This window comes from Cupressus sempervirens, chromosome 3 (genome assembly GCF_028749045.1).
Source record: "Cupressus sempervirens isolate cs-2001-9-10 chromosome 3, ASM2874904v1, whole genome shotgun sequence".
Lineage (NCBI taxonomy): Eukaryota > Viridiplantae > Streptophyta > Pinopsida > Cupressales > Cupressaceae > Cupressus > Cupressus sempervirens.
In genome coordinates this window covers 747,703,417-747,991,774 of record NC_143120.1, presented here as the reverse complement: position 1 = coordinate 747,991,774, position 288,358 = coordinate 747,703,417, and the positions used below count along the sequence as shown (strand labels likewise).

Sequence of the window (288,358 nt, the reverse complement as noted above, 5' to 3'; positions counted from 1 at the left end):
TTGTACTTCTATATGGTAAAAGCTTTACAATTAGGGAAAAAAGACTCCTAAAAGTAAGAAAAATCTAACTATTTTGCAAATTAAGATGAAAATACAAGCTACAGAAAAAGCTTCTAGCTATGGATTTTCACAATTGTTCCTAGTCAAAGCTTAGGTTTCAATTGTTTCTTAACTCTTTTCAATTCAATTCACTAGAAAAACTACCAACAACACAAGATGATATGAATCAAAGATAACTTGGATGAATCATATACAAAGCTTACAATTCATACAAATAACAATCTCACTTAATCAAAATTAAGTCTCAAATGCTCCTTTGTATTCACTTTCAAACAAAATAGTGCTTTACACAAATAAAGTTATGCTAGAATAATTTCTCCAAAGTTTTCTTGCCTAAAGATAATTATAATTTTACAATGAGAGGGACACTCCTTTATATAGGCAAAGAAGTTGAGAAAAAGGTGGAGGAAAAAATGGGAGCAACTCAACCAACTTTGGCCTAGTCTAACTATAGTAACTAAAGTGTTACATGCAACTATACATACAACTCACATTACATCTTTTGTTACATGCAATTCACATTACATGAAATTACATTTTTTTTCATGTACTGCATTCTAAATAGCTATGAACTAGAAACCATACAACAATCTTAAAGATTGCTTCTTAATGCCTTGAATTTCACAATGACATCACGCACAGTGGGAAGATCAACAATATCCATAGTCTTTGATATGGCTTCAATTCTCACTATATTTTCATATGCTGATTGCACAACTTTGGAATTTGTCGTTGTATTATCTAGCAAGTGTTTTTTCAAGGATTTTTACAAGAAAAACTTGTTCATTATGTGCGAACCAAAATCTTTGAAATATACATTACCATTGATCCTGATTGTATATTCTGAATTCACTCTCTCTATTGCCAAAAGATTACCAAGCTTATCAGTAACATAGCATCTAAATTGCTCCAAATCATAGGTAAGGCTTGTTTTAACTACTTAACAATCTTCAAGAGCCACTTGCAATTTTTTGATCAATTTTCTCAATGTCTCTTCCTTGCAACTAATGAGTCCTTGAAATCTAAAGAACATTTCACATGATGGAAGAATTTCACATGAGACCATAGCATCCAGATCAAATTTTATCATTTCATCCCAATCCTCAAGGATTTCCTTCAGGTTATCTGCTTCTTGAGTCAAAGAAGAAATTAAGCTTAGTTCCATTTCATTCATCTCTTTGACACACCTTAGAACTGCAAGTCTTTGTGATAGCTCGAACTCCTTCATCAATGATTTCCTATATCCAAGACTTAGTAGCTTCAATCAATCTTCTCTCTTTAGATGTTTGTGATGTAACAATAACATTCTTAGAAGATTGATTCTAAATGACTTCATTCAAATGAGTTATTTTCTGTTTTAATTGATTCTTCTTTTCCCAAAGCTCATGATTTCTTTTTGATACATTTGTCAATACATCTTGAGCATCTTGTAAACAACTCAAATGATATTTCTTTCCAACTTCAACCTTAATAAACTTGTAGTCAAAATAGGTAAGCTCTTCAACAAGTTTATCTACTAAGGGCTCAACAACTTCAACATATTTGATTTTGTCAAAATCAGCTAAAATTTTGGAAACAATCGTATCTTTCAAAGATTTAGATTTAGTCTTCTTCACAGGAAGATTGTTAACAGGAACAACCACCTTCTTTCTCTTTGTTGTTATTCTACTCAACCATGCAAGTAGGCTGAAACTTTCATCTATAGAAGCAAGCATAGTGGAGACCATTGGCATTGATCCAGATTGTATATCTGTAGTGACTAAATAGGATTTAGTTTGTACTGCTATAGGCATAGGAATATGTTGTGAAGATTCTATCATGAAGATTTCAAATCCTATCAAAGATGTATCAATTTGGAAAACTTGATCACTGGTAAGAGTCAAAAAATCTTCAAACACATTTGCTAAGTGGTCATATTGATCATGTGTAGGAACATGAGGAATAGCAAATGAAATCAGAAGAGCCATGGTGTTAACTTTTGAGACTCGAATGGAGTGAGTGAAAATAGTATAGAATGAATCTACATCATCATCAATCTCATGTAAAAAGGGCTCTTCATGTGGAGAAGACATGCAAGCTCATGCAGGCTTTGGAGGAGATGTGATCCTAATTTCTCCTTCTTCATCTGAATCTTCTCTCTCAGATTCTATTTCCAATTCTTCTTCTAATTTTGTCACTAATTCCTGAATTAGTTAGGAACTTGAGATATTTTAGTTCCTTTTCTACCCTTTAATTTTAATTTGAGAGTATTCCTAACATTTGAAGATGAAGCACCATCTTTCCATGTAATTTCTAATTGTGACTTCCTATCAGGAAGACCAAAGCTTCCACAATCCAGACCCATTTTAGGATTTACTATTTTTAGGCCTTTAATTTTCAACCACTTTTTAGTGTTTTCTAAGATGGACTGAAACCTGTCCATAATAGATGTACCTTCTTTTTGTTTCCATTGAATAGGAAAAGGGAACATTTTATCAAAATAAGCTTGATGAAATCTTGGATCAAGGATATGACCGTCATCTTCAACTTGGAAATCTAGAGGAATTTCCAACATATTAAGATTGATTATTTGTTGCAAGGTTAACCTGCAATAATCCATCTTCATAATATCAAGCTCTATTCTCATGTCAATAAAAATATCTTCAATGCGATGAACATGAGTATAGGCCTTCTTTATCTAAGAGTCCATCTCTAGATAATCAAAATGAAATCTAGCTTTGAATATCTTCAATGTAATCAATTGCAACTCTATTTCCATATTCTTCACTTTAGGCACAAAAAAAATTGAATAATTGCCAATAGATAAAGGCCTAGCTAAGGTGATGCCAAATCCAGGCCTATGTGAAGCATGTTGATCACTCTGCATGTCCATGAGTTTTCTGGCTAACTCCATTAGAATGATTTAATCTGTAGCATACCTAGGTATGGTATATAGCTCTCCTTTAAAATATCCAACTCTCAAACATGTGAAAGTGGGAAATTGAAGAAAAATGCAGCCATATTGGTTTACCTTTTCCCATGCTACATCAGATACTCTTTTGATACACAACTATTTGTCGAATAGAAAACTATAATTTCCAAAGAAGGCATCTTGGACTCTTTTGTAATGGAATTTACTATTAGCCAAAGTCATTTGGTCATAGTATTCCCAAACAGGCACTTGAAGATGATCACCTTTGGTGGAAAGACTCGAAAAAGATCCCATGGAAACAGCAATGTAAACTAGATAAGAATTCATATAAAAATGTATTGATGTTCCTACATTGCATATCTACTGATAGAGTGTAGTACTAACAAGCTCTCCCCAAAAGATGTGTTCTTTGTTCTCTATAATTTGAAACATAAATTTGTACATCCATGGATCAAAATCAAAAGAATCCCTAAGACCATAGATTCTACTGAGAAAGATGATGAGATCCTTGTATTCTTATTTAAAATTTGACCTATGAAGAGTCTTTTGCCACCTAGAAAAATTGCTTCTCTTCTTGTCTAACCAGTAAAGGTTGACATGCTTTTGATAACTATCCTTTTGCTCATTCCAATAGGCCAATGATGATTCTTTGGTCAGATCAGCACATTCTAATTTGTGAGGAACTTTGAAGATTTGTTCAATAAATTTAGGGTCAGGCTAATAATAACCTTGCGATCAGCATCTTTGATAATTCTTATCTTAGTAGTAAACTATCATGCACATCCATAGAAAAAATCAAGTTCTATGGCTACCATGGGAAAGGTAGAAACCAAATGGATGTTGCTTATTTTAATACATTTCATCTCATGTGTAGTTGGAGCTTCAACTCTTTGTAGAAAATTAGCTACATCTACATGACCAATCTTGGTGTCTAGCACGTTATCAAGAACAAACGTAACTAAAGAAGGAACTACATGACCCAATTCTTTTTCACAATGGTATTTGGATGGTGAGGACATTGTTTGTGCTTGTACTGCAACACAAAAATCCCAAAACACAAATACATCATTAGAAGGAATCTCCATGCAAGTGAAATTTAGAGCAGTAGTGAAGATTCGAAAAGGAGTGACTTTTGAAGAGAAAGCATATGCATATGCAATGGAGTGAAATGAAAAATGGAATGAATGTTTATGGAAAATGAAATGGAATAAAAATGTGTGAAGGTGAAATGCATGGGAATGCATACAAAGTGAAAGTTGCTGATTTCAAGAGTGACTTAAAGTTTTCAAGACTTTATTGAATGAAACATTCATATATGTAAATGAAACATGTAACAAAAGGTGGAAAGTAAAATGAGATGTAAGTGCAAATGAAAGGTACACTTTACGTGTATATGTAGATGAAAGGTAACATGTAAAACATGTAATGAGGTGGAAACATGTACTTATTCATGTAAGCATGAATGTGTATATGAAGATGGAAATGAAACAATGGAGGTGAGATAATGAAATATATAGTCACTTTTGGAGGAAGGAATAAGTCAAAGTACATGGAAAGTGAAAATGACATCCTTTTGTCTTTTCAAAATATGAATTTTGATCAAAATTGGACCTTTTGGCTGTAATTACATGTAAAAAAATTCGTGTAATCATGTCATGTAAATGGAAGTGAAAAATGAGATGGATGAAAATGAAAATAAAAAATGGGATTACATGCATGTGCAGATGGCAAATGAGGTGAAAAACATGTAATCACATTTGTCAGATGAGATGTGGGATGTAATGACATGGAAATGGAATGTGAAAAATGATAATGCTTTCACATGTAATGAAGGAAAAACAAGTTTTTTGGGAAAAAACTTGCAACTTCTCCAAAGGGAGAAAAACTGACAAACCAACAAACAAGAACACAAAAGAAAAAACACATACCTTTGAAAACAACTCAAAACATGCCAAGATGCAATGCACTCCAAAGATGAAATTTGAATTTGGAAGTTGGGGAAGAACCAAAAACATCAAAATGAAGGAGAAATTCATATTTAAAGGAAAAATGCACACTCTAAGGCAAAGATTTTTACAAATGGCATACATTCAAAGATTTCATGCATAAAATCAAAAAGGATAAGCATGAATTAAAATGCAAGAAGGAAGAGGTCCACTTACATGAAGAATATGTGCCAAAAATGAAGGAAAAGATGCCCTTCATTTGAAATCTTCTTCAAAAATGGTGAGAACTTTTCAAATCTTCAAAATGTGAATGATAATGGGTAACAAACAAGGAGATTATTGTGCAAGATGCCAAAATGTGACCTAGATTATCTCCTTGCAATGTTTTAAAGATTTCATATTCTTCAAGACATTTTTACAAAAATGTGTTCTTCCAAGCTAAAAATGTGATTCACCAAGCAAGTCAATTTGAAGTTTTAACACCAAAATGATGATCACAACATGATATAATCAGCATATAAGGTAAAAATGACTTGGTTGCAAGCAAAAACATGATCAAACTTTGAAGATTTATGGAGTTTTATGCAAACTCATGCCCTAGATTGGGAGTTTTAAACACATTTTTGGGTGCAATAAATTGATTTTTGATTAGGGCAAAATGATCACCACTCCAAAACATTTTGAATGCAAGTGATTTCATCCAAATCCATGAAGAAAATCAAAATTTATGATCAAAATCGAAGGTTTTTGGAGCAAGAACATGTTTTCTTGACATAATAGGACAGTTTTATGCTCATTACATATTTTAAAACATATTCGAAGGAAAAATCAAACATTTTAAAGTCCATTGCATATTTTAAAATATGTTTTAAGACATAATCTCACTTTTTGAGACTCATTGCATAGTTTAAAATGTGTAAGACTCTAAAATTTCACTTTTTGGAGTCACTTACATATTTTATAAACATGTTTCACCTTTTTGATGCACAAGCATAAAAACTCAGCTTTTCATGTCATTGCATCAAAAAGGTCCACTTTTATAAGCTTTTGATGTAATGGCATGAAAAATTTCCTCAAAGTGAGTTTTTATATGCAATAGCATGAAAAGTTTTCACTTTTCATAGTTTTTTACATGCATATGCACATAAAAAGTCCACTTTAAGGCTTTTAAGTTATGTAGTTCACTTATTTTTATAAAAATGTCATCAATATGGGTCAAAAGAAACATTTATGCATCATATTAATCAATATAATTCATAAACATTAAGTTAAAGTCACATTTATATAAGTATTTGTTTTAAAAATCAAAAAATTTAAAAAGTAACTATATAGTTCTATAGTCACTTTAAGTGAAAAATTAAAAAGTAACTCAACTTAAAATTATAACATAAAGTGCACTATAGTCACTTTAAGTTATAAATTTAAATGAAAAGTAACTTCAAAACATAACAAAAAGTGAGTAAATGTTATATTTTTGAAAAAGTGAATATCAAAATGAAAATATAACATCATTTTTTAAATTTGTGTTGTTACACCTAAAATGTCCACTTTTGAGGCACTAAAATGGCCATATCTTTTGGCTGACAACTCCAATCAACCTCTGGGTTAGACCGAATCGAATAGAAAATCGAAGGGCATGACATGAACAAATTCAAAGGACCAAAAACAAGCAAACAAAAACTCAAAATCAAAGAACGGATTGTGAAGGCTTCAAAAATCAAGCAAAAGCTCGATAGAAAGCAAAAAAAAAATGACTTGACGAAGGCCTTTAGAAAAACAATTTGATATTCGATCAACATTAAGCAATTGAAAATCAAATTCAAGTTTAGAGAAACGCAAAACTAGGTTGCAAAAGTTTCGTGTTGTTACCAACATTTTTGTGGTGACAAAATGCAGGACAACACTCCTAATAGGGTCAATATCTTTCACAAGATACTTTTGATTAGTGAATCATTTTGTGGGTACCATCCCGATTGGAGTTTTCCCCTGGCTAGGGTTTCCCTACTTAACAAATAATAGTATTATGAGTTTCATTGTGTTATGCTTAAGTTTACTTTTTAGTTTGATTATCTATGCAAGTTTAAATGTTATTAATTGTGTCCATAGTTGGACAAAAGTTTGTGAAACAATGATTCACCCCCCTCTCAATATTCCTTATTTCTAGAAAAATTGGATTTATTAGAGGTGATAGAGTGTGATACTCTAACATCACTAACATCTCTACAAATGCTTTGACTTAGGAAAAAAGAAAGAGAAAAAAAAAAAAGAACTTGAAAAGAAAGAAGAAACCAAAACTATGTTGGGTAACCTAGAAACCATCCTAACTATCAAGAACACTTGGGAGTGAACCTTATATAACCCATCAAGAGGGTCAAAGTTACAAAATAGGATAATATGAATAGAGAAAAAGGGGGTTTCTATTTCTCCAAAGGAAAGAATGGGGTACATTGTGTGAAACCACAAAAAATATCCCTAATGATAGGAATAAATGGTGAAGGGATTTCCTCATCACAAAGCACTTTATGGACTTTTCCTGGTGATAAACATGATACAAATCTCCCTTGTAAGAATGAAGTGGCTCAAATTATCAAGTGTGCATCTTTGTCTTTCAAATTCACTGTTTCCACTTGTTATCATTCTTTCAAGACTTAGGTGAGAACCACCATAAGTAGTAGTCCAAGATTGACCTTTACTAATTGGAACAAACTCCAACAGGTTCAATCTAACTTTTCTCTACTTCTAGATGAACCTTTTAGCTCTAGTAGAGATTGCTATATTCACCCTCTGCCATCTTCAAAACATTATGCAAGAATTCATTCAAAAGGCTCTTATTGGGTCAAACTGTTTCTTTTTATTTTCACATTTGAGATCATTATGACTTAGGTGGACCATTGTGTTAAAATTTATTTGACATTGATTCTTTATTTGAGTAAGAGGGCTCTTGTTGAGTCAACCTTTTTCTTTTTCTTTTCATATTTGAGATCCTTGTGACTTAGGTAGACCATTACATTGAAATTTGATCCTTTATTTGAGTGCTTGGGACAATGATTACACTATTCTACTAGGGTATTTGAGTTGTTCAATATAAATAGTTGATTATATGATTTGTGTTCCTTTTCTTATTCTAAAAAACTCACAAGTTGAGATTGATGGAGAATGATTCTAAGACCCTCCATTTCTCATTCCATTTAGTTTAGGTAAATTCCAACCACTACTCACTCATACCATCCATAACCCTTAAACCCTTACGTGTTTACTATAATAAAAATGATCAACCTTAGATCTATGCTTAATAAGTGAGGATAAACATTTTTATGGTGATTTTTGTATAAGGTTTCTTGTAGGACACAAACCTCCAAGTTCTTTGACTAAGAAATACTTCTTCCATTAGCTAAGGCTAGTTAGGATGAACCACCTTTCATGAACAACTTGTTAGAACACACAAAGTTCATAACCTAAAGGAACAAAGAAGAAAATGATACAAAATGGATCAAGACTCAAAACCTAGAAAATCTACTATAGTACTAGGCAAAAAAATTCACTCTTCAAGATCCAAAATAATGTTTGATAAATTGACCATTTTTGGTTAATAAGACCAACTCTCCATCTATTGAACTCAATCTAAAAGTGTTTTCTCCCAAGATTTCTATAATTTGATACTAACTAATCCACAAGCATTGAAACTTTGTGTGACTTCCCAACTTGAGGATTAAGTCATAAATCCTAAAAGCTTTTACTATATCTCTTTTGTCAAACCAAGAATTAACAATAGCTTTATGTTTAGAAACATTTTCTAAAGAATAATTTCTCCTTTCATTTAATTCCAAAATATTCATTCATTTGACCTAAACCCTATCCTTATTCACAACATGACCTCTCATAAATTTCAATGCAATGGTTTGAAGATTCATTGGAAAGACAAGCTCTTGACCATAAAAAAACAAATAAAGGAAGATACCTAAGAAATTATTAACCCTAACTCTATTAATCGATAATCCATATTTTAATTGTGAGTGCTAAACTTTTGGGTTTTCATCAAGAAAACTTTAAATAATATTAATTAAATTTTTTTTAGTGGAATTGACTACTCCATTTCCTTGAGGATAATGGTTAGATGTGAACTTCATAATTACTTGATTTTAAAAAATTTATTGTGTAATAATTATTGAAGAAAAAGAGGTTTTGATATCACATACAAGAGAAAGGGGCATTTGAAACCTCACAATGATTCACACATCAAGGAAGTTAATGATGACTCATGTGATACAATTGTGGAATACTTTAGCCATAGTCCATCATGTACAATAACCATTTATTATTAGAATGTACCTATGTTCTGTTGACTATGGTGAAATTATAGGCCCAATAAAATCATGCCCTCACTTAGCAAATGAGCACACCTCATATACTGGTTGGAACAACATTGTTGGATTCCCTTTTCTATTTGCAATTATTTAACACACATGGAAAGAGAGGACATACTCTTGCATATCTTTAAACAAAGTAGGCCAATAATAACCTAACATAAAAATCTGACGTATTGTTGCCTTAGCTAAACCATCTCTAGTTCCATATTTTTCATAAAATTATTCCAACATTGTTTGCTTCATCATAGTTGATGCTATTTGTCACATATTGTTCATCCCTTTTGGACATCTATTTTGTAATAAGTAGTACACAATATCTTTACACCAAATATTATAAATACCTCCTCCATTTATGTACACACATGAAACCAATCTTTTTTCTATATCTAGAATGATCTTGGTTAATCCTTATCCACATAAAAGTTTCATCGGTGGTATTTCCAAATCAAATTCCTATAGTGCAACCATCCATTTTCCTCTACATTCAACGAGCTCGTTCTACATGGGAAGTGACTTACTTTAGGATTGGGTAGAATAGATAATACCTTACTACATAGGATATAATGCCTAAATTTATTAAGAACTTTATCCAAGGTTAAAGATTGTTTATCCAGATTAGGATGATTTAGTTGAACACTTTTTAGGGGACAACTCATAAAGACTGTGGGCCTTTTCTCCTGACCATCCTTCTTTTGGACAAATATTCTTGGCATGAGTGTTATGAAGAAGTAAACCATAAAGGTAGTTCATAATCTAGACTAACTAGAACTAGTGTCATTGCAATAGGTGTCTTAATCTCTTCGAATACTTTCTTAAAAAGAGAGATCCATTCAATCTTGGCATCCTTCTTAAGCTTATCATTGAGGGGACATACTATCTCTGAAAACCTTTTATGAAATTACACACAAAATTGATCTTTCTAAAGAAAATTTTTAGATGCTTCCTACTATTTAGGGGTAGCAACTTTAAGACAACTTCCACTTGCTCCAGATCAATGGAAATGCTAGTTTCAAAAATTATGTGTCCTAAAAGTTTTTCTTTAGTGACCCCAAAAGACCACTTCTTTAGATTGAGTGAAATTCCATATTTCTAACACCAATTCAATACTTGTTTGAGGTCTTTGATATGATTAGCCCCAATTTTTAAAAACACCACAAGACGATCCATATAAATCACAATACATTTTGTTAACCAATCCTTTAAATGTAGCATCCATGGCTCACTAGAAAGTAGCACTTGCAATAATCAGTCCAAAAGACATACATTTATATGAAAATGTTTCCCATTTACTGGTGAATCCCATTTATAGCCTCTCCTAGTCCTAAACCATCACCTGATTAATACCAAAATAATCATCCAAGAATGACATCATCTTAGAACCATTCATAATTTACAATGCCTCATCAAGTCAGGTAATGGGTACACTAGTAAATTTGGACCTATGTTTTGACACAAATTTGGTCAAAATTTTGACAATAAAATATTGAAAGTCATTGTCTCTATAATTGCATTGAAAGTTTGACACATTCCATAGGCATCATTATATCGACAAGAAATTCTATCAAAAATCATCCCCATCTATGTCACATGTTGGCACAAGATAACTAATTCAAAATGTCAAAACTATCGATGCCAACCAAAGATGATTCAATGGGTATGTTATAACATTGATGGGAAACGGTTTCAAACTATCAACACCAACCAGATCTAAGATTTGATGATTTTTTTATACCATTGATGAAAAATTGCATCAAAATTTGGATGATAGCTAGAGTTTTCAAAAAAAAAAATGATTGGGTCGCAATACACTTTCAACTCATATTGAATCCTTTAGCATAATAAATGGGTTGTAATACACCTTCACCGCATTGAACTCATCATATATTCTTTGGATTCACTAGTGACTATAACCAGAAGTAAGAACAAACTTGTTCGAGTGAGAAGGATTCAATCTAACACTTGAAGTTTCATTAGATGGTGTTCAATCTAATGATTTTTGTTGTTGTTTCATAATGCACACCCCATTTCTCCTAGAAATGGGGACCCCCTAATTTATTTCTCTAGCTTTTTGGATTGCTAGTCTTGGGTTTGAGTCTTTTTTAGGGTTTTTCCTAGTGTCTTTGGCCAGTCTAGGTCCTGAACTGAAAAATCGTGATTCTAGAAACCATCATCTGAGTGACTAGGTCATTTTTGTAAGAAAAGAATGGTACACCTAGTGCACCTCACTAGGTGCGCTAGTGTGCCAAAACAATGAGTAAAGAACTTCCTCTTTGAAGTGTACAGTAGTGCAACTACACAACTCAAAGAGGTGCACTAGGTCCTAGGTCTATAAAACTAGGGACCCCTTCACCCCTTCTCACCTACATTTTCCTCATTACAGCTCCTCGACCCACACTTGCATAGCTCCTCAGGTGTGTTGCTACACTAGGTCTCCTCCACTCCACCTATACACAAAGTTTAAAAAAAAATCAAAAACATCAAGTTAAAGGTGTATAGTTGCACACCTATGTAAGTGCACAAATGTGCACATTTTTTACATAATCTTAAAAAAACTAAAACCTTTAAAAAGCTAATACCTCAGAAATGGTGCATAGTTGTGCACCTATGTAGGTGTGCAAATATGCACCTTTTACACTAAGCATCCCTTTGAGGTAAAGAGTGTGTATTTAGCAGACCCCCTGAGGTGTCCTAAATGTACACCCTTTTTTACACCTATCTATTCTAAGGGTGTGTACCTAGCACACCCCATAAGGTGTGTTAGGTGTGCATCCCCAGTAATAGAGGTCTTAGTGTAGGGTAGCACAACTAGTGCACCTATGAGGTATGCTAGGTGCACCCTTTTTCATGCAAGAGCATTCTAGGTTGATGTGATATCCTACTCAATTGTGCTTTTTCTACCAATTTTTACCAAGTTTTAGTCATTGCCAAGTTGCACCAATTGTTGAGTGCTAGTAATTTTGTAGTTTAAGTTGAGTTGAGGTTATCCCACATCATGTTAACACTCAGGTTAGCATGTTATCCCATCTTGCTCTGTAGTATGTGTCAAGTTCCATAGTGTGTGCTGAGCTATCCTTCATGTGTTGAGTTACTTAGTGGATGTTGAGTGTTCCTTCATGTGCCGAGTTATCTTGTTGATGTTGAGTGTCAGTATTTTGGAGGCATTTTCTATTTTTGGTGCAAGCTGACTTGTGAGATTTCTTTCAACTGCAACATTTATGTTAAGATCTTTTCTTGGGATGTGTCCATACCATTGCTGGGTCAACCTTTCTCTTATGTATTGATCTAGAATGTTATGTAAGTCATTTTGGCATATGCATTGATCTAGAATGTTCTATAAGCTATTTTGGTGTATGTATTGATCTAGAAAGTTCTATAAGTCATTTTGGCATATGTATTGATCTAGAATGTTCTGTAAGCCATTTTGGAAATTATTAATAGAGTGTTTAGGCTTAGAGTAAGTGAAATGATTAGAGACTTTGAAAAGTTGGTGGCATATGTGTCTAGAAGTGTAGATTTGAAGTTGGATCTTAGATCTTGAGTGTATTTGTGTTTGGCCATAACCCATAAGGCCCTACATCTAGGCATGTATGCTATTCATTTGTTGAATCACTAAAATACTTTTTCTCTCTCTATGTGGCATTTTTCTTTTTGGGTGTTTTCTTCCATTGTCTTTACTCTATAAGGTTGGTTTGGATTGTTGGGTGAGCCTTTGACCCTAGTTTTTTTTTTTCCCTCCTTACGTTAGGTGGTATTAGAGCATGTAATTGTTCTTGCATGTGCAAGTAGATCACTAAAGTGTGAGGTAGTTTATACTAGGGCCTTGGACCATGTAGAACCCTAATTCAAATTTGGTTGTAGGGTTATAGATCTATGGATTTGACCTATAACTTGTAGAGGGTTAGATCTTGCATGAACCTAATTTGTAAAGATGGTTCATGGTAGAGGAAATATTGATAATTCCATGTTAGATTCCTTGAGAAAAATTATAGCCAGATTAGATGTTTTGGAGGTAGCCTAGAGGAGAGGAGCATATCTTGAGGATGTGAGTGATGGTGAAGCAATATTACCAAACCCTAATCTAGAACTAGAAGAAGATCAAGATGAGGAAAGATTGCCAAGAGTATTGTCTAGGGCACATTCAAAGCCTATTGTAGACATTGTTCCTTATGATGATAAGTTGGACACCAATGATGTGATGGATTGGGTCTTGGATATGGAGAAGTTCTTTGAGTATGAAAACACTTCTGATAGTAGGAAGGTAAAGATTGTAGTTACTAGGTTGAAAGGTCATGCTTCATTATAGTAGGAGCATTTGCAAAATGATAGACAAAGGAGAGGAAAGGAAAAGATTAGAACTTGGGTAAACATGGTGAACAAGGTAAAGAAAAAATTTCTTCGTGTTGATTACCAAGTTAGCTTGTTGAGAAAGATGCAAAATTTGAGACAAAAAGACATGATTGTGAAAGAGTATACCAAGGAATTCTATAAATTGGACATCAAATTTGGACATGTGGATGGTGATGCTGAGAAAATTGCAAGGTACATAAATGGATTAAGATCAAGAATTCAAGATGAAATAAGTTTTGTGAAATTGGAAAGTGTAGAAGAAGCATATCAATATGCCTTAAAAGCTAAGGAGATCTTGACAAAGAAGCATGAACAAAGACAAAGAGGTAGAGGTGGTAGATTCTGGAGAGGTAGAGGTAGATCTTATGGTGAAGGTGGTAGATTTGATAGTTTTGTGCATGATAAAATAAAATCTAAATTAAAAAATGATGACAAAAACAAGATCGAGTGGAAAGATGGTAGTTCATACTGAGGAGGTACTGGTTCTTACTGAGGAAGAGGTAATTCATAATCTAGAGGTAGTTTTTATGGTAATTGTTTCAGATTTGGTAAAGAAGGGAATAGATCTTTTGAACATAGATCTTCTAAAAGTGGGAAAAATAATAGAAATGCTATAATTCAAGAGGATATTGAGAGTTCACCAAGTGGACCTGAGGCTAGAGAAAATCTAATTGTGAGAAGAACCTTATGTAATAAAGGAAGTGATGAGGAACCTATTTTAAGAAGTCTTTTCAAGACTAGATATAAGATGGCTAGAAAATGCTACAAGGTTGTCATTGATAGTGGAAGTTCTAAAAATTTGGCATCTAAAGAGCTGGTTACAAAGTTCCAGCATAGTTGCAGAGGTTGAAGTATCTTAATCCCTATCATGTTTCATGGATCAAAGATGAGCATAAGATATTGGTTAGTGAATAATGTGTTGTGAAGTTCAAGATTGGATATTACTTTGATGAAGTGTTGTGTGAGATTATGCCTATGGATTATTATCATATTTTGTTGCATAGACCTTGGAAATATGACAAATATGTAGATATGTTGTACATGATGGAAGATTGAATCAATATACTCTTTGGGTGAATGGGAAGAAACTAATATTACTACCTTTAATTGAAAGTCCAAATGAGGTTAATTGTATTGCAATAAAAGTTTGCACACTTAATGGAAGAAAATTTAAAAAAGAAGTGAAGAAGAATCAAGTTTTTTTTGCTATAGTTCCTAGAGGACTAAGTGTTGGTAGTAATGGTTGAGTGACTATAGAAGTTGGTAATGAGTGAGTGACGGTAGATAGTGGTAGCTAAGTACCAGAAGAAATTACAAAATTTTTGAATGAGTATAAGGATATTGTTGCTAAGGATATTCTTGATGGTTTACCGCCAGTGAGAAGAATAAGTCATTGTAAGGATTTGATTACTGGAGCTAGTTTTCCAAACAAAGCACCATATAGATTGACACCTATAGAGAATGAAGAACTTAATAGACAAGTGTATGAATTGCTACAAAAGTTATTAAATAGAGAAAGTTTGAGTTCATGTATTCTGCCTGCTATATTAGCACCAAAAAAGAATGGAGAATGGAGAATGTGTACTGATTCCAGGGCTATTAACAAGATCATGGTGAAATATAGGTTTTTGACACTAAAGATGGATGATGTAATGAATTGTTTGAGTGGAGAAAAGTAGTTTACCAAGATTGATTTTAAGAGTGGCTATCATCGTATCAGAATTAGAGAAGGTGATGAATGAAAAACTACTTTCAAGATAGAAGATGGTTTGTATGAATGGCTAGTTATGCCTTATGGTTTAACTAATGCACTTAGTACTTTCATGAGGTTGATGAATGAAGTTCTAAAAATATTCTTGGGTAAGTTTTTTATTGTGTATTTGGATGATATTTTGATATTCAGCAAGACTAGGAAGAATATCTTGAGCATGTTGGATAAGTATTGCAGTGATTGAAAGAGGAGAAGTTGATGATTAATCTGAAAAAGCATTCTTTTATGCAAGAAGAGATTGTGCATTTGGGATTTTTTATTTTAGATGATGGTTTGAGAATGGATCTAGAGAAGGTTAAAGCAATTTTGGAATGGCCTACACTTGAGAATATGGGTGAGGTAAGATCATTTCATGGTTTGGCTAGTTTTTACAAAAAATTTATAAAGAATTTTAGTGTTGTTTGTAGTGCCATGACCGAGACAATGAGAAGAGATAAAAATGAATTCAAGTGGAGAAATGGAGCTGATAAGAGTTTTGAGACTTTGAAAAAAAGGTTGCTAAGTTTCCCATATTGGCTTTGCCTAATTTTAGTAAGGTATTTCAAGTTGAATGTGATGCAAGTGGTAGTGCCATAGCAGTTGTGTTAAGTCAAGAAGGTAAGCTTGTTTCTTTCTTTAGTGAGAAGTTGAATGATGCTAAAAGGAAGCATTCTGTGTATGATCAAAAGTTTTATGCTATTGTTCAAGCCTTGAAGAAGTGGAGACATTATTTGATTCATAAGGAGTTTGTGTTGTATTTGATTCATAAGAAGTTTGTGTTGTATACTGATCATAAAGCTTTATAGTACTTAGGAAGTAAACATAAATTGAACCAAAGACATATGAAGTGGGTTGAGTATTTGCAAAGTTTTACATTTTTTTATTAACAATAAGAGTGGAGTTACTAACAGATTTGTTGATGCATTGAGTAGAAGACATTTTTTGTTGACTAAAATGAAGGTTGAAGTTCTTGGTTTTGATGAAATGAAAGAGTTGTATGATGTTGATTCTAATTTTTCTGAGTGTGAAGAGAGTACAAAGCACCAAATTTGATAGATCACATAAGTAAGTATGATGAATATTTCATTTAAGAAGGTATGTTGTTCAAAGGTATCTAGTTGTGTATTCTTAGAATTTCTATGAAGTTGAATCTAATTAAGAAAAAGCATAGTGGTGGATTGGCTAGACATTTTGGCATTGATAAGATATTGAGTTTCTTGAAGAAGTATTATTGGCCACAGATGTATAAGGATGTTCATAAATTTGTGAAGAGTTGTGGAGTTTGTCAAGTTATGAAAGGAGTAAATCAAAATACTAGATTATATACACCTATTTTTATTCCTAAGAAAACCTACAGTGACATTAGTATGGATTTTGTTGTTGGACTGGCTAAAATAGCAAAGGGGTATGATTCTCTATTTGTTGTTGTGGATAGATTTTCTAAAATGGCTCATTTTATACCATGTAAGAAGACATTAGATGCTAAGCATGTTGCTAAACTTTTCTTCAAAGAGATTGTTAGATTGCATGGATTACCAAGAAGTATTATTTCTAATAGAGAGAGTAAGTTTGTTGGTTATTTTTGGAGAACTTTGTGGAAGAAGATGGGTATTGAGCTGAAGTTTAGTTCTCAATTCCATCTACAAATTGATGGGAAAATAGAGGTTGTGAATAGAAGCTTGGGTAATTTACTGAGATGCTTAGTTGGAGATGAAAGCCATAATTGGGAGATGGTATTGGCACAAACTGAGTTTGTATATAATAATTTTGTGAATAGGAGTACAAGGAAGACACCTTTTGAGATTGTTACTGGAATGAAACCTAGAAGAGTATCAAGTTTAAGGAATGTTGCTGGTAAAGAGAAGAGAAGTGCTATAGGAGAAGAATTTTCTGATTTTATGGAGTCTTTACATAAGGAAGTAAAGCTAAAGTTGGAACAAGGTAATCAAAAGTATAAGGAGAATGCTGATAAGTCTAGAAGACATCATATTTTTGAAGTTGGTGATGAGGTGATGGTTCATTTGAAGAAAGGAATTTTTTCGGTTGGAACATACAGTAAGCTAAAGATGAAAAAGTTTGGACCTTGTAAGATCTTGAAGAAGTTTAACAATGGAAATGCTTATAAAGTTGAGTTTCCTTATGACATGGATATATCTCCTATATTCAATATTTTTTATCTGTATAAGTACCATGAGTCAAATGATGAATTTTTTTTACCTAATGATTATCCTATGAAGCAAATTAAAGAAGTTGAATAGGTATTGGATTGAAGAGTTGGTAAAAGTACAAGAGGAAAAGACTACTATGAATATTTGGTGAAGTGGAAAAGTAGACTAGTTGAAGATGCTACATGGATTTCTCAATCTAAGTTGGATTCAGCTCAGGTTGTGACATCTCAATATTTTAGTAGAATCATTTCTTTCTACCTTAGTTATCTGATATAGGAGCATTCTAGGTTGATTTATTATCCTTTTATCCTGCTCAATTGTGTTCTTTCTACCAGTTGTTGTCAAGTTTCAATCATTGCTAAGTTGCAACAATTGCTGAGTGCCACTAATTTTTTAGTTTAAGTTGAGTTGAGATTGTCCCATGTCAAGTTAACACTTGAGTTAGCATGTTATCCCATCTCACTATGTAGTATGTGTCGAGTTTCACAATGTGTGTTGAGCTATCCTTCATGTGTCGAGTTACTTAGTGGATACCGAGTGATCCTTCATGTGTCGAGTTATCCTATTTATGTTGAGCATCAGTATTTTGGATGTTTTTTCTATGTTTTTGGTGTGAGATGACTTGTGGGATTTATTTCAATCATGACATTTATGTTAGGATATTTTCTTGGGATTTGTCCAAACCATTGTTGGGTTGGCCTTTCTCTTATGTATTGATCTAGAATGTTCTGTAATCCATTTTGGCATATGTATTGATCTATAAAGTTCTGTAAGCCACTTTTGGCATATGTATTGTTCTAGAAAGTTCTATAAGCCATTTCAGCATATGTATTGATCTAGAATGTTCCATAAGCCATTTTGAAAAGTATTAATAGAATGTTTAGGCTTAGAGTAAGTGAAGTGATTAGAGACTTTGAAAAGTTGGTAGCATATGTGTTTAGAAGTGTGGATTTGAAGTTGGATCTTAGATCTTGAGTGTATTTATATCTAGCCATAACCTAGAAGGCCCAATGACTGGGCATTTATATTAATCATTTGTTGAATCAATAAGAGAATATTGCTCTCTCTCTGTAGTGATGTTCTCTTTGGGTGTTTGCTTCCATTGTGTTTACTCTACAAGGTTGGTTTGGATTTTTGGGTGAGCCTTTGGCCCTAGTTTTATTCTTTACCCTCCTTGTGTCACTTTTTTTGCTTTTTAGGGTTAAAAATGGTTTTTTAATAGTTTTTTGTCAATTAGGGTTTTCTAGGTTTTTTGTGTCATCATTACGGTTTGTGTTGATTAAGTTTTTTTAAACTTTGGACTAATAGACATTGATTTTGTGCAAATTTAATGGCTTCTTCATCATCCTCCCTTGCTACAAAGATGGTCCCAAAACTTGTGGTTTTCAAATTTCAAGGTGTTCCTGCAAAGTCACACTTTCAAGATGACTATTCAAAGATCTAGGACACCAAAATTGGTCATAAAAATTAGAACACAGTCTTGGTGTTATGCAACAAGCCAATAGAAAGGTCCCCATTAATATCTTCTCTTATTTGATTGGGACTAGTTAATGTTGCATCACACCTAGTATCAATATAGTCCTCAAAGTTGATCATGACACTAGCAGAGAACTATGTTTTTGAAGAAAGGATCGTGAAGAGTATAAAAAGATCATACTAGATCTCTGACCTAAGAACATAGAGAAGGTATTCCATCTCCCAAGAGAAAACCAGTTTATCAGATTGACATATCATCAGGCAGAAAGATGGTACAGAGAACATGTAGAGGAGGCATTTGAAATCATCTAGTCCTCATACATCATTTACAAGACTCCTCTATGGTGTAAGGAGAGTAAAGTGGATATGAAAAGGGGTTATATGAAAGAGGATATTGGATATTGTATAATACTCTTGAGTAGAGTCATGGGGTTACTGGCATCAAGACACCTAAACATATGGATGGTGCATTTCACTAAGACTATCACGATAATGAAGATGCCAATTGATTGGGCTTCTATTATTAGTGATGATTTGGATGAGTAGCTGGTAATAGTTAAGAATAACTATAATTTTTACATGAAATCTTATTTGGTGTACCTACTAGTGGCAAGGGCAATGGATTATCTAGGACTCTTCAAAAAGGGAAGTAAGAAAGATGCAAATGCATGGTTGTTTATAGTATATCCCCAGTTGGTGAAGAAAAAGCTTCCAGAGCACATTAAGGAATATAAGATAGTGAATGATGCATTTATATTCACAATTATCTTATTCATAGAAGTGGATTATGTGAAGAGGATGTTAGATGAGGCAACAACCAAGATTTCAGAAGTTGGCACCTATTACATCCAATTTCAAACATTCACTTATTTAAGGGTAACAAGTACCACTATCAATCCTAAGAAGGTCTTTAGGTATCCAAGTGACAAACTTATATTGTTGGAGATCGCTCAACAACTCGTGTTTACATATGACAGAGTAAGGAAGCAACATAAGATAACCTAGGTGTGGCCTATTACTATAGGACCATTTAGTACAGTCCAAAGACAAGATATTCCATCTTTTGAATCTGAGTGGGATCAATATCCTTTGGAAGAATATAACTCTCCTCATCCTTATTTTGATAAATTGGAAGAGTTCAGTACTTAGTAGGAGAGATATTTCAACATGAAGATGCAATTGAGGATCACTAGATGAATGTAGTAAATGACTATGATATCCGTATAGGGGACTATTGTAAGATGACTCTCTATCTGGAAAGTAGTGCTTTGAAGATAAAGGTTCCTTTGAAGGCAGTACAACAAGATACTAAAGATTTCCTTGATCCATTATATAATAGAGACAAGATTTATTATCAGCCCAACATGAATACTGAGATTGATAAGGAAGAAAACTTAGATATTAATCACAGGGCTAGGCATGTCATCAAATTGACTAAAGATTGGATTAAGAGACCTTTCAAACTTAATCCAATTCCTCAAGTAGTAGTCTTCCATGCTACAACCTACCCAACAAAAGGTAGAGGAGATAAGGTAATAGTGCCCACTTTTATAGCTCAGTCCCTAGTGAGGCCAAAAATAGTGCACCAACTAGATAGAGAAGTTGGATATGATAGGGATTAGAAGTGTAAAGGTAAGAGGAAGAGAACTTCTCCCTAATCAGTTGAGCCAAAAGAAGAACCAACTCAAGCACCACAACAATAAGGGGAAGAGAATGTATAAGGGTCATAGAATATGGAAGCTACATTGATCCAGGATAATCCTCGAGTGTTGCCAGCTAAACAAGGGCAAGGAGGATCTAAAGTAAAAGTACAAGAAGTGTCTCTACCTACCCAAGAGGTACAAGCTTCCCCATCCACTCCTAAGAGAAGGAAGATCAAGGCTCCAGTCAAAAGTAGACAAAAAGTGATTAGAAGAGTTATTCCTTTTCCATCAATACTAGATGTTATCCTAGAAGGAGAGGAAGAAGAAGATGATGAGGACAAAGAAGATAACATTCCTCTAAATCAAAGGACTCATCTTGCTGGAGCAATATAGTTACAATGGAGAAGGAAATCCACTATTACACCACCATCCATTCCCATGGAACCTATTCAATCTACAACTTCTAACAATGAGATGCAGTAGTAGATCAATGAGCAGGAGGGTGGAGGGATTGATGTCTTCCAGATGTTAGATTTAGATTTTATGTTGGTTGACACTAAATTGGTAGGAGATAAGATAAGGGATAATCTAACTAATCAACCTCAATAGGATGATTGAATTCAATTTCCATCACAACCACAAGGACTTGAAGTAGCTCCACCATCACCCAATCAAGTTACATTTTGCATGGATAAGGTTCAGTTACTCCTCTCCCTCTAAGCAATGAAAAAGCACAAATCCAAGTGGAAAAAGAAGAAGAGCCAAAACAAATACCCATGGATGAAGTGTCAAAGGAAGGGAAAATACTTGAGCCTCCTCAATAGAATTCCCAAGACACATAGGTGAGAACTATGTACTCTATAGATATAGAGACTCCCAATGTGGATCTCTCACAAAAGGAGAAGACTCTGAAGAGGAGTGATAAGAGGAAGAGCCTAGTAGAACAAACTCCTTTGTCATCAAAAGGTAAATCTTTGATGGAACATGTTTCAAGATGGTTGAGAAAGGAGGTGATTCGAAACCAAAGGCAACAATATGATTCAGAGGAAGAAGGAATGAGAGAATTAATTGAAGTTCTTAGGAAACCTGAGTCACCACCAAAGGATGAATGAGCATTGGCCTTTATTCTGAGTGATCAAAATCAAGGTTTATTTTCTCATGTTGCTATCCCTCCTATGCATGCAGATGTTGAGGAATTGACTCTGAAAGATTATCAAATCAGGGATGTTGTGCTTGGGAAACTCACATTGGACACTACCAAGTTAATGGTGAAAACTAGAATTAAAGAAGTGTTTAGGCACTTAGAAAAGGATGAGATAGAATCGATGACACTTTAGAAGTAGAATGAGATCCTAAAAGGATATTTAAATGAAGTTCTTGGTCCATTAGATCTTCAGAATCTTGAGGAAACTTTGAATGCAACAATTGAGAAGAGGGATAAAGAGATCGTATAGTTAGATCCATTTTTGAAAGCTTGTTAGCAATGGCAAGATAACTTTGAAGAGAAAGGTGTGTAAATTATACAAGGAAATCTTAAGCTGCTACACCATATGCAAGATAATGCAAATAAGCTAGTGGCCATTTTGAACCAAGATCTTGGTTTAATGGATTAAGTACATACCTAGGGCAAGGACTTGCAAGCACTACAATTGATCAAGGGTCTAAGCTGTTGAATGTTAATGGATGTATATAGAGAGGAAGAGTTAGATAAAATTGATGATTGGATAGAGAAGATTGGAAATAGAAAAAAATTAATGGAGACATTACATGCAGATAGTCATAAGCTCAATGATCAAACCCAAGAACAAATTTTGCAGGTAGAGAAACATTATAGTGATGCATGCTTAGATATTTTTAAAGATGATTCGTGGGACAAATTGATGATTGTGGAAGTAGTTGTTGAACAATACTAAAAGACTTTTGAAGAAGCTTCTAATGATGATGATATTAGACAAGAATTTAGGATTGAAGAAGCATTACTAGACTTGGATGTGAAACTAGGAGATTTTGTGGAAACTCACATTGAGGTGTGAAATTATAGGCAGAAAGTGAAGACAAGTATGAATCTTTAGATTTTCCAGATGCAACCCAAGTCATGGAGATTATTGAGAAATACAAGAGCAAATTCCCAAACATAGCTCTGGTAAATGGGAACAAAACCTAGAAGCTAGAATTTCAGTTTTGTTAGTTGGGGAAATTTTGCATTTTTTGAACCTACTTTTGAGGTATGCAGGTGTGTCAAGTGTGCAGGTGCACTAGGTGAATTGCTTCCAAAGTGCATTTATTCACAGGTGCGCCAATTTTTTTGAAGAAATTAGAGTTGTACCAACATTTAACTACTAGTTGTAAATTTAGAGCTTTCCATGCATTGAAAACGCATTATGATGTCATTTTAACTCCTACAGACACCTAGTGAAGATGGAGCTTCTATTTTTGGCACTTCCAGAGACTCCTACATCATCGAATGGCTTTCTCTTTCTTATTTTCTCATATTTTCTTTTTTTTAAGACATGTAAAGGCTTGTGCATCCTTTTAATGATATAAATATGGATGGATTCCTACTAAGCACTAGTTAGAGAGTTAGTGTGTACATAAATAGATTTTTTTTACTAGTTTAGAAGAATATGTTTGCATAAAGATATTTCTTACTCTCAACACAAATTAAGGAGAACATTTCCTATAAATTTAGGAATGTAATATGTATTCTAGGTTGTTATTTTAATGCAATAAAATATGCTTTTGGTGCTCGCATTTGGAGTGTAGTGATTCTTGCCTAAGTGTGTTATATTTTGTGAATGTATGTTCATGGAATGTAATTGAGCCAATAGTATTATTGCATTATTTTGATTGTGTAATCTTTAAATTATGGTATTTTCTATGGTTTTACAAATTTTGTTGATGTACTTAATTCGAGAAGAGATCATCTATATTGTTCCTGCATAGCTTTTTGGCTTGTATGAGCACACTTTCTATGGCCTTGCAATTTGATGAAAAGTGAAACATTTGACTGTTACTGAATTCCCATTGATGATTGCATCATTGCAATTAAGGAAGTGTTGCTCCCATTTTCATTGGTTACCTACTGATGTCTTCAAAGGTTTAATTCACAGACGTGTTGTTTCTATAGCTTATGTCCATTAGGAATTTACTTTTCATGTTATTTGCTTAAAATTCTTGTTACCCTATCTTCATTATTTTCTTTTACAAACACTTGGTTAATTTAGGAATTCATATAGTTGCATTGTTAGATTGCATCCATTCATTAAAAAATACAAAAATACAAAAATATATTTATTTTTGTGTGGTTATTCTTTTGAGATAGCAAGCAGATTTTACATCTTATCCAAATTTTTTAGAACTAGCAAAGGCCTCCCTATGAACAAATAAATTTATCTTGAACCAAGCAAATTCTAGTAGGTCACAAGATCACTCAGAACCTTGGAGTTGATCACAGATTAGCTTTTTAAGAAAGGAGTTTGAAAGGATTCTTTCCATTAAGCATCATGCAAAATGATAGCTCAACAATTTTCTACTAGGGTTTTAATAGGTGAAGCAGACAACCTAGAGAAGTTTTGGAAGAAGTTGAAAATGGTGACCCTAGTGCAGCACCAATGGGTAGCATCGATGAGCTAAAATGGTTGTAGAGCTTTCAAAATCTTAGGATATTGTTGGTGGTGACAACATGAAATAGTTGTTGTCATCATTGGTGTGATTCTTAAACAATGTGTGAATTTCTTGTCTAAGGGTGTGCATCCTATCATTATGTCGGAGGCCTTTCACAAGGCCTCTGAGAAGACCATCGAGGTTTTAATTGCCATGGTTATTCCTATCAAATTGATGGGTTGTGACTCTTTGGTGTAAAGTACAAGCACTTCTTTGAATAGTAAGGTTGTCAAAAAGTATTCTACCTTATTAGCCCCGCTTGTTGACATTGTCCTAAATGTCCTCAATCCTGCAAAGCCTGACATTGTGGATTTGAGGGACATGAAAGTTTTACAAAATTTGGTTGGGATTGTTGATGATACAAAGATGGTTAAGGTTTTGGTGTTTAATAAGAAGGAAAGCCATATGGATGGAGGTTGCATGAGGGTTGAGAATGCAAAGATTGGCATAATACAATTCCAAATTTTGCCTCCCAAGATGGACATTGAGCAGAACCTTATGGTCTTTGATTATACAATGATGGATAGTTGTTTGAAGGAGGAAAAAAATTATATTCTGGGTATGATAAAGAAGATCAAAGCCATTGGATGCAACGTGCTATTGATCTAAAAGAATATTCTATGAGATGTTGCCACAGATCTTTCATTGTAGTATCTGTCCATAGCAAAGATTTTGGTCATCAAGGATGTGGAAAGGGATGAAATTGAGTTCATTACCAAGACACTGAATTGTTTTCCCATTGCTAATATTAAACACTCTAGGGAGGAGAAGTTGAGGCATGGTGATTTGGTTGAAGAGGTTTTGACTAGTGACATTGACATGGACTGGGTTGTCCGAAACTTATGCATTTTTTAGAAAATCCCATATCCCCAGTCTGCCACACAATCTTTTGCTAAAAATGAATGTCTCTAATAATTTAAATTTATTATTTTGATTGCATTATTGGTCTTGATTTGGTAAACTTATTTTTATTATGTGTATTATATGTATTGTTCATTATGTATTATCTTTTAAACAAAATCATAAATCATTCTTTGCCAAACCATTATAGAGCTCAAGGTGATGACAACTTGAAAAATATAACTTGATAATTACTTCACAAAAATAGAATCCAATTTCATATAAACCTACTACGTACAAGATCAATTTGGCACCACTTGCCACAAATTTTTTACAAAATATTCAGTGCAACATACCCTAGCTCCTTATTTTCTTCCTCTTTACAATTTTATAGAACTTTATTCACATCACAAGACAAAAAAAGGAAGAAAAATATTTAAGTACGTAGTGCATGTCAATCTCTCCCTATTATTTATCTAAAATGCATTGAATTCCACAATAATGAGATGACAAAAAGCTATCATATAAAGAGAACCATGATAACTCTATATAAATGTAGTTAATTTCATAAACCATTAAACAAAGCATGTTCCCATTAAATCAAAAGTTGAGTTTAAGTAAAGAGTAGAGAACGATGAATTATTTGCACTTTCATAAATCCTATCCATCCTTTCAAAAGGAAAGATATTATAGGAGTTGTACTTGATTATTCACAAGATATAACAAACATATGCTACTAAGTAAAAATATCAGAAAAACTAAGTATAAGACAACTACAAAGACAAGGAATGCCAAAGAAAGGATTAAGAACACAAGAATGCTTTCAAACAAGAGAATAAATAATTACCATCCATTACAATCAATATGATGATTTTTTCCTCACTATGAATAGATACAAGTGAGAGAAACTAAGGCATTATAATAAACTTGAACATCTGTGTGACTAAGCATAAACCTTAGCACCTATGGAGTTGGATATATATGATGAACTAAATTGAAGGTAGCAATGGTATATGCTAAGGAGTTTTAAATTAATATGACAAGGACTCTAAGGGAGCCATAAAAGAAAGTGTATCCAAGTCAACACATGAATGATAATTTGAGAGAGCATTAAATACTCCAGTCAACATGTCAACATTACAATTGCTATGTCTCTAAGGCAGTTGATGAGAAATACAGAAACAAGTAAAGTATACATATTAATGGGTTACACAAAAGATCTTTTGTTGGAGTAATATTAGAGTCAATTGTAATAAATTTATTATGGGACAATAAATATATAAACAAAGGAAACAATAAAAATCTAGATCAACTATGTCAACAATAAGTCATGATAAGCATACAAAATCAATTGAAATGTATTGGCTATACAATCTCTTCTATCATCACCCTCAGAATAGGATAGAGTGGAATTGTGAAGATGCTAACTATATTTAGAGGAAGAACAATAAAAGAGAAGGAAGAAAGTTATAACATGCCTTAGAAAACAAAAGGGTAGCAATCAATTATATAGAGATAATTGCACAGTGTGTGAAATGGAGTTGTTGCTATTGTTGATAAATTGTAATTTCAAAGAACATGAGGTTGCTGATATTTGAGGGGAAAACTAGTTGTTTAATGTGGTCAAAGCTCAAAATTGTTGACCTCAATGCAATTAAATGGTACTCATTCTCACATGCCATACACATTTCTACAATAAGTCATTAGAGATTATTTTATTGTTGTCAGCAGACGGATGAAAAAATAAAAATAAATAAATAAGTGTAATTAACTGTTGAATGTGATAATATATTTATTTTATTAATGCCAACAGCCAAAAAAATACAATATATGCACTGTAGTTTCTCGAAATTCAAGAAACATTCAATAACATGTGAAATAAGGTATTTAAACATACCTCAACCAATTATGATTTAATTTTGGATCACCTACCTAACTAATTTGGAATTTTGTTCTCACCAAAAATCATAAAATGTAAAGAACAACTGTGCCAAAAAGAACATTAGAAGATGATTATCATAAAAATGATGATTATAATGTAGAATCATTTTTTTAGCTCTTTTGGCACAATCGTTCTTACAATTTTTTGGCTCAATCTCCAACTGGTTAGTATGTGTTTTAAAAAACTATTCTTGGATTGTGAGTCAGGAAATAGAGAAATAGAGAAATATCAAACTTGAAAAAGATGTACATAATTGCAATTAATAATTAAACTTCAATTTTATAAACTTACAAAGAGAACCAAAGAATTATAAGAAACTATTGTGGTTTGTACTATTTGAAAATTATAGTTATAAGTGATAAAGTTATATATCTTTATTCAAAGAGTGCAAATAATGGAAATGAAGCATTGCCAAAGGTGGAAGCTCAATTGCCCCCCTACACCCCCATGTGGATGGCACTGTTAAGTAGAGAATAGTTACATACATACATACAAGGTTAAGTGCTACCTGACTATGTCCAAGGCATCTGCACACTGGAGGCATACTCTGCCTACCAGGATGCTTACATACCCATATACATAGGATCAAGACCTTTGAACTACTCACTCTAACATATATGTAGTTCTGGTTTCTAATTGTTTTGATGTAGTTTTATTCTTATAACCAACTGGTGAGCTTTACTCACCTAATACATCTCTTTGCCATCATACATCCACTCGGGTGAATCAGGCAATTTTCTATAATCACAATCTTGTAATACCCTAGTGCAACCTTTGTGTTGTAGTTTACAGTTAATGTAAGATTAAACTATATATGTCCTAACTCACTCCTTATATAGTTATGATTAAAATCTTTTGACAATAATCAATGGGTCTAAATAGATGATTCAAGTTAATGCTAGCTGGGAACAACTAATTTTTTATTTTATTGTACGTAATCTAATGATAGTTCTATAGGAATTCATAATCAACCTAGTTAATCAGCAACTCCACCAATTGAACTAGGTTACGACTTGTTACCTAGCATAGGTTGAGTGAGTTTTATTGTTTTAATATTTGGATTCTAGAATATGTATGTAGCTGGAACAATTTTTTTATTGTGCTAATATGTAATTAGCAACTTTAAAAAGATCTCTTTGTATATATAAAGACTACAAGTTGTGCATTTTTTCATGCATTGCATCTATATTTTATTTGTCATTTCTTAAGTTATAAGAGTGTTTCAAGGTTAGGAACCACTTCAACATCCTTTACATGGTTTAGAGGTAATGTCATTGTGGCAGTGAGAATAACTTCAGTGAAGAGTTGCATGTAGAGAGTTACTACCATTCAAACATTAGAAGAAACATTCAATAACATGTGAAATAAGGTATTCAAACATGTCCCAACCAATTATGATTTAATTTTGGATCACCTACCTGATTAGTTTAGAATTTTTTTCTCACCAAAAATCATAAAAAGTAAAAAACAAATATGCCAAAAAGAACGTAGAAAGAAGATTATGATTCACAATCATTTTTCTTAGCTCTTTTGGCACAATCATTGTTATAATTTTTTGGCTCAATCTCCAAATGGTCAATATGTGTTTTGAAAAATTATTCTTGGATTGTGAGTTAGGAAAAGAGAAATATCAAACTTGAAAAAGATGTACATAAATGCAATTAATTTTTAAACTTCAATTTTATAAACTTACAAAGAGAACCATAGAATTATAAGAAACTATTGTGGTTTGTACTATTTGAAAATTATAGTTACAAGTGATAAAGTTATATATGTATATACATATATACATACATACATATACATACATATATACATACATATATATTATACACACACACACACACACACATGCATATACATACTTCCATTGAAAAGTTATTATCTAACCAAATGACCATGTCAATAATCTATATTTTCATCAATGACAACATCTATAACTTCATCCTATGATCACTTTCCTATATATCAAGGGCAGAAGGAAAATTTATATTAAAACTAGAGACTGAAGGATCATCCACATAAAGTTCGATAGTATATGAGAATTGATGAACGCTGAGTTGTTGGTGCGAATTCTAGTACATATGTGGGTTAGGAATCATTTTGGGTTCATCAGTACAAAAACATATTTTTTTTAAAAATATGTATATGTGTATATATATTGAACAAAAAATAAATCCATACTTGATTCTACTAATAGTAAAGGAACATAGAAAAATACACCAACAAATCTATATTTCAATTCAATAGGACATTAACTACATCATTTAGCACTACACACTACTTGATGTACATTCTTGGTCACATGCAGGGAGCATATTTCCATATCATAGGGATAGTTTGAGAATGAAAGGAATTCTCAAAAGATAAGTGCATTTATCTAAATTTTTATTTTGTACTAGTTAGAGCATTTCTAACTAGGCTATATCAAAAGGTGAGATACAAATTTGAAGTCTTGGGTTCAAACCTATCATGTCTTTTTAAAGACATTACTCTGTAATCATCAATTTAGATGTCACCTATTGTCAATTTGGATTTCCTTTATAAGAAAGCTTTCTTTTTCATACACAAATGCATAAATGACATATAAACATCTTTTTTGGTCTTTTTATTGGTCACAATAGGGTTGAGAAAAATGTTTCAAGACTAAATTCAGCCTAGGTGTAGACAACAAATTTTTCAAAATTCGCTACAAATTCTACCTGGGTTCTTCTGATGGAATTTTTAGCAAATTCATAGCTCTGCAAGCGAATTTGACAAGGACCAAACTTTATACAAAATTGAACTAGACTTTGAGGGTTGCAGGAGAAAATCTAGTAACTTAGGATGAAAATAATAAAGGATAAACTTAAAAGCATGTCAAAGTCCACTAGTGTACAAAATCAAGGCATTTCAGTTGGCAATTCAATTCATAGGTTTCCATCATTGCAATATCCCAGGACAATTACTTTCAAAGTGTCATCTTCGCAATTGTGAACCAAATGCAGACAAAGCCTAAAATTATGCCACTATAGTAGATTTATTCACTATATATACTAGTCAATCAATTATAATAATATAGACTCTTTTGTGATATAGAAAAGATATCAAAATGAATAATAAGCATCATGTCCTCTTCTCTATTGAAATCAACTTGTGATTACATATAGCCAAAAAGGCATTTTGACTTGATTGAGCATTAGCAGGCATTCCTATCTATAAATGAAAGCATGTCAACTTGATTAAATTAGATTAAGTTTAGTAAGCAACTCCCAAAGAAAAAAAAATGGGCCTTTTGTGAAGGGCTCTGAAATCTAATAGAGAACTAATGATTATATAATGTATCAAGGGCCCCTATATTGACTATTCCTATTACTTCTCCCCCATTGATGTACAAAAGCACATAGTATCGTCTCAACAAAAAGCATGTTAAAATCCAACGCAATAATGTTTTTCAATCATTGACTCAGATCATGTCACCCTACTAAGCCATAGACAAACATTAAGTAGTAGTTTATCACCTTCAATAAATCATACATAGAATGATCTAAAGTTCAAAATGGGAGTCCCTTTGATAACATTGTCAACAAGTATATTGGAACTGATTAAAGTAATAAAGGATTAACTTGAAATAATGTCAATGTCCACTAGTGTACAAAATAATATATTCTCTAAATTGAAAGAACTAGAGATAAAGTTTAAATTTTAGAGTGAGAGTGAGGGAAAGCAAGATGAGGTTATTTTTTAGAAGAAATAATCAAAGATAAAATAGAGTAAATTGAACAAGTTGTCTAAAATTCATCTTGGTTTCTAACAATATTTTGGTATCCACACATGAATGCATCTTGAATTGGTAACATGGTCTATCCTTAACATCATACATATATGGCTTATTCATAACAACACTAATTCAAAGCATAATTGAAAATACTACAAATCAAAAGATCTTTGGAGCAATCTATATGCATGTTTGAATTTGTTTAAAGAAAACTTAAGTTATTTTACTTCAGACTTTCAATGATTTAGAGCCTAATTTCTGAGGGCTTATGGCTTCATTCATTTATTTTGTCCTTAGTCTCTCCTAAGGTTGATATTATGTTGTCATTATTTGAAGTAGCATTTCTAGTTGTTTGAAGCTTTTTCATAATAGCGAAAGGAAGGACATGAATGCTTGAATGTTGACACTGTTTACAGGTAAAAGGTAAATTTTTAGTATTCTATGGGTAAATGAGTGATCTGTGGAATGTTGAGTTCTTTTTCATGTGAGCAGCAGATATTGAGTTTAAACCTAACATATTGTCTATCAAGCGAGTTTAACCATTTGATGGTTAAGTAAAGCATGAAATTGGAGGGTGACAAATGCTCATTGCTTGTACATCCCTTCCTTTTCTTTTGTGCTTCTAAAATATAACGGTGACCTATAATAAGTTGTTTTCGAGGGCACCTTGTAAGTATAATGATGACCTATAATAAGATGTCATTTTTGTCTCTAACTTGATTTTTGTTGGAGTATGAAATTTTGGTCACAATCTTGAGAGACATGCATGACTGGCAAATTGTATAGTGACAAATTCTTGTACAATTTTGGGGATATGACAGAAATCATGGAAAGGAAAAACACCACAATGTTTGTAGGGAAAGAAGATTTAGCAAGAAATAGGGAATTCAAAACAAATATGGGATTCAAATGAGCCATGGTTCTGGGAGTGAAAGCTCTCATGCAAATTAGAAAAATTGTAAACATAACCTTATATGCATTCCAATGTGCTAAGAAACCAAATAATTGAGGGTTTAATAGTACTAATAAACCAAATGCATGAGGGTTTAATCCTCTTCATTGTCAAACCATAGATGAAAGAAAGTTTTACCTTGAACGATGATGAACAAATCTTTGTCACGCTACTGAACCCTCCTGCCTACACTTTGTCACATGAATAAATGAAGTTTCATTTTTCATTTTTTTTGTTTATATCCCCGACAATGTCAAAATTTTGACAAAAAACTTAAGTGATTTCAAAATTTTGATGTTACTGGGATCATATATATATATAAGAATTTGACAAGCCAAATTGGCCTGCCGTCAAAAAGTTAGGTTGAAAATGCAACCCAAATGTACTAGTGGTAGTTTTCATTTAGTGAAGATTGATTAAAATTTCTAAAGTTGAAGCAACATCAAATTTCTCTACTTTTCTTATGTATAGGTACCAAATTTTCAACCCTTGTAGAATGTTGAATTGGAAAAAATAGTCCTTGCATCCAATAGCTTATGCACTTCCTAAATCAACGACTCAATGATCGAGTTAACTGGTCTTTGTCACTAACAAAACGATTTAGCATTCGATTCCAGAATTATGTTATGCATGATTATTTTTGGATTGTATGTTTTAATATCCTCATATCTCCACACTATGACATCTTTATAATCAATCAACAACTAGATCATATATTTCCTTTCATGCACAGTATAAAACTTAGCAATGTTTACCATCTTTATGTTGTCTTCAACACCCATATTATATATTTTGTAGTCATCACTACCCTCATTTAGGGGTGGCCTTTTCTCCTGGGCAATTTCATCTTTATCAAATATCCTTTCGAGCTTGACCACCCCCTTTAGAATAGTATTATTTTTCAAACTAAAAACTCTACCTTTGTCATCAACTTCTAATTCATCATTCCCCTTTGATTTATCATCTATCAGTCATCCTTGGTACATTCCACTACATATAATGAAATCTAGGATATGTTGATCATCTTGGAACACTTGGAAATTTATAATGTTATCAAGGTTAGATGAGTGACAACTAATTCTATTAAGAATCTTTTCAACTTTGTTCTCTCCATGGGTTGCAATGCACTAATGTAGATGACCAACATGCCACTGGCATAATTTTTTCTTCTAGGGGTTGATATTATGTTGAAAACATGAAAATCAGCGATAAAATCCCAAACTCTCTTCCTATAAGCAACAAGCATCTTATCATTGCACTAATACACTCCTCTAATTTTTCAAATTACTAATGCAAATCTCATTTAACTACGAACACCTTGACATTGTTTTGCAATTCTAAGAGGCCTGAGACTAGAGCTTCATACTTGTTACTTTGTAACATTTCTAGCACATAAAAATGATAATTGATAAATAGTGCAAAAGGACTTAACTTTCAAATTGATTAACTCAATACCATCCCCAAGTCCTTTCTTGCATTTGGATCCAAAAAATCTCAATGTCCAAGCCCTAGGGCTTCTAGTGGGCAGGTTAAACTTAACTCTTGGTTTAACCTATAGGGTTTAGCCTTAGCAAATGTTTTGCCTTGGAGAATCTCCTTTAGACAATTAGTGGAGTAGAATCGAGTGGAGGAGCACTTGTTTAAGGAGAAGAGTTCTTTTTTTAATCTTTTAGTATTATATCTTCATGGCTACTAGAAACCAGTTTTTCCTACTCTTATTGTTTTGACTATGTTTCTTCGACCACTTGTTTAAGTCAGGACATATCTAGCTCATTATCAACTGCTAGAGAAACCCATCGTCAACCTTGCACACAACGTGTTCGCTTGCACTTGGTTACACAACCATCTAGTCCTTCACAAGGTGGAATCCCACCTTCATTTAAGGAGGTATCACTATAAGAGGCTTCAAGATCTTCACATGATTTTTCCACCTCAGGAATTGCTATAATTGGAGAGGTTCATTCATTGTTGCATGCTTTAATTTTAGATGTTCAAAGTTCCATTTCAAACTAACTTTCTGGAGTCTCTACATTTTCTACATTATCTTCTATCAAGTTTCTCAGATGTCTTAAAACACTTTGGACCAGCACAAAATTTTATGTTGTAAAATTGACAGGAACACCAATCCTTACAGTGACCCAATGTATTTCAAATAGCTTGCATTCATGCTAAAAAATTTGATACGACATGCTTGAAGCAAGCACATTCAAATTCTAAATGTCCCTTTCGGTGGGGATGACAAAAACTAGGCAAAAATAATATATTAGTATTTGCATCCTCCCTAAGGTATTTAAGATTTTTTACTATGTTGTCTGCAAAGTCTTGGAAGCTTTCACTTTTGACATGAAATTCTTGCACACCACCAATTGGATTTTCAATTTTATATCTCATGGCCTCGTGCTTCAAAAGCTAACACGTAATAAGAACCCAAATCTAATCAAGAGAATCGAATCTTATTGGGAGTATTATACTTAGTAATTATCTTTTCTTAACTTTAGCTCAACATTGATCTCAATTTGGTTGTTCAATCCCTTCCAAGGAAGTCATATCTTTGAAAAATTGGTGAACCATCCCCTTAAATGTTTTGTTCATTCTTTACTTGGTAATTTTTGGGAATGTCCACCTTATGGCAATCACATCTTGGATGTGGGAATCAATGGTCAACTAGATGTGTATGCATTTGGATGTGGCTATCCTCCCACAAAAATGTATAGTTGCCCAATTTTCAAAAGATTGAAAACATCATGGATTTTTTTGAAAATTTCAGTGTTTGATCTTCACAATCTACATAGTTTGTAGTAAAAAACAATAAAAAAAATTGGAAAAAAAATCACTATGTTTTCGTGAATCTGGAAAAAAAAATGTTTTGACTTTGTTTTGTCTTTGGTACTTTTTCGTGGGAGATTAGCCTAGAGTTATGTATTTGAGCACTCCAACTAGATCTAAGAATCCCTACAAATCATTTGCAACAATAAAGAAGATCATATATCACCACCTAAGGAATATATAATATATAATTACTGCCAAAGTCCTCACAAAACTATGCTACCGAGACATTCAAGATTAATGATACACCATCTCCCAAATTTAAAAATCTTCTAGGCTCGCACACATAGAAGAGTTTACTAATAATTTGACCAAGTGAAATGAAGATTTCCAAAACAAAGAAATGCACCAATTTATAGGACCCCATAATTGATTGTTAATGAACTCACATCATCCATTCTCTTAGCTCATAAGAAACAACACCAATACACAAGTGACCATAGACAAGGTCAACTAACATGTATGTGTCAACACTGAATCAAACTTCCTTGATATAGATAATAAAAACATGAGTTATCCTATTACATTTGAATAGGTGATTAGCAAACACAATTGCATAAATCATATATCCAATCATTATAACATCCAAACTCAATGTCACATTCGCAAAGTGCAAATACGAGATCTCAAAGATATTATCTTACAGACATGACTCAAATACCAAATCAAGTACAAATCTAATTTGGTAATTTCACCCACATTGAGCACCATTGTTTCATCACCACAAAAATGCTAAGTGAATAATGACATTCTGACATCTATATATAGAGAAAGTGTCACAAATTCTCTCACTATTCACAAAACATACATGTAGAGCTACAACAACTTCATCCAAAGTCACCCTAGAGAAAGTAGGCTCCAGAAAAATATCTCTTCAACAAATCCACAAGTTTTTCTTGGGCATGTCAAACCTACAAAACCATTGTATTCAAGAACATCTATACACATCCATACCCACTTAACATTTGGAAAAATGAAAAGTCTAAAAACACTAGAAAAACCTTTAGATCCATAGAACATAAATATAAGTTGTGCAAACATAACCATCTAAAAGGAAAAAATTGTTCAAGAACTCCAAGGGAGACAAGTTATTCTAAAATATTCCAAACCATCCAAAGATAAACTCCACAACCTCCTTGTATTTGAGTTATAACACTATCAAATAGGATCTCAAGATCAATATCCTATTAAATGAAAGTGCACAATCAACTACACAAAATTGCATCTTCATCATTCTTCAAACTGCTTGTTGTCTCTCAAAAAAAAAATTTGATTCCAAGAATTCCTCACATCAAAGGATTAAGGATCAATCAATTCCTTCAAAAAGAATTCTACAGGCTTTTCAAGCTAAGAAATATTAACAAGAAAAATATCCAAAACTAGAAATACCATGAATCCTCATATGCAATCAACATGCAAATCACAATGAGGTATGATACTTATTGGAGGGAAATGGGAGCATCCTAGAAAGGCATATGAAATCAATATGTGCAACAAGTATCTAATAATAATTTAAAAATAGATTCCAACAAACTATTACAAAAGCATATTACTATGCCATTAAAGAAAAAAAACATCATTTAATTCCCACAATCAAACCTCTAAAGAACAGTGCTTACAATTTATACATCTAAGTATTTTTTAGCAACATTATGACATATTTTTAATACTTTGGAGTCATGAAACCATAAGAATGAGTAGAATGTTCCTTTTTGGGGACATTAGAAAATTACTATCCCAACTTATAAAATAACTAAAAGTGGCTTTGGAGTTAAATTAAAACTATTTAAAAGTCTCTTTTAATTAATAAGGGGAAAAGGTGACAAATGGGGCAATAAGACAAAAGATAGAATATAAATATGAAGAGTCATAGTTGTGCATTAAAAAGAGGTCCCAGTCATTTTGGGCATGCTTGGTTTATGATTCAGATTTCAGTTTTCTCTCTTGGAGAGTAATTTAGAAAGCTTCAACTTTCATCCAACTTAAGGACATAAACCCTCATGCTAGTAGCCAATGGACGCAAACCTATTGTCCATAAAGACGTTACACTAGGTGTCTCACCTATGTTGTTTGGACATAAAATTGAGAAAGAACATAGTGCTCGAGATTTGAAAATTCCTTTTGCCATTGTGAAGGGCTAACTAGATAACTCCATATTTAATTTTGTTCTTGCACATTTGTCGGTCTCACACGACAAAAGGAAGACTTTAAAGAAGAAACAATATTTTTTGGATCTTGAAATATATTGGAGATTAACGTTGAAGATGGAATAAATTTATAGAAGATTAATATGAGTCACATAGGTAGTCTAAATAGATAGAATTAAATAGGGTTTACATCCAATCCTCCAAAAAATCCTTAAGGCTTCTACTCTTGGGTTTCAAAATTGAAAGCTTGAAGCTCCCAACATTTTCAAGAGAATAATTGACCAAGCACTTCCCAAAATGAGCCTCTCAATGTTCTTCATAGTGTTAAGAACGTAACCTAAATAATGCTACAAGTATGTTAGTATAGGCTGTACATTCTTTTATAGATAATATATATCCAAGGATTGATAATTAACACGTTTATATCTTTCCTAGAGAAGCCGACAATTTCCAAAGGGTGTTCTTGTTTAGCATTTAACTTAACTAATACTTAGTTTGTTAATTATATTCAGACTCCTTGAAATTGGCGACTTAGGAATAATTTTTTGTTATTACCAAAACTAATGGTCATGTCCCTTGAGGAACATCCCCTCTATATGGGATATATGTAGGGTTGAGAATGTAGTTTGGAGAACACACAATACAAGTAGTCTGATCTACAAGAATTCTCCTTCCCATAGATACATAGAAAAGTTGTTCAATCACACAAGTTCGAATTTAGAGGACTAGACCTACAAGAAGCACATAAGGATATCTAACTCTCAAATCTGAATACACATATTGCTGGAAAGATCATTCTCAGCAACTCAGAGTCTATTTTAAGGCTCACGAATTTGCAGATCTGTACATGGTATCAAAGCCAAGTTACTAGATCTAGGGCTCTGCAAATTTTTCAATAATCAGAACTTGTATATATTTAGTAGTTGTCTTCCATTTCTAATGGCATATACAATCAGGCCTGAGGATAGATTTGATGGGAAGGAACACTTTGAAGCATGGAAATTTAGAATCTTGATGATTCTTGAAGAAAACAAAGTTAAACAATTTGTTGATGGAGCATCCAAACAGCCACCAGTTGAACCCCACAAATCCATATGGACCAATGGAAATAGAAAATCTATTCAAATCATCTTGGATGGAGTTTAAAATGATATCATACCTATGCTTACGAAACACCAAACTACCTACGATATGATGAATGCATTACGGAATGCATTTGAAATAAACAATGCAACTAGGGTCCTTGCATTAAAAAGACAACTGAATCACATCCAAATAAAGAAAGGAGAATCAATAAACTCTTATTTCCTAAGAGTTGTTGGAATTAGAGATGAATTGTCAAGCATATGAACCATCATTAATGACACCGAATTAACACTCATGGCCATAGATGGATTGCCAGAATCATGAAAAAATTTTGCACAAGGAATAAGTGCTAGAGATCAACTTCTGGACTTTAATAGGCTCAAGAATGATTGTCTTCAAGAAGTGTCAAGAAAGCTAAAGATAGGAGGAAAATCAAAAGTAGAAGATGAAGAACTTCACGTTCTTAATGCAAACTCCTATAAAGGAAAGAAAAAGCATTTCAAGAAGAAAGGGGGAAATTAGAAGAATGGAAAACCCAAGAAAGATCTATCTAAAATAAAGTGTTTCAAATGCGAAAAATTTGGACACTATACATCTAATTGTCCAGAAAACTCCAAACAATAGGCAAATTGTACTAATGTTATTAGAGAAGAAGAGACTTATGACCCTGAGAACTGTGTTTTGTATTCCTCTCTATCAAATGAAATCTCAAATAAGGCACGAGTAATTGATAGTGGATCTTCAAGACATATAATGAGATACAAAGAAACTCTAGACTCCTTATCAAAGAAAGTCAACAGTGAAGTTACTATTGGTGATAACTATGCACACTCAGTTGAAGGGATTGGTAGCTACAATTTGAAACTAAAGACAAGAAATACTCTTCTTAAACATGTACTCTATGTATCGGGGATTAGAAGAAACCTAATCTCAATTATAGCATTAGAAGATGATGGACACATTGTTACATTCGTGGATAGTAAAGTGTTAACTTGGGCTAAGAACTCTTCCATCAAGTAAGCTAAAGTAATTGGTCAAAGCAAGGGATATTTGTATGAACTGAATATAAAACCCACTAGATCTATTCAAGCCCTAGTTCACAAAGCAGAAGATTCAAACGAAATATGGCACAGAAGATTAAGGCATCTAAACTTTAAAACCTTGTCAACTATGGAAAAGATGGTTATCAGATTACCTAAATTAAATAAAGATCACCCTAGTATTTCTAAAAGGTGTACTATGGGTAAAAGTACTAGAAGCCCCTTTCATGATAGTACTACAGAAACAAATAATGTACTTGAGTTAATTCATTCAAATTTATGTGGACCTATGTCCATTCCCTCTCTTGGAGGATTCTAGTATTATATCTTGTTCATAGATGACTTCCCTAGGAAGACATGGATTTATTTTTTTAAATGCAAGGAATCAGAAGAAATTCTACAAAGATTTAAAGAATTCAAAGCATTAACTGAAAAATTTTCAGGACATAAAATTAAAACCCTTAAAACAAATAATGGAGGAGAATATACCTCAGACTTATTTAAAAGGTTTGTAAAGAATCAGCAATCAAGAGGCAGTACATTGTTCCTTATAACCAAAAACAAAATGAGGTAGCTAAAAGAAAGAATATGACAATTATAGAAGTTGCTAGGGCTATGATTTTTTACCAAAATCTAGAATGCTATCTTTGGGCAGAAGCCTCTTGTACTGTTGTATATATTCAAAACAGAAACCCTCACTCCTATCTTAAAGATAAAACCCCTTAAGAAGTATTTACTGAAGTAAAACCCAATATAAGTCATCTCAAAATTTTTGGATATCCTGTATATATTCATGTTCCGAAAGAAAAGAGAACCAAGTAAGAACCATTTGTGAGGAAAGGTATCTTTGTAGTTTATAGTGAAACTTCTAAAGCATATAGAATTTTCATACATGGACAGAAAACTATTGAACTTAGCAGAGATGTAATCTTTGAGGAAGATCTTGCAATGAAAAAGAGAAATAAGTTCCAATGAACCCTCCCCTTTATCAAGTTTTGAAAGAATTAGTGAATTTGAATCCTAAAAGGAGAACTTATAAGAGGTCGAAGATGAAATAAGCCTTGAAGAAAGTTCAAAGAAAAGACCACTTTGGGCCATAAAAATAGTTGAAGTAGCTCAAGACTTTGTTGCACCTTCAAGATCAGTCAAAGAAAGTAAAAGACCTAAAAGATTCTCTAGTCATACAACAAATATGATTGATTATCCAAAATAGAGCCAACCAATCCTTCTGATGCTATTAAACATCTAGCCTGGAAAGAAGCTATGATAGAAGAATACCAGTCAATTATGAAAAATGATGTTTGGGAAATAGTTCAAAGGCCAAAAGGAAAATATGTTGTTTCTTCCAAATGGATATTCAAAATAAAGCATGTTGCTGATGGGAGTATTGAGAAATATAAAGCCAGATTTGTAGCCAGGGGTTTTTCTCAAAAGGAAGGAATTGATTATGAAGAAACCTTTGCTCCTATTGCCAGATATACTACCGTTCGAATTGTCTTAGCGATTGCCGCATCTAAAGGATGGAAGGTACATCAAATGGATGTAAAGACAACATTTCTCAATGGAAAGATTTTAGAAGAAGTCCATATGGAGCAACCAAAAGGATTTGAAACCCATGATCTTAATGCCTTTTTTTGCAGACTCAAGAAAGCTCTTTATGGGCTTAAACAGGCTCACAGGGCCTGGTATGAGAGGATTGATAAATATTTCACCGGGTTAGGGATCTCTAAGAATGAAGCCGATCCAAACTTATATTATAAAGAGATGAAGATGGTATGGTAATATTGATATTGTATGTTGATGATTTATTAATCACAGGTGATGATCATCTCATAGATCAGTACAAGAAAGATCTAATTAGAGAATTTGAGATGAAAGACTTGGGGCTTCTTCATTACTTCTTAGGATTGGAAGTACGACAAAATTCTAATAGTATCATACTAAATCAAGGAAAGTAAACTTCAAATATCTTGAAAAAATTTGGAATGTAGAATTGCAAGTCTATGTCTTCTCCAATGGAGACCAATTTGCATAAACTTAAAGAAGCAGCTACAGAATCACCTCCAATAGATTCTGCTCTCTACAGGCAAATGATTGGGTCCTTGATGTACCTAGTAAATACAAGACCTAATATTTGCTATGTTGTTCATGCTTTAAGTCAGTTTATGTGTAAACCTAAGGAGATTCACCTAGTTGCTATTAAACACATTATGAGATGCCTACAAAGCACTCTTAATTATGGACTCAAATATGAGAAAGTTGCTTGAGACTTGCATGGATTCACCGATTCAGATTGGGGTGGAAGTGTTAAAGACAGGAAAAGCACTTCAAGATGTTGTTTCAGTTTATGATCAGTTATGATTTCATGGATATGCAGAAAGCAGTATTCAGTAGCTCAAAGTTCCATAGAAGCAGAATACATGGTAGCAACAATGGCCTCTCGAGAAGTAGTATCGCTGAGGAAGTTACTTGTGGGATTATTTGGGCAAGCCATGAATCCTACAATCATTCATTGTAATAATCAGAGTTCCATCAAGCTCTCGGTGAATCCAATTTTCCATGACAAATTCAAGCATATTGAAATAAAGATCACCCTAGTATTTGTAGAAGGTGTGCTATGGGTAAAAGTACTAGAATCCCCTTTCATGATAGTACTAGGGAAACAAATAATGTACTTGAGTTAATTCTGTAATGTCCCCTTTCTAGCATTCATAGCATTATGTTGTTGTTAGCCTATTTCCCCACAGTCCCGTAGGCTAACGAGGACATTAAAGGGGCTTAGAGGCCATTTGGCCTAGACAGTTTCAGTTGCAGGTCTTTCTGAGGGGTTTTGGGGCAACTTTGGGCATACTTACTATTTATAGTAAGTCATCTTGGACATGGCCGGACATTCAGTCACAGTGGTATGTCGATGGTAATTGTTTAAGATCAACAGAAAAACTTATTTATCATTGATAAGATTTGTTATGCATTGATAAAGCCATTTTATAAAGTTAAATTTAAATATTTAACTTTATTAATGCATAGACTATAGTTTGTGGGAAATATTTAAATTAAAAGAGTTCCCTTTATTTTTATAACACATTGGAGACATAAGGTACATAAAGGGAGTTATGTTTTATCCCACATTGAAAAAATGAAGGATTGAGCTCTTGTGAGAACACTATAAAAGAAATGGAAGAGCTTTTTTTTGTATGCTTGGATAAAGATTAATGTTATGTTGCTGGATATTTGATTATCGGGCTTGGAGGACGGAATCCCTCTTTGCTAGCATTCTCTTCACTGTTGGAAGACACAGTCAGGAGGATCAAGGGTGTTTTCACTTCAGGAAACACACTGGGTTTCATTTGGGGCGTTCGCATAAAGAAATTTACAAGGGTTTGAGGTGCAGATTTGAAGTTAGTTATTGCTATAGTGCCGCATGAACAATATTTTGCTACAGTCGGCATGAACAGTATTTTGCTACAGTATGGCGTGAATAGTGTTGGTATCAAGTTTACTTGTTTTTCCAGTTGATTAGAAGTTTGGAGGGCTGCCGACTACATCTGCAAAATACTACGGCAACTAATTCCAGGTTTCTTCTGTCAAATTTTGATACTTTGCATAATAATTGTTGAATACAAGTCTAAATAGTTGTTGCAGCCTTTAAGGCAGTTGTAAGTGCACATCTACATTTAAAAATCACCCTTTTATCAGCAGATTGAAAGAGTTTCCAGATTTTTCATATATTGTTGAATGTATGCCAAGTGTTTGTGAAAATGTTATGATGTGTATTATGCATTTTAATGTCACTTCATAGTTGTTCATAAATCTACTCATTGGAAAGCAATTTATTGAGGAAATCAGCTTTATGAGTTTGCATACAAAGTGTTTGACAATATTCCTTAAGTTAAATTTCTACAAGTCAAAGTTCAAATTCGGGGAGGATATTACAGTGGTATCAAAGCTATAAGTCCTGCCATCCTGTGGAGGTCTTATAGGAAATTTGGAACTGGCGGATAGAGGGGAAAGTGTTTGATGAAATGTCAAAACACTAAAATCAGAGCATTTATGTTTGAGCATGCGATAGGGGCCTTATAATTTCCACAATACCAGAGCAAGACAAAGTAGGAGTTCAGACCTGCAAAGCAAACAGTCTAGTTCATCCGTACAGGAGGGTATAGAATCCAGTCATACAGACACAATGGAGGTATTCTTTGATCAAGACAACAATATGGGTGACCGAGATGACAGGAATACAAGATTAGGTGGAGGCGGGAATGCCGGTCCAGAGCCTGGAGAGGAAAGATTCTTACAGTTATTAGAGACCTTGGTACAGGGTCAGCGAGTAGCAGAACAAAGGGCATAGGAACAGAATCAGAGATTGGATCTTATGATGTAGATGATGGCTCGTCAAATGGGGTTGAATGCTAACATGGGTGGAGGAAATAATCAGAATGGTACCAATTAGAATAGAAATGATCAAGATGGGACACATAATGGAGATGAACAAGTTGGGAACAATTTCGGTCATGCACCCCAGTGAGCTAGGACAGTGAGTTCAAGGCACATAATTCCTACATTTCCTCCTAGAGCTCCAGAGTAGCTCATACCAGAGCCCCAGATTACTGATATACAGGACCAGTTGAGGAGAGATTGGAAAGCCGGAGGGCCAAATTTTACTGCTGCAATTACCTTTAGGGAGTATATGGATGTGCGGATGAAACATATGCCACGTGGACATGACAGGAACCAGAGCTATGAGCTACGGAAGAAAGTAGGGAGACTTGAGTTACCATATTATGATGGCTCAGGAAAGTCTACAGCAAGAGCTTGGGTTCAAAAGCTTGACACATACTTTCAATTGAACCCTATGCCCGAGGAAGAAGCTATTAAGTACGCAGCAATTCATCTGGATGGGTTAGCACACGAGTGGTGGCATCATGGTATGGTCACTATGGGACATGCACACATTACCTCATATGTGGAGTTTACAGAGAGGTTGATTGAACGTTTTGATAGGATCACTATGGGACATGCACACATTACCTCATATGTGGAGTTTATAGAGAGGCTGATTGAACGTTTTGATAGGAAGGATCCAGAACTCCATTTCAAGGAGTTAGCTCAGCTTAAACAGTGGGGATCATTGGAAACATACATTTCAGAGTTTCAGAAACTTGCAGTGTTAGTAACAGATGTATCTGAATGGAGGATACTAGTTCTATTTATGGATGGGTTAGCTGATCTGTTGAGAGGGTGGATTAAAGCTCTCAACCCTCCCACTTTGCAGGAAGCCATTAAGAAAGCTCGTGACATGGATTCCTCTTCATCTTCAAAAATTAAATTCCAGGCAAAGAGTTTCCCTTCAAGGAAAGATAAGGATAGGAAACTTTTTCATAAAGAGGTTCAGCCAGCTAAGGAGGAAAGTAAGAGGTTGGACAATGAGACACTTAATGATCTCAGGAAGAAGAAGCTTTGTTTTCATTGCAGGGAGCCTTGGGATTTGTCACATAAGTGTCCATTGAAAGAAAAAGCTAAGCAGATGGAGTACTTTTCAGCCGAAGAGTCAGTAGATGGAGATTCAAAGCAGTCATCCGAATTAGACGGAGATGATGATAGTTCTTCACAGGAGGAAGCACGCGGTGATAGCACGATAGCTCAGTTGTCAAGTATACAGGAGGCCGTCACTTTCAGAGTTAGGGGAACCTTGGATGGATAGAGAGTTGTGGCACTCATTGATACAGGGGCGACACATAACTTCATTGATGAGAAGTTTGTGACACGCAGAGGGCTACATACAGAGGAGCATAGGGGATTTAAGGTGATGGTTGCCGATGGCTTCAAAATTGAATGTACCAAGAAAATCTCCAACTTGCAGCTTCGTTTGGGAGATTATGACATGACAGGAGATTTCTTTGTGGTCAACATTGGTGATCAGGATATGGTGCTTGGGATGAACTGGATGAAGTCTCTGGTAGAGTTTACATTTAACCTTGAGAAAATGGAAATGAGGTTTGAGGCAAATGGTAAGAAGATAGTGCTCAGAGGTTTGTCAGATGGGAGACTTCGAGTGGTGTCACTCAAGCGGATGCAGAGTTTTTTTAGACATGATCAGGTGCAGTGGGCAATAGAGTTTAGAGTAATGCCTGAGATGACAGAGCAGCATAAACAAGAGTATCCACCTGATGTACAAAAAATAATAACCAAACATACTAAGGTGTTTGGTGAGATACCTCCAGGGAGACCCCCGGATAGGGGAATCGAGCATGTTATTGAATTAGAGGAAGGGGCTAAGCCAGTTATCATCACACCTTACCGCCATCCGAAGAGATGTAAGGATGAAATAGAAAAGGCAATTAAGGAGTTGATTGACATGGGGCACATACAACCAAGCAAAAGTCCTTTCACTTCTTCAGTAGTATTGGTGAAGAAGAACGATGGTACAATGAGGATGTGCATTGATTATAGGGAGCTAAACAAGAAGACAATCAAGAACCGATACCCTATCCCGCGCATCGATGAGCTTATTGATGAATTGCATGGTGCATGCTACTTCTCCAAGATTGATTTGAGATCCGGCTACCATCAGATACGGGTTAGAGAGGTGGATGTGGAGAAGACAGCTTTTAGATGCCACTATGGACATTTTGAGTTCTTAGTCATGCCCTTTGGGTTGACAAATGCCCCTGCCACTTTCCAGTCCTGTATGAATAGAGTGTTCAGAGATCAGTTGAGGAAGTTTGTGTTGATATTTTTTGATGATATACTGATATACAACCGTACTTGGGAGGAACATTTGAAGCATATTGATACAATGCTCAGTATTCTAGAGAGGGAGTCATTATATGCCAAGATGAGTAAATGTGAGTTTGGGATGACAAAGTTGCTCTATCTAGGGCATATTATTAGTGCAGGAAGTGTTCGAGTTGACCCAGACAAGATCAGGGCCATTCTGGATTGGCCACCACCGAGGAACACTTCACAACTCAAGGGATTTCTCAGGCTCTGTGGGTTCTACCGCAGATTTGTGAAGGGATTTTCACAGATAGCAGCACCACTTACAGATTTGACACGGAAAGATAGTTTCAAGTGGTCAGAGAGGGCCCAGGATTGTTTTGACAGGTTTAAGGAGCTGATGAGTACATGTCCTGTTTTAGCCATTCCAGATTTCACCAGGCCCTTTGAGCTGCAGTGTGATGCCTCGGGAGAGGGCATAGGAGTTGTTCTCATGCAAGACAAACATCCCATCGCATATGAGAGTAGAAAATTACGAGGTGTGGAGAGAACCTACAACATCTACGACAAAGAGATGCTAGCAATCATGCACGCGCTAGCTAAGTTCAGGCAATACTTAGTGGGAAGCCGGTTCACAGTAAAAACAGATCATAATAGCTTGAAACATTTCCTTGGACAAAAGGACCTTAATGACAGGCAACAGAAATGGGTGAGTAAATTACAGGCCTATGATTTCGACATAGCCTATGTCAAAGGGAAGAAAAATATTGTTGCAGATGCTTTATCTAGAAGGCCTCATTTGCTTGCTGTTGGGATAGTCATGGATGATTGGAGAGAGATGATCTTGGCAGAATATGCTAAGGATAATTGGGCATCTAGCATTATTGAGGGAGCTATTCAAGATAGTCGATACACTGTCGTAAATGATCTGATCATCTACAAGGAAAGGATTTATTTAGTACCCGGGTCTGCTATGAAGCAGAAGATTTTGAGGGCATTTCATGATTCACCAATGGCAGGACATCCCAGATTCTTTAAGACATATCGGCAGGTGAGAGAGCGCTTCACTTGGAAAGGACTCAAATCAGAGGTGCTTCAGTTTGTGAGGGAATGCCCTGTGTGTCAGCAGAACAAACAGGAACATTCTTTTCCGGGTGGTTTACTACAACCCCTACCCATACCAGAGAAGAAGTGGGATAGTATTTCCATGGATTTTATCACAGGCCTCCCCAAGGCACAGGGTCGGGATTGTATCTTTGTTGTGGTAAATAGATTGACAAAATTTGCACATTTCTTTGCAATTTCGTCTACATATTCAGCAGCACAAACAACAGAACTATTTTTTCGAGAGGTATTCAGACTACATGGGATACCACGGAGCATAGTCAGTGACAGAGACAACAGATTTATGAGCCACTTTTGGCAGGAGTTGTTCATGTTATGTGGAACAGAGCTCACTTCGAGTACCAGCTACCACCCCCAAACTGATGGGCAGACAGAGATAGTGAACAAATGGGTTGAGGGGTACCTTCGAAACTACATTGCAGGAGAGCAAAAGGCTTGGGTGAAGTGGCTACATCTAGGGGAGTACTGCTATAATACCTCTTTCCATATCTCTATTCAAATGTCCCCTTTTATGGCACTGTACGGGTATGATGCTCCTAATTTTTTGGATTTGTTATTTGGGGACAGCAGGGTGCCTAAGGCCAAGGATACTTTGCAGGAGTGCCAGGACATTATGCGATCCTTGAAGGAAAATTTGCAAAAGCACAAAATCAGCAGAAGCAATATGCTGATCAACACAGGGTTGAGAGGTCTTTTGAGGTGGGAGATATGGTGTACCTCATGTTACAGCCATATAGACAGTCCTCTCTCAAGAAGAGTGGAGCAGAGAAATTGAAAACACGCTACTATGGACCATTCAAAGTAATCAGGAGAGTGGGCGAAGTAGCTTATGAGTTGGAGTTGCCTGCAGACAGTAAAGTGCATAATGTGTTCCATGTGTCACACCTTAAGAAGGCATTGGGTCACAATGTGGTGCCTTCAATAGAATTGCCACCTCTTGATAATGAGGGAAAGCTTATCTTGGTTCCCGAGGCCATACTTGACTCTAGGGAGAGGGTGCTTCGCAGGAGGACTATCAAGGAGTATCTAGTGAAGTGGAGGAACCTACCTGTCGAGGATGCTACTTGGGAAAATGAGCAGATATTGTAGCATCCAGAGCTGAAATTGCTTGAGGACAAGCAATTTTGGGAAGGGCAGACTGTAATGTCCCCTTTCTAGCATTTATAGCATGATGTTGTCATTAGCCTATTTCCCCACAGTCCTGTAGGCTAACTAGGACATTAAAGGGGCTTAGAGGCCATTTGGCCTAGACAGTTTCAGTTGCAGGTCTTTCTGAGGGGTTTTGGGGCAACTTTGGGCATACTTACTATTTATAGTAAGTCATCTTGGACATGGCCGGACATTCAGTCACAGTGGTATGTCGATGATAATTGTTTAAAATCGACAGGAAAACTTATTTATCATTGATAAGATTTCTTATGCATTGATAAAGCCATTTTATAAAGTTAAATTTAAATATTTAACTTTATTAATGCATAGACTATAGTTTGTGGGAAATATTTAAATTAAAAGAGTTCCCTTTATTTTTATAACACATTGGAGACATAAGGTACATAAAGGGAGTTATGTTTTATCCCACATTGAGAAAACGAAGGATTGAGCTCTTGTGAGAACACTATAAAAGAAATGGAAGAGCTTTTTTTTGTATGCTTGGATGAAGATTAATGTTATGTTGTTGGATATCTGATTATCGGGCTTGGAGGACAGAATCCCTCTTTGCTAGCATTCTCTTCACTGTTGGAAGACACAGTCAGGAGGATCAAGGGTGTTTTCACTTCAAGAAACACATTGGGTTTCATTTGGGGCGTTCGCATAAAGAAATTTACAAGGGTTTGAGGTGCAGATCTGAAGTTAGTTATTGCTATAGTGCCGCATGAACAGTATTTTGCTACAGTCGGCATGAACAATATTTTGCTACAGTACGGCGTGAACAGTGTTGGTATCAAGTTTACTTGTTTTTCCGGCTGATTAGAAGTTTGGAGGGCTGCCGACTACATCTGCAAAATACTACGGCAACTAATTCCAAGTTTCTTCTGTCAAATTTTGATACTTTGCATAATAATTGTTGAATACAAGTCTGAATAGTTGTTGCAGCCTTTAAGGCAGCTGTAAGTGCACATCTACATTTTAAAATCACCCTTTTATCAGCAGATTGAAAGAGTTTCCAGATTTTTCATATACTGTTGAATGTGTGCCAAGTGTTTGTGAAAATGTTATGATGTGTATTATGCATTTTAATGTCACTTCATAGTTGTTCGTAAATCTACTCATTGGAAAGCAATTTATTGAGGAAATCAGCTTTATGAGTTTGCATACAAAGTGTTTGACAATATTCCTTAAATTAAATTTCTACAAGTCAAAGTTCAAATCAGGGGAGGATATTACAAATTCATTCAAATTTATCTGGACCTATGTCCATTCCCTCTCTTGGAGGATTCTAGTATTATATCTTGTTCATAGACGACTTCTCTAAGAAGACATGGATTTATTTTTTTAAATGCAAGGAATTAGAAGAAATCCTACAAAGATTCAAAGAATTCAAAGCATTAATTGAAAATTTTTCAGGACATAAAATTAAAATCCTTAAAACAGATAATGGAGGAAAATATACCTCAAACTTATTTAAAAGGTTTTGTAAAGAATTAGCGATCAAGAGGGAGTACACTATTCCTTATAACCCAGAACAAAACGAGGTAGCTAAAAGAAATAATATGACAATTATAGAAGCTGCTAGGTCTATGATTTTTGACCAAAATCTAGAATACTATCTTTGGGCAGAAGCCTCTTGTACTGTTGTATATATTCAAAACAGAAACCCTCACTCCTATCTTAAAGATAAAACCCTTGAAGAAGTATTTACTGAAGTAAAACCCAATATAAGTCATCTCAGAATTTTTGGATATCCTGTATATATTCATGTTCTGAAAGAAAAGAGAACCAAGTAAAATCCATTTGTGAGGAAAGATATCTTTGTAGTTTATAGTGAAACTTCTAAAGCATATAGAATTTTCATACGTGGATAGAAAACTATTGAACTGAGTAGAGATGTAATCTTTGAGGAAGATCTTGCATTGAAAAAGAGAAATAAGTTCCAATGAACCCTCCCCTTTATCAAGTTTTGAAAGAATTAGTGAATCCGAATCCCAAAGGGAGAACTTATAAGAGGTCGAAGATGAAATAAGCCTTGAGGAAAGTTCAAAGAAAAGACCACTTTGGGCCATAAAAATAGTTGAAGTAGCTCAAGACTTTGTTGCACCTTCAGGATCAGTCAAAGAAAGTAAAAGACCTAAAAGATTCTCTAGTCATACAAAAAATATGATTGATTATCCAAAACAGAGCCAACCAATCCTTCTGATGCTATTAAACATCCAGCCTGGAAAGAAGCTATGATAGAAGAATACTAGTCAATTACCAAAAATGATGTTTGAGAAATAGTTCCAAGGCCAAAAGAAAAATCTGTTGTTTCTTCCAAATGGATATTCAAAATAAAGCATGTTGTTGATGGGAGTATTGAAAAATATAAAGCCAGATTTATAGCCAGAGGTTTTTCTCAAAAGGAAGGGATTGATTATGAAGAAACCTTTGCTCCTATTGCCAAATATACTACTGTTCAAATTGTCTTAGCGATTGCTGCATCTAAAGGATGGAAGGTACATCAAATGGATGTAAAGACAACATTTCTCAATGGAATGATTTCAGAAGAAGTCTATATGGAGCAACCAAAAGGATTTGAAACCCATGATCTTAATGCCTTTGTTTGCAGACTCAAGAAAGCTTTCTATGGGCTTAAACAGGCTCTTAGGGCCTGGTATGAGAGGATTGATAAATATTTCACCGGGTTAGGATTCTCTAAGAATGAAACCGATCCAAACTTATATTATAAAAGAGATGAAGATGGTATGGTAATACTAATATTGTATGTTGATGATTTATTAATCACAAATGATGATCATCTCATAGATCAATACAACAAAGATCTAATTAGAGAATTTGAGATGAAAGACTTAGGGCTTCTTCATTACTTCCTAGGATTGGAAGTACGACAGAATTCTAATCGTATCATACTAAATCAAGGAAAGTACACTTCAAATATCTTGAAAAAATTTGGAATGTAGAATTGCAAGTCTATGTCTTCTCCAATGGAGACCAATTTGCATAAACTTAAAGAAGCAGCTACAAAATCACCTCTAATAGATTCTACTCTCTACAGGCAAATGATTGGGTCCTTGATGTACCTAGTAAATACAAGACCTGATATTTGCTATGTTGTTCATGCTTTAAGTCAGTTTATGTGTAAACCTAAGGAGATTCACCTAACTGCTATTAAACACATTATGAGATACCTAGAACGCACTCTCAATTATGGACTCAAATATGAGAAAGTTGCTTGAGACTTGCATGGATTCACCAATTCAAATTGGGGTGGAAGTGTTAAAGACAGAAAAAGCACTTCAAGATGTTGTTTCAATTTAGGATCAACTATGATTTCATGGATATGCAGAAAGCAATCTTCAGTAGCTCAGAGCTCCACAGAAGCAGAATACATGGTAGCAACAATGGCCTCTCGAGAAGTAGTATAACTGAGGAAGTTACTTGTGGGATTATTTTGGCAAGCCATGAATCCTACAATCATTCATTGTAATAATCAGAGTTCCATCAAGCTCTCGGTGAATCCAATTTTCCATGACAAATTCAAGCATATTGAAATTCCTTACCACTATGTAAGAGATATGGTAGATAGGAATTTTGTAAAATTGGAATACATTTGTACAATAGATCAGACAACAAACATACTCACCAAACCTCTATCTAGAGTAAAGATAGAACATTTCAGGAAGAGACTTGGTATGGTTGAGTTGTAATTCGTTTGTACTCTTTTAATTATTAATAAAATTATTTTATTTTTGTTAGGCTATTGACTGTTATGGGCTCCACCATGTGTAATCATTATTTGAGAGGTGATGATCTCTGAAATAATGAATACTTGTGTAAAAGACAATAGATTTTATTGTAAGATCCAGATGAATTTTAGATCATCTTGTGGTATTGACATTGCTATGTTCATGGGTCACAAATTGGATAAAGGAAGAATTTTAAAAATTCTTCAAGTTTATCTTGTATTCTGGTATATCTTAAACTCAGGATCTTGTTGTGATATAGAAATACCAATTTCTATGAGTCACAACATGTATCTTATCACTAGTAGCAGTGATTTGTCATATCACAAGGTTAGTAATATGACTTTGTATCATGTGTTCTATCATACTATGTACTAAGAAGAGATAGATAGATATAGAGTATTAATTCTTGCTTAACATCTGTATTGATGTTGCTAGATATGACATCTCTCTGTAGAATTATCAGGTTAAGAGAGAGTGTTAAGAACGTAACCTGAATAATGCTACAGGTCTGTTAGTACGGGCTGTACATTCTTTTATGGATAATATATATCCAAAGATTGATAATTAACACATTTATATCTTTCCTAGAAAAGCCAGCGATTTCCAAAGGATGTTCTTGTTTAGCATTTAACTTAACTAATGCTTAGTTTGTTAATTATATTTAGACTCCTTGAAATCGGCGACTTAGGAATAATTTTGTGTTATTACCAAAACTAATGGTCATGTCCCTTGAGGATCATACCCTCTAGATGGGATATATGTAGGGTTGAGAATGTAGTTTGGAGAACACACAATACAAGCAATCTGATCTACAAGCATTCTCCTTCCCCCAAATACATAGCAAAGTTGTTCAATCACACAAGTTTGAATTTAGAGGACTGGACCTGCAGTAAGCACATAAGGATATCTGCCTCTCAAATCTGAATATACATATTGCTGGAAAGATCATTCTAAGCAACTCTGAGTCTGTTTTAAGGCTCACAAATTTGCAGATCTGTACAAATAGCACATCCTATGATCCTTTGGTTTCCCTTAGCTTGACTCTTAATATTCTTTTCTTTTATCTCTTTATTTCTCCTCTTTAATTTGAGGACTTAAAAATAATAGTAGTGACTTTATTGATTATATACTAAACTACATTGAAGTCATTTTAATACTTTTTTAGGTTTGTCATTAAGAATATTACATCGAATTAGCTGAATTGCTGCGTCTATAAAGCAGATATAGAACCAACTGTAAAATGAACTCATTACAGTTATTAAGTAAATGCTTGATCAAATTCTAACAGATAATTTACTGGTTTCTCTTAGCATAGAATTTATTTATTCCATTTTGATTTTAGTAACTCGAAAAATACTATATATATAACATAGTCTTGCTCATGTACCAGATTAAGGACATCACAGTCAAGTTGTACTAAATATGAGCAAAGTAATCAACGAACAGATATACCTGAACAGCTGCTTCATACCCAATCCTAACTTATTAATTTAATGAAATAATCAAAAAATAAATATAAGCAATTGTTCAGAAAATAAATATGTATAAAACACAACATTTGTCACTTGTCAATAAAAGGAGTTCTAGAATAGAAATAAATAGAAACATGGAATTGTTATCATCATCATAAGATATGATAAATGGTCCTTTGAAATATAGAGATAAATGTGACACCCCCAAATGCTAATAAAATAAACAGCATTACTTCAATGTTCACCTGAATAAATATTAAATACTGGATTGGAGCAAACAAGTTTTTATCAGGCCATAAGTCGAGGCATGAAAGGAAGAAATTCATGGTGTAATGCCCATCAGTTCCTACCGAAGGAGTTTAGAGCTTTGAAGCTGGAAACATTTGTTGCTTAATAATAGGTTGTACGTAGTCTTTGTATCCACTGATAACATCAGTATTATTGAAAGGATCCTTCATGGCTTCCATGTAAAGATGTGTATACGCATCACCATCATAGCGACCCAAGGCTGAACCCAAGTAATGATCTGTATGGTTGAAAGAATCAACCAATGCAATAGCATTTGGACGCACCTGAATCCAGAAGGTAATGGAAATCATTTTTTTTGCATTAGTAAATCTGTTGATGTATTTAACAATGAATGCTTGGTTTATCACCAAAAGTCACTCATATGAATCGGCAGAAGAGCTTCAAACTTTTCCCAAATAAATCAAAATTTCAAAGATAGAGACCTGACAAGAAGCTTCAATGGAAGTTCATATGTTAAAATTCAAGAAAAGTTGTTCTTCTTGCATTATCTTTAGATAATTGACATTTATTGAGAGTTTATCAAGGAAGAAAATAATTGAGACAAAAGAGAAATAATGAAATGGAGATAGAGACAAATATAAGAAACTTACTTGAGAGAAAATACGTCTGAGTAGACTACTTGCGAGGCTTGCCTGCTTTCTGGTCAAGTATCCAGTGGCTAGAAAGTCTCCCGCATGTTCACAAATCAATGACAGTCCATATATATTACAAAGCATATGTAACTGTTGCTTAACGTTTAAACCAGGAATGTTAGTCTTCAGTTTGTCCACAAATCTGCAGAAAAGATCAGATTAATGTTCTAAGCAGTGATTTTCAAAATTTGGATTAATTTTATTACTTTGTAAAATATTTAATATGACATGCCAGAGGAGCAGTAATTGCAGCTTAGGCTACAACAAAATGTTAAGTTGCTTTTTATGGACACAAAACTAAGTGCCATTGTGCCAGGAATGGGTTTGTAGGTTGTTAATGTTTATAAACCAGGCTTTCAGCCCTCTACTTGGCAACTTAAATATATAATCAAAGAAAAAAGCTTATTGGGGAATATTCAGAAAAGAAAATGTACAAACAATAACATAATAGCTAGTTGACATTTAAGTTGTGTTCTTAATATTGAATTAATAGTTGTGAATTGTTGGATAATCAGTCTCCCAGGAGCATCAACCTCCAATAAAACCTTCAGAAAGAGACTAATACATGATCAAATAAAATGAAATTGTATATGAGATACGAAGTAATGTACAAAACCTTATAGAGACAAAAAATAAAGTGGTAGACAGATGTAACTAAACAACTACCAGAAAACTAAATGCATGCACCTAAATAATTAATAAATAATGCCTATGTTAAGATATGAGTTAATATTAATTTACTGCGATACCCCCTTCAAAGGCAACTTAGGAAGGATTATTATGCGATATGAGTCCCAGCTACTACAAAACCATTTTAGGTACCCATGTCCAGTGCAATGCAAATAAAAATCTCTCACAAAGCACACAAAAGAAGAAAACCACACGAGAGAAATTTCCTCCCCTAAAGCGAGAAACAAACAAGATGCACGGATGGAGAACTCAATTGCAACCTCAAAGGACTACATACATTAGGTATATACAAAAACCCCCCTGTATGAAGGAAGAAAGGAGACAACATAGCCCTCCTATAGTGAAGAAGCTCCAATGTCAATGAAGGATGCCTGAAAATAAAAGATGACTCAATGTCTACAAGAAACCTATCTCACCTTAGGAAGAAACAATCCACCACATGCTAAAGAGCCACTCCAAATCCAATGAAATGAAGTCTCCAAATGGGAAATTTTGAAAATTGAGGAGTCTCCACGCACAGAAAAACCACCACACACTCATGATCAAACACAACCAAGGAATGTGACAAAGCAAGTGAATGAGGAAACTTGTTAGTATTAATCTTCAAAGATGTATTAACGATTGTATTATCACCAAAGAGAAGAAGAAATCCCTCATATATGTCTCCCAAATCTGCAAGATGAGACCCCACAAACAAGTCTGAAATACTTGCCAAATACTCATCCAACAAGGCAAGATCTGGAATGCTATGATCAAACTGCTGAATAGAAGCAATATCCAAATTTGAAGAAGCAAATAGTGGTGATGGATAAAGTTCAAAACTAGTCTCATGAACACTAAGGTTTAAATGATCAAATTTCTCCTCACAAATATGATTTATCCTTGGTTAAAGGGTATGAACACCTTCCGAAATAACATCATCAGGAACATAGTGAAAGAAAGGATACAATTGAGATGCATGATGTACCATACTTGTAGCAATGATCTCTCTAGTCTCCATTTCTCTAATGAATACATGATCAAGGGTGAACTATCTTACTTTGTGCACCATGGAAAACTTGATAAATAGAAGAAAGACTAGTTGTCAAGGAGGGTACGTAGAAAACATTTTCAAAGAAGATGCCATATGGTGTGATTCACCTAAATCAAGAAGTTGTTTACATTCTTAAGATTAGTGGAAGCCAAGAGTGCTTTACCTTGCCCGAAATGATTTTGTGGAGGAAGATGGGAATTTTCTGTTTGTATAACTAAATAAGAGGAAGACAGACACACTAATGATGGTGAGATGTAGTGCTTTTGAAAAAGGTGTATGTTCATCAATCTTATTTGGATAACACCTATGCTCATAATATCCCGATTTCTTGGAATAGGCACATTTGATCTTCTTCTTTGGTGATGATTCCTCTTTAGAAGAGGTCCTGGACTTAGGAGTAGGCTATGAAGGACGATCCTTGACTCTCTCAGCATGCTTAGAATCTTTATGTTGTTTCTTGTCCTTTCCACTTGCAGGCTTTGGATATGGGTCCTTTGCAAGAAGTTCTTGAGACCTAGGAGGCATTAATATGCCCATTTGTGCCAACTTTGCTTGTTCCCTTATAGGTTGTGCTGCAAAAGCATTACGAGAAGGCATTGTGTGCACCACTAAGAGTGTCCTTAGTAAAATGAACAAAATAATCAAGATCAATCTTAGAGAGAATAAATAGGATAATTGCTCATCATCTTATGTAACCCCACATTCAGACAACTATTTCGTAAGAAAATTGAGCTTGGTGAATAAGTCTTGGATATGATTAAATATCTTGGATCACGACTCACTAGTTTATTCTCCAAATGAAATTTCCTGATCTTATCTGGCCTACCAAACAAATTCCCCAAGGTGGTCAAAATCTCATTGGGATGTGTACAAGATGCAACACAATATTGAAGATTGGAGAAATCCACAAACGAAGAGTCTCTTTTCTACAACACCTATGGAGGGTTCAAGATCTTTGAAATGTGCACAACTTTAGACCATTCCACAATTAAACAAGAGAATGGAACAATATTCCTCACAAGGTAGCAAATCAACTCCTCATGAGCAGAAAAAATGGTGCAAAACTAACCATGCAACTTCAACAAAGTAAAAGCACTATCAAACAACAATATGTGAGAAAAATACTTCAACCACTGCATAGGTTATGAACAAACCTTTCCAACAATATATGATGTGCCAAAAGTGCACTCTAGATGCAAAAGTTGTGCAAATTTCTAAAAGGGCCTATAATAGACACTTAGATATCTGTAGATAAAATGAAATTGCAATGTAGAAAACCTTGCTTATTAAGACAAGGAATAAACCGACAGATTGATAGAACTGTACAACTGTTAGAAAATTAAATGTATGATCCTAATTAGTTAATTAATAGCACCTAAGTTAAGCTATGAGTAAATATTAATTTACTCCAACATGAATCAGGCCAACTTTAAAAAATCCATGAGTTTTATCTTAAAAACATTTTCTCCTAATAGATAGAGATGTATCATACATTGATGTTAATTAAAATCTCAAAGACCATGCTCCTGACACTAAAAAAAATGTTTACTTGTTTTATATGGATACACAACTAATTGCCACTCTGCCAGAAATGGGTTTGCGGGCTGTTAATGTGTACAAACAAAGCTATTAGTAGAAAAAAAACCATTAAAAAAACTACGTAGTGGCAAGTTGACATTTGAGTTGCATTCTTAATATTGAATCAATGGTTGTAATTCAAGACAAAATTTAAAAATTCAAGAAAGAGTTGTACCACAAATCACTGACTTCTAATAGTTCGAGATTAAAAACTTTATCATTTCTTCATAGGGATTTATTTGATTTTTAATTTAATGAAACTCTTTGTGGCAGTTGAGTTGTTTAGCTTTACATCCCTGGGATGGAAAACCCTTCTATCTGATTTGCAGGTGTTATCATTCAGATTTCACACGTGCGCTGGAAGTTTGTAGGATTTGAAGCAAATGATTTATCTATTTAGGCAGATGTATTGGTTCCAGAGGGTATGCACATTGCAGGTACATTGAGGAAGTAATTTTAAATATCTCATTCTATTTATGGGCCGGTCAAGAGTCAAGACAAGCTGAGCCAAATAAAAATCTAGTGATACCACTTGAACATGGTAGCAAAGTGGCCGGTTGTTATTATCGAAGAGCCTCAAGCTTATTCTATACAAGCCATATCATCTAAAGTAGTTCAAACCATCTTGGGAATATGAAAGCATGGCGTGTCACTTTGGGAATTCAAACCTGATGAAAGTATTCTTATTGCTAGCATCAATTCGTAAAGGACAAAGGAGAAATAGCGTCATTTACACTAGCTGCTGAATCATGTGGTACAAAAGATGGATGAGACCTATATATTTTAGTTGCTACTCACAAAGACGCCGATGGTGAATTTTAAAAAGATGTACAAATAAAGAAAGTAGCACAACACCTTGTAAGGAGATTTAAGGTTAAATCCTTTCTGCACCAATTCAGGTGATAAGGTGTGAGAATTATAGAAGGCACTGAGAGTTCATTTAGCAGAGAACTTGAGGACTTTAGCCATTGGGGTGGTGAGAGTGTTTTAAATCCTATCCTCCAGCTATGTCCTTTAGCAAACATCAGGAGGTCACACTATATTGAATTTGAAATAAAGGTAGACATGGGGAAAATTAAGGCAGTCATAAGTGTCATATATCTCTTTTCATGGAGTTTTTGTAATCAGATAATGCAGATACAGATTGTAGCTAAACAAGACTTCAGTAGGTTTGAGAAGGTTGGAAGTGTTCTCAGAAGTATCCTGATTCCTTGCAGTTTTGGATGGTAATGTTGCTGTGAAAGCGTCTACTAAGTTGAATCTGTCACCTCAAGAACTATTCTCTCTGCAAAATCAGCATAGTAACTTTGTGAGCAATACTGACATCTTGTGAGGTTACAAATCTTCTAATTATTTGTAATTCTAATTTATATCAGTATATGTACTGTTACCTTCCTCGTTTCCAATGTAATTACAATAGAAAATATTTGACAAACTGTTCTTCTTCAATCTTTGATCATGTGATGCAACATTGAGTGATCATGATTTAAACATCCACATGAATATTTGTCCTATAATTCTACACACTATAAATATTGTTTGGTAAGCACATTGAAAAGTATTTGACAGAATGCCAGCATAGCAAAAAACTCTTTTTTTCTTTTGCAAGGGTGGTTATTACAGTGGTATTAGAGCGAAAGAATCCTACCAGCCTGTTTGGGTTATGAACCATTACATCATTGAGTGAATACGAGTTAGGAAAAATAACTTTTAATGCAAGAGGTAAACCTAAACACTTACTGAAGTCAAAAGATGGTCCCTTCAGCACTTTGGAGAAAGCAGATGATTATTTTCACATGGTAGACCAGTCATCTGTCATGTCCCCTCTTTAGTTCGACATGATATTTTCTGTGGATTTTCCTATTACAGACTCTCGTAGGTAGATGGTTTTGATGAGAGAGTCATTTTGGCATTTATTTGGGGTTGGATGGCGTATTATGCTCTTGGAGATATTATTTTTATTATATTTTATCATTACTTTTTATATGGGGCCAAAATGTTATATTTTTCAGTTGAGTTGCACTTTTATTTTATAAAGTTACCTTTTTATCTAAAAAGTGCAAATGGACATCATAAGAATATTTTGGATGTCTCTAGAAAGTTAAGTGTCTTCTAGAGGAAGTTTCTAAAAAGTGAATAAATAGACCCTATGGGTCTTTCATTTGATCATCGAAGTCTATTTTCTCAATTGTGTCTACTTGAGCATTTGTGGAGCTTGAAGGTCTGCAAGTATTCAGCTGAATCATCAGGAACGATATCTCCCAAGTGATTGCATAACTGAGGAGGTGAAAGATCCCCCAAAGGGTTGCAGCTATTGGAGGAGATAACTCAGTCTTCTCATTGTGCCAAATTTTGTGGCCTAGGGCCAAAATTGTGTGGAAATGATTTGAGGAATAATTCTGATACAAATTTCAATCATATTGCAGCAGTGCTGGGGTCCCATGATTTTTTTTGTAAGGCTGAAGGTGACATGAACAGTAGTCATGAACAGTGACGCTACAGTGCTGCTACAGTAATTTGATTTTATTTTCCAGCTTTGAGAGGGCAGTTTGGGCTAAGAAGAAGCTCCTTTCAGTAGTTGTTGATTGCATCTTCGTCTTCAACATCGAGCGCTTCCATATAATCAGGTTCCTCTAATAATTTTCAGATGTTTACATTGGTATATCAAGTGTATTTAGGTGCTGCTGTAGATGATCTTTCATATCAGATTTAGCATTATACTTGAGTATCTATTCTAAGCCAAGAAGATTTGGCATTCCACTGTATTTAGAGATTTTGGAGCTGAAGTTTGAATTTCAGATTGATTACTTTGTTCCTAGTTTTTATGTTTGCATGCCAATTGTATGACGAAATGTCACTTGGCTGTAAGTGTTAATTTGCATTAAATAGATGTCATATATTGCATCAAGAAAATACAAAAAGAATTGCATTTCATGTTAGGAAGAGAAGTTCATTTTTCAGTCATCCTATAATCTTAAGTCATCTTCCTTATTCTGAGAACAAACTGAAATAAAAATTTAGACATATATCCCTCTGTTGTACAAGTGTTTGACGAAATTTCTAAATGCAAATATAGCAAGTTTCAATCAGATTTGGACAGGGATATTACATCATCTTCCTGCAGTGAATACCTTGGGTAAACAAAAGTTGTTGACACAAAGATAACAAGGCAAGTTTGATTGTTACTTCTTATTCAAGCAAAACCATGAGAACTGCAGCTCCTAGAACTCTGAAATGATGCCATAATCAAAGAGATATTTCAGCTGCTGGTGGACAGTTTCCAAGGCTTGGGTGATGTAATGGGTCCTTATTATATCTTAATGGCTACCAGAACCCACTTTTGCCTACTCTTGTTGTTTTGACTATATTTCTTCGACCAATTGACTTTGATTGCTAATGAAAGTAATGATGTGATTTAATCAATTTTATTATCTTATTGGCTAAGATGTGGAAGGATGATCATTAATCTTTATTGGTTGAATAGGTCCTAATCTGAAATCCTGATTGCAATATAAAATCTGGCAGTTTGCAGTACTCAGTGTGGGTCTAACAGCATGCATATAAAAGACGTGATTATGTTATTTTTCTAAGGTGTATAAACTATCTACTATTCCTACTAATCTTCAAAGAGTAGATTTATAACCTATATTTTTATTTGTATGATGAAAATAGGTCAATTAGAGTAATTTATACTTACTTAGAAAGGACCATAAGTTGACAATGTGCTTCTGCAACATTAACTAAGTCAACAGAAAGCTCTTCAAAACCTGATATACACGAGGAAGCATTGTAAATCTTCAGTTTTGTTATATTCATGACCAACAGAAACCAACAGTTGAAAGCTTTTCATTTTATAGCATTTCAACATATGTTGTCCAGCTAAAATAAATACTTTGAATCATTTAAAAAGTGAGGTATTCTTTTTCAAATAAGTAGAGAGCTACATCACAACTTGATTAGGTCTTAACTTCCAATTTACTACTTAGTGCTAAAAATAGAGGTACATTTAATGATATAAATAATTATTAATTATTACATTTATATATAAAGATTTAATAGCAGAAAGACGTAAGAAAGAGCTCCCAAATTTAAATATTGATTCTCAACAATTGTATTTATTTAAAAAGAAGATGAAAAAGAAAGACATGCACTAACTATTTATTTGAGTTCAGAGGAAAATACTGTGGAACACAATTCTATTACCGAGAGCAGGGGGTGAAAATAAACTTTTGATCCTTGACCAATTTAAACTTTTAATAGAACTTGTCAACCTTCAATCTAAAAACTGAAAGGAACTGAAACCAAACTTAGAAAGAGATGCAATCACACAAAGAGACAATGTACAAGATTATGTGGAAATGTTGAGAAATGCTGCTAGAGATCTACTGTCCTAATCCAGCCTCACAGTCAAAAAGTTCACAAAGTTTTAGGGAACCAGGCCCAAGGAATCACCAAATCACTTATAAGAGCACCCTCTCAATATCCACTAAACGACATCAGCACCAAACCAGTATCCTTAAAGCACTGACCTTAGGATGTCACAATAACAAGTTACAATCTGATTTCCAATTCTAATATTTCTCTTTGCAACATTTGGAACAAGTTAACAAAAAGTTATAATATAAATATAAACAGACTTCAGATATCTGTAACAATTTCTCCAATCTGGATCAAAGAAGAACTATTGCCAGTCTCAGCATACCCATTGTAAAAGTATCCCTTTGTTATGTCAGCTTCAAAACTTCAGATTTCTGTGTATATCTTCTAAACAACTCATGCCTTTCTTTATGTCAGAATCTGATATTTCCTTTCAACTACAACTTCTATTATAAACAATATATGCTCACAATATATAATTGAAACATTCTAAGCCTGAACAGTGCCCTCTTCAATCTGAATTTGAATTATTCTTTCAATGATATTCTTTTATTGCAATCACTAGACACCATCAACCTCAAGGCAATGAATTAATAGAACATACCACACCCTTTCTATCTATCAGCAATAGAAGATAAGATAAGGTAAATTTAATAATTCCAACAAAAGGTAAAGAAAAAGGCGTAAAGGACCACCAAAAACAGATAAAAAAGCTAATAAACATTGGGAGCACCATATGGCGTCTAGAGAAAGACAAAATGACAAGCAAAGAAGAACCAAAACAAGAGGAAAACCACAAACTAGGCACAACAACCTGGTGAACTAGCTGCCCCGATCTACTAAGAAAAACTCCATTATCGACGGATATGCCACAAGACATGAAATCCAAGATGTCTTCGAAGACTCGTGGAGGTCCTAGATGGAAGTTGTTGTTGAGTGGAGGATCTATGTGGTCTCACTGCCCTGGGAGATTCGAAGGGGGGTCAAGTGTCCACTTAGTGCCCTGCATAGAGGGTAGCTCTGTGAAAAAGGAGGTGATAAGCTGATTGGAGTGCGAGCTCTGGGGGAGAATCTGTTGAAGGTGTGGTCCTTGAACCTCCTTGTCTCTTGAAGATAAAGTGGAAGCCATCTTTGATTAATATATGTGACGAGGGATGGGAGAGACTAGACCCCTCTGAATAAGCAAAATCTCCCTCTAATCTTGGTAGTAAAAGGCGAAGCGAAATATGAAGTGAGTCTTAGTCTCGGCTTCCCCTAAACCACAAAGCCGACATATCTTGTTCTCCATATCCAAATGGTAGTTAGTCTAGATGCGGAGCCGATAAGAGCCCACTCTAAAAGAACCAAGAGATATGCGGAGACCATAGGACCAACCATGAGAAAGGATCGAGGGGGCACACAATGATCTTGCCATGTAAATCGGGAAGTGCTCCACATATGTCATAGACAACCATCTTTGGACGGAGCTTCTTGGGGGGGGGGGGAGGATAGTCCAAGTAGTATGAATATACTCTTGATAAATGTCAGTCATGATATTCTTGTTCAAGTCCTGCCGAGGTTGCAAAAGATTTGATGGGGCATCCAAGAGTACTCGATAGGGGTGAGATGGTCAATATCGATCCCAATAGATCCTTAAACTTCAAACTTCCATTAGAAGAAGATAATAGGCAGTTTTATTTGGTTAGTTTCAAACTTTCATCTAACTTCGAGTGATTGCAGGTAACTAATAAACCACCTCCAAACATTTATTCATAACAATGAACAAATCTATATATCATCAATATCAATGAAAACAATGAAGATGATAATAAACAAGTTTACAAAAATTGACAAATGAAGGAAAAATCATTCAGAATCGCAACACTTTGTACTTTATTCTACAAATTACAACCAAATCGAAACAAAGAGCCTTCAATGTCTAATTCTCAAGCACAATTCCAATCAAATAGAAGTTGATTCACCAATAAAATGACATCATAAAATTGTTCCAATCATAAAAATATGCCCTTATTAAGATAGAATGCTTACTGCTATAGCTAAGCCTCCAAATTAGTGTTCCTTCGACCAATCATTCATGGTGATCACCCCAAATAATCAATACTTCTGCATATTACGATGGGGAGCATCTTGGGGAAGTTGGCAATCCTGTATGTTTAAGTATGATTTTGGCTCTCGGTGATGGGAGTTGGTGTTGCTCGGTCATTTGGTGGCGGTTCTTAGTTGGAAGATGTGGCTTCGCCGACGAACTTGGTGGTTGACTGAAGATGCTGCTTTACCAAATGTGCTCAGTGGAAGAGCTTGTGCTTGGTAGATGTTTCGTATCGGGTGTTGTGCAAACAAGCTTGGTTGGTGTGTTCACTGACGAGTGCATTCTTGGTTGTTTTGATTGGCTGACCTATACATTTAATTTTATGCATTGCTCGTGATGTAGATTGACCATTGGGATGCATGACGACCTATTTCTAGACTTGGTCCTTTCTCCTATGTGCATTCAATGATTGTTGTAAGCTGACTTGAGGCATAGAGTGCTTTGTTGCAAGTTCTAGCGTTTTCTATTTGTAAAGGCCAACTTGTGGCCGTGATGTATAAAAGGAGGGTATGGATAGCATCGTAGAGGAGAGGAGAGTAGTGGGTAAAGAGGTAGCTCAAGGAGATTCATTTGGCAGAGCTAGCAGCTAAGTGTGGGTTTAAGAAACAAGAAGGTTGCTTGGTGGCTTGCGAGCACATGCTTAGATTCTTCTTGGGGTTCTACCGAATTGCTCTAGTGTTACAAATCTAGGCTAGCTAGGAAAGTAAATTCCATAATTCCGAGAATCGCCATGAAATCACCTGAATTGCCCATTTGGCGATTCGATTCACCCTGGGCAATTTTTCATGAGCCGTGAATCGAAATTGCCGATTTTTCCCCATGAATTGCGGATTCAACCTAGGCAATTTTTCATGAGTTGTGAATCAAAATCACCGATTTTTTCCCATGAATCCCCTGAATTGCCAATTGATGCAATTCATGGAAAAAATCGCCTAAATCAACTCCATAAATCGGCCGCACAGTAGGGCTTTAAGTTGACTTCTTTTTTTAATAAAACAAATGTTTTTTTTTACTTTTTGGCCTTTCCTCTTTGTTTTAACCCTAAAGGGTCTTCTAATTGTTAAGCATGAGTAGAAGAGAGGAAAAGTGAGAGAGAAGAAAAGAAAAGAAAAACCACAGATTTCCAACCAGCAAGAAGGAAGAGCACCAAAGAGATTAGAGGTCCATCTGAGGAGGCCATAAATTGCATTGGGAGCATTAAGGAGTCAATAGCAACACTCAACTCATTTGCAAGAGGTAAGTGGTGATGTTTTTTTGCATGTTAGTGTATTATGCATTTTTTGTTAAATTTTTTTAGTTTTCATTTGCAAATCTTGAATGTTTTTTAGTTTTACTAAATTGCAAACTAGGGTTTGTTGTTTTGTAGCTTTTGTTTACTAGTTTCAAACTTTGATATTTTACTTGAATTTTCTTATTGCAGCAGCCCTTTGCTTTCATTTTCCGCAATGGGTAAAAAAAATGAATGTTGGAAATATACTGAAGAGTTTCCTGGAAGAAACAAATTTCAAATGAAATGTATGTTTTGTAAAGAAATAAATTCTAGTGGTATTTATAGATTCAAATACCACATTGCTGCTATACTGGACATGATATTACAATTTGCACTCAGAAAACTGTTGAGGCAAAACACACTTGTTTAATGGCATTAGAAAAATATGAACAAGAGAAATTGAATAAGAAAATGCAACTTGAATGGTTAAGGGCTATTGGCTCCTATGCTCCCGTAGCCGCATCTACATCTGCATCAGCTTTCGCATCCGTAGGTTGTGTTGGAGAGGGTTCTTCTAGGCCTCCTTATCGTCCTAGTTCTAGTGCTCATGTGAGTGCTAGTGCTAGTCAGTCTTATACCGAGATTGAGTCCAACTCCAACCTATTGCGGCCTAAAGCGTGGAAAAACAAAATAGATAGTTACTTTGTGCCTTGCACTACTCTTGGCTCACAACCCATGCTTGAGGGCATGGGTTTGAACAAAGAGATTTATGGTGCTGTCGAAAAAGATATTTGCAAATTTTGGAACTTTTGCCACATTCCATTTATTGGAGGCAGGTAATTGTTTTTTTTTCTTTGTTTCTTTTAAGGTTAAACTTAAAAATAAAACTTTAATTATATCTACTTGTTTTATGATTCATTGATTAATCATAGATTCTCTTTACAAGCTTACATAATGATTTGACATCTAAATTTCTATCATACTCTATTTGTGATAGGGCTCCTTATTGGCAAAACATGATAGATACCGTTGTTATTTGTGGTTCGGGTTTTAAAGTCCTAACTGAGGTTGAGTTGAGTGGATACCTCTTGGATGAAATGGTATTGGATATGAAAGTTGAGCTTGAGAAGGACCGAAAGGAGTGGATCAAAAAGGGTTGCACCATCATGACTTATGGTTGGACAGATAGGAGGAATATAACACTCCTCAATTTTCTTGTATCCTGTGGAGGTGATTGATCATTCTACTTTCCTACATACATAATTGTGAATCATGATTGAATATTTCAAATTTTGATTTGTTGATTGCTAATTTGTTGATGATCCATTATAATTCATTGTTTTGTAGGATATACCATGTTCTTCAAATCCATTGATGCTTCCGCTCATATAAAAAACACCACATACTTATGTGAGGTTATTGAGGAAGTCATATCAGAGGTGGGAGAACAACATGTGGTGTAGGTGGTGACAGATAATGTAGCAAGCTATGTTGTTGTAGGTAAACTTTTAACTTTTCAAGTTTTGAAAATAAACTTATTTGAATTTTGAACTTTTTCTAATTCTAAGTTTCCTAGGTTCTAATATGTTTGAATTTCTAATTAACTTAAAATTGTTGTAGGTAAACTTTTGATGGAGAAGCACCCACCATATTTTGGTCCCCTTGTGCGGCACACTGCATTGACCTCATGTTGGACGAAATTGGCAAGCTTGAGTGGGTTAATCGTCAAATCATGTGTCGAAAGGGCAAAAAATATATGCAAGTTTATTTATAATCATTCATTTGTTCTTAGCACAATGAGGAAGTACACAGGAAGAAAGGAGTTAGCTCATCCAGGCATCACGAGGTTTGCCTCGAATTTCATCACACTGCAGTCCTTGTTGACATCAAGGGATGATTTGAAGAGCATGTTTGTTGGGCAGGAGTGGATTTCATCTTCCTATGCTACGACCACTGCAGGGGTGGATGTGGTGAATTGCATCTTTGATGATGATGGTTTTTGGAAACTTGCTAAAGAAATCCTTAAGGTAAATTTATTGCAATTTAACATATAGTATTTTATAGTTTACTATTTAGTATTTAATATTTAATATTTAATTGTTTAATGATTTAGTTTTAATTTAAGTTATATTATTTTATATTTATGTTTTGACTCAAATTTCCGTTTTACTTTATATGTAGGTCACTAAGCTCCTTGTATCTCTCCTACGAATTGTTGACGGGGAGAAGCCCTCTATGGGCTACATATATGAGGCCATGGATAGGGCCAAGGAGACCATTAGAGCCCAATATGCAGGAGTGTAGGAGAAGTATGCCCCTATTTGGGATATCATTGATAGGAGATCGTAGAATTAGCTTCACCGACCAATCCATGCATCAGCTTACTTTTTGAATCCGACGTTTCATTTCCGTCCTAACTTCAAGACAAATGAGGAGGTTCTCACCAGCTTATATATAGTGATCCAGAGGTTAAGTAGTGATGAGGATAGCACAATTGCAATCATTGAGCTCAACAAGTTCAATAATAAAGAAGGGCCACTTTTCTCTAGCAGGATGGCCATAGATGCTTGGACAACAATACAGCTAGGTAAAAATTAAATAATATATTCACGAATCTAAAGTTTACGACCTATATGTTGTGCATTTTAAATTTTAATTGTTGATTATGTAATTTTAAAGTTGTAAATGAGACTAATTGTTTTTCTTTTCCCTTATTTCAGATAGATGGTGGCAAATGTTTGGGCCCACAATCCCAAAACTTCAAAAAATTATCATTTATATTCTGAGTCAGCCAAGCAGTGTTTTTGGATGTGAGCGCAATTGGTCCATGTTCAAGCACATCCAGTCGAAGAGGAGAAATAGGTTGACTGTGCAGAGGTTGAATGATCTTGTCTTTGTTCATTACAACCTTTGTCTTAGGATCAGATAGATTTTGGGAGCTAACTCCTCTCTAATCATTCTGGAGGGATTGATCTAGAATTACAGTGGTTCACTGAGGCTGTGGATTCAATCTTCATTGAGGAAGACCATGAGTGGGTTGACCAGGTGGATATAGAGGCTGAGGTTGTGGCCATGGTAGAGGAGGCAGCTAAAGCACATTCAGGCACTGATAGACGCACACGCGCATGCACAAACATAGGCCATAGTGATATTACACGTAGGGGATATGGCTCAGCGGTCCTCTAGGACCTACCTTAGATGCATTTCTAGTAGGCAAACTAGATACTCAAAGGCTAAGGCTGAGGCTACAACCAAGTTTGAGGATGATGATGAGGCTTGAGTTGGAGCCTTGTTTTTTCATTTTGTTTACAGATATTGATACTGATAGACATACGTTTCATGGATCTTCATCTTAGATTCTTACTTACATACATTTATGATTTGATGTCTTACGGATCTTCATCTTACATACATTCTATGATTTGAATCATTATGATCATATGATTTCTATTTACTTCAACTAGCCTATAATTTACATTTTACATGTAACATAGTTATGTATGTGATGGATTTATCATTTATGTTCCATGTTTATGTATGTTAAGTTTTAACTTCTATTTGATGATGTTAGAGTGTGTTTAAGTTATATTCAATAAAGGGTGCATGAAATAAGTTTTAAATTGTTAAAATCTCTAATATAAAGAGTTTTTTAAAATTTGCCGATTCATAGTTGATTCATGGGAAATTCATGGCTGATTCACGATTCGATTCGGCCATGCCGATTCCAATCCAATTCCAATTCTCATTACTTTGGTGAATTCAAACTGAAAACATTCTCCTAATGTGTGTAGTAGATATAAAGTTTAAACACATCTCATCTTAGATATTAAATCTAAGACCATTGATATATCTTGCCACCTTTTCATCCTCATCCTCTACTCCACCTCTAATGCTTAACTTGTGAAGTTGTTCAGTATATGTCATGACATCCATGTCTCTCTGTTTAAGGTTTTGCCTCATCCTCTTTGTTTGAATTGTGAAATAATGTGGTAAGAATTGCCCCTTCACCTTTGCTTTCATTCTTTCCCAATTTGTGATCTTGTCAAGTCCTCTTACTATTTTTTTACTTTGTACAATTGTCCACCGAGTAAGTGTTGTACCTCTCAACCTTGACTTAGCCAATTTCACCTCAACATCCTCTAATTCAAAGTAATTCTCAAGTGCCTCTATCCAACCAAGCACTTCTTCAATATCCAACCTACCCTAATAGATAGGTAGATCTAAATTTCCTCTTTGTCCTTGAACTGCCTTCACTAGCCTAATAAATCTTCTCTCTTCAATGCCATCTTCTTCTTGTTCACGCTGCTCTTGTTCTTGTCTTATTCCTTCACGTTCTTCTTCTTCATTAGCATTTTCGTGTCACATTCTTAGTTGTTCCCTCCTTTTCCAAAGCCTCTATTCTTGCCAATAATTGCAATCTTTCTCTCCTTCCAATCCTATCTTCTCTTTCCTTAGTTGCTTCTAGTTCCCACTTTTCCCTCTTTTCCTTTTCCAACTCTTGCATCAGTTCCTCTATTTCTTGGGCTAGTTGATTCTTGGTGCCATCTTCTTTAGGTTTGTTGTTTTCCTCCCTCAAGGTTCTACATGCAACCTTTGATTCCAATACGATGAGGAGCAATCAAGGCTCTAAGGCTTCGAGGACAAGTATGCGTCAAAATGGTTGTATTATTCTTCAATGTCCCTTAGGCACCTAATGACTCAAATCACCAAGAATGTTAATCCAACATTCCCAATGGCTAACAAAGGTTCAAATAGCTTATATTTATCCAATCGAACCAAAAAAAAAAAAACTTCCAAAGTTTCAAGTGTTCATTAAATGGGAAAACTTTATCTATTGTCCCAATAGGCCTAATTTCCTATTAGGTGTCTAGTGATTGGTTTTAATACTTTTCTTTAAAACTTTCCAAAAGACCTTTAAATTAAATTGTAGATTCTGATACCCATTTAAGGATACTCGAACATATCAAAAGCTCAATACTAATTATTTTGGACCATTTCATCAGTTTGATTAGTTGTCACTGTTTTTGGGCCTAAATTAACCCAAATTTACTAAGCAACTATGCCAAATACTTGACTCCTAACCTTGGCTCTTTCAACAAAATTATAATGTCTCCAATCAAAGATTGTTTAATCAATTTGATCCTATAGGTTCCCCAAATATAAAAGCCCCAAATTGCTCATTTTTTCTTAGATACCAGTGCATCATGTTTTCTAGGGCATGCGGGTGTAGATGCATGCAAATGTGCAAATGTTTTTGGGTTATGCATGGAGGTGGGCAAGAAGCGTAATCCCTACCACCGAATGCATGAGGGATGCTTGGGAAATCATCCACAGAGTATCGATAGAGCATCCACAAAGCATCTAGCTATTTTTAGTGCCATGTTTGATTGACTGAATTTGATTTGTGAATCTCGAGCTTTGACTCTTGATTGATCAACATTGAACCACGAACTATGTTTTGATTTTGTAATTCGAATTGCACTGGAATCTTGAACTTGAGTAATTTATTAATTTGACATTATTGTTATTTCAATTTGAATATGCTAATTGCTATAGAATGGTTTATTTTTGTATATTTCTTGCATTTCTTTGCATACATAAATTATAGTATTTCTATATATATATATATATGGACGCACCCAAATGCATCCAAAATCTCCCAAAAAAAATCTACACATCAACACCCCACACCCGCATCAACATTAGAAACAACATCGGTAACTTAGCTAAAAACCCTTACCAAGCTAGGGCTTGCTCATAAAAATATGCCCTTATTAAGACAAAATGCTTATTGCTAAAGCCAACCCTCCAAATTAGTGTTCCTTTGACCAATCATTCACAATGATCACCCCAAATATTCAATAAGTCTGCATATTAAAGGTTAGTGAAGTACGATACATGTCTAAGTATGACCTCCTATGACGAACAAAGCATTTACATTCATAGAATGGACATGAATATTAAGAACTCAAAACTCTCAAAATAATGCAGGAAACCTCAAGTCTATGAGTAACAACTGAGAAAATATGAGATTTGCATTACCTTAGATCATACAAAAGTTCAGTGGGATGACTTAATCTTGTTCCCAAATCATCCAAATGTCAAATACAATTAATTTAAAATCCCAACTATTCAAATGTATGAAGGAGTTGCAGAAAAGCAATGATTTTATTGCATATTGATATCATAGTCTATACAAATCCTTCTCTTCTGCACTTGACCTCCTTGTGCCTTGATCAAGCTTTATAAGGTGAGTTTCAACTGTTACAACTCATTCCAATTGGTTTCAAGTCATTAAAAACCCATTGAGACCCTTAAACACATTTTCCCTCCTAAATGGCACTAGCTGTTATAATTTGAAAATTTTATTGAATTCACTTGCCTTGCTCTATAACCTATCCAACTTCAGAATTTGATCCTCCTAGAATCCATTCAGCCTAGTTAAGACCCTATTATCTTATCTTGACCCCCCTTAGAGTACTATTGGGGCCCTATTACAATTATTTAGGTCCTAAGGTCCTTATTAGGACTTTTAACCTTTACATTGTTTTATCATCAGAAAATGCCAAGATATGCTTCAAAATATCCTAATCGAGCCTAATTGATGTCTTCTTGGGTTCTTTGGTCTCATTAGTCTTCATGTGCCCATATGTTTGACTAGGTGCTCCCACACCAACAAGATTACTCAAAGAACCTACACACAAGTCCCCCATAACCATGGTTCATTTATTGTCCCCTAAGTTAATAACACCAAGATCATAGTTCATCAACTCATTCTATAACACTTTCTTTCCATGTTATTGTCATCATAAATTATATTTCCCGATGCCTCCATATTATTCATAAAAGAGCTTGAATGATATGAGGTCTATCATATCCACATAGAGCTAGACTTATCATTCAACAACAAATCACCTTGGTGTACACAACACATAGGAAAGTAGTTCCATTAGAAATTCGTATAATATGTTTTATATGGAGGTTCTCATACTTAAGAAGTCAAGGGACATGAGTAGTCAAATAAAAGCCTTTTCGACACTGCTAGCGTTCTTGGACATATAAAAAATGTTGAAGAAATGATACATGATTTGTCTACATCTTTGGCTCAGAAGGCCAATACTTTGAAAGAAATTATGAATGATTGGCATGAGATTGCTAAATCTGATCTAGATGATGGTTACATGTGACGTTCGTCCATCTTGTGAAATGTTCTACAAATGTCAAGGACTCATGGGTTACAAGGAAGAGACGCTGAGAAAGCTTGTAACGAAATTGTAAACTAGTTTAGGATATTGTCGAGCAATAGAAGTTGGGATCATGTGTGACTTGGAACAAATGGGATGTCAAATTCTTGATGCACATGGTAATTTGGCTGCATTTGAAGGGACAACCTCAGAATATACAATCAGAATCAATGCTGATTTAGATTTTAAAGATTTTGGTTCTCATACAATGAACAAGTTTGCCTTGTATAAATCTTTGGCAAAGCACTTGCAAGATTCTCTAGCGACAAATTCCAAGGTTGTGAAATCAGCATATGCTGATGCAATTAGAATGGAAGCCATATCAAAGACAATGGAGATTTCTGATCTTCCTACAATATATGATGTTACCATCAAATTCAAGGCACTAAAGAACAATCTTTAAGATTGTTATTTTGTTTTTATGTTTGTAGATCAAAGAGGATGTATTGCATGAAAATGTGTAATTACATGTAATACGAATTGAATGTGTAAAGACATGTAATCCAATGATTTATCTTTTAGTTAGACTCGGTGAAAGTTGGTTGAGTTGCTCCCACATTTTCATCCATCTTTTTCTCAAATCCTTTGCCTATATAAAGGAGTTCCCTCTCTTTGTAGAAGTCATCTTTTATTGTATGCAAGAGAGCTCTGGAGAAATTGTGCAAGCATAACTTTGATGTGTAGCGCCTTTTTGAAAGAAAAGTGAATATAAAGAATCAATTGAGACTTAACTTTGGTTGGGTGAGATTGTCACTTGGACAAATTAGAAGCTTTGATTGTGATTTGCATTTGTCGTCTTTGATTCACGTGTTGTTTTTGCATTCTTGATAATTGAGTATAAAAAGAATCTCTCAACTTCTTGCTTACCTTGAGTTGATCCAAAGAACGGTGAGAAGGGGGAGCCTTCCCTTTAAGATATGAGAGACTCTATCTCACACATTGTAACTGGTCATCCTAGTTTGCGACTGGATTTTACCCAAAACTGTCAGTTGCAAAATATCCACCCAACAAAGTGCAACTCAACATTAAAACATAAGGTCAATATTTTAAATATGAACTTCAAGCTACAAACCCCACTTTTTAGGCACTTAATGCTTAATATCTTTTGACTAACAACTCTAATTAAGCCCCAAGATATTTTGAATCAAAGATATGGTCGAAAGCATGCGTTTGAAGGAAACACAAAATAATAAAAACCTAAGCTGCATAGATTTTTCGAGGTGGGGATTTTTTTGAGTGCTTGTACGAGTTGAAGCCAAAATTTACGGACGAGGATTAAAAACATATGGAAATTTTTTATATAGAGAGACAAAATTCAAATATGCATATCATAACATTGATAAACTATTCACAATAGAGTCAAACATTTAAGAAGCTCAATACATGGAAATTGAAAACTATCAAGATTCAAATGGCGATATGATATATGATATATCCGAATATCGCATACATATAGCGAAAATGCCCGAAGGCTCCAAGTATGAATGTATCATGCATGAAATCAAAATGACATAAAGTAAATACTAAAAGTCTAAATGAGATGAACAACTCCATAATAATCAAAAGCAATAATGTATCTGAGTATCTACAATGCAAAAAGTTAAATATATGGCTGTCCTCTAGGAATCTAAATCTATATTTAAATCAAAATCAGGGTCAACCTCTCTCTCTGAATCATTGGTAGGGGTAGGAAAAGGGTCTTCATACAATGGAAACCAAACAACCCTAGAGGTATGTCATCCTCATCAATCTACAATGCATCCTCGGGATTAACATCCCAACGTAGTGCTGGAGTCTTCCGATAATCAAGACTCTACCATTCTTCTAGTCGCATACACTGTGAACAACCACAAGGTTCCTTGATCATCTAGAGGTATGGTTGTTCCTCTTGACTAATTGGATGAAGCTATATATAGACCAATTCCTCTCTGCAACAAAGGAACTTGCAACTTGTGAAAGAAGGTGAATGGAAAGAACTTTTAGCTTAGGTGCATCTTTACCATGCCATGTCCACCATCCAATCGGGTCTCTTTGAGCTAATGCAGCTCTTTCAATGCTCACCTATGGTCTACCAAAAGTTGGACTAGAAGATTGGTAAAGTCAAGCCATTGCCCCCGAATTTTTGCGACATCCTCTCCATTATACATTTTTCAAAGGGCCTTTAAGAAAACCTCCACCTATATCGAACAATCAAAACTTTAGAAGTTAGAATTTATGAACTTTACATATTAAATTAAAATTTTAAAAACATATTAAAAAATAAAAAATCGTAAACTGTTGAAAACTTAAAAATTAAACATAAATTACTCACCTCCTCATCAATAGATGGAGGTACTCTCCTAGGCCTTGTTGAATACCATTCAAGATTGACTACATAGACTGCCATACGAAGTGGGGAGTTCATAGTGTTCCACCTTTTTATCACAATGGGCTTAAATTTTCCTCATAGAACTCCAAAGTACTTCCTTATTTTTAATAGCTTGCTTGACCTACCCAAGCATGGTATCAAAGGTCTCATAAATCTCTCCACGGCTAGGAGAGTCAGTATCAACATATCTAATGACCTGCACAATAGGATAGATGAAGGAGAAACTCTATCTGCAAATGAAAGCAAATTACAAGTGAGAAACATAAATTTTTTTTAAATCAGCTAATGCTAAAACCAGAAAATGTTTTTATTAAATCAACAATAACAATTATTTAAGTTTCTTACCTCATTGTGATCCACCAATTATCATCTAGGTTCTTTGTTTCATATTTCTTCCATCCAAGGTGCTTGATTCATGCCATCTATTCCACTTTGCATTGACCACCACAGATTTTAAGGCTTCTCGGACCTCAAGCATCATCTCCAACAAAATGAAGTACCGAGCATATCTAGCCTCCACGGGCTTGAAGAATTCTTTCTTGAAAAATGTTCTAAATAATACAACATGTGTGATGATTACAAATAAACATTTGCATATCTCTAGCCTTGGTGACCACCACAGATTTTAAGGCTTCTCGGACCTCAAGCATCATCTCCAACAAAATGAAGTACCGAGCATATCTAGCCTCCACGGGCTTGAAGAATTCTTTCTTGAAAAATGTCCTAAATAATACAACATGTGTGATGATTACAAATAAACATTTACATATCTCTAGCCTTGGACACCATAGCCTTTATCCAATCAATTTTCCCAATGTCCTTCAAGGTGTTATTCAATGCATGTACACAATACGGGGTCCAAAAAATGTGTTCATAGGTGCTCTCTACTATCAATCAAGCCAATTCACACACCTGGGTTGAATCAGTGACTAGTTGCACAACATTTGAAGGCCCTACCTCTTCAATAGCATCCTTCAAAATCTGAAATTGGAAGGATGCATCCTTCCTTTTCCATGAGCAATCAATGACTCTAAGAAAATAGGCCCCTACTATACTAGTAACAATAAGATTGATGAGTGACTGATGTTTGATATCGGTCCACCCATCTATGATGATAGAGTATCCATCACTCATCCATGTCCATCTTATAGCCTCCATTAAAATGGTTACTTTTGAGTACTCTTTATGCAAGACGGTGGTGTGTAATTTAGTCTCTCCTGGTGGTATAAATGAAGGACCAAAAACATATATATCTTTGTACATTTGTCTATAGAATGAGGCACAAAAAACATGGAATGGTATATACCATGAGCAAAAAGAAATCTGCCAATGGAATCTTCAGCTTTCTCTTTTGCTTGTATGTTAAATAATTCAACCACATTTTATCTCTCTTGGCCTTTCCCTTCCCTTCCCTTAACTAGTAGTGCGAGTGGGTGTGGGTGTGGGTGCAGTACCTATTCAACCCCCTACTTTCAATGCCCCCCACCCCACCCCGCTCGCTCCCCTACACATGCAACCTATTAGCCTCACATTTTTCTTCAGCTATAGTTTTTTTGCAACCTTTCACCCTTTGCCCACCTATCCATAAAAGATGACACTACAATCTTGTGTAGCTCCCAAAATAAATTTTATTACATTTATGGCGCTCCTATTTCCTACTAGAACCCTTTTTTTTTTTCCTCATTTGTGTCTACATTTTGGCAAATTGTAGGAGAGGTTCCTTGGGGTTGTATGGGCCTTTGGCATATTTTTTGAGGACTTTGGAAGGGCACTCAAATGGATTAGACATTGTTGCATCTTCCATAGGGACATCTATATCGGGTGAAGAATCATCCATGGCTGCCCTCGATCTTTGTCTTTGTCTTCGTAAATGTGACATTTGAGTTTCTTGCATGGAAACATCCATGCTATCACTACTTCCCTCACCCTCCTTGTTGGTCATGTATTTGGATTTTGTAATGTATTATACTACTGCAAGTTATGGAAAAAAAAAGTATTTCAATGTTTCATTCAAAATGCCCCCTCTATGTGATGAAACAAAATGAAAAATGGCAACAAATAACAATAGAGTTTGAATCAACTAAAAGAAAGTAAAATACATACCTAGAATGAAGAAGAAATAAAGGCAAAATCTCCTCTTGCACCTCCAAAATGCACTCTTCTCTTCCTGTTGCTTTTCTCTTGCTCTTCACAACTTGCAAAATATTTCAAATGAACAAAAGACTTCAGCCTTTTGTTTTTTAAAGCCAAAAAAGGGTTTGAATATTTTATTATACCCCAATGTCCATGTGGGCCTTGCACCAAGGTGAGAGATTAAAAAAACATTTTCTTTTGCTTTTTCTTTTGTTGTCGCCGCTTTAGAAAATCAGGTACAAAATTCCTTATCAGGTATGATCTAGGGACAAATTTGTCGTCCTTGGTATGGAATTTTGTACCTGCATTTCTTGCCCACTTTGAAATGGCGTTTTAGGGACGGTTCTCGATTTTCACAAAATGAAACAGCCCAGGGAATTGGAAAAAATCATTACCACATCCATGTTTCGTAACCGGTATGGGAATGAGGCAAAAATGCCAAGAGATGCGTCCCCATGGCACACAGCGAAAAAAAACACTTGAAAATGCAAAAGGGACTTTGAAGGCCTCAAAAATCAAGTATAGGCTAACAAATTAAAAAAATGAAAAGAACTTGATGAGAACCTTTAGTAAAAAGATCGACTATATATGAATCGGGAACGATTGATTGATCAATCTTTGCCAATCAAATAATGAATTACCTTAGAGAAATATGAAACTAATTTGAAAATTTCGTGGTGTTGCTTGCATTTTGTGATGACAAAGTGAAGGACAACAGTCCATATTTTTTATGAATATGTATTACAAAACTTATGTACAAGAGACAAGGTCTCCTACTCCTCAAATTTGTATGCTACTTATCTAGCATGTAGTGTTGGACTAACCGCCAACACTCACCTTTGGGATTCGTGACATGGCTTAACTACCTCCTGCGCTCTATAAGTCTAGTGCTTGTATAAGGCATTAATAGGTCAATTTTTTGGTGCAAAGATAACCTTAGCTTATAACAAGTGGTATCAGAGCTTGGTCATAGGTTTGAATCTCCTTGGGTAGCACTGAGGGGGAAATTGTTGGACTAATGTTCCCCTTTGGGATTTGTGACATGGATTAACTACCTATTATGTTCTATAAGTCTAGTAGTTGTATCAGGCATTAACAAGTCAATCTTTTGGTGCAACAACCCTAGCTTGTAGAAGAAGATGGTTTGAAGTTAGGGCTATTACAATTGTGCATATAATTGTAACTGGTAGGAATTTGCGACAGTTAAGGTAGGGCTTGTTACTCGCATTTGAAATATGAGCATAGACATGGGTACAACTTTAACCATGGCTAGTAATAGTGATTAATGTTTTATCAGATATTTTTATAAATGAAAATGTCTCGATATTGAAAATAAACATTTAGTGATTCCCAATCTTCTTGAATAAGGGAATTTAATGGAATTTCATCGATTTTGACCTTGTATAAATTGGAAGGATATAAGGTAAGATGGCATTTGATGCAATATTTTGGAATCCATCATGGAACGTTACATCACGAATTTCAAATAAAGCACACCCTTGCATGGAAATTGTTATCTGGAACTCATCAAAAGATGTCATTAACAAAGATACAAAATCTGATCCTTAACTAGAGGTCACACAAGCTGTTTGGGGACATCAATTCACACAAGTAAATTAATCCAATTTACATGAAACATGCCACTCAATCTCCTAGTCAGTAACACTGAATGAAGTTCACTTTGAGGAGAAAAATCCTTCTCATTAGGGAAATACAGATTCCAGATAGTATGGCCACGAAAGAGTGGGCAATTGTGAATGCAAGCAATGTTGTAATGATTCAAAACTACAAAAGAATTTAAAATCTAATGGTATTGATGACTACAAAATGATATCATCAGAATTTTGAAAGTTCATAAACATAATGACATCAATGTAGTGAAGTCCAGTTATCAGAATAACCTTTGTTTTTCTTTCAGTATTATATTTTATACTTAAAGAAAGTCAGAAGTCCAGATCTTTTCCTCTCTAGCATATACAGTATTTTATACAGCCCAATTTCTGGATTTCAGAAATAGGCTACTTTTCTAAAATATTTCAGGGGCAATTTAAATTTTTCAAAATACATTTGTTATGTATTTATTGAAACAAAGACACTACAGATTACATAATGAAAACATAAAACAAGTTGCATTAAAGATGATAACTACCATCATCTTGATTGGGAAACATCTGAATGTTCCTTGAGAGAGTAACCAGAAGCCGTGTCGCTCGTGCTTTAAATGCATCCAAGACAATATCTAGATTTAACCAATCATCATCTGCAATAAGAAAATTATTAAAGAACTAAGTTAGACAAGTATTATTGAGATGAGAAACAACAGCTAAACATTTTTGTGAATATTATTTATGTTTTGATCATAGTTCCAAACTCTGTGAGTACCCTCCAAGTTGCCAAGTACTCAATTATTTTTTGTTCTGTAAGTTTCTACAAGTTTAATGCATGGGTTTTTATAGAAACAAGCCAAACATGGGTAAAAATGTCCCTGTGGGTAAAATATTGGTTAAAATGCTTTTTCACAGAAAATTTTGGCTATATATGAATTTTCCCTTTTGAGATGTCAAGTTTTAATTTAACACATTTTGTAATTGAATCTGCATTAAAAAAATTACATTGGGTGGCAAGCTAAGTGGGCTTAATTTTCAAGGAAACTCTATAGTTAGGTGTGCTTGAGTTGGAGTAGTACTGGAACGTGTGACCTCCCAATAGGGCCCAATGCTTCATCTGTGTGAGCATAACCTAGATACAATGAGAACTAAGTGTTCCATTTGTTCTCATGAGAGATCAGTTCTTATGAACCACTACTCATGAAACATGCATCAATGAATTTGACTTGAACTTTGCACAAATGTATTCTGATAGCAGTATCACAATTTGAATTTTTGTGGTAAACATCTCCTACTTATTAGAATTAAAATCTGTTTTACTATGAAATTTCAATTTTTAGCACTTATATGTTGCTGAGTTTTTACAAAGTCAAAATTTTGAGCTTGCCGAATACTTGAGTCCGAGACTGCAAACTGTGGTTTTAATTACAATTGTTTGTAATATAAATAACATTATTAAAAATCAATGCATACTAGTTTCTGTTTTTAATTAGAGAGGGAAATTTTAAAAAACCGATATAAGAATCTGAGAAAATTAGGCATGTTTCTTATTGTAACGACCCTTAAAAAAATTCACTACACTTTTGCATTTTTCTCCATGAACATTTTGTCAAAATTTTGCATGCAAGTTAAAATAAAAAGTACATCTGTTTGATTCTGATTTTGATTCTGTTCTGAATGAACTGAAATGTTTTCCAAATGTTCATTCATTGATAGCACATGGAAATATTTAAGAACAAATTACATGTATAAACCGAAATAACATTGGATTTCCTTTATTAACTTTCTGGTGCCAAACTACAGGGATACGAATCTGATTTGACTTTTTAAAATAGTACTGCAGCACGGAATCTGCATCAGCAGCCTGCAGGAAATTCAACACCCAGTATATGCTTGGGTGTATGGCTAAATATGGATGCAGTTCACTCATCTCAGCCACGAGAATCTTCCACACCTTCAACTAACAGCCCACACGTGCAAATAAGGGTCTCTGTTTGTCCCATGGCCCCAGCAAAAGTTGACTAGCCCTCCAAATGCTTCTTTTCACAAGTCAGCCTCCATAGGCTCTTGACCAACCCACCAATCCAGTCAAGCTTCACAAATGAAGTCAACTAACACCTGATGCAACGCCTCCAATCTATCCAACTTGGCAACCTCAACTCGAAAGGATCTTCTCATCCAGCCAAAGAAATGACTAGATCCCGAGACAAAGAAGTCATCTAGGATCATTCACATATGGTAGTCACCCAGCTAACAATAACATTTAATCCTCTGGTAGATTTCAAATATGACACCCTAAAAGAATTCTCAAAACATACATGATTTCACTAAAAATTTGTCTTGCCTGCAAGACTTCACAAATTGCACATTCTTCAATCCACACATGAAATCTGGGTAAATCCACTAGCAACCAGCTAGGGAGCATATTTTCACCACCAAAATTGATTTCCCTTAGAGTTTTCATCCTAGGCTTTTTAGTCCAAGAAGACGCTCCAAATATTTCTCAAATATAGAGGGACTTTTAATATTCCCCTTTATTTTTTACTTAAGTCACTTTATTAAATTAATTAATATAAAGTTATCCATAAAATTTGATATCCCAAAATTAGCCTACTGGAATCTAATATACTAAATTCTTCATTCTTGCCACTTAACAGAAGGGGACATTTCACTTTTTATTTGCCACAATAAAGTGACATTTAACATTGTAAGTCCATGCAGAAACTCTAAGTGTAGTCAAGAAGCTGATCTATTGGAAAGATGAAAGGTTATGGAAGTTCTAGAAGTCAAGGATTTTACACCCACACCAAAGGGCAAAACTTGGTAAACCAAAATCTTGTTCAGACTTGGAAACTCAACAAAAACTTTGAAAATTTTTCCAACATAGCTACAAAGCAATCTTAGAAAACATGCACAATATTACATCCCTCCCTTGTGGACTTTTCAAATAACTGTTTTTGCTGTTTCACTGGAAGTATTAAGTGTAGCAAATATGGGTTGTCATCGATGTCAAACTTGTTGGAAGGATAACTATTGATGGCAGATTGGAAGAATGATGTATTAGTGACAAATTTGTTAGTACTTCAGTTGTGCTAGGTCCGGATATATTCAGACTGAAAGGTATTACTAGCAGGAATTGTGCTGTAAGTCTCTTTTTTGTATATGATTCAATATATGTTATACGCCAGAACTTCCTTTGGTTTGAACGGTATCTTTTGGTTTCTTGCTACTACTCATAATACAGTGTTTGGCATTTAGTCTTGGGCTGAGTTTATCGGTTTTGCATTACTACAATTGCTTGGTGATACCGATACTGCTGAGCTTGATGATACAACATTACTATTACTTGGAATTTACAGATTGATATTAGGGTATTGCTACTGGTCATGATGTCAGTTGTGTTGTAGATGAAGCTAAGCTTAATACACCGGTATTGTTGTAATGTCACCAACTCACCAACTTGGGCCTTGAGAATATGATTAATATAAATTTTAATTAAAGATTCAAATTTAGTTTATACAATGAATAAATAGCAATTTACAAACATAGAGAGATATCGCTATGCATGACAATTCAGTGTTTGTAATAGTAAGTCATCAAACAAGTAGCACAAGGCAGGGCTGAGATAGGTGGGCAATGAGAATTTTATATATTTGTCACTGGCTAAGTTAGAGGGTCACAATAAGCATATCAACAGAGATGATCAAGAACTGTACAAAATCGATGAAGCAGGAAATATACAGAATTCAGTAAAATAAACATCCAGCCATGGAGTGCTTTCATTGACTGGAGACAACAGGGAAGTCCTCGATAGAAATTGAGGCCTTGAATAAAATAGTTGAAGATCATGGTAATCAACCACAAGGGAAGCATACGATCCACCCGAACCTGATTGATGGTGATTGTAATCAATATTTTTTAATAATTTGTTCGCATTAGGCAAATAAGCTAAGTTGTCAGTTTGGATTCTCATACGAATGCAAGTTCGAGATTCAGGTTTGAAATTTGCTCAAATGTTTTTTGGGTTGGGTTCAGGTTCATTTTGGGTTTGTCCGTACAAGATTTTAATTTGTTCTTACATATAGCTAAACATATGCTACAGCAAATAAGTTCATACACCATGATGCTAATATTCTTTTATTTTTTACAACTGATTATTTGCGAAGTATAGTTTAAGATTTTATATTTAAATATTTAAACAAGAAAACAGAATACTTAAACCCATTAAACTCAATGCTTAAACAATAATTTCTTATCTAAACAAAGCATTCAACTGTCATGATAACATATATAATAGTTTAGAAAAAAAACATATATGATATGCCCGATTGGAGTCTCTATGTTCATAGGTTCTGATTTTCTTATTAGCAGGGGATTATTTCCATGTGGATCTAGAAGTTATATAGAAATACGCGATTGAACATTTTCTTAAGATTGTTAATCTTTTATTCAATATGCTTGTAGTAACATCTCTTCTAAATCTATATTAACTCTTCTTAGTATGCAGACCAGATAAACATCTATTTACTGTCCCTTGATTTCTGGAGTATATATATTATTCCTTGGATTCTCACGCAAGTTCCTAGATGATGGATCAGATATAGAAAAGGTTCTAAATTGATTGAATTCCCTTCACTGTGTCGCATAAGAATAGAGAACCATTACCAATAAGTATTCAGCCACACAACTCATGCCAAGGTCCGAATATAGCACTAAAAGAGGAATGAAACTTCATATTGAAAAAGTCTTATTGTAACGTCCCCATTTTTAGCAGGTTCCTGCTTGGCTTGGTCAGGTCATCATTGCAATCCTCAAGCGCTGACAGTGAGTTTTGAGGGTCTTTGTGGCAGACTTGGTATTTATAGAAAGTCTATTTTGGGCAATTACTATTATCTGGCAGTTGAGTGGTGGCATTGGCAGTTGCTTGCCATCTGCATATGGTTGATGCATTTAATTGATGGAACTTATATTTATTAGTTTATTAATGAGGCTTCATATTTATTAAAGCACTTTATATTATTCATGTTATAAAATGGAATTGTGAAGATGAAGCCTCTTAAGTGAAAAAAGCGAAGAAGCTAAATGCCTATTTTGTGTTATCAAGATGACTTCATTTGGCAGAATTGGTGTCCATTTGTTTATTGCTTTTTGATTATCTTTTGTGAGGGTTTGAGAATCTGAGTTATGCATTTAATCTACTCCTGAGATATAGTAGATTAAATCCGAGTTTGACAATCAGAGTACTGGTGTCTTCTCCACCGTAATATGCTGTTACTAGGAAGACTTATTTGGCTGAGAGTAAATTGCAAATCTATTTGCAATTAGGCCGTTTCAATTCTACCTTCAAACGTATACAATCTATGGTTTCTGGGCGTGGTTATCATCCTCAAAATTTGGGTGATTTACGATGTTGCTTGGCGAAATTCTTTTCAGCAGTTTGGGCGACTGGAATCCCTTCTGTTTGGCGCCTAAACTGCTGCATACAAGGTGATTCAATTTGGAAAAATCCATTTTTACATTTCTGCAAATTGGTGTCTCATCTGGAGGGGTTTCGGGTGCCTTCAAATGCCTATAAACCGTGGTTTCTGGGTGTGGTTATCATCCTGTAAATTTGGTCGATTTACAATGTTGCTGGGGGAAATTCTTTTCAGCGTTTTGGGCAACTGGAATCCCTGTTGTTAGGCGCCTAACCTTCTGCATACAAGGTGATTCAATTTGGGAAAATCCCATGTTTATATATCTACAAATTGGTATACCATCTGGAGGGTTTTCAGGGGGCATTTTGTATCCAGACCTTTCAACTCAGCAGGCCTGTTTCCAATGCCATTGCTTGGGCATTCCTTCCTGCTGCTATAGGACGCCATTACTGGCATTCATTCAAGCTGTTGTGGCTGCAAGTACTAGGCTGCATTCTCCTTGAAGGGAGCTGGGCATCCATTTGTGCATCAAGCTTGGCCACTCCAGTTTTTTCACATCGAAATTCTTATCTTATCTGCAGTGTAATTTTGGCTGGTGCAATTTGGACAGAGTTTGGTCTGCTTGCTTCTTCAAAAATATTAAATCAATTTCTAGGTCCATTGTTGTTGAAACATTAATTGTTTGGATTCTGCAATTGTTAACAGCGCAAGGGCAATCATTAATAATAGAAATTGTTCATCGTGGCCTGTGAATATAAACTAAAGTTGAATACAGAGGAGGATATAAATTTGTAAGATCTCAATCGCCAGATTGATTTGAAAATTGATAGTTGGCATAATTAGCTAGAGCAGTCCATTTGCATATTCTAGTATTGCGCTCAGTTTTTTTTGAAGAATTCATATATTCAATAGTGTGTGCCAGTTGAGCTCTTTACACTTAAGCAACATGAAATTGAATCCCTAACAAAGAAGTTCATAATTCAGAAAAGAAGCCTCATGATTCAAAAGAAATATGGGGTAGCCAATCTCATTGAATCTCCCCATGCCTTGAGCAATCTGCAGTATGCTTGTGTTCCACCAAGACATATGTCATGGCCCCAAAAGAACTACCGATGCTTAAATATGAAAGTCTCGTTGAAACCAAAGCTTCCACCTCTAAACTTGTCATGCTACCTAATAAGGTACAATAAGCCCAACTCAATAAGATATATATGATAATTGGCTCAATAGGTAGTCATGCTCATTTTATCTTTGCACTTCTGCTATACTCTATGGTTTTGTGACTGAGATTCCATCTTCTCCTTATGGGTATTTATCATTGGATTAACACAACCCCCTCACACTTTGAGCACTGATACAAAGACAACTTTGACGAACTCCTTTGCTCATATGTTGCTATTGTCTGAGTGGTAATAAACTGCTGACTCTATGGATATAACTTTCTCTCTATCTTTTATCTTCTTGTTTGATCCACCCCCCTAATACTCATGCAGGGAAGAGAATGGACATGCTTCTAGGGTCGTTTGCTTTGGATGAAGCCATTTGACAGCTGGGTAATTTATTTTTTGTTTACGATATATATTACATGTTATTATAAATTATGTAAATTTCAAATGTATAATATACTAAATTAAATATAATATGATATGTATGTTATGATATATATATATATATATATATTGAATATATTATTTTGACATTAAAAAATATATAATGTATTATAATACGATATATTATTGTTGATGCGAGTTTTGTATCACTTACATAACATATTAGTAATTGGATATCTGATACGGAGTATCAAACATACAATTCCTCTCTTGAAAAGTTATTGCTCATGGGATATGAGAATAACTCCAATGTTCCTTACTCTTGTGGATACTCGCTCAGTTTTATCGATGTGATTTGTTGGTAATCACGTAGGCGGCCTTACACTATTCATTCAAGGATGACTTGGACTTTGGTGGGATGAAGGTGATGGTCGCTCGGTTCGGTTTGTGAAATGTGCGGAGGCAGATAATGTTGATGGTGGTGATGACGGAGGATGTGTCTGCTAATGGTGATGTTGATGGGAAAGCGATGGTTGTGGAAGGTGAATGGATGTGCTTTGATACTTAACTTACTCCTCTAACTTGCTTCTCTAAGCTTCGACTACCTAGCTACTCACTATTCTACTCCTACTCCTATGAATGGAAGGTTAGCAAATGGACGGGGATCGAACCTAATGAGAGCTGACTAGCGGCCTCACTTCCACAGGTGCAATGATTCAAAGGAACAATAAACTAGTTCACCACACAAGGCTTCCCAACCAACCGCTAGGATGCTAGTGGTCTAGTATTGATCCCTATCAAACATTTACCAATGCAACCATACAACTATCCATCTACTTTACTCTTGCTTAAACAACTTGAAATGAAATCTAACTATGTGGAAGTAGAAAACATGCAATAACACCAAATGTTCTTAATCAACATGCAAATCGTAAAAATGAAGAAGAGAGCAATTTTGGTATTATCTTCGCAACAATTTCTCCAACACTTTACAAATGAGAGCAAATGGCCTTATATAGGGGCCAAAATTACAACGGACGGTAGAGATCAAAACAAGATCAACGATCCAGATTGGATCTTCAAAACCCTAATTAAGGTTGCCACCCCATTGGTCAATGAGAAGCTGCCACCTCATCAATGGGCCAATGGAAAAAGTGCAAAAAGTGGCAACCAATGAGAAGGCACCAAAATGGTGGCCAATCAGAAATAGACACTTGTCCCATTCTAGAAGAAAGAGAAATTGCCACTTGGGCTTACATCAAATGATCTTCTAATATAACTCTTCCCTTTTCTTTCATTTTTTTGGTCAAGGCAATGAACTTAGCTAGCCTTTCGTTAACTTCTTCCATAGGAGGACAAGGTGTGTGCTTCGCCCTGAGTTCCGTTGACTTCGCCACGCTGCTCACTGCTTTTAGTATCCTTTCATGATCCTTCTCATATTCTTTCGCAAATCCAATAAAAGTATTGAGAGAGGAAAGGGTGCCCAAAAGCTTTTTCTTGATAGAAACCTTTCCTAACTAATCCAACCTCGATCCAAAATCTGTCTCGTTGACATCCTCTTCTCTGATATCCTCAAAATCAAGTGCCACCCCAACGTTGCTCATCATGATTGAAATAGAAGTTTTGATGCTTGGGCTGTGATGTGCAACTGCCTTTTGTATATCCTTTTGTGGTACCGCCATTGGTATTTGATTATTCGCCTCATTTTTGAGAAGAAGGGTGTTTTGGGCATCATATCCTCTTTTTCTTTCTTAGTTTTGTCCGCTTGGGATTCTTACTTGCACTAACATCCTCCATGCTCGTCGCCCTATTACGGGATCGTAGAGTGGTGGACCAGAAGGCAAGTAGAACCAAGGGAAGCAATCCTTAGACTAGAACAAAAGAAGGATGTCAGCTTAAGGACCCCTTGCAACTCTAAATGATTTGAAATTACCTCTACCTATAGTCAAGGGGTAATTGTCCTTCCTTTAGTCTGTCCTTCATCCATATCATGTCCACTGTATCGATATTGGTGTCAGTTATTCTCTTTATTTGCGAGAAGAAGAGCGTTTTGGGCATCATATCCTCTTTGTCTTTCTTAGTCTTGTCCGCTTGGGATTCTTACTTGCACTAACATCCTCCATGCCCGTTGCCCTATTATGGGATGGTAGAGTGGTGGACCAGAAGGCAAGTAGAAACAAGGGAAGCAATCCTTAGACTAGAACGAAAGAAAGATGTCAGCTTAAGGACCCCTTGCAACTCTAGATGATGAAAATTCACCTTAACAAATAATCTTATAGCAACTTTTCGGAATTAGGACTAGACCTCAAGAACTTCAAATCCTCTTGCAAATCAGAAATTTATCATGTATTTCACCTCCAAATAAAATTACCCAACGTAGGACCAAAAATTGCAGCTTCTTGCAAAAATCAGAATTTTATCTTCCACAAATTTCGGCTCCCACAAAATTCAGCTTCCACAAATTTTGGCTTCCACAAAATTCGGCTCCCACAAATTTCGGCCCCCACAAAATTTGCCTTCCACAAAATTCGGCCCCCACAAATTTTGGCTCCCACAAATTTTGCCCTCCACAAAATTCGGCCCCCACAAATTTTGGCTCCCACAAATTTCACCCTCCACAAAATTCGCCAAGCAAGAAGAGTGCAGATCTGCTCTTGCAAAGTCGCCAACACCTTGAGAAGGAGAAGTGAGAAGTGAGGAGAAAATGGGAGAGAGGCCTCCTCTTATACCCAACTTTCTTCTTGGACCCTAGGAGAAAGAAAAACAAATAATTAATGCAAAATTATAGCCCACAATTAAATACTTAACCAAAATTAATTTTGCCATGATGAAAATTGCCTTTTAAAATTGCCAATTTGTTCTAAATTGCAAAAAGAAATCAAATAATGCCTTGGGGGTGTTAAATGCTTCCATTTAATGAGGATTTAGTAATTAATATGTCATTAAAATTGTATTTTGGCTAACCAAAAGCCATTTTTCAATATTAAATTACCAATTTCATTAAAGGCAAAAAAGTTTTCAAGACAATTTTAATCTGTTAAAACCAATTTTTTGCAATTTCTCTCCAAATCGATTTTGCTATGCCAATAAAATTTTTTTGACAAAAATAAAACCACTTCTAGAGTCTAAAATCGATTTTGCAATTTTATTTCACCATCACAAAAATTAATCTTTTCACCAAAAATAATCAAGATTTTCCAGAAGACCAAATTTATCAAAATTTTCTTTTTTTGAAAATTATCCAAATTTACCCAATTATATTCAAGTTTTCAAAAGAAAATGTCTAAGTACAAAATTTACAATTTTATCCTGCCAAGTGTTGCTCTTTTAAAATTGTTTGGCTCAAGGATGAAATTGGTGGCTCTGGAAAATCAAGCGAAACAAGGTGAAAATAAATCTAACCCTCTCCCCACTAGCCCTAAAGGTGTCAAGGCATGAAATCTTCAAATTTGAAACCTTTGGACTGAAAATTGCTAAGGCAATCGAAAAAAAAGGGGGTCCACAAAAATTTTGGGGCGATGGTGTGAAAACCTCACAACAATTATATTCTAAATTTAATATATTATCTTGATATATTTTATCTATTTATATTTTATATTTGAATATTCAAAAGGAGATGATGTAATTAGGGTTTCATTAGGGGGACATGACAATACCCCCCTTGCAAAATTGCGTGCCCTCAAGCATTGGCGATTTCATATGAATTTTTCAATGTGAATGGCTTGTCTATGCAACTTTGATTTTATCTCAAGTTGTGAATTTTGAATCCACAAACTTAGATCTATGAATTGCGAGATTAGCAATCTTAAGCTAGTTTTCTCTCGTCACTCTAAGAGAAGGAACAAGTCCCTATCATCATATTGATTTGGATTGACCCACTGTAAACAATGGCTTCCCGCCATTTATGATCTCCAATAAAACCAAAGTAGAACTACACATACATTTTGAAATATGAATTATACATGAATATATGAATATACAAAGCATACACATTGATGCATGAAGGCACAAAGCATACACAGAGTAGACACATGAATGATCAAGACACTGAGGATACACAAAGTATACACAAATAAAAGAAGACAGAAAGCATACACAGAGTACACACCAATGTAAACTTCATTAGATTCATTGAAAATACCTTACAATTTACAATCCACAATAAGCCTGGACTAGGGAAATGTTTTACATAATTGACTTCTTCATTATGCTTTTCACAATGAACCTTGCAACCACAAAGTGAACACAAACGCCTACATATATCCATATAGATTAATAACATTAGTTAGTTGGATGTAATATCAATTCAAACAATTGGAGTTTTCTATGCTATTATCACTCTTATTCAATTTGATTCATAGAGATTGAGTCATGATAAGTTACTCCAAGCCAATCTCATACTAAGCCCAAGAGTGGAACTTTGGCCTCAATGGCAAGACTTAGGTATCCATGCGAGGTGGTCTACTTATGAGGATGCTTGCTTTGCTTCCTTATCCATGCTCCATCCCAAATAGTTGATTATCTTATCATGGTAGGAAGGGTAGGGAGATAGTAATGAGATTCTCAACTTTTCCAATCTCAGCCCAAGAGATAGACTTTGATCCTCTTGGCCTTGGTGGTAGGAATTTATAGTTCACCTAGGTACTCTTAACCCTCTTATCTACAACTCCCAAGATAGGAATGGAGATTGTAGTGTTTCTAGTTTGTCCAACCTAAGCCCAAGAGCATAACTCTGGCCCTCTTGGCCTTGATGACATAACTTTGGTAGTCATCATAGTGGTTTACTTATATGACAATCTTACCCACCTTAACTATATTTCTTATGGTAAGTATGGTATGGAGATTATAATGGACTCCTCATATTGTCTAGCCTAAGCCCAAGAGCAGAACTTTGGCCCTCTCGGCCTTAATGGGAAAACTTTGGCGTCCATCAAGGTGGTCTACTTAGATGGAAACATTATCCTTCTTACCTACATCCCTTATGGTAAGAATGGTATGAGGTATGTAGTAGGATTCTCAGCTTGTCAAGTATAAGCCCATGAGTGGGACTTTAACCCTCTTGGCCTTATTAACAAAACTTTGGCATCCATCAAGGTGGTCTACTCGGATGGAAACCTTAATTCTCTAAACTATATTTCTTATGGTAAGAATGGTATGGAGATTGGAATGGACTCCTCAGTTTGTCCAACCTAAGCCCAAGAGCACCCTTTTGGCCTTCATGACAAAAGTTTGGCATTCATCAAGGTGGTCCCACTTAGATGGAAATAATAACCTTCATACCTACATCCCTCATGGTAAGAATGCTATGGGGTATGTAGTAGGATTCTCAATTTGTCCAATATAAGCCCATGAGTGAGACTTTGACCCTCTTGGCCTTGATAAAAAAACTTTGGCATCCATCAAGGTGGTCTACTCAAATGGAAACTTTAATTCTCTTATCTACATCCCTCCCCTACATCAATTTTTCATTTCTTTTTATTCTTGTACCCTTAGATCAAACAAAGAGGCGTATATTTTAAACATAAAAACATTCACATGAATAAGTGTAGACATAGTTCACTTGATCCAAGAGAGGCAAGAGTATTTAATCAAAGGACCCAATTCTTCTCTTGGGGTAATATTCACCACTTATCCCACAAGAGGAGAGAATGTCTAACCAAGACCATATTCAATTCATCATAGTGTCCCTTGGGCTAACACGAACATGCTTTGATACCACTTGTAATGTTCCCTTTCCGGTCCTATCAAACTTGAGACAATCCTCTAATTTGCAAGAGATTTCTTCCTCTATGTACATGCAAATACAAATTTAATTCTGTTAATTTTATGCAATGATATGCTTGATTGGAGTCTTTATGTTCGTATGTTCTGATTTTCTTATCAGGAAGGGATTATTTCCATGCAGATCTATAAAGTATACAGAAATATTCGATTGAACGTTCTCTTAAGATTATTAGTCTTTTATTCAATATGCTTGTAGTAACATCTCTTTTAAATCTGCATTAACTCTTCTTAATAAGAAGACCAGATAAACATATATTTCTGTCCCTTGCTTGCTGGAGTACACACACACACACACACACACACACACACAAACACACACACATATATATAGTGTATGTAAATTATAAATTATACAAAAAAAGTTAAAGAAGTATATAGAATTAAATCATTTGATAGTATGATAGTTATCATTGATCAATGCCAAGTGCCAAAGATAAATATTAAATGCCAATTGTTAGTTCACAAACATTCAAATAAGCTATATAGTATATGTCTCTGTTCACAATTCCAACGAAAATCATTAAATTATTACAATTACAAAATGTAATTCATGATTCATCAATTGTCAAAAGGACTATCAAAAAAATCATCTATTGGATTTTCATCTTTAGTTGTTGCAAGTTCAATTTTAATTAAAACACAATGCGGTTCCACTTGCACTATATGCGCTGTGTGTAAGGATGTACTCATCATCATTATAAGTTGCAATGAGTCTAGCAAGATCCTCGATGATTGCATCCAAGTTGGCAAATTGAGGGGGTACATCTCAGAGTTTCATTGCCTTGTCTTGTAGTGTTCTTCCTTACAGACACAAGTCACAATGAATATAAAACAAGTCTTCTACCTTGGCCTAGTGGCGCCCTCTACCTTTTGGTTTCTCTCCCTACCTAACAGGCTTCGGGCTCTTAGAGCAAAGAGGAAGTTATTCCCTCCCACTAAGATTTGTCTTGATGAGGATCTCACAAAATCACAGATGACAGAGCTGAAATATTCCAAGAGTCTTGTTGCGGAGGCAAGACACAATGGGAAATGAGCGGTTATTCAAAACCTTAGAGCGGTTATTTGTGACTCCCCTCCCAAGAGTTGGGCAAGAGTGAGCCCTCCATCAGTTCTCTGCGTGTCAACTATTGAAATAACAATGACTCTTTATGGTCCTTGCCTAGTCTTTTTCAAGATGTGGTTGGGTTTTCTAAAATTTTGGTAGTCACTGAGACTCATGAGAGTTCCATCTTTCGTCTTCCTAGGTATACTAGGTACCAGCAGCTAAAAGTGTGCAGGGACGAAGTCCATGATTTCAGTGAATTTTGTGGTTCTGGGGAAGTTCCCTGTTTGATTAGAGATGGTCTTTTCTAACACCTTTGCTAGATTCTTGTGGATTCATATTGGTCATACTAGCCATCATCATAGAGATATCTTTGTGGTTGTCAGCTACTTTCCACCGACCTCTTCACATTACGCCATGCACAAAACCAAGGATGGGGACTCTTTTATGAAATTGCACGAGTGCATTTCCAAGTTTGCAGCCATGGGCGATATCATCATCTTAGGGAACTTTAATGCACAGACTTGAGATCTTCAGACTTCTATTCATGACCATAGTTCATACTTGACTTCAGCACCTTTCTGAGGATTGTCACGGGCTTCTTTCTTGCTATGGTCGTCATCTCCTCCAGCTTTGTGAGTCCTCCAGTTTGATGATTATGAAAAAACTCTCTTGCTTCCTAGGTTTCAAGTTCTTTACTTGCTTGCTTCATCATGGTAGTGTGAGTGCTATGGACTATGCTCTCACTTGTGCCTCTTTCATTTTCACCATCCACAGTTTCACCATCTCCTGCCTCCCCTTGGTCTACCATGCCCTCCTCAATCTCACAGTTCACTTTCCCCCCACCCTTGGCCTCCCCTCTCCAACCCCTCATCAGCGGCGGCCTACCTCTATACCCTTTTCCACTTCCCTGAGAATGATCGTGACCTCTTCACCCTCTATCTTAGATTACTCCTCCCCCCTAATCACTTCACTGATTCTAGTCAGGCTTCTTCCAAGTTCGACTTATTAGCCATTGCGATTTGGAATTCCACTCTCCTCTCCATCCCCCACCACACCAGTCCCTCCTCCCTCAGTCCCAATACCTTCCCTATGAACCAGTGGTTCAACGATGACCGTAAAACCTTTCACTGCTCCTTGTGTTCGGTTTTTGCTGCTTAGTCTCCCTCTTACACTTGGTTGCAACTCAGTTACCATCACTTTCTTCGCTACAAGAAGCAGTTGTTCATTGCACCACAATGCAAATCCCTTTTTGGCAGGCTTATACATGGTCACAATAAGAACTTTTATTTTAGTGTTAATTTATGAAAAGACTAAAGAATCGGGTCACCCCTCATAAATTAAAGTGCATCGTGTAAATCTTATGGATGTGACTGATGATGCTAATGCGAGACACCTTCTAATACCACATAAGCTAGGGTAGAATTGACCTCGTGACTAAATCGAGCCAAGACTTGAGCCCTTATTTAACAAATTCAGTCCTTTACATTAGTCATTGCTTAACAAAAAATCCTTCTCATAATAAAGATCTAGGATAGAAAATGATATGTATACGTCAATATAATTATTACCCCTATATTAAGGTTTATAATCATGTCTGATACAAAAAGGCAACAAAAACTATATATGAAAAATAAAATAGAGCAAAAACTGTAATGAACCAAACCGGTTCTATCTTCAATTCTAGTGGTTTGACATTTTGTCAAACACTCATCATGCAAGCTCTAATACCATTGTGAACAACTCCAACCAGTTCTAACTTCAATTCTAGTGGTTTGACATTTCGTAAAACATTTATCATGCAAACTTTGATACCATTGTAAGAAGCCTGTTGCCTCATACTATAGCAATGTTACACAATATTTTGTTTTTTGAAAGTTTTTTTCTTTTTTGAGTATATAAGTTTTTTTTTTGTTTTGTTTTGCAGATAAGATAAGATAATGATATTAATGTCCAACAAGAGACCAACAAGGGTCTACGGGACTGAAGGTACAAGGGAAAAAAAAGCAAACCCAATAGGAGCACCAAACGGTATCCAAAGAACGGAAAAAAAAAAGAAACAAAGAAAGGGAAAAGCAATTACAAAGAGAAAGACTGGCAATCCTTTCTCAATACAAAGAAATCCAACACTGAAGAATAAGGCCAGGAGTGATCCTGGGTTCGGGTCCGTCCCATACAAATAACATGAAAATGAAACTACTAGCATTGGCAGCATAATACTATGAATTGCAATTATAGAATTTGCAATTATTACAATAATAAGTCAAGGATAAACAACTAACATGTACCTGTGAGTGTGGGTCACATAGAGTTGGGATGGAATGAAGTTCCACACCTGATAATAATCTATTTCAGTCCTTAAATAAATCACATCCAGTAATAGAGTGTATGCAACCTTCAGAATTCCAAACACCATCCTATAGGAAGTGATTGCAAGCTGTTATAATGGTCTCACAGCTGCTAGGAAACCACGTTACCTTCTCAATCTGGCCACGCAAGGAGAATGTCCTCTTGCAGATTGAAATGCCTAATTTGCAGCACTATTAACACCTTCAGGCAACAATGTATGAAACATAAATGAAGGCCAAGATAATGTCGTTCAAACTAGTTATAAATTGCAGCAATAATGATCAAATTGGTATACTTCAGCACCAATTTGCTAACCCCAAAATGTAGAAAAAGTCTTCACAATCAGAGCACAGTTCTCTAAATATTTCAATAGCTCAAAGTGCAAAAACGAATGGAGGAAACAGTCCTCTCCAATAGCTAACATTGAAACCCTCAAGAGCTCCCAAATTCATTAAAACTGCAATAGACAAAGAATGGTTTGATTTCCTCATGAAGGCCTTTTTATAGTATAAAATGAAACTTGGTTTCTCATTCACACCCAACACCCAATAGCATCATGAGCACACTTTTCACTTAAATGCACTTTGCATTTATACCTAGGCACACAATTGAATAATAAAATTTATTAACTCCTTTTGCCTCCATAAATGCCCTTTTCATCTATATCATGATATTTTGACACCAAGCTCATTGTTTCTTGTGCCAAAGATTTAAAACTTTTCAACCTAGTTCCAATGAGCTACGACACTAAGGTGACCAATATATTATACCAGCAAAAATAGGAATCTTAGCGAATTTAAATAAATAGTAATCATAATTCACCCATCTTGCAAAAATGAATGAAGAAGCATCACAATCGAAATTTGATAGAACATGAATGATCTTGATGAAGAAAGAGAATGAATGAACCTGACAAGGTGACTTATAAAATACATGTTCCCTCCAAGATTCTTGGAGCCCAAACCAAAAGCTAAAAATGAAATTGAGAGCATTATTCAACTCCTCTAACCTATCTACACTCATCATAACCATCTATTTACTTACTATAAATATTAAGTCCCTCAAAAAAAAATGCAAAATCACCATCAACCACTGGAGAGCTTGGTAACTCCACAACAAGGTCCTCTAAACTCCAGTATCAGTTTACAAGAAGCCAATGATAGATTGAATCCATCAAATCTGTTGCAACTCAAAAATGGGGATATTACAGTCGCTCTCCCTAAGATTGCTTGTTCACAAGCAATCATAGATAAAAAACAAACATCGCTGTCCACCCAAATCCTAAGAGTAAAACTATGTAATATCCCTATTTTGCACAATTGACTCCTCTAGCATCAACGCCCAAATAACCGACATCATAACATAATCATCTAGAAAATAATTGTAAGCACTGATGGAGTAGACATCTCATAGGAACTCAACCCAATTGAAGGGCCAACTCTATCAATACCTGAGAACCAATATAACTGACACTTACATCCAACTACATTGCGGAGATGATAACCATAAGTACATGTGACACAACCACCATCTCCATCCTCTGTTGAGTTGTCTTAGATGTGTTGATATTGCAAGTGATCTAACTTGTAGCAGCTGATCCCACCTACAAATAATGGTGTTAACCGATCCAAAAAAGGATGGTATGAAGCTGGTGCCAACCCACATCTACGCAAAACCAAGTCCTCTACCTATGGGTTAAGAGAGAAATGATGAACACTCCTGATTGTGTAATTGCAGTAAAACGCTCCAATCTTTGTCATAGGCTCATCAACACAAAAATGAGAATCAAGAGATGGCTCCAATCTCTAATTTCAAACAACAGGTTTGGCAAGATCCTAGGTAATCCTCTCAGCAAACCCTTGTGGGGAGGCATTGTAGCCAAAGTCTCTACAATCTTTCCCACCAAACATTGAATACCGCAAGCACCACAAATGAGAGTACTTTAAGAAGCTTAGTATTGGTCCCTCTTGCGATTTCGAACTCTCAAGCAAAAACTCCATAAATGACTTTGTGTAGAAGAAATTATATGAAGCATCAACCTACTCCCTCGCAATCCATAGCTGATCTCTTTGAGACAGTAGCACTACCAACTATCTACCACTATCAGCTGAATGAGATGAAGTAACAAGATTGTTTCCAAAGGGAAACATCCCAACATGAGAATCAAACTCCCAACCAAATGATACTTGGCATGTGTCTAGTGAAGACAAGGGAGTGGCGTCATGAACTATCACACAACTCACAACTGAATTCTACTCTACATCACAATGGCTATTAAAAATCTGCCCTAGATCACCTATCAATGGACTAACCTCTGTTGAACTTGATACAACAAGAAGCTCTTTGCAATCCTCCACTGATGCAATCATCTCATATGTAGCTACTGCACTCATTAACTACATCCTCATTACATCCATCATCCCTGTTCATGGAACTCATCTAGCCACCAACCACCACTATATGTAGTTGAACTGGATCTAGGGCTACTATAGAGTGTACACGCTCCAACTCCACAATAACCTCATCCAAATGTGGTTGTGACTTCTAGAGGGCCAACTGCATAAATTGCAAAGAGTCCACAGTCACCCCAAGCTAATGGGCGAGCTCGTCAACCTCCTCCTCTTTTCCCTCAAGGTATCATAACATACCCTATCTCTCTTGAGCAGGAAACCTTGATCTGCTAACAACTACAAATAATTATATCTCATAATCCTGATAGCTTCTCGAAGAGCATGAAACTCCTCAAAGGAAAGACCACCATCATGATGCTCATCTATCACAGAAGCATTCCAACCATAGGCAGCCAACATTTGTTGAGAAACATCAAAGTTCTATAGAGCTATGGCAATTATGCTATCGCTAACCCTTGGCTGCCCAATCAAATCACAAGGAACCTGTAACTATTGAGTCTTGTACATGTCCTTTAATCCAAACTTGGCACTGTAATAGGAAATTGTATCTGCATCACTCACCTTAGCATACATAACATCATGTGTGCTATCATCCTCACACACATCAACAACCAAGATATTGCTTGTTGGTAAACAGATTTATCCTCTCGAAAAAACCTTCACAAATGACCCTTAAATGCACATAATGCGGAGACAAACCAAACTAACAATTGAGTCACTTGCAATGGCTATGTGCAAGTGCTCTCTGAGTTTTCATATGAAGGCTCAACTCCCTTCTTTTGATTTACGATGAATTAAATAATTGGATGTCTTTAACTAGAAGATACAAAGGCCACTAACATCCATCCATCAGCATGGAATAAAAGTAATAATCAGATTTATAATATAAGAAAGAAACAAATGACTGACCAACAAATCACTCATCTTATCTCCCTAAAACAGAAAAGCAAAAGAAGACGATATTCCATTAAACATATAACTAAATAAATCCTACTGAGTTTATGAAGTACACAACACTCTTTTTGAACAAGACAATACTTCAAACAGGATTGGATCAACCAACAGATTGTTTTCAATTAGAGGAATACATTATTCACACCAACAGATCTAGAAAATAATCTCTCTATTTCTAATACATATTAAAGAAAATCGACAAATTATCTTTACCCCTCCACAAAAACAAGTTGTAAAACAAAATATCATCTTTCCTCTTTGTTACAATGGCATTCAAAAAATATTTCTTCTTCCTGTAGCCATCTAAACTCACTGGGGATAAGAAGAAAAAAAAACCCTATTATTTTGTTACCTCCTTTATACTTGGCCCTTCTCAAAATATTTCAGTTATCACTATAATTGATTCTTGAAAGGATCATAACTTGATCTCTTTGATCTTCTTTTATTTCTTCTATGATGACTTCCTTCTCAAATTATTTCACATACCTTAAGTGAAATAATAAATCATAAGGGAGTCAATGGTTTGCAAGCAAATAACTTGTAGGTAAGGCCCACTTAACAATTCAATTTTTCTATGCAACAGCGGCAATCTCTTCTTCATGGTTGTGAATATTATTCCCTGGCCTCTGTTAGATTTAAGCAATTCCTTCAACTCCTTTGAATTTTAACATATCCACTATTAACTATGAGGTTCGTCAATTGTTGTATCTTCTCTAAACTTCGTAGTTAATCAATTGAGCCCTAAGTCATCTCATAGTGAGTTGAATATGGGCAATTTGAAGAACTCTTGACAATTGGCATTTATTAGACTCGTGCATCCTATTAATCATTCCTCTTTATCTCTATGCCCAAAAACATGATTTTGATAAGTTCATGGAACACATGGATTCAATGGTTGAGTGTAATTAAAATTTTGTTAACATTTTATCAAACAATTCACCCTCGTCATCTTTAGGAAATGTTGTATGAATTGGACCTCTGTAGAATTTTAATCTTCGGGTGATAGACAAAGCATTGTGGGAGTCAATTGGCGGTTATAAAATCTAGACTCCAACCTTGGATTGTACTGTTCATCATCACTTGCCTTTGAATCATCAAACAAAAGTGGATCAACATGCATTGTCTCTTCTTTAACTCTATCTATGTACCTCCTATAAAGTTCCCCTAATTTGTTGATCTTTTCAAGTTCATCTTCTACTGACATGTTTGATCAACAATCCCTTTTTGAGCCAAATGATGTGCCACCATATACTAAGGCAATCAAAAAGATGGCCCACTCTCCCTATTCTTTTTGGTACTTTTGTCGATATCTTGGAGGCAATGCTGGGAGGACAATATTGAGTCGATGTATGTTGATCTCTAAGAAGTAACTATGGCTTTTGAACACATCTCAGACTTTCAATACTAGGTGACAACAAGCCATCTTTATTTCAGTTTCCATCAACAGTAATTTGATTCAGCTCTCCTTCACTGCAGTTAAGACCATTTTACTCCATACATTTGTTGAAACCGATGCATCTAAAGTCACACTACTGAGCATTGTATCCAAGTTTGGGTGACTCATTCCTGAACCACTTTGCGATGCACAGTCTTGGACATGATACTAACCTCATAAAGTTTCAAAATACATGCCTATGCGTACACGTGTCCATATTCAATGTTCTTGCCATTGAGGAAACTTGGACATCCATTTTTAAAGAAAAGAAAAATGTAGGATTGAGCATCTCAGAATTGGAGAGCTATACCATCGACCTCATAATCAATTCACAATCTTTTCCATACACCCACTCTAACGTACACTACATGATGAGAAACTTCTTCCGTTTGAACAAATCTTTCTTTTTTTTATGTCATTAATATAAATGACCATTGCAATCCTTCACATAAGATTACAATATGAACTCCCACCATTTAAAAAAGTTCACGGTCCTCTATTTTCACCATTGTTCCCTTAAGCCATTTGAAGAATACAAAAGTCTACCATATCAAGTTTATGGCTCAACATTTAAACTTTCCATTAGTTCATATGATTTATTATCAGGTGTCCCTAATTATTGGAGCCCAGTTTCTCAAAGAAAATGTCACCACCATGTCATAAACATTCAGTAGGTACCATTATGTTTATTTAGTATATTAAGCATCTCTCTCTAGATCGAGGATTAGAACTTAAGGAGGATGTAGAATTTAAATAGTTAATGATCAAGACTACAAAGTGCATTAATCTATACATTAGAGTTTGCTACAAACAATAGTTAAGAGGTACCAACAAAGCATTTCTCTAGTCACTTTGAAGTGATGAACTTTGGGTTTTGAACTTGTACTTTCTGAACTGATGAACCTTGCTTTTGAACTTAATCCTTGAATTGTGCGTACTTGCACTTCTAAGCCAATGGATGTGAACTTTGAACCTTGAGCTTCGTAGTTCGAGGTTCAAGTTCAATAACTTACCCCACCGCTTCTTTCATAAAATCTCACCTTCAAAATGATTATTGACAAAAACTGATATGGACATTAGAAAAATTGAGCAGATTCTTCCTATGAACTTGATTTTAAAATTTTAAAACCTAGGTGTTGAAGGCAAGCTAGAAAATGGCTCTGACTGGGGAAATGGATCAAAAGAAACATAGAGAATATAGTCAATCTCTGGTAGAAGACCAACGCCTAGCCAATGGGAATAGAGTCAAAGAATAGAGAACAGGAAGCTACTAGCAGAGAGGGTGCAAGGGAGCAAGGTAACACACCAAAACAACTAAACTACTAGCACCACAAAAACCAACAAAGCCAAAAACTATTTATAACTATGTACAGGAAACCCCTACCACAAAAACTTGAGACAAAAAGATACTTACACGAAACCATTCACCGGCTCGGAGAGGAATAAGCCACTCCGGAAAAATGGGTTGTGACCAAGTGATGCAATGTATATCAGCTGCCATCTAACAAATTCTTCAATGCTGAAAATCAAATCCATAAAATGCAGGAACTTTGCAAACAAATTATCATGAGCAAAAAGTCATGCTTCATCATAGATTTCTGGCCTCCCTCCAGTTCTTTGAACAGAATTTTCAAGACCATTTCCAACCCACGGCTGAAATAAATGATGTTTAGAGACTTCCAAAAGAAAGACAATATCATTCTCCTGATTTGCATTCTTGAGGCCACTACTTTTAAAAGGATTCCCACCCTCTAAAATACCCTCAAAACAAAGACAAACTTCCTCAAGCATAGGTTCAATCTTGACTGGGATAACACCATCACTCTTTGCTGCTATTAAATTTGGGAATTCGTTATCCAAAACAGAGACATAAGAGGAATGGATACCTGAGGTTTTCATAGGGGCATTTCTTTCTTCAATGGCTGGAAAGATCTGAGGCACAACCTCTTCCTTGTGAGACAGTATGTTTTCTGAAACCCTTAATGCTTCTTGGGGCTGCAATACGTTGACAACTTGATTCTCTAATTGTCCCATATTCATTTCAACATTCTCCATTCCAAGAGAAGAAAGGAGATCTTCATCATTTGGTGGGGAATCATATAGCTGGAAAAGAGGATTGTCTCTAATTATGGTATCCTCAAAAAATCCTATAGGCAGATATGATGCATTAAGCCTACCCCAAGTAATCTTATTTCCTCACTTTTTAAACTCTTCTCTCATCCACTGTTGTAATATCTTGTTTAAGTGTGATTCCTTTACTTGGACATGTGAGAGGGTCATTATCTTCAAGATCACCAATGTCACAAGTGGAAGTATCTGCCCCTGTTTCAGCAACATTGTCATGAGTCCCGATATCATTCTAAAACTTATCACTCTTGTGTTTAGCTGGTAGTTTCATTTTTTCAATAGAAATGGACAATTCTTCCACTCATTCCACCAACATGCATGGTGAAAAAGATCTAACTTTTATGCCTTCAGCCTGATGCACGTTTCTTTTCTTTTGATTGTGATCCCACGACACAAATGGCTGAATTGATGCTGTCTAACAATCTTTTTCTTCAAAAACCAAGAAGATACAAGACACTAGTTCCTTTGTTCTTCCAGCCCTAGTATGAGTTTCTTGTTCGAAACTCTTGAGGTCATAGCACTTCTCGCATAAACATTTCAACAGCACAGAGGAGCAATGATCTTCAGAGGGGTGAAGCTTAATACTTTTCAGCTTCACATATGCTCCTCTTTAAGGCGTTCCATAGATATTGGAAAATTTGATCTTTCACATCATTGAAATGTTCAGCTGGAGGCTTCCTTCAGAAATGCTTTCTTGGTTGGACTTCTCACTCAAGACTGAAAGATTTTGAGAGCGAAAAAATTTAGGGGCAGCCACCACGTCATCATCAACATGCAATTCTTGTCTAAGCTTGGATACCAAGTTGCCCTATCAATTGTTGCTGGAATTGAAAGTCTCGCATCCATCCTTTTTTGATTTTGTCTAAGATTTTCCACACTTTCCATCAAGGCATTTGTTTGCTTCGTGAGATTACCCCTTCTATTTAATCGGTTTCCACTTTACCATATTTCTTGTATTTGTCCATAACTAATATAATTGCAAGAGTGTTAGTCACTCAAATAGCAACAAAAAGACCATATCATAATATTTTCCTTACCACACAGGATGATAAGAAACCACTCTAATACCCATTGTAATGAAGCCAACCAGTTCTATCTTCAATTCTAGTGGTTTGACATTTTGTCAAACACTTCTCATGCAAGCTCTGATACCATTGCGAAGAACTTCAACTAGTTCTAACTTCAATTCTAGTGGTTTGACATTTTGTCAAACACTTATCATGCAAGCTTTGATACCACTGTAAGAGCCTTGTTGGCTCATACTATTGCAATGCTGGAGAATATTTTGTTTTTTGAAAGACTTTCATTTCTAAATATATTTAGATGCTCATACAAATAACATGAAAATGAAACTCCAATCATTGCTAGCATAATACTATGGATTGCAATTATAGAATTCGCAATTATTACAATAATAACTCAAGGATAAACAACTAACATGAACCTGCGAGTGTGGGTCACATTGCACCAGAATAGAATGAAATTCCACATTCGTTGATAATCTATTCCAGCCCTTAAATAAATCGCAGCCAATAATAGAGTGTATGCAGCCTTCAAAATGCCAAACACCATCCTATAGGAAGTGAATGCGGGCTGTTATAATAGTCTCACAGCTGCTAGGAAACCCCACATTACCTTCTTAGTCTGGCCACCCAAGGAGAATGTCCCCTTGCGGATTGAAATGCCTAATTTGCAGCCCTATTAACAACTTCAAGCAACAGTATATGAGACAGAAATGAAGGCCCAAATAATTGCATCCAAACTAGCTATAGATTGCAGCAATAATGTGAACAAATTGGTATACATTATCACCAATTTAAAAATCCCAGAATGAAGAAACAATCTTCAGAATCAAAGCACAATTCACTATAGATTTCAACAGCTCAAAGTGCGAAAAGGAATGGAGGAATAAGCCCTCTCCAACAGCTAACACTTAAAACTTCAAGAGATCCCAAATTCATAAAAAATGCAATAGACAAAGGATGGTTCAATTTCCTCATGAAGGCCTTTCTATAATATAAAATGAAACTTAGCTTCTCATTCACACCCAATGCCCAATAGCTTCATGAGCACAATTTTCACTTAAATGCACTATGCATTATACATAGGCACATAATTGAATAATAAAATTTATTAACTCCCTTTGCCTCCAAAAATGACAATTTCATCACTATCATGATATTTTGACACACAGCATTATTGTTTTTTGTGCCCAAGATTTAAAACTTTTCAACTTGATTCCAACGAGCTATGACACTAAGGTGGCCAATAGGCTTAACCAATGAAAATAACAACCTTAGCAAACTTAGTTAAATAATAATCATAATTCACCTGTCTTGCGAAAAAGACTGAACAAGCATTAGAATCAAAACCTAACAGCACATGAGCAATCCTGATGAAGAAAGTGTTAGAAAGTAAAGTCCACCAAGATAACTGGGGTGGGTGGTGAATCGGTCATCCAACTAGTAAAACAATTATCAACCTTATTAATCCTTAACCATATGAGCAATATAATCAGCAACCATAAGAAGATATACATACACAATGTCACCAGATATGTTAACTAGGGAAACCCTTGATCAGAGGGAAAACCTCGGTGGAGATGCTACCCACAAAATGATGTACTAATATAAATGTTCCTTGTAAAAGGATGGACTTTGTTAGGAGCCAATGAAATACATTCAATACATATCAATCCCTGTTAGGAGTTGTAGAAGACAGAAGGACCCACTATCCAAACAACTTCAGGGTAAGACCACCGAACCCACTGTCCAACTGGCCTTTGTATTATTCCTTGTAGAATAATAGAATCCCCTTCTAATCTCAATACTAGATCACCAACCTTGCATCTAATAATCCCTTGGATCACTTACTCACATTTACCAAATACTTCACATATCACACTTGAATACACACTCACATGTCACACTTCACCACAAGGAAAATATCCTTCCTTTATACCAAATCCTTAAAATAATTCCTTGAGTCGGCCTTGAGGCTTTCCCAATCAATTTTAATAGGACTTAATTAAGATATTACAAAACATTACATCTTTTCGTGAACTTCGCACACATGCGACCTCTGACCTTGTGTACTTGCTGACATCATCATCAAGTTGTCTACAGTCACTGTCTAACTGCACTCATCACAATTCTATCCCTATAAAGAGATACAATCCAAACATCAGAAACCACTTATTAGATACTCTGTCTGCTTAATGTCCTTTGTAATTCATCAATAACTCTCGCATGTCTTCACACCTCTATATGTGCACTTGTCCACTTCATTAGGACACAATGTAGAAAGAATATGTTCTCAACTACACATAACCTGATCATCAATATGCAATTCGTACAACCTCGTTCTCTGTCTTCTACTCTTTCAGTCTTCACTAAAACAATACTATGTTGAGATTAATGACAAACACAGTCATGAATGCAACATGTCAATCATGTACACAGTCTCTCCAATGCTTAGGAAACTCCCCAAAGGAATACCATCAGCATTCATGCTAACAAAAAAATGATGAATGAAGTTGACAAGGTGACTTACTAAATACAAATGCTCCCTCCAAGATTCTTGGAACCCAAACCAAAAGCCAAAAATAAAAATTTAGAGCACCATTCAACTTCTCTAACTCATCTGAGCTCATTGGAACCATTTGTTAACTTACCATAAATAGTAAGTTGATCAAAGTAGAGCCAAATATCACCATCGGCCATTACAGAGCCCAAGACTACACAAAAAGGTCCTCTAAGCACTAGTATCAGCTTACAAGGACCCACTAGTATACTGAATTCATCAAATCTGTCACAACTCAAAAATGGAAACATTACAAAAACCACATTTAGTTATTTTAACCCTAATAAAACAGAAAAGCATATATACAGATTTCATTTTAAAAACAATTTAATTTCTAGTCATCTTAATTGCAGATTTCAAGAACAAATTTATGCCTTGATTCTTTGTTTTGCATATTTCCTAGAATAGCTTGTATGCTTCTTGCATATCACAAGAAGTCAAAACCCGCTTAAGTTATTTCTCATTGAACTTGAGGATCAGAAAAGAGTCAACAACTCACTGTCAAAAGCAAATTATACCCACATATTTGCTAGCATATTTCTACCATTTTTCATTAGATTTCCATAATTTAAGTTGAATTCATTTTTGAAGTCATTCTTCATTTGAAATCATGCATTTTCACACAAACTAACTAAATCAATAGCACTAAGGATAATTATTATTCTAAAATTATTATGTGGTATAAAATTTGCAAGAAGCATGTTACCTTTTGATACTTCACAATCTTTTTTTGTGTGGAGATCGATGTCGGCCAGATATCCAGTTGTTCCCTGAGGCCTTAACCTCTTGTTCATATTGAAAATTGTTTTAACAAGAAATTTGCCAACCTGAAATAGGAAATAAAAACTTATCATGTTTAAAAGAACTGGAGAAATATATCATTGTCCATCAATGAGCTAAGCCAAAGGATATCAAAAGTAGGACGTATGAGTTTCAGAAAGGATCTTCAAACAAGTAAAGCCTAGGCGAGTTAGATTATATAAAGACATGATATGCACTTAAAAGAGTGTTCTACACAAATCTCAGCTTTGAATTTCGGTATAGATGTATTCTTGGTGAATACTAACAGTCAATATTCTTAAAAATACATTTTTTTTAAAGAAAAACAAATCAAACCAAAATAAGATATGTCACTAATACTAAAAACCAATTTTTCGAAGTTAACACATTGAAAAGTTTATTAAACATTTCATTTATAATATCATTTACATGTTTGTCTATTAAATCATTGTATGTACATTATGTATATACACATGTTACATGAACAAGTAAAATGGTGCAACAATAAACATAATTCAGATAAAAATGAATGTGGCAAAAAAGTATGCACTTGTATTAGTGTTTGAAATTGTTCCTTCCATAATAGAACAAAATGGAAAATACAATGCAAAAAAAAAAAAAAAAGCTTTCCAATTACAAGGAAGCTACCTTGTCAAGAGTGAAGAAAATGGGTATATTTCTTTGCACAATAAGCAAAAATAAAGCTAGACTTGAGGGCGTCCCTATGTATCAAATATAAATAATCTTAAAGTAGAACTTATTTTTTGATACAAAGCTTGTTGTATTCTACAAAACTGGATGTTCATCGTCATAATGCAAAACTAATTCAGTTTTTGGTCTCCTAGACCGTAAGGTTGTCATGTTGTTCTTTAGGTAATACTAACACAAAGCCAAGACTTGAGGAATCGTATACAGTACATGGGAGAAGTGCAAATAACAAGACTATGTTTGAAGTTCTATTTGAGCAAAAACAAAAAAGTCTATTTGAAGTTCTATTTTTTGACACATTCACATTGGCTGAGATGCTTGATAAAGCTATCTATCAAGGATAGCTAGTAATGTCATTTTAATATATGGGCAGAAATAAAGTGCAAATATTTAATAAAGGGAGCCTTCTTGCAATGGGTGCCACTTTTGAGAGACATAAGCATTTTAAATTAAATTAAAAGGGGATGGCATGGGTGTGAGTTTTGAAGAACCTATAAAAGTAAAGTGTGGGAGCTCTTTTGGTTATGCTTGTTTATGTTACTATGGAGATTTTTCTTGCAAGTTAGACTTTTTCATTTTGTGGTTTTGTGAGGACGATAAACCTTGCAAGTACCATCTCCCACTTTGGTGAAAGATCCAACCTAAGAGCACGAAATGACACATGCCTTTCGGCCTCCCAACCACACTCGAGGTTACAACTACTTGAATGGAATTTAGGTATTATTTGCATCTCTTCTATATATTCCATCATAATGTGCATGAGGCATTCCCTTAAGGCTTTTCCCATAGACCCATCCTTATTATGAATCACCTATGACATCATACAAGGTGCATTGAATGTAAAAACCCCAACCCATCTATAACTCAAACAATTTTGATTTTAAGGTTTACCAATTTCTTATATCAATTGGATGGCTTGGCATTTTATCAAACACTTCGTAGACAAACTCCCCAACAGTGTCATTTAGAAAATGCACAAAAAGAATTTAGCGTTCTTTGATATAATCAAAATAAATGTTCTGCCTAAGTTTAATTCTCATTTAAATTTTGAAAATTAGCAATGGTAAAGGAAATGTAATGATAACGAATAACCATTCAATTTCAATTCTGCCAATTTATTTGATGGAAAGTGACTACAAACTATCATAAACTTATTCCGAACCTAAATTGCATATAAGGACCCTGTATTTAATATCCAATCAACAACAACCTCTGTATGTCTAGACGCTGCCTCCACCAGTAACAATGACTCTATAATGTCCCCACTGTTAGAGTTTTCTTGGGACAACTAACACTTGCAAAAATTGTTAGAATCATAATAACAACAAATATATTTATACTATTCTACTCTCTATTTTAACCCCAACCTTAAAGATGTCTCCAAATCGGGATTCCTAATCCTTAGTTATTCCACCATCTTCTCTAGAGTGCAGCCCTTAAGGTTCTTGGACATTACATCTTGTATCCAAGGCCAATCACATATGCATATGTTAACATCATTAGAATATTCTGTCACATCAATCTTAGGCATGTCGGTAAGATGGAGATAATATCAAATCTCACATACCACAATTATAGAGATTATGAGAATCTCAAGCATGTTAGTTAGATGGAGATCACTTAAATCTCACATACCAACATTATAGAGATTCCTTAATCCTAGCCATGTCGGCTAGATGAAGATCACTAATCTCACATACCAACATTATAAAAAGTATAGACACATAATTGTGTCTCTCATACTCGTACTATCAAATTTTACATCAATTTTCCCTCATTAAAAGTTATATTGATCATGTAAAAAATCATAAGTAGATTTATATTATGTATATAAATATTCTTTTAGGGTGAATTATTTATATTATATAAAGGAGCCTTAAAGAAAATAATTATAGTATATCACTATCAGCTCCTTTCACATATAAAACTGTATAATTTATGAATTCAACAATGAAAGGTAGCCAATTAGAACTCTAATTTATAGAAGAAAAGAAGGGGGAAACTACAAAGGGACATGACCCCTATGTACATCCCCATATCCAACCACCATATCAACCAAGGAAACAATTGGCAAATAAATCAATAACAATAATGGTGATCTCAAGTCAAGCCGGTCAGCATGGGATTAACAACCATCCCAAGGTTGGTTTTGTCATCTCTGACAAAGTGGCAAGCATGTTGTACATATGATCATAAGCAAGTAAGGATATTTGGCTTAGCCTGATCAAATGTCATACTCCCGTAGTATTAACACTCACACACATTTTGGCAAACAAGGGTATTAACTGGTGACATGACAAATATGCATGAATGCATGATCACTTAGAGGTCATTAGCATGGACATAACAATTTATTTGAAGGTGAATATATAGATGATTTGAATTATAAATATAATTTATCATATGATTAACAATAAACCATTGTGAGTATATATATATATATATATATATATATATATAATATTTATTCAAGGAGTTGTCCTTTTATGTTTACACCTTGTGTTTAAACCGACTCAAGCTATAAAACATTAACACTCCCTCTTAGCTAGGGAGGATAAACACAAGAATACATGTTACTTCAATGTAATATTACAAATAACAAGTTTACAAATATCTCGTTTGACATGTTAGAAGATTTCGATCATTTGATATCGCATTTGATATCATGACTATTGGTCATCCAAAATATCAATACATAATATTCAACAAATAATCAATTAAGGTTTGATACCACAATTGATATCACGAGTATTGGTCTCCTAGATATCAACATTTGATATTCACCAAGTACTCAAAAGGTTTGATATCACATTTGATATCAAGAATAATGATCTCCCATAATATCAATCATATTCATCAAGTACTCAAAAGGTTTGATATCACATTTGATATCAAGAATATTGGTCTCCCAGACTATCAACGATATTGACCAAGGACTCAGAAGAGTTTTGATATCACATCTAATATCAAGAGTATTGGTCTCCTTGAATATCAATGATATTCACCAAGTACTCTTTGAGTAATGACCTTCCAGAATGTTGAGATGCAAGACATTTACCATTTACTCAATTTGTTTGATCTCATAATACAAGTTATTGTAAGATCATCAACTTACAATAACTTTTGCAAATACAAGTTGCATTATTTGGAAGTCATCAATTCCTCATGATATACACAGGGGGTAGGCTCATCATAATTACACATAAGGACTTTTTTCAACTCCCTCTGAATAAAAACCATCCAAGCTCCTCATTCAAGATTGCTTTTGAAGTAGCAGACTCCCTCTTCCAACAATAACATTTTCAAAAGATATCAAGGCACATAGCTCTTATGAAGTAAAAATTTAGACAAATAAATGTTTTAAGTTTATTTATAAAATAAAGTACATTAATTTGATATTATGCTCCCTCTTAATCCAATATTTCACACATGTTATAGATATTCTGAAGTTCTTTTAAAATGGACATTTCTCTAGATCCACATCAAAATTTCTGACTTTGGCAAAGGCTGCTTGATGATTCAGTTTATCAAGGCATTGGAATGCTGACTGGCCATAGTTGTCACATCTAAAGCACTGCACTTTAAAATAATCTACACGTCTTCTTTTCCTTTTGAATTTAGGTCTCTTAGTTTTATTGACTTAGGTCATGAGAACTTGAACATCACTTCCAATAGAAGTATCACCTTGACATATTAAAATGCAGTCCTCTTGTATGCAATCAGTCTTTAATCGAGCAAATTTAGGGAGCTTGGATTGAGCACATACCTCTTGTCTAAAGGTTTTCCATGATGGTGGCAGTCCCCTTTACTTTCTCATCATAGACGTGACCAATTTTAGAGAATTGTTTCCTTAGTTATGTTCTCCTTATGAAGTAGGAAGCAATAGATTCTCCTTTTTTCATTTTAATGTTGGAGAGATTGTCTTACAGAGTTAGAATACTAGTGGTATTGTTTATCTCAAACATTTCTTCAAGTGCTTTAAGCATTTCATATGCTATATCTAATTCTGAGATAACAGAAAGTAGATGATCCCTAACACTGTCCACAATTAATTTCATGGCTCTAGTGTTATCTTTTTCCCATTCGTTCAATTCCTCATTCCCTTTTGGTGGTTGGTTAGATTTTTCCATGAATTGATTTAGGTCATTCTCTGTAATGTCCCCATCTTTTTAGCATCTCAATGGAGTTATTAGCCTTTACATTCTCCGAAGGCTTAGTGGAGAAATAAGGAATAATAGATTAAATTAATTTTTTATAAAGCCATTAAACAAATTAAAATCAAAAGGTGACTTTATATTTAATTAATTTAATTAAAAGACACTAAAGTAAAATTAATTAATTAAAAAAATCTTCTGGAAGGAGGAATTTAATATTATTTTATTTATTCTAGAAGGAGGTCTATCTATTCGAGGAAAAGAATAAATAGGGAGGGCAACTTCATTGTTGAGCATCGAATGTGTTGCCATCTACTCTTCTAGATAACTTGTGGCGCCTAAGGTTTCTATAGTTGCTACATTGATCATTGGGAATGAACACTCCCATTGATTTGCATAACTGAGCTGGTGATATATTTTTCGAAGGGTTGCAACTGTTGGAGAAGACAAATCAGTCTTTTCATTGTGTCAAATTTATGGCCTAGGGCCAAATTTGTGGAGTAAGGAATAAGGTGGATATTGCTACGGTAACTTGCTACAGTGCCACTACTATAGAGACATCGCTACAGTGATTTGCTACAGGAAAATTCATATTTTTGGAGCAATTCCAGGTTTTTATCTACTAATTTTGCATTGTTTGAGAGTAGATATTTAGGGCATTGGTAGGGTTTCAAAAATCTGTTGTAATCTGACTTATATCAGAGTTTTATATTAGAATTTGTTGCCCTAATGTCTTATTGATGTAGATGCATATTTTCCTATTTGTAATCAGTGTTATACAAAAACAATTACGTCTTCACTGTTAAATGTTTGGTGTGTTCATTGCAAGGATATTTATTGAAGTTTGGCATTTAGAAAGCAATTAGAATTTAGATATGCAATACATCTCTTGCTTGCAAAGTGTTTGATGAAATGTCAAACAAGTGAATTAGAGAAGACTTTGTGTTTGACGAAGTTATACCCTGTTGGGGTTATTACATTGGTATCAGAGCTAAATCTTGCCATTCTAAGGGTTCAGCAATCACATGCAGTGACCTAGAGTTGGCTCTCACAGATCTTACACTCACAGGCGAGCTTTGTTCGACAGGGAACAAGAATTTGATAGGCAACTAGACACCATGGGCGACATGCAAGAGGGTAGCCCACCAAGAGACCATAGGAATGAGGATCAAGAAACAAGGAAATTTTTCAAAGCAATGGTTACAGGACAAGAGTGGATGGCTCAAGCTTTGTAGGCACTCACCACTATGGTTAAGCGCATCAACCCACAAGACAGATGAAATCAGAACAAGGGGATAACAAGAGTGCAGTGGGATCACCTAGAGCTCATAAAACTCCTTCCAAAACAGCAGACAAGCCCACACATCCTACCTTTGTTAGAGAGGAACCAATACAACAACCAACAGAGGAAGCAAAGCATGGACATTTGTAGATATCCTTATGGCTGCTAATGATAAATGGGAATTATTGGCACCATAGGTTCCAAAGAGAATGACTTTTGAGAGGTTTGTGCACTAAAGAAGAGAACACTACCGTGCAATCAAACAAAATAGGAGACCTCATGGTGAAAATAATGAAATAAAGCATGCTATAGGGAAGCTTTCCTTGACTACATTTGATGGAAGTAGTAGAATGACAATGCAAGCTTGGATTCACAAGCTTGATACCTTCTTAGCACTGAGACCTATGACAAAAGTGGAGGCAATAAAATATGCCACGCTACATTTAGAGGGAGTTGCACGTGATTGGTGGTACCATTGGATGTTTACCCTTCAGGATAACCAAGTGACTTCATATTAGGACTTCATGTACAGGTTGGTTGACAGGTTCAATAAGAAGGATCCAAAAGTCTACTTCAGGGAGTTGGCACAGTTGAGACAGATAGGCGGATTGGAGTATTTCATTAGTGATTTTCAGAGGCTATTCATTGTGGTGCCAGATATATCAGATAGGAGATCGGTTGTTTTGTTCACTGAGGGATTATCCAAACGACTGAAGGGTTCGGTAAAAGACTTTGATCCATTCAATTTGCAAGAACTAATTAAGAAGGCTAAAAGTATGGAAGAAGTAGCTCCAGTAAATAAATTTCAGTCAAAGGGTACATCATCTAGCAAAGACAAATCATTTTTCAAAAAACCTGAGAGGAATGAAACAAAGGCTGAAAATAAAAATAAATCATTTGCTCCTTTGGATAGAGAGACATTGAATGATTTAAGGAAGGAAAAACTCTATTTTTATTCTAAAGGACCCTATGACATGAACCATGATTGTCCTTTGAGGCCAAGGGGAAAGCAAACAAGGTTATGTGGGCTTATAATGAGAATTCTAATTTTGAAAATTCAGACCAGCAATCTGAAAATGAGGAATTAATTGAAGAAAAGGAAGCCATAGATGATATAGGTAATGAGAAGACTGAGAGTAGAGAGTTAAGTAGGCCCGTCTCACTAGTGTACAACAAGAGGGATCATTCAAGATGAGAGGGGCATTGGCTGGTCAGCGAGTTATTACATTGCTTGATACATGTGCTACTCACAATTTTATTGATTCCAGATTAATTGAGAGGCATGGGATACAGACAGAGCAGTTTGAGGGTCTGAGAGTGAGGGTAGCTGATGGCTACATCCTCAAATGAGATAGGAAGATTACAGATCTGCCCCTAAAGATCAACAACTTTGATTTCAAAGCAGATCTTTATGTTGTTAACATGGGTGATACAGATTTAGTTCTTGGAATGACTTGGTTACATGATATTGGGAAGTTCACTCTCAATTTGAGAGATATAGAGATGAGGTTTCAGTCAGAAGGGAAGACCCATATACTTAAGGTCATTCATGACAATGGGCTTAGGATGATGTCTTGCAGATGCATGGAGAGTTTGTTGAGACAAGACTAGGTTAAGACTAGGTTGAGTGGGCAGCCTATTGCACTTTAATGCCATCATAGGGGCAGCAAAAATCAAAATATCACCCAAACATACAGGAATTGAGAATTAAGCACTACAAGGTTTAATACCACCAGGTAGACCTCTAGATAGAGGTATTGAGCATATTATTGAGTTAGAGGAGGGTGCTAAACCCATCATGATCACACCCTACAAGCATCCAAAGAAATTGAAGAATGAGATTGAGAAAATCATTAAGGAACTACTTGCTATGGGGCACATTAGACCAAATCAGTCTCCTTTCACTTCTTTTGTGGTTGTGGTGAAGAAGGATGGTAGTCTTAAGATCTGCATAGATTACAGGGTACTGAACAAGAAGACTATCAAGACAGGTATCTCATCCCACGGATTAATGAGTTATTAGATGAGCTACATGGAGCATGTTTCTTCTCAAAAAATGATTTGAGATCAGGCTATCATTAGATCCAAGTCAAAGATCAGGATATAGAGAAAATGACATTCAGGTGTCATTGTGGCCATTTTGAGTTTCTAGTTATGCCATTTGGGCCAACTAATGCTCCAGCTACTTTTCAGTCCTCAATGAACAAGGTTTTTCAGCATTAGTTGAGAAAATTTGTGGTAGTCTTCTTTGATGACATCTTAGTGTATAGGACATGGGATGAGCATGTGTGACATTTAGACACCATGTTGAGCATTCTGAGCAGAGAGTCTTTGTATGCAAAAGAATCAAAGTGTGATTTGGGATTATCAAAGTCATTATATCTAGGTCACATTATCACTGCTCAGGGACTATGCATGGATCCTGAAAAGATTCGTGCTATTATTGAGTGGCCTACTCCAATAAACCCGACACAGTTGAGAGAACTTTTGGGGTTGTGTGGGTCTACAGGACGTTTGTTAGTGGATATTCCAGGCATGCAACACCCTTGACGGACTTGATGGGAAAGGGGTTTTTCTTTTGGACTCTTGAGGCACAGGAGTGTTTTGATAAATTCAAGGAGTTGATGACTTTTTATCCAGTGCTAGAATTACTAGATTTTGGCAAACCTTTTGAGCTACATTGCGATGCATTTGGCGAAAGTGTTGGAGCGGTGCTTATGCTGGACAAACACCCAATTGCTTATGAGAGTAGGAAGCTCAGGGAGCCTGAGAGGAGCTTCAACATTTATGATAAGGAAATATTGACCATAATGCAGGCTTTGGCCAAATTCAGGTAGTATTTATTGGGTAGCAAATTCAGCATAAAAACCGACCACAATAGCCTGAAACATTCCATGGGTCAACGAGATCTTAATGTCAGGCAGCAAAAATGGGTAAGTAAATTACAGGCATATGATTTTGATATTACCTATTTCAAAGGTACACGGAATTTAGTAGCAGATGCCTTGTCACGAAGACCCCACTTGAGCTTGATGACCGATATATCAGAGGATTGGAGGCATTTGATCCTTGCAAAGTATGCAAAGGATACATGGGCATCAGGATTCATAGATGGATCGATCCAAAATAGTGATTTCACCCTTGTGAATGAGATCATCATTTACAAAGGGCGCATTTATTTGGTGAGAAGGTCAGAGATGAAGAAGATAATGTCGAGAGTTTATCATGACTCACCTATGGTAGGACATCTAGGTTTTTTACAAAACCTTTCGGCAGATTTATGAGCGTTTTTCTTGGAAAGGGATCAAACATGAGGTGTTGCAATATGTTAGAGTGTCCTACTTGCTAGCAGAATAAACAGGAGCACTTTTACCCAGGTGGCTTACTTAAGCCACTTTCGATTCCTGACAGGAAGTAGGAGTGTTTATCCATGGACTTCATCATAGGACTGTCGAGAGCCTAGGGTAGAGACTGTATATATGTTTTTGTTGATCGGCTTACAACGTTTGCCCACCTCTTCCCAATCAACACTACATACACTACTACATATGTGGCAAATTTATTCTTCAGAGAGGTATTTAGGTTGCATGGTTTACCTCAGAGCATTGTCAGCAACAGGGATAGAAAGTTTATGAGTGACTTCTGGCAGAAGTTGTTCAGATTGTGCAGGATAGAGCTCACTTCGAGTACTAGCTATCACCCCCAAATAGATGGTCAAACAGAGATAGTGAACAAATGGATGGAGGGATACCTCAGGAATTACATAGCAGGACAACAGAAGGCTTGGGTTAAGTAGATATATCTATATATGTTACCACGTATATATTTTTCTTGTGTCCTAGAGCAGTTCAGTCTTGAGTCTTTTCTTAATCTTGAAGTCGAACTTGAAGTTTCAATTAACTTCAAGTTCAAGTTCGAGCTCCCATCCGTCCTCCATGTGTTGAAGTCCACTTCCTTTCCTCGAGTCAGTCTTGGTGAAGTTGAAGTTGAAGTTGAAGCTCGATCAACCCAAACTTCAACTTCAACTTCGCTGTTGATTTTGTATACTAATGCTATGTTTTCATGCAGGCTTTCAATCTTGAGTTAAAAAGCAAGGTGGGTCCCAATAAAGACACTTCCCAAGGCATGCGAGATAATAAATAAGAACTTTAAGCTAGCACGTGTTCCGATATGGCAAGATTTGGCGAAAAGGCAAATTTGTCATTTCATGATGACATGGAGTATTAATAGGCATGTAGATTTGATGGGCATTTAAAACAAATTACTCAGATGGTCTTTTCCGATGCGTGGCACACGAATAGTAATTATTGCATTTACTTGCCATATCTGTACTACGATTTCCTTTGTAAATCATCCCTTAAATACATTCATTTTGCCTTTTCATTACTCATTTCGTCATTTGCAAAAGAAATTCCAGCGCCATCTGGTAGGGAGAACGAATCGCAAGCTATAGCTCTATCAAACTGTAAGTGTGTCGCCATAACCCTCTGTAATTTTATTTGTGCTTGCTTTGTTTTGAAATATTTCCATTTGTATCTTTTCGACCCTGTTTTTCCTTAGTGAGCCATGACGTTATTTCGTCCCAAGATGCCCAAGTTTGAAAAGCCATGTCTACTTAGCTCTTCGCTTGAAATTCATGACACATTTTTGGTTAATAAAAATTTAACCGATGTCATTGAAAGAGCCAGAAACACCCAATCAAGTCCCATTTATCAAAGGCTAGCTAATAGTGGGTTGCTTGAAGCCGTCGCCTTTCTTGCAGCAATCACATGCCCAGAGCTTGTTATTGAGTGTGCAAACCATTATGACCCTAGCACAAAGTGTATCAAAAAAATCTAAGGGGAAGTGATAGTTAAGATTAATAGGACCAATGTTTATTCAGCCCTTAGGATCCCTCACAAAGAACCCTATGAACCATGAACATTTGAGGAAGCAGAACGCCTATATGCCAAGAGAAAAAGTAGTTATGATAATAAAGTAGCCCAATCTTGGCTTCTAAAACCACCAAAGGGTGGTTCAAGGTTGCCAAAACCTTTAACCATTGAGCATTTCATAAAGGAAATTGTAGACATTGTACTTCTGTTGAATAGAATTAAGGGAAATGAACATGCATTTCATTGGGAGTCTTGGATGTATTTCTTCATCCAAAAGATTGTCGAAGGAAATAAGTTCATTGATTGAGCTGACCTGATTGCTGAGAATTTGCACAAGGGTTTAGTGACTGTAAACAACTTTAGTCTATTTTTCTTGTTATCCTATTTGATTTATATCCTAGCAGCGTCTAAAGAATGGGAAAACCTCCCACATTCACCTTGGACCGATGAAATGTTCATTTATCAATATTACAGTGATCTTCAAGAAGCTGCTTTGTGTAAGGAGTTCAGAAGGGTAAATGATGTCTTTCTGGGAAGGCTGGTCTTTGAACTTCAAGGTCATGAAAACGATAGATTGTTTGAAGAAGCCATGCAAGCTATACAAGTATATTTCTGCTTTTACATTCAATTTCCTAGGTTCACATATATCAAGATAGGCGGTTTTTCTGGTGAACCGTTGAAGTTACCTCGTCACTGCTTAGACTCTATAGTTTTATCTGAAATGTGCAAACAATTTGTCTCTGTGGTAGAGTCTTTTGAGATTTCTAAGAGGTCTTCTATATTCTTTCCTATTGAAATTGGATATTATAGATGTCCTAGCCTAAAGCAGGCTATGTTAACAAAAGCATCATTGACTCGTATGTACTTTAAACCCTTCTCTCCATGGGAAGATTTTGATTATACAGGTTTTGTCAGAAATAACGTAAGAATGCAGTCTCTCTTGTTCATACTCCGCATTTAGAAGATTATTGGGCGAATTGCCCTAATGAATTTGAAGTGAGGAAAAGACTGTGATCATGGCTAACTGTTAAACAAAGCAATATGTTTAATGTGGATCTTGATACATGTCGGCTAAAAGAGGAGGATTTTGAAGTGGTACTTGACCCATTTTATATTGATCAAATTGAGTTCATGCCTATTTCCGAAATTGATTGGGGAAGGAGAGAAGAGAATGATGTTTTCTCTCGCACTAAGGATGTGTTGGCTAGGACAAGAAGTTGGATAAAATCAAAAACTGTTGCCACCCCTGACCCAACTGGAAAGTTTTCAAAAAGCAAAAGTAAAAAGGCTCTCAAAAAGCAAAAAGTGATCACTAATCAAGATATTCATAATCCTATTGCAAGTTCGGTTGAAGTTGAAGCTGAAGCAATTCCAGAACCACTTCAACTTCAAGTTCAAGAAGGTACTCCTAAGACTAAAAGGGTGATCCATTCAAGCACAAGGAAGACATCAACAACCAAAAGCAAAGGTACAGTAACGGTTGATCTCAAGGTTGCACAAGAACTACCTATGGCAGACAATGTACCTGAACCTCAAAAGTCGCCAATAAGTACTGAAGGCCAAGAGAGTAATCTTACCTTGGCCAAATTCTCCCTTGCCACCGACAAAGAACCAGTCACACCTAAATGGTTGGAGACTTCTGTTGAGAAGAAGAAAAGCATGGTTCCTCTTTCCATGTTGATTGATGATTTAGTCAATAAATGTTTGGGCAAAACACCTAAGATGAAGAAAGCAAGAACTGAATCAAGGATCAAATTCAATAAGAATTCAAGGCATTGGTCGGCTGGAATAGCCATGCCACCAGATGGAAGTTCATGCGAATCCCTGCCTCCTTAGGACTACCAAATAACAAAAGTTGATCTGGGAAAAGGAAACTGTGAAGTAGATATGGAATTCTTCGAAGCCTCTAATAAGAAGATTGCGTACAGGGTATGGAAGGATGGACAGGACAAACAAGAGATGAAGGAGACAATAAAGAGTATGGCACAATATATCAATGCCATCCTTCATCCTAAGGCAAAACCGATCAATGAGATGTCAGCGATCATTGATGTGTCCTCTGCAACCAACCAGCAATCTCTTGAGAACCTGCACAAGTGCAAAGTAGTTGCAAAGACAGCAAGAGAATGGGTGCAAGGCGTCCTAGATGACACCGTGAAACATATAGGCCTCCTGGATAAGGCTTCGAAAGAAATATCAACCATTACTAAAAAGGTGGAACTGAGTAATGAAGGATATGAGAAGGAGAGAAACAATTGGGCTAAGGTAGTGATATGCCTGGAAGACATCCAAGAGTTTGGATTATAGAAATTCTAGGCCGAATGTCCTGTGGCAGGTTTAGATGAAGAAGCCTTGTACGTAATCAAAGAATGTATTGAATGGAGGAATGAAGCATTAATGTAGGGCGTGACTGAAATCAAGGAAACACCGTAAGAACTTAAGGTCATACACCAGATTATTCAAGGAGACCTTAAGTGGTTTGTCAAACAGTTCACAGGTAAAGAAGAAGACTCCGTTGCCCAATCTAAGGAAGTGATCAAGGAAGTTCAGAAGAAATTCCAGGAACTTCAAGACAAGAAAGCACCAACTAAGCAAGATTTTTCAAATGTAGCACACACAAAAGCCATGCTAATAATTAATCTAAAACACTTGGAAATGCATGAAGTGAAAATAACGGAATTGAAGAAAGAAAAAGAAATTTGGAAGCAGCGGCTTGCCTACATTGGTCTACCACATCAATTTGTTATTTCAGCATTCTCAACCGCCTACGAAGCATGGAAAGTGGCAAGAAACATGGCCAGCAGTGACGGTGTTACTTGATTAATAGAAATAGTTACATATAGTCGCTTAGTGGTTCTTCTCTTAGTTACTTTAATTTTCTTGCATTTTGGTTAGCACAGTTGTGCTAAGCAAATCGACTATTCTACTCCTAGTGAGGTAATTTTGGCAACTGTCCAACCCCATGCCTTATAAATATGTAATAATTAGTATGGCATAGGGTTAATCTCCAGCAGATCGATAGAAAAAACTATTTTTGTTTGTGGTTTAATCTTAAGTTTCAGAAGTAGCATTTCAGGATTCTGCAAATACAAAGAAAACTTTGCAGTTTGATTTTGTTAAGAGCTTTGGAAATAGATACTGCTATCTACTTGTTTGAATCAATATTTCTAAAGTTACTATGTATATAAAAGCTCTTTGCTATGTTTGTTATCAATTCTGAAGTTGTGAATTCGAAATTTGGGAAGCTGTGAGAAGTGAGTTTTATTAAATCTACCTGCTCAATTTTTTTTAATTTTCAATTGTGTAGATAATATTGGTAGTTAAAATCGAGTGGTTCTTTAGCATAAAAATCTATTTTAAATTGATGGGATAGAATAAGTTGGTTCAACATTGTCAGCAGATTGTATTTTGAAAAGATCCTTCTCTTGAGTTTAAAAATCAAAAATCTTTATTTACAATAAAGGTAGCTGCACCTATTTTATTGAAGAAACTTTAAGCAGAGAATTCCTTAGTCCTGTATAGGAATTCATTTGTTGGTATACATTTTTCTCTGTTTTGCATATAAAATCATTTGAGAAAAACTATTTACTAACAATATAAATATTATTATAATTCCACTTATCACATGTCTATCCAGATGTCACCATTCATGGCACTATATTGGTATGAGGCACCTAGTTTCATGGATTTGTTGCTATCAGATAATAGAGTGCCCAATGCTGGAAACTTATTATACGAGAGCCAGGACATTATGAAGGCTCTTAAGGATAATATCACTAAGGCACAAAATCAACCGAAGCAGTATGCTAATCAGAAGACGACTGAGCAGACTTTTGAGGTAGGTGATATGGTATATTTGATGTTGTAGCCTTACCGCCAGTCGACTCTCATGAAAAGTGGTACTGGAAAAACTTAAGCCACATTATTATGGGCCTTTTAGGGTGATTAGGAGAGTTGGAGAGGTGGCTTACAAGTTGGATTTGCTGGCAAAGAGCAAAGTCCATAATGTTTTTCATGTGCCACGTCTCAAAAAGGCGTTAGGCCACCAGATTGTTCCTTCTACAGTACTTCCACCCTTGGATGATGAGGAGAACTTGGTTTTAGTACTAGAGGCTATCATTGAGTTCAGGGAGAGGAATTTGAGGAGATGTACTATAAGGGAGTACTTGGTGAAGTGGAAGGACCCGCCAATAAAAGATGCCACTTGGGAGAGTGAAGAAATTTTGCAGCATCCATAGTTGAGATTGCTTAGGAACAAGCAATTTCAAGAGGGGCAGACTATAATGTCCCCATCTTTTTAGCATCTTGATGGAGTTCTTAGCGTTTACATTCTCTGAAGGCTAAGTGGAGAAATAAGGAGAAATTGATTAAATTAATTTCTTATAAAGTCATTAAATAAATTAAAATTAAAAGTGACTTTATATTTAATTAATTTAATTAAAAGAGACTAAAGTTAAATAAATAAATTAAAAGAATCTTCTGGGAGGAATTTAATATTATTTTATTTCTTCTAGAAGGATGTCCATCTACTGGAGAAAAAGAATAAATAGGAAGGGCAGCTTCATTATTGAGCATCGAATGTGTTGCCATCTACTCTTCTGGATATCTTGTGGAACCTGGAGTTTCTACAGTTGCTACATTGATCATTGGGAATGAACACTCCCATTGATTTGCATAACTGAGGTAGTTAAACATCTTCTAAAAGGTTGCGACTGTTGGAAAAGATAAATCAGTCTTTTCATTGTGCCAAATTTGCGGCCTAGGGCCAAATTTGTAGAGTAAGGAATAAGTTGGATATTGCTACAGTACCACTACTACAATATCGTTGCTATAGTATCTTTGCTACAGTACGACTGCTAAAGTATCGCTGCTACAGTGACGTTGCTACAGCAATTTACTACAGTGATTTGTTGTAGGAAAATTCATATTTTTGGAGCAATTCTAGGTTTTTATCTACTACATTTTGCATTGTTTGAAAGTAGATATTTAGGGCATTGGTAGGGTTTGTAAAATCTGTTGTAATCTGATTTATATCAGAGTTTTATATTAGAATTTGTTGCCCTAACGTCTTATTGATGCATATGCATATTTTCCTATTTGTAATCAGTGTTATACAAAAACAATTGCATCTTCATTGTTAGATGTTTGGTGTGTTCTTTGCAAGGATATTTATTAAAGTTTGGCATTTAAAAAGCAATCAGAATTTAGATATGCAATATATCTCTTGCTTGCAAAGTGTTTGACGAAATGTCAAACAAGTGAATTAGAGAAGACTTTGTGTTTGACAAAGTTATAATCTGTTGGGGTTATTACATTTTGAAGGTTAACTTCATTCGAACTTTCTGCCCCGTGTAATTTGAGTCAACTTCAACTCTATCTTCTACCTTCATATCGCTTACCATTTTTATAGATAAAGAAATTGAGAATATTTGAATGACCCCAACCTTAAAGATGTCTCCAAATCGGGTTTCCTAACCCTTAGTTACTCCACTGTCTTCTCTAGAGTGCACCCCTTGCGGTTGTTCTTAGACAGGACATCATGTATCCAAGGCCAATCACATATGCATATATTCACATCATTAGAATATTCTGACACATAAATCTCAGGTATGTCGATCAGGCGGAGATTACATCAAGTCTCGCATACCAACATTATAGAGATGATGAGAATCACGAGCATCTTAGTCAAATGGAGATCCCTTAAATGTCACATACCAACATTATAGAGATTCCTTAGTCTTAGCCATGTCAGCCAGATGAAGATCACTAATCTCACATACCAACATTATAAAAATTATAGACACATAATTGTCTCTCATACTCTTACTATCAAATTTTAGATTAATTTTCCCTCATTAAAAGTTATATTAATCATGTTAAAATTCATAATTAGATTTATATTATGTATATAAATATTCTTGCAGTAATATAAAGGACCCTTGAAGAAAATAAAGCTCCTTTCACATATAAAACTGTATAATTTATGTATTCAATAATGAAAGGTAGCCAGTTAGAACTCTAATTAATAGAAGAAAAGAAGGGGGAAACTACTAAGGGACATGACCCCTATGTACATCCCCATATCCAACCAACATATCAACCAAGGAAACGATTGGCAAATAAATCAATAACAATAATGGTGATCTCAAGTCAAGCCGGTCAATGCGGGATTAACAACCATCCCAAGGTTGGTTTTGTCATCTCCGACAACATGGTAGGTACATCGTACATATGATCATAAGCAGGTAAGGATATTTGGCTTAGCCTGATTAAACATCATACTCCTCTAGTATTAATGCTCACACATGTTACGAAGGACAAGGGTATTAATTGCTGACATGACAAATATGCACGATTATTTAGAGGTCATTAGCATGGACATAACAAGTTATTTGAAGGTGAATATACAGATGATTTGAATTATAAATATAATTTATCATATGATTAACAATAAACCATTATGAGAATATATGTAGAGAGAGAGAGAGAGAGAGAGAATATTTAATCAAGGAGTTGTCCTTTTATGTTTACACTTTGTGTTTAAACCAACTGAAGCTATAAAACATTAACAGATCGCTTCATTCAATATCAATATCTCATTATGTTAATGATCATAATTTAAATAAACATCTAACTATTTTTCTTTTAAATTTATAGAAATATTTATTTATTTATTTATATTTTCATTACAATTAAATTAATATAATACTTTAAATGAAAAGGAAAAACCAAAATTTAATTATAAAATAAATTCATACTTCTTTAAATATTAAATTTGCTATCCTTGTCACATACTTGGTGCATCCTTACTTCTACCAAAAGGGGATAATTAGAAGTCTTTTTTTATTTATTCTATCCCCATGTCATATCTTTATATTTAATGAGGGAGTCTTCTTAAAACACTTATTGCTGTTCTCCACTTGAGTCCCTTTATTTATGCCATTTTTTCCATATTAAATCCCTCCCACTCATTTATACATGTGGGTTTTATATGATGCAACTCTTACACAAGACTTTTTGATTCTTTAAAATATGCTTGCTTGGCGATTATTATGTATGTGTGTGTATGTGTGTGTGTGTGTGTGTGTGTAATATTTTTTAAAGTACTATTTGTTTACTCTATATAACATTTAATATTTGTTTTGATGTTTATTTAAAAATGTACTAAGTAAATTTTATATTATTTCTATTTAATTAGTAGAGTTCATTCAATTGTTGTTGTTCTATATATTTAATATCAATCAAAGATAGATGTTGTTGGCTTAATGATAGAGGCATGCAGGGGGATGTGGATGGTAAAGACAGGGGTAAAGCCAAATCTGATGATGATAATACCACTGGTATCACTTTTTCTACTCTGGATCAGGAAGAACACAGGACTCACCAGCAGGAGGCCAAGGGGAACCAGATGGCCCAGGAGGCTGCCCAAGTCATGTAGGAGCTGGAAAGAAAGATCGAGGATTAGTTCCTGTTTTTTTCTTTTTTGGCTGGCTTTTGATTGTTTCGTTTGTCTTGCCTTTTCTGTTTGGCCTTTTCTTTGGCCTTTGTTTATTTGGCTGGGCCTAGTGCTTATTATCAGCCTTTAGACTTGTTACTTTTGTGGCTGGGCTTCTAACGCTTATTTTCAGCCTATTATGTTTTAACTCTCGAGTTTCAGGATCCCTATAAAACCTATTTATCTAATCAAAAACATCAATCAAAACTTATCTCGTCATACCATTCTCTGAGTTGTCATTATTATTTATTAGCCTTTGTACTTTAATTTTCTTATTTTTATTGTTAAGTATTTTTTAACTTTATTCCAAAAAGGAGTTATTACTAGTCCTACCCTCTGGAAATTGCTTGTCCTCAAGCAATTCTAATTTTCATTTCATTGTCAAGATCAAAATTACTCTATAACTCTTGTTCAAGTTCCATGTCTAAATTTTAGGATACAATCAAGAGTTTAAGATTTGATTGTTAAATATAAGATTGATCTTCATTTAGTAATAGGTGAATGATTGAACATAATCAAGAGATTTGTGTTGATGATCAAATCTTTTATGATGACAAATTATTGATTTGATAATGTTGAGGTGTCGAGTTGCCTCAATTGGTTCCGAACATAATTTGATGGATGACTTCATGATTAAAGAGTGAATGTATATAATATGATCAATCTTTATAGTTTCAATATATTTTCCTTGATGATTCATTTTATGAAGTAGATTGAATGGGTTAGCATATTGAGCTCAAGTCCTTTATGTTTCATAAATTACCTCCTTAAGAGGATGAAAATCCGAATGTCGCAAGGCACTGGATACCTATCTACAAGTAGGCTCCCGCAAGGCATTAGGACTACATTTTCGTACCCATCTTGGACTCTTTCCTCTAGGCATTTGAAACCATGTCCTCACCTATCTTGGAATCTTTCCTCAAAGTATTGGAACCCATGTCCTTACCCATATGGGGATCTACCCATCTCGATTGGATTTACTCTACCTCTCCCATATGGAGAATAAATCACTTGCATTCATGAACTTACATTAATGATTTGCCAAATCATTTTTCCAGGATTTTTTGTCATGTGTTCAATAGTTTGAAATGTTTATAATTGTATTTTCCCTATAGGATGGCAAGATCATGCTCTGATACCAGAGATGGTCAGCCAAGGATTACAATTTATATGATGATACCATACCCTCTTCCTTGGAAATACACGACTTTATTTAAAGGACTTGACAATTACCAAGAGGAACACCATTGTCAACCAACCAACACAACTACCTGAGAGTGATAGCAATAAATTAATTCATTGATGGATAACCCATATTATCAAACAGACAAATCGGCATTTTGTGCTAACTATATCATCCCCTCAAAGAAAATGTCATCTTCTGGGTGACAAGTATACATCAAGTAATATCCAAGAAGACTAATGACAAGAGTGTACATAATGACCTATATTGTGCAAACTCAAAATTGTAGTGTACTTCAAAATTAAAATGGGGGTCTAGGAGCAATGCCCACAATGGAGTCAAGGGGCAGTTCTCTAGGCACACTCCCTCTTGTGATATAGGGCAGGTTCGAGGGCCAACGCCCCCACAACCAAGACCAAATTAGCACCTTCAAAACCACACAAAACTCCATTTAATACACCATTTTATTGATTTATTAATATGCCACAAAATAGTTTAAAAATCTTCAAAATAGAGTTTCTACGTCTACATATTCATATGGATGCTCTGTACCACCATATGATTCTCTCGTTTTGTCCTACAGTCTTTTGTCATTGTTTCAAATGCACAAACTCTTCTGGTTGTTTTTTATGTTGGTTATTTGGGTATTGGTACTATAGGACTCAGATGTGCACAACAAGGATAATACACAATTTTACCCTTGGAATCCAAGTGAATTGAGATGTTTTTTTATGCTCCGGGATTTCTTGGGGACAAGCAATCTTAGGTAGGGCAGACTGTAAAGTCCCCATTTTTGAGTTGTGGTAGATTTGATGGATTTAGTCTATTATTGGGTTCTTGCAGGCTGACTCTAGTGTTTAGAGAACCTCGTCGTGGAGGTATTCGGCTCGAATGGTCTATGGTGGATTTGGCTCTATTTTGTGGGACTTACTGTTTATAGTAAGTCAACAGTTGGTTCCAATGTGCTTAGATGAGTTAGAGGATTTGAGTTATGCTCTCAATTTTCACTTCTAGGGTCTGGTTTAGGCTCCAAGAATCTTGCAAGGAGAGTCTATTTTTAATAAGTTGCCCTATCAGGTTCATTCATCATCTCTCATCATCAAGATCACTCATGTCTTGTTAGCTTTCGATTCTAATGCTTCTTCAGTTATTTTCGCAAGATGGGTGAATTATAATTATTATTCAACTAAATATGTTGAGGTTGTTATTTTTGCTATGTTGTATATTGGCCACCTTAGTGTCATAGCTCATTGGAATTGGGTTGAAAAGTTTTAAATTATGGGCATAAGAAACAATGACCTTGTGTGTCAGAATATGATAACATGGTTGATAAGGTCATTTTTTGAGCCAAAGGTAATTAGTAAATTGTAAAATTCAATTATGTGCCTAAGTATAAAGCAAAGGAACTTTTAAGTGAAAGGTGTCAATAAGAAGCCATCCTTATTTGTCAATGCTTTGTGAGAGGGGAATTCATTCTTGTCTATTGCTTTTAATTACTTGTTTAGTTTCTTGGGGGTTTGAAGTTTGAGAAATATTGAGATCCGATTCCTCTTGAATTCAGCATTCAATTTGATGTTGTTGTATAGCAAATTGATTAGCCTTCTAGTCTTTAGCTACTGTGTTTTAGAAGGTAATTTTTATGCTGCAAATTTAACATCATTCATCTCTGCTATTATCACCTTGTTGGTCGGCGATTTTGTTTGTATTTTGGCACTGTGATTGGACATCTAAAACCCCAAATAGTTTATTGTTTCTCAGACGCCAAGAGAGACGTTTTTCTGTGAGTTTCTTCTTCATGTCTTTGGCCTGAATTCTGCTGCTGCCACGGGTGTTATTATAGCTGTTGTGGCTTTCTTTCAGCAGCCACGATCTGACACGTGATAAGTGGCATTTGGCTTAGTGGTAGCATCTATGCATTGGGAACTGCGACTTGATTAGTGCTGGAGTTGTCCACACTTTTTCCCTATCTGCTGCAATTGACTTCTACAACAACTACTTACATGTTCATCAATTGTTCACAATTACATAAGTGTTATTTCATGCCACGTGTTTGTTAAAATGTTCCTTGGCTGTAGGTGAAGATTTATATGTAATTATTCTGATATATGCACTTGAAATGATCAAGAATAGCTGCTATTGCTTCTTGTTCTTTCACTAGTCATTGTTAAGTTATTTTGCAAGCAATTAAACTTAATTTAAAATCATTTCAAGCAACCATAATTAATCTGGAAATAAAGGACAGCAAGATAGAGGACACATGCAAAGTGTTTGACAAAATGTCAAACATTCAAAAGTGAAGTAATTTGATGTTTGTTGAAGTTAAAACCGGTTGGGGTTCTAACAACCTAGGTGGATTGTTCCGACAACTACCTTTTGATGCTTTCCTTGCACTCTCAACCACGTGTGCATCATTTACACATCCACCTCGTCATGACTCCTCCCTAAGTAGAACCTAGTAATAATAAATAATGATAATGATATTGAAATATTAATACTAGTAATAAGATTGTAACATAAATAAAAATAATTAATAAAAGTCAGCCTATCATTAATATAACAAAATACGTTATTGTCATCGTTCGCATTATAATATAATACAACATAAATATATATTAGTCCAATAACAAAATAATAATATCATTAAAATCATCATTGAATTAATTGGTCCATGACCAAGGCATCCTCAGCCCTCATGGCTAGACAACTCATGTTGTATAGCTATTAGACAAAATAATTCATAAGAAGAGACAACCAACAATGATGTGTGGTTAAGTCAATGAGACCCAAAGAAATACTAATCAGGGTTTGAGTTATACATGGAGTCTGACAACAACCTCTTTGGTCATCAATCTTCTAATATTGATCAGCCCTATGATAAATTAAAATGCTTGACCTTGACTAACATCAAGAGAACAATTAACACATGCTATTAAGTAAATTATAAGACAAGCTATTAACAGTTATCTTCATGAGGAGAACTGAATTAAGTTATCAAGCAACATATAATGATCAATTTTATGTGGAAAAGACATAAGTGATCATTTCTACATTGGTCAACATATAGATGATACACCATTATGAAATAAGTAGAATAGTCACATATATTTGATGGAGAGAACATGAGGTCAATCAACAATACATATCCAAGAACTGTCACACATCAAGGCCAAACAATGACTATAGTAATCAATGAGATCATTTACTTTGATCAGACCAATCATACATAGAGATGACATTGTGACAAACTCAAATATTACCGATGGTATCAAGGTACGTTAAGTAGATTGGCAGATCAATTAAGGCATAAATGATTGGAGAAATCAATGACATTGATTAAGGCTAAACAAATTCTAATAACATTGACAGTAATAATCAAATTAAGGGAATACTTGACTAGTCAAAAGAATAGTCATGGCCATCAATAATGATCATCATTTTAAGGGGCAACAATTACACAAATAATACCATCAATCATTGGTTATAAGATTAATGGGAGCCTAATTGATGATGGCGAATAGTTCTAATAAGAACAATTATGTTAAGAGGTATCTTTACAAAGAAGGGCAACGAGAAAAAGTAGTGTGCCAGCAAACATGAAGAGATGCAATCCCTTCAAATTGCAATGGTATATTATGGCAATCAAATCCACCCCATCAATAACCAATTATCTCATAGTCTCTTACATTACAATTTGCAAGATAAAAGAACCAGATGACATAGTTTGATTGTTCATATATAACTCCAGATTAGTGATGATACATTTACTGCTGTGAACTTATCAAAACCATTATCAAAATAAGGGTTCGGGATCAACACTAAATACTTATTCTTCTTATTATGTTGTGATTATTGTATGAGAAATTCCAAGGTCTATACAGTATGATCATAAAGATATTTATGAGTGTCAGATTAATTTTATGAATTAGAGACATAATAGTTATTAATCTTCCAAACTAGCCTTATGAACATAAGAAAGAATAAGGACATCAATCTTCCATGATAAGGATTTGATAATATATTTACAAGAAGATTGTATCTCTGCACTCCCAATGCATGCAAGTCTCATAAATTTAGTTCACTTAGATCACATCACTGCATTGTCCCTTAGACCCTTAGACCCAAATTCCAGAGGGCAAACGATATATTGGGAAGAAAGTATAAATCCTAAAAGCAACTAATAGAGGATCTTTACACACCTCCAACAACCCCAACATGTAATATCCCTATCACTAAATAAATAAAATCATAATATTTTTGTATTTGGGCCTCAATCGATTTATTTATATCTTGGGCCCATCTTTAATTTTCTATAGTCCTATCGTGTGTCTGAACCTTGTTTCTCTCAGATGTTTTTTCTCTGATGGGGTATCTATGTCCCTTAGGTTTGGATGTCTTAGGTATGTGACTTGATTTGTTTGTAATTGCGAATTATGTGGAATTTTGCTATTGTCCACCATTTCGGAAGTGAAAGATCTTCTCTATTTGACCTATACAATTTTGGTGGGTTTCAAACCTACCCTACTTTGCTTATTGGATTACTTTGCTTGCTTTTGGCAAATTTGAGCACAATCATAGCTTGGAACTATGATGTCCATTTCAACTACAAATTGATAAATCTCTCGTGTTTGGCATATATTCAATACATTGTGGCTGTAATGCCCCCAGTTTAGACAGATCTTGATATTTGGAGTTTTCAACTCATCATCGCGAACCGCATGAGTTGACGTTTTGTTTTGAGGGTCCTTGTCGCGGAGTTGTTATTTTTGGACTCAATATTTTTACTTAGTCACTTTTGACTAGTTTCTAATTTTAGTAGGGCAGTTCTGGCCGAGGTGGTTGTCTACCATTTTTGGTCTCAATCTCTAGTTGGATAATTTGGTGAAATTATATTTATTTCAATTTTAATGAGACTTAATGAATACTCAATGCACTTTTAATTATTCTTGTGCTTTTATAAAGTGATTGGACTTTATATAATAAAGCTAATTCTAAGTGAATGGTGTGATGGTGAAGCTAATTGGCGCAAAAAGCATTATAAATATGACTTAATTTGGGAGAATTTTTTATCTTGAATATTTATATTTTCTCATTAATTGTCTGGTTGAGGGTTTCTGTGAAGTTTCTAAGGATTGTTTTGAGTCTTGTTGCAATTTGTTGCTAAGGTATAACAAATTGCAAATTCTCCCACTGATTCCTATTGTGTTTTATCTGGACTGCATTGCGAGTTTGAAGAATTTCCAATCATACTATGTACTGCGATTTGGAAATCAATTTGGAGCTGAGGGCTGACGTCTTGGGTCTTAGGGGTGACATTTTTCTTTTACACATTATTTCAGCACAACCCAAGACATTGTGATTGAATTTCGGGGTGGACGGCATACAAATTCATTTGTGCATCCAATTCCAACCCTGTCGTCAGCAATTAGAGAGCCTACATTAATTTTGGAGGGGATGTGTTTGATATATCAGGCTCAAAGTGGACAATTTGGGGTGCTATTACACCCAGATTTAGGCGTGAGCCTTATTTTCTTGGGTGGCTACCAATTTTGGGCAAAATCGTGGCCATTAGGAGGTCATGTGGGCAATAGTTGGGAGTTTGTCAACTTGCATGAGCCTAGGAATCAAACTTGAGCAAATGTGATTTCAAATTTAGACGATGTGGCTGAAATCACTCTTTCCCAAGTGCATTGTTTAATTCTAATGTAATAGTAGCACTTTTTTTCTTCTAATAATTCAAGCTAGGGTTGTTTAGGAGTTCTTTAATTCAGTACTTGTTTTTAGGATTTGGATTAAGCATTTTATATTCTACAAAAAATTCAAAAATTATATTCAGAAAAAAACGGAAAACCACAAAAAATACGAAAATATATATTCTATCAGCATTTTAGTCTAAGATAAAGCAAAGTCTTTACAGTGGTATCCGAGCGGTTTCCTGCCAGCCTACAAGAATTGGGCTCATTTATCAGTCCATCATTTATTAGATCTATTCCCAATTTTGATTTCAGAGTTTGGCTATTGTACCATGGAGGATGACAAAAGATTTGTGTTGGGTATAGATTATCCCATAGAGTATGTACTTCTCCTCCCAGATAAGAAGTGCCTAAGATTCAGTTTGGTTCTGTTGGCAATCCAGATGGTTCAGAAGGTGTTGGATTCCAAGGTGCTAATGTTGAGGTTGATAGAGAGGCCATGCAAAAATTTAGGAGTACTACAGTCAGATAGCAGCAAATGACAATTTGACACACTGCAGCAATTAGCTCTCTCACAGGGGCGGAGTAGAGAAAGAGGTCGTGATGCTTCAGTTGGTTCTCGTAGATCATAAGGATAAGGGTTCCAAGGTTGGTGACAAGCATAGGATTGAGGACCGTGTCAAGATTGATGATAGGGTGGATAGGAAAGGTTATATTGTTGCTCATGACAGGCCGCAAAGACCCACTTTCTTGAGACCAAAGTTGGATGCAGTTAGCACTACTTCTAAGGTTGCGCCCTTTGTTGATGATGTTGTAGCTCACTTCACTTAGTGGGATGCTCTACCCAGAGCTCAAAGGGATAATTTAAGCTTTGACAGTACTTGACATAGAAGTGTGAGCAATCCAGAGTGAGCAATCCAGAGGTAGGCCTGCTCTTGATAGACAGTGGCCTAAGTAGACTGAGCTTCAACAGGTGGCTAGTAAGATGACTGGCACATTTTGACGGTAGCGGTAGAGTGACTGCTAGAGCTTGGGTTCACAAGCTCAATACCTACCTGGCTTTACATTCTATGATTGAGGAGGATGCCAACAGATTTGCAGTCCTATACCTTGATGTAGTTACACAACTGATGGTACCACGGTTTAGTATCTCTCCATCATGATTAGATCACATCATATCAGGAGTTCGTTGATAGATTGTTTTGACAAGGACCCTTGAGGTTTATTTCAGAGAGTTGGCTCAGTTACGACAAACAGCTAGTTTAAAGGTATTTATCAGTGAGTTCCAAAGATTATTGGTGATGGTATATGATATGTCAGAGAGGAGAGTTATGCTCTTCATTGAGGGTCTCACTAAGCCACTCAGGGGTTAGGTTGAGTCATTAGATCTATCCTCACTGCAAGAAGTCATGAAGAAGGCTTGAAATTTAGCAGCTTCTACGCCTAGGGGCAAATTTTCCTTTAAGCCTACTAATTCATCCTATGACAGGACAACTCCTAGGAGAGGAGAAATTTGAGGCTAAGCTACCTGTTGCAGCTCCTTAAGATCGGGGGACGATTAATAATTTGAGGAGGAAGTTGTATTTGTACTACGAGGGTCCCTATGATGTTGACCATGACTATCCTATGAAGCCTCAGGGCAAAAATAGGATGATTGAGTGGTTTTATGATGATGAGGACAATACTGATTTTCTAGAGCAACAACAGATTTTGAGGAGGATCAGTGTAGGGTTGTTGATGGTGAGGTTGAGGTGGATGATTCCAACCTGAAGGTGGCTTACTTGTCCAGCATGAAGAAAGAGGAAGCTTTCAGGATGCACGGGTCCATAGCAGGACAGAATGTGATTGCATTATTTGACACCAAAGCCACTCATAATTTTATTGATCCTCGCTTGATTACTAGGAGGGGTATGGAAATAGAGGATTTTGAGGGCTTACAAGTACAAGTGGTTGATGATTACACTTTGAGGTGTAAGAAGATGATTCCAGATATTCCAGTGAGGCTTAACACATGCTTTCACCGCAGATTTTTATGTGGTAGACAAGTGTTGGACGGATATACTTCTTGGCATGCCATGGCTGCATACTTTAAGGATATCTACTTGAGCACAGAAAGGATGGATCTGTGATGGAAATGAGATTCATCAACAACGGGCAGTCACAAATCCTCAAGGTTATCCGTAATGAATAGCTTAAGAAGATATCACTTTGGCGCATGCAACATTTGGTGCATCATGAGGATGTTATAGATTGGGCAATTGAGTGTAGGATCATCCCTATCTTGAAGAGTAATGAGGAGCCAAATTATCACCCAAACATCTAGCAGTTGAGAACTAAACACTCTAAAGTGTTTAGTGATTTACGTCCTGTTAGACCTCTGGGTAGACGAACTGAGCATATCTTAAAGTTGGAGGAGGGCGCTAAGCTCATCATGATCACACCCTATCGAAATCCAAAGTGGCTCAAAGATGAGATTGAGAAGACTGTATAGGAGCTACTTGACATGGGGCATATTAGGCCTAGTAAATCCACATTCACTTCTTCAATTGATTTTGTAAAGAAGGATGGTACCTTCGCATTTGTATAGATTATCGGATGTTAAATAAGAAGACTATTAAGAACCGGTATCTGATTCCATGAATTCATAAGCTTATTGATGAGTTGCATGGGGCAAAGTATTTTTCGAAGATTGACTTGAGATTAGCATACCATCAAATCCAAGTGAGAGAGTAGGATATAGAGAAGACTACATTTAGATGTCACTAAGGACATTTTCAGTTTTTGGTCATGCCCTTAGGCTTGACAAATGTGCCAGCTACTTTCCAGTCTACTATGAACCGGGTGTTTCACTGTCAACTCCAAAGATTTGTGTTGGTATTCTTTGACGACATCCTTGTTTATAACAAGACTTGGGATGATCATGTTGCTCATCTGGATATAGTTTGTATAGGGTTTCCTTGTATGCCAAGGAGTCCAAGTGTGCTCTTGGCATGACAGTATTACTTTACTTGGGGCATATCAGCAGTGCTAACAGAGTTCGCATGGATCCAGATAAGATTCGTGCTATTGTGGAGTGGCCCAGACCTGAGAACCTGAAACAGTTGATGGGGTTCATAGGTCTTTGTTCTTTTTACCATGGATTTGTGGTAGGATTCTCTCGACATGCTGCTCCTCTTACAAATCTGACCCGTAAGGGTGCTTTTCAATGGACTATTCAGACATAGGAGTGTTTTGAGAGTTTTAAGACCATCATGACTTTGTGCCCGGTGTTAGCTTCACCAGATTTCTCTAGGCCCTTTGATTTACACTGTGATGCTTTTGGGGAGGGCATTGGTGCAATTTAATCCCAGGATCGACATCCCATAGCTTTTGAGAGTAGGAAATTGCGGGGATGAGAGAGATCATTCAGTGTTTACAATAAAGAGATGCTGACCATCATGCATGCTTTAACCAAGTTCAAGCATTATTGAATGGGTAGCAAGTTTTGCAGTAAGAATAATCATAATAGCTTGAGGCATTTCCTTGGACAAAGGGATTTGAATGAGACTCAGCAGAAGTGCATCAATATGTTACAGTCATATAATTTGACATTTCCTATTTTAAGAAAACTCAGAATATTGTTACAGATGCTCTTTCAAGAAGGCCTCACTTATGTGTAGTTGCAGAGATTTCAAATGATTTGAGACACTTGATTATCGCTGAGTATGCTAGGGATCAGTGGGCTTTAGGTTTTTTGGATCGTAGTATTCAGCATGGTAGTTATTCACTTGCGGATGATCAACTCATCTACAAGGGGAGGATATATTTGATTCCAGGATCACAAATACATGAGATTATATTGCGAGCATTCCATGACTCTCCTATGGCCGATTATCCAGGGTTCTTCAAGACATATAGACAAGTTCAGGAGAGATTCACTTGGAAGGGGTTGAAGACTGATTTTCAATGCTATGTATGAGAGTGTTCTATTTGTCAGCAAAACAAACAAGAGCACACTTATCATGTTGGTTTGTTGCAGCCACTTCCTATTCCTGAGAGGAAGTGGGAAAGTATTTCTATGGACTTTATTGTGGGTTTGCCTAAAGCCCAAGGCTGGGATTGCATTTATGTGGTAGTGGACAAGCTCATGAAGTATGCTCATTTCTTTCCTATTACTACTACCTATTCAATTGTGCAGCTAGCTGAGTTGTTTTTCTGGGAGATATTTAGATTGCATGGTTTACCCCAAACCATATTGAGTGATCATGATAGCAGGTTTATGAGTCATTTTTGGCAAGAGGTTTTAAATTGTGGGATTGAGTTGACTCCTACTACCAATTATCACCCGCAGATAGATGGTTAGACTAAGATTGTGTACAAATGGGTTGAGGGTTAGTGTAGAACTATGTTTCTTCTCATCAAATAGCTTGGGTGAAGTGGATTTATCTATGTGAGTACTGTTACAATTCCACTCACCATACGACCATTCAGATGTCCCCTTTCAGGGCTTTATATGGATATGATCCACCTAGCTCTATGGATTTTTTGTGCAATGATAGAAAAGTGTCGAGTGCAGAGAATTTTTTACAGGATAGTTAGGATGTTGTGAGATCTTTAAGGGACAACATACAAAGAGCACAGAATCAGTAGAAGCAGTATGCCGATCAGCTAAGGACAGCTTGTTCTTTTCAGGTGGGTGAGATGGTCTACTTGATGTTGCAACCATATTGGTAGTCTTTTATTAAGAAGAGTGGATCAAAGAAAATTAAGCCATGTTATTACGGTCCTTTCCATATAGTGAGGCATGTTGGTAAGGTGGCATATGAGTTAGACTTGCTTGAGGATAGCAGGGTCAATAATGTGTTTCATGTTTCGTGCCTTAAGAAGGCTTTGGGCAAACATGTGGTGCTATCTCATGTGTTACTCCCCTAGATGATGGAAACTTGAGTTGATTCTAGAGGCGATTCTTGATACTAGAGAGAGACAGTTGCAGAAGAGTACTATCAGAGAGTTCGTAGTTAAGTGGCAGGATTTACCCGAGAAGGATGCTATTTGGGGGCCGAAGGATGTTCTGCAACACCGTAGATTGTGATTGCCTGGGGGCAAGCAATCTTGGGGACCCTCGTGAGTTCACATTTGGTTTTGAGGGTCCTTGTTGCTGATTTGCTATATTTGGACTTAATATTTTTAGTAAGTCACTTTTGACAAGTTTCTAATTTTAGTAGGGCAATTGTCATGTCCCATTTTTGGAGGCAATTTGATTTAATTAATTTAATTAATTAGGTTGTCCAAATTAATGAATATTTTATGAGGATGACTAATTAATTATTTTAATTAAATAAATAAGTGATATTCAGTTAATTATTTATAAAGTTATCAAATAAATAAATATAAAAAGGTAACTTTATATTTAATTAATTTAATAAAGTGACTTGAATTATAAAATATTTTTATAAAGTCACTTAATAAATAAAATAAATACTGTTCTAGAAGTTTCTGGAGAAAGTGGAGAAAAAGAATAAATAGGCACCCCAGGCTTCATTCTAACCATCCAGATTTGTTGTTGTTGTTGTCTGTTGTTAATGGTTGTGGAACCTAGGGTTTCCGCAGTTGTCTTTGGCCATTGGGAACGAAAAATCTCAATTAGTACACAATTTTGAGGGTGTGAAATATCACTTGAATTATTGCAGTTGGGAGAAAGTTACTTCAGACTTTCTATTAGAGCTTCATTGGTGACACTTAGCGGCCTTTGGCCAAGTTTTTGTATGGTTTGATTCGGAGCATTGCTGGAGACAATTTGTAATCAAAATCTTCATTCCTGGAGGTCGATTTGCATTGTGCATACTCAGATTCAGATTTCAGTCCATTTAGTTTCTCATGGCAGAGTATTGAGTCCAACGATTTCATACATTGAAGCCCTTATGTGCATCAATTCTCTTCTTTCATTGGGGAACATCATTTGTGGAAGCTTTGTATTGGACTGTGGTAATCGAAAAGTGCATTTGGAGGGATTTCAGTACCCCTGTTATTAGATTTCAGTCTTAGTCGCTGCAGACAAGGATACCACGTTTTTGTTCATAGAAGATCCTAGAGCTATCGATTTCATGCTCTAAAAGTGGCACTTGGTTCTCAAAGAAGTGGAGATCATTTTAGGTGCTTGTGTTGGTACTTGAGGCAGCCAATAATTTATTTAAAATTATCTTTTCCAAACAGGGGCGGCAGCTAGAGAGGCACGACTTGAGCACTTGAGGAGGTTATTTCCTGTTCAGTGGCGATTCAGTCCATACTAGTTAGGCACGGTGTTTGAAGGCTGCGAATTATATAAAAAATTGCACAGAGCCGTACAGGTACGGCAGTATTGACAAGTTGTATAGGAGCAGGTCAAGAACAGATCTAAGTTTCAATCAGTCATCATTCAGCCAATCCCATCAGCATTAATCGCAAGGTTTGCAATCAGGTAGGGGACGGAGGTGCAATTTCGGATTCATGCATGTGACAACAAATTGAGGTGGCGATTTTAGGTTCTTGATGTTGATTTGGTTGCTAAAAATAATTAAGTGCAAATTGTATATGTTTAGTCCTTGTTATAGCAGTCCAATATATGTCTTGAATCAGACGCTGTTGTTCATTAGCCTAAATTGGATTGTTAGCTGTTTCCATAAGTGCTTTATATTGCAATTGTTATAATTGTAACAATCCAGTCCTTGATGGCATATTACAATCAGATTTTCTAAATTTTGTTGGTACTGTTATTATATTGTGTTTCATTTGTTACACCAATCATATTTGGTGAATTTGTTGCTACAACCTTGAAAACACTACATCTCTGACCACTAAACAGTTGCATGCCAAGTATTTGACGAATTGTCACAGTTCAACATTGGGGTTTTTAGTGGCCTTTAGAGTAAGGGTCATTACAGCAGTTTTGGCCAGGGTGGTTGTCTGGCATTTTTGCACTCAATCTCCAGGTGGATTATTTGGTGAAGTCATATTTATTTCAATTTTCTTGAGACTTAATGAATATTCAATGCACTTCTAATTATTATTGTGCTTTATATTATAAAGTGATTCGATTTTATATTATAAAGCTATTTCTAAGTGAATGGTGTGATGGTGAAGTTAATTGGCACAAAAAGCATTATAAATATGACTGCATTTGGGAGAATTGTTAATCTTGAATATTTATATTTTCTCACCAATTGTTTGGTTGAGGGGTTTTGTGAAGTTTCTGAGGATTGTTCCGAGTATTGTTGCAATTTGTTGCTGACATATAACAAATAGCAAATTCTCCCACTATTTCCTACTGTGTTTCTGGAGATTGGCTAATTAGAGATATTGTCTCGACTACATTGGGAGTTTGAAGAATTTCCAAACATACTGTGTACTGCAATTTGGAAATCGATTTGGAGTTGAGGGCTGACATTGTGGGTCTTAAAGGTGCCATTCTTCATTTACACATTATTTCAGCACAACCCAAGACATTGTGATTGAATTTGGAGGTGGACGGCTCACAGATTTGTCTGTGCATCCAATTCCAACCCTATTGTCAACAGTTAGAAAGCCTGCATTAATTTTAGAGGGCTGCATTTGATATATCAGGCTCAGCATGGATAGTTTGGGGTTCTATTGCACCCAAATTTAGGCGTGAGCCTTATTTGCTTAGGCGGCTACGATTTATAGGCAAATCAAGGCCATTAAGAGGTCACATGAGTAATAGTTGGGAGTCTATCAACTTGTGTGAGCCTGGGAATCAGACTTGAGCAAATGTGGTTGGCAAATATTAGAAGATGTGGCTGAAATTACTCTTTCCCAAGTGCATTGTTTAATTTTAAGTAATAGCAGGACTTTCTTTATTCTAATAATTCAAGTTGGGGCTGTTTAGTTCTTTAATTTAGTATTTTTTTTCCGTATTTGGCTTAAGTATATTATATTCTCAGAAAAATTCAAAAATTATATATTCAGAAAAAAACACAAAAAAAATTGGAAAACCATAAAAAATATGAAAATATATACTCCATCAGCATTTCACTCTAAGATAAGACACAACCTTTATAGTGCCATATCACAATATTTAATGTTTATGTGCTTCAAAGCTAGCTTGGAGACTTCACTACACTAAGTGGCATTACTTTATATTGGCATCCCTATCTATCGTACGACCTACCTATCATACGGCTTGTAGACCATAACTGACGACCTCCCCATACCTCTATCTCTACTCTAGTACATCACCCCCATACGGTGCTTGCGTCATCCCCTCAATGTACATACCCAATGTCCTCTTCCCCCTTCGTGCATCACCTACTCTCCCATGTTGGGTGGATATTTTGCAACCGACAGTTTTGGGTAAAAATTCAGTCACAAAATAGGATGACCAGCCATAGCGTGTGAGATAGAGTCTCTCCTACCTTAAAGGGAAGGCTCCCCCTTATCACTCTTCCTTGGATCAACTCAAGGTAAGCAAGAAATTGAGAGATTTATAAACTAGGTGTTACTATTATCCTTTCTTCTTAACTTTCAAGAAAGAATCCACTTATTTGTAAGGCGAATAATGGGCAAGGTGAATCTCTAATTACACTTCTATCGCGAGCTGGAAACAGTGATACCAATAAATTTTAACTAACTCAAAAGCTAGCCAAAACGTACCAGTTTGGCTCTAAGTCCTGTTGTACTTCTATGTGGTAAAATCTTTACAATTAGGGCACAAAGACTCCTAAAAGTAATAACAATCTAACTATTTTGCGAATTAAGATGAAAATACAAGCTACAAACAAAGCTTCTAACTATGGATTTTCACAATTGTTCCTGGTCAAAGCTCGGGATTCAATTGTTTCTTAACTCTTTTCTATCAATCACAAGATACAATATCAATAACAAAAGATAGTACGAATCAAAGGTAACTTGAATGAATTATAGACACAGCTTACAATTCACACAAATAACAATTTCACTTAATCAAAGTTAAGTCTCAAATGCTCCTTTGTATTCACTTTCTCTCAAAATAGTGTTACACAAATAAAGTTCTGCTGGCACAATTTCTCCAGAGCTCTCTTGTATAAAGATAATGATGATTTTACAATGAAGGGGGCACTCCTTTATATAGGCAAAGAAGTTGAGAAAAAGGGGGAGGAAAAAGTGGGAGTAACTCAACCAACTTTGACCAAGTCTAACTACAGAAACTAAAAGGGTTACATGCAACTCGCATTACACCTTTTACATACATGCAATTCGCATTACATGCAATTACACTTTATCATGTAATGCATCTAAAACAACTATAAAGTAAAAATTACATAACAATCTTAAAGATTGCTTCTTAATGCTTTGAATTTCACAATGACATCACGCACTGTAGGAAGATCAGCAATCTCCATTGTCTTTGATATGGCTTCGATCCTCACTACATTCTCATATGCTGATTGAACAACTTTAGAATTTGCTATTGTATTATCCAACAAGTGTTTTGTCAAGGATTTGTACAAAACGAACTTGTTCATTGTGTGCAAACCAAATTCTTCAGAATCTACATCAGCATTGATTCTGATTGTATATTTTGAATTCACTCTCTCTACTGCCAAAAGATTACCAAGATTATCAGTAACATGGCATCCCAATTGCTCCAAATCACAAGTAAGGCTTGTTTCAACGGCTTGACAATCTTCAAGAGCCACTTGCAATTTTGTGATCAACTTTCTTAAGGTCTCTTCCTTGTAACCAATGAGTCCTTGAAATCTGAAGAACATTTCACATGACGGAAGAACGTCACATGAGACCATAGCATTTAGATCAAATTTTATCATTTCATCCCAATCCTCAAGGATTTCCTTCAGGTTATCTGCTTCTTGAGTCAAAGAAGAAATTAAGCTTAGTTCCATTTTGTTTATCTCTTTGATACGCTTCAAAAGTGCAAGTGTTTCTATGATAGCTCGAACTCCTTCAACAATGATTTCCTGTATCCAAGACTTAGCAGCTTCAATCAACCTTCTTTCTTTAGATGTTTGTGATGCAACAACATTCTGAGAAGATTGTTTCTGAATGATCTCATTCAAACGAGCTATTTCCTGTTTCAATTGATTCTTCTTTTCCCAAAGCTCATTACTACTTTTTGATACATTTGCCAATGCATCATGAGCATCTTGCAAAGAACTCAAACGAGATTGCCTTCCAACTTCAACCTTAGTAAATTTATAATCAGAGCTAGTGAGTTCTTCAACAGGTTTATCTACTAAAGGCTCAGCAACCTCAACATACTTGGTTTTGTCAGAATCAACCAAAATTCTAGAAACAATCTTGTCCTTTAGAGATTTGGATTTAGTCTTCTTCACAGGAAGATTGTCAGGAGGAACAACCACCTTCCTTCTCTTCGTTGTTATTCTACTCAACCATGCAGGTAGGCTGAAACTTTCATCTGTAGAAGCAAGCATAGTGGAGACCATTGGCATTGATCTAGATTGTATATCTGTAGTGACTGAATAAGATTCAGTTTGCACTGTTGTAGGCATAGGAACATGTTGTGAAAATTCTGCAATGAAAAGTTCAAATCCTGTCAAAGATGTATCAAGTTGGGAAACTTGACCACTAGTAAGAGTCGAAAAATCTTCAAACACATTTGCTAAATGTTCAAATTGATCATGTGTAGGAACACGAGGAGCAGCAGATGAAATTGGAAGAGCCATGGTATTAACTTCTGAGACGGGAATAGAGTGAGTGAAAATAGTAGAAAATGAGTCTACATCATCATCAACCTCATGCAAAAATGGCTCTTCATGTGGAGAAGACGTACAAGCTTGTGCAAGCTTAGGAGGAGATATGATTCTTATTTCTCCTTCTTCATCTGAATCTTCTTTTTCGGATTCTGTTTCCAATTCTTCTTCTGATTCTGTCACTGATTCTTGAATTGGTTTAGGAACTTGGGATGATTTAGTCCTTTTTCCACCCTTTAACTTGATTTTGAGAGTATTCTTGACATTTGAAGATGAAGCACCATCTTTCCCTGTAATTTCCAGTTGTGACTTCCTGCCAGGAGGACCAAAGCTTCCACAATCCAAACCCATTTTAGGATTTACTCTTTTTAGGCCTTTACTTTTCAACCACTTGTTAGTGTTTGCTAATATGGATTGAAACCTGTTCATAATAGATGTACTTTCTTTTTGTTGTCATTGAATAGGAAAAGGACACGTTTTATCAAAACCGGCTTGATGAAATTCCGGATCAAGGATGTTGCCATCATCTTCATCTTGGAAATCTGGAGGGATTTCCAACATATTAAGATCGATTATTTGTTGCAAGGTTAACCTGCAATAATCCATCTTCATAATATCAAGCTCTATTCTCATGTCAATCCAAATATCTTCAATGCGATGAACATGAGTCTAAGCCCTCTTTATCTAAGAGTTCATCTCTCGATAATCAAAGTCAAATCTAGCCTTGAACCTCTTCAATGTAATCAATTGCAACTCTGCTTCCATATTCTTCGCTTTAGGTACAGAAACAATTGAATAATTGCCAATAGATAAAGGCCTAGCTGAGGTGATGCCAAATCCAGGCTTATGTGATGCATGCTGATCATTCTGCACGTCCATGAGTTGTCTTGCTAACTCCATTAGAATAATTCGATCTGTAGCATACCTAGGTATATGGCTCTCCTTTGGAATACCCAACTCTCAAGTATGTGAAAGTGGGAAATTGAAGAAAAATGCAGCCGTACTGGTTTACCTTTTCCCATGCTGCATTAGATACTCTTTTGATACACAACTGTTTGTCGAACAGACACCTGTAATGTCCAAAGAAAGCATCTTGGACTCTTCTGTAATGATACTTACTGTTAGCCAAAGTAATTTGGTCATATTATTCCCAAACAGGTACTTGAAGACGATTACCTTTGGTGGATAGCCCCGAAAAGGACCCCATAGCAGCAGCAATGTAAACTAAAAATGAATTCATGTAAAAAGGTACTGATGTTCCTACATTGCATATCTGCTGATAGAGTGCAGTAGTAATAAGCTCTCCCCAAAAGATATGTTCTTTGTTCTCTGTGATTTGAAACATAAATTTGTACATCCATGGCTCAAAGTCGGAAGAATCCTTAAGACCACAGATTCTGCTAAGAAGAATGATGAGGTCTTTGTATTCCTGTTTGAAATTGGACTGATGAAGAGTCTTTGGCCACCTGGAAAAATTACTTCTTTTGTTGTCTAACCAGTAAAGGTTGACATACTTCTGATAGTTGTTTTTTTGGTCATTCCAACAAGCCAATGAGGAATCTTTGGTCAAATCAACACATTCTAATTTATGAGGAACTTTGAAGACTTGTTCAATCACTTCAGGGTCAAGGCTAATAATAACCTTGCCGTCAGCATCTTTGATATTCCTTGTCTTAGAAGTGAAGCGTCGAGCACATCCGTAGACAAAATCAGGTTCTATGGCCGCCATGGGAAATGTAGAAACCAAATGGATGTTGCTTCTTTTAATACGTTTCATCTCATGCGTAGCTGGAGCTTCAATCCTTTGTAAAAAATCGGCTACATCTACGTGACCAATCTTGGTGTCTAGTATGTTATCCAGAATAGACGTAACTGAAGAAGGAACTGCATGAGCCAATTCTTTGTCATATTGGTATTTCATCTTGCCCTTGGATTTGGAAGGTGAGGACATTTCTTGTGCTTGTACTGTAACACAAAAATTCCAAAACACAAATACATCGTCAGAAGGAATCTCCATGTAAGTGAATTCCAGAGCAGCAGTGAAGATTCGAAAATGAGTGACTTTCGAAGAGAAAGCATATGCACATGCAACTGAATGTGAAATGAAATGAAAGTATGAATATGGAAAATGGAATGAAATGAAAATGCGCGAAGGTGAAACACATGGGAATGCGTGCAAAGTGAAAGTTGCTGATTTCAAAAGTGACTTGAATATTTTCAAAGCTTTATTGAATGAAGCATGCATATATGTAAATGCAATATGTAACGGAATGTGAAAAAATGAGGCGTAAATGCGAATGTGTATACTTTACATGTATATACGGATGCGGATGGAGGGTAACATGTAAAATATGTTATGAGGTGGAAACATGTATTTATTCATGTAAGTGCAAATGCGTATATGAAGATGGAAATGAAACAATGGAGGTGAGATAATGAATTATATAGTCACTCTTGGAGAAAGAAAGAAGTCAAAATTCATGGAAAGTGAAAATAACATCTTTTTTGTCTTTTCAAAGTATGACTTCTGATCAAAATCGAACCTTTTAGATGCAATTACACGTAAAGCATTTCGTGTAATCGTTTCGTGCGAATGAAAGCGAAAAATGAGATGGATGAAAATGGAAACGAAAAATGGGATTACATGCATGTGCGGATGGCGAATGAAGTGGAAAACATGTAATCGCATTTGTCGGATGAAATGTGAGATGTAATGACATGGAAACAGAATGTGAAATGAAATGATAATGCTTTCACATGTAGTGAAGGAAAAACAAGTTTTTGGGCAAAAACTTGCAACTTTTCCAAAATGGAGAAAAATCGGCAACACGCACGCAAAAAAAAAACAAAAAAAAAACATACCTTTGAAAATAACTCAAAACATACCAAGATGTAATGCACTCCCAAAGATGAAATTCGAATTTGGAACTTGGGGAAGAACCAAAGACATCAAAATGAAGAAAAAATTCATATTTAAAGAAAAAACGCACATTTTAAGGCAAAGATTTTCACAAATGGCATCCATCCAACGATTTCAAGCATCAAATCAGCAAGGATAAGCATGAATTAAAACATAAGAAAGAAGAAGTCCACTTACTTGATGAATATGTGCCATAAATGAAGGAAAAGATGCTCTTTCTTTGAAATTTTCTTCAAAAATGATCAGAATTTGTCAAATCTCCAAAATCCGAATGATAGAGGGCAGCAAACAAGGAGATTATTATGCAAGATCACAAAACGTGCCCTAAATTAGCTCCTCATTGCCACCTTTTAAAGATTTGAAAGTTTTTGGGCCGTTTTTATTAAAACAAGAAAAAAACGTGATCTTCAAAGTAAAGTATTTTGATGATTTAACACCAAAATAATGATCCTCAACCAATGTAATCACCTAAAAAGGTAAAAACGACTTGATCTCATGCAAAAACGTGATCAAACTTGGCAGATTTATGGATTTTTATGCAAAAAAGTGCCCTATCTTGAAGTTTCAAACATGTTTTTGGGTGCAATAACTTGATTTTTGATGAGGGCAAAATGATCACCTCTCCAAAACATGATGAATGCAATTGATTTCATTCAAATCCATGAAGAGAATCAAAAGTTATAATCAAAATAGGAGGTTTTTGGAGCAAGAACATGTTTTCTTCACATAATAGGACATTTTTGTGTTCATTGCATATTTTAAAACATGTAATAAGGTAAAATAGGACCTTTTTGATGCAATTGCATGTTTTAAAATATGTCTTTGGTTATAATCTCACTTTTTGAAACCCATTACATATTTTAAAATGTGCAAGTCTCCAAAATCTCACTTTTTGGAGTCACTTACATATTTTAAAAACATATCTCACCTTTTTCATGCACAAGCATGAAAACTCAACTTTTCATGTCATTGCATCAAAAAGGTCTACTTTTAGAAGCTTTTGATGTAATGACTTGAAAAAGGTCCTCAAAATGAATTTTTATATGCATTAGCATGAAAAGTTTCCACTTTTCATAGTTTTTTTACATGCATATGCATATAAAATGCCCACTTTTAGACTTTTAAGTTATGCATTTCACTTATTTTTATAAAAATGTCAACAATATGGGGCAAAAATAACATTTATGTATTATATTAATCAATATAAGTCATAAACATTAAGTTAAAGTGACATTTATATAAGTATTTGATTTAAAAATCAAAAATTTAAAAAAGTAACTATATAGTTCTATAGTCACTTTAAGTGAAAAATTTAAAAGTAACTCAACTTAAAATTATAACATAAAGTGCACTATAGTCACTTTAAGTTATAAATTTAAATGGAAAGTAACTTCAAAACATAACAAAAAGTGAATAAAATGTTATATTTTCAAAAAGTGAATGTCAAAATGAAAATATAACATCATATTTTTAATTCGTGCTGTTGCACCTAAAATGTCCACTTTTGAGGCACTAAAATTACCATATCTCTTGACTGACAACTCCGATTGACCTCTAGGTTAGACCGAATCGAAGGGGAAAATGAAAGGCATAAGATGAGCGAATTCAAAGGACCAAAAACAAGCAAACACAAACTCAAAAGCAAAGAACGGACTCTGAAGGCTTCAAAAATCAAGCAAAGGCTCGACAGAAAGAAAAACAAAAATGACTTGACGAAGGCCTTCAGTAAAACAATTTGATATTTGAATTGAAATGGATCAATCAATCAACATTAAGCAATTGAATATCAAATTCAAGCTTAGAGAGACACAAAACTAGCTTGGAAAAGTTTCGTGTTGTTACCAACATTTTGTGGTGACAAAATGCAGGACAACATCCCACACCCTTGCTAATTCACAAATGTCGTACAACCTATTGAGTGTGCCATCTGTATGGAACCTTTGTTGTACATCAGCTAGCTTATACAAGTTGCCCGGCCACATTCTAGGAACACCACATGAACATCTAGTGCACCCATACTTACACCGCCTTGGGGGACGTCAGGATGGTGAAAAAGGGGGACAAGTTTCTAAGACGAGGGAGGGGGGATAGAGGAGCCTTGATTTTGGAAGGCAAGGGGATAGTGGTGGGGGAGAGGAGAGTTGTATATACTATTTAAAATGCTGGTTATGAAAAGATGTGTTTCAATATAAGATATATGGATGTAAAAGAGTAAAGACTTGAATATTTCATTGATTTGGAACATAGAACATTGAACATAAATAGTTGAATCAAAATATAGTCAACACCAAGATGTCCCCCCATCCTCATTGGAGGTGGCAAAATTTGGTGGCGCCACTAGGGATGGAGGGGACAAGGTCCCCAAGTCCTTGGTGCATCCCTGTCTCTGAGACGTGGGGCAAAAAGGGAGAGGACATGTCTCTGTGTTACTATGAGTGTACCCTACGACCTGGCCCCAACCCCTCTATTGTACACTCATTAAATTTTCAATACATGGTTACCGTATGGACTTCCCTTGGTACTTGGCTACCGTAGGGTCTTCAAATATAAGATTATTTTAGGATTGTTTAGACAAGTTTGTGTTTTTATTCATTAATGACATCGTTATCTACTCTCAAAATGAGTAGCACCAAAAACACCTCGAGATAGCCATACAAAGGTTGCACAAGCACAAGTTGTATGGAAAATTGTCTAAGTGCTCCTTCTTTTAAAAGGAGATTCAATATCTAGGACATATTATATCAGCAAAAGGAATTGTTGTAGATCCTGCTAAGATCAAGGCAATCAAGTACTGGCCAACAGCTTGGAATGTCTTAGAAGTCACAAGTTTCATGGGTTTAGCCAATTCTATAGGAAATTGTTAGGGACTTCTCTCAAATAATACACCCCATAACTACCTTGCAGTGAAAGGGTAAGAAGATTGTCTAGTCAGAGAAATGTCAGGAAATGTTTGAATATTTGAAGGAGAAACTAACTATTGCACCAATACTAACAGTACCAGATCCTAAGGATCGCTTTGTGGTCATCATCGATGCATATGGAGAAGGATTGGGAGGCATCCTAATGCAAGAGGAAAAAGTCATTGCATATGAGTCCAGGAAGTTAAAGAACTATGAGCAAAATTATGCACCACATGACTTAGAAATAGCAACCATCATTCACACTCTACAAATGTGGAGACACTACTTGATTGGGAAACCATTTGAACTCAGATCAGATCACCATTGAATGAAGTACATATTCACTCAACCAAATCTTAACGCTCGACAAAGGTGGTTAGAATTTTTAGCAAACTATGATTTTGAGATCAGCTATATCAAGGGAAAAGAAAACCGAGCAGTTGACACCTTGAGCAGGCGAAGACATGTCTCTACTATAATAACAATAACTACAGGACATAGGGAGCAAGTGTTTCAAAGTCTACCAAGAGATAATTTCTATAATCAAAAGCACCAAGCCCTCCAAAGGGATCCTCATGACATTAGATACAAAGATTATCAACTGGAAACAGAGGGACTCTAAGGTATAAGGGAAGGACGTATATATCTAAGGATTTTGAAATACGGAAATTAATTTTGAGGCAAATCCATGCCACCCCATATTTGGGACACCCGGGAGTAACAAAAATGCTAGCTGATATGAAACCACTATGCTTTTGGAAGGGCATGAAGCAAGGAACAACTAAGTTTTGAGTAGGTTATTACATCCAAATGAAGTTCGGGAATGGAAATGGCAAATAATCGGCATGGATTTTATCCAAGGATTACCTATGACCAAAAATAGGCATAATACTACCATCATGCCAGTAGATCGATTAACCGAGCTAGCTCATTTCATTCCAGGAAATTTAAATCATGGGACACTAAAAATTGCCCACAAGTTCGTAACAGATTTTCCGACTTCATGGAGTTCTAGAAAAGATTATATCAGAGAAAGATGCTAGAATGACATATAGGAAGATTATATTAGAGAAAGATGCTAGAATGACATATAGGTTTTGGCAAACCCTGTTTTCATCTTTGGGGACAAAACCAAACGTCAAATCAGCATATCATCTAGAAACTAACAGCCAGATAGAAAGACTAAAACTTCTAAGAGTATACTGCATGGATCAACAACATCAATGGGAGATGTATTCCCTTGGTAGAATTCGCTTACAACAACCCATACTAGTCCACTATCAAGATGGCACCATTTGAGGCGTTGTATAGACGCAAGTGTAGGACACCTATAATTTCGAACATGCTTGAGGATCAAATCATTGTTGGTACTAGGATGCTTTTAGAAATGGAAGAATGGTTAATTCAAATTCTTCAGAGGTTAAAAGAGGCAAATGACCAACAAAAGAGTTATGCAGATGCTAAAAGGACTCCCAGAGAATATAGTGCGAGAAAAAGTTCTCTTAAAAGTAAAACCCCACAAAAGCACTATCAAGTTTGGTAGACTGCTAAACTGGCCTCAAGATATGTGTGACCTTTTGAAGTATTGGAAGTTGTAAATCCCGTTGCCTATAAAATTGGCCTACCTCCAGCCCTTGCTTAGATGCATAATGTATTTCATGTATCAAATCTTAAAATGTATATAGCCAATAATGAGCATGTTATTGACTGGAATATCTTGCAAATACGAGACTCGAGGCTGGTGGAAATAGAACCACTAACAATACTTGAGGTGCGTAAGCTTTGCTTATGAAATGGGGATGTCACCTAGTGCAAGGTCCAGTGGGACCAATATGCTAAAGAGAAAGCTACTTGGGAACATTATGATGAGATCTTCTAGAAATCCCCCCACCTATTTCCAAGAACATGAACTATGGATTGATATTGTTATTTTGTAATTTTGAGACATTGTGACATGATGCTATTTGAAACTATATGACAGCCATTTCTTTCATTAAGGATGTTTCTTGTGTATTTAGTTGCAATAATCATCGAAGACGATGAAACACAAGTGGGGGGAGGTTATGTTACATTGCATATTTTGTTGAATTTGAAAATTTCATTTAACTGTTGATATTTCTAGTGGTTAGTTAAATCAGTTGCTATTTTTTGATGTTCCTATGAACGGAAACATTTATTAATCATTATGTTTAATGTGAAGAGGAAGATGTTGGTTAAATTACATGTTATTACAGTTAATTTGGTTATTAGTTATGATTACTTATTTCAGTTGAATGATATGGAAGTATGCTTTGACCATGCTAATTCTTCTTGTAGGATGCACGACGAAGGGGGAAGAATTGGCAGGGAGGGAATAGGGTACAAGAGCACCAACCTGCCACAAAGGCTAATAGGTATGAATCTAAACCACCATGGTCAAGGAACGCAAGCTAGGAAAAACTAGACATAAGTTAAGTGTCCACCATGAGCTAGCTTGGTCATCTAATAAAAAATCGATGCATATAATTTATTCACTTGAATTGTAAGCAGAGTAAAAATAAAATTGCTATCTTAATTTGAGAATTTGGATGATCTACAATTCTTCATGTAATGTTAGACATGATTTACTATAATGGTAGTCATGGTATTTACATACATTTGTAGATGTTACCTACATGTATATGTATGTACACTTATATTTAGAGTACAATCTCTCTCTCTCTCTCTCTCTCTCTCTCTCTCTCTCTCTCTCTTTATATATATATATAAACATACATTTAAATTATAACATATACAAAGTAATACGTGTATTTGAAATATGTGTATATACGTATATGTCTAGATGACACATACAAATATATATAAATAATATAAGTGTCATTATAGTAAATCATGTATAATGACATATTATTTCTATCTTATACCAAATTAAATTAATGCTTAGTACACATCAGCCACATTTCTTTTTACTCATTATTTCAGCTTTGCATTTTAATTCAAGATTGTAACTCCTAGTCGCCACATTACATTTTCTCCATGCACATAACTTATCTTGATTGGGGTCATATTCCCGTGTGATCGAGCTTCGTTCGATAAGATATCCGATTGCAACCATTCAAAGGTTGCTTTTGAAAGAGCGTAATTAAATTTCCACACTCTTATTATGCTATACTTTTCTTCCCAATATGGTATCGCTTTTGGAGGAGCGATTGCAAATCATCAATAGTTCATAGAGACTCTTATTGGCATAGTGTTTCCTACCAACCTCCATTGTAGAAGCATTTGCATCACACTTACTACTCTCATATTCATCAAGTTGAATCCCCGAATGGTCATAATTGCTCATTGTTGATATTAGGTTTTGTCTATATGAGAAATTCAGTTTATCGGGCCTTGGAAATATTATTGAATTTTACCTATATATTCTCATGGAAGATCCAATATAGAATGACATGATTTGTATAACCAATTCTGTCATTAAAAATCTAAACAGCCCTATGGGTGTCGAAGCTTGTTGTAATATATCATGGCCATGTTTCAATGAAACCTTGGATATTGGTCTGCTGGGAAAGTCATAAGTACAAAGATATTAAAGTATTTGTATGTCTCTAAGATTGGGTGGCTTCTCTCCCAGCAATGTATCATCTTACACTTTACTCATGATATGAACCATGAAATATTCTCATAATCACATGTAAGAACCCCTTTAAGGAGTGGAGAAACTTGTTCTGCTAAAATAGAAATTTGTAAACAATGTGAATGCTAGTTGAGAACACCAATGATCATCAAGGACAAGTGAGTAAGGCTGAGATGAAAGGTGTAGTCGTGGAACCATGGACTGTGTGGAAATGTTCTGCAAAATTCAGAATCATATCAATAATAATATAAAGAAGAAAAGTAAAGCTAAGTCTAGAAAACTATACCCTAATCTGCTCATGGTGGTTCATTGAGGAATGTCTTGTTTGTTGAGCCAAGCGATGGGTGATCAAGCACACAATGCCCATGTGGATCCTTGGCCAGGATAGGATTGGTGGCAATTGAAGTTGTTGTGATCACTAGAGGTCAGAATAGCCATCGGTTGGATAGATAGGTTGTTAGGAGGGATTCCAAGGTCTAGCCAGCTAGGTGGTTGAGACTCCAACACCGGGATGCTCACCTAGCAGGACGAGAAGGTGTTCTTGTTCCTATTCTTGCGCAGGATAGAACCATTCTTGGATGAGAGTGAGAGGGGATACACTAGGGCCGTGGTTGGGCGGTTAAGCCTCTGTCAATGCTTTTCCTCTCCATGGATGCCAAGACTTGCACAAGACAGATCGAGATTACACTAAGTTGGCGATTCGGGTTCAGGGATAGATTCAAGTTCAATGTTAAGGTACATGGGTTCGAGAAAACTTTTTTTCCCCATTTCAGTTCATGGGTGGGTTATATATATATATATACATACAAGAGAAACATGCATAGTTGCAAAACAAAGACATTTCACAGTATGAATAATTGTTGCTTGATCATTGATCAATGCCAAATGTCAATGATAAACATTAAATACTCGCTCATTAATCTATCTTCATAATTGTAAAGAAATCATACATTGAATTACTAATTTGCAAAATAAAATTGCAAAACACAGACTAGTTGATCAAATAATTAAGTTTGAAACATAATGATAGATGGCAAGTGTTTAGTAGTTTATCAATGATCATAGTATCAAATGCCCTTCAAGGGTCAAATGTATCATCAAAAAATGAGGTATCAATGGCTTCAAACCTGACTGCAACTATATCTAGATCCTCATCATTGGAACTAAAACTGGATCCATTAGTCCTAGATGTTGCTATATCATCATCCTCCTCAACATAAGAGATTAGATGAGTCAAATGTTTTTTATTAGGTTCCTTTTAGAGATACATAAAAAAAAAAAACTCTTAAAAGATATTTTATTTCACATTTTGCACCCTATTGCCATAGGTCCTCCTAGGTTCGTCGTGGGTTCACTGTGGATTCACTTGGGTTCGCTTGGGTTCGCTCCAACAAGGACCCAGGCTAACCCACAATCCAAAATATGGACCCTACCCAGACTCGCAGCGAATCCAGACCCTTGCAGACCCTAACCCGAATTCGGGCAGCAAGGACTAATCCGGCTTCTTAGGGATTACATTTTTAGCCTAATGCAGTTAAGGATTATCTTATTACCTTTCTATGTGCATCCAAATTTAGTTAAACATGTAATAACTTATGTTGTCATTGCATTATTTCCTTTCTATATAAGAAATAATATTTAAGTGTATCAACTGGTTAATGATCCTTCTATTTCATACATGAATCAATTAGATAATGATCTCTCTTTAACATTTGTTAGTTATGATATTTCACGAGAATTAGTTAATTTGTTATAACAACTAACCCCTTGCTTATGAACATGTAAATTTACTTGTTTTTTAATGGTAACTAGGAGTTACATAAAGGTTAGGAATTTGGGTCATTACACCAATAGTGAAAACCTGGCAAACAGGCGCTTTGGATAAGCACCATGATGAAAACCTAACAAACAGGTGTCATGTGTAAGTTATGAACTTCTTGCATACCATACTTGGTGACAAATTTCATCCATATCTTCCTATGATATCATATCCCATTCATTTCATCCATTATCATATGTCCCTTGTATCCCTTATCTTATTAACATCCATATCCGCTTTTTTCCAACTTTGATCTTGACAAGGCTATTGATACCCCTGGAAGCATCACATGTCCTATCTACTTCATGTTGTCCACATCCTCTTCGTCAATATTGAGTAACAAGGATCGTTTTTTGCAAATGTACTATCATGACCATTGTAATTGATGTGTTCCAAATGCAGACTTGGATCTCATCTAAATATGAGAGACATGTCTCTATGGTGTAATCATCATTTAATAATATTATATTAACATAAATAATAATATGTATAACAATATATAATTTTATATATATATATATATATATATATATATATATATATATATATATATATATATATATAATTATTTAACATGGATAAGTATATATAGGAAATGATGATTTACCAATAACAATAATGTATCTTAGATCGAATCAATCCGACTGAAGCTACAAACTTAACACTCCCTCTTAGCTAGGGAGGATTTGTAGAACACATTATGCTCTCAAGTATATGAAGAGATATTGTCTTAGTGTGATATTCTTGGAATGGCATATTTAAGGATATCAAAATATATCTGTCAATTTAGATGTTATCTTTCAATATAATCCGAAGTATGATTCAACAAGAAATATCAATCATACAATATTCATCATACTTATATTCCTTTGATATGTGCACTGACATGAAATAAGAGATGTCTATCAAGAGAATAAGTTATCTAATTTCCAACTCTTCGAGACAGTTAAGACGATCAGATTAACAAAAATCCCAACGTCATGAACTCTATCACGACAAGTATTATGATATCTGGCAATCCAAGACAACAACTTAATGAAGTTTGATCATAATACATTCGTTATCATGACTTTCAGCACTCTGTGACAACAATTTAAGAAAGTCTTTCATGATACATTCATTATCATGACTTCCAGCACTCTGTGACAACAACTTAATGAAGTCTATCATGATAACACGTCTACCATTTATAAGATCATCACCTTACAATGGTTACTCTTTATTTATATATGTCAATGAAAGATCATCACCTTTCATTACATATCATATGCGAAATGGTAACCACCATGAACCAAGTCAAAGTGTGGTACAAAGGCTTCACCTCAATTCTCTCTCATAAAGAAGAATGCATTACAAGGAATTTCACTTAGAACTTCTCCTCATACAGAAGATATTATCCACAAAGGATTGCACCGCAAAATTCTCCCTCTGCACAATGATCGTGGAAAGTCGGGTCCTTTTGTTACTCACTTTGAGACTCTCTTCGCCCAAAGCTGTCTCTTGAACTCCCTTTGAATCTAATATTAATATTTCAATCTTCAGGTGACAAGTTATTACTTCCTTGTGATGTACACATGAGTAGGCCCATCACAATCATGTAGTCATACACAGGTATGTTAGGCTTCATCTAAACATCAATTTCTTAGCTCCTTGTATACGGTTGTCTCTGACGAAGTATTGAACTCTCTTGATATGAAAGGATACTCATAATCTCAATCATCAAAGATATTCACTTCTTGAACCTCACTTTAGCTAGCCAAATCATCAAATGACTAATAAGTTCTAGATCACAACTTCTTTTGAGTTACTACCATAAGATTGAGTCTGCACAATATTTGGTAGCACGTGTAGAGTACCAACTTGCTTTTTCCTACAAGATCATCCCTACACATCTTCTTTCTAAAGATGGTTCAAGTGGGAATGAAACATTGTTTCTAATATTTCCCCCCTACAATGTGATATTCCCACTCTCATGTCATCAAACAATTTCGCATTATACTCAAGGTCTACACAAAAGTCTTGGTTTTCTAGAATACCCAATGTATGACATGGTGATCTCAATGATCAAATTATTGTTGTGAATGATATTGTTGGTACAATATCCTGAATATATTCATGCCTAAAAAGCTTGTATTGATACATGAATGACTCACTTATGAAAATGTACTTGTTTGACTTCATGGTAACATGAGTGAAAATAATAGAAAATAATATGCTTCCCTTCTAAAGCTTCAAGTATACATAGTATCAACATCTTGTCCTCTTTGTCCAAGGTTGCCTCTAATGGACTATCAAACTTCCTTTCATTCTCAATAAAATTCTCAGAGGAAAAGATCAAGGAGCATGGGTCGTATAGAAATAAGAATGTTAACATTAATTAGAATGTTAGTAATTTAACTCATGCTTATTACTAACAATAGCATAAATGATAGTAATACTAACTCTTTATTTTGTATTTTCAATAATGGAAATAAGATAACAAAATACTTAATCTATTACTTATCATACTCTGATAATAGATCTCACAACCATCAAATTATTCAATCTCATTTTGAATTCAAATATCATAATTTCCTAGTACATCAAGATTATTCATTTACTTTGCATATAAATAGATATCATTCACAAAAAAATATTCATGCCTTCCTTATAAATAATCTTCCTTAAATAAATAAATAATCTTCCTTAATAAAACATTCATAAATTAATAAATTAGAATAATCCCCCTATGTTCTTACCTTAATAATAGTGGAAAATTTGTACCTTAATAGGTACTCGAACCTTGTGTTTGGTGGGACACAATCTTCTATTAATGCAACACTCTTCCAAATGTTATAGATTTTCCACATCTGCTGCAAATGTAATAGCACTGTCATTGTATATGGTATGTATGAATCATAGTCCTCTTGACTGCAACAATTTATTGATCACTGGAGAATCCATCTCAACATGGTTTACTCCCTCTTAATCAATAAGACCGAGACCATTGAAGGTTAACTAAATAACATCCTTAGTCTTCTCCCTCTCTTTCGAGGTTGCCTCTAATAATATGTCAAAGTCCCTATGAATCTCAATCTCCTTCCTACAATAACACTCTTGGTGGCAAAGATCAAGCACATAGCTCTTATAGTATGTATTGCAGAATAAAATAAGAGAGAAAGACTACAATAATACTCAAGGATAATCAACAATTTTGCATAATGATATAAAATCATTTTAATAATATAGATAAATGTCTATATTTTGAGTATATATTCTATCTATACATATACACATTATATAAACCATATATTCAAATACCTATCATAAATTTAGTGTTTATTATTAATATAAGCAACTTATATAATATATTTCATAATAATATAAAAATAAACTTCGAAAATGATATATATATCACATGTACTTACCTTAAGGGGATCGGGGCTTTTCCACCCTTGAATCCTTATGCCCTAAGTAGGTCAAATGATTTAACAAAGATACTCTATAGCTTTCGAATGCCTCTTAATGGTTATTTCGACCCACCATATACTTCCAACTTGATAACCATAAAATCACAGAGAATCTCAGATGCACGTGCTTAATGAGGTGTTTCCACATTCAATATATTGTAGTTGCAAGCATTAGAGGGGCTCACAGGCTATATGGATGTCCTCACGAAGTATTTCATTTATATTTCATTGTCCATCTTGTTTGGTCATGTCTCCATTTTACTATGTAATGCTGTAATGGATCTTTACATTTCATATATTGCAGTAGCTTCAAGACTACATGCTCCTAAACTTTGGAATAGTTGTAAATAATGTAGATAGTCCTCAATGTTGACTGTTAACCATTTATTTGTATATCCTTCACATTTCTTGTAAACACTCATCGAAGATTTCTTCTTATTTTCTATGGACTTAATAGTTTTGTCTTCTTATAGTAAGAATATCTTTCTTACTTTATCTTTTTTTCTCACATGTTGGTGCTTATTGTCACACGTATCTATCCATGATTGTACTTCCCATCCTTGTCACCAGTTGGCTTGAATGCTTACAAGATAGAGATAAATTTATAATTTTTATGTTTATAATCTTCATAGCATCATTTACAACATCCTTATTACAAATCTTCAATTCAATTTATAATTAAAATTAATTAGAGAATGTCCATAATTGTATTTCATCTTTCTTTTATTATCAAGTCGTTGAATCATGTTATCATCCTCGATGGCTTAAATCTTCATTGTGATGACCAATGTATTCACAAATCATTGTTTTATAGGTAAAAGTAATTAAGATGGCTTCTATTTTTATATATTCATCTGTAATGTCCTCATGTTTGCATAGACCTTCGGTGAAGTATAGTGCCCTCCCATGTTGAGCATGTTCATCATTTGCAGAACTATAGAAGCACAAATTGTATATTGTCCTACGGTTCAGACCAGATGCAAGTTCCAAATCATATTGGGCATGGGGCCAACCTAAATTGCATTTACAAATGCGTAACCTAATCCTGATTTCTTGTTAGGTGAGAAGGTAGCGATTGACAAAGAATTCGCGGATGAATATGCCTGTCTACGAAGTGCTGAAGTTGTGCAAAAGAGTAGTGTAACCATCAAAGACATTGGTGAAGAGCGCTTCGGAACAGGATACCACATGATTTTCGAGCTAACAGGTTAATATAAATTGGTTGCATCTTCATCCGTCGATCAAGGTCTTTGGTCTATTCAAGCATATCTATACATCTTCATTATCATTCAGGTAAGTTGTCACTAACAAATCCTTTTCATTTATACATCTATTAAGGAAACTAAAAGTCACAAATCGAAATATCCATTTCTTCATATCTCCTACAAATTAATGCTTATTGCATTATTGAATCAAGTAGAAGGGGTAAGTTTTCATGTCGCAATGATATTCCAATGTGGCTCAATTGTAGGATCTTTTAATATGATTCCCATCGGTCTAAGTTTGTAGACACTTCCTACCCCTTGTCAGCTTAGTTGAATGTCTCCATTCTATGGAAAGTGTATTCACAGTGCCTAGCCAATTACTTCATATCTACCATTTCCCAACTAATTATTGGTGATGTCGCCAACCATTTTATTGTTCTTCAACACTCAAATATCATCCCCTGTGCTTCTTCCTTTTATGGATGGGTTGGTTCCTCTATCGAATGACCAAACTTCCCAACGTTTCCACTACAAGGCACGACCAACTTGCAAATTGAGTATTCTAAAGTTTATCCTTCTCTAAACCTCTCCTTATCCAAAATTATTGGTCTTTATCTCTTCTAGTACATTTGCAACCTGGCTCTAATACCATGTTAAGTAACATGGATCATTTTCTGCAGATGTACTATCATGGCCATTGTAATTAATGTGTTCCAAATGCAGAATTGGATCTCATATAAATATGAGAGGAGACATGTTGTAACGCCCCACCTGAAGATCCTTGGAACAAGGATAGATATAAGCCAAGAACTTGTTTTTTACAAGTATGAATGCACATGATAACATCATACAATGATCACAACAATCACAACGAAAGACTAAACCAACATCCAAACACCAACGGATCTCCAAACGCCACTACTGACCAAAATGACAACACATGGAAGAACGCAAATGATATCGAATCCAAAACACTCCGGAATCAAAATCCAATTCCAAGGGATTCAAGAACACCATAGAGGGTAGTCAAAACACCTCACAAAAACTTCTACACAAACTGAAAAGTAACCATTGTGCACCCGAATAGGTATTTTTCGAAGACCTAGGCGACACTTTAATGCAGCACTATGCAATACTTTCTAGTATCGTACAAAATTCTCAAGAGGCCATGCAATACTTTCAGGGTCTAGCGACACTTCTCCAAAGGCCGTGCGATACTTTACCAATCTCGTATGATGGTTCCTCAAAGGTGGTGTTTTACTTTCAAGTATCGCACAATAGTTTTCCTAAGGGTGTGCGATACTTTCCAATATCGCACAATTCTTCTACTTTGGGCGTGCGATACTTTATAACTATCGCTCAATGCTGACACATTGTCGCCCAGGAAAGCAAGAAACACTCTAAGGAAAACTAGACAGCAAAACATTGAGTCAGAACCTCCACACTGGGGAGTACCGAATCCACAATCGAGGCATAGACACTTGAACTATAATAACTAAAAGACAGAAACTGGATCTAACCATTCAAACATAGCAGTGAAGGAAATGAACTGAAAGCAATATCACAATGAGCTGAAACAACGAAACTAAGTGTGCGGTTCCTCCCAACCATAATAGCATCATGAGCCCTCGAAGGACCTAGCCATCCCCTGCGCGTAACATCCCAAACTGCCAACTAGATAGTCAAAGTTGTCTTAGTCTTTTATTCCTCAGGGGCATACTTCAGACCAGCTCATTACTGCCTTTTATTCTCCCTCGTCTCCTTCGCACGGTTTGAAAAGGCCTTCCACTACTCATTCCAAATCATTCAAACATTGTACCAGTCTCCCCAGGTAGCGATAGTCCTATAGCGATTCTTCACAGCATTATAAGGCTATGGATAGTTCACGGGTGTACCTCTCTATTACTGATTTCTTTGTGGCAAGGAAGGACCCTTAGTCCTTACCTTGTCTTCTTTATTGTTTGTCTCTTACTTTTATTTCTTCTCAGGCACCATTTGGTGCTTTTGCTTTGGCTGGCTCTTCTGTTGTATGCTCAATCCCATAAACTGTTTTGGTTTTTCGTGGACATTAATATTATTATCTTATCTTATAAGGATGTCACTACTAAAACGTAATAACGTCATAAGAACGAGAAATCTAACATGCTAATCTAATAAGCAGATCACATCATCTAATCATATGCTAAACATCATAATAAAGGAATTCGACAAATAAACTAACATCATCTAAACACGATACCCAAGCATTCCAATGAAAGCATAAGTCACAAGAAGGCATACTCTAGAACCCAAAGTGTCAAGTGAAAAGATCAAGTAACGGTTGTGCTAGAACAATAGACCATCTCTATACATCAGTACCCGGTAGTGGTATGGGTAGCTATGCCTCCCAACCTTGTGAAACCCGTAGGTCCACTCCCGCCATGCTGGTGGAGATAATGATCCAACCACACTCGCATAAAGCGAACATACATGGCTAATACTCACACCAAACAGTAAGAGGACTACAACCAAGAGCATGAGATAATGCAAGTACAACAGGTCCTGGTCAGACACTCAATCAATTACTATGTAGGGACTCACCTGGAGGGGAAATAGCTTGGCATCAAGTAGCCCAAGCTAACGTGGTGCGAAATCAACTTCCCAACGAAAGAAAGAGTCATCCATTGTGTCCTCAAACTTAATCGGGTGCTCACACATTCTATTATCTTAAGTTTATTACCACCCAATATTTTATTTAGTTATCACTTAATTAAGCCTTCTATCTATCAACCTGGGCATGGTCACCAGGGATGAGATAGAAGCCCCTCCATGAAGCTACCCTACCCTACCCATACTCATTCAAAGATGAGCGCCCATAGGCATGCATATTCCCAACCCAACCCCAAAGATATAACTCAACCGCATTACCACTAGGAGTTTGGGCCTAAGTCACTTGATAAACGCACGCATGTGGGCTCATGAGTGGCTGCACCACCGTTACGAATATTAAAACACAATGGTTGGATGAGAACACAAGCAATAAAACACTCAATCGAATAACATCTCGGCAGGACAGATGTAGCACGTATCCCAATGAAACATAAAAGTGCGACAATGATTTGACTAGCATCCCAATGGATGATCCAAGTCCATGACCAACACCATGCCAAGAAAACTCGAGAAAACTAGGCTGCATGCAAAATGAGGTAAAACCCCAAAACTGGAAAAACTTCGAAAATAAAACCCATTTGGTCTTAGGGCACAAAAGCCACGAAAATCCAATAAAATTATGGTTCAAACACCGCATGCAAAAATGGCCAGCATAACGATGCAAAACCCTAAACCCTCACCCTAAAAACAAGGAAAACGTTCATACCCGACCAACCAGGCAGAACTAACGAAAAAAAACGGAGGGGAACTAGTTCTCAATCTCCTAACAAACAGCTACCAAAAACATAACTAGAAACGGAGTTGAAACATGAAAACAAGAGTCCTACCTAACAGCAAAAGGGTTGAAATAGGAAACAACACAATAAAATAAATAAAATGTAGAAGTTGCTGGAAATCACGACACAACAAGGTCTCCTCGAGCTGGATCCAACAAGACTAACCTTGCAACGATCCCACGCTCGTGGCTCTCACAATGAACAAAAACGTAATCCTCCAGAAGAGGATTTTGGAAAAAGCTCTCAAATTCTCAATTTCCAAAAGTGATAAATGACGAATTAATTTCCTCTTTCAAAACTTATTCACTTTTCGAGTGAATAATTGATTAGGGTAAATAACCAATTAAACTACTTAGACTCTGAATCAACCCAAACGAAAACAGGCTATTCCAAGTAATTGGGATTCATCTGTGGCAAAGCTGCCAAAAATTAAAAATCAATTAAAAAAAGCCTGAAAACACAATAATCACAAAATTTCCTAACCAACCTACGCGACAATGCAAAACTCTAAATGCACAAACACGTTCACAAGTCTAGTCACATAATGCAAATGAGTCCGGAATTATCAAATCACGGGAGGATTTAATTAAGCAATAAAATAAGATATGTCGACCATACAGGGATGACATTGGTGAAATATAAATAGTTGAATCACTAACTCCACATGCCACTACTAGGATATGAATCCTACACACTAAAACACATGATCAAGTGCAATTGCATATAATAACATAGCTGAAGCAATAAATACATTAAATACCTAATTTAACCATTTCTTCGATTTTATTGAAATAATCCATTTACATCACTCACGTTCGCATAAAGCATAAGGAAGCAAGAAAGAAGTAAATAACCATAGCATTAAATCCATCATATAACATAATAAAAGATATGTCCAAATACCGAATAATCAGATATCATCACAAAACCTACTATCATCTCAAAATGGCATCATCATGCAAATATGATAAATTGAACAGCATAGTAGTCTGACATCTATGATGCTGAAATCAAAGTATAACATCCGCCCCCTAGGTCATCTCAAATGTAAACATAACAAGAGTAACAAGTATCTCTCGGATCAAAATATAACAAGGTACAGACTACAAACACGAGAGGCCCTACACATGTCCCTATGGTGTAATCATCATTTAATAATATGATATTAACATAAATAATAATATATATAACAATATATATATAAATATATATTATATTATATATATAATATAATACATTTTTATATATATACTATTATATATAATAATATTATTTAAATGGATAAGTATATATAGGAAATGATGATTTACCTATAACAATAATGTATCTCAGATCGAACCAATACGACTGAAGCTACAACCTTAACAAATATCCCTTCAGTTATCCACATCCCTTTGGTCCATATTGTTTACCTTATCACAACCTTTGATCCATATTCCCTCCCACTGATCTTGCTTCGGTATTCATCTCCTATCACTATCCTATCCAAATCCTTTTCTTGATCTTGATAGAAAAAAGACGTAAAAATAAAAAATATGTTTTCAACATCCTCTTGACTTGCCAATCAATACACCATATCCTTACCCTATCTTGTCATAACCAATCCCTAAGCTTGGGAAGAACATGTTATCACATCTCGTGGATAGTCCTTGACTCCTTGGCATTCAAACAACCTCAATATATACTAAGAAACCTTTGGCCTTCATCCATTTGCTAATCCATCAATCAACCCATAATATCTTTGATTTGCTAGACATTGGGGGCAGCCTTATAGTTCTGAAAAAAATAAAGAAAAAAGCATTCCAAATGCATCCTGAAAAAAAGACCTAAAAAAGGTGCAAAACATCATATATAATCCTGAAATAATTATTATTTTTTTAATTAAACTATCAAAAATTCATCTAAAGCAACAATATTTGGTGTTTTTGAAAGGCACTGTCATTTTCAGCGCAGTCACGCGTAACTCAATCTCAAACATATCAGTCCTAAGCTACATCCAATCAAAAAAATCAGAAATATTAAAATCCTTGCAATGGGATCTCTTTCACGTCAATCAGAAAGTGATGACCAAGAATCAAACCAAATCAATTAATGAGCTTCATATATCAACGGCCTCATATGATATATCTTAATCAACAATCCAGACTGTTATCAATTGATCAAGAATCAAATCAAATTGAACAATGAGCTTCATAAATTAATGAATTCAAATATCAAACCAATCCAATCAACAATCACTAAGAATGATTAAAACGTCAATTATGTCAATCCATTATTGAATTATCTTTCATGATTGTGTTCCTATGCTTCTCAAGGATGCCGCTGACTGGTGAGAGTGGCTATGATGGTTCATAATCCCATTTTTCTTTGTTTGATGTTTGTGGAATGTTTCAATAATATTTCGGGGCAAGGATAATGTAGGGTGAATGTGGAAAGAATTGTTACGCATCTAGCAGCCACATACACCCATTCCCAGAGATAATTCTAGAATGATATTAAACTATTCCCTAATTTCTTTTTCTTGTTAGTGAGAGATAATAGCAGCATCTAGCTAGCCAATATCTAGGTGGACTTATATATCTTTCCTTTCAATAGAGCATGATGATAAAGATATGTGAAAAATATGTGGCAACGACTCAATACATCGTCCAAATTGATAGCATAAGTACAATTCTTCTAAATTATATCTCCTAATTCATTATTCTAGCTAATTTGTACATCTCAGTAACATTTGTCCTATCAATCAAATCAATAAATCCATCAATTTGCCAATTTAATAATTCATTTTATCAACCAAACAATCAATCAATAATCATGTCTTATACAAGATGTATCTTTCCTGAAACTAGATGTTGTTTATTTTCTTATACAATGTATTTCTTCCCTGAAACCAGACACTACTACTAGTCTTACATAGGATGGGACCTTCCTAAAACCAAACATGATTCTTGTTAAGGACTTCTACAATCAAGCAATCATTGTCATCTACTATTTCTTCACTTCTTACTAACTATTCTTCTCTTTCATTATTTCATCTAACATTTTTAATCTTCTATTGAGAGATCATTCATGCCTTTCTTGCACAAATATTCTCTCTCGGGGTCAAAAAGTCCACTTGCTATTACTAGCGCAAGCTAGGATAGGATAGGACCTAATTTGAAATTCTGATAAAACGCTCATAATCGCATTGTATCAGATAGAGGCAAATGTAGACACCAAAAAAGGACAAACTTCTGACTTACATTAAATTGCTAATCATTTCCTCTATTAATTTCAAATTTTTTAATTGTTAATTGATCATCTTTATTCCTCTACAATCCAATCTTTGTGTCACTTAATCATTTTCTCTAAGTTAATTAAATAATTAAGTTTATTTGATTAATCACCATTAATTAATTGATCATTATTGATTAATTAAAATCAATTTCTAAAATCCTAAAACTTAAATAATTATCATTGATTATTGAAATTTACTAATATCATTTCTCTTAATTAAATTAATTTAATTTCACATCAACTTTAATTTCCTATTTAATTTCAACTAATTCCATCTTTCTATTTTAATTGAATTTTTAATTCAATTAGATCTAAAATCGGAAAAAAAAATTATGAGGAATTTATTGAATTCTAAATATAAATTAATATTCACAACTAAAAAATTAGTTTTTTCTAGAAATGATTATCTTTCAAAAACAAGAATAATTTCATTCAATAGTGACAACTTGGAAAGCAAGCACTTTGGAAAATTACCATGATGAACATTTGGAAAATAGGCATCATGTGTAGGTTATGAACTTCTTGCATTCCACAATTGGGGGAAAACTTCATCCATGTTTTCCTATTATATATCATATCCCTTCCATCTCCTCCATTATCCTATGTCCCTCATATTCCTTATCTTATCAACATTGATATCCCCTTTTTCCTAACTTTGATCTTGACGAGGCTAGCAATATCCCTAAGAGCATCACATGTCCTCTCTTTTTCATGTTTTCGAAGTCCCATTGGTCTATATCATTTATCTTATCACAACCTTCCATCCCTATCCCTTCCCCTTGATCATTCATTCCCTATTCATGTCCTATCACTATATACCATAGTTCAAAAACTTTGCGATAAACCGCAAAAGTCACGATATATCGTGTGATGCATACCCAAATGAAATAAACGAAATTAAAACCGATAATGTGTTTTTGAAAAAATTGCGGCATTTTTTTTTCTATTTATATAGATAGAAAACATTAAAACCTATAGATTAAATCGGTGACAATGTCAACATAAACTGCCAAAAAAATTAGGTTCCACGTCATTGCATTAAGAGGGAAAGATTTTAGGTTATATTGTTTCATCAGCACAAACTGCAAACAAACTTTCTTGTTCATGCCTTGGTCTCTCCCGCACACATTTCCTAGTTGTCGTGCTCATCAAACTTGGTTGTTTGTGTCTGGTTTTGGCAAGAAATCCCATTCAAAGAGGAATAACAATAGTTTTCTTCAAGCATCTTTCATTTTCTTCTGAGGAATTTGTCATTTTCTTCTGAAGTTTGAACTTTAGAGTTCGGAATGTGATTTTTTTCTATTTCTACAATCAGCACTCACTTGGAGCTTGGACTTCTACTATGCATTCTTCAACAATCTAGATTCTAGATTGGACATTGATTGGCTTTCTTGAACAATCTAGATTAGTTTTTTTTTTTCAAAAGTAGATTTTTTTACTGTATTTTATTATTTATATTATAAATAAATGAATACCATTTTAAAAATTTATTTAAGTTTTATATTTTATAAAATATGACTCAAAATAGTTTTCAGATTGCCTATCAAATATATGTACATTGTATATAGATATACATTTCATAGCTTGAGAAACCCTTTTGAAGATAAATTTTAAAAAAATGGAAATATGAGGGTCATTCAAAATTTAAATTGGTTAATTTAGGTTGATTTAAATTTTAAACTGTATGAGTACATAGTAAATTATTTTCTGATCATTAATTGTATAACTGTAATTTTCAATTAATAAACAATAAATACTAGATACACTAATACTTGCACTGATTATTTTCTAATTCTTATACTTGCAAAGTGCAAATTTTGAGTGTCAGTGACATTGTAATAGTACCTATAGAAATAGGATAACTAGTGGTGGTAGAGGTAAGGACCCTTTATGGAAACATAGGATCCCAGGGGTAATCAATGGACATGTCGAATGTATCCATTGCCATAAGCATATGACTTTAGGCATAAGCCAATTGAAATACCATCTTGCAAAGATTTCATGCAATAATATTACACCGTGTGAAGTATGTTCGGAAGAGGTTACAAGAGAGGCTTTGACAAGCCTACAAAAATATGCACAAAGTAAGGCAAAGAAAAAGAGGACATTCGAGGCCATGACAGCCCTAATGGGGACTTTAGTTCTACAGGATCAAAAACAGGTGCAAAGGGTTCATCTTTTGGGCCTCGGATGCGAGGATCGAGAAGTACGAGTGGGTCTCTAGTCTCTAGCAAACTTTTGGGTTCCACGTACCAGTCCTAGTGCTCAACCCGGCTTGCTAGGCAATGCACGAAACAAAGAGATGCATGAGAAGACAAGTGACAATTACAAAATTTTGGATCCGCAATGATATTCCCTTCAATGCTTTATGTAGTTCGTAGTGGGATCAAGTGGTAGCTTCAATTTCTTTGTCTAGTAAGGGGTTCAAACCCCCAACTCGCTATGAGGTGAGCGGGTCGTTATTAGATGGCAAGGTAAGAAACATTCATCCGCTTGTGGAAGAGCAAAGAGAAGTTTGGGAACAGAAAGGTTGCACTAATATATTTGAAATATTTGATGGGTGGACAGATGGCAGGAATAGAATGCTCATCAACTTTATAATTGCTTTAGGGGGACAGCTGGTATTTCTAAAATCAGTTGATGCCACTGATCAAGTAAAAAATATAGAAAATTTGTGTAACATGTTGGATGAGGTGGTAATAGAAATGGGAGTGGCTAATGTCATCCAAATTGTGACTGAAAATGCAATTGCATATGTGGCAGCCGATAGACTTCTAATAGAGAGACATCCCACATTATTTTAGAGCCCTTGTGTTCCCCATTGTCTTGACTTACTTCTTGAGGATCTAGGGAAACTGACCTTGGTGGAGAACATGGTTGAAGATGGAAGGAATATTGCGAAGTACATCTACAATCATACATGGGTCTTGAGTCTTATTAGAGCACACTAGTGGTTAGGATTTTGTACAAGCGTGGGTCACACGCTTTGCTACTAATTTTCTAAACTTGCAAAGCATATCTAAGAAGTTGTTAGACCTTAGGCGCATGTTTCTTGATAAGAAACAATTAGAGAGTCCTTATGCCAGGAAGCCTGAAGCAGAGCAGATTGTGAGGATTGTGTTTGATGCTAACTTTGAAAAGCTAATGGAGAAGACCCTCAAAGTAAGTTTTCAAGTCTTCATTGATGATTTAGTATTTAATTTTGAAATATTTTCATTGGCTGATTGTCATATGTTTTATTATGTCCAGGTGTCAGAACCATTGGTGAAGGTTCTATGAATTGTGGATGGGGATAAAACCCCATGGGGTTTCTATATGAGGCCATGGATAGGGAAAAAGAGGCCATTCACCACTTGTATAACTTAAATGAGACCAAATATAGACCCACATGGAACATCATTGCCGTAGGTGGAACTGACAACTCCACCAACACATTCATGCAGTTGCCTACTTTTTGAACCCCAAGTACTATTTCTCCAACACTTTTAAAGCAGATGCAAAGATTTAAATTGTCTTGGAAACATGTATTTGAAGATTGGTTGTTGATATGAACCATCGAGACCTCTGATGAGTTACAAAGCTACAAGAGGAAAGAGGCGCCAAAGTTTTCTTCTCCTAATTGCAAATGTAGGAGATACACCTTGCAACCAGGTAAAAAGGACCATGTTTTTAGTTTTATCGTACCATTTATTTCACTCATTAAGTTTATTGGAAGTTTTACCACATCATAAATGGTTTTTTTAATCCTTGCAGATCCGTGGTGGGAAGATTATGGTGCCACAATGCCTAATCTTCAACAACTTGCCATCCGGATTTTATCACAACCTTGTAGTGCTTCTAGCTGTGAGAGAAATTGGGGTACTTTTCAAAACATACATACAAATAAACGTAATACGTTAACTCAAAAGCACCTAAATGACTTGGTTTATGTAAAGTACAGCCTTCTCTTGCACGAGAAGAATGTGAAAAGGCAAGCTTCATATGAAGCACTAGACTTGGATGATATTGATTCATATTTAGCAGATTGGATTGCTCCTCCTGATGGTGAGGATGGAGATGCGGATATGAGTGAACCTTTATTGATAGATGAGCAGTGAGCTAAGTTTGAGTGAGAAGCAAATGGCTAGGATGTGGATGTGGCAGCACATGAGGAGGAACATGAGCTTGGTCATCCATCAGAGGCTTTTGTTGAGCGTAAGGCACCTACTAGGGTACTTGTTGAGGATGTTGTCACAGCAACTACTTCAACACCACCCACCCAGCAACAACAATCTCTTTTGAGTTTTTACTCATAGACACAATTTATGATTGCTAGTTTTATTTTTCATTGACATTGAAACTTGAACTTAATATGTATTCAGAAGTAGTAGTTTTATGGACTTTGACTTCTATATGAAATGAACTTATTTATATTCAGATGTTGTACTTGTTTTTTGGTATATGATTCTAGCACCATGTTCATCTACTTAGTTCTACTTGCTATGAATTACTATTTAACTAAAAGCTTTGATTGATATATGGTGGATATCTCAAATTATTATATATACTACAAATTTTGTGTATATGAATGTGCTTTTAAGAATATTTCAAAAAATTGTATATTTTCAAATGTTCAATAAAAGTGTCGATTTATTGCCAAATTTTTCGCTGAGTTTTTGCCAATTTTGAGTTTTTCAAAAAATTTGGGCCAGTCGAGATATTGCCAATATTGAATTTTTAAACTATGTTCTATACTATCCAAATCCCTTTCTTGATCTTGATACAAAATAAGGACAAAAAAATGAAAAATATGTTTTCAGCATCCTCTTGACATGTTCACTTTGGTAAATCACATGCCAATCAATACACCATTACCCTATCTTGTCATAAGAAATCCATAAGCTTGAAATGAACACGTTATCACATCCCGTGGATGGTCCTTAGCATCCAAACAGCTCCAAGATATACTAAGAAATATTTGACCTTCATCCATTTACCAGTCCACCAATCAATCCATAATGTCCTTCCCTTGCTAGACATTGGGGGCAGTCTTAAAGTCTTGAAAAAAAATTGTAGAACATTCAATAATATCCTTAAAAAAAAATCCATAAAAATTTCAAAAAGAACTGAAAAAATGCAAAAACATCATATATGATCCTCAAATAATCTAAAAAACAATACAAATATCAAAAATTCATCTAAAGCTACAATATTTGGTGTTTATGATAGGCATTGTCATTTTCATGGTAGTCATACATGTTGTGAGGTTTTCACACCATCGCCCCAAAACTTTGGGCACCCCCTTTTTTTCGGTCGCCTTGACAATAATTTTTGGAGTTGTCCAAAAAAAATTGAGTTTTGAAAATTTTTGAGTCTTAGACACCTTCAGGCCAGTGGGAAGACTTTGCTTATTTTCACCCAGTTTTTTAACTTGATTTTCCAGAGCCACCAATTCTATCCTTAGGCCGAACAAATTTCAAAGTTAATTCCAACTTGGCAGGATAAAATTGTAAATTTGTACTTAGGCGATTTCCTTTGAAAATTCGGATATAATTGTGTAATTTGGAATAATTTTCAAAAATGAAATTTTTTTGTTAAATCTAGTCTTTTGGAAAATCTTCAGTTTTTGGTGAAGAAAGATTAATTTTTGTGATGATGAAATCAAATTGCAAAATCGATTTGACTTCTGAGAAATGATTTTATGTGTTAAAAGTTAAAATTGTTTAGCAAGATCGATTTGGATTAAAATTGCAAAATTTGGCTTTAATAGATTAAAATTGCCTTGAAAAATTTGTACCTTTAATGAAATTGGTAATTTAATATTGAAAAATGGCTTTTGGTTAGCCAAAATCCAATTTTAATGACGTATTAATTACTAAATCCTCATTAAATGGAAATATTTTAACACCCCCAAGGCATTATTTAATTTCTTTTTGCAATTTAGAGCTAATTGGCAAATTTTAAAAAAGGAAATTTTCATCATGGCAAAATTAATTTTGGTCTAGTATTTAATTATGGGGCATAATTTTGCATTAATTATTTGTTTTTCTTTCTCCCAAGGTCCAAATCGGCCAGCTAGGGAGGGTTTGTGGAGTTGGCTATAAGAGGAAACTCCTTCCTCTTCTTTCCTCACTTCTCACTTCTCCTTCTCGAGGTGTTGGCAATTTTGCAAGAGCAGATTTGCTCTCTTCTTGCTTGGCGAATTTTGTGGAAGCCGAATTTTGTGCGAGCCGAAATTTGTGGAAGATAAAATTCTGATTTTCAAAAGGCTGCGATTTTTGCCCTAGGTTGGGTAATTTTATTTGGAGGTGAATTACATGATAAATTGCTGATTTGCAAGTGGATTTGAAGTTCTTGAGGTCTAGTCCTAATTCTGAGAAGTCGCTACACAATTATTGGTTAAGGTGAATTTTAACAATTTAGAGTTGAAAGGGGTCCTTAAGCTGACATCCTTCTTTCGTTCTAGTCTAAGGATTGCTTCCCTTGGTTCTACTTGCCTTCTGGTCCACCACTCTACCATCTTGTAATAGGGCGACGAGTATGGAGGATGTTAGTGCAAGTAAGAATCCCAAGCAAACTAACACTAAGAAAGACAAAGAGGATATGATGCCCAAAACACCCTTCTCGAAAATGAAGCAAATAACCGACACCAATACGGTGCAGTGGACATGATACGGATGAAGGAAGGACAATCCCCCTTGGCAAAGAAGATATATAGAAGCGGAATTATACACGCAGCATGCAATGTGGTGAAGTCAGTGGAACTCAGGGCAAAGCACACACCTTGTCCTCCTATGGAAGAAGTTAATGAAAGGCTAGCTAAGTTCATTGCCTTAGCTAAGAAAATGAAAGAAAAGGGAAGATTTATATTAAAAGATCATTTGATGTAAGCCCAAGTGGCAATTTCTCTTTCTTCTAGAATAGGACAAGTGTCTATTTCTAATTGGCCACCATTTTGGTGCTTTCTCATTGGTTGCCACTCTTTGCACATTTTTCATTGGTCCATTGATAAGGTGGCAGCTTCTCATTGGCCGATGGGGTGGCAATCTTAATTAGGGTTTTTAGGATCCAATCTGGATCGTTGATCTTGTTTTGATCTCCACCGTCCATTGTATTTTTGGCCCCTATATAAGGCCATTTGCTCTCATTTGTAAAGTGTTGGAGAAATTGTTGCTAAGATAATACCAAAATCGCTCTCTTCTTCATTGTTGTGACTTGCATGGTGATTAAGAACATTGGGTATTATTGCATGTTTTCTACTTCCACATAGTTAGATTTCCTTTCAAGTTGTTAAAGTTGGTTGCATTTGAAGTTGTTTAAGTGAGGTTAAAGTAGATGGATAGTTGTATGGTAGCATTGGTAAATGTTTGATAGGGGTCAATACTAGACCACTAGCATCCTAGCAGCTGGTTGGGAAGCTTTGTGTGGAAAACTAGTTTATTATTCCTTCGAATCATTGCACCTATGGAAGTGAGGCCACTGGTCAGCTCTCATTAGGTTCGATCCCCATCCATTTGCTAACCTTCCATGCATAGGAGTCGGAGTAGAATAGTGAGCAGCTGGATAGTCGAAGTTAGAGAAGTCAAGTATTAGAACACATCCATTCACCTCCCACCACCACCACTTTCCCACCAACATCATCATTGGCAGACACATCCTACATCATCATCACCATCAACATTATCTGCCCTGCACATCTCACAAACCGAATCACCATCACCTTCATCCCACCAAAGTCCAAGTCATCCTCAACAATTTGCGGAAGGCCGCCTACGTGATTACCAATGAATCACATAAATAAAACTGAGTGAGTACCCACAAGAGTAAGGAACATTGGAGCTATTGCTTATGTCTTCATGAGCATTAACTTTTCAAGAGAGGAATTGTATGTTTGATACTCCGTATCGGATATCCAATTACTAATATGTTATGTAAGTGATACAAAATTCGCATCAACAATACATACCTCAATCTCAAACATGAGTCCTAGTATGCATCCAATCAAAAAAATTGAAACATACCAAAATCATTGCAATAAAATCTCTTTCACAACAATCAAAAAGTGAAGACCAAACATCAAATGATATCAAACACTGAGCTTCATAAATTGACAATGGATTCATGAGGCTTGTCTTTATTAGAAATCCAATCTATCATCAATTCAATTGTCTTATACAGTGATAGATACACTTGAAACTAGACAAATTGGTCTTATATGAGTAATCCATTTCTAAAACAAGACACAATGATCAATAAATCAAATCAATTCAATCAACAATTAGTCAAGTTGTCAGTCCATTATTGATTCATCTTGATGATTATGTTCCTATGCTCCCCAAGGATACCACTATGCGATGAGAGAGGCTCTGATGGTTCATAATCGTTTTTTCTTTATTTATTGTTTGTGGAGTGCTTCGATAAAATTCTAGGGCAAGAATGACGTAGGGTGAATTAGATAAGAACTATCATGTATCTGGCAGACACACAAACCCATGATTTGATACAATCTTGTAATGATATTTTGCTTGTTACTTACATATAGGAGCGGTATCTAGATGGTCAATATTTGGTTGCACTTGTATCTCTTTCTTTTCAATAAAGCATGATGATGAAAATATGTGCAAAATATTGGGCAATGACTCAATACATCATCCAAGTCGATAGCATAAGTTCAATTCTTCTATCATATCTCCTAACACATTCCTCTAGCTAATTCATGTTTCTCACTAACATTTCTTCTATTAATCAAATCAATCAACCCATCTATTTGTCAATTTATCAAATCATTTTATCAACCAAACAATCAATTAATGATCATATGTCTTATACAAGTTGTATCTTTTCTAGAACTAGGCATTATTGGTTATCTTATACAGTGTATATCTTCCCTAAAACAGGACACAATAGCTAGTCTTATAACAAATAGATCCTTCCTGAAACCAAACAAGATTCTTGTTAACAATCTCTATCTATCAAATAGTCATCGTCATCTATTACGTCTTCACTTCTTACTAACTATTCTTCTCTTTCATCATTTCATCTAACATTTTTCATCTTCTATAGAGAGATCATTCATGCCTTTCTTACACAAATAATCTCTCGAGTGGGCATACAATCCACTTGCTATCGTTAGGGCAAGAAGGGGCAAGACCTAATCTAAAATTCTTTGATACAACACTTAAAATCACATTATATCAAAGAGGGGCAAATGTAGACACCAAAAAACGGGCATACTAGCGAATATGCATTAAATACATTAATTACTCTACTATCAATTATTTATTCTTTAATCATTAATAAATCATCTCATTTCCTCTAAAAAATGAATCTTTGCATCATTTAATCATTCCCTAATATTAATTAAATAATTATGTTTATTTAATTAATAAACCTTTAATTAATTAGCCTTTACTAGTTAATTAGATTCAATTACTAAAGTCCCATACTTTAAATAATTATTACTATTAATTATTTAAATTAGCTAATTTATTCTTCTTAATTAAATTAATTTAAGTTAATTTATACTCAATTTAAGTTAATTTCAACTCAATTTCCCTCAATTTAATTTCAACTAGTTCCATCGTTCTAATTTAATTGAATTTGTAATTCAACTAGAGCTGAGAAAATAAATTGATGAGGAATTATAAATTCTAAAAATAATGAATGCTCACAAATAAATAAATAAATCTAAAAAATCATTATCTTTCAAAAACAAAAATAAAATAGAATTAAATCAGAATCTTTCCTTTTTCATGTTTTGGAAGTTTTATCTTCTGAAAATGAGTCGTACCTTCTTATTCTTATCTTCCCTTTTTTCTTTTTTTTTGAATTAAATGGGAAACTTGCTAATTTTTTCTTCATTCTTATCTCTTCTTGTCCATTGATCTTGATTTTCTTTGATTAATCTTGATCGTCCATGAAAACCACGAATTATACTATGTTCCCTCAAGTTTTTGGGATGGGGACGGCAGGACGAGTTTCCGGGACGGCAAATTTCTTTGGCAATTTTGGGGATGGGGGCATAGCAAACGGCGATGGCTATATATATATATATAGGGAAATTTTAAAATATACACTGAAATTTGCAAATATACATGTCATTCATATGAAACTAAGCACAAAGTATGTCATTTAAACATTATAGAACCTTAACATACACCATTTGAATGCCATCTAGGAAATAATAACTTATTTTAGTACTCAAATGTCAATATACATATCAATATGTGAGCAAAAATATTTAAATAAAAGTTTAGCAGTGAACAATATCATGAAAATCTAAAATTCTAAATATGCCCAAAGGCTAGAGGGCTGCCATTAAGTTTCATGATCATGTTCAAGTTTTTTTTGTTTACTTTTTTCGGTTTTTGCTTTGCAGAAATTGGGGGAAGACATCCGTCTGTCTCCGGTATGGTCGAGGAACATCTGGACATCCCCTTTCCATACCAAGGACGGCTTGCCCGTCCCTTTTTCCTCCCAAACATCCCCAAGTATCGGGGATGTCTCCTGCAATTTTTACCAATCTAGGGACAGCGGGGAGACGTCCCATACCTACCCCACCCCCGTCCCAAGGATGTCCCCGTCTCGAAAACCTTAGCTTTTTGGGTGAGGATGCGTCCTTGGGGTACATAGGAGTTATATTACAAGAAGCACTCATTCTTTCATATGATCTCTCTCAATTTTGCATCAAACTTATGTAAGATTACTCATTCTTGCATTGAACTTCTTGTCAATGTTTTTATCATTTGTCATTATTTGGAAATATCTATTATCACATTTATCACAGCTCAAAGTCAAGGTGTTGCCCAATTCACAACTGAGTGCAATATGTCATACTAACAAAGGAATGCAGCAAAGTCTTGAAGGGTTTATTGGTTTGCATACTTTGCTTGTGTTTTTAACTTTTTAATTATGCTTTCATTTTTGTTGTTTATAGGGTTAAATGAATTAGTTAAGTATTTTGATAAATCGGTTATGCTTACCAATTTGTTTGAGTTTTGCAGATTTCACTCCGACAATTATAGCCAGTGATTCTGCAAATCTGTGGAAGTGAATGCAAGTTTATACCATGAATCTTCTCAAAGAGCTCACTAGAAAACAAGTTCAAATCAACAAAACCCCACGGATCATGCAAGAAACATTACAGAAATTGGCCAAAGGAAAAGAAATCGGAGACCAAAATTGGCATAGCAACAACTTTGTTATGGGAAGGACAAGGCCTCAACCCTCTTGCTCTCGACCTTCACTACCAATTTTCCCTACAAGAACTGAAGCGCTACACAAAGAACGCGAACCACCTTCTAGGAAATGCATGAACAACTTCAAGAAGATCAGAAGGACACGAATATGGAAAGTGATGCCTCCTACAAAGACTATGTTGATCTGAGAATGAGATACTCGTACGAGGGAAATGGTGGTTATTTTAATGATGACCTTGAGAAGAAGATGGGAAAAGTTAACACCATTAAGATGGATCTTGATCAATCTCAACAAAAGCTTGGGAGTTGAAGGCAGACAAATCTTTCAAACTCAATCTGATACCTGATGAAGAAGCAATCAAATTTGTTGTGATTCATTTAGGAGTTGCACACAAATGGTGGCATCATGGCTTGGTCATGCTCAGTCATGATCAAGTAACCTCTTATGCCAAATTTATGAAAAGACTGATAGAATGCTTTGATGGAAAGAATCCCGAACAAAACTTCAAAGAATTGGCACGGTTGAAACAAACCAGCTCACTTGGCAACTACATCAAAGAATTTCAAAGACATTGTTTTGGTCACAGACATCTCAAAGAGATGATGGATTGTGTTATTCATGGATGGGTTAAGGGAACCCTTGAGAGGTCGGGTCAAAAGCTTCAACCCTAGTACTCTAAACGAAGCAAAGAAAAGGTGCGTAACATGGCAATATCGTCTTCCTCCAAGAATTATACACCTTTCCTCCACCTCTACCGTAGGAGGACAAAGATAGGGAGATGGCTCAAAATAAGGTTTCAACTAATAAGAACTCATGATGAAAGCTTCTACAGAAGAAACTTCGCTTTACTTGCAAGGAGCCATGGGGGCCTGACCACCATTATCTAGGCAAGAGAAAGGTTCACTATATTGAGGTGTTACCTGTAATGAAAGAGAATGTCCAGTCTCCAAAGGGCAAGCTGAACAAACTACTGAGGCAAAGATAATCGCAACACTCATGCGAAAATGAGGATTTATTGCTACCCTCACTACGATGGCTAGAAGTAGTATCTTTAGGGTCAGTGGTACACTTCACAGAAATCAAGTCATAGTTATGATTGATAGTGGCGCCACACTCAATTTCATCAATTCATCATTGGTCACTAGTAAGTCTTTGCACACTAGAGAGCATCGAGGATTTGAGGTCAAGGTAGCAGGAGGAATTTTGTTACCTTGCTCACACATTATTCCACAGCTCAACCTTACCAAGGGAAACTATACCCTGAGAGATGATTTCTTTGTCATAGATCTACTATATCATATTAGGAAACTAGTGGATGGAAACCCTTGATCAACATATCCAAAGTTTCAAGAGGATGGACTTTTCATTTTAGACAAATTGAAAGAAGGTATTGCTAAGAGGGATGTCAAATAAAGGACCAAGGGAAGTCACAATCAAGAAGGCAATCTTTAAACAAAATATGACCCAGGAATGTAACTTTGACAATGCAGAGGCAAGTAAAAATGAAATAGTCGACATTCTACCCCAAGCACCCACCCTTAACCCCTTACTTAAATCCTTGAATGATTGGCAGGCCCATCTATTCGTTGAGTACTCCAAAAACGCTTTTGCATGTCAAATGATGCAAGGTTATATACAGGATGATAAATACAAAGTGATTGATGATATCATTTATTACGGCAATAAGATCTCCTTGGTGCCCGATTCCAAACTGAAGGAGTTGATCATAGAAGGTCTCCCTAAATCGGGTTTAAATTTCTTGAAGGAATTTAATTTTTGGGATAGCATTATAATATCCTCATCATTGAATATATAAAATAATAATATTTTTTTGTTTGGATCGATTTATGGATATCTCGAGCCCATCTTTAATTTTTCATAAGCATAGGTGTTTTTCGTGTCATGTGTTGGAACTTTGTTTCTCTTGGATTTTTTTTACTCCAACAAGGTATATATGTCCATTAGTTTTGGATGTCTTAAGGTATTCAACTTGAATTGTTTGTAATTGTGAATTATGTGGAATTTTGCTATTGTTCGCCATTTTGGAAGTAAAGACCTTCCTTGTTTGGCCTATGCAATTACAGTAGGTTTCAAGCCTACCCTATTCTGCTTATTGGATTACTTTGCTCGATTCTAGCAAATATGAGCATCATCATTGTTTGCAACTATAATTTCTATTTCGACTACAAATTGATAAATCTCTCTTGTGTTTGGCTTATATTTAGTAAACTATGGCGTATTACAATATTTAATGTTCATATGCTCTGAAGCTGCTTTAGAGCCTTCACTACAATAAGTGGCACTACTTTGTATTAGCGTCCCTATCTATTGAATATCTTGTCTATTGTACAGCTTGTAGACCATATCTGATGGCCTCCCCATACCACCGTTTCTACTCCAACATATCATCCTTGAACGGTGCTTGCATCATGCCCTCACCATACAACACCCAAGGCCCTCTTTCCCTTCGTACAACATTATCTACCATCTTGTGCCCTTGCTAATTCACAAACATTGTACAACTTGCTAAGTGTGCCATTTGTATGGAACCTTGACCATACATTAGATAGCATATACAAATTGCCCCTCCACATCATACGGACACCATACAAACATCTAGTGTAATGTATGAGCTGCCCTCAACCCCTCTATTGTACACCCTCATTACACTTCCAGTATGTGGTTACGATACATACTTTCCTCGATACTTGGCTACTATACAATCTTTAAATATAAGTTGGAGGTTGAATTAATTTCAAATCACCATCACCGTCCATTGGTGGATGTGGAACATTACAAAACACCTCAGGTACTTCCAGGCCTTGACTCGTACTTCCCTCATTTGAGGGTCTTCGATTCAGATCCTCTAATGATGAGTTCTCCCAAGATGGATAAGTTCTCAATGTCGCACAATTCGTCTATCAGTCCAGACTTCCTTCATACTCCTCGTCAATATGGATGGTTGTTTTGCTTGGTTAGCAAGGTATGACTCATCCATGTTTTATCATAATCTTCTTATTTGTGCTATGTATTTTGCAATTCTTTAAATTTCTTGATCACTTGGTCTTGACCGCCTTGTCGCCTACTCGCCTTTTTGTGATCTAAAAGCACGAATCACACAATGCTGACCCAATTTCTTTCAAGACAATGATGCCAAAATGTTTATTGCTATACCAAGTAATTTATATGCATAGAATAATAATATAAATGGATGTGTACTAGATATAGGAGTAACATGTATCTCTATTAGCTCATGAATACATTATAGAGAAGACCAGAGATGGTCTACCAATGACTACAATTTACACATACCCCCTTCCTCGGTTGTTCACGACATATTTAAAAGACCTGACAGTTGGCAAGAGGAACACAACCATCAACCAACACAACAACTACCCGAGAGTGATAATGGACAATTAATACATTGATGGATAACCAATATTATCAAACAAAACAATAGGCATTTTATGCTGACTATAGTAACTGTTGTTATATATATATATATATATATATATATATGTGTGTGTGTGTGTGTGTGTGTGTATGTATGTATGTATGTATGTATGTATGTATGTATAACAATAGTTACAATTCTCATATTATTGAATGCTTATCCTTTCTACCATGTTACTCAGTCACTTTCTTGATATGATACATATCTTATGAAAGATCTTTCCCTTTATAAACAGCAATATTAATTACATTGTTTCTACTCCATTGAATGGCATTAGCTTGTAATGATTGCTTGCTTGGATTAGATAGTACCCACTCGTAGTTTTTCTGATTGTCAAACTCTTTAGGCCTATTTTCATGCATACGTTAATTTTCAGATATATTTGATTGACAGTTATGACATTATTTCATGAGTTGATTTCACATCCAAATTGATAACTTTCGTAAAGATGAAGCTCTAATGACTCCTAGTTCGTAAATGATGTCTTATGATGTGTCTTTAAATGATTATTACTATGTACTCATGAATATGAGAAAGTTATTTTGGAATCTAATGTTATTTGTACTCATGATTATTTGGCATTTCTGTTTGATGTCTCTAATATGGTTAATGGAGAGAGTCGTAGTCACCTACTAGTCGAGATTGACACAATGCACCACTTCTTGCCATTGCTTGTTCAGTATATACATACATACATATATGCATGCTCCTCGTTTATGTAGGTTGCAAGTACCAGGTATTGACTTCCCTGAATTGCTAGGATGAGTGTGCCCTTTCACAAGAAATCAGTGGTAAGAATGGGGAGAAAATGTTCAAGTCCAATCCCACCTATAGACTAATTACTTGTCTTGAGAAGGACATGTATTTGTCTGCCTACCATTTGAAACATGTGAGTTTATCTTTGCATGTGTTGGTTGACTTTGGTTTCCCTCAATGTTGCTTGTGTTGTTTTTGAATGGATTTGACTATCTGATTTACCTGGTAAACGGTTTAATTATGATGCTTGGATTAATCTTATGATATTCAAATTATTAAATATTATTTGATTTTAAAAGGAAATATTGAAATACGATGATATTTAATTAATTGGTTTGCTTCAATTTAAAAAGATTTTTTTTAAAGTTTAATTTCAAAAATTAGATAATAAAAAAATTAAAATATTAAATACTAATTTATTCTAATTATTTAATTAATAATAATTAAATTAGAGTTCCATTCAAAAATTTGGGCTTTTATTTTATTTTTAATTCGAATAATAAACAATGCTTTAAAAAGTGTTTGCACTAATTAATAAAGTGGAGAAAAATAAATAAAAGAATAATTTAATTATAAAAAATGCTTGAAGTGTGCATAAGAGGATTTAATAATTAAAGTAATTATTATTTTGTGGCTTTTTAGGAATTAAAGAACAGAAACCCTAGATAGGGTTGGATCTCTTTATTAGCAAGTTTGTACTTCAATTTCACACACAGGTTTAGAAAGCAAAATTTGGAATTGAAGCAAAAGAATTGTTGATAGATTTGAGGGTTTGAATTTGCATGCATTACTAGACTTGTCTCAGATTTCAGCTGTTGTTTGGAGGTAGGGTTTGAAAACCCATTGTAGAATTTCGTTTGAAAATTTTTGTATTCTCTGTGTTTCCTTGAGTGCTTGTAAATTGTGTTTTTAATTGAGTTGATATTTGGATCAAGATATATCTTTTGTAGATTTGAGATTGTAAACCCATTTGATTATACTTCGAGAAAAAATTGAATTTAAGATCAACAAAAGTGAGAACCGTAGAAATATTTAGGAAATGATTATTTGAAAACCCTTCATTTTTATATTGGGAAATTTGAAACAATTAGAATATACGACTTCTATCATATTGAATAGACGCGATTTTTCACAAAAAATAAATAGATTAAAATAATAGATTATTATGAGGAAATAGATTCAAACCTGAGTTGTCGATTTAAATTCTGGTTTGGGTATGGATACAAGGTTCGGGTATAGATACAAGGTTCGGGTACGTGGGTACGAAAATTCCCCCCCCTGCAGATTTGGGTTTGTCCATATATGTATGTATTTATGTTCAAACATCAAAGCTACAAATACAAAAAGAAGAGTGATACTCATAAATCCATCTTAGCCAATAAAAATATAACTAAATAATTGTATTACTAATATAGTTTTAGATTACATGCATTACAAATAGACATCAATCCGGACATGATCAACAAACATAACTATTGGCTGGGTTATACAAATCTATCAATAGTAATATACTCAGATCTTCAAATTAAAAAAATCAATCCCTGACCTTCAAATGAAGCGAAGCAGGTTGTTCAGTACTATTATAAAGTAAGGGCATTACATAGACCAATTTTAACTTGAATAGTATTAGCAAGTTGTTGCTAGACACTATCTAAAGCTGATACAAAGAGCATGCTGATGAACAAATCAGAAATACATACATAATCTGATTTACTGCTTTGGGGTACTTCCTGGGTGCCCAAGTTCATTGTGTGTCCCTCTATGAAGGACCCACAGAGAACCCATGAAGTATCCCGGAAGAACCAATACCAAAACTACACCACTACCAGGACCCAAGCCTAAACAACAGTACCTGGTAACTAAGATCCAAACCCTTAGCTTTCTAATTTTAATGGATTCGTTCTTGTTTTCTTGATTATAAAATCTTGGGTTCATGAAGATGAAATAAAATAAAATAGAATACTTAACATTAGTTGAATGCCAAACTGACATCTTCATTTGCTTCATTCTATTTTAAATTGTTTTCTTTTACAACATTGACTTTTATATAATATATTAAAAATGCTAAAATAGTAAATATATAAATATAAATCTTGGATGATGGGCCAAAAGAGACATTACTCTCCATCGATCTCTTTGTCCATCGGTCATGTCAAAATCATGTTTCTTATATTTTATTTGGTTTTGGGCATAAATAATTGTGAAATGAGAGAAGGTCCTAGCTTATTAAGTTCTCTTAATATACTTTCTTTTACCTTTATTCAAGACATTGATAAAGGAAGGGGTCAATATCATGTTGACCCAAGTTTGTTGACCCAAGTTTGTTCTCATTTTTGTTTTATAAATATTCCCCTTTGTTTAAATGCACCATATAGAAAGCATTTAATAGTTTTTAAATTAAGTTGCGCATTTCAAAATGTATGGGTTCTCACGCCAGGTACAAGCACATGTCCCAATTAAAATCTCCATATAACTTGAAATTAAGAATTGTTTTTTTTTTGGCTGGTATCCCAATTATTTTTATTTGTTTCTTTGAAAAAACATGCATTTGTTGTAAAACACTTTACCTTGCATGATTTGTTGCTGGTCTTTTCTTTAAAAGACTTTTTTTTAAATAGATTTCCTACTCATGTGGGAAGGGGGAAACGAGCTCCACCTTTGGTTGAACCGTGCACTTTTTCCTATTTGTGCTATTATACTTTTCTCTGGAAATAATATGCAAGGGTTTTTTATTTTATTTTACTTTTTTTGATGGGTAAGAGGCTGAAGCCAAGAATAATTATTATTATTGTGTGTTGTGATTAATTATTATTATATATTAAACTTGAGTAGACTCGAACCCAAGACCTCCTAGGTAAGAGGCTCACAATTTACTGTTGTGTTGTAGGCTTTTGCCTTTAAATTTAATTTTATTATTATTTAGTATGTTTGATTATTCTTTGGTTATATTTTATTGTTGTTTAGACTATATTTATATTAAGTAATTATTATTATTATCTTTTTGATTAGTAAGAGGCCGAAGCCAAGATTAATTATTATTATGCATTTACTATTACTACTATTTATTAAGATCAAGTAGAGTCAAACTCAAGACCTCCCAGATAAAAGGCTCACAATTTACCGTTGTGTTGTAGGCTCTTGCCTATATTAAGTAATTATTATTATTTAGTAATAATTATATATATTTAAGTACTTGCCTAATTATTTATTTTAATTATTAAATTTTAATTTCTAATTAGGCAAGAGCCTACAACACAATGGTAAATTGTGAGCCTCTTGTTTTTTAAATCCTCATCACCTAACATAGAGTGGATCAGCTAACATAGAGCAGATCAGGTAGGCATATAAATGATATTGATTTATTTTAGTTCTTCCCTAATAGATAATTGGTCCTAAATTCAATCCACCCATGCATTTATTTACCTATACCTCACTATTTTAAGGGGAGATTAGGATTTGGCTAGGGTTTATAGGTGCTGCGACCAGAGTTGTGAAGGCTGCCACTAGGGTTTAGGATGGGGCGTGACAGTCTGCCTTTCCCAAGATTGTTGTCTTCAAGAAATATAGGTTTGTATGAGCTGAATAGATCAACCCTTGGAAATTTATATGCCTTATTTAATTTGGTTGACCCAATGTTGATAATTGGCAAGGCCTATGATTAAAAACAAGTTCACTCTCGTAGTATCAGTGTAGAAACTGCTTTCGTTGGTCTAACCTTACACAGTTTCATATAAATATTATTTTAATTCAAAGTAGGGAAGTGAAATAACCATAATGAAAGATTAGGAGCATGATCCATATCCATGACTTTAAATGCAACATTCTCTGACATCATCTCTTTCTCGTATACTTAATCTAAAAGATTCCAAACATGTTACCAAATGCTTCTCTCCTACTTTTGAGCAATTCAGAATTCATGGGGTAGTTGTTATAAGATCATTACTTGTTCTAGTGTTCTCATTTGTTTTATTTTTTCATTGCTTCTTGAGAAGTCCACCTTTCCTAAACAAAACCCTTCGTTGTGCTGAGTTTCCCTTCAGGATCTTTCTTGTATTTTTCTTGCAAGTGATGGTGGGTGATTTTGAGGCCCTTGATGGGTTAGGCTTATGCCATTTGGATGTACTGGATTTCTTTGGATGAATAAATTAGAACCCCTTTGATTCAAAAAAAAAAACATTAAAGGTAGTTTATTTTGAAAACCCAAGAAAAGCAATAGTTCAGCCCAAAAAAGAGTTTTTTGCCAGTCTTTACTTGAAATCGTATTTTGATATACATATTTTCAGTAAAATGAGCTAACTGAAATGATTAATGAAGATTCCAACCCATGATTGTACATGTACTGGGTGCTCATCATTCTCTCTGAGCTTTATTACTTAGAAACATCTTACTGGAAATAGGACTTCATGCAGACCAATTACTTAGAAACAACATCTTACTGTAAATGGGACTTCATGGAAACCAATTACTAGGTGATTTGGGGAAAATTGATCACCCTGTTTTCAAGGCCATGCAACTCAAAAATGCTCTAGAAACATCTTAAGCTGAACAAATTTATCTTAGACACAAAAATGAATCAAGGAATCAAGCAAATGATTGAGAAATAAAAAAGTTAGTAAACAATGTTTACAATGCAAAAGAAAGTTTCAATGGTCCTTTCTAGTAACACTTTCCATACCCAGTAAACAGAATATATAAAGATGCAAACAAATAATGGTGGGAGAAAATAATAAGTTGAAAGTAACTTTACCTGTTTATATAGAAGTGTATTGTCACCCTCATAGGTGCAGGCAGGTATATACGCTGCAAACAGCTCAGGCAGACCACTAGAACACAGGTAACCATGTCCCCCACATGCTTTCCTGCATTTTTCAATTGCCTCCTAATGCAGTTCAAGTTGATACGTCAACGTCATTAATAAGAAGTTCCATGTCAGAGTAAGAGGTTGAATGACAAATTACAAGGTTTAATGTCTAAGTGGCATGATCAAACATAGGTAAGAACTTTCTAAGGAAAAATGATTTTTTACAATTAGCTGTGAACAAATTAAGTTTAAAACATGTAATGTTTTACAATTGAAATATCATCTTTAAAGTATCAAATGAAAATTAGAAAAAAACATAAAGATTAGAAATTAAACGATGAGTCTGTTAACCAAAAATCCATAGACATCATTACCTAAAGTAAGAAGATAACAAAAATTATTAATGTAGATTTAAATCCTCAACAAGGGATATATGCCACTGCGAAAAAGATAAGAGACTCCTCCAAGAATTTTCACGATTTCTCCTACATCTATTATAAATCTCAATTCTCAACAAAAAAACTTTTTGTTTCTCATTACTGAGTGCTCTTTATTTGAAATTAGAAAAAAAAATTATGGAACATCTTACAATTTAAAAAATCACCCTATAGAATCAAAAATAAATTAGAGAAAATGGTGTATATGAGAAATTAAACAATGAGGTAATGAACCAAATATATTATTACACAAATCAAGATAACATAGGAAGTTATTGATGTGGATTTAAATCCTCGACAACAGTTATATGCCACTGCAAAGTGGATAAAGATTCCTACAAGAATATCAATGTTTTCTCTTACATCTATTCTTAATCCCCACAAATTTAGTTTTTTGTCTCATTACTGGTGGTGCTCTTTATTGGACCATCACAAATAAGGTGTTTTATTTAACTAAAAGCTTCACAAGTTTAACTCATTTCTAAAGAGGAACAAGTCTCAAAAGTATGAGAAACATCATGAATATTTTGCATCTTCTAAACTCTTTCTGCTATATGGAGATTCCCAGAAACAAGTGTGAATTGTCTTAGAATCAACAATAATTGATAAACTCCATTATCCACTGTTATTGGTGGACAAGCCGGTTTTCAATAATTGAACATAAACCATACAGTCTGATTAATGCTCCAGCTTTAGTATGATGATTAATAGCATTCTCAAATTGCATTATGAATTTGTAGCATTTTATGAAGGAATGAAATAGCATAATTGAGACGGATAGTCTGTCATAGAAGGTTGCAGAAAATCCCAAGAAGGGATAGGGAAGTAAAACTTAAAGAACGTGGATAAGCATCTATGAATTAAGGAGTTACTGTCTAGTAAAAATTCTGTAATTGGTTTTTTTGGCAGACCTCTCCCTAGTAGCAGCAACACTGGCCAGATTTTGGCCAGTCATAACCATTTGTTATTTATAGCAATTCTAATGTTGGTTGCAGCAGTTCTGGAGTAAATGATAAGTAAACTATAAAACTTGAATATGTACGTTATTCCAGGGAATCACTTGCTGAAAATATACAGATATACTTATGCAAAAACTACTTTACCATCACGAGAAAAAGGGTCTAAAAATAAGAGTTGGGTATCTAGCAATATCGTTGAGCAACAGTTACTATAATATGATAACACATAGGGTTGGAAGAGAAAAATGTGTCACAAATGTATTATCAATAGCATATATAACATAAATGGTGTAATAGTGCAAAATAGTTTGAAATATTTAAGAGGACAAGCAGTTCCAGCACAAGTTCTGTCTAGTAAATCATGGTATCGATAATGTTTGATTGAAGATTAAACCATGACAAGAAAAAGCTACACATTCTATAACAAAATTAAAGCATATAATATTTGGCAAGGTAAAAAGGAAATGAAAGAAGGAAGAAAGGAGCAAATTGTGCTAATATCCATGAGTTGGCTAAGGAAGCACAACGGGGCTTAGAAGTGCAACAAGATAAAATAGCTAATCATGATAGCCAAAAGAAACTCTAGCAAACATGTCTAATACATCTAAATCTAAAAATGGGAAGCAATGAAACCATTTAACAAGATTGGGGGTTGAAGAGATAACCTTTGGTCATTTCAAAATATTTAAATCCACATAATAAAACAAAATTGTTAAAGGAAGACACTTTGTAAAAAGGACTGCTGGTGGAGCCAAGGGAAGGGCCCAGGCCAACACAGAACAAGCATCTACTCTACATTAGAGTCATGTGATGAAGTAGAGATAATGTCCTTTCCAATTTTCCATAATATTATGCTTGTATAAAGTTAATTTACTTGCAATAATTTAAAAAACCTTTTCTACCATTCAATTAGCATGAACTGAATAACGCACGCACAAAAACATTGGTAATTAAAGATCAACTAATGAAAGAAAACATTCAATAGAAAATTTATATAATTAATTATCCTAGATACCCTAATGTCGGCAAAACCAATTTGAAAGATGTCCTTGGAAACTTTCTTAAGCTCAATCATGAAAGAAAAATGTGGTTGTGGCACCTGCTGAGCAAGAGAAAGAGATACTTTGCCATGGAATTACAATCTTCTTGCACTACCATTATATTACTCACCTTTGAACTCTCAGGAACATGGGGACAATCGAAGCAATAATTTCAATTAAAAGCCATTTTGCACAAATCCTTTAAACATAGGACTCAATGACATGACATTTCTTTGAGCCAAACTATCAAGGAGTCCTCATCTCCTCTGTATGTCTAAACATTTTGAAAATAAGTCCATAAGGGAAGTCACATTGACGAAATCTTAGAAAAAATAGTCTTTTACTAGGATTTGATGCATGACCCTGTCCTGCTTTAAAGCTCCTACATTTGAAGAGGTTGACATTGTTAAGATAAAATTTATTTAGTCTTAGAAAAAATAGTCTTTTACTAGGATTTGATGCATGACCCTGTCCTGCTTTAAAGCTCCATCATTTGAAGAGGTTGACATTGTTAAGATAAAATTTATTTAGTCTCACTTTATATCTGTCAATGGCATTTTCTTATAGGTTACCAAGGTGTCATTTTAATAATCACGCTTTGTGCATATCCTACATCAATGACATCCCAGAGAACAATATCTCTTTCAGGCATTTTGTCAAACAGCTCTTTTACCTTGCGTATGCTCCCACATCCATGTCTATCTAGGCTTTTTCAATTTAGGCATCAAGAAAAAATTCACTTGTGATTATGCTTTAATGGAGGTCCATAACCTTGCTTCAAAACTCCATTGTCAGAATGCAAACTTAGGATACATCGATTTCAGGAATTTGACTTTTTGCTAGCCGTTTGCATTTCCTTGAAAATTGTGAATCCATTGTCAAGGATTTTCATCAAATAATTGATCCTATTGATGTTTGTTTTATGACCTACCAACAATAGAACAAAATATCAAGATGTCTTATCCTCTCTTGAACAGAGTCCTATGTGTGCTAAGATTTATCAAAAGATTATACGAGTGACTCGATGGTTCCTTTCATGTGAGGTCTTGATCATGGATAAGTTCAATGGTTGATGTGATTTTATGATAAGCACAAGGCCTTATGTTATATTGCCCAAGTAGATTTCAAATCATACTGGACATGGAAGCTATCAAAGGATATTGCAGTAAAATACTCTTTTCCTTTTTCTTTTTTTCTTTTTTAATTTCGGGGGGGGATCTAGGAATATGTGAAAAGAAAAGGGAAAGGATTTAGGAATTCTATTCTAATCCCAGGGTAATGACAACAACGAGAACCCATGCAATCTGCAAGGGTAGATGATTTTCATATAACAACAAGCATCATGAAAACAACAAAGTATACTGAATTATAGAAGTTAAGCATCCATAAAACTAGTTTCAAGATAACTTTGCATAACAATTACAATCAATAAACCTTCAAAAGTATGAACACAAGAATTCATTAAAACACCATATTCTCCATTGATATCTAAAAACTTGATCTATCTAATCTAAATTATAGATCCACGAAAAAAGGAAAGCCTCGAGAGTCAAGACACATCAAATGATCACCAAGCTTCAATGAAAATTTTATTGTCTCAATAGCTCTTAGCAACAATCACATAATTCCATGGCTTACAAATGAGAAATGAGGCCTTTATATAGTTCCTTGAATACAATGAGTGGCCTGGATCAAAACAATAACCGATGGAAAAGATTTTTCCATACCATCCCTAATTAGGGTTAGGGAAAAGAAAGAATGAATCTACACTAATGAAAGGAATTACATTGACCAATCAAAAGGAAGACCCCTCCCCCTCCTGGGGCAGCCCCCCGCCTCCATCATCCCCACCAACTGTGTCGCTCACACCTCCTTTTGCTTTGTCAAAAAAAATCGTGATCTTTTCCTCCACCACCTTAGACAGCTCCTCCCCCATGACTCTTACACTATTCTTGTGGACGTGCCCTTCATGTTTTGCTAGCTCTCTTCCCTAATTTGGGAGTCTTCCGTCCTTTCCATCCCCAGTCACACCTACACCCTTTTCTACTACACTACCCCTTGGGTAGTAGTACTTGTCCTCTAAATTAGTGGTTCAATGAGGATTCCAAGTCCTTTCACTACTTGATTCTCTCTTCTTTCTTTAGCTCCTCCCCTAGGCTTACGTAGTTGAAGCTTGACTACCACCACCTTCTTTGCCATAAGAAGCATAGTTTTATTGCTATGTAGTGTAGATCTCTTTGTGCCTCTCTTCTTAGGCCTCCGCCACATTTTCTCCCACACCTCCACTCCTTATGAGGTCTTTGAACAACCCTCGCTTTGCCTCGACCCCCCTCCCATCTACCACCTCTTCACCTTCTCCAACCTCAATGGGGCCGTCAGATTTATGAGCAGCAACAGATGTGGGGATGACGAAGGATTCCAAGGGGAGCTCTTCAAGCTTAGTTTCACAGTTCTTTGATCCTTTATCACAGTGCTCTTTAACAAGGTTGTTTATACTAGCGTTCCTAACTCTGGGTTGTAGCACATCATCCATCTAATTCATAAGACTGGGTCAGTTTTGGACCACAACAACGACAAGACTATCATGATTGGGCATACTTTTGCCAAACTCTATACCATAGTGTTGAACAATATTGTTTCAAGGGAGCTTGATTTTTGACATTGTCAAGCTAGGGGGAACGTTGGTTTCCGCACTGATTTCCGAAACATGGATCATATTCTAACTTGGTGGACTATCATTGAGTAGGCAAAAAATCACTCAACGAAGTTCTACTATTGCTTTGTAGATTTTTGCAAAGCCTTTGACTATGTTCCTTGGACGACTCTCTTCTAGAGACATCGGGCTTTCAAAGGCCCTTCTGGCATCTATCATGAGGCTTTACAAGTGTGTGGTTTGCAAGTTTAGGACTCAACAAGACTATTCAAATCCTATTCAAAACACCACAGGGGTGAAGCAGGGTTGCTCTCACTTCCCCACTCTCTTTGGCGTTTACATTGATAAGTTGGAGTTCTTCCTTCAAGATATGTTATGGAACTGAGTCACTGATGGAGATGTTATGAAACATTGTTTACAATATTGGGCATATTACTTTGAAAAAGAGGAATTGGGACCTGTTCTATACAACTAAGAACTAGGATTACTCTAAAACTGAAAGATGTTATTTTCGTACCTAGCATAAAAAGGAATCTAGTATCCATCTCTAGACTTGCAAATGAAGAGTATCAAGTCACCTTTAATTAAGACAAGGTTTTGTACTGGCCCAAAAACTCTAACCTCAAGAATGCTGTCACCATAGGGTCTAGAGATGGAACCCTATAAAAACTGTGTAACATCCAAAAGTAAGCCCTAAATCATGAAGTAACAAACCCTAATGAAATATGGCATAGAAGGCTCGAGCATATTGGATTTAGTACACTACCAAACATAGAAAAACTCACCACTGGAACACCTAACTTAAATTCAGACCATATAGGAATTTGTAAAGGGTGTTCTCTAGAAAAGAATGTAAAAATACCTTTTACTCAGAGCGAACACAAATCTAAATTAGTTCTGGAACTAGTCCACACTGATTTATGTGGACCTATGCCAACTTGTCTTTAACAATAGTGGTACTTTGTGCAAAACCAGATTGAGGATTATTGGGAGCACTCCTAGGAATGATCCTTACAGGAGCATCATTCAAACTTTCCAACAATGTATCTTTGATTTTTGGAGTTTTCATCAGCTCAAACAATAGTAACCTCACTTTTATCCTCTTTAATTCTTCCAAGTCATAAGAGCTCAGCCTCTTTAACTCCTCCCTGGGAGGATTTTCTTTTTGTCATTGTTCTCCTTGCTAAATAGCAGGTTGTGCACTAAGATGCCCTCTGTCGTTTTGTAAGGAATTTGTCATAGGAGGTTCTCTTCTTTATCTTTGAGAATTAGATGGTTATCAATACTCGGGTGAGACTCAAAAGGACTCAAAATCGCTCACATAAGGATGCAAAGGTGTTGAAAATTTATTTGAAGGAGTCAAGGTCATTAATGGCTCATGATTTTTGCAATTCCTCTAATAAGTTTTTGGTGCAACATTCCCATATGTCAACTAAAATGCTTGAACTTCTCTCATTCCTTCTACTAGGAAGTCGTTGTAGAGTGGGGGAAAACAAACCCATCCTATGTAGTGGTTCATTCTGGAATACAAGTGGAGGTTAATTTTCTGGTGGGACTTGATAATGTGGCATCTCCACGATGTCGATGGTAAATTATTTATTATCTTGCACTGGCATATAATCTTGAGGTTTAGGAGGAAACTTGAAATAATCAAAGACAACTACATCATCATATCTAAGTGCAAGTACTAGCTCATACATCATACGTGGAGGGTTTCCAAGTGCAATAGCATTTCTTACTTCTCCCTTCAAAATATCAGTAGCCCTCTAAAATTTTCAACATTGTAGTTTGGAATGCTGATTTATTCCATGCAACCAACACCATTTGGAAAACCTTGCTTCTGCTAGGAAGAATTTTTTGGCAGGTTGTCTTTCAAAAGCCAAAGGATTATCTAATGGTGAAGGAACACTGCCATTATTTGGATTTGTGTTCCACAATCTTTTCTAGTACCTTAATTGTTGTTACGGTAGCCGTAATAGTTATCTTGATGACATTGATTGTTGTTTTCCTATCCTTGTATTGTCTTGAGATCCTTGATGATTTCCATGTTGCACAAGTGGATTCCCTTGATATCCTCGATTGTTAGCCTAATGTAACTGATTATTCCTTAGTGAATTCTACAACTAATTATACTCATTTCTGAGGTAAGTAACCTCAATGGAAAACTTCTAAACTTCTAATCTTTCATCTTATCACTTTCTTCTTGAGTCCTTGTTGACAACGTTGTCTTCGGATAAGATAAGACATTATTATTAGGGTTTTCAATAGGGGATGGGACAATAGATGACCACATATGTGATTTATTCTTGCTGAGCTGAAGTAGATTTGTTTTAACATTAACCCTTCCCACTCCATATTGTCATTTGTCACCATGGTCTTTCTTTTAACTTGACTATTTTCTTTACCTCTGAAAAGAGTCTCCTTTAGGACTTGGAGCTTCATAATCTTCATGATGAACATCTTGCATACGTCATTCGTTGACTAATACATAACTAAACGATAGGACTTAGCAGTTGACAAGAAAGACAACAGAAAAGGCAGTTATCATAAATCTCTAAAGTCTAAACCAGCTTTTTCATTATTATAAATCTCTAAGCCAATGATTGATTATCATTGAATTGTCATTGTACCATTAATATATTATCAGAACCATTATAATTTATAGTATAATCATAGTAGTGATAATATAGAAATTATGATTGATAAAATGCATTGAATATTGTTATATTTACTATTGTTTGGTCTATGTTTCTTAGGGGCAAATTATCTCTGTAAATTTGTCAATAATCTTCTATGATAGATTCCTTGCTGAAATTGCTGCCTTGGACTATTAATGATTGACAGCACATGTTTAAGAATTGATATTAACATAATAGTTAGGTTTGATTTTAATATTAAGAATTAATCATTATAATATCCAGAATTATACATAATAAAATATTACTTTTTTATTTTTTTTCATTTTATTATTATTCTTTATTAAATACTATTTCTAAAAGGAGACATTATTAATTTAGGGTTTTCAATAGGAGATGGGACAATAGATGACTACATATATGATTTATTCTCGCTGAGCTGAAGTAGATTTGTTGTAACATTAACCCTTCCCACTCCATATTGTCATTTGTCACCATGGTCTTTCTTCTAACTTGACTATTTTCTTTACGTCTGAAAAGAGTCTCCTTCAGGACTTAGAGCTTCATAATCTTCATGATGAACATCTTGCATACATCATTCGTGGACTAATACATAACTAAACGCTAGGACTTGGCAATTGACAAGAAAGACAACAAAAAAGGCATTGGTGACAAGAGTGATCTGACATTTAGCTACACATGATTGATGTTGATGTCTTTTAAGGGGAAGCAATTTCGGGATCTTGTAGCAATTTGGAGTACCATCAAGATCTTGGCTTCCTTGGGATGCTTTGGTGTAATGTCCCTTCACCTAGAAAGAAATTAATAAAGATCTCATAATATTAAACTATTACAAAAAAACAATTTAAATTCTAGATAAGAAAAATTAAATAAATATTAAAGACAAAAAGAAAGAAATAATATTTATTATTAAATATATAATTAATAATAATAATCAAAATATGTAACTATAATCTATTATTGAATGATTGTTAATACAATATAATATTCTTATATTATAATTACATAGAAATCTCTATTATCAAATACATAATCTACACTAAGAATATCGAATGAAACATTTAACACTTATCATCATCTAATTTCTAAATAAAGATTTATTCTTGAAAATATACAATCATAGACAATAGCTACCTACAAGAGTCACATCCCATCATCAAATCAGAGGGAGATATATAAAGAGAATGGACGAGCAGAAGAGGAAATTTATCGGAGAACACAAAAACTATATATTATCAAGCATTTAAAATTGAGAAGAGAAAAACAAAAATAGTGGTAGGCCACATCATGTAACATATTAAGAAGGGAGGTCGAACAAGCTCAAGGATTATGAGGAATATGATAGGCAATAAGGATAAAAAGAATTGGACATTTGCAAATGACGTTACCAGAGGAGCAACCAAGGGTTCGATGGGAAAATCATAGAGAGTGAGTGCAAATGCTTTAAAAATACTCAGACGACAAGGAAGAATCACCTTTAGAGAAAAAGAGGCAAATATGATTAGAAGAATGGCATCAGTAAATACAACACAAACATTACAATGATCCAAACATTTTATACTCAGTAAGAGCAACGACCTAAGGCATAGCAGTTATGAAGTATTTATTGCAAATTAGTGATCACATCTTGAGCACATAAATAGAATATAAATTAGAGCCTATAGTATGAATTCAAGTTGCAAGAACTTGGGTATCAATCTAACATAGTAACAGAACACTCCAAACAATATTACATACCATTTAGTTAAAACATCATACTAAACACCACAAGCTACTCTAGCATAGATGAAAAATTAATCATATTCAGGAAATAGTGAATAATAACGAAGTCACGATAAGAGTAATACTCAATAGCCATGTCAGATATGTTGTCCTACATTTTGAAATCACAAAATGCAGGTAACAGTACGAAACCTTTTCAAACTAGTTTCACATCTCTCTAAGTTGAATTTGGTATTCAATTGTTTAATGTTGAATTTATATATCAAATCATTTTACTGAAGGCTTTCGTCAAATCTTTTTCATTTTGCTTTCTATCGAGCCTTTGCTTGATTTTTGAGGCCTTCATTGTCTTTTTATTTTCTTTCGAGTTTGTCTTTGTTGGTTTTTAGTCCTTTGGTCTTGCTCAAATCATGGCTTTTAGTTTCCCCTTTGATTTGATCCAACCTAAAGCTCAATCGGAGTTGTCAGTCAAACGATATGGTCGTTTTAGTGCCCAAAAAGTGGACCTTTTCTATGCAACAACACAAATTAAAAATACCATGTTATATTTTTAATTTGACATTCACTTTTTTGAAAAATATAACTTAAATTCACTTTATGTTATGCTTTTAAGTTACTTTATCATTAAAGTTTTCACTTAAAGTAACTAACTTTATGTTATAATTTTAAGTTGAGTTATTTTTTTATTTTTCACTTAAAGTGACTATATTAACTATATAGTTCACTTTAATTTTTGATATTTAAATCAAATACTCATTTAAATGTTACTTTTTAAATGATATTTATATGTTATATTTTCAATATGATATGCAAATATGGTTTGTTCCATTAAAGTAACATTTTAATGAAATTAAATTGACATGTTTATTTAACCACTTTAAGTTATCAAAAGTGGACATTTTATATGCTATTACATGTAAAATCCATCAAAAGTGGACATTTTACATGCCATTGTATGTAAAGTTCAACTTAAAAGCATAAGGTCATCAAAAGTGGACCCTTTTGGTGCCATTGCATCTAAAGGTGAGTTTTATGACTTAAAATGTGCTATTGCAAAATGTGCTATTGCATCCAAAACATGAGCTTTCATTTAAAATATGCAGTTCATCCCAAAAGGTGCGGTTTTCACCAAATGCATACCTCCCAAAAGGTGCAATTTGCATCATAAGGAGTTTTTAAAACATGCATTGCCTCCCAAAAGGTGCGATTTGCATCTTATGCATATTTTAAAACATGTTATGGACACCAAAAGGTGCAATTTGCACTAAGTTCATGTATTTGCTCCCAAGAAACCCGATTTTGGAAGAACACATGCAAAGAGCCTCCAAGAACCCGATTTTGAAGATTGTGAAAGATTTACTTAATGGTTTTTCACAAAATCTTCTCTAATAGGATCATTTTTGCTTAGCCATGGATTTTCCAACATTGAAAATGAATTCATCTTGCTGAAAAACATTTTTCCAAGCTCCCTCCAAGGGCACGTTTAAAAATTCCAAAATGCATCGTTTTTAGCTCACGTTTTTGCCCAAGGACAAACCGATTTGGTCTTTTTTGGTGTTCACATTGCATGAAAAACGTTTTGATCTCACATCTTGAGAAAAACGTTTTTGCCAAAAAAATGTCCCATAGCATGTGCATGTAAAAAATGTTGGATTTTGGAGCAATAATAGGGCACGTTTTTGCCATCTCCCACTAGAACGCCTTATTTTCTGCCTTCTCCATTTCAATTTGCAAAGTTTGAAAGATTCAAAGTGTTTTTTGAAGAAGTTTTCAACATTTGAGCATTTCCCTCCACCAATTTTGGCACTTAATCTTCATGTAAGTGGACAATTTCTTCCTTGCTATTTAATTTGTGTTTGTCTTGCTGATTTTATGCACATTATTGCTTGATGATAGCCACTTGTTGAAATTCATACCATGGAAAGTGCATTTTTCCTTCAAAAATAAAGAATTGTTCATTTTAATGTTTTTGGATTTTCCCCAAACTCCAAATTCGAAATTGTGTGTTGAAGTGCTTTGGATATTGACATGTGTGAGTCATTTTCCAAAGGCACAGTTTTCTTTTGAAGTTTTTGTGTTTTGTGTGCTTGCTTTCCAATTTTCTCCACTTTGGAGAAATTACAAGTTCTTTCCCAAGAACTTGTTCCACTTCATACAAAAGCATCATCACGTTTCACTTCCATCTTCCATGTCACAACACTTCACATCTCATCCGACAAATGCGATTACATGTTTTCCATCTCATTCACCATTCGCACATGCATGTAATCCCATTTTCCACTTTTATTTTCACTCATCTCACTTTTTGCATTCACTCGCACGATGTGATTACACGAAAAGCCATACATGTAATTGCATCTTAAAACCCCCGATTTTGACTTAAAGTGACTTTTTGAAAAGTCAAAAAGATGTAATTTTCATCTTCCATGTACTATGACTTCACCTTTTCACCAAAGATGACTATAAAGTTTATTATCCCTCTTCCATGTTCTATTTCCATCTCTCCATATGCATTCGTGTCTTCATGAGCAAATACATGTTTCCGCATTTTTTCATGCTTTGTACCTCATCCTCCATTCGCACTTACATGTAAAAGTTCATCCTTCACCTGCTTTCACATCACATCTCATCCTTCATCCCTTGTTACATGTGACATGTAATCATTTTCTTGCAATAATGCCTTGAAAACCCTTAGTCACATTTGAAAATCAGCAATCTTCATTCACACACATTTACACATTCCCATGCGTTCCACCTTCACACATTTTCATTTCATTTCATTCCATCTTCCATTTTCCAACATCATGACACTTCATTCTGCATTCCATTCACATTTCATCTTCTTTCACTGCATATGCATATGATTTCCTTTTGAGATCATTTCATCGAATCTACGAAGTCTCCAATCCGTTTTCAAATCTTTGTTTATCGCAAATCAACTGGTATGGCGATTCCTTCTGATGATGTGTTTATGTTTTGAGATTTTTGTGTTACAGCACAAGCGCAATAAATGCCCTCACATCAAAATCAAAATCCAAAGGCAAGATGAAATATCAATTTCATAAAGAGTTGGCTTATGCAATTCCATCATCAGTCGTATCTGTTCTTAATAATGTAATGGACACAATGATCGGTCATGCGGGCATGGCTGATTTTCTACAAAGAGTTTAAACTCCTGTTGGCCGTGAGATGAAGCACATCAAAAGAACTCACATTCACTTGGTGTCTGCATTTCCTATGGCTGTCATGGAACCTGATTTCATTCTTGGATGTGCAAGATGCTTTAGTCCAAAATCAAAGACTATCAAGGGCACTGATGATAAGGTTGTCATTAGCCTTGATCCAAAGGTCATTGAGTAGATCTTCAAAGTACTATAAAGTACATAAAGCAGACTGTGAAGATCTAACCAAAGAATCATCTATGGCAAGCTGGAATGAGAAGAAAGGTGATTATCAGAAATATGTTAACCAATACTAGTGAGACAATAAGAGGAATAACTTCTCAAGATGGCCAAAGACCGTTCATCGGTCTAACTTCAAACAAGAGTCCAAAGACCTCATCATTCTACTCAACAGAGTTTGTGGTCTCAAAGATTCTAATGATTTCGAGCCATGGATGTACAAGTTCAGCTTCCAAATCATGAAAAACAGAGAACACATCTTTTATGGAGAGCTGATTAGCACTGCGCTTTGCTAGCAATTACTCAACGTAAGAACTTCAACACCTTTTTACATGAACTCTTACCTCGTCTACATTGTTGTTGCCATGGGATCTTTCTCTGGTCTCTAAACCAAAGGAGATCGTCTTCAAATTCCAATTTGGGATTACTGTGACCAAATCACTCTTACTAATACTAAATTCCATTACAGAAGAGTCCAAGATGCTTTCTTTGGGCATTTCCGGTGCTTATTCGATAGATAGTTATCCATCAACAGAGTATCTGATGCAACATGGAAAAAGGCGAATCAATGCGGTTGTATTTTCATTCAGTTTCCAACTTTTACATACTTAGGAGATGGGTATTTTAAAGGCGAATTGTATACCTTACCTAGGTATGCTACAGATAGAATCATCTTGATGGAGTTAGCTAGACAGCTTATGGAAGTGCAGAGTGATCAGCATATCATGCATAGGCCTGGTTTCAGTATTACTTCAGCCAAACCCTTGGCGATTGGTAACTATTCAATCAACTCCATTCACAAAGCAAAGAAAATAGAAGCAGAGTTGTAGTTGATCACCTTGAAGAAGTTCAAAGCCGAATTTGACTTTGATTATCAAGAAATGAATTCTCAAATGAAAAGGGCATTCACACACGTTCATCACATTAAGGATGTCTAGATTGATATGAGAATGGAGTTGGATATCATGAAGATGGACTGCTGTAGATTAACCTTGCAGCAAATAATCTATCTTAACATGCTAGAGATTCCTTTAGATTTCCAAGTTGAAGATGATGGCAAAATCCTTGATCTGGAGTTTCATCAAGCCGGTTTTGATAAGAGGTGTCATTTTCCTATTTAGTGGCAACAAAAAGAAGGTACATCTATCTTGGATAGATTTCAATCCATTTTGGTAAATACCAACAAATGGCTGAAAAATAAAGGCCTTAAAAGAATAAATCCTAAGATGGGTTTGGATTGTGGAAGCTTTGGCCCTCCTGGAAGGAAGTCACAACTAGAAATTACACGGAAAGATGATGCCTCCTATTCTAATGCTAAGGATTCTCTCAAATTCAAATGAAAGGGTGGAAAAGGATCTAAGTCATCTCGGATCTCTGAACCAGTTCAAGAATTAGAGGAAGAATTAGAAGACGAATTGGAGACAAAATTGGATGAAGAAGATACAGACAAAGAAGGGGAAGTCATGATCAAATCTCCCCCAAGGCCTGCACAAACTCACGCATCGTCCATACATGAAGCACCTTTTCTGGATTAAGTAGATGATGATGTGGATTCATTCTCCATTGTTTTCATGTCTTTTATTCTAGTCTAAGAAGTCAATACAAGGGCTCTTCCTACTTCTTCTGTTGCTCCTCTCATCCTCGCAAATGAACAATATGAGCATTTGGTAAATGTGTTCAAGGCTTTTTCAACTCTTACAAGTGGTCAAGTTTCCCAACTTGATACATCTTTGACGAGTTTTGAGCTTTTCATGACGGAGTCCTCTCAACATACTCATATGCCTTCAATTGTGCAAACTAAATCTTGCTCAATCACGATGGAAATACAATCTGGATCAATGCCACTGGTCTCTATTGTACTTGCTTCCACGGATGAAAGTTTGAGCTTGCTTGCATAGTTGAGCAAAATAACAACAAAAAGAAAAAAAATGGTCGTACCTCCGGATAATCTCCCTGTCAAGAAAACCAAAACCAAATCTTTGAAAGATAAGATTGTTTCAAGGATTTTGGTAGATTTGAATAAAACCAAATTTGTTGAAGTTGTTGAGCCCTTGGTGGACAAACCTGTTGAAGAACTTACTCGTTCTGATTACAAGTTTACTAAGGTTGAAATCGAGAAACAATCATGTCTGAGTTGTTTGCAAGATGCTCAAGATGCATTGGCTAATGTATCAAAAAGCAATCATGAACTATGGGAGAAGAAAAATCAACTCAAACAGGAGGTTTCTCGCCTGAACGAGGTCATTCGGCAACAATCTTCTCAAAGTGCAATTGTTATGTCTCAGACATCCAAAGAGAGTGTAATGTCCCGTTTTGGACATTTATTGATTTTGCTTTCTTATTTGTATATGTTTTATAGTATTCTGTATGATATCCCTTCCAGTATTTGATATTCTATATTTATACATATATTTCAAATAGTCGTGTCCTTTCATTAATATTAATTATATTAATAGTTAGTTATGTTACATATTAATTATATTAAATCATATAGTCATAATAATAAGTTTTAGTTATTTCATAAAATATATTATATTATATTAATAAGGTTAATATAACATATATTATTTATATTAATAAACTTTATTATGTTACTTAATAATTATACCATATATTATTATTTTAATAATATATCAACTATTATATTATATTAATAATAATATAATTATATTAATTAATAAGGTTAGTTATAATAATGTCATAAAGAACATTATTTTAATACGTCAAGTATATATTATTATATTGTAATACATTTACTAATATAGTATTTTTATATTAAGATATATCTTATTATTTATTATATTAGATTATTATTATAATATGTTATTTATATGATATTATAATATAATATCATTATTAGTATACCTATTTGAATTATATGCTGAAATGGGGACATCACAAAGAGAAAGTTGATTGAAGCCACCAAGTCTTGGATAGGGGAAATCATCTCTGAAGGAGTTCAAGACATCACGGAGACATTTGCAGTTCTTAGGCGTGTCAAAAAGATGAATACAACGGAGCGAAAATTGATCTCTTCTTTGACTCAAGAAGCAGATGATTTGATGGAAATCCTCAATGATTGGGATGAGATGGCAAGATTTGATCTAGATGCCTTGGTCTCATGTGACATTCTTCTGTCACGTGAAATGTTCTTTAGATTTCAAAAACTTATTGGCTACAACGAAGAAACGTTGAGGAAGTTGATTACAAAGTTGCAGGCAACCCTTGGAGATTGTCAAGAAGTTGAAACAAGTGTTACTTGTGATTTGGAATAGATGGGATGCCAAGTTATTGATGAATCCAGTAATCTTATTGTAGTTGAACGAGTAAGCTCAGAATATACAATCAGGATCAATGCTGATTTGGATTATGAATATTTTGGTTCACACACAATGAAAAAGTTTGTCTTATATAAATCCTCAACAAAGCACTTGATAGATTCTCTGGCAACAAATTCCAAGATTGTACAATCAGTATATGCAGATGCAGTGAGGATCGAAGCCATATCAAAGACAATGGAAATTGTTGATCTTTCCATAGTGTGTGATGTCATCATCAAATTTAAGGCATTGAGAAACAATCTTTAAGATTGTTGTTTTTGTTTTTATTTCTGTTTTTAGGTCTAAGAGGATGCATTACATAAAAATTGTAATTACATGTAATGCAAGTTACATGTACTTGAAAAAATGTAATGCGAGTTGCATGTGCAATTACATGTAACCCTTTAATTTCTCTTCTAGTTAGACTAGGTCAAAGTTGGTTGAGTTGCTCCCACTTTTTTCTCAATCTTTTTCTCAACACCTATGCCTATATAAAAGAGTGTCCCCTCATTGTAAAAATCATCTTTTATTGTATGCAAGAGAGCTCTGGAGAGATTGTACCTGTAGAACTTTGTTTGTGTAGCACTATTTTGAGAGAAAAGTGAATACAAAGGAGCATTTGAGACTTAACTTTGATTAGGTGAGATTGTTACATGTGTTAATTATAAGCTTTTTCTATAATTCATCTAAGTTATCTTTGATTCATGTTATCTTGCATTCTTGGTAATTGAATATAAAAGAGTTAAGAAGCAATTGGAGCCGAAGCTTTGACTAGGAGCAATTGTGGAAATATATAGCTAGAAGCTTTGTCTGTAGCTTATATTTCTCTCTTAATTCGCAAAATAGTTAAGTTATTTTTACTTTTAGGAGTCTTTGTGCCCTAATTGTAAAGCTTTTCAATAAAGAAGTATGACCGGACTTAGAGCCAAACTAGTACGCTTTCAGCTAGCCTTTGAGTTAGTGTTAGTTTATTGGTATCACCGTTTCTAGCTTTTGATAGAAGTGTAGCTAGAGATTCACTCTACCCATTACTCGCTGCATGAGTAAGTGGATTCTTTCTTGAAAGATAAGAAGAAAAGATATTAGTAACACCCATTTTACAAAATCTCTCGACTTCTTTCTTACCTTGAGTTGATCCAAGGAATGGTGAGAAGGGGGAGCCTTCCCTTTAAGGTAGGAGATACTCTGTCTCACACGTTGTGGCTGGTCATCCTATTTTGTTACTGAATTTTTACCCAAAAACTGTCAGTTGCAAAATATCCACCCAACAAGATACTTAACAGTGGCAGTATAGGGGAGGACTAAATGTATAGATAGCGATACAAGAAAAGAGAAGTCTAAATAATAATAGAAATAGTGACACAATCACTATAGTGTGATTCCATCTTATATAACATAGCGCATAGAGATTGAAGATGTCCAGGAAACGCTAATCGATATAAGACAATAACCGACAATTAGAAATTGCTCTGAATTCAGTAGACACCCTGAATATAAATAACAGGCTGCCAACACAACATCACTTTTCTAATTCAGCATAGTACCAATTACATATGTATCCCAGAGTATTATCAATCTGATGGCATAACCAAGACAACTACACGTATTCATTCCTGATATAATAGTAATATTATATCAAGATTTCCATGAGATATATAGTAGTTATTCTAAATTTTGGAACTCTCGAATCACATTGGTCACACAATCAGACCCTTTTATAGATATAGAGGAATAGGTTATCAATTATTTACCTCAGATTGAAGATCAAATAACTATTAATAAAATAATTGGTTACAAGTTTGGATAGAAAAGAACTTTCTTGCAATTGGATAGTCTAAAATCTTATAAATCAAAAGTAGGGTCATTACATTTGTTAAGTGTCTCCTACGATGCTGAATTGTCTAGGGAAAAAGTTGTTAGCTTTTAACATGAGTCAAGCCAAAGATCAGAGGGGGGAAACAGAGAATGTGTGAGATCGTAGCAAAGTAGAATTTTAGAAGCATAGACAGAAACCAAAATAAGTAACATGCATTTAAGGAAAAAAAACTAATTTAATTTTCTTGAATTCAGCTGTTTTTATTACTATGATAGATGCTAAGCATTTCACTAAATAAATCTGTTTAGTAAGATAATCTATTATCAGTGGTGGTCATAAAGCTTAAGTAAAGAATTTTAGCAATACCTTTGACAGTCTCCATCTTACTTCAATTACTAAAGTTCATCATTTTCATGTGGCATTCCTTTATCGAAAACTCATACTTAGCAAAAGTCAGATAACTCACTGCAGTAACAGACGTTGTTATAGCTTTTAGTCCAGATGTGCATGCATGAATCTCTGCCAAAGCTGAAAAATTGTTGTTCTCAAATTGGGACATCACTTCTGAGTATAAGGTTTCCATCCATTGCCCTACAAAGCGAAAAGCATAAGCAGTTGCTAGTAAAGGAAATAACTTGTGTTGCTGGGTCATGTAGTCAAGCACCTGTCACAAACATCAGTAACTAATTGAAATTTTCAGAAGAAAACCCTTTGAAGCTAAAATTGCAAAACCATTCCAATGAGCTATAGCTAATAAGCAATCAATAAGAAGCATATTCATATGAGATATCACATCCCAAGAATAAATTTAAACGTTATCCTAGAGATGAGTGTAGGTTACCATACCTGTGTTTCTCTGTTAGCATTATTAATGGCAAACTGCCGCCTGACAGCACTGTACCTCACAGCTATTGTAACAGCACGTGAGAGTTCAACTGAAGCCTCCAAAAGGATGGTCTGGCGTGCGGCAATCATGCCTCCATATAATATTTGTTTGGGAACATCTTGATATACATATTTGCCTTCTCTTGTTACTACAGCCATCCTGTTTGAAAACAACTGAATTAGAATAGGAAGGTAATCAAATTATTATTTTAATAAGAACCAGCATCTTTAGATTATCTACAATGATTTAAATTACTAAGCCCTTTTGTTTTAAAAAGTTATCAGTGACTCTTGAACTAGCTTCAATGTTTAAAAAAACTCTGAAGGAAGATAACACAGAAAACATAAATCATATATGACAGCAGTGTCAGCAAATTCAACCTATTGCTACAGAATGAGAAAACTGAGGCATCTAAATCTTTATCCTTGAAGCATGGATTTCTATCTAGAAAAATTCTTATTGGCTTTAAATTAATAGATTATTGGTATCAAATATCAGAATCATTCAGAATATGCTGAAAATTCTATCAAAATTAATAGAAATTTCATTTTGTAAAGGTGGGAAAAACAGTTATTGCATAAAATCTTAAAAATACCATATCACCAGAAACCATCTTTTAGGATGCAAATCAGAAACTAGTGTATTATATAATACCGCATCAGCAAGTTTGTACGAGGTATTCGTGTATGATTAAAGCGCAAGAAACCATTATCCACTGTATTGTTTCCACCATTCCCAAACTTCTGACCAATATCACCAACTGTTATTGTTGTCAAAGGTATATGATCCTCCAAACTCCTTATTTGTACAATGAAAGCTGTCCTACATGTAAATGCTTAGTTAGACATCGGTACCATATACAGGATTTTAAGTACTTACATGCTAGCATTCTTTTTCACCATCGTGCTAAGAAATTAGACAAACATACCATGCACACCATAGTCCTTATCCAATATGAGGCGTGCATGAACTATTGCATGGGTTGCAACTTTACCCAAGCCTCCTGGCCACCACTACCAAGACATGTACTTAAGCCATAATGTTAATTTTGGGAAACATAAAAATAATAAAATAAGGTGATATTTCATGATTAAAGGAAAAATGCCAGTGAGATTTTTGAGTAATCACTTTTGTAGATGAAAGTGTTGGACTGTGCAAGATAAATTCATCAGCACATGGATCAAAAGTTGCTGTAGTTTCAAGCCCTTGCACATTAGAGCCATGTCCAAGTTCTGTCTGTGCATAGCAACCAATGATTGCCATGCTCGTTGCTAAAGGAAGCCACTTCTTTTGTTGTTCTGGAGTTGCCTGAGTCCTTAATACAGGGACAAACATATTCTGCAAAACAAAAAACAAAGGTCAACCTAAATTTACTAAGCTTCTAAAACTGTACAATAATAAATCTTATAACAAGAGATTATAGAGCCCCACAATTTAATCAAAAATATCATAATGACAAAAAAAAAATCAATTAAAATATTATAAATCTGATAGGATACATGAAGAAATCTAAATTGTTAAAATGATGTTGAACAGTATTCTCTAAATAACACAGATAAGATAAATTTATTAATACACAACGTACAACAAGAGACCATGAGTGTGGACTGAAAAGCACACAGAGGAAACCGCCAGCAGCAGGAGCACCAAACAGTGTCCACAAGAGGAACAAGACAAGAAAGCAAAAGAACAATAACCAAAGAGAGACAAGCCAACTAACTACTCCTCACAGGCGAGAAGTAATCAAGAACTGAGAGGTACTGCCCTGGGCGAAGGTGAGCCCCAGGCTGTCTCGAAGAGCTGCTGAAAGTCAGGTGGTGCTGCCGAGTATACCCTCTGCAACATCTCGCAGACCTGGTATAATCCAAAGAGTGGCAAGGGGGCTGTTTTGTTCCCTGGGATAGGGACCTAGGAACGAAGAATGAGGTGATGTGCGGTTGGTAGACTGCACTGAAGATAAACTTGTACCATTTAATGAAACTATTCCAAGACATAGCTGGTAAATACAATATGAGAAATGCAAGCATGGGAGGAAGAGATCAGGGCTCATGATGGTACTATACATTTTGTATGTAATAAATATCAGCATACTCAAACCAATATTCTGATCAAGTCGATAGCTTTGTAGGTCAGAAAGGAATCTCAAACAACCAGACTGCAAATACAGGCTGATTCTTAAATTATAATTAACAAAGCTGAAAAATAGAATGAAGACTGTCATCAATAAAACTAACTTCTCCAAGCCTTCCCAAAATCGAATTTTAACATCAAAGAAAATCAATTAACAAATTACCAAATGCATTGGCGAATCAAGCAATAGCTGTTAGTTTGTGGTGACTGATCAAGAAAATACTGTACATACCTCATAAATTCTTTGGAGCTCAAAAAAAAAGAAATTGGGCCCTATTTTATTGGGATTTTGGATCGACATGTAATTATTAATTATAACCCTAAAGCAATTTAATACTTGTATAAAAGGGCTTAAGGTTAGAAATTATTATATAGTTGTGATGCATAAATTGGTTCTTGCGGCGATATTGAGCTGTAAAGGATTACGGATTGTAATCCAGTTGTAATCACTAGATCATAATAATATCAGACTTGTTGTTTGGTGGACGTAGCACAGGGATTGGGTGAACCACGTTAAATCTTTGTGTCTTGTGTTCTTGTGTTCTTTTCTGTGTGATCTATTATTTTCTATTATTGGTTATATTTGCATATAATTGTTATTTCTGTCCGTGGTTTAATCCTAACAAATGGTATCAGAGCGAGGTTGTTTTTCAGTTATTGTCTGTAGGAAAGTCTCACAGTTGAGTGGGAGTCTCGCGGTCAAGTGGGAGCGATTGCAAATGAGGGTAAGTTGAGGGTTGATAGGTTTAATGGGCAGAACTTTCAGTTATGGAAGATGCAAATGGAAGACTATCTTTATCAGAAGGATTTATGGAAGCCGTTGGAAGGCAAAACCAAGAATCAGGGCTCTATGTCAAATGACGACTAGGATCTTTTGAACAGAAAGGCACTTGAAAGCATTTGATTATGCTTGGCACCATCGGTGGCATTTAATATTATAAAAGCGAAGACAACAGAAATGTTTACCGTACTGGTAAAGAATTCAACACATACAGACAATGGAACACGAACACAAACAGCAGAATTATATTCGCATATGCCAGACATACATTATGCTTCATAAGATGAGTAATAGAAGATGATTTACAATGATCCCAGATGGGATATAAATACTATCCGCCGAACCTTCTCGGAGGAGTCCGTCAACCACAAACATTATGTCCACTAAAAACTATTTACCTGTCGACTACAAAATACAAAACACCAATGACAATCATTCCGTCGGCTACAGAAACACTACCGGGACCATCCAGTCAGCTAACACCATCCCCCCCAAAAAGAAAAGTCGTATCCGGACAACAATTACAAAATATCTAAAACAAATTAACAAACAAAAAAAATACATTAACAGAGTGACTACAACAAAAAATCTGCTTCTGTCACATCACTTCCACATTCATCCCGTTACATCTGTAGCCTCTGCTAACGCAATACTGTCTCCTCAAGCTAACCTTGATAGCCACCCGTGCTGCTTTCTCTGCTTCCAACACTAGGTCCGCTGAGCTAAGTGTCGCTGCACTGCCTCCAACTGGATGATTAGCTCCTCCCGAGCTCTCTACGCATCCACCAAGACAACCTCCCGACCAACACCTACTCCCAGTGCCTCTGGTACACAGAAAGTCCATGCCTACAACAACTTCAACTCTTCTCAACTAGTCAGACTCCCACGATTGATATCCGCAACGATTGGGGGTCCAGGGGGCAACGCCCCCGAAGGGGTCGAGGGGTAGTGTCCCCGCAGGGTCCTGGGGCGCTGCCCTAGGTGCGCTCCACCAAATTAGCACTTCGCAACCCACACAGAAATGCATGGAGCACACCATCTTTGTCATTTTTTGCCGATTCTACACTCTTTCTGGCAACCACGGATGCATCCCCTTTCCTTTGGCATCATCTGTAACTCATTCTGAACAATTTGAAACTGTCATCGTTTTTTTTTTTTTTTTTTGAGTTTCCTCTGCCTGTTACCCAGTGGAAGAGGCCAACAAAATTATGTCGTAACCAAGCACACCTTTCCCACCGACCTTCGACCTCCGACAAGCAGATAACCACAGGAGGAATCTTGATTCCGACCTCCGCAAATAAGGCAAAAAATTATTCCACGGAAGATCAAACAAGGAGAGACAACCCGCATGGAACTCAGAGTGCGGCAGTGAGTTAAAGGAGGGAATCAAACACAAGCTTTCGAGCCTGAAAACGGCATGAATAACCCACGGAAAGAGGACCTCCAGACAGGCTACCGCGGACAGGTGCCCGCGGAGCACCTCCCGCGGAACACGTCCCGCGGAAGAGGGAGGTGCACGGAACACCTCCCGCGGCCAAGTGCACGTAGGGCAACTCCTACGGAGGCTTTTTTTTTTTTTTTTTTAAATTTTTTTTTCAAATTTTTTTTTTTTTTTGTTGTGTACAAAAATAAAATAAAATAAAAAGACAACACTTCAATTTTGCTTCCAGGCGTCGCCATTCTACAACGACGACGTAGTCAGCTGGCCATTCTGTGACAGCGACGGAGTCTTCCTAGCACCATATATTTGCAATTTAAATCCGTTGACTACCGGAGGCACCTCTTGCTTGTCCAATGTCTCCAATTTTATCACCCGATTGTCGCCGACCTCTCGGGTCTGATATGGTTCAACCCATCTTGCCTTAAACCTTTCCTGTTTGATTTCATCCCGACCATCGTACTTGAGTACCAACTGCCCCAGCGGAAACTTGTTGAGTTTGAGATGTTTGTCATGCCAGGCCTTACGTCTGTTCTGTGTCACCTTCGTTGCCCACTGCGCTTGTGGTCGTCGCACATCTAACTTATTTCCTTGCTATCGGCACCCTTCAACCAATTTTATTGTGCGATGCATTCTTTTCTTCTTGTGCGGTCCGTTCACCGTGTACCGGACGATGGAATTTTTCTTTTTTCTGGGTCTGTATTGTATGTCCTTCCCTTCTTCAGCCGTAACCTCCTTTGCATCATCTGCTTCTCTATATTCCTCCGAACACTCATTTTCCTCATTTTTCTCACCTTCGTTGACCCTTAGCATATTACAATTCGGAAAGAGTTCGTAGTCTTCTATTTGCCAATGGTAAAGGCCATTCACCGAGTCTGGGTCGTCGTCATTCGATCCTCCATCTAGTCTCAATATTCCTTCTTCATCCGGTTCCATTTTCCTCTTTCCTTCGTCGTCATTTCTTTCGTCGTCACTATCGCCTTCACCTTCTGAGTCTAACGATGCTGCCTCCTCACCTACCATTTGTGTGTGCAGGTCAATTATGAATTTTTTGCCTCCGTGCTCCATTGATAGGGTATTTCGTTTCCAATCATGTTTTACTTTTGCTTGCACCAACCAAGTCCGTCTGAGAATAGCATCATATCCTTTTCTTTTCAAAGGAATGACCACAAAATCCAATAAAAATGGTTGCGTTCCAATAGTTACCGGTTGCGCTTTCAAGATTCTCAACGGTTTGATTCCATGTTGGTCTGTCGTCAGCAACTAAAATGTAGGTGGCCACAGCGTCGGCTTTTCCAACTTCTTCCAAGTATCCTCCAGCAACACATTCACGCCGGACCCTCCGTCAACAATTGTGTCTGTCAGAACATTTTCCAAAATCCCCATGTCGACGACCACCGGATGCCGTCCGGAGGTGAGTGCCAGCAGCATTGGATCTGTTGTCATCACTTCCCTATTGTCCCTTCCTGTGTCCTCCGTTGCTTTCGAAAACGGTGTATGATTCAGAATGGCCGTCCATAACTGGGGCATTGTGAGGAGGTCACTTATCTTGACCGGTATCTCCGTTTGTAAGATCTGTCATACAATGTTTTGTTCTGCGAAGTTCCTTGCCAAGGTGCCGGTGATGTCCTTCAACTGAGATGTCCCCGCTGATGATGCCTTTGCAATTTCCGCCTGCGCTTCCCCCAATTTTCTCTTTCCCTCCGCTTGCCTCCGTGTAATTGCCAAAACCTCCTCTACATCTGTGCCGACAATGATCAAGTTTACTCCAAACTTTGGACACTTGGAATCTTCGTGATCGCCGGGTCCGCACCATCTACATAATAATTTCAGTGTGTTTGCCGTTGTACAATCCCGTGCAAAATGACCCCACAAATTACATGCTCGGCATTGAACAATCAGCTGTCCGTTTGCATCATACTGAGTTTGACTCCGGCTCCCATTATTATTGTTATTATTTGTATTGTTGTTATTTTGCCCTTTGCTATTATTCCTGCATCCTCTGGATGTGGCACCTGCACTATTCGTATTTCCGCTATTGTCCAACGGGGAAGCCTCTTGTGTAAGAAACACCTGCGGAGATCCTCTTGTCTTCATGTTAAAGGGGCACTCTTTTGTCGAATGGCCCATGATTTGACAAATGTCACAGAATTGATTCTTTGGATGGGATCCTTTAGTATGACCGTCGGTCTTGCACTCCGTGCACCACAGCTCACTTCTTTTTGGCTCTTTCTACATGTTTTTAAACTCCATCATGCGAATCATGTCCTTCTGTAAAACGCGGACCTTCTTGCTACTGCCTTCATTGTCACTGCTATCTTCTCCGACAGGCTCGTCGTCATCAAAATCAGATGAGCTAGTATTCTTCTTCTTCTTTGTTTTCTGCTCACTTTCAAGGTCCAATACTTTGTTATAAGCTTCCGTGTATGACGACGGTGGCACAATTTTCATTTTCCTCCGCAACTTTGAGCGTAGGCCTTCCACGAACCATCTTTTCTAAAGTCCGTCTGCCGGCTTACTTTCCATTTTGTTTATCAAGTCTTTTAATTTCCTGACGTAAATGCGGATGGTTTCGTTCTTCCCTCGCTTAGTATTGAAGATCTTTGCTACAATTTCATTATCATCCCGCAACAATTTAAATTCTACCAGAAACTCCTTTTCAATGTTATCCCAATTATTTAGCTTTTGTGGATCCGTATCCGAAAACCGATCAATCGCCACACCCCGTAGGGTTGCCGAAAATTGCCTGACCTATTCATTGGCATCTGTGATTCCATTTTCCCGCCAGATCGTCTCACATGTCTTACAATGTCAGATGGGATCGGCTATACCATTGCCCTCAAACTTCGGCAACTTTTATTTGGGTCCCGCCATCACAACTGAATTTGGTAGAGAGGTGTTACTAGGTCCTGCAACACTGGCGCTGTTTACTCCAACACCGGAGGTATGCACTCCCGCATCGGCGGTCTGAACTCCCACACCGGAGGCCTGCACTCCTACACCAGCGGTCTGAACTCCTACACCGGAGGTCTGCACTCCCACACCAACGGTCTGAACTCCTACACCGGAGGTCTGCACTCCCACACCGGTGGTCTGAACTCCCACACCAGAGGTCTCAACAGCTGCGAACCTTGGTGAAGAAGGATCTTCTGAAGTTGTCTCGCGTCAAAGTGTGTCCCAGACGAAGAGGTCACTCCACACTTGTGCTCCCTCGACACTTCGAGCCGTGAGAGTCGATGCTCTTCCGTCTAAATTCTCTTCCCTCGGCAAACACAATTTCAAGAACGCCTCCTACGCTTCTTCCACCAACTCCACCCGCTGTCGAGTCTCCTCCAGCAATTCCTCCACGCTTCGATTTCCGTCGGCAATCTTCTGGAATCTCCTCCAGCGCTCTGCCTATTGTGTCAGAATTAAATTAGCTTGAGCTGCGCGAATCTCATCTTTATCCTTCACCATGTTCTTATTTTTATTCAATAGATTCGGCATTTAATTTCCATCCGCCTACCTGCGTACCAGGTCCATCAGGCAACGGTGCCAAATGTTTACCGTACTGGTAAAGAATTCAACACATACAGACAATGGAACACGAACACGAACAGCAGAATTATATTCGCATATGCCAGACATACATTATGCTTCATAAGATGAGTAATAGAAGATGATTTACAATGATCCCAAACGGGATATAAATACTACCGCCGAACCTTCCCGGAGGAGTCCATTAGCCACAAACATTATGTCCGCTACAAACTATTTACTCGTCGGCTACAAAATACAAAACACCGACGACAATCATTCTGTCGGCTACAGAAACACCGTCAGGACCATCCAGTCAGTTGACAAGAAGAGTTGATGAAAACCCTAGTGACACTGTATGAAAAGCCCTCCGCTTCAAACAAGGTATTTCTCATGAAGCGTTTATTTAATATGAAAATGGTAGAAGGTGGATATGTTGCAAATCATTTAAATGAGTTTAATACTATTACTAGTCAGTTATCTTCGGTGGGAATTAATTTTGATGAAGAAATTAGGGCTCTCTTGATTTTGTGTTTTTTGCCTAAAAGTTGGAATGGCTTGGTAATGGCTGTGAGTAATTTTGTTCCTGGATCTAGTACCCTGAAATATGATGATGTGATCGGTGTTTTGAGTGAGGAAACTCATAGGAAATCCTCAGGTGGATTTACATGAGGAAGTGCTTTGAATGCACAAAGTAGAGGTAGAACAACTGAGAGAGGAAATAATTTCGGAAATCATGGGAAATCAAGAGAAAAGTCAAAGGGGAGGAGGTCTCAATCGAGAGGACTGAATGACTGCTGGTACTATGGGAAACTAGGGCATAAAAAGGAAAAATGTTGGAATCAAAAGAAAAATGAAGAAGATAAACCAAATGGAGACAAGGAGGCAAATGTGGTAAGTAACAAATCCGAAGAAAATGCTTTGCTTCTGTCTTTAGAAAGTGTTGATGATTCATGGGTTTTAGATTCTGGTGCTTCATTTCATGCAACACCTCATAGAGGTTATTTTATTGCTTATGTCTAAGGGGATTTTGGGCTTGTTTATTTAGGGGATAATGAACCCTGTCAAATTGTTGGAAAGGGAAAAATTAAGATTAAGTTGCAGAATGAGAATCATTGGCTACTACATGAGGTGAGACATGTTCCAAGGTTGAGTAGGAATTTAATTTCAGTAGGGCAACTCGGTGATGAAGGTTGTGTAGTTACTTTTAATGATAAAAATTGGAAAGTTTCAAAAAGTTTCCTTGTAGTAGCAAAAGGTGTGAAAGTAGGCACCTTATATCTTTGTACAAGTCATATTGTTCCTTCTACTTTAATTGTTTTAGAGAAAAATGAATGTTCAGGAACAATTGTTGCAATTGAGTAGGGAAAACCAAAGAAACGTGAATCGGAATCGGATCGGAATCGGCAAGGTCGAATCGAATCGTGAATCGGCAATGAATCGGCAATGAATCGGCGATGAATCGGCAAATTTGAAAAAACCCGTTAAATTTAAAGATTTTAACAATTTAAAACTTATTTCATGCACCCTTTATTGAATATAACTTAAGCACACTATAACATCATCAAATAGAAGTTAAAACTTAACATACATAAACATGAAACATAAAATCCATCACATACGTAACTATGTTATCTAAGATTCTAAAATGTAAATTGTAGGCTAGCTGAAGTAAATAGAAATCAAATGATCATAATGATTTAAATCATAGAATGTATGTAAGATGATCCATAAGACATCAAATCATAAATTTATGTAAGAATCTAAGATGAAGATCCATGAAAGTTTGAAACTTTGAAACATATGTCTATCAATGATTCAGTATCAATATCTGTAAACAAAATATAAAAACAAGGCTCCAGCTCAAGCCTCAGGCTCATAGTCATCATCATCCTCAACATCATCCTCAAGCTCGGCTACAGCCTCAGCCTTAGCCTCTGAGTATCCAGTCTGCCTAGTAGCAAGGCGTCTAATGTAGGTCCTAGAGGACTGTCGAGCCATATCTCCCGCATATAAGATGGGCTCACGAATGTCGCTAGGGCCTGTGTCTGTGCGTGCACGTGTGCGTCTACCAATGCCTGAAGAACGTGCTCTAGCTGCCTCAGCCTCTATATCCACCTGGTCAATCCACGCACGGTCTTCCTCAGTGAAGACTGGATCTACAACCTCTGTGAGCCACTCTGATTCTGGATCAATCTCCTCCAGAATGATCGGAGAGGAGTCAGTGCCCAAAATCTGTCTGATCCTAAGACGGAGGTTGTAATGAACGAAGACAAGATCATTCAACCTCTGCACTGTCAACCTGTTTCTCCTCTTCGAGTGGATGTGCTCGAACATGGACCAACTGCGCTCACATCCAGAAGCGCTGCTTGGCTGACTCAGAATACGAATGGCAATTTTTTGAAGTTTTGGGGTTGTGGCCCCAAACATTTGCCACCATCTATCTGAAATAAAGGAAAATAAAAATAATTAGTCTCATTTACAAATTACAAATTACAAGTTAACTCTAAAATTACATAATCAACTTTAAGTTTAGAATCTAGATTCATGAACATTGAATATATTATTTAATTTTTACCTGGCTGTATTGTTTCCCGAGCATCTATGGCTACCCTGCTAGAGAAAAGTGGCCCTTCTTTATTATTGAACTTATCAAGCTCAATAATTGCAGCACTGCTATCCTCATCAGTACTCAACCTCTGGATCACTGTATATAATCCGGTGAGAACCTCCTCATCCGCCTTGAAGTCAGGACGGAAACGAAATGCCGAATTCAAAAAGTAAGCTGCTGCATGGATGGGTCTGTGGAGCTGATTCTGCCATCTCCTATCAATTATGTCCCAAATAGGGGCATACTTCTCCTGCACTCCTGCATACTGAGCTTTAATGGCCTCCTTGGCCCTATCCATGCCCTCATATATGTAGCCCATAGAGGGCTTCTCCCCATCAGCAGTTCGTAGGAGAGATACAAGAGGCTCAGTGGCCTACATATAAAGTAAAACAAAAATTTGAGTCAAAACTTAAACATAGAATAATTCAATAATATAAAGTAAAACTAAATCATTAAACAATTAGCATAGTAAACTGTAAAATATTAAATGTTAAATTGCAATAAAATTACCTTAAGTATTTCTCTAGCAGGTTTCCAAAAACCATCATCATCAAATATGCAATCCACCACATCTATCCCTGCAGTGGTCGTAGCATAGGAAGATGAAATCCACTCCCGCCCAACAAACATGCTCCTCAAATCATCCCTTGATGTCAACAAGGACTGCAAGGTGATGAAATTCGAGGCAAACCTCGTGATCCCTGGACGAGCTAACTCTTTGTCTCCTGTGTACTTCCTCATTGTGCTAAGGACAAATGAATGATTATAAATAAACTTACATATGTTTTTTGCCCTTTCCACACATGACTTGACCCACTCAAGTTTGCCAATTTCCTCCAACATGAGGTCAAGGCAGTGTGCTGCACAAGGGGACCAAAATATGGTGGGGTGCCTCTCCATCAAAAGTTTGCCTACAACAATTTTAAGATAATTAGAAATTCAAATTTCAAACATGTTAGAACTTAGAACTTAGGAAACTTAGAAATTCTAAGTTAGAATTAGAAAAAGTTCAAAATTCAAATAAATTTATTTTCAAAACTTAAAAAGTTAAAAGTTTACCTGCAGCAACATAACTTGCTGCATTATCCGTCACCACTTGCACCACATGTTGTTCCCCCACCTCTGCTATAACTTCCTCAATAACCTCACATAAGTATGTGGCGTTTTTTACATGAGCAGAAGCATCAATGGATTTGAGGAACATGGTATATCCTACAAGTAACAAAACAACGAATTATAATTACTATTAGCAATCAACAAATCAAAATTTGAAATAGTCAATCACGATTCAAAATTATGTATGTAGGAAAGTAGAATGATCAATCACCTCCACAGGATACAAGAAAATTGAGGAGTGTTCTTCCCCTCCTATCTGTCCAACCATCAGTCATGATGGTGCAACCCTTTTCGATCCACTCCTTTCGGTTGTCCTCAAGCTCATGCCTCATATCCTCAACCATTTCCTCCAGGAGGTATCCACTCAACTCAGCCTCAGTTGGGGCTTTAAACCCCGGACCACAAATGGCAACTGCATCTATCATGTTCTGCCAATAAGGAGTCCTGTCACAAATAGATAATGATATTGATTAGAAATTTAGATGTCAAAAACTAAAATCATAAAACAAGTAGATATAATTAAAGTTTTACTTTTACTTTTAACTTTAACTTTGAAGATAACAAAGAAAAAAGAATCAATTACCTGGCTGCAATAAATGGAATGTTGCAAAAGTACCAGAATTTGCAAATCTCTTTTCTGGCAGCATCATGAATCTCCTTGTTCAAACCCATGCCCTCAAGCGTGGGTTGGGAGCCAGGAGTAGTGCGGGGCACAAAGTAACTATCCATTCTGCTTTTCCGCACTCTAGGCCGCAATAGGTTGGTGTTGGACTCTGTCTCAGTATGAGACCGACTACCAATAACACTCACATGAGCACTAGCACTAGGATGAAAAGGAGGCCTAGAAGAACCCTCCCCAACACAACCTACGGATGCGGAAGCTGATGCAGATGCACTTGCAGATGTAGATGCGGTTGCGGATGTGGGAGCACGGGAGCCAATACCTCTTAACCCTTCAAGTTGCATTTTCTTAGTCAACTTGTCTTGTTCAATTTTTTCTAATGCCACTAAACAAGAGCGTTTTGCCTCAGCGGTTTGTTGAGTGCAAACTGTGACATCATGGCCAGGTATGCCAGCAATGTGGTATTTCAATCTATAGATACCTCCCGAATTTATTTTTTCTTTGCAAAATATACATTTTGTTTGATATTTGATTCTCCCAGGAAACTCTTCATTATATTTCCAGCATTCATCTTTTTTACTCATTGTGGAAATTGGAAAATGAAAGCAAAGGGCTGCTGCAATAAAAAAATTCATGTAAAAAATCAAAGTTTGCAACTAATAAACAAAAACTACAAAACAACAAACTCTAGTTTACAATTTAGTAAAAGTTAAAACTAAAAATAAAAAACATTCAAGATTTGCAAATGAACACTAAAAAAATTTAACAAAAAATGCATACTACACTAACATGCAAAAAAAAAACCAACACTTACCTCTTGCAAATGAGTTGAGGAGTGTTGATATTGACTCCTTAATGCTCCCAATGCAATTTATGGCCTCCCCAAATGGACTTCTGATCTCTTTGGTGCTCTTCCTTCTTGCCGGTTGGAAACCTATGGATTCTCTTTTCTCTTCTTCTCTCTCACTCTTCCTCTCTTCTACTCATACTAAGCAAATAGAAGGCTCTTTAGGGTTATAACAAAGAGGAAAGTCAACTTAGAAAGCAAATAAAACATGTGTTTTTTTTAAAAAATTGAACTTTCTATCCTTGCTGCCGCGGCCGATTTCTGGCGATACCCGATGGCGATTCTGGCGATTTTTTCCATGAATCGCCGATTTTGGCGATTCAGGCGATTCATGCGAAAAAATCGCCACCAGCGATTTCCGATTCCAAAAAAATCGGGAGCCATGAATCTTATCGCGATTTCGGCGATTTCGGCGATTTCATGGCGATTTTTGGAACTATGGGGAAAACAAATAGCTACTATAAATTCTAATATAGTGCTGTGGCACAACAGACTTGAGCACATGAGTGAGAAAGGTATGAAAGTACTTCATTCAAATAATGTTTTACCAGGTCTGAAATGTGTTAATATAGATTTATGTGAAAGTTGTGTATGGAAAACAAAAGAGAGTGAGTTTTGTGAAGACTGGGAAGGAAAATGAAAACGAAAAAATTAGAGCTTGTGCATACCGATGTATGGGGACCGGCTCAGGTATCTTTCATTGGAGGCTCTCATTATTATGTTACATTTATTGATGACGCAACTAGAAAAGTATGAGTTTATTTCCTTAGACAAAAATCTGATGTATTTCAAACTTTTAAGAAATGAAAATGCTTGGTTGAAAATAAGACTAGTAAAAAATTAAAATGTCTCAGATCTGATAATGGCGGTGAGTATTGCAGTCATGAATTTAAAGATTATTGCTCCACTAATGGTATTCGTAGATTGAAAACTGTTCCAAGGACTCCACAGGAAAATGGAGTGGCTGAACGCATGAACAAGACTATAATGGAACGTGCAAGGAGCATGAAGTTGCATGTTGGGTTGCCCTTACACATGTGGACGGAGGCTGTCAATACTATTGTATATTTGATTAATAGAGGTCCCTCTACTCCTTTGGGTTGTGGTATTCTAGAGGAAGCATGGACTAGTAAGAAGATGAGTTATTCTTTTCTCAAAACCTTCGGTTGTGAAATATTTTCTTACATAGATTCTGAAAATAGATCCAAGCTGAGAGCTAAGTCAAAGAAATGTGTATCTGTTGGATATAGCATTAATAAATTTGGTTATAGGCTTTGGGATTTTGAAAATCAGAAAATTGTAAGAAGCAAGGATGTCATATTCAATGAGAAAGAGTTTAACAAAGATCTGTTGCAGCAACATGAGAAGAAAGAAGATGATTATGTAGTGTTGGATGATACTCTACAAGATGATGTTTCAACAGTTCCTCATGATGTGCAACAACTGCAACAACAAATACCACACACACCAGTGCATGTTAGACGGTCAACAAGGCAAATTAGACCTCCAGAAAGATTTTCTCCCTCTTTGTATTCTATTTTATTAATAGATGTTGGTGAACCCAAATGTTATGATGAAGTTGTGCAGGTGGATACTAAGATTCAGTGGGAGTCTACAATGAAAGATGAAATGGACTCTTTGTTGAAGAATAAGACATGGGAATTATACAAGTTGCCTGCAGGTAAAAAGGCTTTACAGAATAAGTGGGTTTACAGGTTGAAAGAATAGGAAGGAGATAAAAAAAGATTTAAAGCTAGGCTAGTTGTAAAAGGATTTGCACTGAAAAAAGGAATTGATTTTGATGAGATATTTTCTCCTATTGTTAAAATGACTTCTATTCGTACTATTTTAAGTATTGTGGTTACTAAAGATTTGCATTTAGAGCAGCTTGATGTTAAAATAGCCTTTCTTCATGGTGATTTGGATGAAGAGATATATATGGCTCAGCCATGGGGATTTGAGATCAAAGGTAAGGAGAACTTAGTGTGCAAATTGAAGAAAAGTTTATATGGCTTGAAGTAAGCACCTTGGCAATGATATCTAAAATTTGACAATTTTATGCATGAGCATGGATACAATAGGTGTCATTATGATCACTGTGTTTACTTTAAGAGGTTGGATGATGATAGCTATATTATTTTATGTTTATATGTTGATGATATGCTTGTAGCTAGGTCTAACATGAATCACATTAAGGGGCTGAAACGCCAGTTAGCACATGCATTTGCTATGAAGGATTTGGGGGCAGCAAAACAAATCCTTAGTATAAACATTTGCAAAGATAGGAAGAACAGGAAATTGACGCTATCTCAGGCTGATTATGTTGAGGTGGTGTTGCAACGTTTCTCTATAGAGAATGCTAAAGCGGTCAACACACCTTTACCTGGTCATTTGAAGTTGACTAAGGAGATGTGTCACAAAACACAAGCAAAGGAGGATAAGATGTCCAAGGTACCCTATGCTTTAGCTGTAGGAAGCTTGATGTATGCTATGGTATGCACTAGGTCAAATATTGCAAATGCAATGAGAGTAGTTAGCCGATATATGAGTCATCTAGGAATTGAGCATTGGAATGCAGTCAAATGGATTTTCAGATATTTGAGAGGAACATCCAATAAGTGTTTACACTTTGGGGGCTCTACTACTAATTTACAATGCTAAGTTGACTCAGACTTGGCAGGGGATATTGATACCAAGCGGAGTACTATAGGTTATGTCTTTACTGTTGGTGGGGCAGCCGTGAGCTGGGTTTCTAGGTTACAGAAGGTTAATGCTTTATCCACTACAAAGATAGAGTATGTTGCTGCTATAGAGGCAGCCAAGGAGATGATATGGCTTCAGTTCTTCTTAGAAGAATTGGGACATCCTCAGAAGGATAATTATTTGTTTACAGATAATCAAATTGTCGTTCATCTTGCAAAGAATTCAGCTCTGCATTCAAAGACAAAACACATACAGTTGCGGTACTATTTCATTCAATCAGTTTTGGAGGATGGATAGTTAAAGTTAGACAAGATACATACAGATGACAAGCCCACAGATATGTTTACAAAGGTAGTGACAAGGGAGAAGTTGAACTCCTCTTCAGCTTCGGTTGGTCTTCTAGACTAAACCTATGTTACATCCCAATTTTTTACCTAGCTTGAAATATAGTCGTTGAAGTTCGCATGAAGTCAGTTGGCAGTTTAATTTGATATAATATGGCGAAATGGTAAGATAGTTGGTCGTTATGATTTCAAGTGAAGATGACATGTTAGTTGATCATTAATCACGAATTCATGGAATTAAGATGAAAGGTTAACTGTTATGATTATTTATAATTATATAATTTATAACTTAATTACGAAGAACTTCCTTTCAAGGAGCACGTCGAATGTAATGTCCCCTGTTTCTCCAATATAAAAAATAGGGACATTATTCTAAAACCTTAATATTATTCATTAACTTTCAAAGTTTCCATATGTTTTCTGATCATATTTTTTGATGCCTTCCCTCTTGAATTTATTCTCCTTATATATCAAGTCCATATTATGCTCAAAAGACATGACCGATCAGAGCAATTATCAATATTAGTTTAAAAATTGTTTAACTATAATTATATTTATAATTATTAATATTTATAACCATATTTTACCTTTGATTAATAAGGTATTATGTTTGTTTAACATTATCTTATATCACCTTTTTATAATATTATATTTTATTATAATCATCTTTTATTATGATATTTCTTCTTGTTATTATTATAATATCATTATCATATTATGTTTTCTTGTTAATTATTCCTTCTTGGCTACCATATTATAATATTATTATCAACATAATTATTATAATATTATGTTCCCTTTTAAAATTAATTATTTATTTGACTCATTATTATTGAATTTTATTGGAAAAATAGGGGACATGACATCGAAGGGGTGGAAGCATTGTTAGAAAAGAATTAGGCAGGGCATCACCATCACTGGGCAGACAGGTAGAGGACCTAGCAGTTTGAAATAGGATACATTTATGGAACTGCATGAGTTATTTAAATAAATAATTTAATTAAAATAATTGAGTTAAAATATAAAACGCATCTTAAGGGATTTTAATTTATCTTTCGTTATATTGTTTTTTATAATTATTTATAAACGTACATTTAAATATAAAATGATTTAGCACCATTATAATTTAATAATTAATTAAGTGTTGTTGCTTGTTCATATTAGATTTTAATAATTATAATAACTTTTAAAGCCTTTCATCTTCTTTCTTTCTTTCTTTTCCTCCTTTCTTTTTATTCTTTAAGTCAATTTGATATTTGAATGGTTTCTTGTAATGGTTGGAAGCCATAGAGTCAAACTTGGTTTATTTTATAGACACCTCGTAATCATTTGAGGCATGCGTTCATTTTCATTTTAGTCCTTCAAACCATAACCGCAGGTCATTCCAAAACGATAGCTCAGTAACTCAAATTTGTATTGCCTAAATTCTTCTTATCACTTGCCACGGATTGCAGTATTGAAAGCAAGGAATTCGTTCAAGACGCAGGCTATCCACTATCACTTAAGGAGTCACGTAAGGCACCCGTAGTTCTTGCTCTTTTGATTTGCCAAGGTCGAATACACTGCGATCAAGTTTGTTTCTTTATAAATTAAGATCCGCTAGTTCTGAGTTTCTTTTTTTTTGTAACAACAGTAGCAGGGAGAATGAATATTGGTTTCATGTCATGATAGTGCCAAATCAATTGCAAAGAATGATAGATAGCAATAGATAAAAATACTTCTGTAATCAGCTTCATACAATGTAAACCTGGCTGTGTAGTCGGATAAATATAATTAATTCTGAATACTTTAAGATCATATTTCATAAGGGTGAATAGAATATTCCATAAATCAGAACACCAATTCATCAACAATGATGCATGTTAAGGTGAGGAGATGTAAAGCAAATCCAACATACTGGAACTAATATAATTACAGACTGAATCATGATAGACGGTAATAGATTTATAGTTCTTGGAAACCATTCTTATATCATAGATGTTTCTTTATTCTTAAGGGTGTATCAATCATGCATATAAGAGATAGAAATGCAATGAAGGCTGTGAGCAATTAAAATTAGCTTAAAATGTAATACATTCATTCATACCATACAAAGATGAAAATATTATCATGAATCCAAACACCATGGAAACTCACCAGGCAATATGATGAAAAGGTGGAGTTAATTAATTAGACATTCAATTTTGAGATCTTTAAAAAACATAATCATAGAATGTGAAATGATGGTTGTATGTAATCTTCTTGAATAATTGATAGAGTTGTTTGCTCTGAGAATTCCAAATACCTGGGACTCACTGGGCTATGTAGCCAAGAAAATGGGTGATGAGGTGTGAGAAAGGAATCACCAATAATATGAATCAGTATCAGTTATGATAGTTCAATATTTATCATTTAATATGAATTAATTAATAGCTCATTCATAATCCTGCTAACGTAATCCCCTGCTACCAAGTCGTATGGTGAGTTAAGACCAGGATGCCCAGTGGGTGGCAAGATGACCCCTATGTATTTCGGGTAGGGAGGGCCTTTCTCGTTAGAGATTGTGTGGGGATAAAGTAGGGGTCCGAGGTTGGGTGGTTAAATCCCTAACAATGTTTCACCTCTCTCAAGATGTCGGATTTGCGTCAGACAGAGATAAGCCATGCATTCAATTGTTTATCAGAAAACAAGTATTATCATTTTTATTTATGAGGCAAGATTAAATTAAATTATTTCATTGTTACCGTCATTTTACTTTCATGAATAACAAATATAGGTATATTTTCTAATCTTGAGTTCTGTCACAATTAAGTAAACAGAAGGAAAGGAATCTGAAGCCTTAATTGACTGAGTGACGACTGGAACCCTATATGATACTGTGGTATTGGAAGCCCTATTTGAATCCGTGGTAGTGGAAGCCCTAGTTGAATCAGCGATATTGGAAACCCTATTTGAATCAATGCTATGAGTAGCCCTAATTGTAATAGCAATATCAAAAGCCCTAAATGAACCGATGGTAAGCAATGCCCTAATTGATACACTGGTATGTGATGCCCTAATTATTAATTTGGTGGTATTTAATTGCAATTATCATTTGATTTTGAGATAGTGGTTTTTAGATGATAATCGTCAAGTGATATTGTTAAATTGCTATTGTGGACTAACCCGGGTGGTTTCAAAAGCATCCGTAGTTTTGATTTCGATCTCAGTTTTTCGAGGTATGTGGTTTCAATTTCTGTAGTAATTTCATTTGAAGGTGTTTTTAAGTTTTTAGTTTAAAAAAATTGTCTAACTGATTTTTAACAGTAAATCTTATTCACATGAACCTGAATGATATAACTGTTTTGCTATGAAACGAAGTAGTAATTATATTCTTTGAGTATGTTGGATGTTAATTTAGACCTGGAAAAACTGGATGTTACAACCTAAATAAAAGAATAGCAGAGTCCAAGATGGTTTGATCTAGTGGGAGCCCCATGTGGTAGCAGTATTGCTATAGGATCAGTCTCCAAGTGGGAGATTGTTGTCTAGTGTGGAGTCTAATCAGTCCCCAAGTGGGAGATTGTTAGTTTGTAGTGACTGATCAGAAAAATACAATACATACTTCATAAATTCTTTGGGGCTCAAAAAAAAATTTTGTGGGCCCTATTTTATCGAGATTTTGGGCCAACATGTAATTATTAATTATAACCCTAAAGCGGTTTAATACTTGTATAAAAGGGCTTAGAGTTATGGATTGTTATATAGTTGTGATGCGTAAATTGGTTCTTGCGACGGTATTGAGCTATAAGGGATTACGAATTGTAATCAAGTTGTAATCACTGGATCATAATAATATCGGACTTGCTGTTTGGTGGACGTAGCCCAGGGATTGGGTGAACCACGTTAAATCTTGGTGTCTTGTGTTCTTGTGTTCTTTTCTGTGTGATCTATTATTTTCTATTATTGGTTACATTTACATGTAATTATTATTTCTGTCTGTGGTTTAATCCTAACAATAGCTAGAGAGACAAATGGGAGTAATCAAATATTTAAAAGCCCTATTCCTGTCTCTTTATTGATACTCATATGAAACTTTGCCTACAGACATCTTGGTAGTCTTAGACATAGTTTTAGAACTCAACAGGCACTCAGCAAGACTACACAAAAAATGTGAGTCATTTTCCCAATCACACTCTAATCAAGTCCAACACCAAGAATACTGAGAATCAACTTGAACTCTTGCACCATGAGCTTGAACTCTCATAGCACCTAAACTTATTCAGCCATTCTTCTTAAGTTGGAATTCATCATTTTTGGGTAATTTTTTGCTCTTATCTATCATTTCACCCAATGAAGCATTGACATAGCCAAGAAGACAATTTAAGAAGAGAGTTTTTAAAGATGGAAAGTTGATCAAACTATGTGACGGTCCTGTTGCTTAGTGAGTCAGCCACAATATGATATTTTGGCAGGGAAGTTGCAAGATGACAGGTTCAATGTAATGAATCAGCTCATCCTCCATAAGGATTGAGTGTATATCATACCAAAATCTTAGATGGAGAAAATTTTGAGGGCATGTCATGACACCACTTGCTGAACACTCGGGCTTTTTTGCAAGAAATACAAATAGGTGAGGGAATGTTTTTCATTGAAAGGGCTTAAGAATTATGTGATTTAGAATGTAAGAGAGTGTATGGAATGTTGACAGAAGAAGGTAGAGCATGTTTTTCCAGCTGGTTTATTGCAGCCTTAACCTATCCTAAATAAAAAATGGGAGAGCATATTCATGTACTTCATTACAGAGTTGGCAAAGATTTGTGGTAAGAAATCTACTAATGAAGTATTAACCACATGATACATTTTCGGTTAACCACACCATACACAGCTCAACAAATATTAGTAGAAAATAATGAAGTACGCGGTCAGATGTAACCCACACAAGACCATAAAACATCAGTTTACCTCACCATACAACCCTCAGCAAAATGATTATGTAAAATGTTGGAACTGCACTATTACGAAAAATGGCCAGGTTTATGATCGAACACAGAAATGTTCCTAAGAAATTGGGCAAAAGTAGTGTTTATTATGCTCCATCTCCTTAATCAATTTCCCACACATACAATTAAGGGGAAGACTCCTGAGGAAGACTAGACTAGTCACAAACCTAGGATCAGCCATCTAAAAGCTTTTGGCTCTTTAGCATATGTATGGAATCCAGATGCTGAGTGCTCCAAGTTGGATTACAAGACTCAAAAGCTTATGTTTACATGATACAATAAGAACCATAAGATTTACTGTCTAATTGATGTAGACAGTGATCATCTTATCATCAATCGTGATGTTGTCTTTAATGAAGAACAAAGGACCATTTCAGTTTTCCTCATCTATGCAGAATTTTGAGGATCAGCCTTTGAAGGCTTCCGATTTGGTTTTTTTTCTTCCATTGGGTGCACCTGATGGGAGGGATGATGCAATTTCTATATTTGATGATGCACTACTTGGCATTCCTCCAAATGGTGCTAATCTTTCCCCCATCGATCCTCTTCCTCATCCAATTCCACTTATTACTCCTCCATCTGATGTTGGCTCATCTACTCTTTGACATAAATAGTGAGCTAAAACCATCAATGCTCTTTGTCTTGAGGAGCTCATTGAGAGTAGATCCTCTACAAATAAAGGCAAGCAACAAAATACATTTAGGGCCCGTTTGGTTGAAAGAATTGCCAAATGCGGCATTCATCTATGCTGGAATAAGCTCTCTTCTAGTATTTGTGCATTCTTAAAATAAGTTATGGAATATCATTTGGACTTGTTTGGTTGACCTAGAAGAGAAGTCGGAAGATGCATATTTTGTATTTGGTTGTAACAGTTGAAATAGGAATTGGAATAAGTTTTTTTTTTTTTAATAATTTAATTTTTTTAGTTTGGTAATATTTTAATAAACAAGAATTTTTATTTATAAAAAATGGCTTTTTTATTAATTTTTATCTTATGATGTACTCATTATTTCGGCTTTGCATTTTAATTCAAGATTATAACTCCTACTCGTCACCTTGCATTTTCTCCACATACGTAACTTATCTTGATTGGGCTCATATTCTTGTGTGACCAAGCTTCATTCTATGAGATATCCGATCACAACCATTTAAAGGTTGCTTCTAAAAGAGTGCACTTACATTTCCACACTCTTATTCTGCTATACTTTTCTTGCCAATACGATATCGCTTTTGGAGCTGCGACTGAGAATCATCAAGAGTTCAAAGAGCCTCTTACTGACATAGCATTTTCTAGTGACCTCCATTATAGAAGCACACAATTAGAGCATTTGCATCACACTTACTATGTCTCATATTCATCAAGTTGAATCCGCAAATGCATATAATCGCTTATTGTTGATATTATGTTTTGTCTATTTGAAAATTGGCTTTTTCAAGCCTTGCAAATATTATTGAATTTTACCTAAATATTCTCTTTGAAGATCCAATATAGAATGACATTATTTGTATAGCCAGTTCTGTCATAAAAAATCTGAATGGCCCTATGGGTGTCGAAGCTTCTTGTAATAACCTTGCACATTGATCAAGCTGGAAAGCTATAAGTACAGAGACATTAAAGTATCTATGTGTCTCTGAGACTAAGTGGCTTATCTCACTATAGTGTATCATCTAACACTTTACTTGTGATATGAACCAAGGAATAATCTCATAATCACATGTAAGAACCCCCTTAAGGAGTGGAGAGACTTGTTATGCCAAAATAAAAAAATTGTAAATACCATGAATGTTGGATGAGTACACCAATGAGCATCAAGGACAGCCGAGTAAGGTTGAGAGAAAGATGTACTCATGGAACCATGGACTATGTGGGAATGTCCTGCAAAACTGAGAATAAAATCAGTAATAATATAAAGAAGAAAAGTAAAGCTAAGTCTGGAAAATTAATGGTGGTTAATTTATAAATGTCTTGTTTGTGAAGTCCAGCGATGGGTGATTGGGCACAAAGTGTCCATGTAAATCCCTTGCCAGGGTAGGATTGGTGGCAATTGATGTTGTTATGATCACTAGAGGTGAGAATAGCCATCGGTCGGATGTATAGGTTGTTAGGAGGGATTCCAAGGTCAACTCAACTAGGTCATTGACACTGTAATACCAAGATGCCCAAGTGGCAAGACGAGATGGTGTTCTCATTCCTTTTCCCACGTAGGGTAGGGCCATATTCAGATGAGAGTGAGTGGGCATAAGCTAGGTCTATGATTGGGTGGTTAAGCCTCTGTCAATGTTTTTCCTCTCCACCAATGCCAAGACTTGCACACAATAGATCATGATTACATTCTTAGACTGATGTGGTTAACGAGTATCTTATTTCCTTTCTATGTGCATCCACATTTAGTTAGATGTATAATTATTTATGATGTTGTTGCATTATTTCTTTTGCATATAAGTAATGATAATTTAATTGTATCAACTAGTTAATGATCCTTCTATTTCATGTATACATCAGTAAGATAATGATCTCTCTTTACCATTTGTTCATTATGATATTCCACCAGAATCAATTAATCTGTTATAACAGCTAATGCCTTGCTTATGAACATGTAAATTCACATATGTTTGAATGTTAACTAGGAGTTAAATAAAGCTTAGGAATTCGGGTCTATTTGTTCCCAAAACCGCAGATTGGAAATCCAAGAGCTTGCCACTTCTCTGATAGGATCTCTCAATCAGTTTTGGCCAATGAATGAGAATCACCTTGATTCCCCTGCACTTCAAGCTTTACCACACCTAGGCGGGTATACCTTCTCCTTGAACCTAATCACTTGGTTTAGAGCTTTTTTAAAAGATTTGGAGTTCTTTGGCTAGCAAGGTCCTTGAACTCGATCAAAATAAAGTTTATTGAATGCTTGAAATAATTGAATGCTTTGGATAAGGTTTATCAATAATGAATTTGATGCGTGTAGGAAGGAATATATAGATTTTCTAACTTCCAGAATAAATCCAATAGACTAGTGCTTTAACTTATTCGAGCAATAGAGTCAACTTCAGTGAAGATTTTCACGTATAACTTTATAATGTTCTATGCACTTATACTACCAACAATTAAATAATCAAGATGTAAGAGATCAAATATATATGCAATCTTAAATTAGTCCAAATTGAACTTTAACTCATCTAGTAGGGAGACAAACTGGACACAAATACAAAAACAATTTGATATTTCACAATATCTGTGATGATCAAGTTCAAGATGCTAAATGACCACGTCCACTTAACCAATATTTAAATTGTACACAGAATTCAAAAATAATTACAAAGGACGAATCATCTATAGTTTAAATCTCCATGCCATTTAGAAATAAACAAAGGACATTTTATGTTATTAGTAAAATAAAATAAATGAATTTATATTACAAAGTCATATTTAAGCCCTTATTCCTCCGTACAAGTGAATATATGAAATACTTCTTTTGATTAATGTTTTTCAAATGTGTCTTATTGTATCTCACCACCGTTCCATATTTATACTTGAAAATACAAAAAGAAAGTGACTTCAAAAATTCAAGTCATGCCTCTTCACATATAATTGACATTAATCATATATTTCTGAACTCACCAAACTGTCCTCTTTTGCACTGTGCTTGTCTAACAATGACCTGTATTTTTATTTTTTACTACTTTCATTATCATATGGTTCACTTTAGCTGTGATAATCAAATGAGGAAATAAATTCATTAATATCACCGGCTTGTTATTGGGGGCACTTGAATATTCATTCTCTGCAATTTCGACCATAATCCCTATTCCTTATGTTGCTATTGAGTTTCAAACGCAACTATACTGAAGAAATTGCAACAAACAAATCTGAAACATTCCTTGTCATTGTTGCTTCCTATTTTTTCAATTTTTTGAACATATCGGTCTGGATTTACAGTTCGCTCGATATTACAAATGGCTTCATATATTCAACGTGGTTCATCATTCGCAAATGGTTTGCCTTGTCTGAAAGCGTATACCCAGTATCACTGTTATCACCACCATCTTATCATTTCTTAGACCAGTCAAATAAGACGTGAATAGACACTCTACACAAATGCTTTTTACGACAACACACAACCAGTATTTTCTCCGGACTCCTTAATTACTGAATGCACATATCTTTGCTTTTGGTGTGGAATATGTTGGGACTCAAAATGAAGCCCTAATTTTGAGTACTATTCTGAAAATTGAGCCTTTATAAGTGTTTTTTTCATGCCTATAAAGTGTTTCATGTTTCTAACACCTTTCATTCAGTATATGCATGCATCCCATAATGATAATTTGTCATTCTGAATCATTTCGTAAAGCATCATTTTGAGCATTGCTTAAATCTGCATTTTTGCCTAAGTGTCAAAAAGTGACAGGAAGCCTAGTTTGCAATTGAATATTTTGCACTTGGTTAAGTTTCATGACTCACTGCTTTGGGAGTGTTTAGCATGCATATCAGAGAACCTATGTTTCAAATTTCAAGTCATTTTGATACATTTTGATTAGGTTTTGAATCCTTCAAAGTTGGTTGTTTACTGTTGTCATGTTAACGCATATTGACAGAAATCCAGAAAGCCCTGTTTGACCAATTATAAGTTTGACCCAGTTGACCAAAATGAAAAGATTCTTTTTGTATTGCATCCTAGGGCTCAGACACATGCTATGTTTTAGATTTGAGCCTATGACGAATCCGTTTGACTAGTTTTCAAACGTGATTCCAAATGCAATTTATGAAGTTTCACTGATGTCTAAAAGTGCAGATTGATCAGTAGCCCTATTTGGGATGTTATAACTCTGAAAGCGTGATAGATGAGACCAAATTGATTGTACCACTGTGTTATACTCTGAAAATATTTCAAGTGTGTCAATTTTCAAATCTTGATTAATCCGTCTGCACACTTTCCTACGTCCATTTCGTTTGCAAAAAATTATTGTTATGCTAGTGTTCCCAATTCTGCAAACCCAAGTACCCCACTTTGAACGCTTGTCAAATTTGCCCAATTATTCGTCATGAGCCCAAATCACAAATTTAAACTCTCCTCATGACAATAAAGTTATAAACTAATGCCCTAGTTTTCAAGCCCCCAAGTGATTGTTTGACCCATAGATGGAAAACTCGCAAATTACTCAGCAAGTTTTAAACACTCGCCGAGTATTTAAGCTGGGCGAGTAAATCTCAGGAAAACTCGCAGGAATAAAAACTCGGCTGTTGGGAAAAAACTCGCCGATTACTCGACGAGTTTTTACTAAAAACTTTTTTAAAAACTTGGCTACATTGTTTGATGCCAATAACTATTTACTATTTTGCTTCCTACCATGAGCATTCCGCATGAGAATGCAATTTTGTACGCACTGTGCATTTATATATATCTAAACTCTGCTTGTTTCTTTTGTATTCTCTTTAATTAACTTATTAGATGCATCTTCTCATTAAATTTTGCAAAATAAATGTATTTTTAATTAAATTTCAGCAGTTTTTTTAAGTTCCCAAGTTTTCCCGAGTTTTTTTTTTAAATCGCCGAGTTTTTCCCAATTAAACTTTTGGGGGGCTTGGCAAGTTTTTGCTTTTGGCGAGTTTTCCAACTATGGTTTGACCTGTTTTCAAAGCCAAAATTGAACACTATTATTTTCTGACATGTTTGTTTGCAAGAAGTTTCAAGTGAGCAACTTTAACAGTCAATATCTTTTGACCCAGATGTTGTCATAACAAGAAATTTTGAGAGGGTACAAGAATGTGGAATAGAGAATCAATATGCTTATTTTCAAGGTTAGATTGCTTGATTTAGTCATTTTTTAAAGCTGGCTCATCAGTCTTCTTGTCAAAAAATTGCAGTTTGCAAGAAGGGGTAAAATGAGTTTTTAAATGATGATTCAGTGGTCAAATTTGATTTTAATTAGTAACAAGTGATTAGTTGATCAATTTGACAAGTCAAGTGTTTCAATTTGAAAAAAAAATTAGCCGGACCCACGTTGGTGCCCGACCAACTTTAGCAGATTGACAAGGCATTGGGATTGGAAGTATTTAAAGAATTATTATAATGAATTTAATCATTATAATTGCTTGGTGTACATACTGGCATTTGAGATCAAGTGGATATATATGGGACTATGCATGTAATGAATGAAACAGGTTTGATTGGCAAGTATAAAGCATGATAGGTATGATTGAGCATTAAATTGACTCAAACTATTACTAAAGTCTTATTTTTGAGATATGCAACTTTTGGAAGGCGTCATAACTTTCAAAACAAAAAACACTCATACTCAATATGCATGGAAAGAATGATGTTAAGAGCTGCGATGTTCAATATCTTGACTTGTATGGAGATTTTCTTTTAAAGGATGTTATTGTCATGAGGAAGACACTAGTGAAATGAATCTTGGAGCTAAAAAAGCAGGGCAGACTATTCAAGGAAAGCAGGAGGAAGATAACGACATCAAGGATTTCAAAAGGTGCACTCTCAATGATTTTGATATTGGGAAACCTCTTGGAAAAGGCAAGTTTGGAAGTGTATATCTTGCAAGGGAAAAGAAGAGTATGTATGCTGCTGCTATGAAAGTTTTATTCAAAAGCCAACTTGAAGCTTTTCAAGTAGAGCACCAATTACAAAGGATGAGTTATATAAAGAGCTTAGACGCTGTAAATACTTCAGTGAGAAGCGTTCAACTACTTATATTGCATTACTAGCAAGAGCTTTGATATACTTGCATGACAAGCATATTATACATCGGGACATAAAGCCAAAGAACTTGTTGCTAGACATCAAAGGTGAGCTCAAACTAGCAGCTTTTTAGGTTGGTCATGCAGAAGTTATCATTTCCACCCATTCTCACATTCATCGATTTCATCAAAAGTTACCATTCCCGCATTCAAGAATAAGGTGGTATATAGCGCTACTTGTGCATCTTTGTTGAACCATGGTAGCCGGATTATCCTCAAATGATGGGGGTAGGAACTCCTACGCAAAAAATCCAAAAAGGGAAAGATGAAGCAGTGGAGTCTCCCATTGTTCCTTGATATTAAATTATACTAATTCTAGTAAAATGTCGACTTTCGCTGAGTAGGATGATGCGTTATGAGTGCATTCAGGAAGGGGAAAAATTGTTACATGTTTTTGTTCATTAGGGAACGTGATATGTGTTTCCCCATCAACAGTCGGTAGATCCAATTGCGGGCCAAAATTGCTGCTGAATATGTTTTTCGTATATGGAAACGGCTTATATTTATGCGAGTGCACATTATATATATGGAGTAGAGCCATCATAAGGAGTAGTTCCACCAATAGACCGCACACCATTTGATTTTATGCCCACGTAGGCTCCCAATAGTTATACCACCAAGTACCGTGAGGGGGGAAATGAAACGATGTTGAAGTGGGGGAATACTGCCTTTTGTTTCTTTAGGCTCTTCTCTACCATTTGTTGCGCGGTTACTCTGATATGATCACATAGATAGATAGTAAAACCATAGGGGGTTGTATCGGCAAGATTCTTCGAAAGTCTGTCATTCTGAGGGCCTCAAGGACTTACTCCATTCCTATTTGGGCAGAATGACCTAAGATACTCGCATGGTACAACAAAGAAATGAGCAATTTGTTGAAGAAAGTGATGAAATGGTAGAGGAATCTTGGGTTTAGAAAATAGATATAGACCAAAGCATAGCAAGTCACAAGAAATTTGTTTTTTGCTATAATGAAAATGAAGAACTTTTATCCCACATGTAGTGTGAGTAAAAACTTAGTCATTTTTATATGCAAGTGGGTAGTAAAGAAGTGTCTTAAAAGCAAGCGCTTTTAGACACAAGGAGGCATGCTTGCGCATAGGGCCCATGACCAAGCTGGAGCCAATAGATGGCATAATTTTGAGAAGCAATGCAAATGTGGCAGCCATTTCCAAGCCTAGCACAGATTTTGAGGAGATGATGTGGCGCTGCCTAGGTCGACACACCAAATTGAGCCATGTCGTGAGATCAATGATTCTCACATTGTCGCAAAATAAAGATGCTCGATCGTTAGCCAAAGCGAGAAAGTAACAAGGTCACACATCGCGGAGGTGATGACATGGTGCCACGCAGATGGCCGCACCAGATCACACCACGTGGTGGAAATCTACAGTCATTACATTGTCACAAAATGAAGTTTCTCATTGGTTAAGGAATGCGACACTGCAACAACGAATCAAATGGTGACACGTGGCACAGCATCAAAGGCGAGGTGGTAATCAGTGGACCAATTAGGTGAACCACATGACGATGATGTGGCAAGGGCCCAATGAGGATGTTGACTAGATAGGGTGACTGTGCAAGGACAAACCAATCATATTGTGACAACTCAAGTTTGACCCGGATGCAAGGTTAGAGGGAAATTTCAAAGTGCAAGAAAACTAAATTTTTATTATTATTCCCCAATTTTCAACGTGCAAACCTTTTAAATGAAACTGAGTTATTTATAAAGTTCAAACTTTAGCATAAGGGTTAAATTTTCACAAATAATAGCCTATGCACCTGTTTTCAAACCTAAACTTCTTTTGGTCACCCTGGGCATGTCCTAGGGGCTAGCATAGGACTAGCATACACGGACGGAAAGGTCTCAGAATGAACTTTCCAAATATGGCATTTGTTTTTGTACAGGAGGTCGTTGGTAAGAATTATACTAGGTTTTGTCCGAGGTACTCAGATTTTAGCAGCATTCTAGTGTGGGTAGTTCACTTTCAGTATGTGGTCTAACGACAAAGTGGGTAGCTATCAGATTTGGAGAGGATCTTAACAGCAATGTTGTTTTACCTCTAAATCAGTTAAGGATTTCAGCATCATTTTATACCAGATCTGATGTTTTATCAAAAAGGAGCTTTTCTCATCTCTATTGAAAGATATTTTCAATTTGTTAAAGGTGATGATGGGATTTGATCCATTTTTCAGTTCTAGAAAGAAGAAAGAGGTTTTGTAGCATCAATGGTTGGAGATTCAAGTGGACAAGTGTCGATTCCAGTTCAGATTCAGGATTTCCCCTCTTCTTCTATATCTTTCTTTCTTCTCTCTTTCTCTAGGATGGATGGTTAGATGTTGTTGGTTCCAAACTATTGAGCAGAGCTCTAGCTATGATATCACCATTTCTCCTCGGCATATTCTCTTGTATGAATAGCATTTAACGGAGTTTTATGTATAGTTCTGATCTATTCAGTTGTTTTATGAATTATTTACATGCATCTTGAATGTATTGTTTCAAAATAACGAATACAAAGAACAACAAACTTTTTAGTTTCATTTTGATTCTCGTCTCCTATCTTTGTTGTCTGCAATGTTTTGTGGTTTAGGAAAAAAGAGCTTAAACCCATTTGCAGCCCCTTAAAGCTGTATGTCTTGGTAGGCTTTGCTATTGGAACAAAGAGCCAAGTAAATGCTTACTTATCTTGACATGGTTGCAGGTTTCATGAGAAGGATATTTCATGAGTATGAGGTTTTTATGAACATTGATGTCTGATTCACAAAGTGATGGGATAGATCTGATATCTTGATGCATGATATATGTCACTAATATCATGGATTTATGTTTGTGATTTGTTGAATTGTCCAATAGATAAGCCACTGATTAGTTACTCGATCAACATGTTCTTGATGTTGCATATTTGGATTTCGCTGATATCAATCTTTAATCAATTATCCTCTTCCCTTTCTGTTTAGGAGCTAAAAGGATGCCTTCACTCAACTTGTGGATTTCATAGGTTTTGCAATTTGTCACTGCATGCCTTTGTCATTGCATAAGTACAGGAGAAATAAGGGTTTTATTTGCTTTGTACAAATTCATATGTATGTTTTGGCTACTGGTACCATATAAACGAATCTAAGGTCTACTCGCCTAGGTCTTGCAGACCCTGAAGTAAGAGTTTGCCTTATAGTTGGCCCCAATGTCTGAATAGATATGTTGAACATGGAAATTAGCTACCCCTAAATGTATTTGTTCCTATCACTGGGTTATTCAAAAACTGTCAATTCAGAAGCCAACACACCCAATGTTTTCTCCCGACTCCTCAATTACTGAATGCACATATCTTTGCTTCTGGTGTGGAGTCCTCTCCGCTTTATTTCTTGACTCATCTCTTGTCTTGGCTGAGCATTACTATGGCAGATAAATTTCTTTTTTAATGTTATTTCATTGTAGGCAATATATGCCTCCACCTTAGTTTCAACTGTGTTTGCTCTTTTCCTATATGAATATCTGCCCAACATGTTATCTATTTCTGTAATACTGGGAAATAAAGATTATTGGTTTCATTTCTATCGGGTGTTCTCAATTTTATCACTACAGAATTAAGGACATCTGCAGACGTTCGAACTATTTTGTATATTTATGTTCAATAACAATCCTTATATAACTACTTTATCATTGTGGTATTATTATTACCTTTGTTACCATGTTCAATATCATTGCTCAGGCATGATACAAATATTGTAGTCAATGGAATCTGTCGATGATGTATTTGTATTTGTTGTATTTGATTTTGTCTTTAATCCCTGCATCCAATGTATTGGTATACTATGGTAGCATACATTTCATACTATGTCCTGCTGTGAGTCTCGTACAATTTCATTTGTTAACGTGTCTCTTTCTTGTGCTTTATTAAGTCTCTTTATTGATATGAATGTAGATTCACATTGACTGGAGTCAGGAATGTTGCTTACTTCCAAACTAGTCCATATATCATTCCTTTTTCTGAAATCACCATCAGTACCATTGGAACCAAAGTAGTTGATGAAGACACCATTAATCTGTTGTTCCAAAATCAAGAACTTCAATCGGATTTTGATACATGGATTCAGTAAAAATGGAGTGAATGGTGGCATAGCTTTGCATGTAGTCAGAAGGACATAGTAACGAGTTGAGAATGTCATTCCTATGTCCGATTGCTTAGACCTCATTCTGTAGGTTCCCATGTTTTCTCGTTACCACTATATTATGTGGGAACACATTTATTTGAGGATTTTTTTGAACAGCTCGTCTATTTTGTTTATGATTCCAGATTGCATATTCTGTGTTTGAAATTATTTTGCTTGTGTTTTTGAAACATATTGTTTGAATATAAGTAGTGGGTAAGATCTACAGATTCTCCCATTGCTATGGTATTTGGTACTCAATATTTTGGTTTTGCCAAAATTTAGAGTTCCATTAGGGTCATTACAAAAGCATCATCAAAGGTGTCCATACTATTTGCATCCACATCTCCCAATAGAGCCTCAACTGTTGTCACTTGACTCTCCACACATGTCTCAATGTTAGGTTGTGAATCAATAATGCTAGATCCTAAAGCAACATCTGTTGACTCTATCGTAACACCTAGATCACCAATATCACACCTAGGCGACTCCATACATGCATCGGTCCTACTTGAGGAAATTGCCGCCTCCTACACTAAATCAACACTGCAACAACTAGCATATAAATCAAAGCTAACACTCTCCACACAATCTCCAATAACAATCCCCTCCTCAAGGGAGTCTGAACAATCGGTGGTAACAACTTCCTCAATATCTTCTACACTTTCCGCAAAAACTCTAGAATCTGTGTTGAAGCTGAACTCTGATGTCCTCTGTTAGCACTGACACATCCACATGTCCTTGTGTAGAAACTTCATCATCATGACTATGTATAGGACTAGTGGTGGTTGTAACAAACATAAGCTCATCCACATCATTAATGCCTGCCAGGGAAAAACTCTAGCCTTTTTCCTTGCATCCTCAGTATTGGCCTACTTAAGGCAGAAACCATGTACCTCATTGCCCCATCAACAACCACCAAATCCAACAGTCTCGCCACCAACCTTCTCTGATGTAGCTCCAGTCTTTCCATACTCTCCCTAAAAGCATTAATCTTCTCGCTATTTTTTACAATACTCCACCAACTCCTACAACTACTAGTTCTTTTGTGTCTGTCCATAGCTAGAAAATGCTAGAGTGTTGGTCACTTCAAATCAAAGTAACAAGAATCAAAATCGGCAAGGCTGAATCGAATCACCAATCGGCCATGAATTGGCAAATTTAAAAAACCCTTCAAATTTAGAGATTTTAACAATTTAAAACTTATTTCATGCACCCTTTATCGAATATAACTTAAACACAATATAACATCATCAAATAGAAGCTAACATACATAAACATGGAACATAAATGATAAATCCCTGACATGCATAACTATGTTACATGTAAAATGTAAATTGTAGCTAAAGTAAATAGAAATCATAGAATCATAATGACTCAAATCATAGAATGTATGTAAGATGAAGATCCAAGACATCAAACCATAAATATAAGATGAAGATCCATGAAATGTATGTCTATCAGTATCTGTAAACAAAATGAAATAACAAGGGTCTAGCTCAAGCCTCATCATTATCTTTAATCTCAGTCGCAACCTCAGCCTCAACCTTTGAGTATCCTGTTTGCCTTCTACAAAGGCATCTAAGCTGGGTCCTAGAGGACCGTTGAGCCATAGCCCCCGCATGTAAGATAGGCTCACGAACATCCCTAAGGCCTATGTCTGTGTGTGTGCATGTGTATCTGCCAGTGCCTGAACGTGCTCTAGCCACCTCCTCTGCCATGGCCCTAGCCTCAACCTCTCTATCTACCTGGACAACCCACTCATGGTCTGTCTCAATGAAGATTGGATCCACAGCCTCAGTGGGCCACTCTAGTTTTGGGTCAATCTCCTCTAGAATGATTGAGGAGTCGGCGCCCAAAACCTATCTAATCCTAAGACAGAGGTTGTAATCAACAAAGACAAGATCATTCAACCTCTACACAAACAACCTATTTCTCCTCTTTGAGTGGATATGCTCGAACATGGACCGACTGCACTCACATCCAGAAGTGTTGCTTGGCCGATTTTTTGCGATTCACGAAGGTGATTTTGGCGATCTTTTGCATGAATCAGCGATTCATGTGATGAAATCGCTAACCTAGTTCACCGATTCAAAGAAAATTCTAGAAACATGAATTGAATCGCCAAACCGACGATTCAGGCGATTTAATGGTGATTCTCATTACTATGCTTCAAATACAACAGCAGATCTTAAATAATAGTGAATTTCCTACCCCACATGATGGCAGGAAACCTCTTTGATACCACTATATAGGACCCTAACTGACCCTTTCAATAAACCCAGAAGATTTGAAGTTTGAGTTTCTTTTGTGATACTACAATTTTATTAACTATGCCAAATCCAACTCAAAATGGCCGAAAAGATAGCAAATATTCAATTATTGTATTATCATTCACTAGAGATTTCCAATTTAAATCATGATAAAATTATTGATTGCAACCTTATTATTACTGAGTACAATTGCTACTATCTTTCCATACATAACTAACATCAATGTAACAATAAATTCCTAATGAGCAATTACTACTAACAACAATTTCCCTTATACAATGACTTTTAAAAATTCCACCCAATTACTTCTTCCCAATGGCTTGAGATGTTCACAGGGCTGTAGAAGTTTGTGCCGACTTCCCAAAGTCCTCACACAGCCTGTATATGCCTAAATTCTACCACACTAAATGCAGACACAACCTCATCATTAATCTAAAAGCTCCTAGCATCAATGCGCAGGCCCAAATCATGAGATGCAAGGCATGAAATTAAGCCATGTGCCTCTATAACCAAGATACAAGACTTTACAATTTGTTCGCAGGTCTGTTAAACTCCAATGCAGGCCCCAAACAACAATTCACAAGCCTCCAACAGTTTAACATGGGCCTGTAACATCAAATGCGGGTTAGGGATTTTGATCACAACTCTCGAGTCATCAAAAGCAAGCAAGAAAGGATGATCGTAGGAGTGTAAACAAGCCAACAGATGCTTTAGTGATGATCAGCAGCCTCTAAGTTATGCCCTACGTCTCCTAAACCCTCAAATGTAGGTTTAATCTAATTACATAAGCTTCAAAATATGCTAGATTTCTAATGCCAATCCTTAGAAGACAAAGGCATTTAATTCATATATAAATCGGCCCTAAGATTCAGAAATATAAACCAGCTGCAGATAATGTTGGCCTCCCAATTCCAGTTGCACAAACATATGAAATAAACTCCACAAGCCAGTTAGGGGGACCGCCTAGTTGCCTATAATTTTTTGACTGATAAAATACTTCACAAATTAAATAATGAACAATGTCTCTAAACCACACTCAACACAGCGTATGAAAAACTTTTGAAATCAAACTTACTCTTCCAGAATTAAACTCCTCAATAACAGTAAAAACAATAGAGGAACAAACTCAATTTACTTTACCTCAGGAGCAAATTGCTAGACATACTCAAAATCAAACCCTTATACCTAAGCAGGGACATTAAAAATAGAACCCCAGGAATGTCACCAAGACAACAAAAGCAAATAAGATAATCGGATACCTTTCTCATCAAATGGGCTCATATTTAAACCCCCATAAGAACAAAGTTTCCTAAATGCAACTTCACTTAAGAAGCTTCACCAACACAACAACATTTTATAAGATTATTTTAATAAAGTTCTATTATAATAATGAAACTTTAATAAATAATTAGTAAATATACACTGTTCATTTTGGAAGAGAAATGAGGCTCTACAAGCAGGGTATAGTGCTTCATCCGCGTGGCTTCCTCCATACTTAGATTGAGGGAAGCATTAGAGACACCTGGTTGGGAATTGAAAACAGTCTTTTCTTGCTTTTTTCCTATGTCATGGTGATTGGTTGTCTTTAATCTTTTGTGGTGTGAAGTCTTGGTTGCAATCTTTTCATTTTCGTCTTCTGCATTCTTTTTTTAGTAAACCCTCAATAAAGTCCACCAATATAACTGAGAGGGGGGGAATTAGTTATCCAACTATTATAACAATTATCAACCTTATGAATCCTTAACCATATGAGCAATATAATCAATAATCATAACAAGATACTCATACACAATAACACCAGATATGTTACCTAGGGAAACCCTTGATCAAAGGGAAAACCTTAGTCGGGATGGTACCCACAAAATGATGTACTAATATAAATATTCCTTGTTAGAGGATGTACCCTGTTAGGAGTCAATAAAAATATTCAATACATATTAGTCCCTATTAAGAGATTCCAACCATGTTAGGAGTTGTAGAAGGCAAATGGACCCACTATCCAAACAGCTTCTGGGGCAAGATCACTGAACTCACTGGCCAATTGATCTTTGTATTATTCCAAACAAGGAAAATACCCTTCTTTTATACCATGTCCTCAAAACAATTCCTTAAGTAGGCCTTGAGGCTTTCCCAATTAATTATAATAGGATCACATTAAGATAATTAATTAATTTACAATTACACAACACTGTCAGCTCACAGCCTTGACAACTTCTTACACGTGCGAGTCAGAACTTGCGCACTCACTGACGTCATCATCGGGCTGTCTACTGTCACTATTCAACTTCACATACCACGATTCTATCTCAGTAAAGAGATACAAATCAATCATCAGAAACTGCTTCTTAGATACTCTATCTGCTTATTGCCATTTGTAACTCAAGCATATCTCCTACATATCTTTGACTCTCTGTATGCACACTTAACCATGTCATCAAGACACAATGTGGAACACATCCTTAACAGTGCTTTACCTAACCATCAATTCTCTATCCATACAATCTCGTTCTCTATGTGCTACTCTGCTAGTCATCACAGAAATACTATTATGTTGACATCAATGACAAACACAGTTATGAATGCAACATGTCAATCATGCTAACAATCTCTCCAATGCTTAGGATACTCCCCCAAAGGGATATCGTCAGCATTCATGCTAACAGTGTGCCCTAATCATTCATTGATAAGGCAATCTTTTGTTTGGTCATGCGAATCCAAGGCCACTTCTTCTTTTGAATGGCCTCTACTAGTAGTGATGATGGAAAGAAGAGGCCAAAAAACACCATTGATTCTGCACAAGATGAAGGTGGTACCATAAATCAAGGTGAGGCATCCAAACTTGGCTATTATAAGTCAATGGTTAGTAATGAAAGTAAAGTGGCTATTATACCAGACTTGGTTGTTTCCAATGTAAACTTTCTTTGCAAACATGTTGACATTGGTAAGCTTCAAGTTGACTTGATCCAAGTCAAAAATCAATTGAGAAAAATCCAAAACATCAAGATCCAAAGCTATATGGATTAAAGATGGGGACAAAGAGACAAAATACTTCTTTAATCTGATCAAAGCCAAACAGTCTAGGGAGGAAATCAGTGGCATCCAAGGGATGGATGGATATACCACAGATAGTTCTGAAATCATGAAGACTTTTGTTCCATTCTATAGTAAACTTTTTTTCTCTGAAATTAAGAATGAAAACATCTCTGTTATGGATCAATGTTTAAATTTATTTCACCAAAAAGTGACAAAGGAACAATTGAAGGCACTGCAAAGGAATATTTATCTCAGTGAGATTGATGGAGCTATTGGATCATTGGCAAATGGTAAATCCCCTAGCATGGGATGGACTTAACGGAAAAATTTTACATGCATAATAAAGGCTGGATAGCAACTGAACTTATGGAGTTGTATGATTATGCATATAAATCTGGATCTCTTGGGAATAATGTTAACAGGTGGGTAATCAAACTGCTACCCAAAAGTGGTGACAAGTCTCTTGTACAGAATTAGAGGCCCATTACATTATTGAACATTTCTTATAAGATCATTGCCAAAATATTGGCTAGAGGGCTTTCATACTATCATAAACACAATCACACCTACCCAGACTAGCTTTATTAAGGGAACGTATATCCTTGAAAATCTCATTACAAGTTGGGAAGGCATGCACTGGGCTAAAATGAGTGGGCAAAATGTGGCGATGATCTTGCTAGACTTTGAAAAAGCTTATGATAGAATTGAATGGCTATTTGTTTCCAAGATGCTTAATGCATTAGGTTTCCCACCCTACTTTTGCAATTGGGTTACCATTCTGTTCAAGGATTCTTCTACAGTTATTGAGGTAAATAGTGAATTCTCTGAGCCAATCCCTTTGCGTAGATCTATAAGACAAGGGTGCCCCTTTGCACTGACTCTTTTTGTATTAGCAGCAGATGCTTTATTTATATCCTCAAGAGTGCACATATGGGTCCTCCTGTTAAAGGGATTACCCTCCCTAACAATGAAGAGTTAGTTATTAAACAATTTGCAGATGATACATCTTTATTTGTTGAGTTGGAAGAAGATAAGTTCAATTACACTCTCAATAGGATCCAAAAGTACTGCTATTATGCTTTTGGGGTTAAAATTGTACCTAGAAAATCTACAGTTCAGGGATAGACTGAAGAGCCTCCTCAATGGCTTGGAAAGAAAGAATGGAAATGGGTTGGGCTAGATACAGCGGTTAGATATTTAAGGTTTCTGTTTGCTTTGAAACCATCTACCAAGGAAATATGGTCTTGGATTTTTAAGAAAATTGAAAACAAACAACCTCAAATGGCAAACTCATTTGCTCTCCATTGTTGGTAGAGCTCAAGTGGTGCAGAAAGTATTATCCTCAAATACTATGCTTCAACTTTTCTTTTTGCTAAAACTCATACTAATAAATTGGAAAATATTTTAAGGGAGTTCTTGTGGTCAAGTGGCATTGGTAATGGAAAAGACATTATGTGAAGTGGGAATGGTGTTGCTCTCCTAAGAACCTAGGTCCACAAAATAGACTATCAAGGCCCTTAATGGTAACGAACCTTGGAACATTTTAATTACGAATAATATTTCAAACTCTACTCTCAAAAAAGGGAAACATTGGAAGAATATCCCTTTAGTTGAGAGTGTTTTTGGGGACTTTGATATCAACGTGTATGGATCTAATGTGTTTTCAACTATATGGAAGGCATGGTGTCTGGTTAAGCCTATGGTTTGTTCTAGGTATGCAGTGGGAAAAAATCCCTATTATTATGTTTGAGATAGATCTATCTCGTGGGGCATTTCTCTCATTCAGGATTTACTGGTTGACAAGCAAATGGTGTCTTGGGATGTTATTCAAAAGATACATATACCCTGATTTCTAAAGTTGTTGGCAAGTTCTTCTAGGTAAAAAGTTGAACTCTCAACAAGTGCTTGATCATATCAAACATGAAGATGGTAGAAAGTTGAGCAAGTACAAAAGCAAACACATTTATAATAGGCTCAAAAAGGATGTGGGAATCATTGACTACATTAATAACAAATGGGGATTTAACTGGTCAAACTCTAGATAGCTCTTTATCTTTGATTTATTTTGGCATTCACCTGTGGATCCAAAAATTGTTTGCTTTAGATGGTTCTTCATGCTCAAGAAACTTGTTGTTGGGACTTTCTTTTCTAATGCTGGTCAAAGGCCTATTGTTTGCTCTGTTTGCAATTGTCAAGAGTCTCTTGAACACCTCTTTTTTTATTTCTACTTTGCAAGAAAGATCTGGTCTTTGTTTTTTGGTCAGTCCCTCACCTGGAACACCACGAACAATTTCTCTTAGCATGAAATCCTTGCTGGCTTTGTGGCTGAGTTTGATGAAAATTTGAACAGATATTGGTTTGTGCTCACTGCTCGCATTTTGTGGTGTATTTGGAAATAGAGGAACAAGGAGATTTTTCAAAAGAAAAAGTGGAACCTTACCGAGTTTAGCATTAAACTCGCACATTTTTATATTGTGTCACAGGTCACAGTTACTTTGGAAATCTCAAGGCATAGATTCAATTCTCTTCTGAAAGATGGAGCATTGGTTATTTTCAGCAAGGGCATTCAATCATATGATGGCTTGGAGGACATTGCCCAGGATCTCATTGGACACAATGAAACAAGACACTTCATTCCAGAGATACCAAGGATGAAGCAGGAGCTGTTTCTTAATGATTTGGAGGACACAGCACAAGAAAACAACACCACAAAAGTTCACTATGATGATAGTTACAGAATGAACCAGGAACCATATAAGGGACTTGAAGATAGAGAAGTCAACAGCCAAATTGAAGACTGATGATGTGGTGCCTAGATGACAGCTTAGGCATTAGCCTGGGCCATTAAGATAATGTTGCAGCTAGTGTAACTATAGTTCTAATGCTATATCAGGATGTGAAGATTGTATTGTAGTCATATTTTCTGGTCTAGGCACTGATGTAGAACTTATTCTCTTTTTGGTAGTGGTCAGCAATTTTAATTATGACTGACCCGGTTGTAATGGTCTCTGAATATACTCTATTGAATATACTCTGTTGATAAAACTTTTTTAACATAAAAATAATAATTAGTAAATATGAACCCATGCAATAAATAGCCCCATCTGATGCAGGTGATGACCAACACCCAGCACCACCATCTGCACTGCCATATATGGCAACTGCTTGAATTTGACTTACTAAAATAGTAAGTCCATAACTAAGACCCCCATAACACCCTGTCAGCTCACGAGGGTCGCTATAATGAACTGACTCAATCCAATGCAGGAGCTTGCCAAAATGGGGACATTATAGACAAAGGCATGATCATTTATTGACTCATTCCACACTAGTTTGCATATAAACAACAAAAGGTTCAACATAAGAAGCTTCTTTTTTTTACCTGTGGTTATAATTTATAAACAATCAAAGTGCACCCAAAATATTTCTTTCTACTATTATGATGATGATTATGACTCATGAGTAATCATTCTCCCACTCAGTCCTAGAAATTTCACATCACGTATTTAGTTTAATTAAATTGTTTTCTAAACTTCCAAACCATAGCAGACCATATTGTAAATGATATTATGAAATATTCCTGGGTGATAGACAGTTTGAATCATTTCTACTAGACTCAGGTTGGGCGAACATGGAAATCTGATTTTGGACATAGACTTGGACTCGGGCCTGAATATAAATATCATTAGACTTGACACTGAACGTGTAGTTGATTCCTAAGAAATGATATCTAGATGTTTACATAAGGACCAGCATTAACAAAATCAGACTTCAAACACACAATGAATACCAAAGAGTCCTGTAAGCCTGATATAGTCCTGTACTAATTCAAAGGCCTCTGATTATAGAAGTCTAAACAGAAACTGCACTTAGCACATGGTAAATACTGTACACGAAGGAAGAATTACAGCAAAACAAAGAGATTTGTCGACGGTACATTAGTAGTTAATGTTTATAGAGTTTTCTTCATGTTTATAAGAATATAATGAAGAAAACATTATATGAAAGACTAAAAACACCACTTGCAATGAGATAAGGGATATCCATGGAGGGAAAAGATATACTCTAGCATGGCATGTAAAGCTTCTATTAAAGACAGTATTTTAGATAATAAAATATCCTCACCCAATGCAAGGTGTCATATGCTTTCTCGTCTCTAAGTATCCTTAATGTATTAGCATCCGCCTCTGTCAGAGTGAGACAAGGAAAAGTCAACAAATACACAAAACAGAAACCAGATATTTTTTTTGCATAACTATTCAAACTTAAACTTGAAGTTCCAATGTCACATCCAAAAACTAAGCAATTTAATTATTTTACTTTTCTGAAAAAGAAGAGATTTTACTTAGATTTCAATCAGATCCATTAAGGCATATAGATAATGCTTTCCCCCATACAGTTTTTTCAATTATTTGCAATACTATTTTCTCTCACTTTTTTTTCCTAATCGTGCCCAATTTTTTTTGAAGTATTTTCCAAGATTCATCCATGCTTTCAAAGAAAAATAATATTCACCTGAAAGACCAAGTTCATTTGTAAGTTTAGTACAGTGAGCTGCTTTTCTTATCCCACCTAGAAAGAGCTCTTTGTGAGTCATCCTTGGCCTGTTGTTCTTCTGAAAAACCTGAGATAAATTAAAGATATAGTCAGCCATGATAGTATAACATATTATAATATTCATCCAATTATTTCCTTAGTGGAGCATCCTCCTACTAATTGCTCTAACATAAAATAGGAAAATCAATCAGAAGAGATTTTTCTTTGTGAAAGTCTTTACAAAGATAGCTACTTTTTTGCATCTCATTTCTTACAATTGAATTCTTCTCTAGGCACATGGCTGAGGAAACACAATGGATCAATTTCTCTGACCACAGCCTACTCCTTCGAATTGTGCATAGTGAGCTGCAGAAAAGAGTGGAACACAAATTCTGATTTGATACTTCATTGTCTGCCACTTGTGATAATGGAGTTGCTTATGTGTAATGTCCCCATTTTCATATGCAGCAAAAAATGAAGGATTAGCCTATTATTGTGTCTCTCGTAGGCTAATTATTGTGGATAAAGGATCTTCTGAGACAGAGGCTTGGTTAATGGAGGTTCTTCTCTTCTCCAGAATTTTGTATGTTCCAGTTTGGTTTTTGTTAGGCTCATATTGGACTTTGTTTGGGATCAGCTTCATATGCTCACTATTTATAACAAGTTTGAGGTTGATAGAGATGGGAACTTTCTATTTTTAGTAAGGCAGTCATACAGATAGAGAATGTCGTGGTTGACTCCCTAGCTCAGACGGCTCACCAAAATAATGAGTATTTAATGAGATATTAATATTTTAATGGCCTTCAATGATGTTTAGTATTTAATTTATATTGTAAAGTTATATCTTAACTTTATAATAAATTGAAGGCAATGTTGAGGGTAATGGCTATTTAATACTCATTTATTTAAAATGTGCCTTATTAATGACATTATAAAGTCAACACATTATTATAAAAGAAATATCAAAATCATTAAAGTGCCTAGCTAATAAAGATTCATGGGGAAATATTATAAAAGAGCCTTGGAGAGAAATAAAAAGATACTATTGTGCATTTGACTTTAGACAATTGTGTTGTTGTTTGAGGGCCAATATTTTTAAGATCTCAAGGGTCTGAAAAATTGAGAATTCTTTCAAAATTTCATGCACTTTGAACTGGTAAAACTATCCAACGAATTGTGCCAGCTATAACCTTGATTCAGAGGTTATTAATGTGTCAAAAGAAGTGTCGATATGGGTGAAGAATTCAGCACTTGGGTATCAGATGTTATCAATCAATTTATGTGCAGATCGCAGCCTTCATTGAGGTCTGCGTTTGGATTTTGGGGGCTGCCACTCACCTACAGGTAGCGGCAATCATTTTGGGTTTGTGTTTTTGATAGTTCTGGGTTAGCATTGAAGAATAGGGCACATTTTGAGTGTTAAGTGCCTCCATTTGGCAATTTCCAGCTTTGGTGTGAGTTTATAAGTTTTTTCCAGAAGGCAGCGATTCATCTTGGGCTGTCTAATAATTCCTGCGAGCAATTACAGGTTTTGTTTATCACTTTTTCATTAAATTCATATGCATCAAATTTGTTGTAAATTGGTGAATTAGATAGAAGGAATACAAAGCATCCCATATATTTGTTGTAAATTGGTGAATTAGATAGAAGGAATACAAAGCATCCCATATGTTTGTTGTAATATTCAAATCTGAACTGCTAATAATCAGCATATTAGTTCCCATGCCAAGTGTTTGTGAAAATGTCCATAGCTGTGGATGCACATTTTACATGTAGATTTCTTATATATGCATTTGAAAAGACCAAAAGAAGTTGCATTTGCACCTAGTTTATTGGTAAGATATTGTAGTGTTAATTTGCAAGCATTTGAACATTATTTTACACCATTTAGAGCAAACAAAAGTGAATATGAAAACAAATAACAACAATCCTGAGGTTCATAACAAGTGTTTGACAATATTCCTCGAGCCTTAAATCAGAAAATCAAGGGTAGCTTAGCAAAAGCATATTTTAATATTTGTTTAAGTAGAATGATGCAACTTTTCAAAAGTAATCACAGATTGGAAGGAATGAAATAGAAACTTATATCTGATCCTTACGATGGGTAACATAGAGATCATGCATCTATCTTTTCAAGAATGACCAAAAGAAATTGTAATATCCCAAATGGATATTTTACCCAGATTTTTAACATAGAAATTTCAGACAATATCTTGCACACAAATGATTTTCAATTCTTTCAACAAATTATAAATACCCAGCTGAATATAGATTCTGAAATAATATTAAATTACAATCTTCAGCAATACAATAACAAGTTCCAATTGTAAACACGGAAAACTATAGTCGAATTAGATAATAAGAAATAAAGAGTTCAAGCACAAGTGAGATACCCATGTGATATCTGCAGTAAATAATAGGTTTCTGTCCACTGCCTCCCAGCTTAGGGCTTTCCATCCTCAAACCTGCTGAAAGCCTAAGCTTTCCCAGAACTCTCTAAGAGAAATGAAATCCAAAAGCATAAACCAAGCATCTCCAGAATGAGCCTCTAAATGTACATTTATTAACACATCCATGTCACTCTTCTATTTCCCCCAGCCTGTCTCATCATCTCTTTTTTTGAGTCTTTCATTAATCCTTTCAATATTAAGTGACATATCAATATGAACTTAATTTTATTAGTCACTTTATTAATAAACTATTTAATCTTCTGGCATTAAAATAAATAAGCAATCAAACTTGAAAAACCATGTGTTATAGCTCGCTGGAAAGGTCTCAGCAAGACGCTCTGAGTCCTATACTGTGTTGGATCATAAATCAATAGATTGGAAAAGAATAAAGCTTGCTGGACTTTACTTTTAAGACTTTCCAACTTGATATGGCCAACTGACAGAAATCAATCATAATATGATTGTAATTCTCTGATCTCCAAACTCTGCAGGACCCGGGTAGGTATACCATCTCTTTAACTTCTTCCTCAGTTTGCGCTTTCTATAACAGGTATAAGTAGAGCTCTCCAAAATCTTTAACACTAGGGTAGCAAAATCTAGGATACAAGAACAAGAACTTCCTATTGCTTATGAAACTATCTAACTACTTACTCCTCTGCTTTTAAAAGAAATAAAAAGGTGTTGATCAATCTTAAATACCCCTAACACCTTTCAACATCAATAGACCAGTCCCTTAATCAATTGGGTTAAGAGTCACTTACACTAAATTCTTTATGTTCCTCTTTGGGAGACAATGTTGAGTAACTGGGATCGTTTCTGCAAATGTAATAGCATTGCCATCGTATTGATGTGTTCCAAATGCAAAATTGAATCTCATATAAATATGAGAGGAGACATGTCTCTATGGTTTAACCATCATTTAATTAATAATAATACATTAAAAAAATAACAATATGTATAACAATATATATAATACATATATATTATATACTATAAGATATATATACAATAATATATATTATATAAGATGAATAAGTATATATAAGAAATGATGATTTATCAGTAACAATAATGTAACTCAGACCGAATCAATCTGACTGAAGCTACAATCTTAACACTCCCTCTTAGCTAGGAAGGATTTCTAGAACACATTGTGCTCTCAAGCATATGGAGAGATATCATCTCAATATGATATTCCTGGAATGGCATATTTAGAGATATAGCATATATCTATCAAATCAGATGTAATTCAACTAATGCTATTTCATCAACACTCCCTCTTAGTGAGGGAGGATTTAAACAACACAACCATCTCACAAAATGGTGATCTGATTCTGAACAATCTTATCAATCTCACATCCTTGTGATATATCCGAGAAGGATATGAGTTATCTGATCTCCAGCACATTGTAGGGCAACAACTGAATATCGTCAATCAAATAACAACATGATCTTAGTGACATCAACTTAATATGGTCTCCATTATGACAAGTATTATGACTTCTGGCATACACGGGGACATCAACTTAATGCAATCTGTCATGATACGTTTTTATCATGATCTCCAACACATTCTAAGACACCAATTTAATGTAGTCTATCATGATAATAGAGCAAGAACACAAGAACAGCACATGTAGAGAAGAAATGGGCATGATCATTAAAGTATCAAATAGCTTGTGATATTAGTATGTGTAGGAAATCAAACATATGCATATATGTATGTATATGTATACATATACATACATATGTGTATGTGTAAACCTATTCCATATACTAATATCAGTTTATCAAATTCAACCAAGGCTATTACTTTAACACTCCCTCTTAGCGATGAACGATATGATCAATTGCTCAATCTCAAAAATCTCATATTCAAAGTATGCACCAAAATGCTTATTCACAATTATATTTGTTTAAGAATATAGACTCTTTGATTTCTGGCCCATTCCAGGACAAAACAAAGTCTATCACATAGTCAGTCTTGTTCTCAAGTAACAAGGATCGTGATCTTCGTCTCACTTCAAGACTAAAGTAGTCTATCATGATTTACTTATTGCTATGAATTCCGGCACAGTCCAGGACAGCAAGTTAATGTAGTCTATCATGACAATGGATCAAGAATACAACACAACAACCACGGTATCATGATTTCCAGAATAGCAAATTAATGTAGTTGATCATAATACATTTTGTTAACATGATTTTCAGCACATACCGGGACAACAACTTAATGGAGTCTATCATGATAACATGGTCAAGCTATTGCTAAGATCATCACCTTACAATAGCAACGTCACACAAATGTGAAATGAAAGATCTTCACCTTTCATGACATAAACCACAATAGCATTATGTAGTAACTCACATGATATCTACTATGAAGCAAGTCAGAGGGTGGATCCACCATAACTGATTTGAGAGGGTGGAACAAGGGTTTTCACCTCAGACTTCTCTCCCACAAAGGAGAGTACAATACAAAGAATTTCAATTTGAACTTCTCTCTCATAGAGAGGAGACCATATATAAGGGACCGCACCGCAAAATTCTCCCTCCAAATAACGATCTTGGGAAGTTAAGTCCTCTAGTTACTCCCTTAGATGCTCTCTTCATCCAAGGATGTCTGAAATAAACTATCAAACTCCCATTGGATGTGATATCAATTTTTGACTTCTTGGTGAGAAGTTGTTACTTCCTCATCCTATTCAAAGGGGTAGGCCCATCAAAATCATGGAGTCACACACATGTATTTTTAGACTCCCTTTGAATAGAAGAATGCTCATTATCTCAATCATCATAGATATTCGCTTCAAGAGCCTCACTTTATCTAGCTTGACCATCAGATGACTAATGAATTCTTGATTGCAGCTTCTTTGAAGCTTATTGTCATAAGATTGAGTCTGCAAAATATTTGCTGTAAGAACATCCTCAAACATAAAGGAAAAAATCAAAGCAAATAACTCTTATAGCATGTATAAAAATTACAAATAAGAGAGAGACTATAATGAGTAGATAAATGTAATACTTAAGATATAAGAATACTTATCTACTCTTGAGGTTCCACAAACATCAAATTAGTGATATTCCTTCTTAGATTATTGATAATGTAACATATCCCCTCTAAAGAAGATTCAAGTGGGAATGGAGCATTGACTATTATTCCCCCCACATGTAAAGTTCCCCCTCATTCTTATATTGTAGAGTTTTCAGTCACTATCAAGAGTTAAGATGTTAGAGTTAGGGCACCTCCCATAATTATTTTTCAGCTAATTTCCTTCATAATTAATTTGTGTTGATTCATAAAATGATGATCCTACACAATTTATATTACTGTAACCAGATGTTGAGGGGTAGCCCAGAACTACTTCTCTCAATGGTTTAAGTGATAGTGGGTGATAGTTCAATATATTGAAAGTCATATAGAACTTCCACTATCACCATGATAATATGATAGGTAACGATCATCTCAATAAATTCCTGATTATTCTGAAACAAATCAGCATTGTGTGGGACCTTTTTCTCATCACAAGTACTATTCATTTCCCATTCTGAAGTATATTTTATTCTCAATGAAAGCCTATATATCACTAAATCTGCTGCACTTTAAGTCTCAAATAATTCTGAATTGCCTCTGATAGGCTCAGAAGATCATGCCCTCTTAAAACGTTTCTTTTGTGTTTGCATAACCTTGCTTGTCAGACTTAGCATCATCAGCTTTACTGCATAAAGAGATCTGACTTGACCACAGTAATGATTATATCTTCATCCACAATCATTATGAATAATTAAATCACATGCAAATGCATAGCTATTGCATTAACATATTTATCAATGAGCCTTGTCTTCACATGTCTTCATGCTTCCATCATTGTTTGATATTACAGTGATAATTAACATACGTATTTATGTATTTTTATCTTATCTCCATACATATTCATTGAATATGTTTTTGATCACTCCTTTAGTCATCGAGCCCTATCTTACTGTTCATTTATTCCTTCCTTCGGTTGTTCCAATATAATCTATGTTGATCACTGAGTTTGGTCAAAGCTTCTTCAATATCCTTTCTCTATGCTGACCAGGATAGAATAATCTCAATTAAATTGATATATGCACTCCCGTATTCCAACTACTTGGACACCAGGCATCTCCATCAGCATGAAGTGCTTCAAGCCAATCTACCTTTAGATTAATGTTAACATGGTTGTTGCAGATTGGCATGACACCAATTATAGTGGGTGGGGCATTCCCACAAGTGGTGGTGAAATAGAAATAGAAGCGCTGCATCTAGTGCAAGTTCTGATAATATGGAGGAACAATTTTTTGTGGAAGTTGATTTTATCTTCATTTCTGAATGACTCAATACAATTGCATTCTTCACGAGCACTCACAGATTCATCACACCATTGGCAATGCATTCAGTTTGGATCAATCATGGTATTATCACAAAAAAGTATGTATTAGCTCAAGAGTTTGTGAGCCTTTGTCAACAAATACTTTTCCATGCATAACCATAGCTGATGATCTATCAACAATTGTTTCAAAACATGGTTTTGAACCCGTCATTTGCATTTGATGAGATTTGATTGCTTCACACGTCTTGCAGGTGAGTAATTGCATATTATTTTTATTTTATTTTATGCTTGAGTCTATATTTAACAGATGATATATATGTTCTAAGGAAACAAGCCCAAACATCGAATGAGCATTCCCTAACATTGCAACAGGTTTTAAAACTTGGCAAGAGATCCATCTTTGATAATTCCTGCAATCATTGCGTGTTGCAACAAACGAAGCACAATGGCATTCCCGAATCCCAACAAATGAAGCATCAACGATGTTCCTTGATTTGCATCTACTCAGAGCATCGCTATTTCAATGGGCAGCTTTCTTTTGATACACCTTTTAGAATAGGCTATGATTTTTATTTATGATTCCATATGTTGCATTCCTATGTTCCAGTCACAAACAAGATAGCAAGAACTAGCAGAGGTGGATGGATCAACTCTCAAACTTTGTCTTTATTCAATGTATACAGATAAGAGCATTTTCAAAATTGTAATATAGATAATAATATTATCACCCATATTTGCTGTAATATGAGATTCATATTTCATACAATAACTTTCGTTTCATTTGAGTGTTAACCCTAGTGAATATGTACATCATCCTAGCCAATATCGGGTTTAGTGGACAACATATGGCTTGACATAGAGTCACCAGAGTTCAACGATGCTTATGACTAACATTTTTCTTCTATATCTTTGTTACTGAAGATGTTAATTGTTGTCTAGATGCGCCTGAGTATGACAATATACTGAAAGTATTGACGTGAATATGAAAATACTCTCCAACTATATTTGTTATCCTTAACCATTCAGAAGTTTCCAGTCAGTCCAAAATTGAGCACTATCTTTGTTGCTGTCAACCTTGCTGGAAGATGCTCCATGCAGTGGAAACTTCATCCAGTAGAGAACGGTCTTTCCCTTACCTTCGTCAGTCAAGCACCAAATCTCCTTCGCACTCTTCAACGCATCACTCGCTCTTCATGCAAATCAATCCTCTTGGGTAACTTATTCTTGCTTCACATTGAATAGTGGTCTTCTTCTGACATGTTTCTATATGTGGTAGTAATTTGATACGATGTTTATTGATTTGATTTTTGTCAGTGATCTGCTTTCATCAGATAAGCCATAGTCAATCTGCTTGAATGGATTAGGAATTAATTTTATTGATCCATTGTTCCTTTTCTCTTATCTTGTAAAAGAAATTTCTCCTATCCATCTAACATTCATAGCTTTAACAGGTTTATTCCATTCGTCTTAATAATGAATACATTTTTGTACATTTGCAACTACACTCTAATACCATATTGAGTAACTGGGATCACTTCTGCAAATGTAATAACATTGCCATCATATTGATGCGTTCCAAATGCAAATTTAAATCTCATATCTCATATAAATATGAGAGGAGACATGAAGAGACATGTGTCTATGGTTTAATCATCATTTAATTAATAATTATTCATAATACATTAACAAAACTAACAATATATATAATACATCTATAAGATAATATATACTCACTTTGCATGCGCGATTACCCTATTATTTGTTTAATTGTCCCCAATCTTGATTGGTACAAGATGGTTCAGGGCATGGTGTTCCACCGGCGACCCATCTCCAACCGCATGGGCCCATCCCAAATAAGTAGAGCGTGTGTATCGCCCCCCTCTATATAATTGAGGTATATTTTTCAAGGGGGGGGGGGTGAGAAGGAGGAGAGGGAAAGGGGGGCTATCCAATGAATATACCTCTGCATGCACTATAATATATATTATAGAACATGAATAAGTATATATAAGAAATAATGATTTACCAGTAACAATAATGTATCTCAAATTGAATCAATCTGACTAAAGCTACAACCTTAACAAACAATACCATGAAAGAAAACAACTAGCATGATCAATCACCCAATCCCGTTAATGTGGAAAAACTGAATCTGTCATATGAATTTGTCTACCTGGATTTACATCACACAACTTTCACCAGTGGTGATTCATGGCGAGCTTCTCAAGTGTTTCAGCTTGTTCATGCTGATATTTGTGGCCCTATGGCCACTCCTTCTATTCTTGGGTCTAAGAATTTTCTATTGTTTGTTGATGATTTCAGTAGAAAAATGTGGGTATATTTTCTTAGAAAGAAATCAGATGCATTTACTATATAATATATTTCAGAAATTTAAACCTTTAGTTGAAAAAGAGTTTGGGAAATCTATTATTTCTCTTAGGGCCCGTTTGGTTGTAGGAATTGCTAAATGCGGCATTCATCAATGCTAGAATAAACTCTCTTTTAGAATTCACGCATTCTTAAATAACTTCTAGAATATCATTTGAATATGTTTGGTTGTCTTGGAAGAGGAGTCAGAAGATGTATATTCTGTGTTTGGTTGCAACAATTAAAATAGGAATTAGAATAAGTCTTTTTTTTTAATTTTAATAATTTAATTTTTTTGAGGTCTGGTTATATTTTAAATATAACAAAAATTATTTTTAAAAACTAAACTTTTTTGTTAATTATTTTAAAAGAAAATATCCTATTTTTTTTTAAATTGACTTTATAGTTAATGTATAACACAACCTTTGAAAGTATTTAAAATTATTTTAAAATTATATTCAATGTATTATATAACTACTTATAATTGATTTTTAAATTTTTTGGTTTATTATTTTAAAAAATCAAAAGTTATTATTTTAAAATGTATAGTTTTTATAGCATTAACGTGAGATTTCAACTTAGTTTAAATTCAAATATTAACAATCAAAACTTAAATATTTTAAAAATATACAAATATGTCATATTTAAATGATTTTTCAACATGGTTTTAATTAAAAACTAGACACAAGATTTATTTAAATGATCTCATGTCCGCCATGTCCATGGTAGTATAATATAATCTCTCTCCGCGCTACAACAATTACATGGAATCTGGCAAGCAAAACCGTCTTTTCACTTTCATCCACTAAAACCACTGGTATTTAGATTATCAGTGTGCCTGTGTGTATATTTAGCCAGTGAATTGAGAATGATAATGTGTGTGGGGAGTCTTCTTTCAGCAGTATGTTGGCTCGGTTCAGCCGTATTTAATGATGATCAAGTCAAGCCAAACCAATATTGCTCCTATTCGACTAGTCATTCATGGCAAGCCATGTGCATCTGTTTTCTGCTTTCTTTCTTGAAATATTTTTCCAATTCAATTGAAAGGATTGGTTATGTGGGGTTTTGTGATGAAGATGGGGTTTACTTATTGCTAGTCCAATAACTAGATTGTGAATCTCAGATTTACTAGGAAATTTACATTACCAGGGAACTCTAAAGCAGGATCTTGGCTTCTTGCGTCAATAGAGTTCTGTCTATTATTGTGCCTAGGATCGTGCCAGAGATGCCTAAGACAATCGAGATTTCCATTTCCTAAACTAGGGTTTAACTGTCATTGATGCCTTTCCATTTGTAAAGTGAAATGAACCCAAAAAAGAACCCAAAACCAGAACAATAAAACCAAAATGAAATTCATCTTCTTCTGGTCACGAAAACAAAATAGAGGTGAGCTTCTGGACGCAAAAATAAAAATAAAAACAAAATGGTATTCATCTGCTTCTCGTACCTGGCACACACAAATGATGAAATAAACCCTGTAAGCTAGATTTCTTGGCAGCTTACCTCAAAACATCTGCTCAAAACGATACAATGGATGGGCTTTGCACATGACGAATGATTTTTACTTTCACAAACCCTGTTTTTTCCCACTCAAAATTTGCCGGACCCAACCACATATAAAATTTGGTTTACAAAATAGTGGAAGAGGAAGAGGTTATTCCTATTCCACCTATTTAGTGGGAATTCTGCCATGCCCATTTTGGGCTAAAATTAGAATTACTAAATTCTAATTTTCATTTTTCTAACCAAACATTGAATTGCCGAATTCAAGCTATTGGATTTGCCTATTCCCCTCTAGTTGTAACAACCAAATGAGCCCTTAGGTTAGACAGTGGGGGGGGAATTTTGTTCTAATGAACTCTCTAGCTTCTTGGATACTCATGGAATCAAATGCCAATTAACCACACCCCACACACCACAACAACACAGTGTAGTTGAACGTCAAAACAGAACAATCACTAAGATGGCTCGTTCCATACTCGAACACAAACATGTTCCGAAAAAGTTCTCGGCAGAAGCAGTTAACACTGCGGTTTATCTTTTGAACCGGTCACCCACAGTGGTGGTCAAAGGTAAGACTCCAAAAGAGGCCTAGTCAGGTCACAAGCCCAAAATCAGTCACTTGAAAGTTTTTCGTTCCCTTGCTTTTGTTTGGATCCCTGATGCGTCATGCACCAAGTTGGATGCCAAAAGCCAAAAAATCATGCTTGCCCGGATACAGTAATCTTCACAAAGCCTACCGCTTGATCAACACTAAGACATCTTGTCTCCTTTATAGTCGTGATACAGTATTTGATGAGTAGCAAGAGCTATTCATGCCTATTTCTCCTATTCCCGATCCAGCAAATTAGCCTCTGAAGGCTCATGATTTGGGAGTTAGACTTTCATTAGGTCCACCTAATGGGAGGGCTCTAGTAGCTCCTGTAGATCTAGTTCTACCAACGATCCCTGTACACACACCTCTAGCTTCTCTTGTAGGATCACCCGGATTTGTAGATGCTTCACCTAAGTTTGATCCAAATTCTTCTAATGAGGAACCTGATCATAGAGCATCTCCTAATACTAATGTTGGTCATTCTCCTCTCTGGCCTAAGTGGTGGGCTAAGACACTTGCTGATCTTCGTGATGATAAGCTCATTGATGGGAGAACTACTTAGAAAAAGAGCAAACCTACAGAGTCCATTAACTTTCCTCTCATGGCAAACATTCATAGTGCATTTGAACCTCAAACATATTCTAAGATTAAAAGAATTCTAGAGTGAGAACAGCCCATGACATCTAAACACTAGAGCCTATTGAAGAATAACATGTAATGTCCCTGAATAGAAATAAATGTATTTAATTATTTGTGTGTAATGGGCCGATTGTTTAATTTAACTCAAACCCAAATTTAATTTTTCTCATAGTAGAGTGTGTCGCCGTCGGCTAATTTTTGTACACCCTCGGAAAGCTTTTTCCGATGGGTATTTAAGCACGGCTGACTAGAGTTCAGCATTGATCGCCATTTCAGAAGTGAAAGACCTTCCCTATTTGGCCTGCACGGTTTCGATGGGGTTCAACCCTCACCCTATTCTGTTGGTGTTCGTCGGTCTGTACCTCACAAATTGTGAACTTAATTGAACAGTTGTTCCTATGGAAAATGTGTGGACTTTGCATATACAAATAATATAGTATTTATGAGCAGTATCAGTTAACTTGTATTCTTGTTCTGTACGGATTCTTACATATTTACTCTAATTCATCCCCTCACCATACGGTTATTGCTACATCTTCCTCCTTCATCGTCCATCACACATCTTGTGTTCTTGTGCGTTGATGCTCAGTATTTTCCACCGTACAGCCATCTCCATATCCGTACGGCTTATACCTTCATGCTCTGTATCACCGTACAGCATCCATAAGTCACCGTACAACTTCCTTGATATTCCTGTCGGTATCATAATTCACCTTCATATACCATACGGCTTGTACCATCACCATACAACATCCTTGCTTGCACTACCATACACCAAGGCACTCCCTCCACACCCACCGTTCGGTGTCTATCCGTACAGTTAATTCCTCCCTCCACCATATGACATTCCTTTCTTACTGATCGTATGACCATCTAGTATCTCTGTACGGCATCCAAGCTCCACGTATGGTGTGTCATCCTTCCAACACTGTACGAGCCAGTCAATCCACTCTATGACTTGGTAATATTTCCCACTGTAAAGTTGGTGTCCGTACAGTCTCTTGGACAAACGTACGGCCTTTCAATGGTCCCTGAACAGATTTTCCGCACCCAAATTTGAACATTGTACGGGCCCTGTTCTGCACCTATGCCATTCTGTTAACATCGTTTGGAGGTCAGAACATTACAATGGTATCAAAGCAATTGATCCTGCCACCCTGGGATCGGTGAATGCGAGTTTATAGCCAGAAGAGAAGGACACATTCTGTTGATCGAATGGCTGAAGAACAGGAATGGGAACAAGAACCGATAGGTGCCGAACTCATTGCACTTGTAAGGGGTCTTGCGCGAAAACAAGCACAGATCACTGATACTCAGCGGCTTATGGAAGAAACTCTCAAAAAGTTGGCGAAAAACAAAATTTCTGGAGAACTGAATGGACATAGCGTAGATTCAGTGGCAGGCAGATCACACCCTCACACTACACACTCTCAACCATCCATGCCAACTTTCCCACCACCGACTGAGACACATCATGGAGAGAGACTTCCAACCTTCGAGGAAATACGGGAGGATTGGCGGAATGCAAATCTTGAAGAAGACATCTCCTACAAGGATTACGCAGATCTAAGAATGAGATACGCAGGAGGTGGAAACAGAGGAGGATATTTTAAGGATGACCTAAGGAGAAAATTGAGTAAGGTGAACCTGTCTCCATTTGACAGTTCAGGCTCTATTTCAACGCAGGCATGGGTAATGAAAGCCGACACCTACTTCCAGCTAAATCCTATGCCCGAAGAAGAAGCGATTAAATTTGCCACGTTACACTTGGAGGGCGTTGCACACGAATGGTGGCACCACAGCACTATCACTCTTGGGCATGATCAAATACAGACTTATGCTGAGTTCAAGGAGAGACTAATTGAACGATTTGATGGAAAAGACCCCGAGCTCAATTTCAAAGATCTGGCACAGCTGAGGCAAACGGGATCAGTAGATCAGTTCATCGCAGAGTTTCAAAGGCTTTCTATGTTGGTGACAGACATCTCTAAACGAAGGCGGGTCGTTCTCTTTATGGATGGACTGGCAGAACCACTGAAAGGTTGGGTGAAAGGATTCAACCCGTCAACCTTGATGGAAGCAATCAGTAAGGCACGAAGCATGGCGTCGTCGTCAGCATCATCCTCATCCTCTCAGATTCATTCACATCTGAAACCGCCAACGTTCCCGAGGGACAAACCTTCGCCCAAGAAGCCATCACTGGATGAAGCATCCTGACAAGAACTCCGAAGTTATGTTTTAATTGCAAGGGGCCTTGGGAACCTGGCCACTGATGTCTCGGGAAAGGGAAAATTCATTACATCGAAGTGATGTCCAATGAAGAAGATGAGCAGGATCGAGAGGAAACGCCAGTGGAAGACATCCAACCTAGCGGTGACATTGACATGGCCAACTTCAACCATACAGAGAGGATTGCCGCTTTAATAAAACATGGAGGATCCATTGCCTTGGCTGGCAGTTCGAGGTGCACGATTTTTCGTGTGCGAGGTACCCTTCAGGGACAAAGGATCACAGTGATGCTGGATAGCGGAGCTACATTGAATTTCATAAATTCATCTTTAGTACAGCGAAGAAATATTCCGATGGAAGCACACGTGGGCTTTCAGGTCAAAGTTGTCAGAGGGACTTTCCTGCCTTGCACGCACCTAGTTCCTCAGTTGAGCATCACGATGGCAAATCACACGGTGATAGAGGACTTTTTCATAGTGGATCTGGCCGACATGGAGGTCATCCTCGGCATACAGTGGATGGAGACGCTTGATGAATACACTCAGAGTTTCAAGCGAATGGACTTCACTTTCGTGGCTGATGGGAAGAAGGTGGTCCTCTGAGGGATGGCAAATGAAGGACCGAAGGAAGTGTCTGTGCATCGGATGGAGGCAATCCTACGGCATGATGATGTTGCATAGGTTGCACAATGTTTCATCTCGGCAAAACCTATTAAGGGGCACTGAACACCTCCACAGGATAAAGAGCTTCAAGATGTTTTAAGTAAGCATGAAAGGGTTTTCATGGATATTCCTCCTGGCATACCGCCGCATCGAAGATTTGAACATACAATAGAGTTGGAACTAGGAGCAAAACCTGTTATAACCACACCGTACTGCCACCCAAAGAAGTTCAAAGATGAAATCGAACGGACAATCTAGGAGTTACTTGATAAGGGATGGATCCGTCCCAGTTCTAGCTCGTTTGCATCATCAGTGGTGTTGCTCAAGAAGGACGGAATGTTGCGTATGTGTGTGGCCTATCGCGCACTAAACAAGAGGACAATAAAGAACAGGTTCCCCATTCCAAGGATAGATGAGCTGCTGGATGAACTATATGGTGCAGTCTATTTCTCAAAAATAGATCTCCGTTCCGGTTACCATCAGATCCGAATGAGGGAAGAGGATGTGGAGAAAATGGCCTTCCATTGCCATTACGGACACTATGAGTTCTTGGTCATGCCATTCGGTTTGACCAATGCACCTGCTACATTCCATTCATGCATGAACCGCATCTTTAACAAGCAATTGCATAAGTATTTGTTGGTGTTCTTTGATGATCTTCTCATTTATAGCAGGACGTGGGAGGAGCACCTGAAACATTTGAACGAGGTTCTAAGTATCATGAAAGAACAATCCCTGTTCGCCAAACAATCCAAATGTGAGTTCAGAATGACAGAGATATTGTACTTGGGGCATGTTGTCAGTCAATATGGGGTTCAAGTGCATCAGGAGAAGATCCAGGCTATCCTTGATTGGCCTCCTCCAAAATCACTCACGGATCTGCGAGGGTTCTTCGGATTATGCAGCTACTACAGGAGATTTGTCAAGGGTTTTTCTCAACTCAGTGCACCTTTAATAGATCTGACGAAGAAAGGGGCTTTCCAGTGGAATGAAGAAGCGCAACTCACATTTGATAGGTTAAAAGAGGCCATGAGCACTTGTCCGGTGTTGGCATTGCCCGACTTCACCCGACCATTCATTTTGGAATGCGACGCGTCAGGGGAAGGCATTGGAGCAGTTTTGATGCAGGACAGACACCCCATCGCCTATGCAAGTAGGAAGCTTACACCAGTCGAGCGCTTGTATTCCATCTATGATAAGGAAATGTTGGCCATTGTTCACGCACTGACCAAGTTTTGGCAATACCTAGTTGGTGCCAAGTTTGGTGTCCGTACGGATCACAACAGTCTGAAATATTTCTTGGAGCAGCGAGATCTGAACGAACGGCAACAAAAATGGGTAAGCACGGTTCAATCTTTTGATTTTGATATTGAATATGTAAAGGGGAAAAACAATGTTGTTGCAAATGCCTTGTCTCGAAGACCCACCATCTGCTCACTAGAGCAGATCTCAGCCGACTGGAAGGCACAATTGCTGGTGGAATATTCCAAGAATACTTTTGCTTGTGAGATAATGGATGGTCACATCCACGGTGATCGTTATAAGGTGGTGAATGATATCATTTATTATAAGGATCGGATCTACCTAGTGCCTGAATCAAAGTTGAAGAAAAAGATCCTGAAGCACGTGCACGACTTCGCTCTAGCTGGTCATCCCGACTTCCTAAAAACTTACAGAAGTTTGCGGGAGAGGTTCTCATGGAAGGGATTGAAAGGGGATGTATTGCAGCATGTCAGAGCATGTACTGTTTGCCAACAAAACAAATCCGAACACACTCTTCCTGCTGGACTGCTACAGCCTCTGCGGATTCTTGAACATAAGTGGGAAAGTATATCAATGGATTTCATAATAGGTCTTTCCAAGGTGAACGGAAGGGATTGCATCTTCATGGTAGTTGACCGATTGACAAAGTACGCTCACTTCTTCGCCATCCCTTCGGACCTTTAGGCTGCACAACCTATACGAGTTACCCCGAAATATCGTCAACGACTGGGATAGATGCTTCATCAGTATCTTCTAGACAGAACTGTTTCGGATGGCAGGAACTGAACTATCACTGAGCACAAGTTACCACCCCCAAACAGATGGCCAAACTAAAATTGTGAACAAATGGCTCGAAGGTTATCTACGGAACTACGTCTTGGCACAACAACGCACGTGGGTGAAATGGATCTACCTCAGAGAATACTGCTACAATACCACTTATCACATGTTGATCGGAATGACGTCGTTCAAGGCTCTATACGGGCACGAACCACTCTCCTTCCTCGATACAGTGTTGAGCGACAATCGCGCTCCAAAGGCGAAGGATTGGCTTCAAGAAGGACAGGACATTCTGAAAAGTTTGAAAGAAAACCTGCAGCAGGCACAAAACCGACAAAAGGTATATGCCGACAAACATCGATTAGAGAGGAGTTTTGAAGTGGGGGATTTGGTCTATCTCCGACTACAGCCTTATCGACAGTCCTCACTGAAAGGAACAAGGAAGGAGAAACTAAAGCCCCGATTTTATGGTCCCTACCACGTGATCCGTCGCATTGGTGAGGTAGCGTACAAACTGGAGCTTCCCGAAGGTAGTCGCATTCATAATGTCTTCCATGTTTCTTGTCTGAAGAAGGCTATCGAGCAAAACATCTCCGTCACTACAGATCTTCCACCACTCAATGAGGAGAGGAAACTCATCTTGGAACCTGCTAAGATTCTCGAAGTACGCGAAAAAGTCTTGCGTAACCAAACGGTGAGAGAATACCTAGTACGTTGGCGACATCTATCGCTGGACGATGCAACGTGGGAAGGCGAACACATCCTTCAACATCCGACACTGCATTTTCTTGAGGACAAGCAAATTTCGGGACGGGAGGGCTGTAATGTTCTCGAACAGAAATAAATGTATTTAATTATTTGTGTGTAACGGGCCGATTGTTTAATTTAACTCGGACCCAAATTTAATTTTTCTCATAGTAGAGTGTGTCGCCGTTGGCTAATTTTTGTACACCCTCGGAAAGCTTTTTCCGATGGGTATTTAAGCACGGCTCGTAGTAGTCGATAGGTATGCTTTTGGATTCATTTTCTCTGTACTGCGGATTCCAACTGGAGTTCGGCATTGATCGCTATTTCAGAAGTGAAAGACCTTCCCTATTTGGCCTGCACGGTTTCGGTGGGATTCAACCCTCACCCTATTCTGTTGGTGTTCGTCGGTCTGTACCTCACAAATTGTGAACTTAATTGAACAGTTGTTCCTGTGGAAAATGTGTGGACTTTGCATATACAAATAATATAGTATTTATGAGCAATATCAGTTAACTTGTATTCTTGTTCTGTATGGATTCTTGCATATTCACTCTAATTCATCCCCTCACCATACGGTTATTGCTACATCTTCCTCCTTCATCGTCCATCACACATCTTGTGTTCTTGTGCGTTGGTGCTCAGTATTTTCCACCGTACAGCCATCTCCATATTCGTACGGCTTATACCTTCATGCTCTGTATCACTGTACGGCTTCCTTGATATTCCTGTCGGTATCATAATTCACCTTCATATACCATACGGCTTGTACCATCACTGTACGACATCCTTGCTTGCACTACCGTACACCAAGGCACTCCCTCCACACCCACCGTTCGGTGTCTATCCGTACGGTTAATTCCTCCCTCCACCATACGACATTCCTTTCTTACTGATCATATGACCATCTAGTATCTCTGTACGGCATCCAAGCTCCACGTATGGTGTGTCATCCTTCCAACACCGTACGAGCCAGTCAATCCACTGTATGACTTGGTAATATTTCCCACTGTAAAGTTGGTGTCCGTATGGTCTCTTGGGCAAACGTACGGCCTTTAAGTGGTCCCTGAACAGATTTCTTGCACCCAAATTTGAACATTGTACGGGCCCTGTTCTGCACCTATGCCATTGTGTTAACATCGTTTGGAGGTCGGAACATTACATAACACCTAGGTCCTTTCTAATCTTCCACCAGGGAAGAAACCCATTGACTACAAATGGGCTTACAAAATCAAATACAAATCTGATAGTACTTTGGATAAGTACAAAGCTCATTTAGTTGCGAAGGGCTTTTCTCGCATCGAGGCATTGACTATGAGGAGACCTTTGCTCTTACCACAAAGATCAACACAATCAAATTATTCCTAGTCATGGTAGCACAATTTGGCTAGAAGATCAATCAAATGGACATCAGAGTGCTTTCCTAAATGGTGATCTCCAAGAAGAGGTCTACATGATGCAACCTCCTGGTTTCAAGATTGGCGGTAAAGAACATCAGGTTCTCAAATTAGTGAAAGCTCTCTATGGCTTAAAGCAAGCCCCTTGGAAATGGTACATGAAAATTGATAAGTACCTCAGTGATCAAAGCTTCCAGAGGAGTTCTTCAGACTCAAATTTGTACATCAAGACTACGGACAGTGACATCATCCTTTTGGTTATTCATGTTGATGATTTGATCATCATTAGTAGTTTGGAATCTTTGATTCAGGGAATCAAACAGAAGTTATGCTAGTCTTTTGATATGACTGACCTTGGGCTCATGCATTATTGCCTAGGTGTTGAGGTTTTGCAACAGTCCTCTGGTAAATTCATCTCTCAGTCCAAATATGCCAAGGCTCTGTTAGAAAAATTCCATATGCAAGATTGCAAGCCTACATCTACACCCATGGAGAAAGGTCTCAAGTTATCCACCAAGTCTAATTCTCCTCTCGTTGATAATAGTACATATAGGCAACTAGTAGGCAACCTCATCTACCTCTCCGCTACTAGGCTTGATATTAGCTTTGCAATCAACCACATCTCACGCTTTATGATAGCTCCCAAGGCTGATCATTGGATGGCAGCAAAGTGTGTGCTTTGTTATATGAAGGGCACTTCAGATTATGGACTTTTTTACTCTCGAAGTTCTAATCCTAGACTTAGTGGGTTCACAGATTTAGGTTGGGCAGGCTCTGTTGACGATAAAAAGTCAACTTCTAGATGTGTTCAGTTTGGGATCCGATGCCGTCACATGGACCAATAAGAAGCAATAGGCAGTTTCTCTTTCCTCCACCAAGGCTGAATATGCTTGTCGTACTAGTAAAGAAATCAACGCATACAGACAATAACCATGAATAGCAGAATAATATTCGCAATAGTAAGTGAATGATGCTTTACAATGATCCCAGATCGGATATAAATACTACCACCGAACTTTCCCGAAGGAGTCCGTCGCCCACAAATATTCTATCCGCTACAAACTATTTACCGACGACGTCGACTACAGAATACAGAAACACCGTCGGACATCACCCCGTCGGCTACAGAATACAAAACACCGCCGGACATCACCCCGTCGGCTACAGAATATAAAACACCGACGACCATCATTCCGTCGACTACAGAAAAACCGTCGGAACCATCCAGTCGGCTAACACCATCTCCCCCAAAAAGAAAAGTCGTCTCCTGACGACTAACAAAATATCTGAGACAAATTAACAAACAAAATACATTAACAAAGTGACTACAACAAGAAAAATCTGCTTCTGTCACATCACTTCCACATTCATCCCGTTACATCTGGAGCCTCTGCTAACACAATACTGTCTCCTCAAGCTGACCTTGATAGCCACCTGTGCTGCTTTCTCTATTTTCAATTCCTTGGTACCCTGAGCCAAGTGTCGTTGAACTGCCTCCAACTGGATGATCAGCTCCTCCCGAACATTCTACGCATCCACCAAGACAGCCTCATAGCCAACACCTGCTCCCATTGCCTCTGGTACACAGAAAGTCCATGCTTGCAGCAACTTCAACTCTTCTCAACTGGTCAGACTCCCACTTCCTCCCAAACTTTCTACGCATCCACCAAGACAGCCTCACAACCAACACCTGCTCCCACTGCCTCTGGTACACAGAAAGTCCATGCCTGCAGCAACTTCAACTCTTCTCAACTGGTCAGACTCCCACGATTGATATCCACAACGACTAGGGGTCCAGGGGGCAACACCCCCGGCGGGGTCGAGGGGCAGCGCCCCTCGCCGCCAAGACCAAATTAACACTTCTCAACCCACACAGAAATGCACGGAACACACCATTTCTATCATTATCTGCCAATTCTGCACTCTTTCTGGCAACCACAGATGCGTCCCCTTCCCTTTGGCATCATCTGTCACTCATTCTGAACAACTTGATTCTGTCATCGTTTTTTTTTAGCAATTTCTCCTTCTTGACGAAATTAGTGTACCTCTCGAAACTCTTGGCGGAAATCCTAATTCTCTAGATGGAAACTGCCGAGCGCACAAATTGAGAACCGCCAATCGGCAAAAGAATGATGGCCAACTGCCCGAAAAATGAGAACAGCCTTCCCCCGTAAGCCAATGCCAATTACGTTGTTCAACTGAAGCACAGAGAAAACCCAAGAACACGTCTACGAAAAACAGCTTGCTCCTGATGGACCTTGTTCTATTACTTCTCCGTCCTCCAAAAGGTTTGCATCTGCTACATATTAGAGCCCGCGGGCGGAAAAAAAAAAAAAAAATGGAAGCCTTGTATTCCCGCGGAGAAGTCTGCTGGCCGGAGGAGTTTGCTAAGTCTTTGACAGAGGACGTTATGTTTCTTTTTGAGCGGGGCTTTTATTTTATGCCCGCGGACCATTCCTTTACCGGTGTAGACTGATTTAAAGCCCGCGGGCTTTCTTCGGCAAGAAAGTGTTAAAAAAAATTTTACGCCCGCTGACAGATTGTCCGCGAGGACCTCCGCTTCTATGCCCGCGGACAGGCAGTTGTCCGCAGGACTTTCTCTGCCTGCAGACAGGCGATTGCCCGCAGGACTTTTCAGTCCACAAGCCTTTCTATCCGCGGGGCCCGCTTTTTTTTTTTTTTTTAAAAGAAGTCAAATAACAGAGGTACCTCCATTTTGCCTCCAAGCGTCGCCATTCTGCAACGACGACAGAGTCAGCTGGCCATCCTGTGATAGGGACGGAGTCTTCCTGGCACCATATATTTTGAATTTGGATCTGTTGACTGTCGGAGGTATCTTCTACCCATCCAAAGTTGATAAGCTGATCGCTCCATTGTTGCCGACCTTCCGAATCTGATATGGTCCAACCCATCTGCCCTTAAACTTTTCCACAGCGACAGAGTCTTCCTGGCACCATATATTTTGAATTTGGATCTGTTGACTGCCGGAGGTATCTTCTGCCCATCCAAAGTTGATAAGTTGATCGCTCCATTGTTGCCGACCTTCCGAATCTGATATGGTCCAACCCATCTGCCCTTAAACTTTTCCACTTTGAGTTCATTCTAACCGTCGTATGCCTTACGTTTGTTCTGTGCCACCTCCGTCGCCCACTGTGCCTGTGGTCGTCGCGCAACTGGATTATTTCCTTGTTGTCGGTGCCCTTCCACCAATTTTTTGCTGCGGTGTAACCTTTTCTTTCCGCGCGATCTATTCACCATGTATCGGACAGTGAAATCTTTCGTTTTTCTGTGTTCAAACTGTATGTTCTTCCCCTCAGCTTCAGCCATCGCAGCTTTTCCTTCTTCTGCTTCCCTGCATTCCTCCGGACATTCATTTTCCTGTGTTTTGTCACATTCGTCGACCGTTAACATATTGCAACTCGGAAAGAGTTCGTAGTCTTCTATCTGCCAGTGGTAAAGGCCATTCACCGAGTCCAGGTCGTCGTCATTCAATCCTCCGTCAAGTCTCAATACTCCTTCGTCTGGTTCCATTCTCTTCTTTCCTACGTCATCACTCTCGCCTTCACTGTCAGAATCTGACGATGCTGCCTCCTCGCCAACCATTTACGTGTGCAGATCAATTATGAATCTTTTGCCTCCGCGCTCCATCAATAGGGTATTTCGTTTCCAATCATGTTTTACTTTTGCTTGCACCAACCAATCCCATCCCAGAATAGCATCATATCCTTTTCTTTTTAATGGAATGACCACAAAATCCAATAAAAATGGTTGCGTACCAATTGTTACTAGTTGCGCTTTCAGAATTCCCAACGGTTTGATTCCATGTTGGTCTGCCGTGAGCAACTGAAATGCAGGTGGCCACAATGTCGGCTTTCCCAACTTCTTCCAAGTATCCTCCGGCAACACGTTCACGCCGGACCCTCCGTCGACAATTGTTTCTGTCAAAACATTTCCCAAAATCCCCATCTCGACGACCGCCGGATGCCGTGATGCAGGAGCATCTTGCATGGAAAAAAAAATTGAAAAAAAAAAAAAAAAAAAATTGTTGTGGAGGAGAGAGAAAGTGACGAAAATTAGAGGAGAAATAATTTTAAAAATAAAAAGGAGAAAAGAAAGGAAAAGAGGATTTTTATTTTCGAGGTGCATAGGTGGCATAAAATAGAAAAATAAGAAAAATAGTTGTCATTCCATTAATCGAGGTGTGTAGGTGGAAATTCTAGAAGGTTTTGGATAAATCATGTATTTAATATTTGTTGGGTGCTTAGTTGTATTTGGGTGAGAATTTAATATTTATTTAAAGATAGTTGTATTTACCTTTTATCCCACATTGGTTGTGTTTGTAATGTCTTGAGTTAGAAGTGCCTATTTAAGCAAGGCTTATTATCATTTGTAATCAAGCTCAAGGGAGAAGCTCGAGAAGAAGGTGAAAGCTTGGAGAAGCTTGAGGAGTGGAAGCTCAAGGAAAAGCTTGAGAATTGGAAGCTTGAGGAGTAGAAGCTCAAGGAGTACCTTGAGAAGGAGAAGCTCAAGAAGTGGAAGCTTGGGAAGGTGAAGGCTTTAAGGTGTGAAAGAGAAGGAGGAAGTGAAGAGTGAGTTTTCCTGAGTCTGTGAACAGAGCGCCGAATGTGAGGCAGTTTACAACAGGATTATGGTGGACTTGTGAGTGTGTAGACAGAGCGCCGAATGTGAGGCAGTTTACACTTGGATCTTGGATAAAATTGGAGAAGAGCTAGTGATTGCGGTTTAGAAAAAAGGAGGTTGCTTGGTGGCTTGCGAGCACAAGTTGAGATCTCAGAGGTTTCTACCAGAGTGTGGATCTGGACTAGCTTGGGTTTGGATTGGATCTTGCGAGATCTTGCAAAAATGTTGTTGTAATTAGATTTTCAAGTATAATAAAAGAGTTCTTTGGGAAGCATTTTATTTTCTTTGTCTTCATATTGTTGCTTTCTTGATTGTGAGTGGGTAAGGGTGGTGTGGCTCTACATTATGCCGTCCGAAGGAGAGTGCCAGCAGCATTGGGTCTGTTGTCGTCACTTCCCTACTGTCCCTTCCTGTGTCCTCCGGTGCTTTCAGAAACGGTGTATGATTTAGAATGGTCGTCCGTAACTGGGGCATTGTGAGAAGGTCACTTATCTTGATCGGTATCTTCGTTTGTAAGATCTACCATACAATGTTTTGTTCTGCGAAGTTCCTTGCCAAGGTGTCGGTGATGTCCTTCAACTGAAATGTCCCCGCCGATGATGCTTTTGCAATTTCCGCCTGCGCTTCCCCCAATTTCCTCTTTTCCTCCGCTTGCCTCCATGTAATTGCCAGAACCTCCTCTACATCCGTGCCAACAGTGATTAAGTTTACTCCAGACTTTGGACACATGGAATCTTTGTGATTGCTGAGTCCGCACCATCTGCATAATAATTTCGGTGTGTTTGCCGCTGTACAATCTCGCGCAAAATGACCCCACAAATTACACGCTCGGCATTGAACGATCGGCCGTCCATTTCTATCATACTGAGTTCGACTTCGGCTCCCATTATTATTGTTATTGTTTGCATTGTTGTTATTTTGCCCTCTGTTATTATTCCTGTACCCTCCGGATGTAGCACCGGCGGTATTCGTGTTTCCGCTACTACCCGACGGGGAAGCCTCCTGTGTGAGAAACACCTGCGGAGATCCTCTTGTTTTCATGTTAAAGGGGCAGTCTTTTGTCGAATGGCCCATGATCTGACAAATGTCACAGAATTGGTTCTTTGGACACGATCCTTTAGTATGCCCATCTATCTTACACTTCGTGCACCACAGCTCACTGCCTTTTGGCTCCTTCTGCATGTTTTTAAATTCCTTCATCATGCGAACCATATCCTTCTGTAGGGCACAAACCTTCTTGTTGCTGCCTTCATTGTCGCTGCTATCATCTTCGGCAGGCTCGTCGTCATCAGAATCAGAGGAGCTAGTTTTCTTCTTCTTTGTCTTCTATTCACTTTCAAGGTCCAGTGCTCTGTGACGACGGTGGTACAATTTTCATTTTCCTCTGCAACTGTGAGCGTAGGCGGTCCACAAACCACCTTTTCTGCAATCCACCCACCGGCTTGCTTTCCATTTTGTTTATTAAGTCTTTTAATCTCCTGGCATAGACACGGACAGTTTCGTGCTTCCCCTGCTTGGTATTGAAAATTTACGGTACGATTTCATTATCATCCCGCAAGAGTTTAAACTCCGCCAATAACTCCTTTTTAATCTTATCCCATGTATCCAGCTTTTGCGGATCCATATCCAAAAACCAATCAATCGCGACACCCCGTAGGGTTGCCGAAAATTGCCTGACCCATTCGTCAGCATCTGTGATTCCATTTTCGCGCCAGATCGTCTCACGTCTTACAATGTCGGATGGGGTCGGCTATACCATCACCTTCAAATTTCGACATCTTTTCTTTGGGTCCCGCCATAACACTGGAGGTCTGCACTCCTACACTGGCGGTCGGCACTCCCACACCGGCAGTCTGAACTCCTACACCGGCGATCTGAACTCCTGCACCAGCGGTCTGCACTCCCACACTGGAGGTGTCGACAGCTGCGAACCTTGGTGAAGAAGAAGGATCCTCCGAAATTGTTTCCCGCGGAAGTCTATCCTAGACGAAAAGGTCACTCCACGCTCGTGCTCCGTCAACACTGCGAGCTGTGCGAGTTGATGCTCTTCCGTCGAAATTTTCTTCCCTCGGCGAACACAAATTCAAAAACTCCTCCCGTGCTTCTTCCACCAATTCCACCCGCTGTCGAGTCTCCTCCAACAATTCCTCCGCACTTCGGTTTCCGACGGCAATCTTCTGAAATCTTCGTCGGCGTTCGGCTTGCTGTGCCAGAATTAAATTCTCCTGCGCAGTACGGATTCCATCTTTTCCCTTTGCCTTATTCCGATCTTTGTTAAGCTGATTTGGCATTAATCTTCATTCCTCCCACCTTCCAGATTCATAAGGCAACGGCACCAAATGTTTTTCATACTAGTAAAGAAATCAACGCATACAGACAATAACCATGAATAGCAGAATAATATTCGCAATAGTAAGTGAATGATGCTTTACAATGATCCCAAACGGGATATAAATACTACCGCCGAACCTTCCCGAAGGAGTCCGTCGGCCGCAAATATTCTATCCGCTACAAACTATTTACCGACGACGTCGGCTACAGAATACAGAAACACCGCCGAACATCACCCCGTCGGCTACAGAATACAAAACACCACCGGACATCACCCCGTCGGCTACAGAATATAAAACACCGACGACCATCATTCTGTCGACTACAGAAACACCGTCGAAACCATCCAGTCGGCTGACAGAATACAGAGGGGCAGTTAAGGCAAGTTGTGAAGTTGTTTGGCTTTGTCGGATGATTGGGAATATGCAAATGTCACCAACAGAACTGACCACTTTGTTGATAACGACGGCATTATCAAATTAGCATGGAATCCAGTCTTTTATGAACGAACCAAGCATGTGGATGTTTACTGTCACTACATACAATGGCTAGTTGAAGATGAGACAATAGACTTGTAGTATGTTCCTACAACAGATCAAACTACAGACATTCTCACCAAGCCTCTTGGTCTTGATAAGTTTGTAAAATTCAGAGGACAACTTGGTGTTGTGGATAGATTAACCATTTAGGGAGGGTATTACAATAATAAATAGTGTCTATTATTAGTTAATGGTTCTATTTGTAATTTATTGTAAATATTGGAATGTTTCTAATATTTAGTTAGGTTGGAGACAACTGTTTGTTTTCTTCCAACTAGAATACAAAGTTTCTATTATTTACAATTGTTTCCTAAGGAAACATCGTTTCATTCTTTTGTATATATTGACCTCTCAGTCTCTGTTAATATCAAGTAAGTAATTTACAAATTACTTCATAATAAAAACAACATTAGGATTTCTCAATTAAGTTGCCTATAAATTGTCATAAAACATGAAAGGAAACGTGTTGAAAATAATAATCATTTGCAATTTAATTAGAATTTTATCTCAATAAAATGAGTGTGCAAACAAAAACAATCACAAAATCAACATAGGCAACAAGACAGTTCAATTAACCGTCCCTACAAATTTTCAACGAAGAACATTTAAAAGACCATAGATGTGTATCATGCTTATAATTCTCATCTTAGGATATGGAAAGCTCACTCGAAGAAATATCCATGAAAGTGTAAAAACTATAAGACCAAACATAATAGTTTCGTACAATTACAATTAATGAGAAAATGTGTTTGAAAACTACAATCAAGAAATTTTCTAGTTCTTGGTGTTGACATTAAGGTCAATTTGTCTATCGATGACTCAACACTTAGTCAAATGGTTACATTTCTACTGAGCTCTACAGTTGCTACTAAGCATATCATTTAGTTTGCAATGTTAACCATGTGTGTAAGATACTCTCAAGCCAAGAAGTCAGTTCACAGTGTTTACCAAACTTCATAAACAATGTACAATGCAAACCGAGCGTAGCAGAGGCTACTGAGCTATTCAATGGAAGTGAAGAAGATCGTAGTTTTAACTGAGCTACGGTATGTTAACCAAGTTATACTATGTCTACCGAGCTCGCAGTGTTAACAATGTGAATCTAGTGTTGACCGAGTAATGCGGTGTCAACTGAGTGATTCAGCAACTACCGAGTTTCTTAGTGTTCACTGAGTCACACAGTACTGATCGAGTTCAAGTTACTTGGAAGTGATTAGTATGGACTGAGCTTCAAGTTCAACTGAGTGCTAGAGTTTGTCGAGCATTGACAGTGCTTGCCGTGTATCGGAACATCACCGAGTTTGTCTTCAGAACCCGAGTTACAGTAGTTGGGCCAACTTTGTCAATTATGATGACATTGTATTGTAGCCGAATCTAGTAAGTTATGATTTGGATTGATATACATGTAATGCATTATATCATATCTAAATATATATGTGAAGAGATATAATGAGCAGGAGTGTGAATTAGAGAAGGCTACAAGCAGTATAAGGGACATCAGAGATTTATCCATCATAGTCAAGTGATCATTACAATACAAGGAATCTCAACCAGCAAATCAGAGTTGCAAATCAGAAATTAGCTACCGGTTAATCCTAACAGATGCATCAGTCAAATCCTTTATCAGGATAGACTTAACATTTGCTAAATCTCCTGACCGAGTGCATACTTCATTGTATGTTTGTAAAGCCTTTAATAAGGTGGACCTCACAGTCCTTATTGCTCCTAACAGAACAGATCACCAGAAGTGGTCAATTGTAAGCCTTAACAGGTTAACTTCAAACTACAGTACTAAAGCTTGTGGGTATCATCCCCACCCTAGTTTTTCTTTCGAATTGGAAGGTTTTTGAGTCAGCATATCTTGAGTCAAAATGTTATGAATGTTTTAGATCCTTTATTATTTCATGCATGCAATTAGATCAGAATATTATATGAAGGATTAATTGGTGAAGTAAGATAAAGTTTTATTGGTTCCTAATTCACCCCTCCCCTCTCAGCAACCTTGCCTACCTTATATTTCCAACACTTGGCTGTAAATAGCTTACACTTGAATTAAAGATAGAGATATAAGCCTTGAGTTAATACTAGAGTTGTGTAGCAAATGGTAATAGAGGATATGAGGATGACAAATCAATATGGGTTAGTTTAGAGACCTTCACTAAAAAGATAAGGTAAAAATCCACATTACTTGAGGACAAGCAAACTTGGGCAAGGTAGACTGTAGTGTCCCCTTTCTAAAATAGAATTTAATAAGAGATAATAAAATTAAATCATAAAAATTGATAAATAAGTAATAATAAAATAAAATATATATAATTACAAGTTAATCAAGTTTAATGAAAGGTCAAGACACGTGCAACGAAGAGTAGTGGCTCCCTCAACATAAGATAAAAAGGATGAAGAGTTCATTTGAAAGGGACATGGATGGGGCAAGGCAAATTGGAAAATGAAATATTGAATAACCGATGGAAATTAGCAAAGAAGTCTGAAATAAACCTGAATTAGAAATAAAGAACAACAATCTAAGATTGGTAATGGAGCTTTTATGAAAGTGAAAGAGACACCACTCCTGGGAAGATATATTAAGAAGCTAAAGAGCGCATTTGAAAGGAATGAAGACTTCATATCAGACTTACATTTGCAGATTTGAGAATGAGAGGATAAAAGGAAAGATAAAAAAAAATGGGTTGAAGAACTTATAACATAATTGTAAGAAGAGTATATGCAAATACAAAAGAGGAATATATGGAGATATAAAAGAAATGTTTATGCAAACATAGAAGAATATGCTGATGTGAATTGAGAAGGAAGTTATATGCAGACCTAAACAAGAAGTGTAAAGAGAAGAAATAGTTTTAAGGTGTAAAACAAGAAAGAATTACCGAAGAAGAAAATGAGGAAGCGACTCATTCTAAAGGCTAAAGTTATGAAGGATTTGTTAGAAATAGGGAATACTAGCGAGGGAATCATTATTCCAACACTTTTGACCAATTATAGAGATCATAAATTAACCTTGAACTTGCATATATAAATGCACTAAAAAACAATAATGAGAAAACCATAAAGAAACTCATAACACCATATTTTGTTAACTAGGGAAACCCTAGCCAAGGGAAACCCTCAATGGGGATGGTATCCACTAAATGATCCACTAATCAAAAGAACCTTGTGAAAGGTTTTGACCCTGTTAGGGGTCTATTACATACATATAATGTATCTATCCTTGTTAGAGGACTAGACCTTGATAGAGGCCTCAACACTCTTAGGAGTTGTATTACAAAATGGCTGAGCTCATTGCTTTTATATTATACAACTTTGCAAGTAATATAAAATATTACCAAAACTGTGACTATGTTAATATCCCAAATATTTGATTAGTCTGTTGGTGTCCCTTGCGTTTGCATATGCATATAAAACTTTTCTTTGATCATCAAAATACCATCTAACTAACACAAACAAAGCTTACACATATCAATCATATCATAGCATAAGCATTGGCAACTTCGCTCATCCAAAAGATCTACTTTTATACTGTTTTCCTTAACTCCTATGTTCAATCCACCTTGTACATAATCAATACATTACAAAAACTTTATTTTAATATATGCTCAATGAGGATTAACATCTAGGACATTGTCCCTACATTCCTAAGTCCTTGATTTGAAAAGTCAAATCAATTCCTTAGCCAAAATGACCATATTGTCCCATGTGCTCTATTTCTACAATGTCAAATTGTCAACTAGCTTTCAATCCATAACTTGTGTCAACTACAAAATTAACATAAGCGGCCTTAGATATGTCATGTAGCCTCTCTATTTTATCATTCCTCAAAATTATAGCTCTATATCAACAAGTGAAGCTCACAAATCAAAACAATACGATTGTGCACTGTTTTCCTGAGTTTCACTTATACTTTTTTTCATTATGGTATACCAATCCATATAGTTACCTTTAGTGAACTTAACCTTGCATAATGTTGTCATAAATGACATCCATGATGGCACCATTTGTGAAAAAAATTGCTAAGTACCAAAATGATCTTCAAAATTTTCAAAACTTAACAAATTGTGGTCATGCAAAATTATATATCATCATCTGCATCTATACTCTATACTCCCCCTTTGTACATAATTATTGCTCCCTTTAACTTATATGCCTTATATATTTTTCACTACCTTCACTCCCCCTTTGACATCAATGGAAAAGGTGAGTATCATATATACATATATACAAATCAAAATTTGGTGCCAAAAACCACTCTCTAATCCAAAAATCTTGTACAATCTGAGAAATTTCTTCTCAATATTTCACATTCCACATCCCAAGTCTTCTTAACAGATTCAACTACATGTACTACTGCACATATGGCATATGCAGCAATTTCTGCTCCATGTAAGTCCATAGGGGTGAATTTATCATAAGACTTCTTTGCCTCAAGTAATGTGTCCAACTGTTTTTGCAACATATCTAATTTTGGTGTCAAATTGTCCCTAAATAGATTGAATCTTGCCAATACTTTGTTCCTTTCATGCTCTAATGTAAGAAGAGTATCAAATGTTTTGCTCAACTTTTATCTACTTCGATTATGTTAAAATCATGTTGCTCTAGCTCACCAGCTATCTGCTCTAACTTAGCCTCATCTTCCTTAATGCATTGAGTTACATCTTCAACATAGTGGTGTGATCAAGTGCGTGCTATATACATTTTCTTTCCTTATGCAATACAATATCTTATATCTTTTATGGACTCATCAATAACTAAAACATCATTTCTATGTTTGCACACACCTTTTGAAATTGTGAAATCTCAAATTGTTGTTGTGCATTGACTCTTGTTGTCTCAAATAGTGTAGTGAATTGACTATCAAATTCATCTATCACTTTCTCTAAATTCGCTGCCAAGTTTGATCCTTGCTAATTGTAAAGGTGCAGGCAATGTCTTCTGTAGTCTGTCTAGAACCATTTCAAGTACCTTCTTCTACCTCACTGATTTCTTCTGCCATTGCTCCCTTGCCTTGGCAAATGCAAATGCTGAAATTTGCATAAAGCTATTCTCATCTAAATCCTCTAAGGTTAATTTCTTAAAGTCCTCTTCAACATTCCTACTTGCCAAAAATGTTTGAATTGTTGTGATAGGTGTAGAAGATGTGGCAATGTCTTTGCCCTTCTCAACTGATTTCTTCTCAGTTGTAAGACTCTGAAAATGTTTTTGTGATATCTCTTCTTTCATGCGGTCAATAGCAGTATCTTCATCAACTCTATAGAGTCACCTTCTCTAGGAAATGAAGATACCTCTTCATTTCCTACAGATGGCAATGTGTTCTGATCTGCATTCATATCTTGATGGCCTCGATGCTCTATGTTCTGCTCATCTACCTTGCCTTCACCTTGTTACTCATTCCTCCCATGGCCATTCTTTCCACCATCTTCTCCACTTTCCTCTTGGATGTTGTCATTTATGGCAACATTATGCAAGGTTAAGTTTGCTTAAGGTAAGTATGTGGATTCGTATATCATAATGGAGAAAATTGTATAAGTGAAACTCAGGAAAACAGTGCACAGTTGTATTGTTTTGATCTGCGAACTTCATTGGTAGCAGATACAAAGCTACAATTTCAAAAAATGATCAAATGGAGAGCCTATGTGACATATCTAAGGCTGCTTACTTTAGTTTTGCTGTTGGCACAAAATATGGATTGAAAACCAATTGAAAGTTTGACATCATGGGAACAAAGCACACAAGACTGCAGGTCATTTTGGCTAAGGAATTATTCTGACTTGTCAAATTAAGGAGATAGGAATGTAGGGATGACATCCTAGATGTTAACCCTCACTTAGCAGATATTAATATAAATTTTTAGTAACGTGTTGATTATGTACAAGGCTGACTGAACAGAGGAATTAAGGAAAACAGTATAAAGGTAAATCTTTTGGATGACTAGAGTTGCCAATGCTTATACTATGATATGAATGATATATGTGAACTTTGTTTACGTTGGTTAGATATTATTTTGATGATCAGCAGAGAAGAGGTTTATATGCATGCGCAGATGCAAGGAACAACAAAGGACTAGTCGGATATTTGGGATATCAACATAGTCACAGTTTTGGTAATATCTTATACTTGTAAAGTTGTATATTGTAAAAGCAGTGAGCTCACCCATTTTGTAATATAATTCCTAACAGGGTTGAAGCATAACAAGGTATAGTCGTCTAACAAGGACAAATGCACAAAGACTCCTAATAGGGTCAAAACTTTTCACAAGGTACTTTTCATTAGTGGATCATTTTGTGGGTACCATCCCCATCGGAGCTTTCCCTTGGCCAAGGTTTCCCTATAACAAAATATGGTGTTATGAGTTTCTTTTGAGGTTTGCTTATTATTGTTGTTTAGTATATTTTGATATATGCAAGTTTAAGTTTAATTTTTAATATCCATAATTGGGCAAAAAGGGTTGGAATACAGATTCACCCCCTTTCTCAATATTCCTTATTTCTAACGGGATGGTGACTTGTCCTAAGGGTGGTAATTGTGAAAGGTTGTGACCATTGCAAAGGACAGACGTGATGAAGAGGTGCAACTCTCCCCCACATTGGAAGATGTAAAGGGGAGAAGGTTTCATTTGAGGAGTAAATTTAAGGAAGATTGAATTGGAAAGAGTATATTATTCTCAAAGGCAACAATGAAAAGTGGTGACTCAATTCCTATGAAAGGTGGAGACCTTTTTACAAATAAAATACAAAGGAGAATTCATTCCAAGCATTGAAGGATCTCTTATCACTCATCTCTCATGAATGCACAATAACAAATTATCATATCAAACAAACAATCAATCAAAAGATCAATATCAAAACAGCAAACATTCAATTTGCCAATTTATCAAGCAAACATTCATTACATCATCACTCTCCAATCATCTAATAACACTCTCTTAATCAGCACTGACTAATACCTTGAATCATACCATCAAAAGAATTTATCCATTCAACAGCATCAAATAAACAACTATTCCAAGTTAAGGAAGCGGCAGACTTCAGACCAATCATCCATAATTCCATCAGCAAATCTTATCAATGGTAGATAATATTCAGATCAGACTAAGGCAAATTGATACCTTTTCCAATTTTGTTCTTCTCAGAATTCTATAATCTTATAACTGCTTCTGTGGTATATATTGAGCTTATGCATTTTTGACAATAATTATCTCTTATCGCTTATGTATGTGCATTTGTATGATGAAATGAAAAGTGCATATGCCTTATAATGAAACTGTCTGAAATCAATCTTATATAGAGGATCAGCTATGTAAGAGAGGAGTTATAAGATGGTTATCTAAGTAAGCCACACTAGGGATGACAATGCTATAGCTCCTAGGGCTAAGAGGGCTCTAATATCAATCCATTCTTGGACTTAGATGGAACAGCAAAGAAATCCCCTTTACAATCTCCTATCTGACCCTACAATAAAGGCTCTTGTTTTAAGGGAGATGAGACACAAATAGGGAAAGCAGCTACCAACGCCCCACTAAGTACGCCACCTTGGTGGATGTTCATGTTGACTACCCAATGAGACCAAGAGGGCTTTGGTTCCACTCCACTCTTAGACTTAGTGGGGATGTTGCTTCGAGTAGACCTATCATGTTTCTTCCTCAAAACCCTAATGTGTTTGAATAATATCACAGATATTTAACTAGGTTACCAGATTCTCTTGCCCCACCCCCAGATGTGGATGTCAATGTGTCCAGAGGTGGAGGCGGAGGTAGAGGCACCCTAGAGGCCCCCAGGAAGTGCATCTCAAGGCCATGGATGCACTCCAGTGCATCTACAAGGAAACCAACATGCATCCAAGCAAATTTGGGGGCCCAAAAAAAAAAAAAGCGCCAAAACTGGTGGCACTTTAGTCACTAAACAAAGCTTGCAACAATTTTTAAGTAGTTGTTTTGATGCAACGATGAAGGATCATGGTTGTCACAGAGTGTTCTCAATGGCTATGTGATGACAAGATAAACTCTTGAAAATAGTACAAACTAAAGTTAAAACCCATAGGAGGATTTGATCACGATTTAATGAAGTTCATGTTTAAAGGTATCAAAAACACAGGTTTCATATGAACAATAAATAACTAGAATCATCCCATGGATCACAGTTTACAAAGTTTCATAGAAAATTTGTTTTGCTAAAATAAAAACATACTTTAAAGAAGATTGCATTCAGTTCACAGCTTAACAAGAAGGGTCAATGACTTCTTCAAGCATGGAATTTTGAGCTAGGCAATGTTTTGATAACTTTGCCCAAAAAAACACCCAAAAGCTATATGTGTGTGTGTAAACGCATCCAAAACCACAAAAAGAAAGTGCATCTACGCACCTGATTCTCGTACCCGTGTCTGCACTCGAATTGGCAACTTAGATATTATATGAACATGATGTTTTGTTGTCTAACCTAAAAATTGGAAATAATGTATGTATGTATATGTTTCTCGAGTTATAATTGCAAGATTCAAATCCAAGATCACATTGTTTAAAGAGATATTTTAATTGGTAAGATGCAATCGTAACACTAGTTTGTTGCAATTGTGAATCTAAAGTGAATTCAAGGTCGAATTAGGAAGGGGGCATTACAAAATTTCAAATATATTTGTTGTAAAGGAGAGTTGTACATCATGGTTGATTGGTTAGGTGGTGCTCCATCAATTTGAAAAGGCCAATAAATCCAGCAAATGTTTTATAAAATGGGGAATTATTTCCTATAATATACAAACTATTGTAATTAAACTAACTTGCTTGAGTGAAATCACTTACATTCTTATTTGGATAACAAATATTTCAATAAGAAAACAGTTGTGAAAGTCATTACAGATTAAGTTGAAGTGGCATCTATTATTGAATTGATCACAGACATGAGGTGTCAGGGCACTTCTTGTTTTGAGGCTTCAAGAGCAAAGCCACTCCTGGAATGCTTGATTTATTCAAGGGGTATAGTATAAGGTTATTAATGTTTAGATGGCCACAATTGTACATTATTGGGTTTGTGCCCTGTACCGGGTTCGAGCATGCATCTATTGGGTGCACACAAGGTAACTGTTGGGTACGTATATGCTTATTTGAATATTTTTCCATTATCAATTGGCATATAATATTTATCTTTGGAATTCGGCATTGCTCAATGATCAAGTATCATACTGTGAAATGATTTAGTATTAAAATTATGCATATTTCTCTTTTTTTTGTATATATACACACATACCCAAACCCCTAAAAACATTCACACACCCATGTACTGGGTTCTCGTACCTGCACCCATCTCCAAATGTGTACCCGTAACTTATTATTTGCATATAAAGATGAGATGTTACAAAGAGAATTTATTTTGTATTTGCTTTTTTTTCACTATTGAAATGATCATACCAGTTTTCTCTAAGAGACTAGAGCTGACTAGACCTTTTTTTAATTAGGTCTTTCTTAAAGCGCAGCCCATCCCCTACCTAATGCTTTTGAGAAGTAGTTTGTCCACTCCTGTAATGGAGCATCTATAGCAACTGAATTTGACTAGAAGGTATAACTGATAGAAAAGCTACCAGCCACGATGTATAAAGCATTGATAAATTGATTTTTGGGGTGCTTTTTGGGATGGTCTCACACAAAGAAAATTAAAATGATATGAGATCCAAAAAGAGATAACGCCACATTACAATGAGGTATGATAAATTCCCAAGTTTATTGTAACTTCAGGAAAGCATACTCGTTATTTTTTTTCAAATTCAAAAACCCATCTTCCCTACAAACCTCATGTATTACAATATGAATAACTTTGCAATATTAATCTATGTCCCGATGGTTTTATGAGAGAAGGCAAGCAACTGATATGATAATGATCAGAAAACATGTCTTGCTGACCATGCTCTGATTTTAAAACTAATGCATTTGCACAAACCGCATGTGAACAAGGTTTAAGGCTGGATACAGAGTCCCACATAAATTTCAAAGGAATAAACATTCCCTAACAATGAATTATGAGCTAAAGAGTATAAGCGTGAGAGATTCACTGTGCATTTTCACCGATGAAATAAAATGGAACAACAAAATATGGGCAGTTTAAAGCCTCAAACAAAGCATGGCAGATAAAACCCCTTAAACATAGCGCTTCTAAAGGTTAACACATGTCTAGTTTGATCAAAAATTTACGGATTGTGGCAGTAGAATGGAATAACAAAGATAAAGGTGGATGTGATTCTCAAAAATATTTTGGCTGAATAAAGCACCCTTAAAGAGGGAATGCAAGCCAAACAATGAACTAAACTTGATAGGAGCATTCTTCGTATATTTGAATTGAGAATATCATATGTACAATAAAGGGGTTAATAACTTGACATTTGTAACGGTTAAATATGTTAGAATCTGAAAAGATTAATAACCCAGAAAACTAGTGCAAAGAGTAAATATCTAAACTATGGATGCAAATGATACAAAATCAAAATAGCATCATAGAGTTAGTCTCCAAGAGAGTAATGCAAATGCTGGAAGCAAAATAGCATTAAGAGGATGCAAAAACAAGAGATGCAAATACAAGCCAGGTAGCATGCTTATATAGGCTAGGAAGAGGGAGGAGGTGGCAACACCAACCAATGAGGAGCAACCATCTATTGGACTAAAGATAGCAAAGTATCTTCCCAAGATAGCTAATGGATGCTCACATGTAGAAAGGTGACACCTCACAACCATTCACCTAATAAGACATGCTTTATTAACCTAAGCGAGATTATTAAAAGTGTAGGAAAAACCTATCAAAATAGGAAAAATAAAAAACTACACTAACACCCCTCCATAAGCGAAGCTTAGGTGGATGTAGAAATGGGTCCCAGCAAGTCAAGCCTGATGAGGTACCCATGTACATAAAATTCCCCCAAAAGAGAGAGAAAAGAGACTCCCCAAAGAAAATTAGGACTCCAAGTGAGAGGAAGAGGCCCCCCCAAAAGATGTAGCATCCCGCACCTCTAGCAAAGCTTGCAAATTTTGTCCAGTAGATCCACTTGCATCGAACAAGTTTTCTTCCCTTAGGAAAAAGGACAAGATCCCAAGTGTGGTTCCTCATCAAGGAACTATACTCTTCCTGCATAGCTGTATCCCACTCAAAAATACCAAAAGCCTCATGAAAGGACTGTGGATTTGAGGCAGTAGCAATGAAGATATGTAGAGCATCCTGGAATTGTGAACGAGTCTGCTTGGTGTCTGATGGATCCCCAACCCAATCACCTGTAAACTGCAAGGTCTGTCTAGCCCAAAGTGGACCGGAAGATGGAGAATCTAGAGGAGAATCATCAACCTGTGAATGATGACTAGGAGAGGAAGGAGGTGAGTCCTCTGAATCACTCTTTGCATCAAAAGTGGAGGTAGAAGACTGCTCAAGTGAATATGACCCATCAGAAGATCTATCATGTATTCCAAGTGACTCCAATGTCAAAGTAGAAGGCAACCCTATGACCATGCTCTGCTGGTTAAGCCGATGCAAGTAGTGGAAGTTAAGATGGCCAAACTGCTCATGCCATAATCTGCTCACATTATTAGAGTGAATGAGTGAAATAGTCAAAGGAGGATCAGGAACAAAGTGAGAAAACATATAGAGTCGTGACTGATGATCTGCTCTCCCAACTGCAACTGTAGAATCAATGTGCAACTCACATATCTCCACTGAATCAGGAGTGAACTCAACCCGCTTGCCTAAACCTGTGTGAGTGATCTGGTGTACCGATAGGAGATTAGTTGACAATGAGGGTACATAAGGAACATCATGGAATGTGCCATCCCCCACATCAACAGACCCACTCCCACACACCTCAACAAGAGTGTTATCACCCATCAAAATAGAAGGCATAGTACACGGCTCCAAGGATGCAAGTTCTTCCTTAGATGAAGCCATGTGGTGTGAAGCACCCGAATCAAGAACCCAAGTGGATGGTGAGGAAGCAACTGCAAAAAGAGCCTTGCCCTTTCCTTTCCCCTTGCTATTTTCTTTTTCTTTGTTAGACCCTTCATTAGAACTTTGTTTGATAGACTCAGGAACACTGATATTATTCTTCTCAAGAATGTATGTTAAGTGATCAAGTTGTTTCTGCAAACATTTATGTTCATCATGACCAGGTCTTTTACAATAGGCACATTTGACCTTTTCTTTCTTAGGCTTATCACCCTTGGAAGATGGTGTATCAATAGTTGCTTTTGAAGAAACCAGCATCTGATCCTTCTTCTCCTCGCTATTCTTTTGTTTCTTGTCCTTACTATTGTTGTTACTACTTTGTCCTTGTTCTTTTGTGCCTTGGTTGGCAGCCAAGGCATGTGACTTAGAGGACTTAAGAATGCCCATCTAGATTAGCTTGTCCTGTTCTCGAGTGAGGTTGACAGCAAAATCATCTAGAGATGGCATGGTGAATTGAGTACCAAGTGCACCCTTAGTAGCATAGAAGGTAGAGACAAACACAGAATATTCTGAACTTAGCTTAGAGAGAATACTGAGAATCAGTTGTTCATCTTTCTTTTCAATTCCACATTGTTTTAACTGCAGCCTTAGTGATTTCAATTTGGTGAAGAAATCTTAGATTGTGTTGAAATTGCCTGGGCTCAAACTAATTAATTCATTTTCCAACATATGACCCCTCATTGAATCTTGTGTGCCAAATAGTGTTTCTAGCTTTGTCCATACTTCATTTGGTGTATCCAAAGACTCTATGTGAAATAGCAAGTCAGGAGAAACAGACAAACACAATGTTCCAAATGCCTCATCACATTTGTTAAACCACTTAGGCTTATCTTCATCTTTAGCAGGTTCAGTTTCAAGTCCCATAGTTATCCTATTTAATCCAGCTTTCTTTAAGTGAATTCTCATGCATGATTTCCACTCAAAGTAATTGTATGGAGTTAGGATGGGTATATTTGTCTGATCCATGACGAAGAAATGCTAAAAAGAAGAGAACCCAGCCACGACAATGCCCCCCCCCTTTTTACTCAATCAAAGAACCCCCCCCCCAAAGAAATATGATTTGGAACTTTATTTTAGTGCATTTACAACTACCACTAGAAAGAGATACTTAGTGGTCTTGATTTCAATGCATTACAAACCCTCATGAAAAGCATATGCTAAAAGTGAAACTTGGGCACAATAATCAATGAAACAAATAGCACCACTGCGATCTACTCAAAAAATCATGCACTTTCAAAAAAAGAATCGCCTCGATACGAGGTCGTATGAGAAAGTTATGATCCTCCGAAGTTTTCAAAATGAGAACTGTGCACAGTCACGGCTAAGAATTTGCAATTTTTGAAGAATTCATGCATGAAAATCAAAAAATAACTCCACTAGTGGATAGAGCACAAAAATATAGCCAAGTTCATAACAAGAATCATCAAAATCGGAGTCCGTATGAGCAAGAACGAGACATTTGAAAACTGCATTCAAATCTGCGGCTGCCAACGGAGAGGGGTATGGCTGTAGCTTTGCATGCTCGATTCTGAAAAATATACAGCTTGCATGCAAAATCTAAATGATACCCAGATGGTTTTTCGAGGCTACGAACAAAACCTAGAAAGCGTTTTTCTTGTTGATGAACAGAAGATGTTGTTGTAGTGTAAATCAGACGCCTTTAACAGTAAAAAACAGCTCCAAAAATCAAAAAACGACCCCAGCAACCAAAATATGGCATGCAAATGCTGGATCAGCTTCTTCAGTCCATCAATGGCATGCTGGAACCTGCAAAACTGATTGAAAACTCCAAATATGCAAGTTGGTTGTCAAATTTGAGATTGAAACCCCAGAGAAAAATTGTTTTTGTCAAAACTTTTCTGATTCTCAGGATCATCCAAAGATGCAAGAGAAGAGCATACTTCGTTTTTCAAAAAACTACAATAAAGTTTATTTGCCCCCCTCAAATCTCTCAAATAAGGAAACTAAAATCTACTCTTGCACATAGAAAAGCTCTGATACCATGTTAGAATCTGAAAAGATTAATAACCCAGAAAACCAGTGCAAAGAGTAAATATCTAAACTATGGATGCAAATGATATAAAATCAAAATAGCATCATAGAGTTAGTCTCCAAGAGAGTAATGCAAATGCTGGAAGCAAAATAGCATTAAGAGGATGCAAAAACAAGAGATGCAAATACAAGCCAGGTAGCATGCTTATATAGGCTAGGAAGAGGGAGGAGGTGGCAACACCAACCAATGAGGAGCAACCATCTATTGGACTAAAGATAGCAAAGTATCTTCCCAAGATAGCTAATGGATGCTCACATGTAAGAAGGTGACACCTCACAACCATTCACCTAATAAGACATGCTTTATTAACCTAAGCGAGATTATTAAAAGTGTAGGAAAAACTTATCAAAATAGAAAAAATAAAAAACTACACTAACAAAATAGAATAAAATTGAGATACTCATCTGGTGGTTGAGCAGTGGCATTGCGTAAGGTGAACTTCCAGCTGATGGGCTCCCTGTCAATACGACTCTTCCCATAATGCCTCAAGTTCTAAAGCTAAACTGGGGTTGGAAAGCAGTGCTCCCCAAGTACCCTTAGAAGAAAAGAACAAATGAAGACAACATTCACAAAATGGCTACGAGGCAACTAAATTGAGGCTTTGATACATAATTTTGATGGGTTGGCACCCAATTCGTCTAGGGTACATCTTATGGGTCTGCGAGGAAATGCACCCCAAAAAGAATAAAGGAATACTCTACAGTGATAAACGAATGCTCTACAGTCCAGGATCATATTTGGGCAGTGTAAAAAGCAACATAGTTTGAATGAATAGAGGACAAATTGTACTTACCGGGTCACTGGCAACAAGGGAAGCCAACTTATTATGAAATTCAAAAGCCTCCTTTCCACCTGCCCAGATAATCTTCATGGAATTTATATCGAAGGTCGCCTGCTCCCTCTCTCTGGCTAAGTCCTCCATTTTCTAGACACGAAAGGACAAAAAAAATCCTTAAGAGATGTTTTTGGGGCTTCAAGCTATATGGCTCACTTTGCTATGGGCTCGTCAAATGTGTAAAGGTATTCTGAATCTGTGACCAAGGCAAGCCTAACCAGAATCCCAAAAGATAGTGTGTTACTCCAGACGAGGGAAGTCCCTGCTACGACGCGATTTCCATGACTTGCAGAGAATTTTGTGTGTTTCCCAAGTCTCCATTCATTTGCTGACTTCAATTTTTTTAAATCGTTTTGGTTCAGCGAGAAGAGAAAAGCAAACGGTAAACAAGAAAAAAAGCATGTGGGTTTATCAATGTGACTAATGCGAAAAAAATAGTCAAACGGTAACCAAAAAGAATATAAGACTTTCAGAAGAAAACAAATAAGAACGTGGGCGGTTGGTATGTGAGTGGGGAGCAGAACTGAAATTTGATGGCCGTGTTGGCCGTATATTGATTATTGATTAAATTTTCATCATACAATCGTAAATACTCTATTTAAATTTATCAATAAACTTCATACATAATTTATAATAATAAAATATATATATTATTATTAGTTCATGTTTCATGGTTCATGTATATTTGTTTTCATTCAATTCAATTGACCAATGATTTAAAAGATTAAAAGAAACTTTCAAAAAAAAAAAAAAAATTTTAATTTTTTATTATTTTATAAATCACATTTTTTATTCAGTTTATAGGACCATTCTATTTTTGGTAGAGAGAAAATTCATTTTCCTTCAACAAAAATACAAATATTTTCTAACATTCCTATCTTGCAGTAATGAATGCATTAATTACAACTTTATCTTTTCCACATTTGTGACAATTCATTAGATTTTGAAAAAAAGTAATACTGTTATTTTCCAACTCACATCACTTTGGACAAATGTCTAGTCAATATTAATTATCACAATTTATTTTTCTTACCAAGTTCAAATATAAAGTTAAATGTTTTATATTTCTTATTTTAAATATATTTATTAGTTTTACATTGATGATTATTTTTGTCAATTGTAAAATGTTATTTGTTTAAGTTTATACTATGTTTTACTAGCTACTATTTTACAATATTGTTCTAATTTTTTATACCATTTTACAAATTGTAAAACTAATACTAACCCTCAAACTTACTAGATATTTTGGTACTTTGAATTAAGTTTACACTATGTTTTACTAGCTACTATTTTACAATCTTGCTCTAATTTTTTTTAATACCATTTTACAAATTGTAAAACTAATACTAACCTTCAAACTTACTAGATATTTTGGTACTTTGAATTAAGTAATCAACAAATTATTTTTTAAATTAAATATTTCAACTTATAATTGAATTGGTAGAAATGAGTAGTTCATTCATATAATATAATTTCTATTTTTATTTATATATTTCTTAAAATAATATAATTATTAATATTTTTTAAATTCCCTTCAACTCTGTCTACCATTTTTATTTGCAGGAACTTTGACACATTGTGTCTCTTGTTTTGTAATATGTATAAT

At 35.9% G+C, this 288,358-nt stretch overlaps 2 protein-coding genes across 2 annotated transcripts; both read right to left on the bottom strand.

The window, feature by feature from the left end:
- Positions 1–53,221: 53,221 nt before the first annotated feature.
- LOC149568978 (peroxisomal acyl-coenzyme A oxidase 1-like) lies at positions 53,222–287,187 on the bottom strand. The gene is made up of 14 exons (XM_089821796.1): positions 286,711–287,187; positions 245,380–245,488; positions 244,990–245,051; positions 204,724–204,933; positions 204,524–204,608; positions 204,250–204,412; positions 203,556–203,754; positions 203,176–203,373; positions 184,651–184,782; positions 105,764–105,884; positions 78,949–79,059; positions 61,076–61,145; positions 54,036–54,219; positions 53,222–53,708 (listed from the first exon to the last, which is right to left on the bottom strand). The coding sequence occupies exons 1-14, from the start codon at positions 286,837–286,839 to the stop codon at positions 53,496–53,498; spliced, it is 1,986 nt and encodes a 661-aa protein (XP_089677922.1). The 5' UTR covers positions 286,840–287,187; the 3' UTR covers positions 53,222–53,495.
- On the bottom strand, positions 213,133–216,408 carry LOC149568979 (uncharacterized). Its single transcript, XM_089821795.1, has 6 exons — positions 215,771–216,408; positions 215,399–215,631; positions 215,131–215,283; positions 214,582–214,982; positions 214,039–214,444; positions 213,133–213,904 (listed from the first exon to the last, which is right to left on the bottom strand). The coding sequence occupies exons 1-6, from the start codon at positions 216,391–216,393 to the stop codon at positions 213,324–213,326; spliced, it is 2,397 nt and encodes a 798-aa protein (XP_089677921.1). The 5' UTR covers positions 216,394–216,408; the 3' UTR covers positions 213,133–213,323.
- Positions 287,188–288,358: the final 1,171 nt, after the last annotated feature.

Excerpts from the sequence above, each read along its gene's own strand:
- LOC149568979 (XM_089821795.1), bottom strand. The coding sequence starts at position 216,393 with ATGAGTAAAAAAGATGAATGCTGGAAATATAATGAAGAGTTTCCTGGG. Across the intron at positions 215,632-215,770 it reads ATTCCATTTATTGCAGCCAG|GACTCCTTATTGGCAGAACA; the intron begins GTAATTGATTCT and ends TATTTGTGACAG. Across the intron at positions 215,284-215,398 it reads TTTTCTTGTATCCTGTGGAG|GATATACCATGTTCCTCAAA; the intron begins GTGATTGATCAT and ends TGTTACTTGTAG.
- LOC149568978 (XM_089821796.1), bottom strand. The coding sequence starts at position 286,839 with ATGGAGGACTTAGCCAGAGAGAGGGAGCAGGCGACCTTCGATATAAAT. Across the intron at positions 54,220-61,075 it reads CAACTTATGGTCCTTTCTAA|ATTTGTGGACAAACTGAAGA; the intron begins GTAAGTATAAAT and ends TCTTTTCTGCAG. Across the intron at positions 53,709-54,035 it reads TCAGACGTATTTTCTCTCAA|GTGCGTCCAAATGCTATTGC; the intron begins GTAAGTTTCTTA and ends TTCTGGATTCAG.